Genomic DNA, 208,138 nt, shown 5'->3' with positions numbered 1-208,138 from the left:
GCTATGTTTTGAAAATGGTTGGAGATTCTGAGGAGAAGGAGTAATCATCAGATGGTTTTAGTCTGGGTAGAGAAGGTGAGATGAAAAGGCAGGGAAGAAAAGAGCTGTAAGCAGCAGGGTCTAGCTCAGCTGGAGGCAGAAATGGGGTGAAGGCTTGTGAGCTGCTCCTGGTACAGCTGCTGTCACTGTCACCCCCACTGGGACTTGTTCCTGGTGCAGAGCAACAAGCCACTGCTGGCGTTAGAGTGAGATGTTTGTTTTGCTGAGGTTTTTGTACACTAGTACCTTCTGCACTGTGTAGAAGATGTAAGAAAGCCAACTAGGAAAGAGATAATGGCAAGAAAAGGAAATTGATTTGAAAAAAAGTAAGTAAAGATAGTTCCTCATTTCCCATAAAAAGAACAAGAAAGGGAATGGAGATGTGGCTTTTAAAGGGTCAAATCAGATCTGGTTCTTTGTGAAAAACAGACCTGGTCCATAGTTCTCCAGTAACTCTGAAAAATACTGTTCCTGGTATTTAAGAACAGTAAAATTGCTGTGCAGGATTGTAAATTATTATAAAGATGCCCAGAAAGCTCTGTGTGTCCAGCTACAACTGTCCCTCTGCTACAGGGGAGATCATCTGCTCCAGCAAATCACAGGAATAAACATCTTTGGTCACCCTGGCTGCCTCTGGAGGGAACAGGGGGGTGAAGAGGGAGCTCCCCTTCGCTGTTGGCTCTTCTGTCAGCCTGAGGGTCGTGTGAAGGAAACGGGGCTCCAGAAAATCAATTGGTGAGAGCAGAGGGGAAGTGTCACATCCCTGGCCACCAGGCCTTGCAAACTGGGAGTGTCTGCTTTTAAATATACATATTTAATATATATATATACACGTGTGTGTGTATTTTATATGCACGTGGGAAATGCAGTGACTAAAGGAGTGCAGCCCCTCAGAAGCAGCGCTGCTGCAGAGCAGCCCGGAGCAGTGCAACAGCACAAAGGACTTTCCCGCACGGGAGGGTTTCAGTCTCGAGTTGTCTCGCCCAATTCCCTGTGTTCGGCAGGAGCAGCAGCTCGGCAGGTGGGGGAGGTCGAGCAGGGCCTGGGTGAGGGTGCAGGGCCGGCGGGCCCAGCCCATAAAGCTGCAGAGGCGGGAGGCGCCGGCGCCGCGATGGCCTCGGCTGGGAAGAGGCAGCGGCGGAGGAAGAGGCGGGAGGCTGGGCGGGCCTTGGAGGGTACGGGAGGGAGAGAGGAGAGAGACCCTGTGACAGAGCCCCTGTGACAGAGCCCTGAGGGGGGAAGGGGATGTGTGAGTGTACAGGGACTGAATTTTGGGAGTGGTGAACTAGAACGGGAGGCTGGCTTGTGGCACAGCTTTACATTTATCCCTCTCTGGTCTCCTTGGGTGTCTTCAGCACAAATGGCTCTAAGAGCTCAGAAAACTTGCAGTGCCTAAAAGAAAAGGAAAAAATCCTCTATGATCTGGTATAAGCTTCTATTTAAAAAATTATATTTTCCTTATGCTGCATGAAGCACCAATGAACGAAGTCTTGTGATAGAAAACTGTGGCTGCTGCTTATTTATTTTTAAACAGAAGCTGCCTTTGATTATGTGAAGGACTGATCAACTTTTCTAGCATAAAGGGAGTAGCTATGTCTGGGCATTTTATCTCAGAGAAGGTTTTCTCTAATGTGCTCTCTTACCCTCCACCTGTTTCAGTAGATGCTCAGGAAAAGGAGGATTCTGTTAAAAGCCCAGACAGTGTGGAAAGACTGGCACGAAAATACATGGTAAGTTTTAAAATTGCTACTTTCTCTTCCTGCCTACTAAAATACAATTCAGAAAGTGTTTGTTGGTTTGCCCTTGCTCTGATGGTGCAGCTGCCTTGGCTGGAAAAGATTGCATGAAGAACAGGTGTGGGTGAATTAATTTAAATGGGAGGGATGGAGGCAACGCCACTTCTGTGCTACCCTCTGGGGACAAGGGGAGCTGTTTGTTTGTAAGGTCTCTTTTTAAGCAAGAGCTTTAGAAAAAATGAGGGTGTTTTGAGTCATTCATCTGCAGTTACATTTCTGAGCTGCAGGGTTACCAAATGCAAAGAAACAAACAGAACCACAGTGCAAACTAAAAAATGTTTTGTAAAGTTACTCACAAGCCCAGAGTAACCACTGTTACTCAAGTGGGAGGCATGTTCTGTGCTGCTTTCCTTTGTGGTTTTGGGGTGAGGAATGATGAGAGAGGCTTCTGTTTTCCCCTTATGTCTCACTTGCACAACCCAAGCAGCACCACAACTGTGGGATATTTGGGAAGACAAGCAGGCTTCAGATGGGGAAGCTTTGGAGAAACTCAGCACCTACAGCTGGTACTAGAACTTCAGCTTCAGCCTGAAGCTGCAGTAATTTCTACTTTGAGTGGATTTTCTTTCCTTTCCTCCTCTGCAGCAGAAGTGCACAGTGGAGTCAAGCACAGAGTCTGAGTGTGAATCCAGGGCAGAGGTAAGGACTGAGGTAAGGTTCTGATGGTGAAGTGATTCCCTGATGTGCATCCAGCCTTTCCTTCAGCCTCAATAGGGAGCCTCTAAGGCATGTTGTGGGGTTGTTGATTTTTTTTTTTGGAAAAAACCCAAAACAACCCCAAACCCAAACTCCCCTTTCCAGCAGGCTCTTTCTTACAACTGTTACTAGGGGGATGAGGCAGGAAAGAGAGAGTTTTAGGCAGTCACATGTTAGGAAATGCTGACCTGAGCTGTTCCTGGTGGTTGACTTTCAGCAGCTATGGGTGGAGAACCTCTACCTTCTGGCTGTCCCTTTTGGAGGAGATTAAGAGCAGCTCTGTTGCTGTGGCAGTTAGTTATGGATATTGGTAACTTACACATTGTTGTGTCAAACCAATGTGTTTAGTGCTGATGAAAAAAGACCTGATATTGGAGTGGAGAACAAAATACTTAATTTGTGGGTAAAACTCTTTGGAATTGATGCTCACTGTTGGTCCATGTGAATCACTGTGCTTTGTGACTTGGAGAAGCTGCTTGCCAGGAGTCTGCCACCACTTCACCTTCCAGAAAGGTCAGGGCAAGGCTGGAGTTGTGAGTTCTGTGAGAAACCAGGCTGGAAGTGCAGCTGTGTGAAGGCTGGGCAGGGTGGAAGGGGGGCTTGCACAGGTCCCAGCCTGAACAAAGAGCTGGCTGCTCTCACCGAGGCTGCTGAGGCAGGGGCCAGGACTGGGGGATTTCTGTGCTCTTTGGAGAAGCAGAAGGGCTTTGTGGGGGTGTCTCTGTCCTTGAAGCAGCACAAGAAAACAAGGTCAGAAATGAGCTTGGACTTCAGCTCCTCTGATAAAGCCTTTGGTTTCCTGTTGAGCCCAGATTCCTGAGCCCTGCTTTGTCTCAGCTGTGCTCAGTTCTCCCCCTCCCCCCTGGAAGCAGCACAGCACTGACTGGCAGAGTGTTCTCTGACACCTGTGGTGGATCCTTCTCAAGAAGGATCTTTCCCGCTTTTCTTGCTGTTAACTTCTTTTCGTTTGTGAGACTTGGTACCTGGGGTTTGCTTTCTAAAGGGAGTCTCCCTATATGACTTTTTTTTTTAATTAATAGGCCCAGACTCTAAGCACTATTTCAAGATTTCAAATCATCCCCATGTGAAAGAACACAAAGGGACCTGAGTGGGAGGGAAGGTCTCTAAACTGTATCCTGACTACTATTATTTAAGTGCTGGTTTGGTTTATTTTTCTGGTGGCATGTAATTACTCATTGTTCTCCTCAGTGCAATGCTTTAAGTGCACTAAGACTTACCCTAGTTCTATTTTAGGCTAACTTTACCAAGCCTTTAAAAGTTAGACTGAGACACACTTTTTATTCTTTTAGCAAAGTGATAATCTGGCTTCCTTTTCTCTAGGATTTCCACCTACTCTGTTTTTCATTTGGCAACTTAAGGGAAAGTGCCTTATAAACCTATGTTAACTTCTCTTAAACAGGTTGTGCCTAGCCCACTTGCTGGAGGACCCAAGAAAGCAAAGGAATCCAGGAGACTACAAGTAGGTTTTGGGTATTACACAGTTCTTGGTGTAGCATCCAAAAACTAAAACAGAGGTAGGGAGTGTGTGGATAAACAGAAAAGCTTCAACAGTAAGTCTGTGACTTAGGTTGAAAAGGATTTTAAAGTCCATTGTATGTTGCATCTTGTTTGGGTTTTTTTAGGGACAAATAATCATCCACCATGTTTAGAGATGTTTATTTTAGGTTTTAGATCCTTATGATGGTGATTCAGAAGATGCATCTGTTCACACTGACTGCGGTATAAAAGATGCACCATGGATAAACAGTGCCTCAAAAGCAGTGCCTTTGGAGGATGCTGATACTTCAGAAGATGAAGAATCCCCCCCTAATCCTCCGAATGTCAGAGAAATTCAGGCAGTCAGTGACTGTAGGGCAGCCCTGGAGCTTCCTGGCCAGGAGAAGGATCTGTTGCAGTCACCGGAGCCGCCTCCAGGCACAGAAGCATTTACCGCCACGGGGCTGACACCTGACCACGCCTTACCGAGGGTTGTTAACCCTTCAGTCTCCGCGGATCTCCCTGCAGTCCCGGCTGACCCTGCTCCACAGCCCCTGCTCGCAGCTCACTGTGATGGCACAATGGCCGAGCAGCCCATAATTAAAAGAAAACAAGGGATTCCTGCTCCAGGGGATGCTAGTGAAAAACTAAAGAGAAAGAAATTCCGTGCAACTTAATCTGAGGGATGAATAAATAATTGGACAGACTGTTCTGAAGGATCATTCAGGTAGAGATTTCTTTTGCAGCCTGTGCCTGAACTAACCAGGCTGCCTCAAGCCTGTTACAAATGCACTGCACTGTACACTAAGCTCTGAGATCCACCTGAAAAACCGAATCAAAAAAGTTGTGTGGCAATTCCAGTGGAAATTAGCAAAGGTATATCCACAGCATGACAGACAAGCTCGGTGCCCGGGTCCTCTGGAAGCAGCAGCCCCAGCTCCTGTGTGCAGTACCTGGAGGCAGCTGCTCAGTTTCAGTGTCATTTCACCAACACTGACAAGGGTTTGTCGAGGAGGGAAAGAATGACCCCTTGGCTGCAATTATCTTCCAACAGCTATGGCTTGTCTGGCACCTGCTTCATGTCATGTTTGGCTCCTGCTGTGTCTGACCTCCCTCCAAGAGGTGAACTGTACAGGTTTGACTACCAACAGCTGAACTGCATCAGGCTGAACAGACTGCAACTACTGGCAATCCAGCATTTATGTTCTCCTTCAAAGGAGGAGAAATTGTCTAGTTGCTGTTAACACAGCTGCTCCTTCCTTGTTGGACCAATGTTTTGGGCAGTTTCTGTGTAGCTGCCAGAATAGTGTTTACAATGTGATGTGGAATGCATTAGCTCAGACCTGCTTGGTGAAAGCAACCATTCAGGAGCTGCAGGAATGGTGCCCACAGATGGGAGGCCAGTTAGGGAGCAAAAACTGTCTCTCTAACGTCCCTTTCCTTTATGGTAATTTTGTTTATCAGGTTTGGAATCTGGGTAGTCCATTTGTGTGGGAGGGGAACTACTAACTATGAAAGTATAATGATGGCTTGAAAGATGTTAGTACCAGCAACTCGTGGAAGCATTTGTTTTGTACTACTGGCAGAGATTTTTTTTTTTAGTTTCCATTTTCTTTCATAGGATGGAAAGCCACAAAAAACATTATTTAACTGCTAACATTGTACCCTTCCACCTGTGTGTTTATTTTATTAAAGCAACTTTTCTTTCATCCTTTTTCCCCCAGCTGGAAATGGTTTTTAATTAGCTTAGAACATAAGTGGTTAAACAGTAAGTTTCAGAGGCCTTTGCCCCAAGACAGAAGCTACTGTGGTTGCCCCTTGACTTGTCCAGAGGCAAAGATTGCTGCAGTGAAAACTGTGACGTTAACTGAAAAAAACCCAAACAAACCAACAACCAACCACTTGTAGCTACAGATCTGTGTGTACGGCAACTAGGCTACAGCTCTCTCTGGAATGAAGATGTGTGAAAAGCTTAAAATGAGGGGGGTGGCTGCCTCACAGTGTTGTATTCTTAAGTCCTAGCTATCAGACACTCCAGCTCTCAGCCCCATCAGCTGAGGCTAAATAAAACTGAAACCCCTGACTTTCAAACTGCAGATTCACCTAAAGAGGATTTCACTTAAAGCAGCTGTTTCACACAGCATGGAAAAAACACAACAGGAGAGGAAGGAAGGAAGTGGCAAGGTAAGCCACATAGGACAGTAGCTACGCATTGGAATATGTTTATTCAGTATGAGAATCCAGACGTGCATTAATTTGTGACCTGAAATTGTACCTTTTGTTAATTCAGGCCTAATGCAGAAGTTAACATAAGAGAGCTGAAGAGTTTGGGAAGCTCAAGCTCTAGGATGGTTGAGACTCTTGATCTCCCCATCAGTGTTTGCCAATAGGTGGAACTGGTTTAGGCAGAGTTTTAATAGTAGCTGTAGGTGGTACCACAGCCCAGGTCTGAGCTGGGCACAAACAGCAGCAGCTGAAAGGAAGGTGCATGTTCAGTAGAACTGCCAACAGCCAGCTCTTGATTTGAGCTAATACTTCATACTGCAGCTGGTACCCAGAGCATGCTGCTAGCAGGAGGTGCTTTTTTCTGTACAATATAATTGAAACTATGCTGGAGGCAGTGATACCAGTTCCAGACATATTCTGGTGCTGGAAAGCAAGTCTCTCATAGAGGCTGAGACAAAGCAAAGGCATTACAGCTACAACTCATCCTGGATCATGATACGTGTAGTTCTCATCTCTGTTCCTCACAACTGGGTAAGAACTGCACAAAGATTATTAAACTGCACGTGATTCGCTGGTCTGGGATTCATGCTTTGTAAAGTAACAAAACCAGGACAGTTTAATCTCAAGGATTAACTTTGCAAAACAGTAAGGAGAGGGCAGACAGCAGAATTCTGTTTTAGTAAACAGCAAGCACTGACCAAAACAAGTATATGTGAGGCAGGCTGAGAGAGCAATTCTTCTTCCCAGTCCAGGCTTGTATTATGGAACCCCTTATCACAGAAAAAATACTAGAGCTGATTAAAGTCACTGCTTTCATAGGAGCAAATGGGGAGGAAGGGGCTCCCAAGATTTCAGTTTTGAGATTAGAAAGCTGAGTACCTGCATTCTTCATACACATCTTTGAACACCTGACTTCAGCCACTGTCAGAGCACAGCTGTTCTGAGAGGATGGTCAGATAGGTAGAAATGCTGAGCCAACGAATTCAGGATCAGAAAAAGCAAGCAAATGCCCAAACCATTACAACAACCCAAGCAATTAGCAGGAACTCTCTGCTTTCCTAATTTAGTAACGGTTGGTCACATGTGAAAGTCTCAAATAATATTGTAACTCCTTGTGTAAGCATTTAATAGCCTCCTCTTGGGTTACTGAGACATAAATCTGGGGACATATTTCACCATAAAAGCAGCTTGAGAAAGAGGAAGCTCTGTGGTCAATAGGACAAGAAAAGTTAGTTCAGGATGCTCCAGCTTCTCAATGCATTGTAGCAGGTTACTTCAAGTGAGACTCAGTCCATTGCAAGTAATTAATGCAATGGCCTGAAATGTCACAGCAGATGTCAGGTTTTGTGTCTTACTGCACTACATACTTACATTCCAAAGTTCCCGTTACTGGAGGTTAGCTTGAAGAGCAATTCATAGTTATTCTCTGAAAAGATCATGCGTATAGGTTTTCCAGACCAAAATCATCACTAAGAATTAGATTAACAGAAATGGTCAAAATTTTTGCTATATATTTTATTTAATATAACATAATCCATCAAATATCACATCTACCAGTAACCCTCTAAAAACCTCATTCAATCTTCCTTCAAAGAAATCTCTCTGGCCTATAATCTTCCCGTTGCATGGTCACCTTTCCAGCCAACTTGACACAAATCCATCTGCTAACCTACCCTGATTACAGAAGTACAGGTGAGCACTACATAGAAGACTGACACTTACTACAGCATTAACCAGTGAAAACACATTTGTTCACTCAGTGCAGAGAACTGCAACACCACGCTCATAGAAGCTGCGGGGATCCTCCTTGGTGGCTATTTCAAAGTCAACAGTGAAAATCAGATCAGCACGAGTGAAGTTCAGATAAACTGGTAAAGTAACCTGGGGAAAAAACAAGAATATAGGAGAGTTCTTTGAGAGAGCTGAAGAGTGTCACAGGTTTCTCTAACACTATATGATACCAGTGAGATGGGAATTCAGTCTCAGATAACTCAGTACTCAAAATATGAGGGAAAAACCCCAAGACCTAATAAATTTCTATCTATAGATGCTGCTATAGATATAAATTTGAGTTTTGACTTGAACAGCACTGAACAGCATTTTTGGATGTCTCTCCTTTTTATCTATCTACAAAGCAAAGACATAGTCAGCACTAGGTCTGTTTCCTGCTAGCCCTGAAATCAGATGCCAACTGACACCAAGAGTAATTAGAGAACAATTTGATTTGTTGTACTCAGTACAAGTATCCATAAAGCCTTAGGAAAGAATTGCTAGAGATATCTAAATATTTTCCTCAATACTTACAACATTTGCTTTTTTATCAGCGTTTGTCTGCTTGATCCAGCGAAGCTGTGTAATGGGCAGGACAGTTGAAATAGCATTCGAAAGCGACAGCTTATTGTTACTGCAGGTAGCTCCCTGAAGCTTCAGGCCTGCAAATTGCAATGCAGTTTAGAGTTTTAAGAGCTTTCATACATCCAAAGGCTGTCTCCCTCTCTATCATTTAAGGGCTAAGTCCACTAAATGAGAACTATTTCATACTGCAAAATGAAGAGGTTGTAGGTGATACACTATGCAATACCACTTCAATATATACTGATCCCGGTCTTGGGATTTCTTAGCATTGGAAGTACTTTCCTAATAACTAATGTCAAACTAATTTGAAAATACTTTCAGAAATTGAGTATTAACTTTTTCAACAATAGCATCTTTTTCATTTGACATAGCCCACCTAACACCAGAAGGTTCTGAAAACATTTCAGAGGAAGGTCCCTTCCTTCAGCTCAGTTTACCTGTGACTCCAAAGCTGCAGGCATCCAGGACTGCGTTCTGGGTAGTTGTAACATTGACCTCAAGACAGAGTTCTTCGAGGGACCAACTGTTTGCCTGGGCAACATATTGTCTTGTAGCAGTAATATATGCCTCTGGTACAAACAGGCCACCCAGGCACACATGGATGTTCTATTTAAGGGGGGGAAATATAGGGAAAAAAAGTATTTCAGCTGCAGTATTAATTAATGACTATTATATATACTTCAGCAATCTATTTACATTAAAATGTTCCTGCTACTAGTGGAACACAGTGTAACTGCTAAGATGCTTTTAGCTCTAAGGCTTTGTCTCCCACTGTCCCACAATACTAATGCTCCCTCTGATCTCTGTGCACAGTTACCCTGCTAAGCCTCATCATGCTGTGATCAGGAGATGCTCAGCAGTATTTACAGACATTTCAGAGAACACTGACTCAAGTTCATTGACTGAGGGGCTATTTAGAAGTCCTGATGTGAAGACTCCAGAAAGCAGTTACACAGCTCCACCAATAACCCCGAGAAGTCAGCACAAGGTACCTTCAGTTCTTTTGCTCCACCAGATGCAGCTGCCTGGGAAATATTCTGGAGCTGTTTAATGCGCTCACTGAAGTCAGATACCCACTGGATAACAGTCATACCAGCTGGCACTGTGTAATGGGACCAGCTACGAGGCAAAATACCTACAAAGATGTGATTAGAATTAAGTTTTTCTCATATACAGGTTGAAATTACACACTATATTGAAACTTTGGAGACTTGGACTGGAATATCAGCCTCTATTTTCAAAGGCCCTTCAGTAAGTGAAAACACTTTCAAAGATTACAGAGCAAATGGCCTCTAGGTCTACTCTGTATTTAAAATGCCATCCAATTACAGACACCCTTCAAGAACAGCTGCAGTTACACACAGCTATTTACTGCAAGACCTAATCTTCAGCTCTGCATGAAGATTTGAGTTCTTTAGAATAAGCTGAAGAGGTCGAGTATCTGTGTTTCAGAAAATGCTTTTGTTCAAATCACCATGTATTACAACATGCAGCATGTCTGTGAAAATTCCACATGTATGTACAATCTTTAAATAGAAATTCAGAGAACTTGAATATTTTCTAGTTTTTATAGGACCAATACTGCTCATTTAGTGGTATAAATAATTTTGTTCTGTCACAAGTCAGAAATTGAGAGAATTTAGTAAGATTTCAACCTAGAAATTAAGCTGCTAATATAAATTGTACAAAAAAGCCTAATATAGTACTAATAAAGCCAAACCGTACTATTGTTATAGCCTAATTATTAGGCTATTATCAACCTCAACTTGAAATCTCATACCAAGACAACAGGAATTTTATGCTCAAATTTAAGCATTACTTGTGTCAAATGACCAAGTCTATCCACATTTTTCTACCATTTTTAGGGTTTTTTTTAAGCTGCTGACCACAGCAGCCTCTTACAGAGTGCAAGAAGCAAAGAGAGCCCTGGAGATGCTAGTTTGAACTGCCATACCTTTCACCAGCTCATTTATCAGTGTACGCAGATAGTTGGTTTGTTTCTTTTTCCCTTCACACACTTGAACCACGTCTGCCAGGTCCTGACGAACGTCCTGGAGCAGCTTAGCTCCCATTTTCACCTCTCTCTCAAAGAACCGGAACAGAGGATCCTGATGGTCAAAGCATTCAAAGTAAGCCACAGATTAAAGTTCTTGCTGCAAAACTACTACGAAAAACAACCCCCCAAATTCTGGGTGGATGGAGCAGTAACACTCTGACTACAAGCACTGCACATGAAGATGCAGCCTGTGGTGCAGAAAGTGATTACAGAAGCTGTTTTACAACCAACAACCTCCTCTCCCTTGGAGAAGCAAGAAAGCAGAAGTCACAGTTGAACAATTAATGCAGATGCTGGGCTAGACTGTTTGCCATTGCATTTCTTCAAATGCTACCCAAAAGACATAAACCAGGTTTTAGGATCATTTCAAAAAACCTAGCAGGTTGTTACACGGCTATGGCACTCAAAATCAGCATCGACACAGGTCCCATTGACCCCTCAGCAGTGTAGTTGGTACTTCCAAATCACAATGCACCTGAACTTGTGCTTTTCCTATGCCCCCATTAAATAAAACATAGTTCTTACTTTAATGTTTTCCACAGTCCGCTTCAGATGGTTTAGAGTTTGTGGGATAAGGTGAAGCCAGTTAGAGGCTGTGGTATGCAGTGTTCTCATCCAGGCTGGGCGTCCATCTGATGTAGAATCAGTTCTTTTCTTCTCAGTTTCTGCATAGGCCAGATCATCCTCATCCTCCAGCATCTGCATTTTCAGCATTTTACTGATCATATCTATGCCTTAAACAGAAGATTTGCTGTTAGAGAAGCAGTGGCATCAAGGTTAAAACATCCCACTATATGCAAGAACCATGACTCTCCGTTATTCCTAGTCTAGACCTAAGATTCAGAACTGCCCAGCTGCAAGTGGCTCCAGAAGCTTACAATACAGCTTTCCAGAATCAAGATAGGAGCTCGCCATCTGGAAGACTAAATGTAACTGGGTTTTTTTGATTCACAGGCTCCTGGTCAGTTTCTGGATTATTCAAAAACCAATTATGTTGAGGGAGAAGAAGCAAGCTATCAACTCTTTAAAAAAAACTTGTATTTCTCTTCTGCTTTTTAGTTAAAATGGTGGCCTGGTACTCTATGGAAGACATTGCTAAGTTCTAGATTTACCTTGTGTGGTGAGAAGAACTTTCTCTGCATTATTTGGCAGTCCCAGCCATGATGGTGTTTGTGTATCTGGGAGCATCTCAACCCACTGGACAAACTCTTCACGCCTGCAAGGCAGAGTTTTAATATTCATTAAAGGGTTTCCTCTTCTAGAATGCCAAGGTAATGCTTTGCCTGAGACAGATATTTACACAGCACAAATAAAGGTTATGTGCTTGTTTTTTTTTCTCCTTTGTGTACAGTTTTCTAATTAAAAGAAAAAATTGTACATAAGAGAGCAGGATAAGGAAAAAATGATACCTGATTCCATCTGGCATCTGAATATCTTTGTGTCCATCAACCTTGCACGCCAGTTTGAATTCACTGTCAAAACTTAAGGTGGTGAACAGACGTTCCAAGAAAGTGTTTAACAAACGCTGATCAAATTCATTATCGATACGCCCTCCATAGATAGACTGGGCCATCAGTGTCTTCAGTGCAGACCAGGGGATCTTATCAGGGGAAATGTTCTGGCGACCCTATAATTAGCAAGAAACAATTGTTGAATTGCCAACAGGTTTTTTGTGCCTACTCATTTAACTTCCTTAATTTTTCCAGAACAGACTTTTTTGGTGAAGATCCAAAGTAAGGTGTTACCTGTGCCTAAGCACACAACACTACTTGCCTTTGCTGTATCATCCAGCCAGGTATCCACTGTGTCACAGGCAGATCTCAGGTCAGACTCTCCAAACTCGTACTTCTTGGACCAGCCCAAGGGAGCATAGCGCAGGCGCTCTTGGATAATGGCATGGAACCAGGCAAGGAGGAAATACAATCGAGCACGCTCATTTGGAGACTAGAAGTGAGGAGGAAAAAACCAACACAAAAAAAACAACTGTCACTCAAGTGAACTGATAAAACCAAAGCCTGCTAAAAGACTAGAAAGTATCAGATTTAATGCTAGATTGCTACTGAAACTGAATACATTTTACCAACAGAAAAAGCAACTACTACTTTGCTTGGGTGAGGAGAGAAAAAACACTTCAGGTACATCCTAGTATCTGAGGTTTTATCATCTAAGGTAAGACTTCAACAAACATTCTTCCATTTAGTTTCATCAAGACAAACCACAGCCTCACCTTGCACATCCTAGAAACTGGAATGCTACTGAAGGTCCTCAGCATGTTTGCCTTTACACCAGGAGGAGGCTCAAACACAAAGATCCGGCCGGCACGTAACAAATTCACTGGCACCTAGAGAAGATCAATAAGCTCAAATCCAGCTGCTTTAGCCTTCATGAAATTAAATCCCAGCAGAGTTTGCATTAGCTTCAAAACCTCATGGTGAGCACATAAATACTTGGAGATTAGGGGAATCAGCAAAAGGAACAGTATCAAGTTTACAGATACAGTTCTGTCATCAGAAAGCAAGGATAATAACTGCCCTGACAGGTGTGTATTTTCCTTCTTCTTTACTGCAGAAGGCAGTCATGAGAGACCCTTCCCTGGGGAGCACTCTTAGCTCTGCAAGCCAGTTACTCAGCAAGATAATCAAATTCTAAATCACTGGTACCTTTGGATTAATCTCCATGGTAAGGAAGAGCCTGAAGCAAGCATGGGGTTGCAGGGAATGTAGTTTCTTTTCTAGCTGCATGAGCCAGCCAGGAGCCAGGTGAACATTTTTCAGCATTACCCACCTGTGGATTTTTGAAACAGAATAATTGCTTTTTAGTGAACAGCTTATGGGTCCTGGCTGTGATCATCACAAAGAGCAACAGAATGTATCAATGCTACAGATTTTCCTCCCTCTTTTAAACTTGCCTTCTACATAGAACCAGTTACTATGTACTATGTACTATAAATTACTAAACTTTCTTGTTTTTCAGGTACAACCTGCTTCTCCTGAAAATATTTAAACAGATGTGCTTGCTATTACAAACCTAAATTCAAAAGATAGGCCTATTCTTTTGCCTTACAGTTTTATCTCTTTAACCAATAAACTTCCCCCTTTTACCTTTCTACTAGGCCATATTCTAGCTGAAAATGAAACAGAACTTACCTTCCAGATTTCACTGCTGTGTTTATTGCTTTATCTGCTTGGTTAAACCCTTCGGCAGAACCTAAAAGACAGAAGGGTTGCTAAATCTCTTACTGCTAACAATTTTATTTATGCTTGGATGTTGAAATAAGGTATGCTCTTACCAATAGCAATAGAAGTAATCTGTGTATTCTGCTCAGCTGCAAGGTCTTCAACATGACCACTGGCATCATAACCAGGCACCGAACACATCAGCACAGGGGTATTTGGTTTCACCTGTGCTCCAAGAAATTGAAAAGGATATGAATCAATCACTAGATAAATATGAGAATGCAGTGAGCTCAGTGTTTCTTCCCTCTGTACAACTAAAACCATTATGTTACTCTTAGTTTTACTTTAAAAAATGAGAAAAACAATTCACTCATACCAGAGACGGGAAAGTGGAAGAAATGTTCATTGTGGAACTCGTGCAAGGTGGCCCTAAGCATTTCAAAACCAAGTAGTTTACCTCTGTATCCACAATGTGTGTCAGATCCAAAGGCTGCTCCATAATGGACATGAAAGACTCTCCAAGATTTGTTGAAACAAAGGTATGAGCCATGGCCAACAAACGATCTGGACGGAAGGCCTGGATCAGAAGCAAGCGATGAATGGCCTGTCCAATGGGAGCTGGAAACAGGAGACAGGATTAGATGGACCCTCCTCTCTTCAATTCTCCATTCAATTTCTCCCCATCTTGTTCTGAAGACTACATATTTAGAAAGTTAATTATCCTTTTGGAAGAGCTGATGCAACTTTTTAATGAAATGCTTAACATTCTGTTTTCAATTTGAAAACTGGAAAAAAAATTAGCAGCTTCAGCTGGTTTACAAAATCTACAGGCTAAAATTATTGACATGAGTGATTTTCATTTCCAGGGACAACAGATCTTTTCACATCTTCTCACTCACAGAATGCTTGACTAGCATGGATAGGGTAGATAACCTAGAGCTGCTTCAGTTAATGCTCCAGCAGCTTTAATAAGCAGCTAATAAATATGAGCTTAGAATCCTTAATTTAGAAAGTGACAGGAATGAGCATAGAATGATCAAAGAAAGCAACACCTCCTGAAGTTACCTTTCAGATATGGGTGGAACTGAAGGGCAACAGTTACCCTTCAAGTTCTCACTCTTGAAAAATTAGCACTGACAACTAATGTAGAAAGAGGTAACTTCAAGCTTACGTACAACTGCAGGTCTAAAACTCTACTAAACCAGCTCTGTCCTCAGATCTGTGTCTTGGAGCTTTTTAGAGTATTGAGACATCTCCAGATTGGCAATGACTAAGGTTAATCCAAACAATTATGCAGTATAATGACATTGTAGAATTACATTTCATCCTCAGTGGAAGACCAGATCACAGGTTAAGGTGCAGCAACCAAGTGTAGTAACTACTGCTTAGAACAGTTTGGTTAAAAAAAAAAACAGTGAAAACAAACAAACCTCCCAAAAAACCCCAAAACAACCCAGAACTAAACCCACTAGACTTGAGGTTCTTATACAATCCCAACTTTATGATTTTCTCAACCATTAAGGTCCAAAATTAAATTCTACTTTAGAATTGCTTTTAAAATAACATAACTACTTAGATCAGTACAGTAGGACTGATATGGACAACAGTGCACATTCACTTACTTGCAGGTTTTTCTTCAGTCCAGAGGTATGGTACAGTCTGTTCTGGGGAACTGCTGTCCAGCCAGATACAGAATTGCTGTATTGAAAAAAAATATGTAAAAAACCTGACGTTGACTTTCAAGATATCAGAAACATACAGCAAGGACATGTAAAACTCAAATCTCACTTTGTCTATTATCCTTAGATGTGCCAAATCATTTCACTGATATGCCTCATTTCACTGATAGCCTCCAGCACACCTGATTCTACAGATCTCTATCAAGTCCCAGACCAAGCTGTAAGCTATTTTACCCCAGGCTGAACAGTTTGAGAAAAATTAGATGTAAAGAGAATTCAACTTCTAATAGAAAAATTACAAAAAACCAGGTACTATTTAAGATATGGATGTAATTTATGACATACAGTTTCACAGTCAAGACAAAGATGTACTACTCTTTGAACACTTCAGCCATGAGAAGGTGCAGTGCTCAGCAGCTGAATACTATCCAAATTGATTCCACTTAGGCATGTCCAAGAGCCCACCATAATGAAGTTATTTGTGGCTGAGGCTGCTCCCCTCTACTGTGTAATTATCACACAATAGTGATGCAGAAAAATACATCCAGTGTCACACTTTCTGCTACCATGGGGACCAAAGCTGGTCAACCACAAAGCCAAAGACATGGTAAAACTGTTTCTGAATGATGAACAATGCTGGTCTTTACAAGTTTCACAGCTGGGTTATGAGGGAAGTAAGAACATTCATTTCCACAACTACAACTAGTTAATCTTTAGGACTTCCCTTTCCACAGCAGGAGAGCTTGCTTGTAAGCATGAAGCTTTTCAAACAGACAGCTGAAAAGCTTAACAAGATAGTTCAGTGGAGAAACAGAACCTAGGCAACACTCACCTCATCAGCTTGAACTTTTGAAACAAGGTCCTTAAATGCAGGAAGGCAGCTCAACCTCATCATTGCCTCTGTTTGCTCTACAGTCAAACCATTGATTTTGGGGAGAGATGCAGTGTTTAGTACAATCTCCTTCCCTCTCAAGAAGTGCTGGAATTCTGCATCGTATGTAGGCTCCCTAATGTTAAGGGAAAAGAAGACTTCAGCTAGATGCCTTCAAGACAGCACTCCCTTCTTCAACTAAAGTGAAGCAAGAAAACAAACATTTACCCAATAGTGCCTTTCAGTTTGATCCTGGCCAACAACATGGCAAATGTTATGTGATCCTGGTGCAGCATGCCACGTGCCACTCGGTTGAAGGCCACCTAGGAACAAAGTAGTAATGTAAGAAGCTTTGAACTCTGACCCTTAAAAAATTATTAAAGAATTACATTTATTAATTAAAAAACTGAACCTGAAAGAGATCCTTTGTGATGATTGAGAGACGATGAGTATGGTCTGTAATTCCCTTCAGATTTGGGTTCTCATACAAGACATTGTGATAGATGTCCAAGAAAAACTGGAGGGAGTATTGGTACAGGAAATGTATCTGAAAGAGAAGAGAGTTTATTTTTTCTCTCCACAACCCTGCTGTTTGAGATACCCAACAGAGTATGCCTATCAAACTGCAATACTGGGCAATGCCTATTTAGCTTTGACCAGTAAACGCTGAAAGCTCCTGAGAGGAAGAACTCAACCTACCTGTTTCAGTGACTCCATGGTAAAGTAGATACTGCTGCAAGCTGTAGAAAGAGGCAAGTACTGCTGGGAAACAGTCTCCACTTCTTGCATGACAATATCAGTCTCTTCTACTTTTCTGGTGACCTCTGCTGCTTCCTTCTTCAGGTTCTCAAGTGTAGTAATGATGGTGTCATCATCCAGGATACGTCCCTTCACTTCATTAAGAGCTTGGAGCAGGGATTTTTCCAACTGACGTAAGCGTAGCTGAAATTCACCTTAATTAGAAGGAAAAAAAAAGTCAAACATACATATTGTACAGATATGTTAAAGAATTATGTGAATTGTGTGTACTTTGCCATTGGGCATCCTGAAAAAAAGAGTATGAACATATTTCACTGTGTGCTCTTAGAGTAAACCCACTGTATTCTTTTAGAACAGGAGGAAGTTAATTTTGGTAAACATACCTTGAAGCTTGAGGAGGTCAGAGCGTTTTTCATCAACATCTGGTCTTTCAGCTTTCAGGACTTCATTCAAACACTGGCTCTGCAAGCTGCTGCGAGTTACTGTGAAGTTCACAAATGTAACCCGAGAGCAGAGGTCCGGTGGGAATTCAACCTGTCACAGGAAACATGAAAAAGTTTACTCAGATCTCTTCACATGCCACTTCTACAAACAAGACTGCTTTTGATTTTGCTTACTGTTGGATCTCTGGTGGAAAGGAAGATAACGAAGGATGGTGACAAATCAATATCTTGGTCTCCCAGAGTAATCAGAACTCTGCCTCCAGTTCTTCGGACTTCACGATTCAGAACAGGATTCAGAACTGGATCATAGCTCTCCACATCCTAGAAAGACAGACATGTTAAAGACTCTTGCAAATGTCTCAAGCTAAAACTCCCAATCCAGGAGGGGCTTAAAATTCTGGTAAGCAAACAACTGGCAGTTGGTTTGGAATAGGGATCACATTCAGAAGGTATCTGCACTTTAGATGTGTAGTTGAGCTATACAGGTACAGAAGAGAAGTATTATTAGTGGCTGTAATTTTGTTAGCTCTACTGCAGGTAAGCCTTATTCTGAACAGCACAAACAACAGTTATTGATCTTTTCCATTTCCATACTAAGAAGTGAAAAACTCAATTATTCCTACAGCTGCCTACTTCTTCATATTACAGAAATTTCTCCCTGATAGTCAGAGCAGATTTAATTCTACGAAACTAACTATATTATTTGTCACTATCTATGACTAAAGAAAGCACATAAAAACAAAGGAACAGAGACACAGGTTGCAAGTAATTTTATGGTATGGAAAGATAATTTCAAAATAAAATAATTTCATCTTGAAATGGTGGAAAAAGAAATACCTTCTTTTGATTTTGTAGCTCAGGACTTAGACCACGTGTATCACTAGTTTACTTGTTAAGTTGTAAATTGAAAATAAAGTTGCTTGCATGTTACTTAGTGAACAATTGCAAACTTCTAAAACGTAGGACAGAATTCAAGAATTTAAACAGCTTCTACACAATCATGCCACTAACCTGAACTAGAAGTGGGTTACCAAATCTCAAGGCACTTTCCAAATTCTTCCTGAAAGCGTCATCCAAGAAGCTTGTACGAGTTATCTTACGGTCTTTATATTCATTCATGATAAACTCTGTAGCTTGCCCAGAGGGATCGATGATCAACGGATACCTTAAGTTAATAATAAAACACTTTCATTAGTTAGATTGTAGACAGACAGTGTCTAAGCAATTTTATGAATTTACATTGCATTATTAGTCTCAACTCTAAAACCTTGTTTATTCCTTCACGAAGTTGAGGCACGTTCAATGACTCACTTTAGTTTTGAAGGATAAGTTTGTATTTGGGCAACAAAATAGTTCAAATATCAAAATAGCTCAAGCCAACTTATTTTAACAGCTAAGCATAACAAAAAAGGCAAGCAAAGGTGAATGAGAGTTTTTATGTTTACACATGGTTGAGAAGCTTTTATGAACATTAGAACTTCACACCCCAGTAAAACAGTGCTTTGCAGGAGCTACTGTGATTCAATAGGTGCAAACCCTGCCTGCTGCAAGAACGTTGCTTAAGAACTTCACATCTTAGAATGAAGTACCTGTTGAAGCGTTTGAGCATGATGGCATTCTCCGTGCACAGATCATCTGCAGGCAGGGAACTCGCCTGCCAGCGCAGCCGCTCGTCGGCGTTGGAAAGGTACTCGGTCCTTGCGATGTCTGTGCGGAACTGCAGGAAGCAAACAAAGTTAAATATTAACTTGAATTCTCCAACCAGCTGATGAAGATATTTTAAGTAAATGCAGCTCTACAAAGCTGCAACAGCTTTCGAACAGCTCCATTCTTTACCTAGCAATCCTAAAGCTTAAGTCCTGCGGGAAATCAATTCACGGTTAACTTATCATGACTGTATCTTTACCTGGATATTTGCCTGCTGCAAATGGTGAGACCATGTAGTGAACAGATTCTGACGCATCTGCTGATCAAAGTAGCCAGCGTAGGCAATAAAAGCTCCTGAAAGTAAACAGTCTCCTGCAATAGTGGACATCTGGTTTTTGAAAGTTTCACTTGTCTTCTCCCATCTTTCACGTTCAGCAGAAAGACTCTTCAGAAGAGCTGTGCTACGGTTTACCTAGAAATAAGTGGTGAAGGTAGATTCTTTAGATGATGAAATGTTCTTATATTACAAGTCTCTCAGAACACTTAAATTCTGACTCAAGGCCCAAGTTAAATTTAAAAGCTCAGAATGAGATAAATTTGGGGCTCTTCAGTGCTAATTTATTAAGTTGCTTCTGTTACCTTGAGGAACTTTGAAGTGTTAAATACTAGCAGAGTAGAAAAATACTAATGATGAGATCAAGTACACAGAGAAATCCATACTCCCCTCCTTGAAGTCCAGTTAAAACATTACAATCCCACTACATCCATGCCTGTTTTCAAATATATATATTTCTATATATTTTAAACCTTATGATAACTGTCTTGTAAATCAAGTAGCAACATGAGTTGGTATTTCTCTAACTCCAGACAGGCTTCTTGAGAAGCGTCATGACACCCAGAGATGAAACAGCTCAAATGCACTGCACAGGGGAAGCAACCAAGTTCACTCTCAAATTCAAAGAACGATTCAATTTCAGATTGTCAAAGATCAAAGGATGAAAAATTATTGGTATAGGAAGTCTTACTTTTGCTTCAACAGCAGCCAAGTCTGCCTTAATAGCTTGAGCCTCCGAAATCAGTACTGCATATTCTTCTTTGTAACGGGCAATACTGGCCTCAAGGTCACGAATCATCTGCTCCACTTCATTTGCTTTCTGTTGGTTGTCTTTGGCATCATCCTCCAGCTTCTGCAGCTCATTGCGTAGAGGTTCCACTCTTTTCAACATGTCAGCATAGTTCAGCTGCAAATGGAAAAAAGAACCTTTACACTTTCTAAAATGACATGTTAACAGGAACCACAGCACTCAGGTATATACTATCAACTGCTCTTTACAAATCTATGTACTTCTGACCTGTGAAAGAATTAACAACTACTTAAGAGAAACTTAGTATTGTTTATCAGTCCCTAGGACTCTAGTTTAAACTAAGCACAGAAACGTAAGCAATTGCTTTTTGCAAGATCCTTGTACTGCTCTGTAGATTTACACAAAGTCAAAGTCATTCAAAATGTTCAGACCCCACTAAGAAGTGCACATTGTTTTACATAGATATTCAATGGGGTGTCCATGCCAGTACTGTGCTAATCTGCCCTTCTCAGCAGTGAAATGAGTAAAGCTAAGCCACAGAACAATTAGGACAGGGCCTGTTGGCAAGAATCAAGTTAAATAGTCTCTCCAGATCAAACCATTCCAAGCAGGCACAGTTTTAACAAGCCAAGAATTTTGCTGTATTGGAACACCAAGAGGCAAGAAAAACCATTCTTGGGTACCTCACTCTGGGGGCAACACACCCAAAGCTTATTCCCTTAGGAAACATAAAAGTCTGCCTTGAGTGTGTCCTACTCTGAGGCAAGACAAATGCAGTCTCCTTAAGAGGACTTAATTGCATTTTCCACTGGAGAACTGTCTTGTCCTGTAGAATAACATCACATACAGAAAGTATCCACCAGTGTTCACCATAAGCCTAAAGCTTTTCAGTGCAGAGGCTGTATCACAACTGGTCAATAATTCTCTGGCATGGCACTATATCCCATTAGCATTCATCTAAACCATATAGCCCATTTCTTTGAAGCAAAATAGCTTGCAATACTTAGCTGAATAAAGGCAAATTCAGAGTCTTTAGACATTGCTATGTGCCTTCTAGCTCACTCTTTTCACCTTGCCTTTGCTTCCTCAAGCTGACTTTACCTGTGCAATTGCCCATTTCACCATAGGTCCACAGGCTAGTGATGCTCTGTTTACAATTTCATAGTTGTAACTTGGATTTGACAGGTAGTTTTTCTTCATCTTCTCCCGGATGGCATCACTGCAAGGGAAAAATTTATACAGATAGCATTGAGTACACTATGTCAGCACACAGGTGCTCAGTATCCCTTTATCTAGCCTGCCTTCCACAGTGACAAGAAACATTTCCTGTCAGTTTTCCTGAATAGTACCTGAGATGTTCAACATGTAGTTTCAGCTTACAGGTTATATAAGGATTTTATCAATATTTTAAGGTAAGTTATTCACAAGCTGCTAAATCTGCTCTAAAAAAACTGAAGTTGGAAGGGAATTCAGATGTCTCTAGTCTGATCTTTTGCTCACACTTGGAGCCAGCTAGGAAGCTGACCTCCTAAGCTGAATAAAGCCCTCAGTAGCCTGGCCTGCTACTGCTGCAAAACCACTTTCAAATGACAATGTGGCTTTGGACACCAACACACTGCTTTGCAACCATGTTACTAAGTCACACAACAAGCAGCTGCTTTGCCCCAATTTTCAAGAAAGACTACTGAAGCTAAGGTGTATTTCCTGCATGTACTACTGGCATGTTCACCATGTGCAATAAGCGGGTGTCAAAAGAAGTCAAAGCAATTACACAAAGGAAAAGTCCAGTTAAGACCCTCTGTTCTTTGTAAATTGTTTGTTCACATAAATACCTCACAGTTGCACTTTACCTGATTTCCTCAGCAGAGAAGTTAACAATGGTTGGAATGAAGTTCTCTCTCATGATGATGGAACGTATTTGTTTCCAGTCAGTGGTGCTTTCACCTAACAGCAGGCAGATGGACTCCAGGGCCAGCTTAACTGCTGCAGGTGGATTAGCCATGGAACGGACCTCTACCAGGTGCTGCTTCTTTATTGACTTCACAGCTAACCAGTGCCAGAAAGATGAAGTGTTGATTGGGAAGAAAACAAACAGTTAGCAAAGCCCAGCAGAGTACCCTGGATTTGTAAAAATGCTTTAAGATTCTAAAAAGGAATATGAGGTAATTAGAGAAGCAGATACTACTGAATAACTACTATATTACAAGACACACATCCATGAATGTCAGCTTGCCAAATGGGCACAGGACTCTGCTGTCTAAAAATGATTCACTCAAACCAGTGATTTGTCTACACAGTTTAATGAATGGGCAGCTTGACTGTATGCTGTCTGTTCAGCAGCAAGGCATCACTGCTGGACTGCCAGAAACTAAGCCACAAGCCATAGAAGAAGTATCAAGAATCAGATTGGTACTATTACACACAGGAAAGGAAAAATAAAGAAAAAAAAAAGGCACAAAAATCACAGCTCAAAGACTGTGAATTTAAAAGGGATTTCTTCAACTCTGTTCAGCCCCATGGTATGAGCCTACCATTTTATTAGACAGGATCAACCCAGACCACATGAAAACACATTCCCATAGACCAGTTTTAGATCCAAGACCACAGTGTGATCTCTTGAGGTGCTAACATACCATTCTGAGCTTCAATGACAGCAGGCTCCACCTTGTCAAGATCTTCTTTCACACTCATCTGCTTGTCTGCAATGACCTCCTGCTGCTTGTGCAGCTGTTCCTGAATCTCCTGGCTCATAACCTGTAAGGAAATTTCACAGAAAAAATACTGCTTTTTAGAAGCTGAACTTCTTCCAGTACTTGGTCTGTAGGTTCTGTTTTGTAAATAAAATAGTTGCTATACACAGAGATTTAACAAAAAATTTTACCTTTTTCTTCTCAGCTTCCTGCTGGTCTTTCACCATCTTTTTCAACTTGTCATTGGCTGCTGCATTTTTCACTTCCAGCTCCTGACTCTTTATTCTTAGGTCACGCCTCAATTCCTCCACCTAAAGTTGATTGCAAGATGGAAGAGAGAATTCATATTGAGCACTGAGATCTATTTACTCACTCCAGCTTTACAGAGGGCAAAGTTTTAAGAATACATACCTGATCAACTGTTTCCTTGATTTTTCTGAGACCAACATTCAGATGCATTTGCTGTTCCTCCAGTTCACTTCGCTTCTCATTGAACAAGTTGGCGTAATGGTTGATGAAGTCCAGATAGTGGCGTGGTGTGATCGCCATGGTTCTGCCTCCTCGTTTCGCCAGCCGAGCATTAGCCTTGAGGGAACAAAGTGTTGTAGAGTATGCACTGCTTTAAAATTTATCTGAATGCTAAGGATCATAGTTTTTACGAAACTGGTGAATGATGCCATGGCCTAGAGGTAAGTGTAAGTTAAGTAGTGTAATAACGTACCTGGTGAAGAGTCTGATGAACAAACACACAGCTATTAACAATAGCCTCCCTGTGCGATGGTGGTTGTGGCAGCTTATCATACACAACTGGCATGTAATCAGGCACAATGTAATTGGGTTTCTCAAGATCCATTTTACTTGTGAACTCTTTGCCAACTTGGTACAGTGCCTCAGTTGACCAGTCTCCAAACCAGTTCAGGACACATCTGAAATACAAAGGATTTGTGAAGACTTCCCCAAAAGTAGTGTTTTAATGGTTACCTGTAAAATATGTTGGAATATGCAACAATTACCTGTTGAAGAGTGCAGGAGAGGTAGCTGCCCTGTCCTTCAGGCCCTCAGAAGATGGATTCATAGTGAACACTACATGGAGATTGCGAATAACTTGGCTGGTGAACCATTTGTAGAGTTCCTCATGTGAATCTAACATTAAACCTTCTTTCTGTGCTCCTTCTTTACACTGAGTCATGAGGGTAGCATATTCATCTCCTTCAAAGAGACCAGGAACCTAATTCAAAAGATAAGTTTTGTTGTAACTTATGGTTGCGAAAAGGTGCAAAAAATATTTATTTTAAATCTTCTTACCTCTCCATTGGCTAGGAGAGTGTTCATTCTCTCCAGGAATCCAGAATCCAAGACGTTTGACTCATCCATAATAAAAGCTATTTTTTCATTTTTGCAGCCAGAGCGTCTCAATACTGTCCTAAGGTCTTCGTCAAAATCTTCACCTGTGTATTTTCTGTGAACCTGGTAAGAGTTTACATGGGTCATTAACATTTTGGTTTAGCTTTTAATGGGATTTTAGGGGTCAATATATAAGTGGGAGTTTTCACTTACAGGATTTTAGAAGTAAACTTAGCACACCAACCTTGATTTGGTAGACACTCAAACCGTTCATCCAGGCAACAAATCTTGACAGGGTTGTTTTCCCTGCTCCACTGACTCCAATTAGCAGCAAGTGGCCCTGTGGCTGACGGAAGATTCTGAAAAAGAACAAAACCAAGTGTGATTGATAAGAGTTAGCAACTTACTGAAGCGTTTCCTAGAACGCCTAAGCTTCATGTTAGTACCAAAACTGACACACCTTTCCAGATAGGATCCTGCTGTCTGGAGGCTATAGTATATTTTCAATAGGTATCAGTGAGACCTGCTCCATTCTTACTCTGTACTGAGGCTATTCTGGTTTAGAGTAACTCTACATACTGCTTGTATGAGCAGCAATGGAAGTCTAAACTTACCGGTCAATTCTTAACACATGATCCAAGACTTCATTGAACAGGACAAGTGGTACATCAAGTTCTTCTTCATAGAAGACTTTAAGCCTAGCTTTCACATAGTCTCTCAATTCTTCTTGATCCACTGGAATATAATCCTAAAAGAACCAATACAGTCAATACAGTATGGAAGTTAAGATTAAGGGAATTTGCTTAGGGGTAAATTTATGAGTACACCAAAGCAGAACTACTAGAATACTTAAAATAGCAATCCTCTACAAAAGCTTAAGAGCATTGTAGCCATTTAAACTGCACAGGAATGTGCCCACTGCCTGGAGTGCCACAGGTAGCAGCATGGGGTTTAAACACTGTATGTACTGAACCTACCATAGAGGCTGAGCCCGGGCTGCCAGTTACCAAAGAGACTCGGAAGTAGCTCTACAGACTGAATCCCTTCCACAGTTTATTTTAAACAGTCTTTCCTAGTCACTTACTATTGGTCAGAGGTAGGCAGCCAGCTAGATGGACTTTTGCCTAAACTCACCAGGATTTGTACAAGTTACCCAGATGGATCATTTCAGATTATAAGAAACAGGTCACCAGAAAATGTGTAATAATATCAGTATTGCTCAAGGGTCACTGCCTAACCCAAGAGATTCCATAAGGAATATCTGTCACCTGGTAGTGTCACAACATTCTTGAGAAATATTATTTTATACTGCCTTTACATTCCATGGTGGCTCCTACAATAACATCCCTGGCATAACAGCTATTAAATTTGTGGCAGAGTTCACTTCAGATAATCATATTAAAAATTTCTTGGAGATCGATTTAACGGCATGATGGGCACCGATTATCACTTTAATACAGTCATAAGAGCTGCATCACTCAATTGCACCTAACCTATTTAATTTTGGGGTTAATTTTTTTTCTAAATTTTAACTTGCCTTTGACAGCCAGTTGCTGTACAAGATGGGTCTGCTCATAGCCTTTTCTTTGTCAATGTTGGGGAAGTGTTTCAGAGCAACCATGTCAATGTTCTCATCAGTCCAGCGTCTCTCCTCATCTTCCACAAGTCTGGATAAAGAATTAAGTCAGTGAATACAGTACTCTGTAATGGGAGGACCTAATCACACCACATGGCAGAACCATGGCTGAAGTGTATTTTTGCTTTATACAGATGCAACTCCTGAGAGAGTCAAGCTGGAGTGAAACAAAATATTCTCACTGGTATACCAGCTATTTAACATAAAGCACACTTTAGTCTGATGTTCTAATGAAAGTTGGAAAAGGAGTAAGCAACTTTTTATGGTTTTGCTTCCCCAGCTCATGAATCTTTTACCTGTCCTGGAAGAGACGTAAGGCTTCGTGGGCCCAAATCCTGATAAGGCCTTCAACTGGCAAGGTTTCCAGTGGTCTTAATGCTTCGAATATACCTCTCACCCACCGAGTCATTTCACGAGGTGAGTAGATGTAGTGTGGCTGTGTGTCTTGAGTGAACCTCTCCTAAAAATTTAAACTTAGTTAGTTACTCTATCTCAAAGTTGCACGGTATTTTTTACAGGATTTGGCAGTACAAGATATTACTCTGACAGCATAATTCAGTCATTTTTGCCAGAACTCAAGTCATTAGTTGAGCTTTCGTACACATATTGTCCATGTGAAAGGCTAACAACAAATGCTAAACGAAGCATAGAAGAAAGCTTTCTAACTGGAGTTTGGAGTTGCACTTAACAAGTTACCTGAGACATTGTGTAGAATTCTACCATAGCAGCAGTGAGAGGCTCTGCATACGTGCGAAGTGATGGGATCAGCCTCAGCATTGCACGGTTAAATGTTCCATATATCTGAGTAAGTGAAGCTGGTCCAGGATAGTCCACATAAACCACAGGAACGTGTCGTAAAAATCTGAAAGATTAGCATATTTCACAGTACAGAAAGTCAAATTACTATCTGTATTCTCTTGGTTATCTTTTGCCAAAATCAAATAACTGCTTGATTCAAAACCATCAGCAGCAACTGCAGCTGATCTGACTGCTCCCATTCTCAAGGGTTTCAGACAGGTGATTCAACAGCCTAATACTGAGTCCACTGCTGGGCTGTCAGAGCAAGAACCAAACAGCAGATAGTGCAAAAGCAAGGAACAAAATTTCAGCACAGCTGTTGTTAAACAAGTGTATTAAGAACAGTTTACATCATCAAATGCTTTGGTTTTGACTCCTATTCCATTGTTACCTAGAATTTACTAGACACATTACCTATGTGACAGAGGTTTTCTTCCAGGATCAGTAGGTGGATTACATGCACCAACAAACTGAATTCTCTCCAGTTTCACCCATGTCTGGTCAGATGTACGGTAGAATCCTCCATGTTCCACCATCTGGAACAAAACCACAAAAATAAAATCAAATCAGTGGAACATTTTATTTCCCTATAAGTAGCTGTTTGGATACAGTTGATTACAAAGAAAAACAAACCTGTCTAATGAAGGATATGACTCTCTGTGTGCCATACTTGTCCATATCTGGCAAGTTGATTTCATCACAGAACAGCACCAGCCACTTTCCTAACTGCACAGGAGCCAGCACCACTCCATTAGGGGTACGCCTGTATTCACAGTAGTGATCAAAAGTTTTCAACAGCAGTTCTGGAGTGGTAGCACTTGAAAAGTTGAGTCCAACCACCTTAAAAAGAGTATAGTGGAAAACAAAATTAAAATACACTAAAGACTGAGTGTATCAAGAGTCCTGGAAACACATATGTTTGGCTATTCACAATGGAAGAACATACACCATCCACATTACATGTATATTACCACATATATACAGCTATGTACAGCCTAGACACTCTTTGCTTCCCACTGCAGGTTCTCCATTTACTATGCAGCAATGCTTCTTGCCCAACCCTGTATTTTGAACATGACAGCCTCATGTAACTGTCACTCCACCCAAATACACAGAAGGATGAGAGCTATTCTTAAATGTTTGCACGGTATTTTTAAATACTGAATGCAGGAATGCTCCTCTGTTACTGAAGTGGCAAAGCAAGAAAGCAGCTTTAGGCTAAGGAACTTGAGAAATGAATTTGTATTCTCAACATGATTTTTATTTTTACTAAATATACACATGACTGACTGAGGTGAAGCTATCACTGAGTTTAGGCTAGGAAATAAATTCCATGCTATCTTTAATCTTAAAAAGATTAAAGACTTGGTACTACTCTGTAATTCACACACCCATGTGCGCGCGCGCACACACACACAAACACACACACACACACGTCTCTTGTGTACCTCCATGTCAGGCAGAGCTCTGAGAGCACTGAAGAGGGTCATGGTCTTTCCAGAACCCGGTGGTCCACAAAGCACCAGAGGTTTGTGTTCTGCCAGCCAAGTGTACAGCAATGCTTCATGGCGAACTGTATCTAGGGTTGGCACTACAACATCAGGAGCTGCAACTTTGTGTGTTTCAACTTCAATTTGAGGAACTTTGGATTGCCAGGGCACCCATTCACCTGTAATGGACACCTAGAAACACAAAAACATAATTAGACAATTTAAAACAGGAATCCAGCTCAATCTTAGTTAAATTTATGTTTTTAAGTGACATCAAATTTGATGTATTTGTTGAAGTGTGAAACTGTAAAATTTAAGATAGTCTAGCAGTTTATTCTCCAGGTTTGCCTCCAAAATCTAAAGCAAGCTTTTAAGAAAATGAGAGAGCAACATTTCTAGCACAAGAAAGGTTTACCTCATAGTCAATGATAGGTATGTTGGGTGCAGTTGGCAGTGGCACAGTGGTGATTCTCCTAATGTATTCTCCCAGCTCCGCTCTCATTTTCAAGCGACTGTCTCCAGAAAGAGACCACAGTATCGCATAGACCAGGTACCTCTGTAAGAAGCAACAGCAGCAGCTATTGGTTTTAGAGTAAGGGAACAAAGCTCAGTGAGTAACTCAAACCCAGGCAAACACAGGAGTCACTTAGGGCAGACTGCATTTACCTGGATGTAACGCTCCAGCTGGTCTATCTGCATCGGGAAGTCGGGATGGTTGGCATTGTACTGGGCCACGTTGCGGCAAGCCTGGTGCAACATGGAGAACAGGGAGCCGAGGCAGCGCAGGCGCGTGAGGTCCATGATGTGCTCCAGCTTGAAAGCGTGCTCAAGCGCCTTGGTCACCAGGCCGTTGGATGTGAAATATGGCTGCATTATTGTTGCAGCATCTCTCTGAATCTGTTGGGGGAGACAAACACTGCTCTAAGCATTTGCTTCTCATTTGACTACCAGGCAGAAAGAAAAGGTTTTGTTTAAGGTTTGAAATGCTTCATATTTAAAAAAATAAAAAGGAAAAATATGTAAAGAGGAAGTCAGCTTTTCTTTGATAGGCAGTCAAAAATTCTGCATATGGTGTACCTGTGATACAAGCATTTTTACTACTTTATCCCATAATGAAATCTAAGTTATACCTGCAACATTGGGGATGCTGCTTCTTCTCCTTCATCTTCTTTGCCCTTTCGCCTGCGCTGAGCTTCCTCCTCACCTTCATCCAGAGGAATGCTTCTTAGTCTGGCCAGGAAGTTATTGAATATCATGTCTGTACTAAGAACATCCTCACTGAACCAGACCATGCCACACCTTGACACAGTAGCCAAAGTGGCATATTTCAGATCCTGTACTTCAAACATGATACGCACCTGAAAAAAAGAAATTTAAAACAACATTTAGAAGTAAAAACAATCAACAAAAACCCTTTCCCTGAAAAAACAGAGAGCTTTTAAAATATGCAGATTTGCATTTAGGCTCTGAATAATAACATCAGCATTATATTCTCCTAAGGTAAGTTCATCATTATTGACATTTACCCTAAGACTTATATAATTCACATTTTGTCTTACAGGGTCAGAGTAAGTGTAACATGAAATGTTTCCACTAAAACCTTTACTCCAGCAAACCACAATCTGAACTCAGTATTACTTTGCTTGTGATGAGGAAGAGGCACAACACTAGTACATATTAAGTTAAACCAACAAGTTTATACACAGCATATAAACATAATACAAAAAAAGTAACATTACATTTGGTGGGAGGCTGAGACGTTCTCCATTTGGCAGAGTAAGAAGTTTATTGTCATCCAGAACAGAGTTCAAGTTCTCAACCCATTCAGGGTCTACATCACCATCAAAGATAATCCACTGACGTTTTTGTAGTTCACCTCTCACATTGTCTATGATTCTATATTAAAGAAAATATTAATTGAAGGAGACAATTAAGGTGAGATTATCCTAGGCACAAATGTACCAGCCATTTTGTATTTATGCTATTACAGACTTACTTTCTCAGGACATGCGTAAACAAGCCATCTGTCCATTCCCTGGTATTTGGATCCAAAGTACCATAGAGGTGATCTTTGCTGATTGCTTTTGGATCTATAATGTGAGCAACACCTTCCACACCCTCCAGCCGTTCAAGGGCCTTCAGAAGTACTCTCCAGGCCATGCTCTTTCCACTTCCAGAGGGACCAACCATCATCAAACCATGATTTATCTGTGTAATCTGATACAGCTGAAGAACCTGTGACACAAAAAATAATGTACCAATTAACTTCAGCAGGTAGTCTAAGCTTTTAGGTATAGTTTGTATAAGACAAGAAAAATGTAAAAGCTTTCAACTTTTCATAATATAAAAGAAAATTTAGTCTTATACATAAACTTCAACCGCGCATTTTCAGTTTTATATTTTACCTTTTCAACCCACATGCCACCAACTTCTTCTCCATCACCATAGGTAAGGTACATTTCCTGACACACTTTCTTAAGTTCCTCTCTCAAGGCTGTCATCTCTCCACGGTGATACTGTACTCCAGGGAATACATCAGAAAGGAGACTGAACAGCAGTGGAATGTCTTCTGCAACCAGTTTTGGTACCATAGTTTCACATACACTTTGGATCAGGATCTGCAGAGAATCACATTTCATTGAAGATTTGTTAAATTCACTTTACTAAACGTGTTTGACAAGGAATACTTCACTAAATAATTTACTGATTAAGTACCAGATCAGGGTAGTCTTAGTCAAACCAACTGTTAATATGGTTTCAACTTTGGAACTACCCAGTGATTTCCTAGGAATTTTCAGTTTATAGAAGTCCTTCTTAAGTTTCTTCAGTATGCTTTTGGCATTAATTGCTGAGATGCTGTGCAGCAATAAATGTCATGGATGCACCACCTCATATGAATAATTTTTTCACTATGATTCAGGGACTTAGAAGTCAACTTGGTGCTTTTAAGCTATCAAATTACCTTGGTAACTAACATTATTTTGTTCCCATGGCTAAATGGTAAACACTGAAGGGTTACTTTCTTTGTTTAGTGTGCACCCTCTATCACAGAAGTAAAGAACTTTGCACACACATTACCTCTTGCTCTGGCAAGTTCTCAGCGATTTCTCCCTCATCAACGACTTCCCCACGCTCTTCCTTCTCCCGCTTTATCTTCTGAATCCTCTCCCTCTTCACATTACCTGCACTAACCAGCACACTCTTCAGTGCTCTCAGGCCAAAATCATAGTGACTTTGGGAGGACAGCTGTTCATCACAAAGTCTAAGAAGTGAAAGAGACAAAATACAATTTGATTTTCAGTATGAACCAACCTAACACTCAGTAAATGTCATTCTTTACTTGAAACTATTGCTTCAAATGATTGCTGCACAATGTGCTTAGCGAGTCGCAAAGAATATTACAGCTTTGAACAATAAGTTCTATTATTACTGACTGCAGCCAAACTTGTTACTCACTTGAAGAATGGTACTATCTTATTGGCAAGAACTTCAGCAGTACGGAAACCTTGGGAGTACAGCATGACCTGGGCAATCAGCTGACGGTCTGGCTTTGTCATTGCCAAGCTACGGAACAGCTTCTTCAAATTGTCAGGCAGATTGGATCTGCCTGCATAGCCAGGATTCATGGTGATGAAGATAGCCATGTCAGGGCTCACTTTGACTTGCTTGTTCAGCAGCTCACAGGTAATGGGTGTTGCGGCTGAAAAGAGAGTGCATTTAGTTATACCTGAGTCAGTGATCCATCACTCTGAGAACTGAAGTCATACATTCTATTTTAGTTTCCTACAGTAATGGACAGCAACTTCTCCAGTACTGCAACTCAAACAATATAAATTTCTACCAGCTAAAAGTTACGTCAAATATTTAAGTTTTGACATAAAGTAGCTTCATCCTTGCATAATTTGCAAGAAATGCAGCTGAGCAACAAAATATGAAGGACATTAGAGAAGCATGAAGGATGTTACAGAAGAATAACATACTCTTGTCATAGTTGGGGTTGGAATGCTCTCGCAAGGCTTCCTGGATGCACTGAACTTGCTGTGAAACTGCAGAGAGCATTCTCTCCTCCAGTCTGTTGAACTCATCAAAGCAGCCCCACGCGCCCACTTGGCAAAGTCCCACAAAGATGCGTCCCATTGCCTGCACAGAAAGGGGGAAATTCACTCAATTGCATTGGCAAAAGGAGCAGAGAAGAGCACTTCATACAATGCATCCAAGGCAGGAAGAAGCTGTGTTTATTTGTAGATTACTGTATTTGCAGTACTGGAAGAGTTATGAAAGGGTTCTGAAGTTCAGCTTTCACTGCTTCACAGAACCACAAATCATAGCTCCCTATTACTTCACATTGTACTGCAGTGTGTTCCAAAACAGGCAAAGTAAGTCCACTGCATAATGTTTTGTTTGCTGATACCATTAACATCAGGTGCAGTTCTAGTCCTTTATCACAATGAGGGTTCAAGAACTACAAAACATTTCAGAAGAGCAAATTGGACGGCCAGAGTATGGTAACCTTTCTACATAAAGAATAACCTTTATGGTAAGATTCTGTAGAGGGAACATGATGGAGGTCTACAGTCTACTGGTTTCAGATGAATACAAATCTGTCATTCACTGTCTTTTCTACTACAAGAACTTAGGAATCATTAAAAAAAGACAAAAAAAAGCTGCCCTTTCTTGGAGTGCATAGTAATAGTGCACAGTGGAACAATTTGGTAAAGATGTTATAGAACCAAGTCTGCAAGTGGATTTAAGGGGAGAAATAGTACATGAAAAAAGGTTCACTGGAGCATGAACAGAGTAACATCCTTCCACTGGGACATCCTTCCACTGATCATCCTAACTGTCAGAGGGAGGAAGGGAGCTGGGGCAAGGAGAATCACATTATCTGTGATATTAATACTCCCTAGGCATTTTCTTACAGTCATCCCTACAAGCCAAATGCTGCTTAAATGGAATCCTGATCTGGTCAAATTACAGCTTCAGAGGAAAAAAAACACACATGGGAAACCTGGCAGAATTTGTAAAGTTTAGTGCTTCCTTGTCCATGTTTTATATTGTTTTTTATCTATACACTTGACCAAGGTTTTAATTTTAAGATATTTTGCTGTGTTATAATTTAGAGACACTTCATATGGTTCTCAGATTGAAGATGTCATTAATCTTCAAATATCTAGATAAATTTTCTTAGTTTTGAAGAATTCTTTACACATTGAGGTAAACTGCACATCTGTGTTCTAAAGGATAATTTGGCAACAGTACAGCTACTTCAGTAATCTCACACCCTCATCTGTTCCTCATTAAACCAGTCCTATCAATGCAAACTACAGTTTAAGATACTTTTCTAAAGCCGGTCTTAAGCCCCTGCCCCGTACTTCCCTTCCCTCCATTTGCTGTTGCAGAACTACCTGTTCAAAAGCCCAGAACCTCTGCTCTAGCAATGTTCCATCCACTTCTGCTTTAGGCATTTTTTTGTTACAGAGGTTCTATATGACCAACAGATACCAGCTCAGTTAGGACTTCTACATAATCATCTTGAAAATAAACATTGCTGACTGTTTCAGGGTTCTGAAGAGATTCCTGCTTGTTAACAAAGCATTGTTAGCATTGTTTTAATCAAACAGCTTACCTGGAAGTCAAATGTTTCATCACAGTTGAAAACCAAGACAAAACGGCCGAGCTGATGTCCAAGAGCTTTAACAGATTCTGTTTTACCAGTACCAGCAGGTCCTGTTTTTGAAATGAGATGGACATGCTTTAGAATTTATCATCTGAACAGCACTGCCAACTTGTGCAATCTGCCAGCATGTGGATTCTGAAGGTGCCTGTTCAATCAAGAGGGTTCAAACAAAACCTAAAACTGTTTTGACTTCCCCCAAAAGACCATTTTGTTCTTTGCCATCTTAGTTAAAAGTGTCCTGCATATTCATATTAACACTGTATTGTGGAAAAGCACATCCTTTCCCCACTAGGGGGTCCACCCCCTAAACCCCATCCTAGGCAACACTACAGTTTCAAGAATGCTTGTTAGGCCTTGGCCTACATTAACAGCACCAGTTAGCTTCCCTTGTGCTTATCAGAAACCCTGTCTGCTCCCACAGCTTCTGTTGTCCAACAAGCTCCTGTTTTCTACTTAATAGCCTTGAGAGTTCTGGTTTTTTCTGTCTGAATAACAGAGCAAATAGAACAGTATTTCTGGTGTTATATTTTCAAGGAAAGTTCCAGCAACCACCAACTCGGATTGTGGCCAGGAGAGAAATTTACTGATGACTAAAATCAGTAATTTTGCAACTCTATAAAAAGTGGTCCTAAGTCAGACCCTTTGAGATCTACAGCAGGCTGTGAGAGATCTGCAGATCTGAGATCCGCAGCAGGCTGTGACCAGGATCTCCTTTCCAGTGGGATGCCTCTTGGAGCTTGTGAACTCTCCAGTTTGCAACAAAGGATTGCCATTGAAAGCTGACAATTGAAGCTGGACTGACATCCACTTCCCAAGACCCAACCCTTCATTTCTGGAGAGCTGCAAAAGCATCTGATGTATTTCACTGAATTTAAGGTGAGTTTTTCATAGGTATACCTTTGCACATACTTCATGTCTATGCGCCTTATGAGTGTTGCCAATTGGTCTATAATTAATCTAAACTTTTTGTCAGGTTACTGCTGTGCTTACAGAAAAATCCTACAGAATAATTTTTTTTTAATTAATCAATTGTTCCAGTACTGCTATTATTGTATTGATTAGGTAATTAAGTTTTGCGAAATCCTTTAGACCTTGACTTCATCAAGTCTAAAGTTAAGTTTGGCAAGGGAGTTCACTCTGACTCTTATGACGAAACAGCAGTCTCCCTTACCCTTTTGCATCCCTTACTGCTATCACTGCTTTTCTTTCTGTGTCCCCAGTCTCCACATATACCATTTTAGGGTTTTTTTCATCATATTTTTCCTTGAGTGCTTTATCTATATAGTAAGTAATAGAATGAACCTTGCCATACAATTTGTTATGCTTTTACAAATTCCTATTAAACCTGCCTTTACTGATTCCTCACTGGTGATTCTTTAAGTGACCTGAACCACTCATTCTCATATATATTAGAGAAGATAAGAATTTTATACACTTGTCTCACAAACTTACCAAATGGTGATCCTCCAAGTCTTGCCTCCAGGGCTTGTGTCATTGTCAGGTAGCAGCGGTCAGTGAGAGGAGTCTGCACCAGCTTATCCTGAACCCCAAGGTACTCAAAACCATAGTTGAATTTGGCATTTGCCATCTGAATGGAGAGCTGCTGCAACACATCTGTCTGCTTTGGGTCAAAGTAGAACCGCATCTGGCTGAGCCACTCGAAGGATTTGGAGTTGTCAATCTTGCTTTTGATCAGTGATCTTGTAACATCTCTCTGGTGCACCAACTCAGTGATCTGGAGAAGGAAGGGACTCCTTAAGACCACAACAATACAAGCCAATAAAGACAGGAATCCTACAGCTTCTCAGATTAGCACAGTGAACTGCCATCACTTAGAAATCACGACCTAAACCCAGTCTCTGGTTTAAAACCTGTTGCTACAAATCCAAAACTAACAATGTTGCCTGCTATTCTTGGTGACTTTCCTAGTTTACAGCAAAGCACTTTGGCCCAGTCAGCCTGTTAATCCAATACACTACTGAACATGGTATTTTACTTGCCAGAAACCAGGTATTTCCCTCTAGAAATAACCCAGGATCATTTTAATTCTCCCCCCACCTTCAACCTCTATCTACAAACAAAAGCATATTATGATTACAATAATAGGCAGCTTAATGACATATTTCACATTTGAATGAAAAAACCCAGTAACTTCCATACCTGGAAGATCCAGTTTGAAGATCAATTCACTGAGACAGCATATAATATGGTATCATGCATTAAGCTGACTAGAGTGAAAAACTACCACCACCTACATTAAGGATCAGGCCTTAATGTAATTGCTTAAATCACACAAAATCTTTTCCTGGAGGAATAGTAAGTCTTACACTGATCAATTTTTTCATTAAAATTTAAAAATGCTCACCTGTAAACCCTGAAGAGGAAAGGAAGTTTTTACTTACCAAGTGCTCCAGTTTCCTTCTGCGAAGGGGTGGCTGCTCCATCAGCACAGAGTCTGCCAGGACATTGAGTGTGACCTCAACATTGGCTAGCACAGACTGGAGAGGACTGTTGTCTCCACCTCCACCATTGAGGGCTGACTCCACATTCTCAGACCAAGCAATCTGGGCTGACAGCACAACAAGCTGAGCCTGTGTAAAAAAAACCCCTTATCAGATAGTTTTCCTTGCTGAAGTAACCAAGCTGCAGTATACTTTAGTGTTCCACATTAATACCTGGTATTTGTCAATCCAAGAGATGTAGACTGCTGGATCAATTGAAGTTGCTTTTCCAAAGATTTCTACTTCAGTAACAGACTCTGCAAGCAATTTAGCAAGGGTCACTCTCATCTCTTTTTCAACAAGAGTGAGCCACTCATTGATCTTGGGATGTTCTGTGATGGAGACGGGTGTTTTGAACAGCACCTGCAAGAATTAAAGGCTTAAGTCAGCCCACATCCACTTATTTTCAGAATTTTATTTAAAAAGAAATACTGCAGCTATACCTCCTCTCCTTCACGTGAGGATATCCCAAGAACCACAGAATTGTCTTCATTGAGAATAATGCTAGAGACTCCAGCAAACATTTTCTTGAAGTGTTTCTGCAACTTAGCCACATTTTTGCTGTTTCCAATGATTTCAAGCAAGTCTTCATCACCAACAAAGTAGAACCTATTAATCACATAAAATTAGATCTATATCAGAACTTCAACTATCACTTTTAATTTATAATTTATGCTTCATCCATGGCCACTACCTGGAAGTAACTGACAACCATTTCCTCAACACTGCAAGAGTGTATGAACCACAAATTTGCTAGCAGTTATACCCCAGTGCTACTTTTAAGTTCATGTGGTCTGTACCATACAGAAGTGTATACATGCTCCATAGTGTGGATAATTTTCTTTACTTATCCATCTCTGAAATACCAACAGTAGAGTCTGGGACTGAATTGCCTGTCAGGAAGAAGAACTCCCACTCAGTACCTCCCTCACTCTTATTTTCTCATGCTAAGTGACAAACTAGTTGAGGATTACAGGTAAGTCAAAATCAATGACCTAAATACTGGACTGTGACAATTCAGACACTGTCCTTTAATCAAATGGCAGAAGAACCTCTTCAGTTTACAGAAATCAGCTGCAATGGTTCCTTAGGCAATATCCAAATACCGAAACCAGCCACAGATGAGTAAGTAAGGGAAGTTTCAGCCCCACTTCTGGAGAAGTAGCTGTAACTGAATTATATATATAGACAATACCTAAGTAAATGGTCATAACATCTCATATATATGCACCACAGAACTGGTAGAGGCTTTACAGAGCTTCTGCAAATAAACATCAGATTACTTCAGGGGTCGACTGCTTACCGAGGGAAGGAGGACCTCTCCCTTTCCAAGTATTCTCCCAGGGCTTTCTGTATCTTCCCAAGTAAGTCTGCCAGTCTCTCTAATGATCTCTGCACACCTTGAATGTTAAGAACATCCATCACAAGTGGAGATTTGGACACCTTTTTCATGAGTGCCAAGAATTCAGTGCTGATGCTGCAAGTAAAATAACACAATACATTAGTGCAAACTCAGTAACCACAGGCCTACAGAACACCAAAATTATTTGTCTCTAAATGACCACTCTACCTCTAATGGTTGCAGCAGCTCTAGGGAACACAAGCCTAAGTTCCCCAAATTACTCTTCATCTACCTGAAGCCCTCAACAACAAAATCTAACCTCTTTGTAATGTTCAATCTACCAAGTCCAGAGCAGGTCTACTTATCTTTACTTCCTGAAGTGATGCATAAATCTGATTCTTTGATCTGACTGGAAGTGTGTGGAATGAGTAAGTATGATCAGACAAACTTAGGAGAGAGGAAGTAAATAATGTTTAAAGGGTGAAATTAAAGGCTGCAGCAACAGAAAGCTGTTTGTTGTAGCCACAATGCCAGAAAAACCCTTAAAGTAACTGGCAGGAACTAGCAAGGAAAACCACTCAAGTCCAAATCATCTGCTAAAAACTGTAGCCCATTTACTAAAAACATCAGCCCATTTACTACAAACATTTTCTGCCATAGTTGCACCTCTTTGCTTGATGAACTTGTATCTACAGCAGCTGTAATCCAGCTGGACCAGGTAAAAATGCAGTCAGTATTTCAACTCAGAGAGTGCTACAGTGAGTCATGAAGTTTCAGGCCTGCCCCCAGGGTGCCCCAATGGAGGCAAGAAAACAACAAAATGGAAAAGTTACCTCTGGAACCTCTGGGTCTCCACAGGCAGCAAGTGTTTGATGTCTGCACTGCCAGTAAAGATACCCTCCAGGTAGACCCACCGCCTTTGGACATCAATCCAGACATCAAAGAGTGCCATGATACGGTTCAGCTTATCTTCCCAGCTAAGGGCATCTTCCTCAAACACCTGAAGTTTAAACACTATATTAATATTCATTTTAATATTATAAAGTCTTTGTCTACTAATAATTATTAGAGGAAATAGTTTTTTGAGAGTTACAAAGCATGCACTATACAATTAACAGTCTGTCAGCTTTTAACAGCGAATATAGTCCCTGCTGACAAAAATATAAACTAAAGAGAAGGGGAAGGCAGAAATAAACAAAAATTCTTTAGCTTTGGTCTCCATTTTACCTTGTAGTATGGTGACAGCTTCATAGCAGACACGCTGTTAATGTGCTCCTTGACTTTGTTGAAAAGGTCATCCCACCCACGAATCAAACGACACTTGTTCTGGTAATTGACCAAGTCCAGTTCATAGGTGTTCCACACTTCTCTTATCTGAAGAAAAAGATGTTTAAGATATAACATCAATAATTTTTCCTCAAAAAAATAGTTACAAAGTAGAAATGTATTACAGGAATTAGATACTATTTGTTTTTACCTGAAGACTCTGGCTTTACGCTTAAGCTTTTGTTAAAAATATTGAGACTATAACGCAGTTCAAGGTGGGATCTTTGCAGTCACTTACAAGAACTGCTTTTCCCAAATAATGCAAATTTCATCAGAGGAAGTTTACAAAGCTTATTACTGCTCCCGAAAACAGAGCAAACCACGGAGTCTTGGCACTTGTTTCAACAGCTTAGAGTGACAAGTTTACTACACAAGTAGCCACTTAACAGCAATCCTCAGATTTGCTGTTACTTGCATACATACAAGGGCTGATACTCGCCTGTTTCAAGAACTCTTCCAAAGCCATCTCTCCCTGAGCCACAAGCAGAACATCTTTGACGATTGCTTCATTTCTCTGTAGATCAACATCCCAGATCTGGCCCAGGGTCAATTCTGAGACAACCCAGTTAACATGAAGCCTCTTCATCAGTTGTTTCCAGTGTCGGTCTTTAAGTGCCTCGGATTTCAGTTCAATAACTAACATGTTTATCTACAGAAGAAAAGAAAGCAAGTTACATCTTTGAATGTGAATATAAAACACATGCATTTTAGAAATGTGGGCAACTTACCTTCATGTAGCCCTTCAGAAGTCTCTGGACATACTCATAGGAGGCGTACTGCCGCAAACGGGCAGGGAAGTTTTTCAGCTGGTTCAGCAGACCATCCAAGTTTTGTCGAAGCTGTCAGTAACACAAAAGCAATGAAATCTTTCTCAACAATTCCTGTGCACATAACCATACGAATTACAAAGTGTTATCCTTGTTTGCCTAAGATGTGGTTACTCTACAGCTGAGAATGTAATTTTATTGGTCTGATTGAGATTCATGATGCAGTCTTGTCACAGGCAGTTAGTTTATAGATTAGTGTTCTTTCTGCTCTTTACCTCCTGAGCACTGCACTAAAATCAATGCTGTTTACCCAACTGCATAATGAAGTTTCTCTAATGACATCCAACAGACTATTTAAAAACAGCAGTTTCTTCTCTGTAGTTGCAGTCAAATCTCAAACTATGGAACCTGCATAAATTTCCGGTAGGATTACTTAAATTATGAATATCCTGTGAGTATTTTTTATCTTACTTTCAGAAGAAACATGCTCACAAGATATTTAAAAAGGTACCTAAACACTGCAAATGATCTTGACAATATAGCATGTCTGTCTCAAGAGGTCTAATTCCTAATTTGCACATAATTGTGGCAGTTATACTGTTAATGTACACAAAAGTGAAGTACCTTGCGAGGCTGTACTGAGACCCAGGGTTGTTCTTTCATTTGATCAATTTGTTCCCAGACCTTAGAGAGTTCAGACCAGACACCTTTGAGATCCTGCAGCTCTTCAAGGGCTACCTGTAAGAAAGAATGTATCAAACATCAGTAGTTACTCCTAATTTCTTCAAAGTCAATAGCATGGGTGAGTTAAACAAAATACTTCTAATCAAAAACCTTTGGATAGTTTGCCAGTTCAAGAGAACTGCAACAGCAAGTTACCAAGATGAAATTTTCCATCTAGCTCACATAACAGTTTCAAAAGAATAAGACAGTCAAGGAAGAGATCATGGACAAGCTCTGAAGGCTAGAACCGAGTCAGTTTGGAGACTGTGCCCTGATATTAGCACAGCACACACTACAAGTCACTCTCCTGAGGGAGTAAAGGATGGAACTGAAACATTTTTATCCAAAACTGGCAAGCAGGTGTGTGAGCAGGTTGTACCTGGACGCGCTCTTCACTGCCACTGAGCAGCCCAGTGTCTGTAAGCTCCAGAGCTTCCTTGGCCTTGGCACACTTCTCACGGTCATCCTTCAGCCTGCCGAATTTTCCTTCATAAATGGTAAGAGCTTGAAGAGCCTCTTCTGGACGCAGATTTCCCTAAAGTTTGCACGGGATACATTAATCCAATAATCCTACAGTTACACTGAAGGCAAGTTAAAAGTGGGGACTAAACATAAATGTTGGTTTGTCTCATTTTTTACATTTCCATTTTGCTGACTATAAGATAACATATCATTCCCCAATAAGTCCCATTTCATTTTTACATGCAGTTTTTTGCTTTACTAAAAAGCACTTCAGAAAAAAAAAAAGGCAAAAAAGCAGCTTGCTTCTGAATCCTCCTACATGCATACCTCTGACATACACTTGTTTCAGACAAAGCTCTCTTAGTCAATGAAGTAATTTACTATTCTGCACCTAAGAGAGGCCTATGTTTTAAGGGTAAATTTCCCTCTGCAACTATTGCCAAAAATCAACACACTGGCAGGTTACCATAGAACCCTTAAAAAGACTTTTACTATCACCTAAAATGAAAAACTGCAAAAAAAAAAAAAAGCATAAAAACAAACTGAATGCAGAAAATCTACCTCATTCACTGAATATTAACCATCACTACTTACTGTTACAGGCTTTGTTTTCTCCCAGTCTGTCAGCAAGTCAGTTGTTCGGCTCTCCACTGCACGATCCTCTTGAACTATTTTCATCTGCAGATTTGCTACTTGTTGTTGAATGGCAGAGTCCTTCCTACGCATGATGTCATTGAAGGCACCCCATTCTCCTTCGATGTTGTCAATGTAGAGCCAAGAGGAAGGGAACTGGAACCTTTGCTTCTCAAGCAAGCGCTGACCATTGCGATAAAGCTACAAGACACAGAGGTTTTAAGTTCAAAACACAAAACTTAAGTGGCAAGGCTAAATAAACACTCTTTAATAAATGCTCACTATAGAGCTCACAGGATTTTTCAGAATATAGAGTTCAAGTCTGTTTTTACGAGAACTTGAATATCATTTTATGATTATGATGAAGCTGCATTTTATGAGCTAAGCCTGACAAAAATAAGAATCATTAACATAAGACAACAAACATACCTCAACTTGCTTTTCAAACTGTTTGATTTTACGTTTCAAGGACTGCACGTATGTAATGAATGTCACGGCATCTGATGTGCTAGCAGTGTCCACAGAATGCTGCTCCAGCTCTTGACGGGACTGTAAAGGGTACAAATCAGTGTTTTAGCATTCTACAACAGCTGATCTGAAAGTGAAAAACTGGAATTAGGACTTTTCTTACCTTAGAAATTTGTGAATGAAACTCTGTCATATTCTGACCAAGCATTTGGCCAAATTTGCTGAGCACCTCCTTGTGCCAGGAGTCATACTTCAAGTTGACCTTTGATTGTACCTACAAGTGAATAATGTTACATTATCGTAATTTGTCACCCTTGCTATTTTCTGTTATACAGCTATTCTGAAATTCTATTCATTTATCACAATAAATAATTAAGATTTCTCACCTTGCCATAGTCTATGACAACAGGTCCAAACTCCTTTCTGGTTTCTGCATTGTCAAATGTTCCTCTTGCTTTTCTTATCTGAACCAAAAGGGCCTGCCACTTATTCAGGTCTTCTCCAAGACGGTTGTATATATTTTCAGCCTGCATGTCCCACAGACACTGGTACTGCAGCCAAACCTAATGGAGGTATTTCACAATGTTCAGAACTTCTCCAGTATATTGCAAAACATGTGTCTCCCTCCAGCCCCCAGGAAAACTGAAAGTCCATGTTAATTTTAGCTGTTCCATTATGTCCTGTCAGCCTCCTACCTTGACATACTGCTCCACTTCAGTCACAATTCCCATGACAGCTGAGTATGACTCCTCCAGAGCTGCAGGGCCATCAGGCATCCTTGTCAATGCATTACGATAGAACTTCTCTTCCTCAGACAGCTCATAATGCACTCCAACCTAAGAACCACAGTTATACTTGTGATACACACAAATTTCCAGGGCACTCAGGTTTGGTTTTAGATCAACACACTAATATGGTGAGGACATTTAATTACTGAGTGAAAGCAATTGCTCTGACTTAGATACAGCTGCATTACACTTACCTGGTATCTCTGACTTTGAATTCTTGGCAGCGACAGGATTACCATTTTCCAAGAAAACATTTCTTGGTAAAGTTTGTATCTGCAGTCTTCAATTGGTGGATTCAAGTATATCACCTGGTTGGTTATTCTTAGTTCGTGTACAATGTTCTGCAGAAATAGTAAAAACACCCAGTTTTACTGGCAGACACTGCTACATATAGACAAGAATTTTGGACTTCAAGAAGTACTTTTTAAAAATCAACTTGCACTTAAATGAAAAGAGGAAAATATTTCTCCAAAAAGAGATGCAAGAAGAAATATTCATCTACCACGCAGGCCTCAGAAATAATTTCTGTATTAGTTAATTGACAATACAGAAAAAACCCAGCCAAGAAAAAAATCTAATGCGAAAAAAAAAACCACAGGAAAACTTACTTTGATCTTGGGTTCACCACCAGGCTTATGGCTCACTTGAGGAGCATCTGTATCCATGTCAACTTCTGCTTTGTCATCTGCTTGTCCCAGAAGAACCTGGGTCCAGGCTCTCAGTCCAGCTTGCAAACGAACACCCAGGATTCTTTCAATCTAAAGAAAATGAGGGCTATTGGAGGAAAAACCTGCATATTCACTGCATCAAGATCCCCACTATCAATATATTCTGACAGGCACACTACAGCACCTCAAAGAACGAAATGATCCTTTACTAAGCCATTCCAGCACCAGAAGGGCTTACAAGAATTGGAGGGACTGTTTTCTATGGCTTGTAGCAACAAGACAGGGAATAATAACTTTAAATTGAAAGAAAGGAGGTTTAGATTAGGTATTAGGGTGGTGAGGCACTGGAACAGGTTACCCAGAGAAGTTAGGGATGCCCCATCCCTGGAAGTGTTCCAGGCCAAGCTGGATGGGGCTTTGAGCTACCAAATCAGTGGCATCACTGCCCATGGCATGAGGGCTGCAACTGGATGATCTCTAAGGTCTCTACCAACTCAAACCATTCCATGATTAAAGAGGTTTAAGAGTTTTGGTAAATTTGCACTGAATATAATTCAAAGCTTCTCCTCCTCCTCATGGACTTTAATTAAGTCAATTAAACAACTAAACAACTTTAACCATATTGAAGTTGGCCTAGTGACCAAAAACCTGTAACTTAACAGGCAGAAGCAAACAATATGATGGCAACAAGTCTTTGCCACCAGGACAGCAAATTTCCACCACCCTTTATCTACCTTGGTCCCCAGCATCCTCTAGGCTGTCAAACTGTACCAAACTTTTTTCCTCAAAAGACAAAACTCCCCTTGAATCAACTGATCCCAAAATTCTACAGTAAAAAAACTCCAACACAGGTCTCACATCTTCTGCATACCAAAAATGCACTGAAATTTTCAGGGAATGAGAATTTAGTCTCTGGTGTGACTATAAAGAAAAGTCCCCCTGGGTGACTATGAAGAAAATAACCAAAATATATTTTGCACCTGAATAAAATGTTACCTCTAGACATATACTACTCCTCGATCTCAAACCTACCTCCATATCCAACTTATTGACCCAGATTGGCAAATTTGAGTATGAATGAAGATTCAAATCATCCACAGCTTTCTGAACTCTGTTCAAGATTTCAGAGAAAGTCTTGTGATCGTACATGCATGTTTCCAACGATCTCACTTCCAGGTCTATCTTCTCTTCAATAATGAGCAGATCATCCACCTAAGATAGTTTAGGAAAAATGGGATGTTTAGTTTCACAGGTTAGATCAAGAAAACAATAATTCAGTAATGGTGAATCATGTATCTTTATTTGGATACAGCAATCCATTGATTTTAGCATTATCAAATGAAAATAGTACTGCTAACAGTAATTTTAGCACTTCCAAAAGATCCATCCAGTTGGCCAATTTGTGCTGACTCAATCAGCTACTTAAACCAAGAGCTGCAGAACTAGCTCTGAGCTATCCAATGACACTTTTGGATAACAATACATTACTGAATTAGAAATGTAAAAGTTTTGCAGATTTTGAGAGAAAACACAAACCTTTTCCTGGAAACTGAAGACAGTCTCAGCCAAGCGCTGTACGTATGGATCAAGCTTGTATGATTCCCACACGAGTGCAATTCCTTCTGCAATCAAAGCCTGCACCTCCTTCTTCAAGCCAGCGACCAGCAGTGAGATAGTATTACGCTCCTCTACTTTCTCACACGTTCGCTCATATGTGCGGACACTTTCAATGAGAGAAATAGCAAATGGATAGAGCTGGTTTGCTTGGTGAGCTTTGTTGACAATTGCTAGTGGGACACGGAAACCAAGCCACTTCAGGTTTCGGACTTCTTTTGAAAGTGTAATTATTTCTGGGAGGAAGTTGACTTTCAGTTTCAGGACATTTCCAGTTCGACCTCGAACACGAGTGCTTTCGATGGTGAAAATGCGACCGGACACACCAAGGTTGCGTTGCTGAACTTTTCTTGCCCAGTCATCAAAGATCTCCTGAGTGTTGAGCTTCATGCGAAAGCTATCTCCATCCTGCTTTAGCTTCTGACCTTCCACATGGTTCTCCCAGCCTTTGCCAAGGACATCCTCCACACGCTTCATGTAAGCGGTGAGCTGCCTGTCGATCTGTTTTGCCCAAATTATAGACCCAGACACAGGAGGCAAGTCACGAACATGACTCATTTTACATGCTTGACTCTGTGGATATTGTACTTTAAACTTGTCATGGAGAGACTCAATATCATCCTTCACACGCTGGATCAACTGTGTTTGGTACTCACGAATGGCACCACGAATGTGAGGTCTGACAAACAAGGCGTTAAAGCGGGAGAAGATTCTGAACATTTCGTTGGCATTCTTTGCTGTACCGAGCTGGTCTCTCAAACGGGCTGTTATCCTTGTTTCAACTCTATCAATTCTTTCATCATAGCGCTTCATTGCTGCCTCCCAGGCTTCTGTACCTTCTTTGGAAACATCTAATCCATCTACTTCCTTAACATTCTCATAAGCAAGATTGACTTCTTCAATTGCATTAGCATCTGCAGCATCAAAAAGGACTTCTGCTACTTTCATATCCTGTGGTTCAGGTACCTCTCCTTGATTTTGCTGGGCAACAGCTGTTACCTACATTAGAATCACAGTTTAGTGAGTTCAATACTTCAAAATTTCCCTGAAGTAGCAAAATGCAGTGGGTTCTAAAAAATATTGCACAAACCCCCAGCCAATCAGTCATAAATTTTTTAACAAACTTTCAGTCATGCTTCAGAATTAACTTCCAGTAGGAACAGGGCAGCACAGTTACTTTACAAACTTCCACTACTGTGCAGCATAATCACATTTTCCACTGTGGTTTAGCCAAGTTCAAGGATTTAAACATTTATTAATCTCCTCTGTGTTATGTCTAGACTTGCTGAGTTTATTAACACGAGCATGTATTACGCAATGTAAGTCAAAATTAAACCTAAGCCTATTAGCGAGGGTTCAAAACTAAACACGGACACTGAACGTTACTCTACATTTGTGTTGGTAATTTCAAGTAACAGTAACACTCCTGAAGAAGCCACACAGATTTTCTGTTTTGTAACAACCAAGATTACCTGAGGTCGCAAGACTCTCACAATGACAGCTCTCAGCTGCTCATGCTGACGCCTGAATTTCCTCATTTGATCAAGGCGACTCTGGAGTTTCCTGTGAGCAGGATTGATGCGCCACACCATCTTCAGGTTCTCCTCCCTTTTCCTCTTCACAATATCTCTCAGAAGAACTTGCAGCTTCTCATATTCATCATCCCAGGTTTGGAATACTTCAAAGCATGCAACCATTACCTGAAAAAAGTTTTAGAACAGGAACTTCAGCTCCCAAATGAAATGCTTCCTGAAAGTCACTGTCCAACACAAAAGTACAGCAACCAGTATCACAAAGCCATGAATATACCTTTTCAAATTCTTCATAGGCCACATGCATCAGTTTTCTGGTTCCCAACACTTTAAGCAGCTGAGAGCTCAGATCTCTTGAAATAGCCTCCACTAAACGCAATGCCCTTTGGATTGGGTATTTTGTGTTCCTGATTTTTCTCAAATGGGTAAATATTGCAACAAGTGCCTGTCTGATTTTGTCCAGCTCCGTAGCAGACAGCAAGTCATTCAGTGGAAAGTCTTTCATCAGTGGATTATAGTCATTCACAGTTTCCAGCGCCTGTTTCAGACCTAAATGGAAAAGATTTTGAATATAACTTTTCCTCTCATTGACCAAAATCTCTATCTGTAACCAGTCCAAGGCTCCTCTTAACAGCCTGCTCTTTGCAGCACAATGTTCAGGTTTTTTAACAGTTTAAGTTCTGCATGACATTTGAGAAAAATGTTATTGAACAGATATTTTACCTGTGTCAGTATCAAAGCTGACAGTTGCATGGAAACGTTTGCCATGTTTCAGAATGTCCAGAGTCAGCAGAACTTCTGGACTTTCCCGTTTTTCCTGAATACGGTACAGAGCCCTTTCCAAATTTAACCAGAAGCTTATCTCCTGTAATGCAGTGCCTGATGCAGGATCTCGATCTAATTTGGTCACCTTCAAAGTAATGGAGAGAAAGAGAAGGGAGAGAGAAAAGCATTTAATTTATATGCTTCAGCTGTAAAAACTTGCTTAAATATAATTGAAACATGCAACAGCTGCCAGGTTTAATAACCCAACCTCAGACAGTTTTGGCACTCATTCTTTGAAAAGTGTAGGAACTGTATGCAACATGTGACAAGCGTAATTCCAGAGATCCTAAAGGTTGGTTTTAGGACCCTCATGTAATAATCTTCAGCATAGCCTAAAAATGTCACCTGCCTGCTTTCCTGAGCAGTGTCTGTATTCTGGCTAAAGGCAGATGAGCCAGGCAAGATAACAAATGTTTTATGCTCTTAAGCAAGAAAAGACACTGTTCCATGAGCAATAGGTATTTCCTGCGCACACAGAGGCAACAAGCCAGACTAGTATCTCAGATGCTGCTTTTGAGTAACACCAGCAGAATAGCAGTTATTTTGAAAAGTAACAGGCAGAAGTATGAGATTACAAGATAGGGCTGGAGCAAGCATTGCAAAGTGGTTGTGGATGCACCAGGGGCAAATAACAAAACAGGCCAAATCAGATGTGTTTCTCTCAATCTGCTGTAAAGATCTGAAGAACAGTTACAAAATTTACAGGATTACTGCCAGTTACTTAAGTCTATTACAGTATGTAAAACAAAGTCATACGCTTGGTGATTTGTCAAACACTTCAGACTAGATTCCAAATTCAGCCTAATTTTAGACTAGACTTAGCCTAATTTAGACCAATGTCTCTGGTTACTCAAAAGCATGGTCTGAGATCTTCAGAGCATCCTGCACAAGCAGCATTTTATCAGTAAAACTGAAGAAGATACACCGTACTAAACAGAAGTTCTTATTACTTAGTTGCCTTTTCCCCCTGTTCTTTATTTGGTTACCTTTTGTATTTCTCTAATCCAGCGGTTGACTCCAGACTGTAACTGATTAAGGAACAACGGATCCTCAGCCTTCTCACCAAAATCTGTAACTTTTGGTTTTTCTCCACGTTCATAACACTGCTTGGCAACATTAGTAATGGTTGCATGAATGGGCAGACTGATCTCTGGAATTTCAATATTCTGTTGTAAATGCAAGAGGCCCATTTCAAGCTCTGCAATCTTTTTCTCAACTGAAGGAGCCATTTTATCTCCATCCCTGAAAAAGCACAGATGTTTACATATAAGAAGGCAAATAAAAAAGCCATACATAACACATTTAGACCTGAACTGCTTCCCCAGAGTCAGCAACAGCATCATACCAACTGTGTGCTTAAACAATTCACACGATTCACCTTGAAGAGTCACTGTTGTTTGTTACTTTTTAACAATCATTAAACACTTTAGTTAATTAGCACAGAAATGCAGTATTTCTACTGAATTACCTGTCTGCTTTGCCAGATTCTCGGATATAGGACTTGAAGAAGGGAGCAACAGCATTGCTAATGAAAGAGTGCAATGTTTCATATGGAGAGTCTTCACTGAGAGTGAGCACTCTGAGCTGGGAAGACACAGGTTTGTCTGCATCGATCACTGCTGTACGTTTAATGAACGCCAGGCTACAGAACAGAGAAGAGAGTTACTAACCAATCATCTGACACTTAAGTGACACAATAGCTTAAATCTGACTGCAAGTTTAGGAGTCAAATGGCAATCTACATCATCATATTTCACAAAGTTTCTTCTAAGAGACTGGAATAAAAGTCTTCCAAATAAACACATCTTTACAATTCAGCAATAAGCAAGCTGAGCTATCAATAAGGACTCTGAAATAGGGGCACACTAAAGACAAAACACATTTTACAGAGCTTCAGAGTAAAATATACCTCAATATAAGTGACAAATATGTAACGGACAGACTTAATCCAAGTTGTGTATGTTACAGCTGCATGTGTGCCAAAATTAGTACAACTTTGTTTCTTTAACCCCATAGCTAGAAGTCCTAGGTCCACTCCTTTCAGCCTGATGACACACCCTTTTTTTATCAGAGCTTCTGCCTTAAAAAACTTGAATAAAAACACTGCCTGAAAGCAATAGGTAAACCAAAGGTAAATTTGTAGGTAAAGCAGGTAAATTTGCTTATACAAGTTTTACATACATAGAGTAGAAATATTAAGATCTATTTTACTAATTCACCTGTTTGACTTTATTCCATAATGAATGTCAGTGCTGATGCTGTAGGAAATGAACTCTTTTTCCTCTTCTCCTTCATCTCCCACATCCTCTGCAAAAAAATATTGTATGTAAGAAATAATTTCTAACACATCTGCCAACCACCTTCTGCTGTTACCACACTATTTTCTAACCTTTAAGCTCCACACCAACTTAATTAACTAAATTAGGTCAAAGGTAGCTTTGCAATATGTCTCAGATGCAGAATGGGTTCAATGTCTTTAAACAAAACTCCATTAAGATTTAGGTTGCTATAAAACTAATAAAGCATTACAGTAAGTGAATTATAACTCACATTCTGACAGAGAAATCTGCAATACAGAATGTGCATTTATTTGCAGAGGCATGTTACCAGGACAACTATGCTTCAGTGAGAACATTAAACAGCTGCTTTTTTCTTCCAAAGGTGGCTTTGCATTTTCAGACATCTACTTTGGAAATGATTTGGAAATTAAGTCTCTGAACAACAACAAAAAAAATATCTTGACAGAACAAAAAGCCAAGCTGTGGGAAGTACTCAGGCATTAGCACAGCCAGGGCATCACAGATGATGTAATTGCCGAGGATGCAGGCAGCCGTGCTGCAATGCAGTGATTTCAGTGCAGAAGGTTACTCCCGGTTGGGGGACACACTCTGACTGGACACATTATAGCAGACTCTGTCCTGCTCCATCCCCTGCAGGCTGGGGAGCTGGTGATACCAGAGAGCAGCTTTCATTATGCAGAAATAAGGCTTCTGTATTATCATACTTGCAATCAATATTCAACTTCATGCTATGCAGTCTATGGACAAGCTTCAATAACACAGTTTTTAACAGTGTCAGAGCTCTCCATATGCTGCTGGAGATTTCAGATCTGTTACATTAGAACACCTGGCTGTCATTCACAAAATCCACTCTGCCCAAGTAACCGCTATTAAACCAGCAGACATGGACAGAAATGGCATCTGTGCATCATAAATTAGTATTTGGCTTTTGACAAGTAATGAGTCTCTCAATTTCTTTTTATGCATACATATATAAGAATACCTACGCCATGAGCCTGGACATAACTGATCACCACTATATTATTTCCAACCTGAACTAGGGATAACCATTCTCATGATCCAGGCATAGCAAAAATGCAGGAATCATCTGCATTAATATTAAATGGTTTTCTTTAAACCTTATTTAACGCTGTATCATGAATTCATAAAGACAGCTGTTCTTTTGTTCTCTTTGAGAAAATTAACCCTACTGGAAAAGATGTCTCAAATTTTGGAAGGGGAAAGAGGAGGATGATCTGGATATAGGTAAAAAATAAACAATCATGGGGTATTTTTAAGCAGCATCTGAAGTTTCCAATTAATAGACAGGGAATGAAAGAACCTTCTTGAGGTTCCTCTCTGTGTGCAGCAACTGCAGGGCACATATCAGGACGTTAAATTGTTTCTCTTCTTATCGACACGTTATTTAGCACAATATGAAATACAATTTTAATAGGATTTGATATATACTATACAGGAACAGAACCACCAGCATACTAGGAGTAGGGATTCAGATGTTTAATAGAATTTTGCAAGCTCACGCTGGCAGGCAGGTAGCCATTTATGGACTGTACGGGCTTGTTTAACCGTAAAAGCCTGCATTATTGATGATACCTTGCTGTATTTTGTCACTGTGTATTAGGCTGCATTCTGTGACACTAAGAGCCTATTTAGCAACAGATTTGTTGACAAGTCTTTTTCGAAATAAACAGTTACAGCAGCACGTGAGTAACAAAGACACTCCAGCCACAGTCCCAGCTTGGCTGCAGTATTTCATGCAGCATTTGATGCGGTTCTGAGCGCAAGCACCACGGCCACCAGGCTTCGATAACGAAACAAAGGCACGGCAAGGTCCACATCTTCCTTTGTCAATTACAGGAAGTCCCTAATTAACCATGAAACTACGCTTTATACAGGTCGATTCAGGCCAGGATTATTTTTTTCCCCATATCCGGGGTTTTGGCGCTCTCGCTCTGTTTCAGAGCGGCTATCTGCCTCGCCCAGGAAGTCACTTCCCGAGAAGCCTGGCTGCCGCAGGAGCGCTGCCACGGCCGACTGACGAAGCACTTTGGGTGCCTTTCCAAGCAAGACCGGCCGCGGCCGCAGCACGCCCGGATCTGCGCCCACAGCGAGCCCGCAGCCCCACCGCGCACCCGCCTGGGCCCCGGACAGCGGAACAAAGGCGGCGGGGGAGGCCGGGCCGGGCGGCGGCGGCCAGGGGGACCCGCCCGCAGCCCAGGCTATGCCGCCACCGCCCGAGGCGGACAGCGAACCGGAGCGCGGTGCCGGCCGGGGCCGCGCTGAGGCGGAGCGCGGAGCGGGGCCGCGGCGGAGGCGCGCCCCTCCCACCCGCGGCAGGGCGGCGGCCGCGGCCGGCAGCGGCCATTTTGCCACGGCGGCGGCTCCGCTGCCGCCTCACCTTTGAGTGTGGAGCGCTCCACCAGCACCGTGTGGACCTGCGGGTCGGAGAGGAACTTGCGCATATGCTCCACGGCGCCCTTCTCCTCCAGCGCCGCTTCCAGCGCCGCCGGCGCCTCGCCGCCATCCTCAAGCAGCAGCGGCACCAGCTTGCGCAGGTGCTTCTGCAACACCGACACATCGGCCACGTTCTGCACCGCCGAGCCCGACACCTCCATGCCGCCTTCCTCGCCGCCGGGGCCGCCGCCCCCGCCGCCACCGCCGGAATCGGACATGCCGAGGCAGAGGGACACCGGCCGGCACCGCGCTCCGCCCGCCCGGCCGCGCCCTGGCTGAGCCCGCCCGCCGCGCCGCCAGCCCCGCCCGGCCGCGCCGCGGGGGAGCCTGGGACGGGCGGCGCGGCCCGGCCCGCCCCGCTCCGCCCCGCCCCGCCCGGGCAGCGGCCGCTCCCCGCTGCCACCTATTCGTACAATCATCGAGCGGTTTTTCTTGGGAGAGATCTTAAAAATCACGGTTTCAGCATGCCTACCTAGGCAGCAACACCTTCTACTAGACCAGACTGCTCAGGGCCCCATCCAACATGGCCTAGAGCACTGTCAGGGATGGGCGTCCACAGCTTCTCTGTGGGGCAAACCGTTTCAGTGCTTCGCCATCCTCACAGTAAAGAACGTCCTCCTAACAGCTAATCTAAACCTACTGTCTTTCAGTCTGCATCCATTCCCCTTCTTCTGTCACTACATGTTCTTGTAAAAAGCTTCTCTGGTTCTTTCTTGTAAGCTCCTTTCAGTTACTGAAAGGTTCCCCGCAGGAACCCTTCCACAAGGGTTTTATCAGAGTGGTTTACTCTGGAAGGTGAGGGCGGGACGTGAGCGAAAAGGGGAAGGCAAAGCCTCCCCCGCACTGCTCTGGCAGCAGCACCCTGGAGAGATGTGTCCTGCCGCTGCTGCCTCCTTACCCGGAAGATAAAGCAGGCCTGAGGCTCGTTTGTCCAAAGGAAACAGTGTTTATTTTATGTGAAAAATTAGGCCAGAAGCCATAAGGTCAGGAGGCGAAAACGACATATTCCCGTGAAGAAAGCAGCAAGCCAACTGCAAGGCCTCTTCGGTGAAGTATCTCCGGTGCTTTAAACTGTAATTAGTACAGCTGGCTAGCTGGGCATGTAATCAATCCGGCACCCAAACCATTAATCTCAGTCTTTGGTGAGACTGCTTCCCAAAAGCAAAGGTCATATAAGGAGACAGGGACAAAGAGTACTTCAGTGAGAAAGGGGATTTTATTAAAAATGAAAGAATTTAATTTTTAAAAATTCCTAAACATCTGTTACAGCTGCCACACCTCAATGTATGTTTGACTGATCGAGGTACTAGATGAGTTTAACTCACTGCTGCTGAGATGGACCATCCTGTTCCTACTTGCCCAAACTAGTTCCCCAGCCCTGGCTGCCATTTGGAGGTGTCTGGGAGAGGGGAGGGGGCAGTGAAGTTCCAAAGCAATTCCACTGACTCCGCAAAAGTACACTAGGGATGGTGGGTGACCCACACACTGAAACTCCAGCTTTTGCTGATATAGAAGTAAAAAAGGGAATATTGTCCCCAAAAGAAAAGCAAAACAACCATACAAAACTGAATCTGAACCTCCCATGCATTTCGTCAATAGATACACAGGGAAATACACAGACCCCTAGGCCCAGGATCTGTACTGCCCAAGAAGTAGGGAAGCTGGGGTGGAATATCCTGCCGAGCAAAGGAAGACCTGATCTGTAAGCCTCTACAGAAGTGTAACTCAGAATTGAAGTGTTTATGTCCAGCTAGGACACTAGAAATCTGCAAAGCCCACCCACATATCCCAGCTCCTCTATTTCTACTAAGGGAAAAAGCATGCTGTGCTCAGGCAGGCTCCTAAAGCATTTATGAGTCCAGGTTACCTTTGGAAAAACAGATTTCTTAAGTAATAAAAATCTCAAACATTCCTGTCTGGAAGAAAAATTATTTGTTCAGCAACTTGCTTTTTGATGAATCAAACCTACTTAACACCCCTCGCCAAGGTAATTGTTTTGATGAAGAAAAATACTGGTAAATACTTCTCTGAGCACTCTCTCCATAGAATGGTTACTGAGACAGTGTTTAAAACAACACTCACCTATTTCAATTTTCTGAAGTCTAGTTTGCCCACACCTTGTAATTCTCCAACATGAAGGTTATTCCAGGATTGTGTTTTTTATGAAAAAAAGTGCTAACTTTGCATGGCTGTCTGAATTCCACCAAGGCTATCTGTCTTGGCTGACAGCTTTCCAATGCAGGGAGAATTAGCGACTTCTTACATCCACACAATAAGCACCAGTACAGGCCAAACACCCCAAACCCACAGGTTAAATTAACATTCTGGATGTGGGGATGTTCATTAGAAGGGTGTTGATAATATTCCTAAGCAATTTAGATACATCTCAAGTGTAACATGGCATCTCTTTGGAGGTGAGCTCAAGCAATGATTCAAAGTACTGGCATGCTCATTCTTCTGGAGCAGTCATCATCTGAAGAATTTCTGTAGCTTACAAAGCAAGATACAATATCTCACGGCTGTAAAACTGTTGCCAGGAAAAATGTGAATAAGGAAAATAAGGAAGTAAGTAGAAGCAAGAAGGACAGGGATAGGAAATTAAAATTCAAGTAAATATTTATATATATTGCGACTGACTTGCAGAAAGAGTAGGGTCAAAAAACCCTCAACAAGTCTCATCTTACTGTAGGTTTTAAAATCAGAAATGCTCCATGTGCAACAAGTCTTGAATTCTGATATCCAAGTGTAAGGCCCCTTGCAACTAAAAGCCAGTGCAGGTAGAGACTTTGTATTCCTTTAATCCCTTCAGCTTTACCTACTGCTCTAAGGGGAGCAAGAGGAAGATACAAATTAACTGAAAGGAAACTGAGGCAGAGACAAGATAAGCTAATTTTTAATATAAAATCTCTTCTGCAGTCAAAGTCTATGGAGAGAGAAAAGGCTTTACTTGCTCAATCAGGGTGAAAAATAATTTGCCTTGATCTGGTTTTAGTTAATGATGTATGTCATTTTCCTGGGCACATAGAAGACCTGGCCCTTCTTAGAAGTGTGAGAAGCCGCTGAAACCAGCCACCCAAAGGGAAAGACTGCCAATATGACACATTTCCCATATAATTTAACTAAAGACATGTATTTCATATGGACTTGTCAAGATACAAGACTTACTCCTAGAAAGTGCAATACAAAGTTATGTAGAAAGAAAACCTTTTTTTGTAATTTATAAAAGAATTTTATAATTCTTTTATATATAAAGAATTTGTAATTTATAAAAGAAACAACTTCTGCAGGAAAAAAACAAAAGGATTTTTCCTATACTTAACATTAATTTAGTAGTATTTGAAACCAAAACCAAAGGAAAATACCCCAACAAGTAACCATAAGAGCAAATCACCTCCTTTCCCATCTCTAATCCTCTTGCACCTTTAATTCTACAGCAACTGAACTAGAAAAATTACTATGGCAGGGTCTTCATGCTAGCATGAACCTGCTCAGTGTGGTTTTCTGGATCACAAAAATGCCTAAAATAGCTCAAGGCAATTATGTGACTGCTCTCTTCCCTCCTCACCACAGGGTCAGTGCTTACAAATCTTCCCGAGTGTGTGCAGGCCTCCCCAGGGAGGGAATGAATACGGTCCCCACGTGCCTGGCTCCAGCAAGAGCCAGCTGCAGCCATGCTGCTCTTCAATAAGCTGAGAAAGGAATAATGCACTGCCTTCTTTCAGCTCCACAGTAAATTCTCCTTTGGGAATTTGTTCATAGAAAATGTTTAACTACATCCAAGTTTTATTGCATAAAGACCAAGCCAAGTCTCCTCATAGAAAAGAAACTATAATCCAGCTATATATACTCTCCAGGGAGACAGCGATATGGTAATTAGAATGGCATTTCTTAATTAGCTATACACAGTCAGAGTCTCCACAATCACTGCACATAGTAAGGACAAGATCCAAGGGGCAGAAGTGCTCTACTTTTAGGTGGGTGGCCCATAAAACAATCCAGAACATAGATAACCTGAAACCACAGCTATCTCTTGTAAGTATGTTTGTGAGATGGGTAAAGCAAATGAACACACCTTCAAACACATTATGTGCACTAGCACTTTCCTTTCCAATTCTACAAAGCCAAACCATGAAAGCAGTGCCAAAAAACCGCTGCTGGTCAAAAGCCCTGAGACTAATTCCCTTAGAGGGAAAGGATTAAAGGTCATTTCCTGAAAAATCTGGCAACTCACTAACGTATTTATGTGGAAAAAATGTCATTGCTCTCATTTTAAAACATTGTATTTTGAGATGTATCTAACCCTGATTTCCAAAGTGAATAACTGGATCCTCAGTTGTTTCAATATCTTGTTTTTCATTCCAAGATTTGATGAGTTTACTACTGAGCTCATGCAGAAACTGTTTCTTTCACTACACAGACCTAACTTGTAACTCCAATCTTACATTTCTAACTCAAGGTAGTAGTCAGCTCTTGATCCCAGGCCCAACCCCCCCCAACTCCCCCAGTTACCCAATGTCAGATTTATGTGAGTAATTTCCTTAGTTTTTTTTGAAGATTTTTATGGATTGCAGAGGGAAGACAAGTCTTACTGTAGACTTCAGTTTTTCCCTATATCCTTGCCACCTGATTATGTCTCAAGTAGAACAATATAATCCCAGATTTTATGGCTACTTTGCTTGAAGCTTGTCAATACAGAAATGTTTCAGGGAAAATACTATGGTATGAAAGGTGTTTTTTTAATATTTGCAGATTAGGGTACAACCAAATTTTAGTACTGATTGCTGTTCTACAGGCAAAGTCTGCTTTTTCTACCGAATATCAATCATTCCTGCCTTTTTTTTTTTTACTTAATGGCTTTTCTATAATTTTGTCTTGCTTTTGTGAAATTTATGAAGTTAATTTGTACAGATCATTCTGCTACCAGTGATAATTTGAACACACCCCCAAACACCTTGTGTTAAACTTAGTTTCATGATGAGCAAGTAAAATTCACATGTTCTTTATTTGTCCATATAATACACCTTTTTTTTTTTAAGTTTTAAAATTAGATAAAAGCATATTAAATGGCAGGTGTATGAAGTTCTTCAGAAACAATGCCAGAACAAAAAATTGAATTACAAAATGTTAAAAAATATGTAGGTACATTTGAACTTAACATTCCACTAACGTATAATGTTACAGATATTGTCTAATGAAAAATAATTGTGCCACTTACCTATTTTTGCTGTTTCTAGGAACTTTTTATTCTGTACATAGGACGATTCTGTACAAAATATGAAGTCTACATTTTTATTACTTATTACCATAAAACAAGGTACAATGTATGTACAATATTAAAATGAAGCCATACTAAAGCCACACTAAAAAGACACTTGTAATATTACTTTCGACATTCCTGATGTACAGGTGTAATTTTGGAAAATGGGGGAAGGTATCAGACAGAACTTTATGAAGAACAACAGTCACCAAAATTCTACTTTAATTTTTCTTTTTATTTTGGATGTATTAGTTTTAGAATTGTTTAGTACAAGATTATATGAAATATATAAATATTGATAACAAACATGCTAAACCATTAGTGATGGTAAGATTTTGGAATATTGCCTAAGCAAATGTTCAGTGACCCAAAATTTCAAATATGCCTTTATAGAGAACTTGAAGCATCTAAATTACCACAATACTTCCATTTTTGGTGAGTGTTTATCTTCAATAAAGAATAAAAATAAAATCTAGACAGTGAAAGATGTTCTTATACGTTGAGTATCACACAATCAATCAAACACTGATATACAGTTGGGCTTTTTCCCCCCCTTGGATAACATAAGAATAATTCCTTTCAGCAATCTCTTGCACAGACATACTGAACACCCAAAATCAAAGGTAACTGATAATCTACCAGCTAAAGATGGAAGTTCAAACAATGGTATATCAAAATACATAGACGCTGCTTTACATAATTAAAAAAGCACCCTTTTTCCCTCAAAAGTAGAAGGCATCTTTAAACTGTTTTCATATAGTTTATCCTAATGGTAAAGCATTTTCTTTTTCAAGTTTTACAGGAAATGTTTTCAGACACAGTGGACATTCCACTTAAAGGTTGGGTTGGTCTTTAAATTTAGGTGTTGTAAGCCAATATTTACCACTCACAATTTTCTTCCAATAGACAATGTAACAAATATTGGAAATTGAATGTTAAATGCAACCAACGAACAGCAGGCACTACATCTGCACAAGTTTACTATGAATGTCTGCTTTGAGCAATACTTTTTTTTATGGATGCAGGAGATGTTATACTTCCTTAAAAAGTAAAACAAAGCTATTTTTAAAGAAGCCACATTTTTTATCTCTTTATGCATCAAGACATTAAACATTAAGTTATATCATGTTACTGCCAGAGACAAAAGAAACTAATCACCCATTTAGAATAGCAGAACACATTTCAAACAGCTTGTAAGCAGGATAAGTAAGTCAAAATACTGGCCACCCTGAGAGAAATCAAATATTGAAGACAAAGCACTATATTTTAAAAGAGATTTTCCTCCCGTGCTTTTCCATCTACAACAAAAAGCTCATTACATGCAAGTAATCTTGTGGAATATATAGCAGCATTTGAAGATCATCAGCAACTTAGATGCATTTTCAGTTCACTTGTGAGGTGTATTTGCAGCACATGTGCTCTTTACAACAACAACAAAAATATTTTCACGGTAAAATTATGGTCACTATCTCCTCAGCTCTTAGACTCATTTAAAAAGAAGCAGAATGGAATTCAAGAGTCTGTTCTTTTTTTTTTTTTTCCTTTTAGAAAAATTTTTAATAAGCTTATGATTTTGTGTTCATCTTTCAGATAAAAACTGATGCAACTGAAATCACATATAGTATCTGCCACAGAATATTGAACTCCTAGAGCCCAAGAAAAATGCTGAGTATTAAAAGCTCAGATAAGGGAGAAAACAGTGAAAGAGTTATTTTATTGACTTGAAAAAAATTAAAATGAAATTTTATATTCAGTCTATTCCCAGTCATAGTAAACAAATTTTCATTTTAGGAAAAATTCTTCTACCAGTTCATATCTGGAATACTGGTGCCATATTATACACTAAAGACTGGAAGATATGGCTTTAATATACATAAAGTATTAGGATGTGGTATATATAGATATATATATCTTTACCCTAAGTAAAAGAGAAATGAATTTACAGAATTCTTAGAAAGGAATGATGACTGAGGATTGTCATGAATGTTACCAGTTTGTAAGCCATGTTTTATAATATGAAAGAATAATTGTATTTTCAAAACTGCTGGTATATAACAAGACAGCAATCATGTTGAAACAACTGTAAAGCTGAGAAATCCTAGAAAAAGTTTAATACTTATATTTGAAATAATTTTCCTTCTGAAAACACACATTTATCATTAGTACCAACTATTGGTCATTCACTTATTTAGATGGAAAGATTTTATGGAACGTTTTTCTCAAATGTGACTATAAAAACTGGATGTTATCAGCTAGTTGGTACTATGACAACACCTCCAGGAAATTATGTCCACTTGATTATAGTCAACCCAATATTCTGCCAATGGAACTGGGTAATTTACCATTGTTTGAACTACTAATCTTGAGCTGCATACTCTATTAAGTTATTGCCTACGAAATGGGTTGAAGAAAGCTTTGACTTTGTGTGTAACTGATTGGTATGGCACAAAAAATTAAGTTCTACTGTAGAACTGAGTCCAGAAAAGAAAACAACTTTTCCTCCAAAATAATATTTCACTGTAATAGTTTAATGCCCATCATGTGATATTAATTCATCAGCTCTGCAATGTGATTCCAAGGCTTTCATGGTATAGATATCCTGAGGCAGTTCTGACTTGCGTCGCACAAGAGGACGATCTTTTTTCTGATCTTTTTGTGCCTGAAATAAAAATAGAACAAAGTTAGCTAAACATACTAATTACTAAACATTACTTAAGAGTACTTCTTGCATATCAGTATACTCACTTACAGGAAAAGAAATAAAAAAATCTCTGGAAAGAAGTTTATACTTTCTCCTCTTTACCCTACCATCTATGCAGTTTCAAGTACTAAAACAAATTTTTTTGCTAAGAGGAAAACTAGAAACAACCGTGAAATTCTAAGCTATTAACAACCATGATATTACCATTAAGTCCTTAATAAAAAACAGCCTGGCTTTTACTCAGCCATTTATTAACTGGCCCTTTCAAAGTCAGCAAGTCACACTGGTCCAACAATGTTTCCAAGATGAAACCTTAGAAGAGACTATGTAGCAGATTCACAGGCATTAGAAACATAACACTACTTCTGGCTGCTAGACTATCATTTGAAAGTAGCAGCCCTGATGAACCTTATTACTATAGAACAAATGGTTATGGGGCTGAAAATACAGCCCCATACAAGTCATCTAAAGAAATTACTTCATAAATTGGAGCACTTTGCCATTTCCACAAGGCTTTACCTGACAAGCCTCTTCTTTCACTGTCTTTTTCAGCGTCTGCAAATCTTCAATTAAAGGCCCGTCTGTTTCCATTGCAACAGGACTGTTCAGCAAACTCGTGTCACTGTATGTTGGGTACTAATAAAATGCAAAATGTTAAAATAATCACTCTTAGTCATAATAACTAAGTACTAGGAGTGTATTTGAGCATTTGATTTATATGACTAGTTATTTAAGATTAACTTCAATATATTATGCATCCAGGGACTAAGTAATAGATTTTAGAATTGAACTCCAATACTTTCACACTTGGCAGAAATACCCTGCTGAAAAATACAGTCAGCATTAAAAAAAAGATGGTTTGATTATCTGAGACTCAATTTTAAAACACTCAGATTTTGTCAGTACTGCATGGCTATTTTGGCAATCTGAAACCTTATTAATATATTGCTAAGTGCTCTGTGAACAACACAGTAATCCAAACAATCATTTTACTTGCTGATGCAATTTTGCGTTGGAAGAAAAAAAACACTGTTAAAAGACCAAATATACATTTAATATGATTTAAAAAAAAAAAACCCCTTTTCTGTCTTTGGAAAGAAAAACAATTATAAAAGTACTTTAGGAATTAAAAAAAACCAAAATCTTTGTTGCCCAGTAATCTCAATACATCAGATCTTATTTTATTTCAGATGAGGTGCATATTGTTTTGAATTCAGAACTTATTTACATGCACACACACAGACCTTTTCATCAGTTTTTCCTCATAAATATTTTGGTATCTGAGTGTACCAATAACTCAATGCAAATGAGAAAAATTTTTTAAAAACCCTGCAAGGATTGAACAAATATAATGATTTAAAATCTTAAATTGTACTTTTGTGTCATGCAGAATCAGGAACAGGTTTGAATAACAAGAATCATCAGTTATTAGACGAATGAAAAAGTTAATAGATATTTCAGGAAAAAAAGAAACGCCTAAAATCCATTATCTAGAGCACTAAAAGCATATATATCCTTATGTCAATTCACTGGAGCATTCAGTAATTTGTATTTTAAATTTCTTCCAAATATTAGCTTTCTTCAGGCAGACTATGCAGAACATACTATATAGAGGTGGCGTTAACCAGTATCAGAAAATGTATGTACAAAAAGTTCCTTGGAAAGAAAAGGAAATTGATACTGTAGAACTCTGAATTTTTCTACAACTCAATCCACTTATTGAGCCAAACAGGTAATAGCCCATCATTTGTGATAGCAAGTGACCATGTGTATCAAATACTCTTCAAGCAATGCTTTTGTATGACTTATGTCATTAGAGAAATGTTTTGTCGGTGGAAGTCAATTATTGCATTCATATGAATAGTCCTTTTTGATTCACTTAATTGATCTGTTGTCAATGGACATTTTATTAATTTTAATAGATTTTACTGAGGCAGTTTAGTAATAGTTCCCTGGCAAATAACCCAAGAGGAAAAAAACATGTATGAATTTCCTCTTCTTAGAAAAAGAGATTACCTCATACTTTCTGTTTTAAAATAGCACTGAGATCAGGAAGCGTCCCATTTCTGTTTACAGAGTACCCTTTCTCTCTCCTCCACCACTTTAAACTCAGCTAGATGGTTTTGGAAATATACAGTACATGAAGCTTCTTGCTACAGTATAACAGAATTCTGGCTGTGAAGTAATTTGAATGTTTGGAGGTTTTTTGTTCATAGCAGACAACCGTATGACTGAGCTGAAAGAAAAGTGGCAGCCATCCCCAAGCAGGTGAAGGGGGTGTGGGGGAGATCCGAGCCAAACCATTTCCTTCTCCCGTCATTTCAACATCCAATGAATAGTCTAAAGGACCTTTGCTTTGTTATCATAACTGGAGCCACATCATTAATGCTGGACAGGATGGTTCCTGTAGGAAAGACCTGAGCAGCAGGTTCACCAGCAGAGTGGCCCAGTGCAACTATGGGAACAAATGCACCAGACAAGAACATACGGTATTACTTTAATCCATTTCACGCGAAGGATAACTGACCAGTCAAAACTCAGTTTGCAGAAAGAACTCTTTTGTAATATATTGTTTGCAAAACAGCTTTTCAAGAGAAACCCATTATGGCCTCTCTATATTTTTCCATAATTTTGCACAGTAACTTTTCAAACTGCAATATGGTAAAAGTCCTATTATAAGGAAAGGAAAACGTACTTCATATCATACTTTTCAGAAACCTTTTTTAAAAAAAAATAATTACTTGCACAAGAGAAAGGTTACAAAATTGAAAAGTAGTTTTATTGTGTATCTTTCATAATACAATTGGTGAAATTCCTTTATTTCCATGATCAGTCAGACCTGTTTCCCCCACTGACATTTAACAAAATTAGAGTATTTAAACATGATCATGTTAATCTTTTCTAAATACCTGGGGATTTGATTTGGCTAGATTTTCTATTTTAACCCATGCTTCTTCCCGCTCCTTCAATTTTAGCTTCTCTCTGGAAAAAAAAATCATATGGAAGTAAAAGAATTCAACAAAATAGATTATTATTACCTGTTTGAGTCTACTGTTCAAAACACCACTGCTGACAGGATAATTTGCATCATATCAATACTCCATGATCTCAAATCAACATTAAAAGGGAAAACCCTCTAGATTTTCTCATGAAAGCAATAAACTGGCTGATACCAGTTTAACTTCAGCACACATTGTTAAAAGTAAAAATTAAAACAGAAAGAAGTTTTGATCTAGGCCGAAAGCACATTTTTGTTTTATTTCTAATATCAGAATGCTACACTGGTGAATAAGAAGTCAATAACTGACCATGAAAGGGCAGAGATTTTTACTTGTCAGCCCAATGGCTTCAGGTAGCAGGTTAAAGGAAAAGGCACCAGAGACATTTTGAATTGAACTCCAACAGAGAAGTACCCGACAAAACCATGCTCATCGTAGGGAGTAGCAAGCCCAGAGGGATGACATAAATATGGGGTTTTTTTTTTTGTTGTTGTTTTGTGGTTTTTTTACAAGGTAGAAGAAGTTTGTTTTCTTATGCCTAATGCAATATGAAAAGGTAAAATCTAGGGTATGTATTCCTTTCTTTCTTACAAACTAACATCATCTTGCAGAGACTAGAATGATCCTCCTGTCTTTGAAGGCTGGTAGAATTTAAAAGAATTTTGAACAAGAGTGCTAAAAATTCTCTCAATGCACAGAGCAGATGATCCAAATGTCAGGAAAAAAAGGAAGAACAGTTATATCCAAGCACATACACAACTTGCCTCCAGCTCTCAATTAAATTAATTCAAGATGGGAGGTAGGAACCCTTCAACCATCCCCCTTTTCAGTTCTTATGTGGTGGGAGATTTTTTATTTTGGTTTTGTGTTGCTAGCTCATCGCTCAGCACTCTGCTTTAGGTTCATACTCAGAACATCACCCAAAAATGTTGGAAAAATCAGAGAAGAAAATATTTGATTTCTCATTTAAAAGGGGTTCCACTTGCTTGCAATCAGGAAAAAGAGAATTACAGTCTTTTTTTGAAGAGCCAATGCTCATATTTTGTCATCTATAAACACACAAACCTTAAGAATTTGATACAGTACAAGATCATTTCTTCTTAAATTCTAACAGGAAACTTCAAAACTTGGACAAATCAAGCTACATTGAGAACCTGTACTACTTCCAGTATACCAGTTTAAAATAGGTGTCTAATCTGAACCACTACTTGAAAGAATTTCTGATTACTTTGAAATTTAAAATAAAATTCAAATCCAGGTGTTTTATATCCAGTTAGTGGGTAGGCACTAACCCACTTCTGCTAGTGCTCCCAGCCCCTAAAATGAGACCCAAACCATTAATACTTCTGACTTCTCTATCTCATTTTAGCAAGATTCTTCCATCAAATAAAATCCGTACTAGAGACCTGCACTACAGCAGAATAACAACTTGATTTCAGTTAACTTCTATAATAATATGAAGATATGCTAACACACAATGCAATGCTGAAAAATACTGGGAAGGTATTTTGAGACAAAGTGAGTGACAACATGAAAGGAAGTAACACTGGGTAAATAAAGCATGCAAAAATAAACACAGGATGTGAACTAAACTGTTCAACAGATTCTCTACACTGGGCTGCACCATTAGCAGTGTCCCTCTCAAAAACTTAATTTTGAGGAAGATGGTAACCCCAGAAGTATTAGGTCTAAGCCTACATGAGATGCCTTATTGATAGGAAGATTTACAATTCACATATAACAAGAAGTTTCAGCAAGTCAGCTTTGAGACTGCTAGAATCAAATGGGCAACTTCTCACTAATGACACAGTGGTTTTTCAGAGCTAAAGCACTCTGAACAAAATACTCAAGAACAGACAGACACACTGACATGAAAACTTACTTCAGTTTTTCTGCTTTAAATTGCTGTGTGCAGTCATCGAACAGTTTTTGGTTCATCTCCATGAAGAGTTTCAGAGCATTGTATATCAAGCCATGTATTGTCCTATAAGTAAAACTTCTGGTTGAAACTCAGAGTACTTTAAACTTTGAAATCTACTTTTTCTGGTCAACAGTAGCCAATAGCCTACATAACTGGAAAATTACATCATTTCAGAAAAAGTGGAAATAAAATTAATTAGTGGAAGTTTCAATTTACCCACAAGAGGCCTAACACAAGTACTAAAATTACCAACTTTGAATGAAGTTTTCTTACTCTGTAGTACTACTCATCACTCACAGTTCTGACATTTGAACTTCACTCTGAATACTACATGTATCATACAGGCCTAGCTGTGAAATTTAGTAGCTGACACTAATCCCATAAAGGTTAACAGAGAGAATGCAGTATGACATTAAAGATCTTGATGTAAGTAACTTACTGGCAACTGATAAATTGAAGAAAAAAAGAGTTAGTAATTAAAAGGAGTGTAAAAAAAACCCCATTCCATTTGAAAACTGCCACACAGCAACAGCACTCAGCTCAATGCAATTATGCCAGAACTCTTAAGAAATGTGTTAGAAAAGTAAAGTTGAAAACATCACAAAAATTACACAAAACCAATCTGCTTTATGAGGCACTTTTACAGATTAATTTACAGCTCCAGTCTATAATGTACTGCTGCTCAAAAAGCAATCTGTTAAATGATTACTTTGTATTGTATATGAAGTTACAAGTAAGAGCGCAGCTGTACTGGTAGCATGACTTTTACTCAGAATAAATGAATGCATGACCTTGAAAGTCGAAAAAAATAACCAACAGCAACCCACATTTAATATGTACAATTGCATCACTGAATTGGAATTTTATTAATGAGTACATTATTTGTTACTGCTTGCACCCAGTGACAGTAAGCAACCACTTTAACATCACTTTATTTTCCATTTCTTTCCCAGCGTTTAATTGCAGACTGATTACTCATTCTTGGCCAGCCCATCAGCAATCCTCAATTCACAGCTAGAGCCAGACTGGGATACTGTCACCATACTGTTGCACAATAGCTCAAACAAAGAGGCACTTTACAATGGAACAGCTGCAGAAGGGAGCTGACCAGGACTGTTTTAATGCGTAAGTACTACGTTATTGTGGGGAAAAAAGTGAAAATAATCAATGGAGAAAGAAGAAAAGAAACAATAAACAAAACAAAACAAAATAAAAAGGGAAAAATTTATCTGATCTACAGCATATTTCACTACAATGCAGAAGAAATGCAAATCAGCAAATAGGTTAGTGATCAGAAATCAAAGTTAGTCTTTAGAAGTATCTGAACTACAGAAGAATGATAAATTTGCTCCAGATTTATAGAAGAATGTAATGGATTAGATGCACCGAAACACATTTTCTTGTTTAGTTAAAAAAGGAAAAACTATCTTCCACAGTTCTAAATACTTCCTCAAAATTGACAACAGTCTCTTTATCCAGCAACTTCAATGTCATGGAATACACAGCTCAACACACTGTTAAACTAGCAACTCACAGATCCAAACTCTTAAACCTACAACTACACATAAGTGAAGTAGCAGAAATTTGTACAAGTGTTTCTTACTTATTCCAATGCGTCTTTGAATTCCGGTACAAGGATGGAAACATGATGGGTAAAATCTTTGCTGCATTATCACTAATTAAACTCATAATATATTCATTATTCCAGTAGTATAATGCTCGCTCTGCAACCTAAGACAACATGAAAAAAGGAACACTTCTTCAATCTCTTACAGAGCAAATAATTATAACATTTGGCAAATATAGGGAAAGGTAAGAAAAGTTGCAAATCAGACTTGGATTTTTTAGTGCTAATGAGAGTCATGGAGCTGATGGAACGAGAGCCAGAAAAACTGCTCTTTACCTTGCTAGGGACATGATTCAATCTATAACCCATGGACTCTGAATTCAAGCAAAGAAATACCTTCCAAAAGAACCAGTATTTGTAGAACTTGTATTACCAGTAACGAAATGCAAACACTACACTGAAAGGGTTCAGGTACTTCTGAAAACACTGAGTTTTTCAGCTTTTTTATGGTAAGCATAACACTGAAGCGAATCATCCAACATGAATGCACATACTGCAATCTTGAGAAGAAACAATAAAACTAATGTTTGGATCCCTGCAACTTGACATAGAATTGAAGACTTCTTTGCAACAAATAAAATTCATTATGGTGAATAATACCTTACAAAAATTCTGATATCATTGTACATGCAGTAAATACAGACCTGAAAGTGTGGACTGGACACACATTTGGCTAGCTGTCTGAAGAGAGGTTCCATAACTTTAACAAATTCAGATGGCTCAATAACATCTAAAATTTCTTCTAGCTCATTTAAAAACATGACTTCTTTTGGACTGTGAGTCTTTGGCCAGTATTTCAGCAGTGCCATTACCACCTGTAAAGACAAAGATAAAATAATTTCATGTTAATTCCACTCTACCTTGAACACAGTTATAATGCATTAATAAGTCTGGTATTTTAAGCAGAACACAAAATTCATGATTTCTTGTCCCACGTGACAGTAGTAATCAGACATGGTTCAGTGTCACAAAAATAACTGTTAATAGGTCTAAACTCACTTATTTAGAAAACAAAGTTATATGTCTGTAAGACATGTTCAAAAATAATAGTCAAAATACTAGAGAGAAAACCTAACATCTAACTTGTTATGATCAAAGTGCAAATTCCCTACTACATTTTTGGGAAAATTACCTGCCACTTAAGTGATGGCAGCTTTAAATCTCTACCTTCTTGGGGATGTAATCCATAACTCAAGCAATTAAGTTCTATCAATATATTTTAACAAAGTATTTATTATAAATGCCTGAATTACAGGTGACCAGCTATTCTAGGTATGTTGCTCTTAAACTTAGATTTGACTATCTTACTGTAATGTTAGTCTTACTTTCTTAATAATTAATAAATTATTTACCCAGCTTGCTTACCTAGCAAACCATGAACACTCAAAACACCATTCTCTGATTTTTAAATATAAAAGCTGTAAACAATATTTAATGTAATCATAAGAAAACTCTGAAAGATATGTGCTTCTTTCATGTATATATTATTTAATCATGAAAGCAGACATTATGTCCTCAATGAGGCCTTGGTTAATATACACAGATTCTAAAAAATAAGGTGCCAAAAAGTCTCATGTGACAATTATAAGGGGAAGCAAAGACCAGGATCTTTTGAAGAGGAATTTAGTACTTTGCTGATGTGTATGCTAAGTTTCTAAAGAAAGTTGTAACTGCATACTAATTTGGGATCATAAAAGGAAACAAACCTGGTTGCATATTAGTTCTAGATTTCTGGATTCCTACTTGGAAATAATCAACATCCTATCTGATGTCAGGAGGAAAGCTAAGAAAACAAGATCTCATGCAGTAGAAAGTATAGAATGCCTGACATCTGCTATCTTATTAAATATTAAAAGCTCCAGCTAGAAGAGAACTCCTGCTCAGGTGCATACTTCCATTTGTTTCAAAAATCCCATTTCCATTTTACAACGGAAATGGTCATAATCTAATAATATGCACTTTTGTTAGCAGCTGTTGTTTTATTGATCTACTGATTAAACACATTAGTTCTTACCTACTTGATATTGGGTGTAATGAAGCAAACCCCTAGATACTATAGAGGACAGTTAAACCTATTCATCTCTGCAATTATGTGCAGCCAGACCAAAGCCTGATTTTGTCCAAGGCTGGTAGACACGAACAGGATCTGATTTAAAGCCTTGCACCAATAAGTAGCTGTGTGTCAGAAATCTCTGTTCTATCATAACATCCATCTCTGAACAGAGCACAGTTCAGCAAGCTAATTTCTGACTAAACTGCTTCTGGATCCACCATCTCCTGTCTGCTCAGCCACAACAAAATAAGCAGAGTAAAATCTGTCTATTTGTAAGACCTGTACTATTAATGTTGTTTTAGATATTCTGAATGACTGCTGGAAAAAACAAAATTTGACAGATCAAAATGGTTAAATATTTGACTCAAATATAAACAATTACCAATATATACTTTGATCCCCAAACCTCCTTAAACAGTCTACAGATGTGAGGTGTATTAATAGTTCAAAATATGTAATAATAGCAAGATACACTTACCGGTTCTGTAAGTGTGCTGTCCTTTTCTAAAAACTGAACTACACAGTATGCCAGCTACAGTAAAAGAAAAAGAGTTTTATTAATTCTCACTATGAAACTGAACACATTTTGAAGTCACTAGCATAAGTCAAGAATAATTTTGAATGCTTCAAATAAAATACAAGTTTCTTCTGTAATTTAAAAAACTAAAATTTTAAGTTAACAACTTAAACAGAGGTAAGTAAGCTTTAGCAATTCTTTCCAATCTTTGCAAGTCTGTCCTCACCTCTTCCTGTGTTATAATATAGATACACATGACAATGATTTCTTTTTAGACCTGGTACTTTGCATTTCATCGCACTTCATCTTTTCAAATACAGGATTTAAAAATCATGACCTTGCCCTATAGAGTGCTTTCCACTCACTAACATTTTGGTGTCCTGTGCTGATTTAGCAAGTATATTCTATTTCATAACCTAAGTTAGATAAAAGTGCATTGAACAGCTGTAAATCTTGGGATTTTTAAATGTATCATACCTAATGATAACTATGCCTATCAATGTAAACTGATGGTTTAAAAGCACGGTACAACTCAGAAGTCCCCTTTTTTCTGTGTACTTCCAAAAGGATCTATTGAATTAAATAATGATGTCCTCGTAAATTCCCAATTCCTTTCAAAACAGGAAATTCAACAAACTGAATTCAGCTGAATTGCTTAATGTAATTTAGAATAGAGTGTTTATAGATGACATTCATTAAAACCATACTTTTCTGCAATTTTTTAAGTCTAAACATTACAGACAAGAAGATAAACAAAAAATCCTGTGTGGATAAATACTAAGAACTCTCACATTAACCAACTACTACATATGTTTCATCTATAAACACTACAGTGCTTTTAAAAAGGATATTTTTCTGTACACACATGTTTTCTTTTTAATTTTTCTATCAACAAGTGAAGCATTACAGGCATATATGTTAAGTAATTTTCCCCAGGCCGGTTAGCAAGGAAGTTTTGGAGCTTAGAAGCAAATTTACAGCAGACCTACTCAAGACCCCCAACCTCCTCAAGCAAGCTTACTTAAACACTAGTGTGAAAAACACCAAGTAAAATTTACCTGTGGATGGTAGACACTGAGTGATTTCACTTTGTGCAATGGTAACAAAACCTTCAATAGGAATATTTTGTGCTCTTCTTTTAATGGTAAGGCAAATCCATTAATTATGCTGCCAGGGAAAGAAATTTAAAAATAAAGATCAGTAATTATATGGAAGTTTGCACTAATGTACAGGATATACAAAAATTCTTGGGCTTGTTTTCTAATATTTACAAATGAACAGAACAGCCAAATCAATCTCTGTCCACATGGTAACCAAGTTTTTCAGCAGTCTCAAATTCTTCTTCCAAGCTGCACACAACTATACCTACAGCTCAGACTTCACCCTTCACTATGAACTACTCATAGTTTCAAAGCTTTGAATACACATCTCTCTCAGCTTCTTCATGGTGTTAACAAGTGAAACAGAGACTGGATATAGAAGAGGTAATCTAGGACAGCAGACAAGTCAAAACATGACTTCTACTCAACTACTAGTATACCTGCAAGGCCCTAGAGTACAACCAAACAGCATATCCCAAAACAAGACATCCCAGCTAAGGCTGAGGGCAGATGTAGCTCAGTACAGGGTCAACAGCACCTTTACCTAAACCCACAGCACTAGACCAAGAAGCTCTGTGTCAACAACTACTCAGTGAAACTTCTTAATGGACTGGATGAATAACCAATACAGAACAGTTCCAGAACAGAAGCCTCACTGAGCTACTAAAAACTTTGATTTGGAAGCCTGAGGGGGTAAAAATCTGCAAAACAAACTGACAGTGTCACTTTTAAATCTGCAATACTTACAGATACTGCCAACCTAACAAAACCAAGAATGAAAAAGCTGGTGACTCAATAACAGTTTGGAAGATTTAGCTCCATATTCTAATACTTAAACTTTATAGTTTTCATGATGAGTTCTGAAGAGCGTTACCTGAGTATAGTGTGTTGAAGTAATGATGGACATGTAACTTCTTTGCTCACTGAAAATTTAATTGAAAATTACAGAACTATCTGGACAGGCATGCAGACCTAAGAAATTTTAAAACATCTTTGCTATTTCAACAGCCTTCTGGGCTGCATCAGAAACAGCACTGCCAGTAAGCTGAGGTGAGTCAGTGATGCTTCACCTCTGCTCAGCCTTGGTGAGACATCTGGTGTTTGTGTCCAGGACAAGAGGGATGCAGATGTACTGGAGGGAGTCCAGTAAAGTGCAATGAAGAGGCTGGAGCATCTGACATACACAGAGAGGCTGAAAAAGGTGTTTCGTTTGAAGCAGAGAAGGCTCAGGGGGCTCTCACCTACGTGTGCAAATACATGAAGGGATGGTGTGAAGAGTCAGACTCTTCTTAGCAATGTGCATTGAAAGGGCAAGAGACAAACTGAAAGATGGGTATTTAATTCAAGGACAAGAAAAAAACCCTTTTTACTGTGAGTGTGGCCAAATGTGGGAATTCATTGCCCAGAAAGATTGTGGAGGTCTTCATCCCTGGAGATATACAAAGCCTGACCAGACACAACCCTGAGCAACCTGCTCCTGCTCATCCATTACTTTTCTGTGTAAAGATATGGAAATACCATAAAGTAATCCTAACTGATCTTCTGCAGTGTATTAATGTGTAAAAAATTGCCAAAAGCTTGTACATGGATTACAGAAATCAGTTAATTAAAAACTCACTAGTTTCAATGAGGCTATCAGCTTTAAATTGTAAAATTTCAGTGTCCAAGTCTTACAGATAGATCACTGAAGTCTGAGAAATTATGGGATTAGCAAAATGAGGTTTCTGAAGTTTCATAACCTGTGCTTCCTTTGTTTAGCCACTGTATGTTTCAGTGAAGAATTTTTTAAAATTTCAATTCACTACATTTTACTGGTAGTTGCTTCAAAACTGATGTTAATTACAAGAATCCTAAGCAGAAAATAAGACCTAAAAAATAGGATTACAAAAATTGTCATGTCCCAAAACATCACCACAAGATTCAAGTTTTTTCTGTGTTTCTACAATCTTACAAAAAACCCCCTGAATTTTTGAAGTCTACTCTTAAAACCAAGCGAGTTTAATTGAACAAAATCTACAACTTACCTTCCCAGTATTTCCAGTAATTCTGCTATGCCATTGTGATGTTCCGTTTCATAAATAAACCTAAATAAATGAAACATTTTATTGGTTTTCTGCTGAAGAGAGATACAAATCTAATACCAAGATCCCCATCTATCATTACAGGTAGCCTTGACCCCAAATATTTCAGTCAATCAGTAAAAGGAAAGCAAAGAAACATAGTGGAAGAGAAACCTTGTGGAAACAAAAATCAGTAGCACACCCAGCTGCTTTCAAGCTTCACACCTGCTTGCTCTTTTCTCCCACATTTAACAAAGCAGCCTACATTCAAGCTTTTCCCAATACTCATATTTTATGCCATTTTAATAATGCAAAACTGAACACAGCAAATAACACTTTAAATATTAAAATAACACAAGAATATCTGGCATAATTAATCACCATGACTCAACTTTCTATAGCAAATGCAAGCACAAGGTGTTCAAACAGTTACTGCTTCTGGATGTAAAAAGCTTTTTGGCATTACAGATCTCTGTGCATATAAAAGGCTTGCAATAAACAAAGGAAATCACATTTTCCTGAATCTTCTTTAGACAGGGCACTGTAATTTACTAGGCAGTCACCTTTCAGCCTCCTTCACCTGAGTGTAAATTTATTGACCAAGTTCTATTCATGGCTTCAGGAAATTTGCAGAGTTTTAAGCATTTACACTTATGAGAAAATATTTCCACTAACTTGAAACCATGTTTTAATTTGAAAATTTGTCATAGGCTGACATATTGAAAGCCATTTTTAATCCAGAATATTTGAAGCGACAGTTTTTAATTCTTAAAGATCCCTTCCATATAATTCAGGATATAATTCCAAGCAAAATTAAACACAGTGATGCAAGAAGGTTTGGATTGAATTAATAGGCACATACAGGTTTCATAATTTTTAAAAAAAGTGTTTCACTTCTGGGAAAAAAAACAGATTAACAACTATGGGGAAAGAATGTAATTCTGGTCAATGACTAAAAGACAAATGAAGGCCACACATTTCTTAGGTAAGCACAGTAATAAACTGACAACTTGAAGGTAAAAGTATATGAAAATTAAATATTTTTAAAGTTGTACACACATTTCATGTGTATGTGTACACATACACATCATGTTACATAGCCCAATTCACTAATTCAAGACAAGCTGGAACAACTTTTTGGTGATCATAAACAAATGCACCAGTTTACATTTGGATGCAAAATTTTTAAACTTTGAGCTCCTAAATATTATACAGCTAAGTGAGTTTTTGTCTGTTTGTTGGCTTTTCTTTTTCTCACACAACTTCATAGCTGTGCAAATTATATAATCTCCCATACACATGTCAGATTGAAAACTCTCTTATACAAACTGTACAAAGCTGATCTAACAACCAGACAATTTCTTAGTCTTTAAAAAACTTAGCAACAGAACTATCTGTATTTGAAAATTTCGCTTTCATTATATCTGAAAGCAAAGTGCAAGAAATGGCAAATAAAAGCACTTTTCAGAAGTGCATATAATGTGCTATGATGCTATTTTACCATCTGTTCAGATATTTGACCAACTTATGGTTTTTGGATTTAATTTAATAAAATCGTTGGGAAATTTATTAATGTGTGGGGGAAAAAAAAAATCTGCATCTTGAAGATCCACTTGTACTTTTTCCTTGGGATATACTGGCTCTTCACTTGTCCTGTCAAGACTGTCCTGTGAAGTCAACTTCCAGTTGACGGCAGGACAGTACAGGCTCACTAATTATTTTAGAGTAGCTCCTCTGTATCCCTTCCAAAGGCTCAGTTGTTGCCATAGGCAGCTCCCCCAGCTCCCTCTACAGCTGGTACTGCCGGGTGCCATTCATGATATGGCACTGAGGGCCTGGCAGCTCTTTGCTACTTTAAAGAGGTACCACCATACATTCATTTTGGGATGACAACAGTGGCAGAGAAGGAGCAGGATGTAAAATTGATATACAACACTATTATTTGTAGAAAAGCAAAGAATATCAAAATGAAAAAATTCAAACAGGCACCACAATCTTGCATTCACACTGGATGTAACAGTCTTCCAAAGACCTTTGGTAATACAGTGGCTTGTATCAGTGATAATACTAGAGTTCATTCTAGGCAACAAACAACTGTTTCACAAAAGCTCAACTGCACATGTCAATTCTGAGGAAAGAAGAGGCTGCAGACATGATCCTTTAAGCAAATTACAGATCTCTCAGTCATTAAATTTCAGCCCATTTTCTGCATTATAAAGAACTGCACTTTATGAAGGCATTATTCTAATACAAATACTACTACCCCCCCCCCCCCAAAAAAAAGCCTCCCACAAAAAGATACCAAACCACCCACTAAATCATATACTAACTCGAATTTCAGCTGCCAGATATATGCTACAGGCAAGACTACCCTAATTTTACCACTCTCCCAGAGTGGTATTAATTATTATTAGAGGTAGTAATATTGAGTATAAATATATTAAGAATTTTAAAAATTGCTAGCAGTGTCTTGGAGTGTTTTACTTGCATACCTGATCACATGTATCATAATACAAAGATGCTGACATACCTATAAAATATATTATTAATTTGTTTCCGGATGTAAGCTCTTAAGCCTAAGAATTTCCCATATATTCTGTGTAGAGTTGTTTTAAGAAAATCTCTTTCACGTGGATCTTCACTGTCAAAGAGCTCTAAAAGCTGAAAAGAGGGGAAAAAAGATGCACTTTAACTGATTCTAATGCATTGTAAAAATAATTTAGAGCTTGAAGTTAAAAAAAAAAATATCTTTTTTTACCTCACCTGTAATACAAACTTCTGATCAATATATTTCTTAGCTATATTAGGTTGAAAATCTGGAGATTCTAAAAACCTTAAGAAAAATTCATAAACAAGCTGGAAAAAATAAACAACAGAAAAACCAGGATTAGTCTTTTAAACAAGAACCATTTTAGAAGCATCACATTACTAAAATTTCTGATTAGTTGCTCAGAACTGCAAAATGTTTTTAGTTATATTTATCTAAATAACACACAGTAAAAGCTTTGCTCTTGCTCTCCTGACAAATTACAAGAACTTGAGGTTATTTAAACTGCAGAAATTCTGCTGAGCTCCATCACTACACTTTACTCAAGTGACACACAGTAATCTAATATTTATCATGCCCAGAAGTCCATGTTCTAAGAAATTTCTGTTCTCTGCTGTCATGGTACCTCTGAAAGCTAAAGCTGTGCCAGAGCCAGATCAAAGCATTCATAGTGACAAACAGAAGCTCATTTAAAATCTCAGCACTTACATCTCTACCATAGGAAACAATGAGCCTTTACCCTATAACAACTGATTAAAAAAAAAAAAAAAATCAGTTTTAATTCAAGAAACACATTTTAAAAATTACATAGGAAAGTAACTGTTTTGAGATAAACACATAACCTCAACAATTTAGAATAGATAAACAATGAATTTAATGTCAAAATTCTGTTATAGACTGTGATGTTTCAGCCTCCATGAAGTACCTGTAGATGAGGCCATGCAGCTTCTAAGGTTGGTTCATCTTCCTCTGGATCAAATTCTGCTCCCGTTGGATTGGAAGATGGTGGTAATGTTCGAAACATGTTAACTGCAAACTGAAATTACATGTGCCTTTAAGACCTCTGAAACAACTGAATGACTAAAAAAAATACTTCCGAGATAGTTTTGGCTAAGAATTCTTTGCATCAACTATTTTAATTAACATTTGCAAAAATACCTGCTATATAACACAGTATTTTAAACAGTGAGGAACATTCATACTTCACATAGTTCTAACTTGGAGAACACTTTTCTATGCACTAAGTACTCTTTGAAACACAAAACTACTGTCAGGATGTGTTTTATGAGGACACTGTTCTGATCTCTCTACACACGGACATGTATGTAAGCAAACATATAAAATGTTTACACAAACATTTTGATATATACCCACTTAATAAGGCCTTCCAGCAACCTGCAAAAGAGTGAGTCAGAAGGAGAGATGCAAACCAAAGAATTCTCGCATCTGTTCTTAGTTTCACTTCACATAGAAGCTGCACACATAGGGGAACACTTCAAAACCAAGAACCACAACACCAACCTCCCCAGCGGTATTTCTCTTAAACCATGTCCAAATACCTGACATTACACAGCACCAAGGGGGAAGAACAACACACCCTCATCCTTTTAATATCTGAATCCTGAACCCCCTGAAAAACATCTAGCATCCTCATGGAAGTGGACCAGCCTGCAAACACGAACTACTTTTCAAGTTGTTGATACAAATGTATTTTAGTGCTTCCAAGTGCTTGTCTACATACAAGGGCCAAGGAGGATGTGTATGTGCTGTCCTGCCATCTCACATCTGACAGATGGCTGAGCAGACAGTGGGAGGCAGTATCAAACTGCATCAGCTAAATCTGCAAGGCTTACATTATACTCCCATGAGGGAAAAGTCATCCTGATGCTCTGTTTTTCTGCATAATATTCCTTCATTGAAGCAATGTAGACATGGGTCTGATACACACCAAGACTGACATGTCAGAGTAATTATTACTGCAGAGAATTAAAACTAAAGCTGATATATCTTCATGTTCCCCTTTTTAAAAGCATGGACATCAAGTGATTAACCACCTCTGACCTTTGTTTAAAAAATATGGTGAAAATTTGCAGTAATCAGTGGTCTACCAAGAAAACAAATCCAGGAAGACCAGACTTGAAATTTAAAACTTGTTGAGGTTGTTAAACAAATGGAAGAATAATCTTGTCTAAAGAATTCTTAAAGTCTCAGGCTCTCACTATAAAAAAAGAACATCTGGGTCACGTCAGGTGTTAGCAACCAAGTTTTGTACTTTGTATTTTTCAAAACAGAAAATAGATTAAAAACCTAGAGAGTATTTTTTCCATGAGAAATGGAACCACTAAAGCCTGATGTGATCTATTTTGCATTTTATATCCTTGACCAGCAGAATAGAAAACTGCTCAAATCAAGCTGCAGGATCTTGCATGGAAAGCACAAACCTGAAACTCTCTTGGTCCCCTGTCTCTCTTGTCTACCCTTCTGAGGTTTAGGAAAACTCACAATGAATTAATATCAGTGAGTCCTTTACCCATTAAATGGCTGATCTTTTTTCTAACTTCTCAGTCTTTTGACCAAACAGATAAGACAAATTTGCAAAGCCTGATCTCCTCTAAGGCAAATTTTCCACAGAAGTATAAATAAACACAGCGTAACTGAAAAACATTCCCCTCCCCAGCTCCTCCTCCCACCAATAAAATTCCACAAGACCCCCCAAACTTACGAAATTAGAGTCTTTATGAACACTGGCCTAGTGTGCCAAAATTCTGTCAGTGCTGCCAGCACTAACAACACTTGACTTCAAACGACATAACAGGAGGATGGGAGAACAAAAAGGGAAAAGAAAACAACCTGCATTTTTATCAGTTCAGGGGCTTTTGCTGTAATGGCAGTCACAAATCCTGCTTTTCTTGTGGCCCATTTCATACAACATGAGAATAGTTTCCAGCAAGTAGGCATCAGAGATACTACACATTTTTCCCTCCCCTGTGTTGAGCAGCCTGGGTCAAGCTTGATGTGAACAGCCCTGAATGAAGAGGCACATAAACTGAAAGTCTGTGCCTTCTGTATTGATAGGAAGAAAGCCAACCTTATAGTTAATAGAGCAACAAGCAGCACACTTCTACTCACAGCACTCCCTCTCATTCTAGAGCAAAGATAGAGAACACCACACCTACAATGCCCCTTTGAACACAAAACTAAAAAAACCAACCAAACAAAAAACCAACAAAGCCTCAAGTTCACATAGGTATAACTGAGTATGTAGTTCTAACAATGCATGAAAAGCTGCACTGAAAACCATGTCAGTTGCTGAATAAAATTAGATCTGTTCTTATATATAGTATCAATTACAAAAAAATAGTACTACCCTATGTGCTAATGCACAACAGAATATTGTCATAAATCCCTGCTTTCTGCTAAAGCCAAGCTAAAAAGAAAAGCATTATTATTTTCTAAGTAAGAATCTGAAATGGATGCTTTTCATCACAAAACCTGAATACATCATGTATGTTCAGAAAATTTACTCAGACATTTGCCTACACATTTTAAAGTTATGAGAAGAGGTACTTAACTATATTACATCTAGGAAATGGAACTTGTATAATAAGCAGTTAATAAAACATTTCCTTTTTCATCACATCTTTGCTTAGAACTATAAAACGAATTTGAAGGACATATCAGCTGGCTCTTTGAGGAAGAAAGGGAAAATACTCTTGAATCCACTCTGAAAGAACATTAAATTAATTTTAGAAATTAATTTCTCACACCTTTTGAAAAAATACTTAGGCTTAACAATAAATTATTAGCTAAGACACTAGATGAATATACAGCTTAAAGAAAAGATCTTACTATAATTTAGTCCAGGACACCTAAAGTGGGGGAAAAAAAAAAAAAAAAAAAAAAAGAAGGGTGGGGTGGATAGACATGACATGAGCATCATGAGCATTAAGACTATACAGAATAAAGTAGAATGAGATTATAAGGTAAATGTTTATTTTGTCAGAGACAAAGAATGTTTGAAGCTATGGAAGCTATGGAAAAGGAAACATTATTTTATTTCTAGCAAACAGATAACCTGTGAAATTCATTGCCCTGAGTGATTGGCCTAAGCAATAATTTAGTAACACCAAACATAACTTGTACACACACACACACACACATATATGTACACATGTACATACACAAACAAGTAACCTCCAAGCTGTGAAGTCTGGCAGAATGGCACAGCAAAATCCCAACTTTCCTGCCAACTCTACATACTTTCCAAATTAAGAACCATTCTCAAAACTGAGTATTTCTTGATCCTCATAACTTAATTGAAAATGCTACTCCTTACTAATATAATTCAGTGGCAGCAGCAGCACATAACTTATGAATGTTTCTTGGAAGAGTTTTAAAGTACATGAAGACATGACATTTATTTTCCTTAAAATTCCCACAATCAATTCAGATATATGTCTAGAATTTAGCAAATGTTTATGACAGTCTACACATACATGCCTGAAGGAAAGATCATAGATCAAAGATCATGCCTGATCAAAGATCATAACACTACTGGAGAAAGTATACAGTTGTTTCAACAAATGACCAAAGGAAAAAAAAAACCTGAATTTAAACTCCAAACACCAGTCCAGGTGCCTTCACTGACCAGCGTCCCTCACAGTGCTGTGTAAAACCAATGTAAGGGAACTCCATTCCCTTCAGACCCTTGCAGACAAAAAGCATTTTAATGTCACCAAAAGGATTTTCAAACACTGCCTGCTACCAGTAAAACACTGGCAACCAAGATAGCAGCCAAAATCTGCTGCAAGATTTGTTCAACTGATCAAAGTGCAGACTTGGTTATCACTGGGTACACCTGAAAACAAAGAAAGTATACATTCTCCTTAGTCAAATGTACTCTGGCCGTAACTGTTTGGGGGAGAAAGATAATGCAGGCATAGAAAGCACAAGCAATGAACTATGGGCAGTTAAGAACTCTTGCACAGAGCAAGCACCAATGTCTGACACTGGTATTCAAGAACTCATCATGAACTCCACTTTACCCAAAGAAAGTCTCAGCAAGCTTATTCTCCTTCATATCTCTCCTTTCAACAGTGTCAAGTACTCCCAAAGAAGCAATCAATTAGGAAAAAAAAAACCCCAGAGATATAAAAATAAGTTTTCAAAACATGGGAAAAGCCATGATCCCACATCTCCTCATTAACTGTCCTCAATGCTTTGGGTACATGTTTGACATCCAGAGTTATGTGTAATCCTCATATTCTGAGAAGTTCTCATGGAAATAACTTCTGTCTCAGTAAACACTTATGGTTGATTTAGATAATATTCATCATAAACAACGTCCTACATACTATAAATCCTTAAAATCTTTGAAGAAGCTTCAAAGTCTCTGATTTGTAGGAGAATTACTAAATTTGACATTTATATTCATGTTAAAGAAGCATTCTTCTCAACCCATTGAAAATTCACCCTAAGTTATAAAGCCTTGGGAAACATCATCCTGTTATACACGGCCAAGAGCTTCTTGCAGGCTTATTAGTTAGCAATTTCAAAATATGCCTTCTGTTCTCAGGGTTTTGTAGACAACAGCTACAGACCTCAACCCAACTGCTACTCCAAGCCACTGGTGCCTGTTCACCATCATGATGAGAGCTGAAAGACTCTGCTGTAATTTCATGGCCTCCTCCTCTGGAGAGGACTTGCAGACAACAGAAAAATAAGCTAAGCCTAGCTAGCCTGGATTTGGATATTGAGAAGGGAGGGACAATGCAGGTCTGAATGCTCAACTTTCTCCAGCAGAAACCTCATCTGCCGTCCTGTGTGCTTAATAAAGTCTGCCTCTCATTCTCACCTCTGAACACAGAATAAAGTCAGTCTCTGATACTGAACAGGATTACAGGTGTCAAGCTTGCACATGTGATCTTAATTCTAACCTTCCAATTTTTTAAAATTTCAATTTTACAGTTTACATGTTTTTAAAACAGTTTTGTGTGTATATTTATATATATATATATGTATGTATATGTATGTATGCATGCATGTATTTAACTTCCCTTTCTATTTTTTTAAATACAAGATTTTGTTTTTACCAACTTTACCCACCATCTAATTCTGCTTCATATATATGTCTAGTTTCTGTCTTACAAAAAAAAAATCAACACTGGCAATAAAATTTCTAAGTCCTGTTATTCTTTCGCAGATGTGCAAACATAGTTGATCATTTCTGAAGATTTCATCAAAATTTCTTAAGATAAATTGATACAGCTGAAGAAGCAACACTGAATCATAAAACAGGAACACTTACCATATGTACTACTTCAGGGTAAATAGGTTCTGTAATCACATTGCGATTGTGTGTGATATATTCTACCATTTCACTTAAAGCTGCTCGTTTTACTTCCTTCCACTTTAGGTCACTTAGTGGATCAGAAACAAAGTCAAAAAGTACACAACATTGTCGTAACTTCTGAATAAAAAGCTTTTCTTGATCCGCTGGAGGAACATCTGAAAAGTGAAAATAATTATACAATGTTTAAATTATACTGTAGTGGATTCACTGCCCTCCCCATTCTTACTTCGTGAAACACAGGTATAGAAGTGTTTAAGATTACAAGCAAACTTTCTAAATCTTCACAGGATTTTCAGGAATATTATATTCCAGACTATGAACGCCACTGAAATACTCTGTACATATCAGGATGATTTAAAAAACTGCAACAGTGATGCATAACTTGCCCTTGCCAGAAGCAGACACTGCATGGAAAAAATATATATTTGAAGTAATGCCTGCATATGCTTTGTGTTTTGCTTAAGTAATCCCATGAGCCATTAAAATGACAGGTATATGTGAGATTACAAATTATACACAGCAAAAACTTCCAGGATCAGGACTTAAATATCTAGGAAACACTAGATAACTGGCCAGAGGTAAAGAAAGCAATACCATGTTTTGACTGCAGCAAAAACTTGTGTCCAATTAAAATATCCACATGATTACAGCACTAAGCTTAAGAAATGAAATGTAAACACACCACAGAGAGTATGCCTAAGTTTATACCACAACACATTTTATGTTTCTGCATAATGACTTTTTTATTGTTAGATATGAACTACTAAGGCAGTAACAGCATGTTAAAAAATAGGACTAGAGTGACTTTCTAAATAGTTCTGCAATTTACTCCCACTTCTTCCAGCTGATGAGCTTTTCTTTTTCCTTAGAGTTATCATAAAATGCTAAGAATTTTCTTACACAAGCAGCAACAGCTACCATCCAAGTATTTCAAATGGTATTACTGAATACAAACTCATGTGTATGTACAATCTAATTAACTGAACGTGCAACAGATCTACAGTCCAATTCTTTAAACAGCAGTTCCTCTTCTTATAAGTGCCTGAAAAACTTCCTATGATAACAAAGCTGGAATAGCTTCTTGAAGAGAAGCTGCTTTCCAAAGTATTTTTGATATAATAAATCTAGAAGACTTATTTGGTTTAAAACAGCTGGCAATTTTTTAAAGTTACTTGCACCTAATTGCTCTGAAGAATCATTCCAGTAAGAAAACACTGCATAGTAATAGCCCCGAAGAACATACAAAATAAAAATGCAGCCTTCATGTAAGAAACCACTGCCAGTTAGACTTTAGTGTCACCAAGACACCTGAGATAGTGCAGACTTCTAGAAGTAGAAAGAAGGTGCTAGGTAACAGGTGTCCCTGTGCAGAGCAACAACTTTCTGACAAATAAACCAAAATTCCTGTGGAGTGTTGTGAACAAAGACACACAAATTTTGTATCTGAATACCCATGCTTTTGTTTATTTGAATTAAAAAGTAATGAGTGATTTCTCCTGAGAAAATACCAAAAAGTAATTAACTGAGAAGCCTGAATACTGAAGAAAATACCAAAAAAGTAATTAATTGAGAACTCTGAATACTGAAAGCCAGCCAAATTTATGACCTGAATGTAAAAAGTTTCAGACATACAAAGTGGTTGGAGTGGTCACCTTTCCCCCATTAACTGTAAAATGGAAAATGGTTCAACCTGAAGCATAACAACAGTTACACTTACAGATACTGTGCTATGAATGCATACTCCACAAAATCCAAAACTTAAATACAGACTATAATTACACAAGTAATGGACATACAATTACAGTGATTACAGAACACTAACCTTAAAGAGAGGAAGCATTAAAGATGTAATTACCACTAATAGTGAAAGTTAAAGACTGACAACTAAGATCAAGAAACACCCTCAGCTAGGCAAGCCACCTCCCTTGCCATTTATTCTGAGGTGGCTTAACTATTTTAAGTACCTCAGTCATCCTCATTATTTGAAAGATCCTCTTTATACAGACTGAGAACCACACATATTTCTAGCAAACTGCGTTTTGTTTATTTGGGTGAGACACAACCGCCTCCTTTAGAAGTATTCATCCACAGCTTTCAAGCGTCTGGACCTCACATCTCTTCTAGTACTTTGTCTGGAGTAGCTGCCTTGAAATCAGGATCATCCCTACTTTTAAGGCCTGAAAGGATGGTTTCAGCATGATACCAAGCAGAATGTGGTTAAGAAGATGACTTTAGTAGCCCATAATTTTTGTGCAGAGCATGTGTGCACACCTGCAGAGCAACTCTGGGACATCCAAGAAGTCATTTATCCTCAGACATTTGCCAGGGACTATCTGGTTATGTTCTTTCAGTTAACTCCATGCTGATTTCTAAATCACCTTCCAGTTTAATTAAGTGATAACCCCTCACTTCCATTTGCCTAATTAACTGGCATATTTGAAGAGAATGCCATTAGGGAAAAAAATTCCCTACTTGTGCAACTCTGGTGCTCCATTCCCTGATGTCTGTGGGAAGATCATAATTATTCAGAAGCTACTCCTTAAAATTACACCAGAACTGATACTTAAGAGCTATTCACTGAGCAAAGTTTTTTTAAAAAAACCCCAAACACCATCACTCCCAATCAAACCAAACCAAAACCCCATATATTCTGCTCCACTTCCCCAACTGGTAGCAATGGTTTACATAATTTTCACAGGACTTGCTTCTGAACAGTAGGAGCAGAATAATCTTTTTTATTCACATCAAACACTTATCCCTCTCAGTACTCATATCTGAAATGAGTACTATTTTTGCTCTTCTGCTGGAACAGGAGTACAGTTTGTTGTAATCCCAAAGAAGGTCAGTCTTATATTTGGGTTGAATGTCCATCAGTTCCTGACATAGCTTTAAACAAATTTGTTATGGCATATTTTATGCCTAAACCTGCATAATTTATCCATTTATCCTACTGTCCTTTTTGTAAGAGAAAAATATACACTGGAAAAAGTACCAAAAGATGATAGGTATTATGAGAGCAAGGTACATCACTAGGACAGATGGATCAGCTTTTTGTCTTGTTTGGGTTGTCCAGAGGTTTTTTTCCTTGTGATCACAGGGTAATTGTGGGATCAAGTCATACAACCTACAGATATGCAAGCTCTCCCCCTTCTGTTTTAACAGTATCAATAGAGAAACAGCTATTCAGTATAAAATTTTCAACACCATCTTAGCCTGTGGCCTTGCCAAATTTTCTGTATACTGATGAGTATAAAACAAGATACCTTCTACTTTATAACTGATACTAGCTGTGCTTTTATTATCAGATTAACTAGACCAGTATCTCACTCTGAAAGGAACCACTTCCAGTCTGTATTTCCCTTCAAAACAGCCAGGTAAAGATCAGAAGTACTCAGCTACCAAGTGCCTTAGTAGAACACAAATAATTGGCTGGAAAAGCTTAAATTCAAACAATGAACTCAGTATGGAAACAGATTCTTTGGAAGCTTCAGGCAGGTCTTCAGTAATTCCTACTGTGAGTTCACTACAAACAGACTTCACACTGGTAGCTGTCCTCGACCTTGAGTGTTTCTCAGCCAGGATGTGGTACTGGTCTGCACCCAGGAGCTACCACCCCCACCCTTTCTTTTGTAATGTACAGACCAGCTAAAGAACTATAAGCTGTGAATATTCTAACAAAGCAAGATGTCTTCATACTAAAACAAAATTTTCCTGGTTTTTAAGAAAATTACCTAAAGTAAAAAAAAACCAACAAAACAAAACAGAAAACACTGAAGTTTCTGTTTTTAGTGCCTGAGCTTATGTCCAGTATTCTATGACACACAGATATTTTTGCTGTGCAGGACTGTGGAGATCTTACTGTTTTCTCAATTATATTTTTTATGTTCCTTCAAATCTAAAAGTTGTATTTTTAGTCATGTATTGTAACTGTGACATCACTGGGCACTGATGACAGATCCATCCCCACCTTTTTCACTGAAGCCCATTTTTCTGTGACAACAGTGTAATAGAATAGCTGCTGAAAGGAGGACATAAGGCAAAGCAGGGTAAATGGGTGACCCAGAGATGTCACATGAAACAGCTGATTTCTAGTACAGATTCGAACTGAAATAAGGTTGAATTTCAAGTTTTAGGTCATATTCTGACACAGAAAAGAGCTGATGCAATTCCTACCACAAAACATAATTTGTGGCCAGTAAAACACACTATCTTACATCATTTTAAAAGCAGAAAAAAAGAGATATAGTTGACAATTTGCAAAAAAATACATTCAGAAGACAAAATTCATTTCAGTTGTGTGAATACTTTTTTACTCATATATAAAAGCTTAGAACAGGTACCAGATATGGTTGGCTGACAGGTCCCTACTTCATTGAAAGAGAAGTAGCTCCTTTTTCTTAGAAGGCCACAGAACAAAAGACAAACTAAACATCATAAGCTGAAAGTAAATGCTTCTATAATACACTGGTGTAGAGCAAAAGCCCAAGCATGCAGACGATGCCTGCTTGCAAATAGACAAAACAACTCATGAAACGTGTCAGCAACCCAAATGAAGGACTAGAATTGTTAATGATTTGGAAAAACAACATTTAATCGTCAAGTAGAGTGCTACCCAGAGGATATCCCTAAATTTATTGGTCACATGGCCCCTTCTGCTAGTCAAAAGTATTTGTGCATTTTACATTTGATGTTCATTGGCAAAAAAAGCAGCATTAAAGCTTTATTGAAGCATTGTAAGATGCCCTATAGAGTTGCACTTCAACAAAGGGACTCTAGTATCTTGCAATGTTCTCTTGAAACACTTCAGTTGACAATACCACGGCAGCATTTTCACAAAGAATAGAGTTCAGTGCCTTGAGTAAGAGAGATGGAAATTGCCAGACACAAAGGCAGAGGAACTACAAAATACGGAAAGGAGAACATAATTGTCAAAACATGGGATTACCAGAATACTTTCTCCAAAACTAGGGATCAAGTCCTTAAAAATGAAATTAATTAGAAAAAAAATAGAAAGAATGTAACAAAAGCTGAACCAACATTTGATAAAATTCCATTTAAAATATTTACCTTATTTTAAAATTGTGTAATGACCATCCTAATTCAAAGCAAGAAACACTATTCTGCAATGATTTTTTATTACATTTCTAGTATGTGATTTATAGTTTTCAGTGATTTTACTGAAATCATGATGACAGTGATTAACACTAATTAAAGATGACAGTGTCCCATTAACAGAATTCTATCCTAACACATGATAATGGAGATAAGTGGGTGGCACAAGGAAAAAAACTTCCAATTCATGCATGGACAAATTTAATTAAAGCTATTTCTTCTAGCAGCATATAAAAATAAACTCAAGGAATACCAGAAAGTACTAAAATTATACACAATACATTTTATACTATAACTAACAACTAGTAGTGGGAGTTTGCAGCTGCAGGTAACTGAAAGCAGGCAAGATGTTATATGGATACACAGGACTAACAAATACATAGAAAATACTGCTGTTTATATTGTTTTATTTATTGACCCTGCAGAAACATTTCTTTGCCAAAAGAAATGCTTAAAACAAGAAAAATGACCACAGTTACCGAAACACCACAGGAACACTCCTGGAAAAACAGAGTGCTAGTACTAAGCTCAAGAGAGCACCACATAGAAACATTTAAAGTGACACAGCAGAGGAACAAATTTCTGTTCTTTATCTCACCACTGAAGATTAAGGGATGTACATGTCAGCATTGTAAAGTGTCACAAAGAATACAGGCTTAATCTAAAAGAACTGTAAATTCAAGGTCCTTCTCCAACTACCATGTATGAGACCTGTATAGATGCCTGTTTTTTTTTTTTTTTTTTTTTTTTTTTAACACTTCAGACATTTCCCATCAGAAACAGGACACTGAAGAGCAAACAGACTTTGTCTCATCTACAAGCTCATGACTCCCAAACAACTCTTGATCAGTAATAAAAAATATTTTACAGGCACTTGGAGCTTCTGTAAGGATAACAAGAAAACACTTAACTACTCCAACCAGCTATTATCAAAGAAAAGGTGTTTTGTTCAAGGCCAGCTAGAAGGTGAGCTGAGAAGAGCAGGTGGGTGCACAGGGGAAGTTTCCAGCCTCAGGCAGTGCTTGGACAGTGAACCAAAACTTCCAAAGTGTGTCCTTCATCTGCATCAGCTGCCCTGCTGCATCCTTGTGATGTTCAGCAACTGTGCAGGTACTCCAGAGACATGGGAATGAGACCTAGCTGCAATTACAGGCTAATGTCCACTCTTCTGCATTCAAGGAACTGAGCTGCTGCCAGAAATACCATTTGGCTGTTCTTCAGATAACAGAAATTTGTAACTGGAAAAAAACCTGCCCTTCATTTCCCTGTAATTGAAGAAATTACACTGTTCCTATCTGCCACTGTTTCACATTTTCACCTGAAAAGCTGACACCCAAAATGTGATAGACACACAAAATATACTTCCCTAAATACTGATAGAAAATAAGGTTTAAAAACAAAAATTAAAACTTAATATTATAAATTTGTGGAACATTTTCTACCTAAATTTCAAAAGCAAGTGCCTTTTATTTCATTTTCAAGTAGTTTAATTTTTGGACACTCCAAAATACTCCATTTAATTTAAAGATGTCTTCTTTCCACCAAACAAGTTCTGTTTAGTAATAGGCATTCAAACTTTATATTTTAATAAAGCAACAGCACTGATATTGTTTCTATGCCAATCTGCAGCCTGGATCAAGCTGTAACTCCACTTACAACGAAAAAGTTATTTCACCTATGACAGCTTGTGTATGAAAATAGTCTCAATCATGTGTCCATCTCTGAGGTCCCTGACACAGGGAGGACAGGGACCTGCTGGAGTGAGTCCAGAGAAGGGATGAAGATGCACAGAGGGCTGGAGCACCTCATCTGTGAAAACAGGCCGTAGAAATTGGGGTTCTTCTGTACCTAAGAGTAGTCTGGGGAGAGCTTATAGCTCTTCCAGTGTGTAAAGAGGCTACAAGGGAGCTGGGGAGAGAATTTTTACAAGGGAATGGAGTGATAGGAGAAGGGGTAATGGCTTTAAACTGACAGAGGGCAGGTTTGGTGTAGTAGACATTAGAAAGAAATTCTTTACTGAGAGGGTGGTGAGACACTGGAAGAGGTCCATCCCTGGAAGTGTTCAAGGCCAGGTTAGATGGGGTCTGAGCAACCCAGTCTGCTGGAAGGTGTCCCAACCCATAGCAGAGGGCTTGGAACTGGATGTTCTCTAAGGTCCCTTCCAATCTAAACCATTTTATGATACAGAAGTGGGGAGGGGAAGGCAAGAGCAACATGCTGTAATTCATTAAGGTACATAGCATTTAAGATTTTTGGTGTCTACATAAAGACATCTCTTGGCTAATTTTTCATTCAAAAGAGTGGCTTTTCATTTGATTAGAAGGCTTTTAAAATAATATATTTTTTTCATGTAATGAAAAAAAAAGGCTATTAGAATCAAATAAGCTATTACCAGACTAATTAAACAGCAACTGAAAAAAACAAAGAGGAAAAACCAAAAGACAACACTCAAGAATCCTACAGTTTAAACAAGCCTGAAAGGAATGGGAAGCACATGTTTTGTGAGTCCCAGAGTGAAGCTCAAAGCAGGTGCTTTACAACACTAATCCCCTCTGAAATCTCCAGTCATTGGGGAATCCAGCACTGGTGGCAGCTACCTCCTAACAGAGATTACACCGTGGTTTTGAGGATAGAGGAACTAAGCAATGACATTTAACTGTCAAAGACTTAAGATGGGAGATTTTAAGGACAGATTAATAACAAAATAGGAAAAAAGATCTCCTGTCATTTAAAACTATTTGGCATAATTTTTACATACTAAACAACCTGAGGCACTGAAATTACTGCCAGTAACTTTATTCCAGGTGTAAATCATAAGTCTAATGATGATAAGGGTAGATCAACAGTGAATAATATGCACACCATATTACCTAACGATTTTTCCAAAGCAGACCAACACCACTCTGAACCAAGAGCTTGCTTTAAAAGAGTTTTATCAGAAGTCAACTGTTTTATTAGAAGCCATGTGAAATTTTTAAAAACCTTAAAAGGACATTTGTAATATGGTTAAGAGAAATAAGGATTTTTACACAATATTAAAACATTTAAAAACAGAAAGTGAAAAGTAAAAGCGATAACTGCATAAATATTTTAAAGGCAATGTACCATAAAGAGGAAAACAGGAATACTTATACAGGAAATGACATGTGAAACAAGCTGAAATTGGCTTGAGCTAATGAAATGGAAATGCTACCTGAAAATCAGGGAGAAAAATGGCAAGGAGGATAATCAAACAGACAATGGAAGAAAAAAGTGTCTGAACAGGGAAGGAGACAAACCAAACAAAGAACTCTCAGTAAAGCTTTCTGGAATACATATAGTTAATATGACAGCAAATCTCACTTTTAAACACAAAACACTAAGAGAAAACCCCTAAATTTCATAGCCATTAGAGTGTACTTGAATCCACTCTCAAGTTACCCAACATCTTCACATGTGCTTGAAAACTTTAAAATGGTTTTTAAATATATGTAACAGTCTGTCTGAGAAAATGAAGCCCTACTGTTGTGAGACCAGACCTCAATTATATTCTGTAACATAACTGAGGTGTGTGGTGTAAGTCAGAAGATCTGTATTAAGTAAACTGAAGAAACACATAAACCTGAATAAACTCTGCCACTCTGGACACTTGGATGAAGTAAGAATCAGGTAATCAAGCCTACCCATCTGCTGTAAGCAAATGCATTGTTTCCTTAAACACACCCAAACTCCACACACCAACCCCTAATTTTAGGCAGAGGCTGATCTGAGTCTGAGTAACTTGTCAGTTAATAGTACCTGTCACACATCCATGATAAATACAATTCAAAGAACACTCAACTGCCAAAATGTAAAATAACTCAGTTCCTTCTCCAGAGCCTGTCAGACTGCCTCCCCCTCTCCTCACTCCCTGTACATTTTCTAAACCTGGGGGCTGCTGCCTGCTTTCTGCTGGATGCTGCTGAATGCCAAAATTGGTGAATTTAACGATGACACTCAGAATAATCATTACCAGATATCACAAGCTGGGTCTTGTGTAGGCTTAGAAATAGATTACACAATAGATTACAAAGCATGAAGTAAAGTCCGTGCCCGCCCCCCCCCCCCCCAGCTTTTCTGTGATCAAACTTGTGCTTCACACTCCAATGCAACCTAAAGCAAATACCCAGTCCCCATGCAGGAGCTCTGGTTAAAGTTATAAGCACATCCTTGCTTGTCTGAAGCAAACACTTATTTTGAAATTAACAAAAACTTCCATAAACCTTCCTTGAGGACAACCCTGGTTTAGTTTTCTAAATTTTCCACTCTATTTAAAACTAGAAATAGGAAGGGTAAGTCTTTTTTCATAGGAAGAGCTTAAAAAGCACAGGTCACACTGAGCCTGAGATGCCAACTCAGGTCCTGAATGGCTTATCAACGTCTAAATCATCTCAAATTGTCACACATCATTACAAGATATGCAAAAGTATATTCACCAGAAATCAACAGGGCTTTTGTGGTTTTCTTGAGAACAGTTTCTTAATAGACTTCAGTAGACTTCAGCAAGCCAATCTGTAGTACAGCGTATTTTTTGTATGTGTTTGGTTTTTTTTTTATTTTGGGGTGGGGGGAGCTGGGGTAGGGTTTTTGTTTGGTCAGTTTGGGATTTTTCTTGTTTGATTGTTTGGGATTTTTTTTTTGTTTGGGTTTGATTTTTTGTATCCACTGGGAAAAAACCTCCAATTGAGTGCATAATTTTCCTCAATGATCAAGCAGCACACAAATAATGATTTGCTAAGAAAATAAAGAAATATATTTAGAACTACGTCAGTAAATTGCTTAGCAGTCAATGATGGCCATGTCAAATGCTAAGAGCAATTATGATCAGTTCTCTGTTAGGAAATAAAAAATACTTTCTAGCAATGAAAGTTTTGACTCAAACAAAGTAGAGAGCCAAATATGGCCATTTAAATATACATGCTTTCAACATCTAAGAAGACTGAATATACAATATACCTGCACATTTTTCATTAAGTGCATAATGGTTTCCCATTTAACCCAAAAATTATTCCTGCATAATCAAACATTATTTTCCTCACATCACATTTGTCTGAAAACACACACATTTGCTTCAACAGATGTCTTCAGTCTCTGGTCAAACTAATCTCCAGTCTCACAAAGGCATTCTAGCAAGAACTGAAAATGTACCTATTAGCAAAAGTGCCCCTATTGCTTAACTGCCAGAAAAGCTGACATTCTGCTGATAATTTCCACCCCTCTCACACAGGAGAAAGCGTGAACTTCAGTATGGAATACATTTAAATTGGAGCCCCCAAGAAATCTGTAAACTTACAGGGCACAAACAAGTTGATTGGCTGTATTAGCTCTGAATCCAAGACTGACTCCCTACTACAAGTCCAGAAGTCCTGGACATGTTAAGACATCTCACTCTCACCACATTTTTTCAAAATATTATTATTATATTTACATTATATATATTGATATTATTATATTTACATATCATTATTATATTTACATTTTCCCTTTTTAACAGAAGATTTAATGTGCAATGAAAGCAACTTGTTCTAATTTCTTCCATTTAACTACAAGCTTTGAAATGTTTTGTTCCTTAAGATACATTAATGATTACTGAGTTTCCAACAATATGAAATAAGAAAAGTTATGCAGTGAAACATACACTCAAAATTTTGCTTTTGAGAGGATGTGTAACATTCTGATTCAAAAGCCATAAAAATCTTAATTTTGTACTGGGACAAGAACAAATAAGTTTTTATTGCATGCAAACAACTTTAAGACAGTCCTCAAAAAAACTCTGCGGATCAAATTTTGGATTTTAAGGTACTTTATACAAATTAGATGTAACAAGAGCAAGAAATATAAAAATATTCTGGGAATAGGTTAGAAGAAAGGTTCCATTGTTACAACTTCAATGGCTTTAATAATTTTGTTCAAGTTTTCTTTCCAATATAACTTGAATGAACACAGGACACCTTTGAAACATCACGGACACTGTTATACGTTCACTTTAAATATAAAAGCAGTAACAGAATTTTATTCTAGAGGCGTGTGAAGCCACACAGCTGGTAGATTTAATCCAAAATGCAAATTAAAAACCTTCCATAAAAATCTTTAAAATGAAAAGTGCTTCAAATTGGTAGGCTTCTACAATCAGAAAAGTCCCAAATGAACAATTTTAAAATTAGTTTTTAAATTTTACACTTCATGTAGGATTTTTTCTTCATGAAATTCAGATCGTTATCAGTAACAAGAGCAATTATGAAAACTGACACAGAACTGTCACTTCCAGTACTGATAACAAGGCAGATTCAGTTTCCACTCCTAAGTTTAACTATACTTTTATTAAAGAAATATGAATTGGTAAGTTATAGCAGAAATGGTTTGTATGCACATTATGTGGAATTGATTAAAGGATGTGCAGATGTGGCTTTAAAACATCATGCACTCCAAGTGTCATTTATCTCAGTTTCATCCCTTTAGACAGGATGGTGCATACAGAGGGCAGCTCTGTGAGGCTGCTGAGACTCTGCTTTACCTGTATGAGGTGTCCACCCCAGCACAAAAGACACCTCCCCCAGATGAACATCTTGTCTACATATGATGCAAATAACCCTGTATCTACAAAATATTGCTGGAACTCACTTAATCTGTGTGGTTTACAGTGCAGTTTTAGTAGCTAAATATTTGACAGCACATGTGATTAATATTACAGAAGTCTCAATTAATTATTAGAAGCTTCAAACATAAATGGAAATAAATTTTTTTCACAGAAACAGATGATACTTAATTTTTACCTTAAAATGTCTTTCACAGCAACCATCACAAAACAGTATGAATAAAAATTTGAGGGCATCCATTTTTGCTTCCTTGAAAGGGCATGCACATTTACTCCATGAGTCAGTAAAAGTAATGTAAAAATTCCAGCTGACTACCTTCCTACAATTTCATGGTATTTTTAGCTCAACAAAAAGTCCCCTCTAGAGACACTTTACAGTCATGCCCTCAGATATTTCACATGCAGTGTGAACACTTAACATCCTCACTGTTTCCAGCAGAAGAACCCATAAATACACTCTTCATATTGGCAAGGGGTCTATATGAAGGTAAAAACAACCCAAAAAAGTCAGGAAAGGAGGAGTGACAGAGAACAAAGAGTAAAGGCAGTAGCAAGGTAAAATACACTCTCTGATAGAAAGTGCTGCATGGTAAGTGGAGAGTTGATAAGCATGTTACCATGTTAAAGGCAGCAGGAATATTAACTAAATAACCTCCTTTAAACCTGCTTTTGGTCAAATATTAAAACCACACTGCATGAGTTTCTTTAGTAGATATATTAAAAAACCATTGGTCTATGTCTGGCAATGTCTGAATGTCCTTCCAAAAGATCTAGCAGAACAGTACAAGAAGTAATACAACAACAGAGCCATTTGTACCAATATCAGTCCTTTGATAATTCAGGTGATTATCTAATACTAACATATGAAACTTTTCATAATTTGATATATACAAGAGGCCTAGGCTCATTAAGAACAGAACTGCTGCTTGTCCTTGAGGAAGATGGCCTTGGTTCCATTTTTTGAGGCAGCACTTTTAGAAAGGAACAGTGGATGGGTTTCAAAGCTAACAATTAAGTGTAGAAGTCATTAAGCAATGTCAAACAGCAGCAGGCTCAGAATTTTCTAGGAGAAGCTGGAAACTTTTGGCAAGATGGATGACTCTGAGCTCCAGGAGTCAGGCCATGTATCTATAGAGTCCAAGTGGATTGGCAGGAACATAACAGTCGAAACACAAGGTTGATACCTGTTCTCACCCCTTCAGGTTACCAAATCATAATTGGCTCATGGGGGAGAAAAGGGAAGAACAAGCATTTTCATCTCCTTTAAATCTCAACTGAGGTTTACCCATTAGATCAAAACCCAATAACTATGACCTGCAAGCAGGATAGAAGGTGCATGCTGATATGGGAAATTCCATTTATTGGATTGGAAAGTCTAAAAAAAGTTTTGAAGGTCTTTTGCATGGAAATATTTCCACAAAGGTACAAACAAGCCTTCCATTTTAAAATTTAAATTCACTCAGAGACGTAACACAGTTCATCACTACTATGGAAGCATCTCAGAAGAAAATTAAGATGTCTTCTCTATACAGCTTTCCTCCCAGGAAGACTTTGCTCACTTCTTATAACAAGGAGTGACTGTATGTTAAATATTGACTGAATTTAAATGTGCTAAAGAATTAAAGAAAATTAAGATTTGAGTAAACATATAAGCTCAGACCGAATAAGTTCACCATCCTTAAAATACCTACTTAGGTGGATGGTGAAAGATGCATTCAAAAGTGAAGATTATAGTTACACAGAAAATACAGGAGGAATAAACCAGACTCATTTTCTGCTGCAGAATATACTAAGAGGAAAAAAACAGTGTCATGAAATGTGACTTTGAAATTTTTAGGTATGCTTTTATATCAGAATAGGCTAGTTTCAGAGTATAATAAAATATTATTACCCCCAAAACGGCAAACTCAGCACATGTAAAGGAAATTATGCTTGAAACGCACCAAGTTCTTGGAAAGTATTAGAAATTTGGTAAGTAACAATTATCTGGGGATTTTGGTACTTTTAATACCATGTTGTTATAATACAGGAAGATTACTACAAACATGTTGTAAGGATGTGTTACAAATGACACTGTTCAACATTTTCATAAACACCACAGAAGATGAATAGCAAGGTCACACAGTTTGTTAAAAGCTGTACTCATTGTCAATTCAAACTTGTCAAAAAAGGCTAGAGAAAAATCTCACAGTATTGAGCAAGTTAATTTAACCTATTAGATCTTTCCAAAAGCTGATAGATGTAAAGAAATGTGGGTGAAATAGTTGCCTGTGTACATTTATTAATTCTATCTTATTCAGAAGGTATGGACTGCTGCTGAGCTTCTAACTGAAAATTTAGAAATAAATAAAACATTCTTTTAGCATGCCAATGTTTTTAATACTGCTTGCAGCTCCAGTCATTCATCTTTAAGAGTTTGCTAAAACATGGTAAGAATAATTTAAAACACCCTTAACACCAAAAACTGTGAATTAACAAAAGTACTACTAATAGGCATGCTAGCACCAAGTATTAAAATGTTTGCCTTAGTAACTAAAAAGAAAAGAAGGGACATAAAGAGAGTTAACAGTAAGAATATTGCTCTTTGAACTTAAAAAACCCCCTACGTTTAAATTAATATTGGAACATTTTTATGTTGCAGCAAGGACAGTCATTTTTTGGTCCCACAAGAACCAAAGAATGACAGAATCATAGAATAATTTTCACCAGAAGGGACAGTCATTTCTGCTAGTCTAATAATCCCCCACTACATAAACCCAGCTGCTCTCCAGTCAAAGTATCTCCAATTACAGAGATTTCACAGTCCATTCTGGAATCTTGTTCCAGCTTTTAACCACTTTTATGGTGAAAATATTTTTGCCTTGTGGACAACTGCAATCTTCAGTTTGCCAAGTGATATGGGTTACTTCTGATTCACCCACTGTGGATCCGAGAAGAACATGGCTCTGTGCTCTACACCCTCCCACCAGTCAGTTGAGGATCAAATCTCCCCTTAACCTTCTTTTCTTTAGGCCAAACAAATCCAGTTCTTTCAGCTTCCTTTGTACATCATGAGGTAAATGGCTTGTGTGCGCTGAGTCTGGTCTGCACTACTTTTGAAGAGAGAGCTTTGGGCTCTGCGTCCCATTTAATTACAGAATGGATAATTTTTTTATTCTTCTTTTAGCTCAGACACAATTCCTGCAAAGCAACAGTCCAGGAACAGCTTTTAGTGACCGTGGTTAGACAGAAGTATTTTCAGGTCAATTATTTTTCAAGACAAACACACGATGGATTCTTTCTAAAACAAAAGTGCCAAGCTTTTCTCCTTTAAGATATAAATTGCCCAACTAAACAAAGATCTTTCACGACCTCTGAGGAACAGGCAAATTTCTATCTAAATACTCAGATATTTACATCACAGCAACACTACCACTGACATTTTTTGCCTTGAAGAACACTATGTAAAGGTAGAATCTGAAATACCTTCCATGACTGCTCACACAAGATGAACAAGCAGCCCATAGAAAAAATGGACAAAGTTAACATAAAATCATCTTTGAAAAAAGTCAAAGCATCTTCCACAAAATCTAAAGTAACTTAAATAATGACAAATCAAATCTGTCAAAAAACATTTGCTGCTCTGGAAGGCAAAGGAGAAGGATGGACAATGAGATATATGAAACATGTTACGGCCTACAGGAAGCATCAGTTTGAGTTAACATAGTATCAGGATGTTCTCACCCTTCTTCCCACACAATTTTCAGTATGTCTTGCAAAACATCTTGAAAATAACTTTTGAAAAGCATGAAGAGACATTACCAGTTCCAGCCAGTCAGCAACCAAGCCATTAAAGTAACCTTTACATTCTGCTAATTCTGCCATTGCAGATCAGAAGAGAGTTTTATATGTATTTTGTTCAAAATATGTCTTGAGTTCATGGAGATATTGGCATCTGGGCTACTTCAATGCTCTGACAATATTAAGGGATTTTTGTCATCAACACTAGTATCAACACATTTTTCTAATGAAAAACATCTCCTCCCCCCGAGTATTCATATTCTGCCTACAGAATGAATTACTGTTATTTTCTACCTGCTACTACACACCAAACTACAGTTATGGTTTTGAATACTCAACATTAAATATGAACTGGTAACTCTAAAGTCAAGTGACAAACATTTACTGTTTGTCCTAATCTACGCAATTTTTACAGCTGCTTTCTCTGGCTGAAGTGCTGAGATGGAAATCAAACTATTTCCTTTCCCCAAGCCTCACCTTGGTTTTGTGGCTCATCCTGTCAGGGCCCTGAATTCACTTCCATCACCCTGGGCCTTTGGCTGCCAGAAGGGCTCCATATGGAGGGATGCATCCTGAAAACACCATCCAGATCTGCTTCCGTCCTTGCTGTAAAAACGCTAAATTCATGATACCTAATCACCCTCGGTGCTGTCTTAATGTCATCTTGACTGCAAGTAGCCTGTCGATGCACAAAGATCCTAAAGGAGCTCTCCATGCAGATATCCCATGATGAGTTCCTTCAGCTGCATTTGTTTCACAAGGTCAAGTCTCTATCCAAAATCACAAACCGCAGCAGTTATTCCATGGCTGTAACAGCTGCTTAAACGGAAACTGTAATTTTCCTAGAAACCTTGTATCATTCAAATACAACTAAGTTTTAAGTTGATGATGGCAATAAGTGACAATCAACTCAAGGGCATAATGTTCAGCTACCTTTGTATTCTAGAAAGATCAATGCAGCAGCATAGCTCAGATCCCCAGGAAAGCCTGTTGCTGACTGAAGACTTGCAACTTGAAGTTGCTCACCACCCCAGCAGGCTGATCACTCTCACTGAGCCAATGTTTTCAGCCCAAGCAGATAACATACAGCAATGGTGCCACACCACTTGCATTTAGCGTGGATTAGGCTGTTTTGGTGCTTGTTATTTTCCAACAGTGGGTCAAAAGTCACCTGCATTTCTGATTTCTACACACTGCTCTTGAACAGCTGCCAACAGTCTACAGCTATGACAAAGGGCATAGTCTTGCAGTACCTGAATGAAGAAAGGAGAGCAGCTATTCTGACACGGAGCAGGCTCAGCTGACAGTCCTGTGGCTATTGAACAAGTGCTCAGTGCAGAGGGACACCAACCTGGGTAGCCAACACACCAGGATGCACATCAGAGAGGTATGTGACAGGACAACCACACAGCTGCAACCCAGCTGAGGCAACAAGCAAGGCCACAAGGCAGCTTGTTTAGGCAGCTTGAGCCTAAAGACAGCTCCTGAATCAAAGGGGAACTCCAACAAACTCACAGCTCTTTCCACAGCACTGTGAGTCAGGATTACATGGCTGCACCATACCCAAGATGAACTTGAGTACTTGCAGCCAAATGAACTGCTGGAGGATGGGGTATCTGTGACCATGACACCTCCTATCCTACAAGTACCCACTGCTCCTTCTTTTGGTGATGTTGCAGACAACAGTGTCAGCAATGGCAGTCAATGAAATTCTGACATTCTTATTTCCTTTTCACAAGACTTCAACATAGTTTTTAAAAACCACTTGCACTTTTTCCAATTGTGTTGTTTAGGTAAAGCTGTAAGCAACCCAGACAACAAAGCTCCTTACAGTTCAGGATGCACAGGACAAAGGTTCTGATCTGGTATGACATCGTTGCTTGCTAAATTTTCCTTTTTATTCTGCAAACATTACATATTTCATATGATCAAGGTACAGAAAGTGCTTTGGAATTAACTTTTTAAGTAAGATTGCAATTTTTATTTTCAATTAAGTACTAACAGTATAGTCCACAAGGCTTCACATGTTTTTAGAAGCAAGATTGAGTTCAAATATGGTACCTACACCATCTCAAAATTCTAAAAAAATTATGGAACTGGTAATAAGATAAATATATTTTCTAGTTCAACAAACTATACTACTGCTTATGCCCCTACCCTCTCTCCTTGACCTTGAAGTTTTAGCTCTTACAGTTGCCAACAGGAACACTTCTATTAGAAATTTAATCCTGTATTACAACAGATGATGCAAAAGGATAACTGTAAAGCAGCATGCATTGGGACAAATAGTAATAGTGTGTCATTAGCCTTCAGAATTACCAGCTAATTTTTACTGCCATTAATTTTGTATGTATTGCTCTGACAGGCTTCATTTTGGAAGCATCAGTACTTGTAGCATCAGCGCAGCTGGTGACATGAGGTACACATGAAAAACCTAAAGGAACTTCTGCACACTTCCAGGATGTATGAAAGAGATGCTTTGCTCTCCCAGTGTCAAGAAACTCCTCTGGGCTATAATACCAGAAACCCATTTTATTTTCTGCCACCTGAAAAATGAAAAACAATCAATCTCCTAGTAATTCTTTAATTGCTTACAAGAAACTCTACTCTCATAATCCACTGAAAAACTGTAACCAACCAAACAGGAAAAAACCGTACCACCCAAAAAACCCCTAAACCACAAACCCTTTTAATCTCTTCTTTAATACTGTATTATTCAGTGCACCCAAAATGTAGGTCTTGGGAAAGTAAATTTCAGAACAGTTTCTTAAAATTCATGGTTTCCAGAATTATGTATTACACTGGAGCAAAGGCAGGATAAGAACTTCAATGACAAGAACCTTGTTATCATATCGAGACAAAGGATTAAGGACAATCATTGCAATATTTCATCATTCTGATTCCAACCTTCATTTGTTTTCCTAACTTGAACCTTTAAAAGATGGTGCTTTTCCCCTTCCAAAAGGCAGCACCTAACTGAAAATTAAGATAATTTGTACAGAGTGAAAAGTAAAGGCTTGTCCACAGGTCAGGCAGTTCCATTTATATTCCCTTGACAATGAGCATAGTCCCTATTTGAAATCAAGGGAATTTTACTGCATTTCCTCCCCAGTCACAGATCAAAATTAGTTTTCTAGAATTTATCCACTGTCACTTCAGACAGAGCAGATTATGGCTCTTTTAAAAGGTAAAGAGAAATCATGATTTTTAAATACATGAATGCCCATGTTCCTACTTAAAAGAATGGACTTCTGAACAGTTGGGGTCTGTAAACTTCCAAAGCAAATTTTTTTCAGTGTATGAAATAATAAGGAAAAAAAATTTCTTTCCAGTACTGACATCTAGCCTATGTCAGTGAAAGCTGAGAAGGAAAGGTAATTAAGAATAGTACCAGCTATGTTTCTTGCATATAAATACCATTGTTCAAGATGTGCTCATCCCAGCAATACATGTTCTGCCTTCATAAAGTTCTAAACCAGACGCACCCTATAGCAGATATTAAAAAAAGGACTGGTTGCTTAAGAGGCAGCTAAAAAAAATATACCCAAAAACCCCCCAACACAACGCAAAATTTTACTACGTAAAAAAATACAGAACAAGAGATACACCCTCGATATTGTACAGAAGTGTCATACCACCATGTATTTTCAAATTATATAAAATGTGATTTGCAATGCACTAATTTTATAAACCCAAAAGAACATATTCCGTGAAGAACTGAACATTCAGAACTGCACAACACGGCAGGCACACAAGAGCTGGCTTGTTAAAGCCAAACCGCATCTCTTCTAGGAAATGCCTTCTAAATACATAAAGGATATTTTCATAGTAAGTGTCACATCTCTTTCCCCCCTTCCTCTCTGACACTTCCAATTCTTTTACAAGCTGCAGTGCACTTTAAGACAGCTCTATCTGAACAATTCAAACAAAAAAAGGCTTCGAAGCACACCAAAGGTTTGCCCTTATTCTCTAGAAACGGTATAGGGATAACTTGGCTCTTCCCTCCCCCCCTCAGTACCTTTCTGGGGTAGTGACTTCACATCCTTTGACATCAGCACAGCTTGGAAGGGGGATGGGAGAGTTACGGCAGAAAGCTGTAAAACCTGCTTTTAACTATGTATGCAATGCCACCATGAATTCGTAAATCTTCCCCAAACACATTTAATAGAAAATAGGTTTTGCTCTCCGCCGGTTTTAGCGCGGCTGTAACAAACCGAGAGGGACTGAGCTACAAAGGACTTCCTGCTCCCTTCTCCGAGCTCCACAATAGCCATTTACTCGCTCGTCAGAGGGTCGCGATTCACTCTCACACGCACAATAACTCACCTCTAATATGCAAAAGGGCCACGGGCTGGAACGGCCCATTGGAATTGGCTGCGTCAACCACCATCCTGCTGCCAGCTCTGTTACATGTCAACATCTAGGCTCCAGCAGGCACGGCACTGTATTCCTTAAGGCAAGAAACCAGCCTCCATTTTAGTTTAAAAAAAGACAGAAACTGAAGCGCTCTGCAGCTGGAGGGAACTGGCTGGGGAGTGATGTCAGCGGGCGGGAGGAGCCCCATTGGCCGACGGCAGCAACTTCAAATGACACCGAGGAGGCCGCGAATGAGCGCGGCCGGTGCGGGGCTCCCCCCGCGCCCGCGCCGGCCCCGGCCCCGCGCCGCCCGCGGCAGGGGTGGAGCGGCTGCGGAGATGACGGCTCTGCTGCGTTGGGTTTGGGTTTTTTATTATTACCAGGATGATCTCATTGCTGCTGTTGTACCCCCGCCCCCTCGATAATATTCAGTAGCACCTGCTAGAAAGAGCGCATGCAGTTTTATTTTTCCTCTTTCCTTAGCCTTTCCTTCAGTACGGTCTCCCAGGATCATCAAACACAATGTTTAATTTAACCGTGGAAAAACACAGCACTGGGGGTAACACCTACAACTTCAGCTTTCAAGGGCCATAACAAAAGGGAGTTAGTTTACAGTAAGATACAGGTCCTTGGATTATTACTGTTGATTTAGAAATATAAAACCTCATAAACATTCCTTGCACTGTTTCACCACTGGTTACTAGTATGTACATTATGAATAAAAATAATGTATATATGACAAGCAGCAGATGAAAACCTCATGTTTCATGCTGAATATTTCTTTTATTCTAAAAATGGACCTGGATACTTCTATCAATCTAGAAATGGATCTGCCTTCAGTTTATGTTAATGTTCCTAAATTTGGATATTGCAAAATACTGGTTTTCCTTACTAAAAATATCAGTAATTATAAATAACTTTTAAAACTATTACTGAAAAGTAAAGAAAATTACTAAGAAGCAATATATAAGCATATGGAAGCAGTTTTCCCATATAATGTAAGAAGTACAATTAAAAAAGCATAGCATAACAATTTCTGAAATTGTTAGTTTGATTATTTAAGGTATTTACAAAAAAACTGTGAGCAGCCTTTTTGTTCGTCATATGAGACTTGCATATTTATTTTTACTATGAGCTATTTGAAGGACCATTTTGTCTGCTGGGAGTGATGTTCAGAGAAACTGGCACTGTTACTTGTGCTGACTCCAAATCTGTCCTTCTGCCCAAATACTGTATGTCACATGCTAGTGCAAATGAGTATGTAGATTACTGACTCTATGACATTGTCTTAACTTATATCTACTCAAAAAAGGAAAAAAAAAGAGGGCGCACACCAGAAGACATTAAGTAACTTGCTGATGAAAATTTGAAATAAAAACAAATTATAGGGCATATGTGTACCTGGTTAGAAAAACTACATCACACTACAATAATATACTGTCAAAGGTGAGTTAGAGCTGTACTGAATATTATTCAATTGGTGAAGGGAAAAGACTAACTGGGATATAAAAAAGAAGAATATCATCCATAAGACACACAAAGAAATCAATTGGATTTAATGATTGCTGACAAGGCCCAATTTGAAGTAGTACATCCTGGATGTAAACCTGATGAGAAAGCCCAAAGACAACAAATCTTTAAAATATTACTTGGTTAAAAAAAATAAAGTTCCTCTGTTTGATGTGGTGTGTGGGTTGTTTGTTTTTAGATAGAATGAACCTGACTGAGAATATCCAAGTATTTTAAAGAATAATTATGGAGGTGGAAGGAATTAATTTTTCTACATTCACTACAAACAGTAAATGCATCCTACCTCTAAGAAGATTAGGTTAGAAACTACATAAAATCCTCCCACAATAAGCACACTTAAAAAAAGAAAAGACTGTAAAGTTTCTAGTAATTTAAAAAATGACCAAATGTGTGACATAAATGTAGTTGATCCTGCTTTTGACAACATCAAAACAAACCACATGAAATTTTCAGACCTCTTTTCTAAGACAAGAGAGATTCGAATCCTTTGTCCTTACAATGTAGGCAAAACCAGGGAAGGTGTATCCTCAAAAACATCATGTTTTTTATCTATATATCCCTTGAGTATACTTAGAATCATAGGATCATCAAGGTTGGAACAGACCTTTAAAATCACCAAGTTCAATGTGAGTTTTAGCCTTGCAAAATAAAAAGCTACCATAGACATATGCCTTTAAAAAAACTAGATTTGAAAACAAAACCAAGACTGACCTCTAACAAGGTTTTCTACAAGATTTTGATGGATGAAGGAAAAAACAAACAACTTGGGTATTTTGGAAGTATTTTCACATGCAGGATCTCGTAGCAAATTCTGTTTCTTTTCCTGATATTAAAGCAGAATTAGATTATTTTATAGTAATAAACCACAGTACAAAGTGGCAAAAATAAGGTTTAAAATTCCAGTTTATCTGGTAACTATATATTTAAGAACAGCTGCTCTATCACTCCTCTCTACTCATGTCTGCTTTAATGGTCAGCTGCTGCTTCTGTCTCTCTGTAACTCCCTGCAAAGATTAAATGGCCAGGGAGGCTGTCCCTGTGGCCATGGACACAATTTCACAACAGAGCAAAAAGGGAACTTAGTTACAGAGCCATTTTCTAATTTACATATAAGCCTGACTTTTATTGTTGGAGGTTCATTAGCAAATTTTAGGTAGTGGTTTAAGAGTCAAGTCCCCTAGAAAATTTTTCATTAGAGAAAGTAAATGTGACATTCACAGAGCTAACAGTCCTATTGGCAGATAGGACTCAGTCACATTCAGGAAGTTTTCTCTTGCAGAAATGTTCTCATTTCTTCTTTTTTGCTGGACTCTGTTAGGTCTGAATCCAGTACTTAAAAAAGCACAGAGAAAGAGATTAAAACACCCATAAACCAGTGTATTTCTGGTGTAATTCTGTCAGGGCACTAGTGAAGCTGAAGTACTTTGGTCTTCGTAAGACCTTTTGCTGGTTAACAACATCTGCAGTTTTCTCACCATTGTACAGATTGAGAGTACATTCTGCTCAGGAGGTTTTTATACACTCCCTTTGTTTCAATCTTAAAATATTTGATTTGCCACCAAAGGAAAACATTTATTTAAGTTGAATTATTTTGAGCAACTTCATTTGGGAAAAAAAATTGCAAAGAAAATTGAGTTAGGAATTGACTTCCTAATGGAAGGGAAAGAATATTAGTGCAAGTGGAGCAGAGCTAATGAATATCAATGGGAGGAAGAAGAGCTTACTTTGACAAATTTATGAAGACATTTCTGTTGCAAGAACATGAAAAACAATATTAACTTCAGCTATCGATTTTTAGAATTAAATGAACAAAAAACCATATTGACAACGTAGTGAGACTGTAGCTCTTAGAGGTTTCCTCTGAACCCTGCTCATCACTTCTAACTTTCCAATGATGGGAGTGAAGGAAAAATCCTGTAAAATTCTCAGGATATAACTGTGTAACGTTTTAGAATTATAGAAGATTTTTGGTTGGAAGGGACCTTAAAATCAGATCCTTTAGTTAGGATCCAGCATTATAACTAATGAATACTCTTTACACTTGGAGGCTATGTACCACTTTTTCAAAAACAAACACTTCATTTGGGTTATTGATTTTAAAAACAACCATTCACCCTGCTTCTCATCCCCCCAAAACACATTTAGCAAATTCACCTGCCCAAAGGTTGCCTTTATTTCCATTCTACCACCTACTACTCTAACAGATAATGGCAGAATCAACAACATAATATAATTAATATTGCACAAACTCCTACTTACATGAAGACACTTGGCTTGGTTACTTCTCAGACTGTATGAGTTTTTTTTTTTTGATTGAGAGAGGAAGGGAAGGTATTTAGTCTGAGCTCTAAGGTTACTAAAGGCACAATTGCTGAAATTGCTCTTCCTCATCAACCTAAGCCAGCCTTGTTGCAGGTTGCTTCAGGCCCCTTCCTGCACTCCTCTCTGCTTTACATTTGAAAATATTTTGCTCTCATCTGCTTAGTGGTCATCAGACCACTGAGTTGGTGTAGTCCCCTAAGCCAACAGAAAGACACTTTATTGTCAGGTTAGTTTTCTGCTAACTTAGACTGTGTTCCATGGCAGTCTAAGCTGAGCTAAACCTACAGGAGCTACTGCTGCACTCCCCTCTCTTCTGAGGCTCAGGTGCCCAACTGTCTGAAATTGCTGTACAAGGGTTTGTGCAGCTGCATGGCTGAACCAGATTAGGAAACTGAGCACAGTTAAAATGAGAAAAGGGTGAGTTTGAGCCATGTTGATTCCATTATCTGGCCCACCAGACAGACACCCAAAAACGGGACAGGAATAAACATGACTTGCTTTTTCTGGTAGGAGCAAAGTAATTTATTTCCCCCCCCCCTTCAATTATAACCTATACTAAACGTACTGTTCTCATAAATGATGTCAGGCTATAATAAAACGTGGGTCTCATCACAACCCTGAACAGTGAGTTACTCAAAGACAGTAACTGTTTTAGAGAAGAAAAGGTACTGGATACTGAACATTCTGGAGGAGAACCTGTAGCAATAGGAAGGATATGGGCTTCTCCTTCCAGGTTCTGACCCAAATCCAAAGGACAGCCAAGAGGAAATTGTTCAAGGAAACAGAGGCAGTAAGCACCATGTTAATACTTAGCTATCAAGAGAAATACAGAGATAAGAAAAATATACTTACCTGGATAAATGAAAGGGATCCAAACTATCATGCAGCTTCCTTAAAAAATTCCCAAGACTCAAGCATGGCAAAAGACAATTCCTCATTGAAAAATTTATAATATTCACTCCTTCTAGTACAGCAAAATTTGGTTAAAGAGGAATTGGTAAACATCTGTTTGTGACTGGATTTCCCGTCTCTATCTGGATTTCCAAATATTTGCACAGTCACTGTAGCACACAGGTTCAACAGTGCCAAGTTTCCTTCAATCAATCTTGTATACTCAAGAAGTTTTGTGAGTGGGGACAGGGAGGAAAACCAGTAGATATTGGTTGAGTTTAGAAAGCTATACAACACAAAATCATTACCTTAAAAGAAACCTGTTTTAAAAATAGCATTGGTAGAAAAAAGTAATTCTTAGGGCAGATTGCAGAAGCTAATTTCAAATACTGGCACACTATTTTAATCAAGCCCTGTGCAAAATCCACCAAAATAACACCAAATTCACTAATGTCTGTGACATTCTTACATAGGTCACACATGCCACTTTTAAGAAATAAAGTGTAAAAATAACATTTAAGAGTAAAATTTTGAGACCAGACTAGTTATCCAACACCCACTGATTGATATTCACATGTATAAATTCAATGTTTGATCTGTAGAGGTCTTAAGTAGAAAGAAGTTCAGTGCAGCAGCAAAAATGTGAAGGTCTGATTATAATGAGGATCTATGCAATGGAACAAAATGTTCCTTTTGTGAATGAGGGCATAATAAAAGACATTTTAAGAGAGATCTAAATTGAATTTAGATACAGGTTAGAATCTAGAAAATAAGACAATACCACATTTTAAATCCTATTTTTATGGATTCTATCCAAACTTCAGTGGAAACAAGTTGGGTAGGAAATGCTGCCAGTGACAGATGTAGTGCATTCTTCTAACACTTTCAGCTGCTGACTAATGAGTAGGTGTTTGATAGGGCAGTTGAAATGAAAAATGGCTCATTAATCCAAGCCTATGATTTCATGTAAAACTAGCTGAAGGAAAAGAATTCACACACTCAAGCAAAGTATTTTTCCTCTACAACCTTTTTTTTTTTTTTTTTTTTGGTAGTTCATTCATTAGCAATCACGTTTCTTAAGCTTTAAAATGCTACATAGCAATTCAGACTGGACAATTCTAAATATTTTAATATTAATTACTTTATAACCACTGATAGATCATATGTTCCTGTATGAACACCAAACAATTGTCAGCTTTTGGTTTAAGAAATGTATTTGCTTACCACAGACATTTTAACGATTATTTTAAACATCTAAAAGAAAAATCAGTACAGGAAAGTTTGTTTAGGCAGTACTGATAATGCTTTTAAGGTCAAAGTTCAAGGAGAAAGTTGCTAAAGTAACATGACAAAGAGCCTCCACAGTTCCTCCACATGCTACAATACATAGATTCACTGACAATACATGCATTCAACCATACTCATATAGGAAAGAACAACCTTCTGCAGTATTTTCCATTATGGACTTTTTGTTTCAATAAATTAAATACAACATTTGGCTACCAAAAAAACCTATAAAAGCACAAACACACTCAGGACCAGAAGGACAGCATTTAGCATACTGAGATACTCCAGTATAGGTCACATTCGAGGGAGAGGAGTATGATCTGTTTCACAAAACTGCAATCATTGATATTTTACATGAGAATTAATTTGTTTTGCCTCAGTGTCTTGCCTTTTAAATGAATTATGTATTAAGGCAAATTATATTTTATAGCAGCATTATCTTGTTTAATCTACCATCTTACTTTGCATAAAATACTTTTATCTAAACAGGAATGCTACCACCTTGCAGCTGGACACAATTCCTGAATTTCCATGCATGCACATAAACTGGAAAGGCCAAAGTACTGCATATTTGTCCTCTACATAAATTACAAGTGGCAGGAGTAGATTTCTGCAGTGAAAGTGATCTTAAACATTGAGATCTCCAATTTCAGCAGCTTATATGAAAAATGCTCCTCAAAACCCCAAAGCAGTCCATTAGTGCCATGATTCTCACAAATTCAATTATATTGCACACATGCAGTCAGTCTCTTTTGTGTCATGAAAATAGATGCTAGTTTTAAATGAACAGGTAACACACACTGCTTAAGTTTAAATGTATTCCAAGATGAGTTTGTAGAAACTATCAACATACATGGCTGAATTTCTCTACAGTACCAAGAACAAAACTTGACTTGTGTCCTCATTTACTTGATATCAGTTTTGCTTACTTATTGGTACTCTGCACTTGAGAAAAACACACAATTTTACATTTCTGACCTCTTAAGCAATTCTCATTTTTTCCTCCTTTCTCATGGTTTCAACAGTTTTATCAATCAAAATTTGGTTACAATTTTTTTTTTAGGTATCAGACTCAAACTGAAATCACCTCTTCTCCAATTTTGATTCATCAGACTTTAATATTTTACAGATGATGAAAACAGAGCTATCTCCTAGACAGCCATTTACAACTTGAAAACATTAGGAAAGCTTTAATAATGCTTGCCTCTCTATCAGAGTCCTGCATCACAGGCAGACAAGTTGAGACACCACCCTGATGTTCTTTTACACAGAACAGAGTCAGAATTTGGCAGAGGTCTGAAGTCTCTCCTTGAAGAAAAACAAGAACCATGCTCTCTGCATGAAATGTGCTCAGAAAAATGACCTGTCATGTTCCTTTCTTTTCCACCTCCCCGCTTTTATTGAGTAGTTTTTTTTGGGTTGTTTTTGGGTTTTTCAAATAGATATGACTAATAGTACTTCTAATGTTGAAACCATGCTAAAGCAGAAACTGAAACACCAGAAGATAAAAACCAGGACTGATCAAAATGTGTGGTAAGATCTTCACCAACAAAATACCAGGATCTGTTTAATCCTACCACATGCAGATATTCTACATTAAAAAAATAATTCTATACTTCTCAGCACTAAAAGTCAGTACATATGTCCTCAGCTGTCAATGTAGCTTTTTCTTCCTACCTTCATAAAAACGTTTTTAAGAATATTGTATACACATGTTTGAGATTAAAAGTCCAACTCCAAGAGGTAAATAGTAACTTTTAAAATAAATTCGGAACTGTGTTTGAAAATAAAAGCTGATGTCCAGCCTCTATTGTATCTAACAATGTTCACTTTTATCTGAAAGAAACCCCCAAACAAAACCAACAAAAAACCTCAATCCCAAATGCACAAACTGAATCACGACACTGCATCCCAAGAGGCCTTTATATGGCTGTAAAAGGATTTTACCCAGCTTTAAAAAAGTATATATGAAAATGCTACCAAAAAAGCATATTTTTGAATCATGCCCAAATTTACATATGCATGACTAACATATGTTCATTGGGAAAGTTTGCAACGTTTCAGAATATTAAGTAGTACTGACTTATTTTTTCGAATTTGTTATTCTAGAACAGACAGAGAACATTCCTTTTAATGAGTATTAGTTGAAGGGTAAAGTTAGATTTGTGACACAACTGTATTTGACAGTGCATGAAACATTTTATCCTAGTTGGAGTGTTTTAATATTATATTTAAAAATTCTCATTGTGACATTTTCTTACATATTGTCATGATTCAGACTATATCCTTAAAAATCTCAACACTTTGTACAGTCATTTCTCTATTCTACAGTTTACTATACTGACTGTTTACTAAAATCAGCACATTCATGCAAAAGAACTTACAAATACATTCACCTGTTTGCACAGTTAAAAATCTCATTTACCATGAAAAAATTACCAGTAATGTAACAATAAATTCATAAAGCTGAAGTGAGCATGCAAAGAACACAAACTCTTTCACTGTGTCAGTGCTCAGGTATGCACAAGCTTGGATATGCTACTTTTAAAATATATTTACATAATAATATCGAACACTTACACTATTTATTTCATAGAGAACACATTTTTAAAGTTTTAAACAATTTTAATAATTTATGTAATTCTAATATTTTGTATTTAATATACTGATTTGAACATATCCTAAATTACTAACTGCTTTCTTAGGAAACTAAAAATGAAGAAACTAGTACTTTTCTGAAGACTGAAGCACCCTTTGCCATTTATATTTGATATAAACAAAGTATTAATGTGCAAGCTTTCAAACCACAATAAAATAAAACAAAACACATTTTCAGGTCCAGTATAATTTTTCTCAATTAACAATTTAAACTAGAAATCAATTTTCTGTAACTTAAGTACCTGTACTACCAATGTTAGCTAACAAATGGAACTGGATAAGCAGAAATCAACAAAGCACAAGTTTGTTGGCACAGAATTTTTTTCTTTTTTTTGGTGAAAATAGGTAACATCTTTTCAAGATGTTTGACACTGTTCTGAAAGCACTTCTCCAGAGATACTTCTAGGTTATCTGTGGGCAGACAAGCTACCTGTTCTACCCAACTAAATAGGTTGCACTGCACTGTGCTGCAGGGAGCTTCATGAGTTTGCAGCTTTGCTAATATGTAGATCTTGATGCTCCACAAACCAATTACATAAGAGACTTCTCTTTTCTACATTCAGCTCTCTTCTTAAAACCTCTTAATTCATAATCTATTTCCTTTTCTTTGTGCATTATCTGAGCTATCCTGCTCCTCCATTTCCTGGATAATCTGAGGGTGCATAACATTAATCATAAGTTGCTCCAATGAACACAAATCATACCACACTAATACCAGTCACCAGGGCAAATATGCTAGAATTTCCAGAAGCTTATCATCAGCATTTTGGTATAACACCCAAGAGAAAGTTTGCAGCATGCCTGAAGATCAAAAAGCTATTTCTTAAATAAGAAATCTTGACGAAAAACCACCTTGGCAGCTCCTCCTTTCCCTCCCACTATTTCAAGTAATCTGCTGACCTCATCTCCAGACCTGTGGCACAGAAAAAAGGTGGTTATCTCACCAATACCACAGGTCATTCAGATCTTACCAGTTACAAGCTTTCATATATCTCATATGGACCTTAAACTATGCAAAGACAACCCCATTCTATATTTTGTGCTTAAAATACAGTCTCATGTAAAGTACATCACATGACACGGTAGTCACTGCAACATTTGTAAGAAAATACACTCTCTTGCTCTACTACAAACAAAAGAAAGGTTCCCCAGGTACTGTAGCCATAGGAATACAGCCACCTGTTATGAGTAACAGGAGTTTGAAAGCTGGTTAAGTGCAGCTAACCTGAAGGAACACTGTGTTCTTCCCAGCACTTCATAGAAGTCAAACGTGTCTTAATCATTTCAGTCCTTTAAATTATAGCCTGCCAGTCCAATTTAACTCCTGTCCAGACATAGACATTAAACAACACACTAAGATACCCAGAAAGAAAGTTTCTCAGCTTCACTTGACCCACTAAATGCACATTAAGTCAAGTATCTCTGTATCTTTTAGAGGAACAGCGTGACTGGCCAACAGTATCCTCAGCAACCCCAGCAAGCTGGAATTACATCAGGAATAAGCACATGCAGTGAGCACAGCCATTATGCAGGCATCTGGTATGATCCAGGAGGTTGGGTACAGCTTGATAATAAAGCTATTACTCACTTTACTAGTGAAAGGTGGCAATTACTACCCCTCACTAGATCAACAATTGCACCAGTGCTCCATAACAAAGTCTGGCCCTTGACAACCTGGGGACATACACACAGCACCAGGCAGCCACCAGGGAGAAGCTCAAGATCTTTTCATTCCTTTTACCTGAGCGTGGGGGAGTGAGTGATTGCAGACTCAAGGCAATTACAATGCACAATACCCCTGCCATTTCTTCACAAATAGGTACACTGTGTCAAAAAGTGCCAGAATGCTCTGAGAAAATACCTCAGACAGTTTATAAGAATTTTCTTTTTTTTTTACTCCTGCCCCCTCCAACTACAAGTGAGCATTCTTCTGCACTTCACTGGCCTATTGGTTTAAACTGCAACACAGCCAAGGTAGAAACAGATCTTAAATTTCACCTTCACTACTGTAGGATGGATTAGTTCTTCCCTGTCCTATCTGCACTCATTTTCCCCACTTCCAGCTCTCTGTCCATACTGCTTCTAATTGCATGCTCAGTTCTGGTATCCCTGAGCTGCAGTCCCAGGCATTATCAGAACCACTCTATTTAAAATAGGACCAAGAAACAAATTATATTCTTTGTGGCTGAGTCTTTGAACAAAAGCCAGTCAATGTTGCTGTATGCATAACTTATAAAAATCACTGGTTTTATTCAGTATCTTTTGCTTATGTCACTCATGCCCTGGTTGTCACAGCCTGTGCTTGAACCTTCTATGTCAGTTTAAAAGAACATATTATTCATAATCTGTGGTGCTAAATAGTCTTACTAAAAATTTAATACATATATTGAAATTAACTAACTAAACTAATAGTTTAGTCTTGAACTACATTAAGCAGCATCTTGTATACAGGCTGCTAAATTAACATGGTGGACAGTATTTCAGATTCTTTTTGTAAAAACAGTATCAGTGTAAAGAGAAAAATCTTGTAATCTAATTTTATCTGAATGAAATGCAATTCAGACAGGCTGAGAAGCAGAGTTTATTTTCAAGAAACACTAATTTATTATATTAAGAAAATGATGAACGGAGGAAAGAATACAGTAACTTCCCCAATAATTTCACATTGCCTACACCAGTACTACTCAACACTGCAGAGATCTATTAGGCTTTCACTGGCAATCTTGAACACTGTAAAGCAGTACACACTGCACTTCAAAACTGCCTTTTTTTGTTTCTTCTAAATAAGCCTTCAGAGCAAATAAAAATGATAAAAGCGGCATTAGTAAGAGAAGACCCATCAATTAGCATCATCTTTTTGTCACAGATGAAAGTAAATATAAATCTAAGAGATAAAAAAAGCCTTAAAATCAACGAAGGAAAAATTCAAATGCACTAAAAAGGCACCTCTCTGCCTGACCCATGCTCAGGAAAAACAGACCCATACATAGTGATAGACCAGTTCTTCTAACAGTGTCAAGAGAAATTTTAGCACAAATGAAGCAAGGTTTGAGCACACTGCTCTGAGGACAGATGCCTAATATTTTGCAAAGAAATCCCAAATAGTCTGCTTTTATGTGAGATGAGTGAATATGCTGTCACATAGACAATGCCTATACTAATTGCCAAGAAGGCAACATACTGGAAGTCCTCAAGTGCAGATAAAACTAAAGAAAAAACCACCCCATGCAAGTATGTGCAGTTTGCAAATGTGCATACTTGATGTATTATGTATGCTTTCCAGATATTAGAAGTATGACAGCTGAGGTGCTTCTCAGTCTTATGCCCAAATTTCCCCACAAGAGCAATTCTACTTTGGAAAGACATACCTTTTAAAGCTGGCAGTTTTTGAAGCTCCCTGTTATTGCTAACATTAAACCTTGAAGAACTCTGACGCTTTTCCTTCTTCACTACAGTCTGTGGTGCTGGTACTTTGATTTTAGATAGTTGTGCTGGGGGAGGAGCGTTATTTGATTTTTTGTTTGACACCTGTTTAAAAAGAAATTAAAGCAGTTAATTACAGCTGAACTTAGAAATAAAAATCTTCACAGAAATAACTGAAAATGAATATGCTTTTAATGAAACTATTGTATCCCTCATCCTCTGAATGTATTGCCACCTATTCTGCTCATCTTTTCAGCATATTCTGTACCATAGCCCTCATACAGATGGGAATAGATCACCTTGGTACATGCAGTAGCCCATTTATTTGAAGTTACCAGACAACTGAAAAGAAATTTACAACTAATGTAGTTCCTCAGCTACTCTCACCTCTCCCCCCCTGAGAAGTCCAGGTCTCCTAGGTATTTAAGTTCATCTTCAAAGGGACTAGAGAAACTTTGAGCAGGTGAACCTTTCACTGCCCATTCATCCTGTGCCTCGCTGACAGAGTCCTAAGCTTGGCTAGGGCAGTCAGGCTTTGATACAAAGTTAAAGCAGTGAGTCTTACTATTGTAGTAGCTTTAACAGCTTTGAAAATATGGTTTACTGCCTACTCAAATCAAGTTGCTCTTACTGTAATAATTCTTATTAGATTGTCACTGTACCTCTGTATGAAATTTATAACATAAATCCAGGCAAATGGTTCCCACTACAGGTTTTCAGCTTGCTGTTATTCCACTGACTAGTTGAATAAAATGCATCATTAACAAAAGCCTGTCAGAACTTGTGGTGCTGGCTTTCTCATTCCTTTTTTTTTTTTTTTTTTTAAGGAGGAAAAGCAGGTTTAAAGGAGGCAATAGTTAACTTTCAAAATCTGAATAATTTCATGACATTCATTACTAGAATGATAAAACACCTAGAAGTGATCTACACTGAAAATGTAGAACAGCTGACAAGGACCTCTTGCTGCAATATTGTAATTAATTTTGCAGGCCCCTAATTTGCTGAAGAAGTCGCTCAAATTTGCAAAGTAGAAGCACACACATCTTAAAATATACCTTGGCACTTCTTCCTTACAGGAAAGACCATGCTCTTCTCTGAAAGTGCCCACAAGATAAGCAATAGGGAAAAAGAATCAGATGGGAATGCGATTCATAATGGAAATCAAGTTGTAACACTGGTACTTTGGCAGTTTGACTTGATTTAATTAGAATTTTGTTAACTGTTTTAGGTATGAAAGCAGCTTCATTCCTGCATGGAATAACATCTGTGCTATTTTCATAGAGATAGTGCTAAACCAAGGGAAACCAATTTTCTTCATGTTCTGGAAAGTATTTCCAGAAAAGCTTATTCATCAACAATTTGCATGGTTTTGTAGTGTATACATTCAGTGTGCATGGAAATGTTACCATACATAAATGTCTACCTTTTTCCCAAGACTCAAAAGGTAACTCAAAGTAATTTAATTCCAATTTTGTTCTAGTAGTATGACTGGGAGACAATATATACTTCAACAATAGATTAACAATTGTATTATACTATACACACAGCATTTAATATATCCAAGATGACTGAGAGCAACATTTAGGTTTCATTAAATCCATTTAAGATGACCATTTTTCAAATTTAATGTTATAAAAGCAAAACCCCTTATACAGCCTTATAGAACAAGTAAGGGGAGACAGTACAGTGAATATAATAAGTCTCAGTTACCAAAAATACTCTAGAACTTCATCCAGTAAAAATGGAATACATCAGCAAATTGAAAGAATTTACGTACAAGTAATACCTGTTACATTGCATTTTTCAGACTATTTCACTTTTCAATCTCAGACTCTAAATGCTTGAAAATGTTTATGCTGAAATACAAGTGATCTGCAAGGCAATTTCTATCCATTAATTGAAATTTTAAAAAGCATTACAAACAAAAGTATTAATAGATTAAGCTAAAAGAAAAACAGCACTAAGAATTAGGAAGCAATGACTTACTGAGTATTAAGCAATAAATGCTAATTAAAATGCATCATAAACATTTTTACTGCACAGGATTCTGTACTTTCAATATTGTTTTTGAGCCTAATGGTGTTTTTCTGAACTGGCTACTTTCCACTGCCACCTGTATTTTTTCATTACTTAGAACAGGAAAAGCCATTTTCCCATTTCCTCTATTTCCCAAACAAATTCTCATTTCAAATTAACAGGTGCTCTCATGTGTCTGCACACATGCACACACCTCAGGGAAACAAGTATTCTAAATTGCAGAAAAATTCTAAAATTAGCCAGAAGTGGTTATTTAAGAGGATGGGTAACATTTCTGACTAGAACTGTTGAAAGAAAGCATTTTTTGTTGCTATGGCAACTTCCCATCTAGAAGTGATGACTCCAGAGTAATTCTAGTCTTGAATCACTGGACCATTTATCCATCAGATTTCCTCCTCCTTCCTACACATCAAGCATGATCACCCCTGCTTTTCAGTCATGCTCCAGTCAGCCAGCACATACCAGAAAGTTGCCAGAATCTTTTCTAAACCATGATTTCAGTGCCACGCAGCTGTACCCAATGACCTCTGCAATTGGCACTACGGTGCTACCATGGAAGAGCTCCAGGGCTCCAGGAGCTTGCTTACCACATTGGATAGAAGGGCACCCAGAAAGTGAGTTAAGTCAACTAAAGCCACAAAGTTCAGCAATTTTAACCACATCTCTTTAAAAAAGACAAACAAATTCAGACTAACAATTGTGTATTGATCTGCTAAAGATTTCAAGGTAACACACTTTCTATGAGAGTACAGAGCTTTTGAGTTCAGATGGAAGAGCCAAGCTCAGCTTCCTCCTCCCAGTAACAAACCAAACTACCACAGACACCACAGCTCCCAAGAGTAAGTGCTGGACACATCAGTGAACAGTTCAATGTATTTGACACCAGAACAGTCAGGCTACAGACACATTTTTATCAATTCTCTTTCTGTGATTAGAAGAAGCAATACCTATCTTGCCCTTGTTCTGGCAAACAGCTCCCTCCTACCCAAATGTTTATATAGACAGACACATTCAATTCCAAAAGTTCTGATAAACATCTAAAAATGTGCACAAATTGCTCTGAAAAATGTCACATTGAGAATGTTTCTTCAAATCATGATTAAAACACAACCCTCAGGTTTTCTGATCAATTTATTTCTGAAAAGCTAGAGCTTTATATACCTAATTCAATGAACATTAAGACAATCAGTTTAAGTGTGATTTCAACTTTTACATTCTGATTTTAACAATTGAAGGTATACAGCTGATGTTTCTCAGTGGCCATGACTAAGCTTAAAATTAATTCAATAGAGTTGAAGATGGGGAGAAGAGAAGGTTTTTTTGCTAGTCATAACAGTTCCAAGGCAGATAGCCCTTGTATCCCTTCATCCCTTGAATCCTGCACCAAGCAGGATATGGTACATTCCTTTTCTTAACATCCCTCTTTTGAGCAAAGTTGGATCTTTCACCCTTCTGACATCATACAGACAGGTAAAGATAAGAACACAACACTAAGTTTGCAACCACGGAAAGAAAGATACGAGTAGAGCAAGCACACCTACAGTTATGGCCAATTTTTCTTTTTAAGTTAAACTGGTCATCATCAAGCATCCCACAATGCAACTTTTACTTTTGGACAACTATCTAAGACACTGGGACCTGGAAGGAGGATCCACCCTGCATGTCGTGTACATCAAGAAGTCTTTCAGGAGAACCTATTCCTCTCTTTGTGACAGTCTCCCAAAAATGCTATTCAAGCTACCTCGACAAACAAAGGCAACCAGAACTCTGTCTGACCTTACCTTTCAAAGCACTAGTAACTGAATTAGACCAAAGGACACAAAACCTTCTGATCCACAAAATCAAAGCCAAACCAAGCCAAGACCAGAGTGGAGTCAACTCTATAATGATGCAGCAAGCTTGCATACTGCTTTCTAAGATAGAACAGCAGAGTGAGGATTTGAAAATTACAGTAAAATCACCCTGATGCATCTGTCATTAAAGTAGAACACTGGATGGCTTACTAGTGACAAAGTCAGATCTCCTAAGCACAAGGTAATAGAGATCCTCTGCCTGAAGAAACAGAGTGCTGGGCAGCAGGCTTTATGGCATCTCTTTACACAGATCACTCTAAGACTAATATACACATTTCTGCCTTCTAATATGTATCATCATTGAATTCAAGTTTATATCAGTGTGCACACCATTTCAAAATGGCAGCAGCAAAACCCTGAGAAAAAAACTGGACTATGAAATCTGGTAGGTGAACCCTGTACCAATTCACACATGACTAAGGTTCCCTGTGAAATACAAGTACACAGAGCAAAAAGCACAGAACACTTTAAAAGAATCACCAGTCTGAATCTGAAACAGAGGATAAATTCTTATTTTAATGCAGAATTAATCCCTTCCCTTTTCTCCTTTTGGTATAGTAAGCAGCCTCCATGGACTTGTTTTCCATTAAGATAAACACAGGTCTGATCTACAGCACCCAGAAGAGCTTGTTTCTTGCCAAGGCAGCCTCAGAACGCTATGAAAGCATTCTGGATTACATCTAAAACATGCTTAAAATGAAACTGAAATACAGGTTACTGAAACTAAACACAGGTCATCACAAAACATGAAAAGGACATTAACAACTTGATTTTCAAAACGGTATGAGGGCCCAGTATGTAACCAAAATAATCTGGCTAACAGGTTGAGGCTTAATACATAATCAATGTAATTAGGCTGAGAAGCTGAATTTAATTTAATCTCTTGAGATGACAACCGAAATCAAAGATCAAGGAGTCAAAATGGGTGGAGAGCAGCTAAAGAGCCTTCCATGTAGTTTTTTCTCCTCTGCAGTAACTTCAAAGTAGCGTGAAAATCTCTGAACACTCCAGGAATCTTGAATACTACTACCACAGAACTCTCTCCTTTGAAGATCTTCATTTAATGGTTTGGAGTGGGAACAAGGACAGATAGTATCTGGTATATGGCCCAAATGTCATCATCCTGGTACATATATCCACACTATACCTAGGGGAAGTGGGCTGGTGATGTGACATCAGCAGCTGGGACCAAGGCAAGTTGTTCAAGACAACACTACCAGGAGAGCAGTATGTGTCACCTGATTTCAATTCTGTGTTGTTAACAGCAGCAATTCAACATGACTTCCAAGAGGATAACATCAAAATAAACTCTTCTTTAATACCATTACTAAGAAAAGGCCTGACAGAGCTTTCAGACAGTCTGCAGTAATTCTAGTACAGGCAAGTGCTAGCAGAGTTTATTATGGACCAAGTAGACATGATTTTTAACATCAACATTTTCAATCTACAGAGAATCAGTACAAACTATACAAAGCTTGATATGGAATACACTGGGTACATAAAAGGGAACACTGATCCAAAAACAACACAGTTAAAAACAGCAGGGAAACAATACGTTTGCAGGGTACCATTTTGGACAGCAGATGTTTCTGAAGTTATGTCTTGAAGATTCTTGCTACTATGCCATTATTGTTCACTAGTTTTACCCCCACAAGCCAGTCTGGACAGACAACTTAGGGAGGAGTCTCTGGAGAGGCAGCTTATGGTGCTGAAGGCTTTGGGTGGTTTCACACAGATGGCAATTTAGATGTCTATTGTTTTTCCTCAACAAAATCATTTGCCAGAATGATACCTGGATTGCCTGCTAGAATGATCTTTGCAGCTGCCTTTCTAGCAAATATGCTTATTATTGTTAAACATTCTCAGTAGTTGAGATTACTATCCAGTCTATCTCAGCATTACTTACTATGTTTTCATTACAGCAAGAGCTGCATCCTAAAGCTTTGAGCTTCCTTCCATGCTGTTCTAATGATCAGCAAAAAGATTAACTTTTCAACGTGATAGTAATGACAAACTTTGTATATTTTAGCACTCACGGATTTATGTTGTAGTACTTGTTTAGCAACTATGATTTTGCATTTATATACAGCAGTGCTACTGGTGGCTACTCTCAATGTCTGACTATGGAGTTCCATTAGTGTTTTGCCAGAGACAGCAGGGAGTCTGCTGAATTGTGCCAGTGACTGGGATGTTTCTTACAAGCACCAAAGGCCATCTGGGCCTCTTTGCTGTGGAGCCCACAACAAACTTTACTGTCACAAACCACTTCAGAAGACCGATCCACAACTTGCTGAAGCTCTTCTGCCTTTCTTGCTGCTGTTTATTTTTCACAACACAAAGCATTGCTTGTATTTCCTGTTAGCTGCTTATACACAGGACTCAAATTTTATCTTCTAAAGAATTGTATCATCACAGCTTTGTGAAATAGACTAGACTCGCAACACACCAAACAAATCCCATGTTTCAGCTTAGCGTGCTGCATCCTTGACATTAATAGAACATAATTTTACATTCACAATTAAGTATCAGTAGCATAAGGCTTGTTTTCCATTTGCTTCTTGTAAATTTAATTTTGCTTTAACTAATATACTCCAGGAACAAGCTGACATTTGATTCCCTTCAGTCAGAGCTCAGATCTTCAGCCCAAGGTTGCAGAGTACTGGCAAAGATGAGAAGGTGCCCAGGCTCAGACTTCAAGTGGATTGACACTGCTTTGTGTTTGCTGAAACCATCATCAGTGAGCACCTGGTACTTCACAAAAGCAGCAAAGCAACACTTGCTTCCTTATATATCTTCTATCACAAAACTTCAATGCAAGAAATGTCCTCAGGAAAAAAAAAGTAAATTGTTACCTGCAATCACCAGTCAGCTGATTAAATAAGATTTAAACTGGATAATGTCCTAAGTATTATTTCAAAACATTTATATGAATACAGGGATGAAGAATCTGGATAAAGGATGGCCTGGCTTAAATTACTTTAGTTATAGATTTTCATTATCATTTCTCTCTGATGACCCTGAAGCATCCTTTTACTTTACAAAACCCCAAACCAACAAAAACCACCTTTGTTCTTTTTAGAGAGATATATATATATATGTACATACACATATGTACACACATATATGTAAGGTTCCCACATTTGAGGGAAATCACACACTAACTCATTCACTTTAGGCACCAACTCCTATACTCTACTGTAAATTTTAATTATATACAGCTACTGATGAGCTAAGGCAACTGCACATGTGGCTTTACCACTGAGGTCCATATTTTTGTGCTCCCTGATCTATTCATAGAAGCTTCTCACTTCACACACTCATACTGAAATCTTTTTTTACTTCGCCTCCTGCCCACCAATTTGGTATTTGTATTAGATGCTCTTTGAGAGAGTTACAGTCCATGACAAGTAATCTGGTCTATTGGAAGGTGTCTCTCCCCACGGCAGGTTGGAACTAGATGATCTTGTGGGTCTCTTCCAACCAGACCATTCTATGATTCTATGAATTATAACTGTAACTGCTTCTACAGAACTGTTACACCAAATCATCTTTGGCTCTCATCATGCTTTTACTTTACATGTCGCTGGAGAAGCTTACTTGTCAGTATTTCAGACTGCTAAATTAAGAAGTGATGAGGAAGTATATAAAAGTCACTATAAATGTGTAACAAATTATAATATTTGGCAGTCATCTTTTAAGAAGCATATTCAGGAATAGGCCAGGATTTTTTTCCTAGCTTTTGGCTGGTTGGTTTCTGTAAATGGCCCTCTAAGCCTGTTGCAGGGAAGGACACACAAACAAATAAACCCCAAAGCCTACCATCCCACTTCTAGAATTACAAATTTATTCTGGTTTCAAATGAAATTGAGGTATGTTTGTAGTCTGTGAACATATGGGTAGATTCAACAGCTACCTATTTTTCTCACTGTTTGTATTCTCTAAGAGATAACTACATTAATAATTCTGTATTACATGTGTTAATGTACATCTGAGTACTGTCTGAATGGTAGGCTTTAACTCTTATGAAAAAAATTTAAGGGAAGCAATTTGAAACAAAGGATGAAAAGGATATTTTCAGTTTACAAAATGCTGGTATCCATTTTTGAAAGTCCCTTTGTTCCTTTTGATTAGAACAGCCTTCACCTTCATTGCTGCTTCCATTCAGGAAGGATTCAGAGAGCTTAAAAACACCATTAGGAAGCAGAGGATAGCAAGTACTAAACCACACACAGTTCTCACACCTCATATGTTACACAAGTAGTTGTCAGCCTTGTGTAAGAAGTAGAAGGGCATAAGATCCTGTTTTCAGAAGCGTCCCATTTTAGGTAATAAAATACTTGTATACAGCAGTGTTTGGTACACTTTATTAACACCATTAATTTTAGAAGCATAATGTTAAAGTTACATAACAAACACCATTAAAGTAACTCCACTATTCAGTATTAAGGCGCCTTTGCTTGGAAGACAGAAGGAAATTCCAGTTCCCAAAATCAAAAAGCCAAGATGTCAATAAAAATTGGAAACAGAAAAATTACAGACGTTAAAGACAAAAAGTTTCATAGATGTTCTAAGAATAACACATGGCATCTCTTTACTCAGCAAACAGCTTCTCATTCAGTACTAAGGATGTATACACTCATGTATTTTTTAATGGTTGTATCAGCCCATTAAAATAATCTCTCTAGGAAAGAAAATCAGAACTTCAAGACATGATCAAAAATTAGTTTTCAAATTAATTTTTTAAAGAAGTTGGCGCACCAGTTTAAAACTAAACAAACCCAAAGCCCACAGACTTTATTTTGTATCAGTTATAACTGATTCAACAGAAAATCCACCCCAACTTCATACAGAGTTTTGGTTTAAAATCCTGTTTTGCTAATGTTACGAGTGAAATCCCAAACTAATAGCCCTAGAAAGCTACATAATGGGTCTAATACTATTTATAGTCCTTCCATGATTCAAACTTGAAAGGATGAGTTGTTCGAAATTTCAATTTTTTTTCATAATATATCTCTCCTTCCAAATGCAAGACCACCAGTTTTAAATCACCTTTATATACTACTGCATGAGACTGGCCCATGAAAGCACTGGCCATGCTGCCTGTCCAGCTGGCGCACACCACTGAGCACACACTGAAGAGAAGAGCCAGGGCCCAGCTAGGCTTGTTATGTGATGAAGAAGCCTGCCAGTGCTACCTCTATCTCTTTGTTAAGGACACCAACTTCTACCAAGAACAAGAAAAGAACAATCTTACACCTCAAAGATGATGAATGCCATGTATCCAAAAAGCAGTGCTACTGAGTTAGAGAAACCGCCCAAATGGAGTTAGGGTTGACACACCTGAAGGATGGGATGCCATCCAGAGGGGCCTGGACAAACTTGAGAAATGAGTCCATGTGAATCTCATGCAGTTTAACGAGTCCAAGCGCTGGTGCTGCACCAGGGTCCAGGCAACTCTGGTATCAATCCAAGCTGGGGATGAACAGCAGCCCTGATGAGAAAGCTTTGGGGGGCTGGTGGATGAGAGGCTGGACATGACCCAGCCATGGGCACTGGCAGCCCAGAAACCACCTGAGTGTGGGGCTGCATCCATAGCACCGTGGGCAGCAGGGGAGGGAGGGAGGGGATTCTGCCCCTCTGCTCTGCTCAGGTGAGACCCCACCTGGAACACCACATCCAGCTGTGTGGTCCTCAGCACAGGAAGGACATGGAGCTGTTGGAGCAAGTCCAGAGGGATGGAGCACCTCTGCTATGAGAAAGACTGAGAGGATTGGGTTTGTTCAACCTGGAGAAGAAAGGCTTTGGGGTGACCTAATAGCAGCCTTCCAGTACCAGAAGGGCACTTACAAGAAAGATGCAGAAACTTTTGTTCACAAGGGCATGTAGGGACAGGAGAAGGGGAATGGCTTTAAACTGAGAGTAAGTTTAGATTAAATATGAGGAAGAAATTCTTTACTGTAAGAGTGGTAAGACACTGGAAGAGTTTCCCCTGAGAAGCTGTGGATGCTCCACCCCTGGAAGTGTTCAAGGCTAGGCTGGATGGAGTTGTGAGCAACCTGGTCTAGTGGAAGGTGTCCTTGCCCATGGCAGAAGGGCTGGGACTAGATGGTCTTCAAGTTCCCTTCCAACCCAACCCATCCCTTTCTGTGATTCTACGACTGAACAACAATAACGGAAAAGACCTAAATGATGGATGGATTTATTCACATAAGTGGATAAATATCTACCTGTGACAAGAAGGTATTTCCAGAAATTATTTAGCACTCCTAATACATGTTAACAAGGAAGAGAAAACAATTGCAGAACTTTGTCCCCTCCCCAGTCCTCAACCTCCTCTGCCTTGGTGCCTAAATGAACTGCCAAATTAGTATTTACTTGTGCCAAGGCTATGATCAAGTATACCTTAAAAAATTTTTGAAGTAGAAAATTCTAGTCTCAAACTGGATACTGTGTAACAGCCCCCATCTTCAACATCAGCTAAATCTGTTTCTCAGGGTAAATAGCACCACAATGAAAATCATAAACAGTAAACATGAGAAAAATAAGCAGCATAGCATACATAGAGAATATCCACTCAACATTCTAAGTAACTTCTGCTGATCACAGAAACCTGTTATCACAAAATAGTGCTGGATTTATTGCCTTTGTCTATTCCTTGCTTTCCTTTAAATGTTAGGATACTTCCACATATAATCTCAGTTTAAAAAGCCATGCAAAAACCATCAACACTGCTTCTACTACCCCTTCCTTTTGCAATTTCTAACTTTTAATGGAAGTGACAATCCTTTGTGCTCATATAATCAGGAATTATTAAAAGTGGTAGTAAGAATACTGACAGTCTTTCCCACCATGTGCTGGCTAATATAGGAAAGGTGATCATGGAAAACTGGATAGCCACCTCTGGAGGTGCTTTCAGAGGGATGAAAATCATTATTTGTGCTGAAGTGTTTTGAGGATATAAGCAGAGATTTCTATCATTTTTTGACAAATCCATTTTACTGAAAAGCATTACCACTATGCTAAGTAGCTTGAGAAATTAACTTCTAAATTAAAAAGGCTTCAAAAAGCAGGGAAGAAAAACTTCTGAAAACAAAGCCTTACAAAATTTCTGCACTGGAAGCCATTACAGTAATACACCTACTGAAAACAGATGGCTATGAAACAATGGCAGGATAGAAGCATGGATCAGCACTTAAAAGATTTTAAATTATTTTTAAAATTGGTTTCAGCAGTGATTATAGTCCAACATCAGCAACATATGCTATCAATAGATCCATTTCTTGCACAGCAAGAAAAATGGAAAATAAAATTTGCATTTTACTACATTTTGATTTACCTACATTAAAAAGAAGGAAAAAACAGAACAAAATACCTGTAAAGTAGAAAGAACCAACAACGACAGTATGTGGAAACAAGATCTCACACACGCACACACACACACACACACACAGAGGCTTCTCAAAACCACATTAGTTTTCCGTTTGCTTTTCTGCATGGCAGAAGAATGAGTTATAATTTCTGTTTTCATTTGCTGATAGTCACCAAGCCAGTACTTTCTCAAACAACAACAGTCTTTGCCTTCTACAGACTACTCAGAACCTGGACTGAAAATTAATACAAATTAAATTTAAAAGTTGCATGCTAGATTAGACCAGTCCAGCTAGACAAAGAAGAAGCTATCACTCCTTGTTACCTAGTTTTATATCAGAATATTGTCATGTATGAAAGGCTACTAGCTACTTCTGACCCTTCTATCCCACAGCTGACTCACAGTAGTGAATTAATTGTCCTGGACTGTTCCAGTGACTGATGAAAAGAGCAAGTTTAAGGACCTACTCTCCCACAGACAAAAAAAGTTAGAAATAAAGAGTATATAGGGTTAAAATTTTAACTTCCTTCCCCTGTGGTAGTATTTGAAAACCACTGCTAAAGTACTGCACTCGAATTATTTTAGGTGTTAGGTTGGGTTTTTCTAGAGATAGAAAAAGGTCATGTTTTTCAACAGTCATTAACTATGACCAAGTCACCTTTTCCAAACAAATGAGACTGTCCATAAATTACTACTGCCTCCACTCAAAAAGAGACCTCCACACCCCTGTGACAAAACAAAACTCTACAACAAAGCTTATCCAGCAGATAAATAATTTCTTCAAAAACCAGTTAGATCACAGGGTATATGTCCACAAGATACCAATGGAATGGCCAATCACCACACCCAGGGATTTTATTTTCAGTATCAGTTTTTGATGCAAGCATAGTTTTTGGGCACTGTTGAACAAAGGCCCCAAAAATTTACCAGAGCAGAGACACTACTCCCACAGAAGGGAAAAGCAATACACAACAGATTAAATCCTTGTTCACAACCTGAGGACACTAATATGCTGGATGAAATAGGAGGTTATACTTAAAGGAATAGATGTAACTGTTCTGCCAACTATTAGGCTAATTTATTAATAACATTTACTAACAGGTTATAAAATAAGCTTTGACAGGAGCTTAATCATATTTGTTTTTTTTCTTAAGTGTTCAATAAATGAGCAACATGCAACTGGAAACTGGAGTGATGGCACTGGGTACAGAAGGACAAGGTGCCCCCACCTCATACAGACTGTGCATTTCTGGTACCTCTGTCACAAAAAGAAGAACAGTAGATGGTAACAAGAGAAGGAAAATCAAAATAACAGGAGTCCTCCTATGTAGGGGACATTAAGCAGGATTTTGGGGGGAAAACCCTAAATATAAAACACATTAAAAATATATATAAATGTCAATTACATAATTAATAATTTAATACTAATTTTACAAAACTTCCAGTTAAACAGCCTTCTAAACCACATACTGGCTTAAAGAAAAGTATACCAGGATGGAAGATCATACATGAACATCTACTCTGATTCTCTCTCTCCAAGCATCAGCAGTTGACCACATAGCAATTCAGAAGGGAGGTCCATGTTACTCCACATGTAGCAAAGCTTTTTTTAGAGTAAACACACTCAGCTAATGCAAGAACCATCAGCTTAAGTGATTTTCACGCTCTTTTAGCATGGGCATTCTGGACCTGGTATACCAGGAATCAATTCAATCCCTTTTCAAACTTGCTGTAGAGCTTCCATCAACTGAAACATCATTTCTCTGACTGCAAGACAGGAAATACACATGCTCATTTTTGTAAATACTAAGATCTGTTTTACTTTTTTTATCTATTGAAGTTCAAGGCATCATGAATTTAGTTAAGTGCTATAAAAGTATCTATAAATAAAGTATTTGTGGGATGCTGCTGCTTGTGTTGTCCCTGTTCTTTGAACAGCAGGCAGTCTCTAGTCTTTACAATCTGCCATTTGCATTAAATTCATTTGCATTAAATGCATATGCATTAAATGCATTTTGAGAAACAAAAAGCTGAAATGAACCACCATATTTCCAAACCTACTCATAGTCTAGAAGAGGCTTTTTTAAAAGCCATATTAAAACATATGTAAAATGACACATGACAACAACCTTTTTTGAAGGGAAAGGAAACCTAGAAATGTATTAACAGGATGCTCCTGAATATTTCTGTATTTACCAATCTTCACTATGTTAATAAATATCCCTCTTTTCTGCTCCTATAAGCACCAGCTAATACACAGCAGGATTACAGCCAGCCATGTTAGAATGCAAAGTCTACATTACTATTTGTGTGCAATTACTCTATTAATTAAGATAATGAGTCAAGCACTGAGGTGTTCAAAACTGTACAGAGACTAAATAATGCCCACTGGGAATGAGAACCATACTGTATGTGCCAGTCACATTCCCAGTTCCTTGCCCATTCTGCCCCTGCTCACATATGGTCAAGAATCCTAGACAAGTAAACTGTACCTTTCATTGGGAATTCTACCTGGATGGACAAAAGAAACAGTGTATGAACAGTAAAACACATTCTTCAACTGAGATTCATCTCTCTCACATTTCAAGTTTTAAACCCAAAAATCTAGATCTGCAAAGACAGGAAGAAATTACAAAGAAACCCAGATATGCATTTTTGGCTACCACACAAAGCTCTTCACTTATTATCTCAGGGAGCTTTACACTCAATCCTGAAGTACCAAGAGGGACTAAGAAAATTAGTCTTGGTCTCAGCAACACGTCATTCAGAAGCTTGAGAAAATAAGTAGTGAACAAATGTACTCCAAAGATGGTGATTATAATGAGCCTTACAACTACATAGGAATTAAAATTATGGCCAAGTGGCACTCTCTTTAATACCATAGCAATATACTGCAGAGACAGAGCACATCACAATGAAGTACATCTATTTAAACCACTGTGAACATCTACACTGACGCATTTCCCACTTCATTCTACAAGCTCCTCTAGTAGCTAAGATCCTTTCTAGTAGCTAGCTTCCCTCCATCAAAATTCAATCACTCTTACAGGAATGTACCAAAATACTTTTCCACATAAATTACAAGTTTTAATGATCTTCTTAATTTATGACAGTAGCATGAATCACTCTGCACAACAGACAAATGAGAACTCATTGAACTGCATACAATAAATAGTCCAACCCACCTACCCCTAACAGTCATTTCAGGGCAGGAAAAACGGCAAAGCTGGATGAGTGCTTTTGTTCTCAAACATTATCTTTAAGTATCAAGAATTGTTTAGAGGCTGAAATACATACCTCTTACATTTAAACTACTAGGAACACTTTAAAGGAAATTTCAGGAAATGAACGTAAATGGTGGATTTCCAAATCAAACAAAACTACTAATTCTGAGTTTCTGGATGAATGTGTGCAAGGGAGTAAATAATGATTTAATCATCCCTTTTCAAGTTGCTGTGCCTTGCTAGTGGGCAAAACAGAGAGAAATACAGAAGGAAAAAAAAATCTACAGAATAATTAGTCAAAAATGGCACACTTCATCGTATACCTATAAAAAGGAACTACACAACACAACAGCTGGCAGTCTTTGATTAAGCCTAAGGTCTCCTGACAATAAACCAGGCTACTGACACTTCACTGACATGCCAGCATCGACAGTTTGAGAGAAGAGACCTCTGGGAATTACAGAGAATTCTAAAAACAACATTGAGCAACAAGAAGAGAAGCCCAAAAACTCACAATAAAAGCAGAAAATAAGACAGATGTACATCTCATAACCAAAAAAGGGAATAGATGAGTATTTAAGACTGTAGCAAGCAAATAATTATTTACTTAAATAAAACTGACTTTCTTAAAAGCATCATCTTATATCTTGCCAAATACCAGGGCAGTATTTCCACACTCATTTTCCCTCAAAAATACTGTAATGTCAAAATTACAATACACAAAAACTTAAAGCACTTTTTAGAAGTTACTGCAAATAACTGTGAAAAATACTATGATTTTTAGTCATATTTACCTCATGTTCTTGGTTATCTTGTCCATCTTTGCCACTTTTTCCACTCTTGACTGATTTTGCAGGTTCCTTAAAAAAAAGTTTGCAATTTCAGAATTTTATTTAAAAAAGAGATCTAGATAGATTTTCAAGTCAAGGAACCAGGCTTTTTTATACACTCCCTAAAAGTAATAAAATTGGCAGAATAAAAATGATACAATTTCACTGGAAGATGATAATATTGAACTATAAGTCTCTGCAAAGCCACTTTAAACATTTTTTATCTGTAGAAAGACTTTGGAGTTTTATTTATGCCTCAAAATTCACCTATAAAGATAAGCTTTCACATAGGTAAGCAGGCAGGGACAAAGAATGCAAGTGATTTGAACCATGTCTAAGAAATTACTTAGTTCTACCTTGCCGTCTTTGGTTTTTTGGTTCAGAAATATTTATATTAAGTTTAGCTTTGAAACTAGCATCAGTATAGTACACGTTTTACATTTTATTATTTTGTCTGTTCTAGGGGCTAGAAAGTCCAGTGTTAAAAGTAGGTCAACAACTCAATTTTCTGCCTCACAGCATTGCACTTACCTTGAATCCTTCACCCATTTTTGAGATTTATTACTCTCAGGAAAGTGAAGAAAAGTTTCAATGTTTTTAACATCGAAAGTGCCAAGGATATTGGGAAAATTTAAAGCAAATAACCCCCACAAACCTCAACACTCAACCTCCCTACATCTAATTTTAAAATGACGTTGACAACCTAAAAGCTAAACAGAAGCGGTCGAGAAGGACAGCAGCTGGCTGAGGAGGACAGCACACTTCACCGTTTCTGACTTCCACTCACGGTTAATTGCCTATCACACAAAATAAAGTGCAATCCAGCTAACTTCCTGCCGGGTTTACAAGTTTTCTGCGATCATTACTTGTGCAAGCCCCTTTCGTAGCCGCCAGACAAATCACTCCCTGGAGCCTGAGGCAAAGCGGGGCCAAACCTAGGTTCATTCTATTGTCAGGAGAAGGAGCTGAAAGACTCCGACGGGCGATCAGTGCTCCTTGAATACTTATGGAGATCCCCCAAGCGCAACTCCCACCGCAGCCAGAGCTACGCAGCAGCCAAACTTCCCAGGACGGGGCCCGGGCAAGTAGCCGTGGGGACGGACGCCCCCACCTTGCCATGGAAATAATCCCTTCCCCCTCCCCAACGCCCCCGGGCCAGCCCCGAGCGAGAGCCCCCCTCCCCGCTCCGCCTCAGCCAGCCCGGGCTGAGGACACGTTTCCCATCCCCTCCTTCCAGCACTCCCCCGCACGCCCTCCACCGACTCCCTCCCTCCGACGGCTGCCGGCGAGACGGTACCAGGACCCCGCCTCGGCACCCCCGGACTAGGCCCCGCCGGGAGCTGCCCCTTCCCCGGCACCCGGCGGAGGCCGGCACACCGCAGCGAGGGAGGGAGCTGCCCCTCACCCGGGGCTGCCCCTCGCGCGGCTCTCCCAGCGCCTGGGAACGGGCACCGCTCGCCGCTGCCGCCCCCCACCCCAGGCCCCTCCTCCCCGCGGGGCCTGCACCCCACAGCCTCCCCGCGGGGCTCGGCCTCTCCCGATCTCCCCGACTCACTTTCTCCTTCTTGTTTTTATTCGGCATGGCCGCGGAGGCGCAGCCCCCGCCGGCCCCGCTTAGCTCCGCGCCGCGCCCGCCCCGCGCTGCCGCTCCCCCGCTCCGCGGCGGCCTTGGTGCTCCCCCTTCCTCCCCCGCCCGCGGGGAGCGGGCCCTGCCCGCCCATTGGCTGCGCGCGTCACGTGGGCCGCAGCTCGCGGCGCGTCACCGAGCGGGAGGGGCTGGTGGCGCCCCCGCCCCTGGTGCTCTCCCGGCGGGGTCGGGGCTCTCCCGACGGCTCCGGGGCTTTCCCGACGGGATCGGAGCTCTCCGGGGGGCTCCGGGGCTATCCCGATGGGATCGGAGCTCTCCGGAGGGCTCCCCCGCTCCGCCCGGGCTCCGGCCACGCCTCGGGGTGTTCCCGCAGGCTGAGCGGGGCAGCGGGACGGGCTGAGGTGGCCTCAGGGCCCCGAGGCTCCGGCGGGCTCTTTCTGTGGCAGCCCGTGGGAAGCGGGGGGCCCCTGCAGCCGCCGCCTCTGCCGCTCTTGGGCGAGGGACACGGGCTCCGTCACTGGGGAGCGGAAACTTTAAAGGAAAAAAAAAAAAGATAAAACAATATAGGGCATATCTGAAGTTCGCTGGCCCTCTCGTGCAAATCCCGTGTGTCCATCATCACTTTGAGGACTTCAATATGCGCTTGGAGCATGTGGATGGGGAAGGTGAACTTTGGGAAGTTGCAGACTGGTTTTGAACCCAGTCTGATATTTTTGATATCTTGATTGCTTTTAAAAGCCTGAGTTCAGTTGTGCATGTTTTCATCATGCCCACCTGTACCAGAGATAATTTTTTGTCCAAACAAATCACTTTTTAATCTCCCAAAACCAGAATGCAAAATTTAGGACAATCTTAAGACAAAAGAAGAAATGTGCAAATATTCCATCTGGAAAATTTACAAACTGTATTTCTCCCATGGTCAGTTTAAGACACAATTGTTGGCTGAGAAAAAGTGCAAAGGACTTTTAGGAGTTAGCAGTCCTAATAGCATCAAGACATAAAATATTTTAAATTTAGGTTGGATGTACCTGTTAAATTCTAATTGTGTTGTACTAAAGGATTGGAAAATTACTACTTAATAAATGCAGCATAAAAGTGAAATCGATCTCATTCCTTACCCAGACTGTGAGTATCAAATCCAGCATGAGCAAACAGCTCTCATTTTCGGGATATGGAATTCCAAGAAACACTTGTGTCTGATGGGATGGTATCTAATGTTAGATACTTGTATCAGATTGTATCCACTATATTGGAACACTGCTTTTGCTGTGGTGAAAAAGACAAACAAAGTGCTTTTTCCAGGCACTGCAAAGGAATTTATGGCTGCAGAGAGGTGCTTCCTCTCACTTCTGTCCTCTTCCTTTCCTGTTTCTTAAGTGCTAGGAAGCAAATTATGTCTGCCTCTTATCCTTTCTCTCATCTCTGGTTTGAGAGCTTAGAAATGAGCTGCAGCTATCACTATTGTGCCTTTGCTGAGAGCCAGTCATGAATGAGTTGCTACTAATAAATGACATTTCAGACTAACAGAATAACATGGAATTTTGAAATACTAATAGACAGCAAAGGAAAGAAATCTACCTCCATCTGTAGTCTGGAGTTTAATCAGTGTGTGAAGGGGTTTGCATAGCTAGGGATAAACTCAAGAGCTTCCACTTCTTTGTTAGGTTACAGTTTGTAGAAGCTTAAACTACTCTTAATTCCCAGCTGTTGTGCTCCTATCTCCCTCCTCTGTGCTGATGCTGGTACTGTAAAGTTTAAACCTGCTCTTAGAATTGATCAGGTTGAAAACTATCCTCCCAAAATGATGTGTTGGTGTGTTGGTTTAGTTTTGGTTTGGAGTTTGTTGTTTGGTTTTTTTTGTTGTTTTTTGGTTTTTGTTTTTGTTTTTTTTTTTCCTTTAACTGGCACACCACCACCTGCTTCTGTAAACACTAACACTGGCTGAAGGAAGGGGGTGGAAATATGCAGCGGGGGCGGGATGTGACCTCAACAGCCTAGATTTAGATCAGTTTAAGCAGCTTAATGAGTTTCTCATTGGCTCTTGGCCTCTTTTGTGCTGCTAGTGCTCATAGTTTTTCTAAATAATGGAAAAACTCTGTCAGTGTCATCCTTACCCAAGTACATCTGAATAGGAGGAGCAAAAATTGTCTGTCCTTATTTTGCAGTTAGTTGGGAAACCTTGAATCAATATGTTGAACTGAATTCAGGTTCAAAAGTTGGCACTGACTCAGTTAACATTTATGAGGTTTTCTTTGTGACCACAGATGTAGAAACTCTTGTGAAAACTTGACTCCCCCTCACCTCGCTTTGCTGCAGAGTCTAATTCACCAGTGACAGAAAGCAATTGTGTTTTTCAAGGCCTTCTCTATTATATGAAATAATTAGTGGGTGGAGGAGAGTTACAAGAAAAATAGTTCTGTCTGTATACTCTAGTGCCTTCATAAAACCTGAGACTAAGATAAGTGACTTATGTGATGAAATCTTACTACAACGGTATGGCACTGTGGACCTAATTATTCTGCTATGGAGTAGGAATAACTATGTAAATAAGGTGATGTAATTTGACTGTGAATATGACTATATTAACATTTGCATTAACTTCTGAACATTTAATGCAAATTAGGTGTTTTCAAAAACCAGAACATATTCACACGGATTAGGTTATCGCTCTAATTAAAATCTCAAAAACTGATGCATGTAGCATAGTTTGCAATTTACATATTCTACTGTACTGATCAAATTCTCTAAATTTGCAAAAGTCAAGTCACCAAATAATGTTAAGTATTGTGTAAAATACCTGGATAATACTTAATAGCTAGAATCTGAGCCAAGTGTCCTGTGTGCCAGTGAAAGGGAAATATTTACACAATTAGTCCTTTCCAGCTGTATTGGATATGCTTGTCTGTTTGATTGCTTTTCTTTTGTTTTTGTTGCTTGTTTTTTAATCCCTTTACAGTGGTTGAGCAGTCATGCTCTGGCCTGAGTTACTGAACAGACCACTGTCACTGTGACAGGGATAACATCTTCCATCCCCAGTTGTATGACTTTATTGCTTTCCATACCCTGTCTCTGGTTTAATTGGGTGGTATGCCAGTTCAGCTTGTTAAAATGGCAGAAAACTAACTGAGCAGTGGTGACAGGAGACAATGAGACCTTTTGCTAGGAAGCTCTTAATTTGGCTCAGCTGAAACTATGCAACAGCAGTTGTGGACAAGGTTTTAGCAGCCAGTGAACTGTCATCATAATACATAATTGTCAAACACTGTCAGGCTGTTTCCCAAAGCATCTCTTCATTGACTGGTGCAGACTTTGGTTGTCTGGCACACTGTGTCAGATAGAGAGAACTGAAACCTGAAGGACCAATGGCAGTAAAGAGGCTGGAATAGATGCGTTGAAATAGAAACATTTTTTTCTCATGCTTGCATGAGCCAAAATACTACTTAAGGTAACTTTCCTGGCAAGAATAGTGGAACTGGCTGATTATGTCTGAAGGAACTAACTGAGGGAACAAACTACTTAATCAGCACCTGCAATAGATTCTGCTTCTATGCAATCTAATACCAAAAGCTGCAAAACCAGTATACTCAACTTCACAAAAAAAGCTTAAACATCTTTCAGGAACTTTCTCTACAAGCACGGATTCATTCTGCTTACCCTGAATCACATTAAATCATTCTTGTGCTGCTCTCAATCTAAATTATAAGGCTTTAATTCTCAATTATTTCAAAATCCATTAGTGTTGGATGCCCTGCTGTCACAATCTGCAGTATTGTAAAGGTTGCAAAACAATTTATTCACAGCTGTATAAAAGTCAGACTCTTTTGAGGTAATTAGTAACAGGTCAAACTTGGAACTTCATGCATATAAACAACATGATATTTTAGCCTTATATGTGACCACATAATTATAAATGGCAATTATTGGCATCACTTACCACAGAATCAGAGACTCATGTCCAGAACCATAATACATGTATGTGTAGTAGTGTCATATTTGATGCCTTCTAGTGGTAATATTACTCTGTATGTTTGGAAAATTTGGACTAGTAAAAAAAAAAAATGTATGAATGATTATGCTATCTGGATCTTAGCTTTAAGAATTTCCAGTATTAACTAACACGTGGATTCTGGATTTCTATTTGGGCCAACTTAATTTTAAAATGAATTTGAAAAACATAAATAATGAGAATGGCCAACTCATGCAGAATGTTACTAAAGCATTGTACTGGTTTTAACTGTGATAGACTTACAGTTCTTCATTGTAGCTTCTATGGTGCTGGATGTGTTTTGAATTTATGATGAAAAGAGTGCTAAGAACATAAGGATGTTTTTGTTATTGCTGAGCAGCGATTACACAACCTCAAGACCTTTACTCCTTCACACACTGCCTCACCAATGAGGAAGCTGTGAATACACAAGAGGCTGGGAGGTCACACAACTGGGACAGTGACCCCAGCTGACCCAAGGGTTATCCCATACTGTATGATGTCTTGCTCAGCACTAAAACTGGATGGAGGTGTGTGGAGGTTAGCTGAGGCTAGCACTACTTGGGAACTGGCTGGGCATCTGTTGGCTGGTGGTGAGCAATTGTTTTGGGTTTTTTTCTTCTTTTCTTCTTTGTGTGTTTTCTTTTAATTGCTATTAGATTGTCTTTTTCTCAACCTATGAAGTTTCCCATTTTTACCCTTTTGATTTTCTCCCCTGTTCCACTGGGGGTAAGTGAGCAAGCAGCTGTGTGATGCTGAGCTGACCACTGGGATTAAACCATGACAAACATCTATACAGAGATTCAGAAATATTCTGGACAAATAACATATCACAAAAATATCTAATAATATCTAATGATAGTTAAAACATTTTTATCTGCTTGTGGCCACAGTTACCACAGTGGTTATTAAGTATTAAAATGACCTACATTGGGGAATTCAGAGGATGATCAAAGTAAAAGACAGGCTATTAAGCCGGATGAACCATTTGTCTTATCCAGAATGCCAATTCCTATGAGAAGTGCCTGAATTTGTGTGCTGATACCCAAATTCCAGAGAGATGGGAATTACAAAAATAGTAACATTAAAACACTTCATACAAATTGCTTGATATTCTTCTGCCTCCGTGAAGCAAATAAAAAGATCTTAAAAGCAAGACTTTGCTGTATGTCATGGACTTGAATCTTTTCAGGAAAAAAACCTCAAAAACAGGAAACTCTGTTAACTCCGTTTGTGACATTTATAAATTAGGATGTCTGCTTTCACATTTCCTATATTTCTGTGGGTTTATTTTTTTGTCTCTATGATGAGTTAAGCATTACTTGAAAATATTATGGAATAATCTGTTTAAAATTTATTGTCTCTGCCTAGCATTTAGGAGGTATAAGGGACATATTTATTTTTGATAGTTCATCTCTTTATCATGTCCAAATTGAGTATTTTTGTGGGGTGTTTTGGTGCAATTTTTAGCAGTCTTTGTTCATTCCAGGCTTTTGCTGCATTAAATACAATGTTCCCATACATGTACTAGCATTCCTTCTTCCCACACGATATCAAAGGAAAGATTAATTTTGTATCAGATGAGTGAGACTAGTAGCATAAAAGTGACTGCAGCTAAAACTCCTACATTTTCATTTTTATCATATTTAAGTTGGTATTTATAGAATGAATGAAGACGTCCAATTAATTGTACCTCCTGTTGATGCCATACAAGATTTTCTCCTTCTACATTTCATACCTTTCTTCTGTCATTTTTAGGATTGGTCATAGCTAATATAGCTGTATATTTTTATCTCAGTGTGGGATGAGTTGAAAGACATACACAGAAGGCGTGCTCAGGACTTAACCCTGCAAGTGCCATGAGTTTGTGGACTCGGGAGGCTCCGTGTCTGCATGTTCTCAGAAGTGTCCATCTTCTGAGATGATGCATACCCTGGATTTCTGATTTTTAGGAGCAATCCGTGCTGCCTTGTCAGAATGCGAGGAGCAGCTTCCACCAGTGGCGCTTTTGGCTCGCTCCCCCTAGGGCAGACTGCCTGCCGCTGCACCGAGCAAGCTCTGCAGGGATCTTAGAGAGCTGCAGGGATCTTACAGAGAGCTGCAGAGATCTCAGAGAGCTCTGCAGGGTTCTGACAGATCTCTGCAGGGATCTTACAGAGAGCTGCAGGGATCTGACAGAGCTTCAGGGATCTTAGAGAGCTCTGCAGGGATCTCAGGGAGCCCTGCAGGTGTCCACAGCCTCTCTGCATGCCTGGCACAGACATCGCTCCTCTGCCGTGCTCACATCCTGCAATCAGGCCAGCTCTTAGGAAGGATAAAATTTGGGTTTAAGTATCATTGCATGGGTCTACATTGAAATTCCTCAGCATGAAGCAGCCTCACCAGGTCTGTTTTGGTAGGCAGGGTAACTCCTGCAGTCAGGGCTCCCCGTCTTCAAAAGCTGTGATAGTCTAGAGGCTTCTGCCAGACCGATTCCCTCTGAGCACTTTAAAGTCTATCTTTTTGCATATAAGACATCTGAGAAATTCTGAAAGGTTCTTTAATAACAAAACCTTTTTGTTCGCCCAAGATAGAAGGAGAAATGCTGGTGGCACACCACTTACCTCCTACTATGCCATGTTATCAGAGAGACATGTTGCAGGGTCATGCCAGGCAAAGGCTTGCAAGAATGATGTTGGAGGATTGGGCCAATAAATTTTGCTCTCATACCATTCCTAGAGCTATCTAGTCACTGAATGGCTTCTAGAATTTTTCCAAGAGCAAGCCTTGTTATTTTGATTCAGAGAGTATTCCAGGAATAATCAAACATGCACAAAGTGAATGCTAATGAAGAGGACCTTGCAACAAAAAAGGCAGTAATTCAAACTGATAGTGCAGATGTGCTCAAAATCTCCTTATGGGTTGTGACGGAAGCCTTGGCTTCTAATTCAGCTGTGGATTCTACTGATTGGTAAAAATTCTGAGCCATAGAATCATAGAATGGATTGAGCTGGAGAGGACCACAGTGAGTCATCTTGTCCAACCTCCCTGCTCAAGCAGGGTCGTCCTAGAGCACATTGCACAGAGATGCATCCAGATGGCTCTTGGGTAGCTCCAGTGAGAGAAACTCCACAGCTTCTCTGGACAATCTGCTCCATTGCATGGTCACTGCACAGTAAAGAATTTCTTCCTCATGTTCAGCTGGAACTTCCTGCGCATCAGTTTCTGCCCATTGCCTCTTGTTCTATTGCTCAGCACCACCAAGAAGAGCCTGGCTCCATCCTCTTGCCACCCTCCTGCAGATACTTGTAGACATTGATGGGGTCCCCTCTCAGCTGTCTTTTCCCAAGGCTAAACAGGCCCAGCTACCTCAGCCCCTTCCTCATAAGAGAGACACTCCAGTCCCTTAATCACCTTTGTAGCCCTCCAGCTGGGCCCAGTCCAGCAGCTCCTGTCCAGTCTGTTTGTACTGAGGAATTCATAATTCTAAATTCAGCTTTTCAATACAAGAGTTATTAAGAATAAATCACCTTCATCAAACCAGAATGTTTTTGCTCAGTCACATTTTAGAAGGTGTCAGCTCCATTTTTACTGAAGGCTAAAAAAAATCAAATATCCTGAAAGAATTTAGACAGAGCAATTAAATGTTGGCAAAGCTTATAATAATTTCAAACCAGAATCTTACAATAGGAAGCGTTAGACCAACTTAACTGCAGATTTCTCTTCCATCTGTATTTATATCATGCTGTGTATTGACTATCTGGTATGCCTGTACAAACTTTGCCCCAACATTAAATTCGTTTGCATCTAATGTTCAGTATTTATTTCAGAAATTTTAAATAGATATGAATTGTATTTACATTTTATCATCAATTCTTAGGTATGTTAGAAATTCTTTTGAACATCAGGAAGTTGATTAGAAGTATTGGGTAGACAATTACTAAGAAGTCATAAAACAAGGCCTTTGACACAGATTTTTCTCCTGCATGCATTCCACAGAACCATGACACATAATCTTTATACTTCATGCATTTCCTTGACAGAGGTTCATGGTTTTTTTTTTTAACTGTATGTTCCTTTTTTGCTGTCCACAGTTTTTTGCTGTGAAAATGGTGTGTATCAATGTCAGCACAGCTAATTAACCACAACTCTTCTCCTAGAGTTTAATTCCCAAACCAGCTCCAGTCTTCAGCATGCTGTATGTTGTCTGCTTTTGCTTTTATTGCTACTCTCACGTATTTCTTTTCAATTTTATCTGAAGACTCTTGGCTCATATGTTTCTTGGCTATTCAGAGAAGTATTCCATACACATGTAACATGATTCAAGGACCAATTGTGAAAGCTGTTCTTCTCTTCCTTTCACTGGGGCTACCAAGATAGTTTTATGGGCAGACCTTTGCCTGTCTTGTGCTCTCTAATTTACATACTAAATGTTCAGATTTCCTTATGTACTCTTTTTTTCTTTTTCTTTTTTTTTTTCCCAAAGGAAGAATTAACAGGAATTTGAACTGTCATCTGCTTTTTAATATAAATGGAAATGAAAAATCCATGTTGTTAGCAGAGAAAATAAACAGATTGGTAAGTGCCAGTTCATAATTCCCAGGGCACTTTACACTTAAAGTTCTTTCATATATGTAAAGAGGTTAATGGTAATAAGGTAAATGAAATGTGTACAGAAACGAGATAAGGTACATGAGACATATAAATAATGGTTTCTTTACACACATTTATATAAAAATCCTACTCATCACCCCAAGTTTTCTGACTGCACCAACTTGGATTTTAGTTTTCTTTTGGCTAAATATGTCATGGCATTTTAATATTTATCTAGAATGTCAGAAACTAGATGAACTAATGCCTAATCTTTAAAGATTTCTTTATTTATTTAGTTGTATTATGGACTCAACCAGGGGTTTTAACTCAAGGCTGAAGCATTATAGAACTGTAATTGAAATACTAGTAGGGAAATGTCCTTTTCACAGAAAGATCTGGTTTTGCTATGTCTTTCCCAAACAGTATCCTCCATTTATAGTATTATTGAATTAAATGCTAAATTACCTATGTGCATAAGTTGTGGCCTAGAAACCAGAGTGAGGGGAAAGTGACCAAAAGCTGAGCAAGTAAATAGTAAAGTTTATTAAGTATACATAAGTGAAGGGATGCAAAGGCTCGCCAGTCACTGCCATGAGTGCTCAAGCTCTGATGGTGCCTTTCCAGACTTCTCAGCTGTGTCTAGGCCAGTGTTGCTTGGCCTGAAGGATAAAGTTCATCACCTGATTCTGCCCTTTGCATTCCTGTGCACGCTCTTGGCTGCAGAAGAGGGTAAAGCATCAGCTGGCCTGAGAGGCTCTTGTAGGCTTGAGTGAACCTTAATTACATTGGGTGCAGTATGAACATTCAGGAACCTCCTAGTCAACTTCTTGATTATTCTATAAATGTTACAGAGGAAGTGGAATTTTGATAGATAGTAAATTCAGATGCTTTGAGTTTAAAAGGTCTTTTTATGGTCTAACATTAATTAGCACCAGTAAACACTGATGGCTAATAAAAATGTCTTAGAAAAAACCTGAGGGAATACTCTGTGAGCTCAGCAACAGACTGGGGTTTGAATGATCTGAATTCTATTCTTAATTTGACCACTAATTTGCAGAGTGATTTTGGCAAGTTAATCTCTGTGTTTCTTTTTCTTTTTCACATCTTTTATCTCTCCTGTCTGTCTTTATGGCAATTTGTCTTTACAGTGCCTAGAATAAGGAAGAAGGCAATCTGGACTGTGATTCTAACAACAGTGATAACAAGTAGCTTTAAATACAAATGAATTTCAATTGTTCTATTGAGGTATGGTTGTAATTGGTTTTTATAGGTATACAGAGTTATATAATTAATAAGAAATTATACACATAATTTAAATTATGTGTTCAGTCACCTTTAACCTAAGGGATTCAATCCTGTCAGAGAGCAGTCTTTAGCATCTGTCTTCATGTTCTGTACTGACATGAAAGAAACCATAAAGGTAATGTCCATGGATGTTAAGGAGGTAACAAAGTTGTATTTTTAAGAATTCTGACTCAACAACTCTTATGACCTACTGCTAGATGTCTGCAGCACTTTTACATGTAGAATTCAGTTTCATTCCTGATACATTTTCAAAAATATTATCATAAAATAACTTTTCATATGATTCTGACCTTATGTTTGAAATTGACTGATTAATTATATTTGAGATGTCTATTTCTAGGCTTACTCCAAATATACCGGGATGCTAATTTTCTTTTCACAAGAAGAAAGGGCTTCTACATTATGACTAATTTTTCTATCAGATTTGAGGCAATGAAGGCAGCCTTTGAGTCTGTATTGAAATCCCTTGAATTTCAGTTGGATTCCCTGAAAACCTAAGTGTGGTTATAAAAAAACCTCTAATAAATGCAAAGCTCACGGAGACTGCTGAACATAATGAGTTTTGTTGAGAACAGCAGATGCTAGGTTTCCTGCAGAAGGGAGTTACAATCACTTGATTTTATCAATTTACTAATTCTCTTTTAGTACAGTACAGATGTTTTGTGTCCATACTGTATCCATATGAAAAATGTTGTGCCTTGAGTGTGCAGAAGAACACATCACATCCTTCATGCAAAACTTTGTGAAAGCAATAGTCTGTCTCATTACACTGATTTTTTTTCCATTCATCTCAGGTTATTTTTTTTTGTTGTCTTTTCATTTGTTTGTTTGTGTGTTTAAAAGTTAATCTAGTAATTGAAAAAAACACCTGATGGACACTAATGGAAACTGACCACTGAGTCCATTGTCCCACTTGCACCTGGGTTTCAAAATTGTTTTGATGGGCTGACCCTTTAGATGTAAAAGGATAATCAAGTCTCCTGGCCTACTCAACCCTGAGTTTGAAACCAACATGGCAGCTTTGTTAAGCAGATTGCACAGGAAAAGCAGAGTCTCTAGACTGAGCCTGGCTATCACATTTTTGCTGTTGAATGCCTGTCAAATTGTACCTTTCAGTTACAACCCACTCGAGACAGACCTGATGCAGATACTTGGAGATGAAAAGCTGTGTATCCTGTTACCAGTCACTTGAGCTGTTCAGTGGCCATCTGCTGATTGGAGAAGAAAACATCATTAATAATGTATTTGTGGAATGTGCTCTAGCTTTTATGTTGCTATTAGTTCTTCTTGAGCTATATCAGCATTATTTAGCTTCTGAACTCTAGCATCTCTTTAGTAGCCATGGCAAGATCTTTTGTATTTTCTGTTTTAGGGGATAAAAGGAATTAAAGCATATGACTTGAAATTAGAATTGATCCATGAGTATGAGTTGGTGTAGTGTTTTCATAAGAATCTATACTACATTAATAAGTTTTATCACTGTTTCAAAATAGTTTTCCAAAGGACAGAGTGTGAACAAAGAAGAGTAACTTATGCGATAATTTTTATAACTATAACAACTAATCTGGTTCTAGATAATATAAATCACTTAATGCTATGAAACAAGTAATGCAATGCTTTAGACTTAAGATGAATGCTGACATAGATTAGTGCAGCTCTGTTGAAAAGTCAGTGCTAGAAAAATAGCCAGAAATATCTAGAGAATTTTGTTTGTTTTGAACGCTGTTTTAACATTTTTAATTGACAGTTTCACCAGGCACAATACAATTATTGCATTAGAACTTAAACCATTCAAACCCATAATTTACAGTCTTATCGTTTGGAGGAGCTGTTTAGTTTTTAAATTGATGAACAATACGATCTGAAAAGTTGTCAGATTCAAGCCTCCAGCCAAAACAAGATTGTATTAGCTGTTAAGTTTTTAATGTCTCTGGAAGTGTTGTTTTTTTCTAAGTATTGATCTTTTTTTCCCCTTACAAAGAGTGGTTTGTATACGCTTGGAAAATAATTATGTGCCTGGGAGAAAATGGCATGCAGGTTTCATCCAAGACATTTGCTAAATAAAAGTTCTTTTTAGCCTATTATTTTTTAAAAATTAATTTTAATATCAGATATTATGACTGGCCAAAACCACCAAAGGCTTGGCTGTTTACCTCTGCTACAGATCTCTGTAGGTTTTATGCCTTTGTGTCTTTGAGATTGTGTTACTGCAGTACACAGGGACAGAGGAGCTATAGCTATGGCAACCAGTGCCTGGTAGGTTACTGACAGCATGAATTACAGCATCTCTAAGGATACACTGCAGACTGCTCTCCTTGCTGGTCTGATGGCTCTTTTTGGTTTTAACCTCCAGGACAAGGACCACCATCAAGGCCTTTTCTGTTCCTGGTATTCATCTTTCTGTAAGAAACCCTAAAGAGGTTGTGTAGATAAACAGGTGTAGTCTTAAACTGGTTTGCATGGGGATTTTCTTGCAGCCATATTTATTGTTATTTTTCAAGTGGGACAAATTGTGTCTCATTTTTGCTAGTATCAGTATTGCCACATCTACTGCACCACTTTGACCACTATAACTAACTCGTTGTTCACAGCCTTGCTTGACTCAGTGGCATGAGTAAATTCCTGAGATCAAACTCAGCTTCAAATACAGCCCTTATATTAATGATGAGATGGGTGTTAAGGTGGGATATGAAACATTCTTGTTTTTATTATTTAGGTTATGCAAAAAGTATCTGAATTACAAAAGCCAGCTGCGACTCTGACATTAAAAATCCAGGTCCTTCACAGTCACTGGCAGTTGGAAATTATTTCATAGCCATATCACAAAAGCCAAGAGATTGAAAGGGGAGATATGAGAGAAAAAAATTTCTTAATATCTCTGTGACTTGCTGATTAAATTTAAATAATAATAATTATATAGATGTCCCTGGGTAATGTGAGAGTGGTCATGGTCCAGAATCTGAAATTCAGGTCTCCTTGCCCAGAAAACCCACTTAATGCTGATTAAAATGCTTTATAGATCAGAGTTTTGTATCTCTGTTGACAGTGTATTTGGACTTTTTTGTGAAAGCTCTGGGCCATTTCTGTAAAGATCATTTGCCAGCAGTTATCTACTCACAGTTGCTTAATCATGTACATTTAAAAGCAAAATTGAATGTGCCTGAACACTCATATCTACAGCCAAATACCTTGTTAGTGCAGATATAACATTATGTAATAGAAATAACAATGATTTAATTGAACAACCCAGGACACATGTTCTGACACTGTATGCAATTAAATAGCTGTTGCAAATGTTTCAAGGAAAATGAAATTAATTTGTAAGAAAATGAGAACTGCAACTTAAAACCAGTTTCAGCAGTCATAGCCAAAAATCCCAAATGCTTATCTGAATGAAGCAGTTCATTGTATAGAAGATCTGATAGATTAGGTGGATTTCTTTAGAATGCAGAGATCACACACAGAATTTTATTGCTTAAATATCCTCTCAAACAGTAAAGTGTAAAGCTTGATTATTAAGATGTTAATAGAAAAGTTTGCTAAAATGGGAGTAAAATACATTTATGAAAACAACCACAGCAAGGTGATTATAACTATAGAAATATAAGGCATAATGAAGCAGTTCACAGGAAAAATTCCTGTTAAATATTTTTGGAGTTTGCTGGGTTCAAAATTACTCAAATTTGCTTCATTTTAAATTAAGATGACCCAAAAAAATTATATTCCTAAGTGAATTTAAATAATACTGTTTGAAAGAATAATGCTTCAGTTGTGGCGTGACAAAGCTGAAACATTTGGGTTATTTTGTTTTTAGTAGCTGCTATTTACTTTTTCTAGTGGCTGGTTCAGTGCTGTGAAAAAACTTTCAGAAATTGTTAGCAGTTTCCAAGATTGGATGTTGCTCAATATTATTGATGAACTGATAGCTAAAAAAAGAGGAGGGAATTATTTACGTGGTTGGTTTTGTACAAGGGCATAGAGAAAGTGTGCTAAGTATGTGTTCACAACTGAAAGAACCTCATCAACAATGGGGACAGATTTTTCTTAATTATTAGTAGATTTTGTATATATCTAGTTCAGATCCCTTTTCCTTAAAATGCCATATTACTATTGCTAATAACATGAGTGGACCTGTCAGACAAACACCATTTTCCCAGTTTGTATTGATTTTACTAAGATTGCAAATGATTAGAGAATTTTGTCTCTCAACAGTTTAGGATCCTACAAGAATTACAAATATGTAGGAAAGGTGTAATATTCCTGAAGAGATGATCCATGATAACTTATGACTCTTGTCAGTTTTTTTCTCCTGAATAATATGTGACAAGTACCCTTAAATTTATTGAAAACCTTGGTAGAAAAGGTTTTACAGCCTTCTTAGTGAGTCTAATTCTACTGCTTGGCAGAATTATCAGTATGTCTATTTTAATTCTTTTCAATGTACTATTTAATTAATATTTCCTGTGCTTCTTCCAGTCCTCCTTCTAGTGAATACATTGAGAAATAAATTATCATCTTTCTTAACTGCCTATTTAATGTATAAAGAGAATTAAAGTTCTGACCTCTCAGATTCTTCATCTCTCTCATAGGTTGCATTTTCTAAGCCACATGTACTGCTGCTTTCCTTCTCCAAATATTAACAATTGCTAACCCTATGGACTTTTAAAATTAATGCAATGCAAAATAACTCAGTAAATAGACACCTTACTTTAGGTATTGTCATGTTAGTAATGTAAATTGTGAACACTTAATAAACCTGAAGAAGAAATGCTCTCTGGTTCTGAAGGCTGAAAACAAGTATGTAAAATGTATCCTGGCCCTCTTCATGGAAGAATATCTCTCCATATCATCACCGGACTGAAGTTAGATTTGTGTTTTTGTCTCACAGAAATTAGAATTCTTATTTGGAACATGGAGAAACTTGTAGTGCATCTGGTAGAACTGTGGGGGATGACTGAGACAATATCTCCTCCTTTCCTTTCTTATTCCTGATGGCAGCAATTCATTATGGCTTTTTATTCAATACAGCATATTCCTGAAACTTGCACAGGTTTTTCTCCTAAGTGTGATCTGCACATTTTAATTGAAATCTGCAGCTGATTTATCTCTGCTTTGATGAAGTGAAGGTGTAACCAATGTATGAGCAGTGGGTTTCTGATTCCCTGCTTCTGCCATACGTGAGTATTCCCGAGCTTGACCTGATCTGGCTCCTACTGCTCAGAACACCCAGTCAGTTTTCAAGTCTGGTACCTGTAACTCTCACACATATCAAGTACCACTACAAAAAATTCAGTTATCTGCTTTATGTCAGACCCCTGCACCAAGGCTGTGTCCTTCCAAGAGATTCCCAGGTAGCACACTCAGCCCAAGGTGCATTAATCTCATTTACTTGAAAACAAATTACATATTAAAGATTACTAAGGCTACATATCAAATTTACTAAGATAAACTAATAAACAATTATGCCATGTGATTTTACTCTCCAATTTTTATTAAAAAAATAGTCTTCAGGGCTTATCAGGGAAAAAATTTCTTTACTGAAATATCATTTTCCCCCCCTGGCTTTAGAAAACAACCAACTTGAACTTTGCAGTAATTGCATGTATTCATTGTACTTCACGTGTGTGCATAGTCATATGGCAACACTATCCTCTAGTGGCAGATTGTGTTAACACAAGGCTCCAGCTCCAGCAGTAGGCACTGGTTTGTGCGTGATGAAAAGATGGGGAGTGGTCGTTATTATTCATAAAGTCAGAGTTTTGATTTACATAACACAACAAAGAGAAATTAGCTGAATACTGCATACAATGTGATGATAATACGTGCTCCAGCCACCAGCATCTGCAGCACTACATATATTTTATCAGAATATATATATATGTGTATATTTATATGATTTCTTGTGATTTTCTAGGCTATTGAACTTATATAATTGTATTCTGCTGTGGTCACTTTTTCATAGCTATGGTGTTTAACATGGTTGACCACTAGCTGGTTTTAGTCTCCTCATCAACACTGCTGTTAAAATCTAACTCTCATGGTGAGAGTGTCTCTAGATATTGTTATTCACAAGCATATAAAATATTCTTAATTTCTTTTTTTTCCTTTTGAAATTTCAAAAATCCAGCATATGGCTTAAGGAAAAATAAGGAAAGGAAAAAATAATTTGGTGTAAGAGAGCAAACTCTGAGATTTCAATGCATCAGTTTTTTAAACTTACTCACTAAAAGGGCTGGTCTAGACTGAAAGTGTATTTGCTTACTGTGAGTATAGCTAGTACAAAAAATTAAATTATTTCTCACTCGTCCTCTAAAAATATTCCTGCTCTGGAAGTTTGGAAATTTATCTATGCTAAAAATCCTATGTCATCTTTTTTGCAGGCTTTTTGTTGGTGTGGGGTTTTTTCTGTGTGTGAATGTGTTGTTAGGGGTTCTTTTTGCTTTGGTTTTTTTTTAGCAATTCTGACACATTTTGCAGAAATCTTATCAAAATATTTCATCATATATTTTGGGAATAACGAGGTTTTGATGCTTCATGATTCATGTGTGCCCCACATACATCCAAGGCCAAGTGAAAGCAGGAAACAGAGAAGCAAGTGAGAAGCAGAACAGATTGGAATGAACATGTTGATGTTCCCACTGCTCTGATTTTACTTTTGAGGACCGTTTGATGAACAGCCAGCTCACTTGTGTATCAGGTCCAGTGAGAGGACCACATACCCGGGATAACAATGCTTCCATTTTTCTTCTCCGTACCCAGATTTAGCAGACATGTTTTAGGAGGTGGCATTATACCTTTTAAACCTTACCATTTAATACTCCATAAAATCTAATCGATGGATACTAAAGGGCTTCTAGTGACATGGACATATATGCTATCATTCTTATATGATAAATTAATTTTTAAATTCACAAGTGTATTTGTTCCTACTGTGCCAAGTTGCTTTTCAGTTCTGTACAAAAAATTCAAAGTAAATACTTTCTTAATTTCCATGTGAGTTGTTCTTAAAAAAAAAAAAGCAAAAATAAGAACATAAAAGTGCAGTATTCTTTTCTCCAGCATTCAGTTTATATTGCAAAATTTTTGCAGTGCCTTCTTTTTTTTTCCTCTGAGGTCTGTACTTAGACCAAAGGAAATGCTTGATTTGCACAGAATGCTCATCTGCACAGAGAGAAGTCATTGTCTTGTTGCCTTTGTTCCACAACCCTCTTGAGCAGTGTTTGCTATAATAACGTAAACTGCAGTGGTAAACTGCAATATGAAAACATCAAATTTGTGACAACATAATTGTAGCTATAGAACGATAACTAATCAAGAAACAATTCTCTTGAAAGAGGCAACAACTATTTATAACATGTCAATAAGAACTAGTTAGTAGTACTGTAAGTAGTGCACCACTGAGGGTCAGGTGCAGCTCTGCAGTGAAGGCTGTTATTCTAAAAACACATGCCAAGAGTTCAGGTGTTAGAACACTTGAAAGGTCTTACTCAGGGGCTTACATTGAGATATGGATCCTCTTGCTTCTGACTCATGAGTTTAATTCCAGTTGGCATTGCCAGTGACAAAAATTGCATGTCAGAACATAACACTGTGTTTCATGACTTAACTGTATGTTTCCAGTCGCCAAAAATTCAGTTAGAAGTTTACATTTCAGATTGGCCAGTGACAGAAAGCACCATCCAGTGATTTCTTTTTGGCAATGTTTGAATTGCCAGTGAAGACTGACTTGTTCTTTTTTCCTCTAGTTCTTCTCTGAATTTTGAGCATTGTCCATGTGAAATACAGAGAAGTCCTAGAATTTCTGTCTCTGCTATGTGTATTCTGCAGAAAAATAAAGAAATGAACAGTTATGTCAGGAAGAAATAATACCCAGGTATCCTGAGGGAAAGGCTTTAGATGATCTGTAAAGGAGAACTCTGTGCTTGTGACAGGCTGTCATCTGTTTATATGAAGACAGGTCCTACATCTTAGGGGACCAAAATAATCTCTTGAGCTGTGTAAAAATAAGCCTGTGATGTAGAAAGAGTAAAAAATATTTACTTAAGTTCCACATTCTCTTCCATAGGTCTGTATCACCAGGTGAATCTGTCTCCTGTTTCTGTTTCCACTTGCCTGACTCTCTTGAATTCTTTATTTTTTGATTCTGTGTATCCAAAACGAATAACTTAATGGCAGAAGAAAATACAGTTTTAATATTATATGGGTTATTATGTGTTTTAGTGTTGGCTAACACCAAATTAATTTGATATTGTGTTACTGAAAATTGCATACACTTGATGACCATGTTTTTTGAAATGTTGTCTTCTATGTATGGTTTTTGCCCTTTTAAAGTTTTCTTCTGAAAAAATACTGTTCATGTAATAAGAAATACAATAAAACCAAATGTTAATTATAATTTGTAGTGTCACAAAGTCATAATTACCAGAATCTCACCTTAAATAAAAATGCAGGAATTTAAGAATCATTCTGAAACATTTGAAAACATTATACTTGGCTATGAAGTCTCATGGTTTATTGCTTTGTATTCCAGTGCAGAGTTTTCTCAGAGTTTCACTGAAGTATAGAATAGACAGTAGAAGAGCTCTGTAATGAGCACAGACTTTCTTGCCCAATATCCTGTTTGCAAGTGGAGCTTGACTGCTAGCTCTGCAGAACTGAATTAGCAGGGCAGACAACACAGGAAGAATAGCAAAAGCTCCTTGGATAATATCCTTCTCTGCTGACCTATAACATGGTTCATTTTATCTGCTCCTTTGAAATTCCTGCTGCTTGCTGATTTGCACAAAAAGAGAGTCCAATAAGGGCAGAGTGCTCACTTCTGTTAGAAGTCTGTGAAGAAATACAGGAAGTAAAGTAATCAGATGTATTTCTCACAGGTCAATGAAGAGTTACAAAGTCATGTGCAGGTGATAGTTGCACACCAATGATCTGGAGAATGTGAACTTGCAGTCTGGCACAGGTGTACTCTGTTCCCACTAAAAACCATGTGAAACAGCCCCTGTCATGGTGTAATGATGTACTCTGTGCAGTGCATAGAATGTTAGATCTTTCATGTGGCAAATGTGTCACTTTTCAGATGGCTTCCCTGAGTACCATCAGGTAGGGAAGGTGCTCTCCAGTGGACAGGGTTATTGTCTTGCCCTGAATGGGGCAGCACAGAGTCCTAAGGCTATGAAATTGTGCAGGTGAAAAGTCTCTGTTTTTCTGGAGTTTGACTAAAAACATAAGAAAGAATAATTCAGCATGTAACAGAGGAGAGGATAAATAAATACACGGAAGGAATTGACTTTGATTTGCAGAGTGTGTTTTTCAATTGCTCCAGTGTGAAGTATACCTTCTCTTTCTCTCCACTGACACTATCCCATACATCTGGAAGCAATCAGTCTTAAACAAAGGGCCCTGAGATCTCAAGTTAGAGAAAGCACACCAACTGTAAGTGGCAGGGCTATGACAACAAATCTGAAAATCTGTCTTCATTGATTTCAGTTGCTTTAATTCAGATTTGATGCAAAACTTATTAAAGTATCATCTCACTCTTACGTGTATTGCTGCCCAAGCTAAATATCTGGAAAGTATTAAGAATTACTTTTTAATATAAATTGAATAGACAGATCATATAAGCATGTGCTGAGAATTTATTTGATTTGAATAGGCTGCATAAGAGCCTAAAGTACAATGAAGTGTAGCTGTAAAGTAGTTTTTGTACTATAGAACTACAGAGAGCAGAATCCTTTTTCCAGTCAGGGTCTGCACCAGCTGCTTAATCTTTGTAGAATAAAAAAGCCTTGTGATTTTCCATAATGTGAAGTCAGAAAAAAAAGAGTTTACTAAAAAAAAAATCTATATTTCTACTAAATATTTCATATGGTGGTATATTTTTTTTTTGTGTCAATTTGTGAGCTACAGTTTTTGAAAATTAAATTGTTTCAATGTACAGCTTTGTGGAATTTGTTAGGAAAAAATACTGCATTATTTTTTCACTTTGCAAACTTTCAAACAACTATCTCTAGATATGGTATAAATCAGAATCTGACTTGTGAAAGCCACAGCTCCTCTTGAGATTCAGTGGAGACCTAGGCTACAGTCAGGTTCATGTTCAGAGAGATTTAAAATCCTATATGAGGGAAAGAGGAGTTGACTGGGGATGTTGAAAAAGAAGCTATGCCCTTCTCATTTTTTAATAATATTACATACTGTATGAAACAAAAAACCTTCTAATTTGTTACCAAGTAGAACAGAAGGTCAGAATATGGTCACTTAAAAAATTAGTTGTCCTGTTTATTGAGCTGGGACTATAAGAATAAGATAATAAGTACTCTCCATTGTGAAAATAATTCATTATCTGGCTCTGGGAGACATTTGCTGTTAAATTTAATGCCTCATGTTTTAAACCAAGAGTCTTTCTATGTGATAGAGGAGTTGTTTCTTCAGCTTGAAAATGGCACCATTTCTAGGTACATATTTTTTATGCCCTTCTCTGAAAGAGAAGTTGCTGAGTGCAGGAGTGAATGAAGATTATGGTACTAAAGTCATTAACATATTGGTTTGTGATGGGAAATAATATTTATATACTTGACTAAGTTAACAAATGAAACTGATATGAAGTGGAAACAAAATTCTAAATTAGGCAAGAGTTCTAAATGTTTTGGTCAAAATATTGTGTAACAAAAGTGCTACCAGACAGAGGAGTCACACAGCTTTTCCAGGGAGTGCCTATTTCTGTGTTTCAGCAGGTCTCTCCTGGGAAACAGTGCTACAAAAATTGCTGGTAACGGAGTGTGAGAGGACTAAGTGCTTTAAGAATAAGAAGCATTTTGCCTAAACCAAGTAGTGCTGTAGTGTTGATATAATAATCTAAAAATAACTGGAATTCTTAATTTTTTCTCAGTAATTATGTCACTTCCTGCTCTCTTCAGTACAGGATACCCATTCTTCATTGATGTTATCTTTAAAAATCAGTCATTAAATTCCACATGCTCCTTTACAGTTTGAGAACACAAACTTATGAATAGAGGAATTAACAATATAAGTACTTTTAAAGATGCTTAACTAAACACTAATCTTGTATGCTGTGTGGTTTTTTTGCTTGTTTAGCTAATAAAAGAAACTCATAGCTTCTGATATATTGTATGGCAGTTAAAAAAATCCCATGGGATTCTGCATTCTAACCATTCTTTCATTACATGTCTGTTGTTTATAATACCTCTTTTCAAAGTAATTTACTACTCAAAGGAAAAACATTAGGTAGATACTTTCTACAAAAAGTTTGTTATTAATCACGTTTCTTTTGAGGAATGGAGAACATGACTCCATAATTTTATTTTGCCTGTTAATCACAACAAACTGCGGTTTCTTCATTACCTTCCAAATTGTTTCCTGTGCCTGCACCCACCCACTGTGAAATTATTTTACCCCTAAGAGTGTCTCAGATTATTTTCTTGCCAAAAAAATATTTTTAGCACCTTACATTCTGTTCTTTAAAAGTATCAGAGAGGGTGAAGTACTAAGCCAAATTCCCCTCAGGATTTGAGAATGTGACTCTGTAATCTTGTGTAAAGAGGCATTAACAATATTAGTCACAGTACTCTGCTTTTCCTGTATTCCTGACTAGTCCCTGATGTGGCTGTTCTTTCACAACCAGAATTCTCACTGGCATTAACAGATTTATCAAATCATTCTAAAAAAGAATTGAGATTTCTAGAAGAGTACTTCTGTTGCTAAAAGGAACTGCATATTTTATTGTTATTTTCTAATGCATACAAGTTGCACAGAAAACTTCAGAATTTTGAATAGATGATATTTTGTAGTAGGGGATGCCTGGGTGGGGACCAAAGGCAAGATTTTATGTTTATGTATCTTCACTACAGTAAATAACCAGATTTATATGTGAGCACTGCCTCTGTAAGAATTATATGATAAAACTCCTAAAGGATGATTCAAAATATGTTAATGACAATGGGCTGAGATTTCTGGCAAAGGACCAGGAGGGAGAACTCTTGGAACTTTCAGATTCTAAATTCAGTTTTACACTAGCTCTTGCAGCATTACAGATAGAGGACCAGTCAAATTCTTCACCTTAGTTATGATCCACATGAGGCTGGGACTGTTTTGCTCATGTTCTGTGCTTGCTTCTCAGTTCATAGAATCATAGCATGGTTTGTAGGGAAGGGACCTTAACAGTTGTCTAGTCACTAGCTTAGACTCTAGGAGTTGATTATATTGAACGGATCACAAAATGTGCCTCTGAAGGTGTTTTAGAGTAACTGACTTGCAGAGGGAAGTGTTTAATGGAATGTGTTTTCCTTTCAGTTTTATCAGCAGAAGAAAAACACCTGGATGAGGAGCCCAAGGTGTTGTCCTTACTGTGCTCTCTTTACCCTTTCATTCCTTTGTTTTGTTATTGTGAATTTTGAGTACATAGAAACAGTCTGCAATTGAAGAATCAGGTGCTTTTTAGAATATGTTACAACTTCAATTTTTCTTGAATGGTCATATTTGAACTTCCCTTAATATTTATTTGACTGCTTAAAATTTTCCTTTGAAAAATGATTACATTTAAATGCAACAAAACTAGGGACAGATATCAATAATGATTTTACATAGTATAGATTAAGAAGTATGTTTGAATCAAGGTGAATCAATTGCCCATTTTGAGATCAGCAATAGTGCAGCAATATCAAATTTGAGAAGACTGTGGTCAGCATCTTGTAGGATTTCTACCACTGATTCATTGGAAGGAGTAAGCTGTGACATGTGTTAAATTGCAGTTCCTATATGGGATAAGAACAAAACATTTTTGATTGAAAACAACCATTAGACCATTCAGCTTTACTATTTGCCTCCAAAGGCATTGGTGGCTCCAAAAATCTTTAGTGAGCATTGTTCATATCTGTCTTTTAATTGTTTTAAAACAGATTGTAGAATTCTGTCTCTTAAATTGCACTTAAAACCAGAAATTCATTGTATTGTATAAGACAGACTTTGGGAAAGTAGTGCTTCTACAGGATATTGCCACCCACCTTTTTATTTTAGTTCATTTTCTGGACTGTATTTAATGTGATATAATGTTATATTGTAACATCACCCAACATCTGTAAAGTGTGACTTGGTGTGCACATTGTAACTTCTTCTGACAAGTGTCCAGGAGTCACCTACTGTATCTATTAATAGTAATCTATTAATAATTATGATTAATGCACTAGTACTAATAATGCAGTAGATATGGGTTATAGTGCAAATAACAATAGTAGGAACTGCTGCTAAGCAATTTCCAGTGCCAATTTTTCCAAAAAAGAGATGATTCTATGAATGGAGTTCTTAAAATATTGAATTTATACATTAATATGTGGGCAATGTGCTCATTTTCTCACTGAGAATTTATTTGCTAACAAACTATCTCACAAGACTTGTTAAATAAGGACTCTGCAAGTTGTATGCAGCAATTTAAATTTATTTAGTGCCAATAATCTAAGAATGTGAAAGCCCTTAAAAATAATAACATAGTAAATATCTGATTACTCTGATAATAATATTATATCTCTTGCAGATGAACAGAAAGAGGCCTGGAAAGGAGGTGTGATGGTTAAACACTAAAAAGATCTGTTAAAGAAATTGGGATATGTTAACCTGAGTGTCAAATCCTACAGTAGGGGTTCTTTTCCCTGTCTTGCTGGCTGCTTTTTTTCCACAGCTACTAATGGACTTGAGGAAAGATGAAAACTCAATTAATATTTAATTTACTTGGAAACAAAACACAAAGTGATTATACTTATGTAAACAGCAAAAAGTTTAAAAATTTTAAACAATTTATGTCTCCAAATGGAGGACAACTTTTTCTTCCTTTTACCTAGCTTCTTGAAATTAGGAACATTCTTGTTAAAAAGCCAGTAATGAAAAATCCTTCTGCACTGCTGTTTCCACAATTCAGATTCCAATCAGATAAACTTCTGTCCTGACTCTTCTAAAACTTTGTGGGAAATGTATCGATTACTTTAATAGCAGAAATTTCAGGGATTGGTAAGCTAAATGACTACACAGTTAAATGCAGTATGACCTCTAAGAATAAAGTCCAAAACATTCAAAGTCATATTTGCAAGCTTAGGTGCTAAAATGTGATTTCTTCACAGTTTTGTAGGTTCACAAACAGTCAAATTGCTGGCTGTCTTCCCAAAGCTCTAGTCACTTTTGTTTCAGTATCTAAACATGTATTTAAAAATGCAACTTTTGGGCACTGGTGGCTGATTTGTAGGAAATTTTAATAGTTCATTTGATGATCCATAAACAAAGTCCAGAAGACTCATGACTTTTTAATGCACTCATCACCACTAATTTTGTAAAACTGTTGTGCATGACCTACTGAATTCTGCTATGGTGTCTGTGAGGGCCTGGATACAGACATGCATCTTAAGTGATTGTCAGAACAAGCTCTAGATGTATATCATTCCTCTTTCCCCTAATCTAATGCTGTCACTTGTGTTGAATGGGAACTAGAGATACAGGCAGAAAGTTTTCAGTTTAGACAGATTACCAGTCTGAATAAAATTAGAGTAACTGGATGACAAGGTAAACTCTAATCTACATTTTAGGATCATGAGCAATAAGAATTCAGTCCTGATAATGTTAAAAATTAATGGACATCTCCTTAGAGACTACCATAGAACAATACATCAGAGAAAAATAATGTATTTACTTAAGAATTCCCAACCTTTCAAATTCAAGTGAGAATTTTACTGTCTTGATTTTCAGAATTATCTTAGTTTCTAAAATGAATGATATAGAATATAGAAACTACTACAGTAACTTGGGGATAGGTGCTGGATAGGACTTCAAGGAAAGGTGGCAGTAGGCATCTGTGGGGTTTGGACAGTATTTGTTGATACAGAGAAACATTATTAGTAGAACTGGTAAAAACAGAACTAAACCAGAACAAGGGGTCAAATAAGGATAAAGGGCCACATCTTGCAAAGTGCTGGGCAGACTTTGAAGTGCTGCCCTGAAGTCCTGTTGACTCCTGCATACACAGAGAGTGGATTCAAAGGACGTGTGTATGTGCATGAGTGTGGAATCAAAGAACCTTATTTGAACCTGTCTTTGGGTTATAGCCAAGGACTTTAAGTCAAGACCATAGTCAGATGCCTGGGCTATGGAGTTACTTAAAGCAAAAGAAAAAAAAAATGAGTATAGCTGCTTTGGTTTTGATCTTGCTCATGTGATAAAAGTTCCAATAGCTTTCGATCCTGCTGGCAGGTCCAAAGACCTTTTCTCATTATATTTATATAAATGCTAATAACTATTTCAGTATTATTAATGATGGCAAGATTTGAACTCATTAAAGGTGGGAAATTTGTGGGATTAATTTGCTCTAGCTTCTATTTGCCAAGAGAGCATTTTCCCAGCATTATTCTTTCTCCATATATATTAACTTTGTAATTGTGGATCAAAGCCTACACAGCTTTGGACGTATTAAGTGAATCTTACTGAAATAGAAACTCAGAAGGGCATTTTCTGCCAAAAAATGTAAGTGGAGAAGTCACGATTGAGTTCAGCTTAGTAAGTGTGTTTACTCAGTGTGCCCAAGTCATGTTGGAATTTAAAAGAAAAAGTAAAACATGGATATGCTTGGACTGTGGGACATGACAAGAAGTATATTTTAAAAGAAGTAGTCCTGGGGTACAGGTTTTAGAAATATCAACAGTACAGAACAATAAACAAAATTGTAAAAATAAATTTATTGCCTATATGTGGCTCTATGAGATGAAAATTATTCAGGAATTGTGAAAAATCAGAACTTTAAAGGCTTGTACTTTATGTTCATCTGAATTTAAGAATTCCATCTGGTCCTGTATCCTGTCTCTGAAAATTGCTGATACATTTGTGCTTTCAAAAGAAGGTGTAAAAATGTACAGGAAACTACTGTGGCTGGCATTTTCCTGAACTCTAATTGCTAATCTGATTCAACTTTAAGTAGCTCTTTCCCTAAAAATAAATGTATATAAAATAATAATTATTGTAAGCACCTGCTCTATTTATATTATTTTTGTATGAATATTTACATGTAAGTTCTAGACCCCATTCACTAAAAGTAATTTAGAATATCAGATCAGTCACACAAAATGAGACTAAAGGTCAGTATAACTTAATATTGCTTCTCACTTGCTATGTGACGATTCTATTAGTGAGCCTTATTATTTGCAGAGCAACAAAAACCAGATTATTCTTCTCTGTTAGGCTCTTTAATTGCATTAATGACTTTAGTTATCCCAACATTAATATTAGTCATCTTTTGCTTCCAATCTTCCGGATTTTTTAAGAGAAGCATCTTGCAGTGTTTTGTTTTTCTTTTCATAGGAACAGAAAATCTAGGGTTGGAAAACACTACTGAGGTCACCAAGTCCAAACATCAACACAACAATGCCAGGTCTACCACTAAGCCACGTCCCTGAGCACCACATCTACATGGTTTTAGTACAATTCCAGGGATGAGGATTTCACCAAGTCTCTGCACAGTCTGTTCTCATGCTTGACCATCCTTTCTGTGCTGAAACTTTTCCTAATCTCCAATGTAAACATCCCCTGGCACAACTTGAAGCCATTCCCCCTTGTCCCATTATAAGTTGCCTGGGAGAAGAGAGTGACCTGCACCTCACTACAACCTCATTTTGGGTGGCTGTAGAGAGCAATAAGGTCTCCCCTGAGCCTCTTTCTCTAAACACAGGCTAAACACCCCCAGCTGCCTCAGCTGCTCCTCACAGGACTTGTGCTCCAGACCCTTCACCCTTCAATGCCCTTCCCTGGGCACACTCCAGCCCCTTCCTGAACGGAGGGGCCCAGAACAGGACACAGCACTCGAGGTGTGGCCTTGGCAGTGCTGAGTACAGGGGAATGGTCACTGCCCTGCTCCTGCTGCCACACCATTGCTGACACAGGCCAGGATGGCACTGGCCTTCTTGGCCACCTGGGCTCACAATGGCTCAAGTTCAGCTGCTATTGACCAGCACCCTTTTCTGCTGGGCAGCTTTCCAGCCACTCTGTCCCCAGCCTGTGGCACTGCAGGGGTTGTTGTGACCCAAGGGCAGGACCCAGAGCTCGGCCTTGTTGGCCCTCGCACCATTGGCTTTGGCCCATGGATCCAGCCTGTCCAGATCCCCCTGCAGAGCCTTCCTGCCCCTCAGCAGATCTTGCTGCTGCACCAACAAACCCACTGAGGGTGCCCCAGCCCCCTCATCAGATCATTGATGAAGACATTAAACAGAACTGGCCCCAAGACTGATCCCTGGGGGGCTGGTCACCAGCTGGGTGTAAATCCAGGCACCACCATTCTCTGGGCCCAGCCATCCAGCCAGTTTATTACCCAGTGAAAAGAGCACCCATCCCGGCCCTGAGCAGCCAGGTGAAGCTGTTCCATACTTTTATTTGTCTTTGATACTCTTTCTGTAGTTTTACAGACACTATAGGATTGTAGAGGTTAAAACTATTGTTTTATAGGATCTTTTTTTCTGAGATGGAATGTCAAAACTGCATATTTTATAGATGCTGGGAACATGTAGGTTTATGTTGTTTTAGAATTATTTCTGTTTCTTTCCTTGTAGTTTGTATTGTGTGCCTTCTTGAATCCTGGTGCATATTTAACTGCTATTTCCAAAGAATTATCCAGAATGAGTCTTCTTCAGACCACCCCTCATTATGATAATATAAAGGGATTGTATTTTTATATAATTTGACCTTTTTTATTATGCTGCCTTTATTGATTTTATGCCTCCATGATCCATTTTAAGAACTCGAGAATGATTGTCCCAGGTTGAACTAGAGGTTAGCCTAGGCCAATTTCCTACCTCTGCCACTGGCTAAAACAAAATACTGCTGGAAAAAAAAGTGTTCAAACAGGGCAATAATGTATTGTTACTTAGTCAGAATATTCTCCCCAGCTCCAGCAGTTTGCAGTTCAGGAAATTCCAAAGTCAGAGATACTGTCTTTGTAGTTAATGAATTTTACTTCCTGATCTCAGTTTGGCATAATTTTGCAAATGCTAGCAGTAAGTTTTAGATTTGACTGTCCTGACTAATTGTTGTCATCAATAATGATGCCTCTTATTCTACCCCTATACTATTAGACTTCATTGAAGCAATAAAGCCAATTAGTGTTCATCAAACTTCTGCATTTGTTTAGAACCTCAATTAATTGGTCATTCCACTCTTTTTTTTTTTTTTTTTTTTGTCATATCTAATGTAGTTTATGGTTTTTTCAGCCCTTTCTTGACTCACTTTTAATTTCCTACTTTGACTAGTTTGGCTACTAATTTTTTGTCCCCACAAAGTAGAAAACACTTATTAGAGGAAGAGATTAATTGAATCTGAGGCATCCTTTGACTGTTTAAGCCAAAGCATACTGCTACTTAAGCTGTAGAAATTAATAGGTATTCAAAATGCATTCTGTACCAGCTGCAACTGTTTAAGCAATTCACTATTTTTTGAGGAGTTATGATATGAATAAGGATAAAAGTAGAGAGAATTGATAAGTGTTTTGATTTAAAATATTTCAGCTCAACCCTTTATTATGTTCACATAGAATTTTTGCAATAAATACTGTGCTGAAGAAATTGGTCTTTGACTAATGGTGTACCTGAAAATATAAGTCTCTCCTCCAGTGTTACATGGATGTAAATTGGATCCTGCATTGTTGGAATTAATAGATTTCTGCTTTGACCATGTTTTAAGGAGCAGGACATTGGACACCAATGAAGGATAAAAGGTTTTCTGGGGTGGCTTTTTTGTGTGATCCAGTAGAGAGGTAAACACTGTAACACTATTCACATTTTCAGGGCTATTGCTACTGTAGTTTTAAGGGGGATATTGTGTGCACCAAGAATGTTTGTCGTTACTCCTTTGAACAACTTCATATTTTAGGCATGGTATGTTAGTTGTGGCTTAAGGAAAGAACAGACGTGCAGTTTACCTTGTGGGGAGGGGATTCTTCTGGTATTTCCCTATTATTGGATAATCCCTTTGATGAGGAACAGTCCCCAAGTTTCTGTTCTCCCTCTAAGTCTGGCACCTGCCCCAAATCTGTGTTTATGTGAAGAAACAGGCCCCCAAAATGCCTTGCATATTTAGCACTGCTGTTTCCATTTACTGCCTGATCAACCTTTTTAGAGACTATACTCTTTCTTCAAAGGTTATTGTTGCTGGGAGAAAAAATCAAGTCCTAGATATGCCCTCTGGTCTTAAACAGTATCTGTTCTCAAACCACAGGTTCTTGAAATGGGTCCATGTTAGCTATTACAATGGGTTTGCTGCATCACTGGCACTCAAGATCCAAAATTTTGTCCTTGTGGTATAAGTAGAGGTGTGCTGTTGGGTCTTCATATGAGGAACTACTCTTGTTGAAAGAGAATGATTTGTGGATTTTTTGCAATTAATAGATTTGCTTCTCCTGAAGTGAGGATTCAGTCCAAAGCCTCATTTTGGCTGTGCAGAGCATGCAAAGGTTAAGCCACATGGCCAAGCCTACGTGTGGGATTACCTTTGTTTTCTCAATTAGCACCATGGTTCTCAGGAGTTTTCTCTTTGCTGATCATTCAAGGTGCAAGTACTGTGCAAAAGGCAGCTAGACTTCCAGGTTTTCTTCTCAGGAGTTAAGAAAGCTGTTGTATTATATTTATCTTCTCTCTGATCACTTAAAGAGCTCATTCCAGAGAGTCTAAATTCTCCATATCACTACCCAGTGGTATGTGTGTGTTTTACTCCAAGGCTGTCTGCTTCTTGAGTTGGCTTATGTGGGTCAACTTCCTCTCTCCTCAGTCTAAGTGGGCTAGCTTATTTCTCAACACCATTGCAGTGTTGGCTGCTAAAGTATTTGGCTTTGTTTTCTAGACACAGATTCAAATGGCTTCTCCTTTGTGTTCTTTTGTCCTAATACTTCCTTCTCTGTTTTAATGAAGGCCAGATGGTCTCTCAGCCATGACATCACTCCTGACTGTTCTTGATATGGCAGACATAGGTTCCCATTCTATTGTCCTACCTGTTCATCAGTGATGGTTTACATAGCTACAGAACACTGGCCACCTCAGGACACACAACACTCATAGAGAATTTGCCGTCCAGTCATTCCTCCATTTTCATTTCCAGAATTAAGCTCCACTCTACAGTCTTTAGAATTCTTTTCTGGTCAACCAGTTCTGTTGGCCAGGAGTCTTGTCTTGCAAAGGGAACAACGTTTTACTAATTACTGATATGAGATGATCTGTGTCTTCACAGGCTTTGAAGATTGTAAGCCTTGGCCATGAATTATTCATTTTAGGTTTTTGATTTATGTTTCCTCCCAGACAGAGAACTTGCAATAGACACAGGATGCCCCTATTTTCTACATTCTGTACTCAGATTTTGGATGGAGACTCTGGCTACTGAAAGAGATTATTGAAATAACTGGCAAGCTAGGCATCCTGGCTTCAGCTTGTCTAGCAATCAAAATACTTGAGAGAAGAAGTCAACCAGTATTTCAAAGTGAATAAACTGTCTTTTACCAGAGGTAATTAATTACTGGAGGGAATAGATAGTAGTGCATAACAATAGTATTCCATATGATGGCATTACTGTTAACCCTTAGAAAACTGTTCTTCAGGACTCATGATGTTCTTGTCTTTTAAACTCTGTCTAGGCAGTGCTAAGACACACCTATAAGTTCCCCATCCAAGCCTCCCCAGCTTTTCTGTGTAGCTATCAACTCCATTTTGGTTTCACAATGGTCTCAGGTTTTATGCAAACTTTAACTAGTTTTGATATTTCCAGAGATCCAAGCATTTTAAGAGAAATTTTTCCAGACACCCCTGGTTTATAGAACACTGCAGATATGGTCTTGATCCACAATATTTAGTTAGGATCTGGTAAGGTGTATGTGTGAAGGTAAGTATGAATTACAGAGGGAGCTTCTGTACAAAGTTTTCCTAGAAAAATTAAGAATTCCAAACTGCTTTGCTGAACAGATTTTAGTATATGTGTCTTGGAAACAAAAAAAGAAAACAATTGAATAATTGCATATTTGGGTGCTTTATATTTTTATTTCTCTGAATTACAGAATATCAGCATCTCTTCTTTTTTAGACAAGACTGTGAGTTTTAGTGATAAACAATTAATCTGTTCCAGAATGTTTGTTGGTCCACGGTTTATTAAAGATAAACATTGCTGCAAGTTGTAAGAAGTGCATGCAATGAAAGGTGATTGTTTAATGACTAACGTGAAATTCTAAGAGAGAACAAAGGCTTCAGAACACATTGATACTTCTTTTAAAACTGTGGAATGAAGATCTTAAGAATTAATTTTGAGAATTAGTCTATGATCATGAGCAGACGGAGCTGGGGATATCAGATTGCCAACAGATAAGTATTTTCACATTGGAAAAACACATCAGTATCCACCTCAGTATTTTCTGGAAAAAAGTTTTGGCTTTTCTTTATTCACAAAAGAATTTCTAAATAGTTTTCTGTATATAATTTATATTGTTTAGACTTTTAGTATTAAAATAATCCCAAATTCATTGATACAATTTTGTTTTCAGAGTCTTCAATTCCCCAGGCGAAAAAAATGTTTCAATTGCTATCTAGCTTCAATTAAAATTTGGCTAGAAGGGGTTTTTTTCATTGGAAACATTAATCTGTTTCCATTCCAACTGCAGGCTAACATCCATGCTTTGGGATAAATAGCAATGAGCCTTCTCACAGTTTCTCAGAAGCTCTTTAAATAAACAATAATTGTGTATCAACAACCTCCTGATGTCAAAAGTTCTTCTTTTTAAGAGGCATTCAGCCTGCTTTGTGGGTCAAAATTTCTTCTTCAGATAATGTTTAACTAAAATATGTCTATAAATGGCATAAGATGAAATTCTACGAGAAGGAGCTATAGGAAGACAGTGTGTTGGAAAGTGAGAGTTAAACAGTGCAAGGATTCTGTTTGTCTGCACTGTCATAGCTCAAGAGACATTGCTGGACCTTGAGCTGCAAGTGGGATGTACCATGGAGCTGCCTAAGGGAAAGGGGAGAAAGTTCTATTTTAGTTCTCTGACAGTAGAATAGTGCTCTGAGTTGGTCTATCTCAGGTGTGCTGACTGCCAATGGCACCACTGGGACGATCCAAAAATCACAGGAAAACTTCATTTTGTGCCCTCTGGCTCTGCCCAGTGACTCGTTATTGGTGGAGAAATGGGATAGAGGGCACTGTGCTGGGGCTGCACCACGGGGAAAAACTCTGTAGTGCATTTTTCTTAGAGAACTGAAGGTGTCACTAAAAATCATGAAGACAAATCTGCTCCCTGGAAGCCAGAACAGGGAAAATCTGGGGAAGTGGTGAAAAAGATGAATCCTTTTCCAGTTGCAGAGTCTGATAAGCCAACATAACAGAAAGCAGGGTGTTAGATCTGTCTCAGTTCTTTATACATCTATGTCCTTAAAAAGTGCTAATTGTGGCTATAATTGGACTTAGTAAGTTCTCCTAGTAGTCATTATGGTAAGAACAGTCTAAAAGGTTCAATTTCCATCTGTTACTAGATCCATGGCTTGAATAGCAAACATTTTTTTTTCCTTAAAATTGGCTTTGTTTTTGTGTTACACTTCTTTGTCACTGTGTTCAGTATGTGGAAGATAAATACATGTCCCTGTAAAATGATTTAAAATTATTTTAAAATGCTTTCTCCTAAATAGGAAGAACTTCTGATAGTCATAATTTCTGTTTCTTTCTCTAGACTCTCTAGTGGTGAATATTGCTTATTGAAGTAATATTTTTCCATAATTCCTTCAGCTTGGCTTTCTTTATAATTTAGGATCTCATGCTTTCTTAGGTCATGTCATAGGACATAATGGTATACTTAGTGGAAAGATATAGAAAATATCTAGATAAGCATGTTTTAATTGACATGATACTGGACACAGTGGAGAATGAAAGACAGTATTGCAATAGTTCTCTATTCACTTTGCATCTTTCAGTTTCCTCCCTTTCAATTTTGACATAAAGTAATGTTTTAAGTTTCATCCTTGGCTGGAAGACAGAATTACTGGGAGTATTTGCAGTCAATGATCTGTCATAGTGTCAAAGAGTACATCAAGTATTTAATAAGACAATTAACAATGAACCACACTCTTTTTCTTTAACAATGGGAAATGAGCACTTCATCACTTTTAACAATGAACAATCATCTCTTACCTTTCTACCAGGAAGGGTTATCAAAGAAATCATTAAATATCTACTTAAGGGGAAAAAAGCAAGTAGGAAATTGAGAAAGAGATGGCCATACAAATGGATAGCAGCAGGCTGAATCTAAAAGGTCAGTGTGTCTCTCTTGCTATACAATCTAGTACAGTCTTATTGGGCTGGGGATTGTTGCTGGGTCATTGCCTCTGAATGACCCTTAAGTTGTGAATTATTTTAGAAAACAAAAATCTTTTTGATATCAAACTACTGCTGGTTTTGATTTCAAAACAAATTTAATTTGCATGCAGTGGTGTGGTGTGCCAACACTTCCTGAATTGGAGGAAGCACTGATCATTTATTCATCTGCAGAAGCAGTGTGAGGGCTAACTTCAAAACTGATTCGAGGAAGTTGTGTAATGGCCAAAATGGAAAATGCAATTACTTTTTGTCAAACATCTGTGGAAATATGAATTGTGATCTCATGAAATGTGTGAAAAGTGTTTTGCAGAATTTATTACTTTGCTGATTTATATCCCGTTGTACAAGGTGTTAACTCCGGAAATAGTTTGTGTCTCTGTCTTGCTGATTCCTTCTCATCTATCATCTATCAGTGTTCTCTGGTAGTCTTGTCTTGAAAAATGTATGTTAGATAACCTGATAATGCAGTTGGAAGCTTAATGCCTCATTGAGTTTAGCTTCTATGGGAAACAACATTGATAAAGAAAAGTGCACTTTCCCAATCAATTTTCCACTTTTGCCAAGTTTCTGTACCTTGTTTAACATCTTCAGCAGACATCTGAAGGACTAATACTTTCTAATTGTTAATATCTTTTTAAAAAGGGCTTCAATTTGTTTTAAATCATTTGTATTCTACCAAAGCCATAAATAAAGCATCATGCACATCTGCCTGTCTTTCTCTACCAGAAAAAGCTCTATGCAGAGCTTTCCCACTTTCATTTTTCACTTCATCTTTATTGGCTGAAAACCAAACGCCTCCTTGTTTACTTTGGCAGGCAGTTGAAGGTTATGACTGAGCCCCTCCATTTTCTTCCTTTGTTACATTTACAGTAGTGATCAAAACCATGAAGTTTCCTTTATGTGTTTCTTTGCTGAGAATTCCTGTGAAATAACATTGTGGACATAACTGCTCTTGGCATTTACTGCCAAAATTTAATTATCTGATGTCTGTGTCATATTATCACTTATTCATTTCAGTCTCTTCTTATAATAGGGTCATATTGTGCCTGTAACCACATTTTCATTACTTGTCTTTGACACCTTTCTCTTTCAGCTAAACAGCTCTTGAAGTGGCATGGAACACAATAGTCAAAGTTTCATTGCACCATCACTAACCTTTACACAGTTTATATTGCTCTCCAGCTTTTTTCTCTGCTGTATTTGATTCTCAGTTTGATGACTTTCTGTGTGAGTTGTAAAACTCATTTGTTTTCCAAATATATCAGTGGGTTTTGCATCACACTTATGTTAACTACAATATAATGTATATTTCTCAGATTCAATATTTGAGTTTTGCAGTTTGTCATAATAATGAAAAAGAAAGCAAGGATTTTATCTTTCTAGCTCATTTCACTATTTTTTTTCCTTGAAGATCATAAAACTGTTGAGTTTCTAGTACAGCAAATGGAATATAAAACTTCATATAGGTAGATTAGATGAAAATATTTTTATGTGAGAAATAAGATTGTCAAATTTTTCTACAAATGTTATAAGATACAAGGAATATATTTGTGTTTTATTGTCTGTGAATGTTTTTAGTTGGTTGACAGGTATTTTTTGTTCTGTTCATTAAATGGTATTAGCAAGCACTAGGCTGTTTGAGAGCTCATTGTGCTATATGGAATATTGAAAAATGTTATGCTTGCAAAACATTTCACATGTCTAATATGCATAAATGCTTGTTACATTATCATAGTAAATGATAAGTACATAAGCATATAATATGTGTGAGTAATTGAGACAAATTACGACTTTACATTTACCTCTGGAAAGAATGTGCCACTGTTTGTGGAAATTCCACCTAGAGTTACCTTGTACAAACCTGAATTTGTGGGGAGAGGACTTTTACTGCACGTGAACCAAAAATTTTGCTGGCAGCTTTCACCATCCCCATCCAGCACCACAGGAATGGCTCATTGCCTTAAAGAAATACAAAGGAACAAGTGAAGGAAAAGTCACTAAATGCCAGAATGAGAACAACCACAAGACTGAAAAAGGAAGAAAAGTAAAACATTCAAAATTTCATAATAAACTGGAATTCAGATGGAGGTCAAACTGAAGGAAATAATAAAAGAGAAATCAAGTAGCACAGAATAATGTATTCATGTACACTGATACATATTCAAAAGCAGTAATTAGTGATCCAAATTTGTAGATTTCTGCCACAAACTCCTATCTGGGAGATTTTGGCCATCTTCCTATGAGGAGGCAAGGCTTTTAGAAAGCATGGAATTCTCACAGCTGAAAAGAGACTTAAATGTTGGCACACAGATGCTTCATTGGCTTCTTAAGCTGTTGATCTGAAAACATTTCTTATTCCAGCAAAGGAATATATGGTAGAGTTGCAGGCTGTGGATCATCTCCACTTTCTCCTGCAAGAGAGAAGACTTCAGGAAACTGAGCTTTTATGGAATGTAGAGCCACAGGAGAGGGTTCTTCTCCTTGAGTCTGCCAGGGAGAGGAAAAAGAAAATGGTGAATTGGTCTGAAGTTCAGTGTCATTAGTTAAATACAGGGGATGTCAAGGATGTTTTCTTTATATTGCCTTTCAGTTATGAAAAGTCAGTTTTGAAAGCATTTTAAGTCCTGTCCTGAGATATATTATACTCCTAAAAATCTTACTGACCTCGCTGTAAATTTGTAATCCTGTGTAGGAGGTTAACAAGTTCATTTTTATGAACTCATTGCCTTGTTTTCCTTTGAGGTTGACTCCTGAACTACCCGGCAACAGAGTTCACTGTCTAGAATTTGCCTTTGCAGTCTTCTCTTAGCTTATTCCAGAGCCAACATCTGTGCTCTTCCTTTAAATTCTCATTTGAGGGAAGCTGGCTCACTTGGCAGACAGAGTTACTGGGACAAATATAACTGGACCTCAATGTAATTCCCTCATGGGCAGATGTAGGCAGACATTTTTGCTACTTGTTGTTTGGCAAAAGGTCTTGCAAGGCCAGATTGGTTGTTGCTTATATGATGAAGCATTATAGGTTATATGCAGTGGGAGACAATAGAAATACATGAAACCTGAAAAATAAAGAACCCATCATGCTTTTGCATCTGTGAATTTTCATTGGTTTGTGATGTAACCATTTGATTTTGGCATTGTACTCGTGTTCATGTCAATAAGTAAGATAGCAAAACCTCTCGGGAATTACTGTCTCTTAATCAAGCCCATCATTAAACTGTGTATGCAGAAATGGGCCCAGAGACTGGAGTTCCTGCCAAAACCCCAGAAGCCAGAAAAGAACATCATGATTTTAAAAAACATTCCTGTAAGACATTTACCAATGTTTATGCAAGTCTTAGTCCATCATGCTTTCAGTTGATTGAGAGCATAAGGTACTGTCTTTCCTGTGAGTCAAGAGAAGCCTCTGGAGAAGCAGATAGGAGTGATGCCTTTTATCACCTTGATATCATATGATCTTGAATTTCCTCAAGGATTCTCTTGGATCCTCCTCTGGAGTTCTGCAGTCTGCAAAATCCTGATTAAGCAAGACTCGTATTTGTTTTAATAGCCTCGGATTTCACTCCAAGAGTGCCACAGTATGTTTGGAGTACCTGTGGACATTAATTTTAAATTGCCAACTGAAATATGTTTACTGCATGCTCCTAGACTGAAATGTTTTTATTGTTATGTGCATAGAACATGCATTGTTATATAAATGTTTAATGTATGTGTAAGCTTTTATTATTTTTTTCTTGTTGCATTTCCTTGTTGCTAAGAATAGTTCAGTCTAATTTGTGTGCATATTGTAAGAATACATGCAAACAAACACATCCTATCAGTATTGGTATAAGCACAAACCTAATGGAAGCATCCACTTCATGGTCTGGCTCTGCCAAATATTTACTATCACATGGTCACTGTGTTTCAACAGACTGTGAGTGTATTACATGCACATAGAAATATGTGTCAGCTGTAAGGATCTAACTTTGAAAATCAGATCTCTTATCTTACATTTTCTGTATTTTCAGATTGTTTTCTACTTTCCCCTCTAATTTGAGCAAAGTTTGAAATCAAATTATTGTCTTTGAAATTGAATAAATTGCAGAAAACGCCAATTAGGCACAAATCATCTTTTTAACTCTTGTACAAAATTTGAACCTATAATCATAAGTGGCGAGGTCCAAAAAGAGTAGCTCAGGAGTTAAACTGACCTGAAGTACATTCTTTTTACTGACTTATGTATCTTTCCCGAATGAAAAAACCCAACCAAACAAAGCTCAACAAACAATCCACACAATTGGTGCACAGATGGTACAGAGCAGAACCAGATTCCTCTGCAGAACTGTAAAGCTTTCGTGCCATGCAGTTTCTACACTGATACAGATTTTACCCATCCATCTGAGCTGCTAAGTTTTTGTGCACCGAGTGTGAGACTCATAGATTTGGCTCCAGAATGCACTCACCCCCACAGATAGGGGTATGTCTTACAGACTTTCCTAGCACAGTGCCAGAATCTGTCTCCTGCTGCATGACCTGATATACCAGCTGCAGGTGGTTGGCAGCTCCTCTCATTCCCTGTCTCCCAGAGTGCTGCTCTGCCCAGTGGGACAGTCTGCTGGGCTGCATGTCCACCAGCTCCTGCCCAGGTGTCAGGCTCCAGGGAACCTCCTCCCAGGTGTGTTTCCTGGCTGCAGCACAGCAGCTTTGGCCTCTTTCCTACCACGAACCCCAACATGCAGATATGTCATCTGCACAGGACCAGTCCACAGTTTTGTCTTATTCATTGGAAAAGAAGAAACATGAGAGGACAGAGCCATTTTTAAATGAAGTTATGCAAAGCTACAGTCAGGGTTTTTTTTTTGCCAGAGCTTGATGATTTAAAAAATTTGTTCACATATTTCTTCCAGCCTGTATCAAATATTCTGGAAAGTCATCTGCTTCTTCAAACATCTTTTTGGTCTTCTGTTGTATCTGGATAAATGTATCTGAGTACTGCTGGTTTAGTGGAGCTCTACTTTCGTACTAATAATGCACTAAATTGTCATTATTTCCCAGACAACAAAAATAAATATTTCATTTGTTGTTCCATAACTTATTCCACTCATGTGGTTTCTTAAATTTTTGCTTATTTCAGGTCTGGCTCAGCCATATTTCATCAGGCAAAGCTGCCACCAAAGCTTGATGGGAGATTTGTCCAAGTAAAGCCTTTAGGATTTGACATGTATTATTTTGCTGTGTGTTTGTGCTGTTTTTGTCTTTAATTTGATTTGGAACATAGATAATTATATTCTAGATTTAAAACAACAAATTTTTTTTTTTTTTACAAATAAAATATTTGTTTTACTATACAACTCCTGGAAACACCTTCAAAGAGGTGATTTTAGTATCTTATAATTTTCTGTACACCATAAATAGTTACTTGGAATGTGCTTCTAGTTGTCTCCCCTAAAAGGAAAAAAATACTGACCAAAAGAATTTAAAGTGCTTAAGAGTTTTAACCACAAAGGATACACAAAGAGGCTAGAATGGCACATGGTGCTGAGCCTGTCAGATTCTTAAAATACCACCAATTTGGTGGTCTATAATCCTGTCACTCTTTTCATGTATCTGAAAAAAATGCTTAACATCCTTGTTAATTTAAGCTATAGCTTTCAGGCAAGAGATTTGATTATTTTCCAGTATCAATGTTATAAAATCAGGGAGGATTTAGAGTAAGAGCATAGGACTCTTTTTTCAAAAATCATACTGAAAATTTATAAAAAGATTTCCCAAAGCAATTTACTCAGAAGGGTTCTCTTGTATGTCATGTTATCCACAATTTCTCTTTTCCCATTTTTATTGTAGAACTTTCTTTACAATCTTGTGTTTTAAAATCCGTGTGCCTTTTTTCTTCCTACCCCTGAGAATTGATTCTTTTTCTGTGATTTCATTCCATCAAACTTTTTATGATGTCACAAAAGATTAGATTCAGAGAAAACCTGAGAACTGATCAAAATTAGTGCTCAGGATTTCACAGGATTGAGACCACTGAAAGAATTGCAGTCATGTTGAGGATTATTTTCTAGCAAAAGCCATTGAGCTTTAAGTGTGAAGTGGTCTAAGAATATATGAAGCATAAGGATGAATATTTCAAAATAAAATGTTTTCCAGCATTTTCTCTGAAGAGTCAGCTATACAATTCCAAAAAAAAAAAAAAATTCTTGTTTTAAAATCTAAGAATAGAAGGATTTTAAACCAGAAATGATGATACTAAATAGCATGTAATCTACAGTGTATGAACCTTAAGACATTCTAGATTAACCTGGAGACCTGGAGCTTTGTAATTGTTATCACAATCATCTTATCATTATTTATTCCAATATATTTATTCAGAAATTTCTGCTTCTCTTCACTTATAATTTTTCTTAAAAGAAAAATTATATAGAACCAATAGGACCAATGAAGCAGTAAATTGCAATGCCACATTAATCTTATTTGTTGAGCTACACATGGTTTGTGTTGCAGTTTGGGTTTGAGTGATTTGTTTGGTTATTTTGGTGAGAAATCAAGCCCTCTCCTCAACAGCAACAGCAGTGACAGAGAAGAAGGACCAAGCCATTCTGAATTTCAGTAGATACATTAGTCAGCCTGCCAGTCTTTCAATACAACCTGTTTACTCTTTGTGCAAACCATTCTTAGGTTCTTTCACTGAATAAGTGGAGACAGAATAGGTGCTTCTTTCAGCAGACCAGCTGGGGGGAAACTACCTTTATCATCTTCTGCTATATAGCAGCTGCTTACAGATGTCCTTATCCACTTCTCATCAATGAATAGTAGGAAATAATTGTTGAGGATAGGAATCCTGAGAATTTGTAACATGCAGGTTGAGTCTATTTGATCCTAGCAGTAAGGTCAGACCTTCATTTCACTGAGGTGTATGTGTATCCTCGAAACCTTTTCTCCATCTGACAGCAGCAAGGTGTACAGGAGGTTGAAAGTGGGTGTCCTTCCACCAAAGGGGGTCATCCTTGGATTAGCATAGGATGTTTGTGTATAGTGGGAAAAATGGAATCTTAAAAGTCTCTGTCGACCTCCGTCACTGAAATGAGAAGACGACCACATCACAAATGTGACACTTATGTCATGTTGAAGGCTGACCATGGATTCCTATATGCAAACAATGTGTGCATTTGATCTTTGTAGATACTGGAAGACTCTTATCTGGGAAAACAGCTGGGAAATTAGTGGTTTCTTAAATGGGACAACTAGCTTTGGTGATGTGTTTTTATTTGATGCTTGTCACATTTTAGATTCCATACAAAACAACCTGCCTGCCCTGTGATGTGATATCCCTGCAACTTCTGCTCCCTGACTGGGTGGAATGGGTTTTCTTCTAGCATCTATTCTTTCTCCATTTCTAGACTAATAAGGTTTTAGAAAAGTCTTGTAGTGTTCATAAGCTCTTGTCACGTATCATATATTACACAAACTCTCCTAGGTATTCTTTGATTTCCAGGTTTTCCAAACATCTCTCTCCCAGATATGTTTGAATTATTATTTCCTTCAGCTTGCATTTTTCCAGAATGAATCTCATTTTGGGTGATATCCAAAGCCCATTGAGGTCAGAAGAATGTCTCCTCTTGACTTCAGTGAGTTTGGATTTGTTCCTTTATTTCCTATTTCCAGAAGCCAAATTCTGCACACCTTATTGTTTTAATAGGAATTTTGTATCAGCAAGGCAAGCAGTGTTGGCTTCCATAATCTGACATTTTCAGACTCCTTTGCAAAATATTTCACTCTTTTCACTAACATTTATAACGGCACAACATAATTTACAAATCTAAGTGCTGTTTGTCTGTCACCATGGATAGCTAATGGAAATCTTAAGAAATACTTAAGTGAGTGAACTCTGTTGCATTTGGTATCACCTCTTTCCAAACTTGATATATGTTCTTCCATTACCTTTTGCTTTGGTCTTTTAATTGCTTTGCAGCTCATAAGGCTTTGTAAGGGTTTGGGAAAATATGAATAATTTGTGGGTAAAGTTTTGAAAGGCACTGTAATCAGATATGAAGTCCAGCTACAGGTTGTATTTTACATATAACAATTCTTGCCCAGATTCAGGAAAGTGCTTTAACATGTGCTCAAGTGTATCCCTGTTAAGAAATGCAACTAGATTCTTAAATGTAATTGTATAAGTGGGACTTCAATCTCATTAAAAGTTAAGGAATACTTTATTCTCATTCCTGAATAGGGAGGTCTTTTCAAATAGTGTCTTTTATATATTATCAGCTGTCTTTGATGAAAAATTCCAAACTGATCTAAAAAGACTAATCACCACTGCATTATGGTTATCTCTGAAGTGAGTGTGCTATACATCTTGCCCAGGATTTGTGAGTTCAGTTTAAAACTGGAGCAAGCTTAGCAAAGGGCCACCAGGATAGTCAGGGATTGAAGGATTTGCTTCAGGAGGAGAAGCTGAGGCTTGTTCAACATGGAGAAGATACAGCTTTCAGGGGATCTTGGAGGATGGAGCCAGTGCTGCCTGGTGGGATGATTAGAGATAATGGGCAGAAGTTGAAAAAAGACAAGATCAGGCTGGATTTAAGGAAAAACGTTTTTACAGTTTGGTCAGACAAGAACAGATCAGAATCTCAGGAATCAGAAGAGATTGCTAAGAGAAATTGTGCAGTCGTTGAAGGTTTTCAAGACCAAGCTGCATATGAATAAGCTGGACAGACCTCACAGCTGACCCTGCTTTCAGCTGGAGGCTGGACTGGATAAACTTCAGAGGTATCTTCCAACCTGACCTATCATGTGATCTTTTGATCCTGTTCAGTTTCTACTGCTGCTTATGGTCCTAGTCTGCTCTTGATCTCTTATTGGGTCCATAATTTTTTTTTCCTAATAGCATGTATCCAATTGCTTTTCTGGAAGGTAAAGAGATAGTGGAAAGCAAGTACTGGAATTCCTTGGACTTCCTTGTGAAAAGTATTAACCATATTTCTCTCTTTGGAATTTTTTCATTTCTCAGTACCTGTTCCTCTTGCCATATCAGTTTAATTTTCAGTGGTTCATAAATTATCTAAGTAATTCTTCTGTGATCTGTGGATGCATATGCCCTCCTTTCAGTTTATATTTTTTTCTATCTGTTTATTAAGTACTTATTAAAAATAAATGTACCACTAAGATTCTGCTGCTCTAGTTGCTCAGGCATATTTTCCTTAGTTTTCTTGTTTAAGATGATTGTTTAAATTATTCCTTTATTCTTTCATTTTTCCTCTTTAATCTTTTGTCAGTTTGAGTGATATATCACAGAATCATGGGTCACAGAATGGTTGGGGTTGGAAGGAACCTCTGGAGGTCATCTGGTACCACCCCTTTCTCCAGCAGGACAAAATTTTGTTCACTTCTCTTCACTGGGAGAAACTTGCCCAGGTCCCTGTCCAAATGACTTTTGAATATGTTCCTGGATAGAGACTCCACTACTTCTCTGGGAAATCTGTGCCATCACTCAGTCACCCTCACAGGAAAATCAGTTTCCTGATGTTCAGATGGAAACTCCGAGGTTTCAGCTGGTACCCTTTGCCTCTTCTCCTGTTCACTGAGCATCACTGAAAACCTGCACACCTTCAGGTATTTATTTACACTAGGAACCTTCTTTTCTCCAGGTTATACAGTCCTCTCCAGGCATTTTTTAGTGCATGGAGTTATTTTAAGACAATTTCATACGTAACAGAGGGCCTGCAAGGATAAAGAACAGCTGCTGAAGAAATCTAAAACCAGGTATTTGATACAAACTATTCGTATGCCTAGAGCTTTAGTTGGGCTGTATGTAGAATTACAGATTGACTGAGCAGGTGAAGCCAATTTTTCAGACCATGGTTCAGTGTTTTGCTACCAAAAACTTGAAGATTAATATAAAATCCTCTATTAAAAATTAGGTGAGGTTATCTTCAGTATTTTTCTTCATCTTTCAGTAAAAGTTGTAGTTTCAGCCTAGGTTTGTTTGGGGCAGGACACTTCAGTTTTTTGTTTCAGGATCTGCTACAAGTGCACAAACCTCTTGAAAGATATTTCAGGGAACAATAATCAACAAGGATATACTCTACCCAGGAAAGTTAATCTGTGAAGAGGTAATTCTAGACAGATAATATTTCTACACAGGAGATATTAAGAATTTCTCAAAGGCAGCTTTTGTGTCATTGTCCACTCAATACATGCAATGGACAAACAGATCCTGATTTGGTCACTGAATGAATGTATTTGTAAAAAAAAAAGAATTTATACTTTGCAAAATAAAGTCCCTCCAAGTGGGAACAAGAAACAGAAATTCATCTCAAAAAAAAAAAAAAAAAAAAAAAAAAAAAAAAAAAATTAAAACTACTTTGGGTTGTTTGAATTGACCTGTTTGGTTAAAATAAAGACGTTCAATTTAAACACTTGCAATTTTTTATAATGTGAAAATTCGAACCTTTATTTTCCAGAAATGTCTGATTGTAATATATCTACATTTTAAAAGTTTTTTCCACTTACCCAAGAAATGCATACATTTAATTTAATTTCCTTGAAGAAGGGGTTCAGTAGAAACGGAAGTTTTCTAGTAGAGAATTATGCTACATATTTTTAGCATTTTGTGTAATTCCTTTAACTGAAATATGTCAGTTTTCATTCTATGATAGTTATATAGTTTATAAAGATAAGTAGTTTGTATTTATAAAGCACTTAAAGACAGAGAAGATTAATCTCTGAATGGAATTATAAAAAATACTGTGATAGTCTAAAAGACATCAATGAAATTAAAAGGCACTGTCAGGAGTACCCTGAATCATGGACATAAATTAATATTTCATTTAATTAAGTCATTAAAATCCCTGTAGACTTTGTTGTTCAGAGTTATATCAGGCAGGCATTATGTGCAAAAATGTGTACACACCTTTTACTTTCCTATTTAGAAATGGCATTTAATTTCATCTGTCACTTTACCACCAAGTCATTTGGGGCTGGGAGGTGCTTCTGTACTCTGCCTCACACAACTTTGGTTTTGACTGTCCTGAGTACTTTTGGATCACCAGCAGAACATCTAAAGTTTCTATTTACTCTGTGTCTGAGGTTACTCAGGAGTGGGAACAGCAGAGATTCCAGCAGAGACCTGCTAACGCCCTGCGAGCAGCTTCTTCCCTTCTGACAACTGGCTGCTCATCCCTTCTTTTCCCTCCTAACTTGAAAAAAGCTAATAATATTCAAGAGGACCATTCCTCTTGTGGCATGGTATCTTTGTTCTCTAGAAGGCCTGTGAATTTTCCCCAGGGCCCATGGAAATCCATGACATATGCACCAGAGTATCCGAGTATAGAATTGCAACACTGCAGTTACCAGATCGCCCTATCCACACGCTCCTTTGGACAAGCCTAATACATTTTTGAGACATGACTTCCATCTGCAGATCTGCATTGATTCTTCTCCAGTTAAAATCTCTGTCACAGCTGTAACTCCCATCATATTGCCATACTAGGGTAGACTTGTTAAAATATGCAGTCTTTATCTTCTAAATTATTTGGATACTTACCCTTTGATTCCCCCCAGTACTATTTTGCTTCTTTGTTTTTTTTCATAGAAAAAGAAGGCAAAAGTGAACAAAATACCACTTATTTTTCTGACTAAATAATTAGCACCAGAGAGTTCATTAAAAAATGCTTATAATTAAAACCAAATTCCAGAAGTTTACTTTTATACAAGGAATACAAAATGAAACAAAAAAATCACTTGAGGTAAGGTCCGGCATCTCTACTAATTAGTTACTAACCTGTAACTAATTAAATATTGTTGTCTTTATGGGCTCTCTGATATTATTTTCTGTGTTTTGATTTCAGATACATATGTATCCAAATTTTATAGAAAGAAAGTTAATCTAGGCTTTGGCTCTCACTCAGCTATGTCTGGCATATACACATCTGAGATCTGTAATAGAAGAGGCTTCTTTAGAGACATGCACATTCACATCAGTATCACATTTCTAAATTTCACAACAATCTTCGTTTTCAGGCCTTTATACTTCATACTTTGTGCTGGATTTCCCTATTGTGTCACTTGGCATTTCTGCCTGTGGAGCACTGAATAAAGCGTTGGTAAATTCAGTTGGAAATTGCCTGTGCTCTTGACATTTTCTGCTGTTGAAAACGTAGCAACAAACAATTCAATTCTGATTTTCAGCTTGCCTTAAACTTACAGAAATGGTGTAACTGCTGCCTGTTTCTAATTATTCCTGAAAAGCCAGTAAGAGGTAGTATGAAGTATTATTCAGGAGAATGATTCAGAGTAACCTCTGAATCTTTAGCCTCAGCTCTTGTTCTCTGACTGATGATGTTCTCCTTGCTAAGCCTGAAGTGTGCTGCCCAGCCCACAGGCTGTCCTTAGAGTCTCTTCTGCCCAAGGCACAAAATCACACTGATGGGGGTTCAGAGATGGTGAGGATATTATTTTTCTTAGAAATAATAAAAATAAAGAAACAAGGGGCTTAAGGAGGTGTTCTATTGGTAACAGCATCTTCTGTGGAAAATTGAAATCTCTGCAGCTCATCAATGACATCAGCAGTTACCAAATATTTGAGCTCACCACTGCTAGACTCTTATCACAAACATTCAAAACTGGATGCCTGTATTTACATAGGCTCCTGAATCTATAATGATAATGGATTTTTTAGATAGTGTGATGTTTGGCCGAGTTGTACCTTATACTCATTCACTGAGAGTTGTGGATATTTGTCACTGAGAATTAACAACTTTACTGGCATGAGGGAGACTAAATATGGATTTAAAAGTTTAACCTTAGGCTAATAAATGTGTTAATATTTTGACCTATTTCCTAGAAATTTTTCTTTTGTTGTCTTAAAAACGCCCACAGTAAGTAAAGCAATTTTTAAATGTCTTGGCCTGGTAGTTACAGCATCTTAGAATCATAGAATTGTTTGGGTTGGAAGGGACCTTAGAGATCACTGAGTTCCAATCCCCCTGCCACTTTCCACTAAACCACATCGCTCCAAACCTGGTCTTGAATGCTTCCAGGAATGAGGCATCCACAACTCCTCTGGGCAGCCTGTCCTGTGTCTCACTACCCTCTGGGCAAAGAATACCTTCCTTGTATCTAATCTCTCCTTTTTTAGTTTAGAGCAATTCCCCCTGTCCTGTCTGTGTAAAAAGTTGCACTCCCTCTTTTTTACATGCACCCTTCAGGTGCTGGAAGGCCACAATGAATTCTCCCTGGAGCCTTTTCTTCTTCAGGCTGAACAGCCCCAACTCTCTCAGCCTTTCTTTGCAGGAGAGGTGCTCCAACACCCTGATCCTTTTCGTGGCCCTCCTCTGGACTCACTCTAACAGGTCTTTCTTGTGTTGAGGACCGCAGAGCTGGATGCAGAACTCCAGGTGGGGTCTCATGAAAGCAAAGCAGAGGGGCAGAACCACCTTCATTGACCTGCTGGCCACACTGCTTTGGGTGCAGCCCGGGAGTTAACACTTGCTCCTAATTTTAGTATTGGTACAATCAAATAAAAAAATTGGTCAAGATTTCTTAGAGACACCCAGAGTAGAAGCAAAATCCCACCAAAATGAAAAGCAAGTTTATTGCTTTTCCACACCTTTTGGTATGAGGCAGTGAGACAGAAAAGCCCTGTATGAGTAGGATGTAAAATGAGCAGTTTCAGTATGATTGTGTTTTATTTTATGTAGACAAATAAATACATGAGTAAACGTGTCTAACTGTGACTCTTGGGGAGTCTTGATCACTCATAGCTTCCTGGCTTACTGCATTAATTCTACTATTTAATATGGATTCTTTTCTATTTCGTTTAACACTGTTCTCACCTTTTCTTAAGTAAATCTCACTCATCCTACCTCCATTTCTCAATGATGTGTTTATTTTCACAGTTCTCTCAACCATCTCTTGCACAGGCAAGCTCACTGACCATTTTCCAGTAACTTTTGAGACCTAAGTATGTACTTTCTTCACATGATCAGCTGGTAATTTAGAATCTAGGTCTCTTCATCCTCTTATTTCCTGGCAGTTTTGTCTAAAAACTATCATGGGGCAGCCAGCCATCCTCAAGTACTTTATGCAAAACTGATCTCTACAGACCTCAGATAACTGTGGTCTTAAGGGATCTTCTTTATTGAACACCCATTGTCCAGTATTATGTGCTTACCTTAAGGTATATTGATTCAGTGTGTCACATGAGCATCTGCACAGCAGATAACAGCAATTTGTGGAACTTCAGCCTAAGATGCAAATAACTCTTTCGTAATAGAAGCTGCCTCATCCCTCCTGCTCAAAAAAAAAAAAAAAAAAAAAACCAAAAAAAAAAAGGAGCAGGCATTGAAACACAGTGAAAATGAACAGATAACTTTACTATAGCTTAGTAACTTGGATTCTTTTTTCTAATTAAAATGGAAAGTTCTTCAAACAGCAGAAAAAAGATTTATGTTTTTCTTATCAGGGATAGTATTTACAACTACAGCTCATGAAGATAACCATCTCCTCTGTTAAAATGCCTTTTTTGAAATCACTGCCAGAAGCAGGCATAAATTCTCCCCTTCCTATATTCACAGTTGGACCAGTGATTTCTGTGCTGCCTCTGACATACCAGACACATGGCATCGCTGGGATTCAGATAAGATGAATTATGGCTTAGACCTGATGTTTCTTTGTTAGTTTTACAGTACAGCATATAATTTTTTTAAAGTATAAACCCGAATAAAATTGTCCCATAAAGAAAGCTCTCAAATGGTCACAGGATCAATGTCCCTCCATCCTTTTTACAGGAAGAAAAATGACTAAAACTTGAAGTCAGACTCTGGCATGCTTGAATACCATATGCCTGCACTATTGAGAGACTGGAGCAGAGTATCTGGAGAAAGATGAGAGAGTGTGGGTGGCAATAGAAAAAACAACCACGACTGTAAGTTAGCAAGATAATATCCTTACTTTCTTCTGTGGGTCTCAAGAGTGATTAAAAAAACATTGGTGTTTTAAAAATATTGCTGAGGACTACAGTGTGACTCATAATGCTTCAGAGAATGGAATTCTTGGAAGTTTCAATGTAATGCCAGATTTTAGAATGGAGGGCAGCAGAGCTGCAGAGAAGTAACATGAGGCTATGTTGATGGAGAAAGAACATTTCTGAGGAAATTCAAGTGAGAGAGGGAGAGAAAGGAAAAGAATGGGCCTGAGGAGATAGAACAAGACAATTACTTATACTGAGAACTGTTGCTTGCACTGATGAGAATGTTTCATTGCTTTTTGAGGTTTTATTGGCCAGCATGCCTGCCTACACAACATTTGGTCATATGCACAGCAGGGGAAGATAAGTAACCATGTTGACCAGTCAGACAATGAAAGCAATTAAAAGTGAGTCCAAAAGTCTATCCTAGAGCTGACCTTAAAGTTTTAGATAAAACCTTTCTTCTTTTTATTTTCTTTTTTTCTTTTTTCTTTTTCCTTTTTTTTTTTTTGGTTTTGTTTTGTTTTGTTTTGTTTTTGAGCGTGTATAAACTTCAGATGAGTTAAGAACTTTTATGAGGGAATGTATTGGTTAAATGTTAAATGGTTAAAAAGCTTTCTCAAGTCAGAATAGCCTTTCTGGTCAGAATAAAATAAAGAAGAATGTTGGTCATCTGGAATTAAATACTAGCCTCACAGTTATGGCATGTACCTGATATTTTGCTTAATACTGTAACACAGCTGTTTTATATCCTCAGTAAGCAGCTTTGCTAGGAAAGTGAACAGTCTTTCTGCAACCATTTGCCACAAGTGCTGACCAGAACCTCTTCCCCTAAAGTTCCAAGAAAATGGCTTTTGTATTTCACAGGCTATGACATTGTCCAGGTTATGAAATTTCCAGGTTCAGATCCATGGACATGGGCTGAGCTTGTACCAGAATACCCTTCTTTAAGTAAGTGTCCTCACTATTTGGCAGCTGAGATAGGGTTGAGTTCTCCCTATTGCTTATATTGGAAGCCTAAATGCTAAAATGTAGGCTTTTTATTTATTATTTTTAAGAGCATTCTTATAATCTAGGTCTCTCCTATAAACTCTAGTTTGTGCATATTATTAAATAAAAGATGTTGGTTCAGAGTTCTGAAAGTGTGTCAATGGGTAAATGTAGATAATGCTGCTGTCTGGATAGAAAAATCTGTATATCTCAAAAACATTTATTGATTATTTGTCTGATAATTCACATCTAAAAAATGACATTACTTGATAATTGATATTTACTTTGATATTTGGTATTTTCTGCCTGAAAAAAAAAAAAGCCTTATAATCAGCAGGGGAGCAAATATGACCCCATTCATATAAGTGATGGTTCTATATCACAGTCAAATAAATACCCTAAGTGAACAATTATTTGATACATTCTTGGCTGAGATTTCTTTATGTAATTTGATCAATTAAGTGTTTGTATAAATTAACTGATCAGTTAATTTATAACCTGTTCCTGAACAATTCATGAACAGGAAGACCCACTACAGACTAGGGAATTTGAATAATGTATATTTTTTTTCACTTGAACAACTGGAAAATGTATATTTTTGAGTTGGCCAAAATGGAAAATGAAATTTTTTTTTTTCCTGGAAAATTTAATCTAGCTACATTTAGAAATGAAACATCTTAAATGAAAAAAGTGGTCTATTATGAAAATGAGCATAAGGTGTTTTGTTTTACTTTCAATGTTTTTATGTTATAATGGATTCTTGGTGGACTAATTTTGCAGTTTTCAGATGAATGACACATGGATCTTAACCAGGTTGAACTAACAATTGGGTGGATAAAAAATTTTATTAAACATCTTTCCAGATTTCCTGGGCTTTTAATCTACCAATTCCTTCATTTCCCAAAGCAGTGAACTGAGAAATATTTACTCATTATGGGGTTAGAGCAACTATTCCCTGTCATCCAGTGAATTTCATAATATATGAACAGAGCCAGACTGTGACGATCTCAGAGTCAGCAGTAAAATCTACAATGCATGATGATAGTAGGTTCCCAAATATACAGGACTTTGGACAGAATGAAAAAATGCACCAAAATTTCGAGTAAACAGCAGCAAGTCAATCTGCATCTTCTCAGTTTGTGTAGGAGAGCTAAGTCAGAGCTTGGAAACACTTTCTGTTATGCGCATTAATGGATGTACAACTCATCCAATCACTCAGGAGCTAATACTGCACTTTTCTGTTCTATGCATAAAAAATGCCATGCCAAATGACTCTGAGTGGTATCCATAATGATGAACTTACAGCCATCAGTAAGGAGACTTCTTCGATTGTCTGCATTAAAGCAGCAAATGATTATGATCCCATCCAGTGATGCTTTTCCTTGGCCTTACTAAAAAGAACAGCATACAAGGCAATCATACCCTTGGGTGTCTTTTGACTTGCTCAAAAGTATGACTTAAGTGTTGATTTCTTCTCCAAAAAACCCCAAATTCCATTTTGCAATGATGACACATCCATTGTCTAAAAATGAATGACATGGAAAGAACACCCTGATTTCTCACCTGGTAGCAAAAATAGCACCAGGTTTCAGAGACAGTATTTGTCTGTGCATGTCTGTCAGCTTCCGGAGCTGTGCATGGGAATGGATAATCTTCTCCCTCTTCTCATCTCATTGTCCCACACTTTGGCCCCTATCTCAGCAATTTGTAGTGCAGTGCTGTGGTCCCTCTCAGAGCCCTCATTGGCTTCTTCCCCATTGTCTGGCCTGTGAAGCACTGCCCTACTGCACTGAGCAAGAGGGGCTTGACAGATCTAGGAATGAACTGTGAGTCAGTGGGCATGTTCAATAACTCGAAAGACAGAATAAACTCTGATTTTCCTGTTTGTCAAGTCTCTTGGGATTAGATTTATTAACAAACCAGAAGATTCCGAAGTGATTTTATAGTGACACAGAATATGCAGCAAAAGAGAAAAGATCTTTCCAGCTTCCAGCAGTGTCTGCAGGAAGTGCTAACATACATCTTTCTGGGTAGCTTCCTACCCAGCTTCAGAAAACAGATGTACTTCTAAGGTATGTACCAATTTGTTTCAGTTCTGCTGGTAAAACACTATGGAGCTCCTCCAAACCTGTCTTTGTGTTCATGAAAAGGCAGCAGAAGACTTTTACTCAGTAAAAAAATCTGAAATGCAAGATCCATGACATTTCTTCCTCAATCTGCTCTTTTTTCTTCCATTCTGTTTCTCCCAATAGATAACTTCTGGAATTTATTATGGCTGAATGAATCAACTGAAGACATCTCACGGGAATAGGAGAGGTCTGGACGGTCAGTTCTGGGGAACAGTTCCAAATTCTTCTGTTGCATTTGCTTACCATACTTTTGCTCTAATCAGGTAGATAGAACAATTGACTCAATTTGATGTCATGGTAGATTATTTAGTATCAAAAATACTTCAGTCAACTAAACACTGACAGAAATGCACACATATCTGCATGAGCAGCAAATAAACTAGAATCCAGCATAATAATTCCAGTGGTATACTTTCTAGAGAAGGCAATACACAGTTAAAAGGAAAAAAACCCCATGACTAAATGAAATAGAGGGAACTAGACCATTGAGTTTCATCTAATCTCTTCCATTTCCCCAAAGCTGTTCATTATTCACCATGAAATGGATGTGTTCCACTTCTGAGTGAGAATACACAGAAATTAACTTAGCAATTTAAGAAATGTTTTGTATATTTATCACTTGAAAAAACCATTTTATTCTATAAAATGCCCAACTCCCTGCCTCTCCCTTTCCAATGTTCCAAATACACTTTGGGCTAATTTTGATCTCTGCAATTGTATGTGTCTGTGTGTTAGTGGCACAGTATGTTCTCTATGTCCATGTGCTGCAAATCTGTTTGACAGCAGTCTTGCACCCTATTCTTTCCTGGTTGTCCTTCATCACAAATATAAAATGATCAAATAAACAATATTTTTTTCTTGCATGGAATTGTGCAACTTCCAGAATTTCTTCAGCTCAGTCCCATAGTTTTTTTAAGGATCACTTTCATTAGAACAATTCTTAAAAGTCATGACATATATATTAAAATTCTAGTTATAACTTAATAAAATGCATTTTAAAATAAATACATATTAAAAATTTATCCAGATGCTATGAAATTATTTTTTACTCTTAGGAATTTTTCTCACTATCAGGTCTTTGGCACTAATGGTATCATTGGTATAATTAAGCTTGCAAAGTTATATGAACTCAGAGAAAGCTCTGGAAGAGGTTTCAACACAAAGTTTTAAAAATTTATGATACTTGAAGTGAGGTTCTATGCAGTGACACCTCATTTAATTTCTGTAAGATGGTACATAATTTGAGAAATTGTTCCTGACAACCTCTAGTGATTAAATAACTATACTGAATTTTTGTCACTGCAAGGGATTAACTCAGCTGGTTAAAGCATGGTACTGATATTGCCAGAGTTGTGGGTTTCATCCCCATATGGGCCATTCATATAAGAGTTGAACTTGATAATCCTTGTGGGTCCCTTCCAGCTCAGAATATGCTGTGATTCTGAATATACATCCTGACTGACTCTTCAGGCAAGATAATCAAGAAAACTAGAAATATGGCCCTAAAATCCTGCCTGGGGTGACTTGGAATGGAATATAAAAATCTGGTCAAATGTAGACCACTGAAGCACTAGATGCTTTATAAACCTAAGATGGTGAGAAGATGGACATAAAAGAATGAAAGCTTTATCATGGTCCTTACCCTCATTTCTAGGGGTTTCAGTAAAATCCAAATCTGTTTATAATTTTCCATGGCATCCATTGCATTGTGATGGATAATGGAATGCTCTTCTGCTGGGAGCTATGTGCCAGTTCAGTCTTGAAGACTCCAGTAAGAAATGGAGCTCTTGGATGCCTTTATCAGACTTTCAGGGATCACCTCCGTGTTGGGGTAATTCTGGCTACTGGGGGTTTGTGTAGGGGGTCGAGCTACCTTACCCCATATGGCCATGTCCTAAAGGTCCTTTTGAAAGGAAATGGAAGCAAATGCTTCCATGAGCAAAGTCAGGATGGAGCTATTAATTTGCCAAAGAGGGATGAAAAAACGTTCCAACCTGATCTAAGATTGATCAGCACAGGAACTCCAAGGACCAGACTGAGGGAGCCTTACTTTTGAGGGCACAAGTCCTGAGAAGGATTCTCACGCAAAACATACTGGCTGAAGGATTTTAACCTTGTCCTGTATTGCATTTTCACTTAGGAAGTACTGAATACTGTTAGTAATTCTAGTTAAGATGTTTTTGGTCTTCAAGTGTTAGTGCATTTACCAGTGTAAACCACTTCTAAAATCTCAGAAGCAGCAGGTGGAAGGCCAAGAAGATGAGAAATTCATGAGTTAGTAAATTAAGTGGAGGCTATAAATGAACCCCTTTTCAAGAGGCATCATCAAACTTTTGTCTGAAAAGAGAAATTTGCAAAGAGGGAAGCAGGTGTCAAATTCCCTTTTGGCAGCTGGATCTTAAAAGCAATTAGAATGAAAAGCTACCTGATCTCAGGCTCAAGACACCAGGAGGATCTGCCTTAACAAGTGGAAGGAAACACATACTGATGGGGTTTACAGCTCTCATGCTGTAGGAAGGATGCAGAATGGTGAGGAAATGTGCTGACATGCCTAAATTGGGGCAGGATATAGGACCCTGGCACTGGCAGTGAGGAGGAACTTGAGAATGATTTTTGAGCACTATATGCAAACAGCTGTCTGTCTTCCACAGCATGCTGCAGAAAAATAGAGGTTTTGAACCCTTAGAAAAGCAAAGGAAGTGCAATAGCCCAGATTTTGATCATAATTACACCCAGGTGGTTCTGAAGTGACTACACCCGTGTCATTGAAGTTACACCAGTGCAAAACTTGTGTGAGAACTGAATCAAGCTCTTTGTTTTTCTGCATTTGTGTACCAAAAGAGTACTCTAACAGCTCTTAGTAAATAATAAATTAATAATGATATGATGATCTCCCTTATGACTGGAAGAAGTACAGAAAAATAAGTGTCAGAGCAAGAATTTTCTCGCAAGACTATTTGAACGTGTCATTTGTATTGAGTAGAGGATGCTTTGCTGGACTAATTTTAATTTCTGGACCAATTTAAATTTTTATTTCAAACATCAGAACATCCAATGTAGTCAGGTAGTATGTGGCAAACAATGGAAAGACTACAACATATAGGTCATAGTTCAAATGAGCAAAACCTTTGGTCTTTGCATGGCAAAGTACCTTTAAATCCCCAGCAGAAAGTAGTAATGGAAAAAACCAATGAAGGCAAGTGGTTTTTCTGTCTCCCTGCTGTAAATCAAATACGATTTTAGTAGTGTAGTTTTGTTTGTGTTTCCCCATTTGTGTCTCAGAATACACCAGATTACAATGTTACATCACATTTTTAATGACTTGAACCATGTCCTGAGATCCCCCTCTGACCACACCACAACTTCCTTCTTTCCTTTCTCCTCCTGGCTAGAGGACTGTATGTAATTATGATGAGGACATAATTCAATTAATTATTGACAGAACATGTAATTGCCACTCAGATCTCTCTCTGATAAATCTCTCCGCGCTGTCTGACTTCTGTTTGTCGTGCACTAGGGAGGTGGAAAGGCACTAAAAATGCGTTTTAAAGATAGGACGTTTCTCAATCCTTTGTATCAGTCGGAGAGGCTTCTGCCGCCCGGGGCTCTTTAGATGTACAGCGTATTGTTCTCGTCTGTGCTAAACAAGTATCCCCGAGAAAGCTCAGTGGGATGGAGGCTTATGATTCATTTTAAGTGGAGGATATAATAGAAGCAGATAACTTTGATTTGTGCAAAGGAAAAGTGTGATCTCTTTCAGGGATTCCAGGAATTCATAGCAAATTTTTCTTCTGTTGCTGATTAAAGAGAAAGTGATAAATAAGATCTCTGTGTTCGCTTTAAAGGATAAAGGAGGAGTGTAGTTTTAGAAAGCTGACTTATTTAGGGAAAAAAAAAATCCTGACCTCATATAGCCTTTGACCAAGATCTGCTAGTAGTAGAGAGTAAAGATGAGGCTGTTTCTGTTATTATTGAAGTCCACAGTGACCATTTCTGTCTGTATGACCGGAAAATGTCCTGGGGGCCAGGCCGGGGTGGGGATATGCCCGGGTCTTGCCGTAACTTCGATTACAACTAAAGCTTGCCAAAAGCGGATAAAGGAAAGAGATAACGAGGTGAGAAAGCAAAGAATGGCTTTATTGTAAAGTCAGAAAAACTAAGCTGTAAAAAAAAGGAAAAAAAAGACAAAAAAGAAAAAAAAAAGCAATCGCGTACACAGTCTGCCCTTGCAGCCGAGAGAGGAGACCCGCTGCTCCTCTGCCTTAGTTTTTTACGGCACGACGTGCGTGGGGCTGGGAAAGGCTCAGCAGGGCAGGGCCCGGGCCGGTGCCGCGCTGAGAGCCGAGGGCAGCAGGGCGGAGCGGGGGCTCTGCTGTCCCGCTGCGGGGCAGGGCGAGGTCTGCGGTGCTCGGAAGCCTCGTACCAGGGAGGAGCTCTCATTCTCCCTCGTGGGGTGCCGTGAGGGAGCCGAGGCTGAAATGCCCATGCAGGCGGGAGGCACTGGCGGGCGCTGGCCGCGGCTCAGGCACACACACCTTTTCCGTGCCTGGGCGGGCGCTGCCCGTGCCGGGGGCAGCGGGGTGATGCCGGGGGCAGCGGGGTGATGCCGGAGGGAGCGGGGTGATGCCGGAGGGAGCGGGGTGATGCCCTGCCGCATCCTGTCATGCTGGCTCTGCCGCCGAGGCTCCCCTCCGCTCCGGGACTTCGCTCAGGGCTTTGTGCTTGCACCCAGTGCCCGGCCAGGGAAGCAAGACCACCTCAGAGTGGGCGCTTGCCCCGCAGCCCCAGTATCAACCGGAGGCACCTGAGCCGGGTGCAACCGGTGCCTTGAGTCCGGTGCCAGGGGGTCGGCTCTTGGGGGCGGCGGAAAGGTGAAGAAGGGCTGAAAGAGTTTCGACCCCGTCAGAGCAGGCGCAATGGCCGGGCGGGTCGGGAAGCCCGAAGCGGGCGCCTGAACCGGATCTTTTGACACCTCAGCAGAGCGGCCTCATTTTCAGGAGGGCTGCAGGGTCGGAGCATCTGATTTCTCTGCGAGGGACCACTCGGTGCTGCTTTTGTTGCGGATAGAGGCGGGAGCAGTTACGCGTGCTAGTCTAAACCGTGAATGTTGAAAGACTGGAACACTGCGGGTCCAGAGGAGCATTGTCAAGACAGGGGATATAACGCCCTTACAAATAGCTTCCCGCGGGTTTAGTTCAGCACTGCGGGCGCGACTCGGTGCCCAGCTGCGGAGAGCGGCGTCCGCGGCTTGCCGTGCCTTCGGGCCCTGCACCCCTCCCCAAAACTTAGGGGCTTAACAGCTCGGGCGCCTCGTCCCGCTGCTGTCAAGGACGTGGAGGCATTCAGAGGAGCCACGGGTGGTCCTTAAGGACCCACTGTCTCTGGGCAGCTTTGTACGGCTCCTGCGGAGGTTACGGGATGCTCTCCACGCCCTGTCTCACCTGTCGAGGTCCAAGGGAGCAAGGTTGGGCACCCCGCACCCTTTCCAGCGTAGCTGCCGGTCCCCAGGGGCGGGGCTGAGCCTCGCACGGCCGGGCTGGGCGCTGCCCTCCTGCCCGAGCCCCTCAACCGCGCTTCGCCGCAGGTGCGGTTCCCGCTGCCCCCGGCCAGACTCCGGTCCAGCACAGCCTGCCTGCCCGAGACGAGGCGCCCTTGGCGGGGCAGCTCTCCCGCCCAGGACGGCTTTCCCCAGCCTGTGTTTTCGGTCGGGACTCACTTGCCTGCACAGCGCCGGTCAGCCCTGCACCTTCGCCCTCCAGGGCTCAGGGCTCAATCCGGGGCCGGCTCGCCGGGGTCACTGAGGGACCGGTCCTCCTGACCGGTCTCCTCCCCCAGGGGCCCCGAAGGTTTGGATTTCCCCATGGGGACACCCAGTACTCTCCCTTTCCTCCGGGTCGCGGGCGGGTGCGCGCTCCTGCCGCTGCCGAGCCTGAGCTCGCCGCCCCCGAGCCCCCGGCAGCGCATCCTCTCCCGCCTGCCGCTCCGCCTGCCCCTCCTCGGCTGCGGGGGGGTGCTGCGAGGTAGGCGAAAGGGAAAGTGAACGTAGCGGTCTGAAGATAGAGAAAGGCAGTCAACCTTAGACGTGTAGTTACTCAACCTTTATTATTTAAAAAAATTCATAAAAAAAAGGAAGGTGAACGAACGTTTTACAAAACCCCCCCACATAAATAGGACATTCCGTCCAGCTCTGGCTATTGGCAGTTCTAGTATTTGACAACATCAGACGCGATTTCCTGGCATTAGAGAAACCCATTTCAAAATCGGTCATCACAAAGAAATACTAGAAATCCCAGTTAGCACTTGCTAGGCAGCACGGAGCACTTGTACACAACTTTTCAGACACACACCCGCGCACACACGCAGCCGGGAACAGATCCCGTAGGAAGAGAGCCTCCTTAAAAAATAGTAAAGGCTAAAAAAAAAAAAAAAAAAAAAAAAAGGAAAAAAGAGTTATTTACAAAACGCACATGGAAATACAGTATTGACAGAGCGTGGCTGGCAAATCAACATGATTTGAATAGAGAAAGGACTATGGCACGTCTTGCTCGAAAGCTCGCACAGCAGCCTCCTTCGAGTGTCCCCGCGGGAAGACAGCTCCTGCCATCCGCGACGCAGTGCCTTCTCCCTCCCCACCTCTCCTCCCGCCCTCCCTCGCCTCTCCACCCCTGCGCTTCTTGCCAGGTCCTTTTTACACTTGGATGACCACCGTGCTGGGGCTCTGGAGCCGAGTTTTGTACTGGTCTAGCCAGCTCCTCAGCTCCGAGATCTTGTAGCCCTCTGGTCCTCTGCCTCCCTGGTACATCACCTTCTCCTCCTGGATGATGTAGAGCCTCTCGAAGTAGGCACCGTAGGCGGCGCTGGAAGCATTGTCCATGGTGTCCACGGCCAGGGGGCAATCGGGCGCTCCTTCCCTCATCAGCTGAGCTGCCCGCAGCCTGTCCTGGAGGCACTGGTGCTTAGGGATGTTGTAGGCTGCATCCGAGCTGACCCAGCCGTCGGAGGGGTGTGCTTCTTCAATGTACACCAGCAGGAAGTCGGCAATGTCCACGAAGTGCGCGGCCAGGCGCTGGAAGGACCTCAGGCGGGCCATGAACGGGGGTCAGGTGCAGCTGCCGAAGTTGAGGATGAGGGGTCTCTTGCCGCGGGCGAAGTCCAGAATGCGGAGCCTCTTCTGCCCGTCCAGCTGGATCACCTCGGGGTTAGGGGCCAAGGAACCCACGTGCGCCGACTTGAAGAAGTCCATCTTCTGCCCGTGCCACACGGCTTTCAGCGACTCCAGCGTGAACATGCGGTTGGAGTCGGACACGCAGACCGGGGGGTCGTCGGGGGGCGGCTCCTCGCTGGCGCTGGCCGCCTCCTCCGCCGTGGGCATCGTCAGCATCTTCTTCCTAATGCACAGAAAATCCAGGAGCCAGAGCATCACGGCGGTGAGCAGGAAGCGGGGAAATAGGAGGATGCAGGCGGCCGCCTGGGTGAGCAGCTGCAAGGTGTGAACGCCGACGGAGTGGAGCATCGTAGCGGCTTGTGCTGCAGGGCGCTGGCTGCCGGGGGGCCCCCACGCACCCTGCGTGCCGGGGTCTGTGCAGCACAGCTGAGATCCCGCTTCTCTTTAAGCCCATTTTATAGTCAGGGATTTAAATGAAAAGTGACTCCACCTCCGTCCAGAACCCGCCCCTCTGGAACTTGAGCCTGGGGATTACCTACCCCTCCACTCTAATGACCTAAAAATACACAGACAAAAGGGGAGAGAGCCCCGGCGGGAGCCGCAAGGGACGTGCAACGGAGCAGGGTGCAGCCGCTATCAGGCGGGGCAGAGAGTCCGACACAGGGCACCGCCGGGGTCCCCGGCCTCAGATAGCGGCGGGCGCTCACGGACAGCCCCGCGAAGGACAATGCAACAGGCACAGCCCGCCCCCCGCCCGGCTCCCCACGGGCTGTGCGGGCACCGGCCGTGGCGGGAACGCGGGCCGCGGCCGTCCCGGCAGCGCCTGCAGGTGACGGGGACAGGCCGCCATCGCCGCGTCCCTTCCCGCGCCTCCCTCCGCTCCCCGCCCCGGCAGCCCGGTCGCCCCCTGAGCACAGCCTCCGCCCCACCGCACGCCCCGGCGCCGGGGGAGCACCCGGGTCTCGAACCCGCCGCCACATCCTCCGGCGGCGGCGGCGGCGGGACGGGCGGCGGGCGCTGCCCCGGCCCCCCTTTTCCCCCGGACCCGCGCTGGGCGGGCCGGGCCCCGGCGGCGGCGGCCTCGGCGCGGGGGGCACCAGGTGGGCGCGGGCCGGTGGGCGCTGCCCCGGGCGGAGGAGGGGCGCGGGCGGCCGCCAGAGGGAGCTGTTGGCCGAGAAGCCGCGGCGGCGGCGGGAGCGCGGGGCCCCTCAGCCCAGGCCGGTGCGTCCGCGCCCGGCCCCGGCCCCGCCACCTGCCCGGGCCCCGCCACCTGCCCCACACGGCACTCGGGAGTACGGAGCTGCATCGCGGCCACTGCCGGGCCGGTACTGCGGGAAGCGCTACAATGGGTGGGCAGAGGGGACGGCGGAGGCGGCAGGAGGAGAGCGCTGCGTTTGCGATGTCCCGCTGCTCTCTGGGGTCCTGCTGCATCCCGGAGAGCAGCGAGTCAGGGCAGACACTCCTTTACGGCGCCCCAGGAGGAGCCAGCCGTACTTTTCTGCACCTGTCGAGTGACATAGAAACACAAGCTTCTCACGGGACTAGGTCTGGCAAAATCCTTAAACTGAGGGTTGAAGTGTCACCTCACGGGCATGGCCAGGTAGACCTGGCCATGTGTTGTCTGTGCTGTCCTCAGAGTGGACATGCGAGTCATTGTGGGTTGGGTGAGTTGTGTATCAGTAGCAAAGTGCTCACTATGCAGGGCTGAAAACTGACTGTCCACCTTCAGTCTTCACCCATCAGAAGGAATTTATGGCCTGCAAATTCCTTCCTGCTGAACTAGATGGAGACCTGTCCCAGAAGCACAGAGCTTAAATGTAATTTGGTGTCTCTGCTCAGAACTTTGCCACTCCAGTGTTGCAGGGTTCCCAGCTTGCAGCATGCACTTCGTTTTCCCACCAGCTTCCTCAGAAAGGGACACTACTTGTCCAAAACGCTGAACACTGCCCTCTGCTATGCAAATGCGGCTCATGCAACCCTGAGCTACTGCTGCAGCTACCACTCACCCAGGTGCCTGTCACACTGACTTTGGGACATGCAACCCAATGTGCCTGTGGGTCCTGAGTGCCTTGTTTCTGCCTGTGGCCATTGCCAGGTCTCTGGCTGCAGATTCCCAAAGACCCTGAGGACCTGCAATTCCCTCAGCCGCAGTTTGTGCTTCAAAAGTGACTTTGCATGTCTGCACCTCCCATCTATCATCTGTGAAATGGAAAAATGAATGCTGAGCCTCCTCATGGGAGGCTAGGCAGCTTGCTTAATTTTTATGTAACTTATTACAAGAACCCTAAATAAAAGGCAAAATTAAAATCCCATTTTATTTTTTTCTTTATCTGGTTCTGAATAGGCTGGTTTAGACCAATCTGATCAGACGGCTGGTTTGTAGTGCCCTGGTGCGTCATCTTTAGTTGCAGTCAGCAGCAAGGTAATTCAGCATTTTAACATCTGAGGGGAAACTTATGCTCCAGCCCTCATAAAGCCACGTTCATCCACTAGCCTGATTAATAACTTCTTTGGCATTCCACGGTGCTCAGTCCAGGGAAAATTACTGAGTAGATATTTACTATATTGTCAAACTTATTTTGAACTATTCATGTGGGCCTCTCACCACCTCTCTGTGCAGTTATGCAATCTTGAAAACCACAAATTAAAGCCTCTAAAGAGACGCAATAACAAATTGTGGTAGCTCTGAAGAAACCCCCAGGAAAAAAAATCGATCTCTCTAAGTGACCTCTTCAAACTATGCTGACAGACAAAAGCCTGAGTAAACAAATGGGTTTGCAACCCTGAATATCAACAAACTTTGCTCTACTAGATCAGTGAGAGATATTCCGAGGTAAAAATGCTATCTGGTCTTATATATTCTATTTGCAGCTGGATAGGGACTTTGGAAATGACTATTTTTCCATTCCCTGTAAACAGCTTTGCTTTGTTTTTATAGCTTGAAGGAAACCTTTGAATTGGGGTTTCCTATTCAGCTGTGGATAGAGCAGAGAACTGAAGCATTTTGCTTCACTAGCCCAGTCCTACACTTTGCTGCCACAGGAAAATTCAAGCATGTCCCGAGGCCACTGTTTCCTGGTGGAACAAAGGGTGGCTCTGCATGGCCCTACAAGCCGTGCTCTGACGGGCTCAGCCGAGGTGCAGCGCTCATGTATTAACTCCATGGGAAAGGGTGGAATTCCTTCTGCAGCCCTTTGGTTCTCAGAAGGTTTGAAGTGACATCTTGCTCCTGTTCTCACGTCTGTGTTAGGCTGGATGGTTTTCAAAATCCTGTATTTTAACTCCGTTAAACCCCCCCTCAACTTCCCAAAGGCTGTACCTCCCAGTTGGAACTTGGATTATTTTTAGGTGTGTGAAGGTAGTCAGTCTTTCTAGGAATCCATATCACTGATATTAATAGTGTGGGAACTTATGTCTTCCTGCATACTGAGGATTTCATAGCATATATCCTAAAATATGGGTTTTACAGTGGCACATCTGGTTATGGGTGGTTTCTACTCTTCTGCATGTGGTCTGTGGTTCAGCAGTCACTAACTTAAAAATACATAAGTTTGTGTGTGTGTGTCCTCGCACAAGTGCACATACATGGTTCACATTATTTCCTTTTTTCTGAGAACTTTATAGCTGTAGTTTTTCTTCATTTGATAAATGTAATTTATAACTCTTTTAAAGCTCTTTTCATAAACAGGAGCTACAAAATAAATTCAGCAACTTATAAAAGCAAAACCTCAAAAAGCTGAAATTAAAACCATCAGGTCTGCTTTGATGTAGAGGATGTGTTGAAATGGTATATTTACATGTTTATTTTCTATTTTATAATTTCCTGCACGAAGGCACGCAATACTTTCTGACAGGAACTGAAATGTATTTTGGAAGAGTTCCACTTCTCATGTCATCTAAGCTCCATGTCATTAATGTGGTAGAACTCAATGTGAAGGAAATGAAAAAGACTTTCCTGAAATAAGAGCTGGACAATTTCTACTCATCTAAGTGGCTACCCGGTGACTGAAGAGAGGTGCAGTGATGCAGTGGTAAATTACTCACCTGTTTGGTATCTGTAAGAAGTGGGTAAATGTTATATTGAAATTGGTAGTGGATAATCTCCATTTGCAGTTGTTTGCTTGGAGCAACACCTCTGGAAAAGTTACCATATGCTGGAGACTGTGCATGGATCTGGCTGTCTCTGGAGCTGCTTCTCGCTTAATCTTTCACCACTTTTAGATGTTCTTATTTTCCTCCCTTCTTTTTTTAAATAAAATATATATGACTCAGAAAAAAACATACAAATTCAAGCACCTAGGCAATGCCTGAAGTAGGTTTGAGTATGGAAAGAAAAAAAGTGCTGTGCTGCATATTTGTCTGTAAAATCACTAGTAGAGCCATGGCCTTTGAATCTCCTACCCACCCTGTCACTCCTACCTTCAAATACATGACAAGCATATCATATATGACAAAGAGGTTCCCTGCACTGAACCTATCAAATTTTTTCCCCTCACTTTTTGCTGACTCTAGGTTGAACTGGGAAAAAGTTGTTTAATTTGGGAGAACTGATTCTACAGCCAAAGGTCTGTAAGTGCAATGTTCACCCTGAGTAAGTGGAAACCAACATTTTCTTGAGCCTGTGATCCATCTACCAATGCAAAACTGTACACTGTGACATGTGTACAGTTGCCCTGATGTGTTAGTGGGTTTCTGCACCTGCCTCTCCATGGCTGCTCCCTAGAGCCCTTGCTGTGCCAGCAACCTGTCAGGCTAGAAACTAGATAACTAAAAGGTTCTGGATTAAAGAATTCTGGTTTTAAACCCAGATGGTTTTGGTCATTGGGTTTACTTTAGAACCCCTAAAATAGTGTAACTTAATAGCATAACTTTCAATGTAACTTGAATGTCAAAAAGTGCAACTTTCCATCCCATTAATTCTTCCTCACTTCTGCTTGCACTGTATCTTGTGTGATTCTGAAATTATCTGCAGTGATCTGCTTTGGGGACTAAGGAGGCAGAAGAGCTTGGCTTTAGAAAAAAAGAGTTATTTCCTGACAGGTTAGTTCCCTAAACTTGCTAATGATAAAAGGAAATTATCATCTGTGGTGCAGGGGAAGAAAAAGAGAAATGACTACAGCTTGTGGCCAAGGCAGGGCTAACAGGACCATCCCATCAGACTGACTTAGCAATATTATCCATCCACCCTGGCTGGAATTGCATAGTGAGAATGTGTTAAGAGCAGAAACAAGTTTCACTGCAGATGTGGATAGTCTTACCCTTTTTTGTAGTGCAAGAGCATAGGAGATGTACAGGAGGTGACAGTGGCTGTCACAAGGTCCTGCTGGGCAATGTAGCTGGATAGGGTGCACAGATGGCTTCTGGGGGGAGCCAGCAATATCAACTTCAACAGCAGCTGCTAGCACACCTCCATCAGTGGGAAATCAGATTATCCAGAGCACATCCCTGCTATCTGTCAAGCAAACTGCTCAAAAGCTTCTGTGGCTCGAGAGCTCAGGCTGGACCCCCTGGTAGTACAGTACAATTACAACCATCTGAATGGTTTGCTCTGCAGCAAAGACAACAGTCTAGTCCAGAAGTGGAACCCTGTAGAGTTATACTTAAGCAGTGACTTTATACACAGTGAATACAGATGAAGTCCTTGTCAGAAAACAGAAAATACTTCTACCATTGTCTTTGTTTCAGGTGTACTGTAGATGAGAACAAGTAGATGTGATTTTCTTGAATCTAAATCTCCTCTAAGAAGATTGTAACAAAATTCACCATGTGCAGTGTTTTACAACAGAATATGTTTCAGTGCTTGACATAAAAAATTCTATATATTAACATTGTTTAGAGAGATGGGGACAGCAGGCTGATAACTCAGATTAGTTTTTCATCTTTCAAAAGGCAGCCTAGCAAGAGTATTTTCTCAAAATGTTACGGAGTAGTTTGGAGTTGAAAGACGTGGTCAGGGTAAAGGGAATACTACTCTGTCCGGGTAAAGGGACCACCATTCCTTTGAGATCCTTTGCCAAGGGGTGCTCTCACTGCTGTCTGGCAGTCTTTGTCACAGGCTGGTCCTCAGAGCCCCAAGGTTTGTGTGATGAAAGCTGTGAGTGATCAGTAGCAAAACTCCTGCGCTTTCCTTGTGATTGTTGTTTTTGCCCAAGCCATGTAGTATGATAACAGAACAAAGGGGGTCTGAAAACTCAGGGTCCAATATTTATCATCTCACTTTCTTTAGCAAGTGCAGTAGAATATTAAGAATTTCAATATAATATAGTTTAATAATTCTCAGGTTTTAAGGCGATTGCATGTGCCCTGCCTGAAATTATGCACACTTTTGAATTTTCAATCTGTAACAGACTCAGAGGGGAAGGCAGCAAAAAATAGCATTTAAAAAAACATTTATTCAAGGAAAATCTTTAGGGATCATGTATAAGATAATCTTCTTCAGGGTGACCCTCATTTTCTACAATATAGTGGTTTTACCCAGCAATGGTTTAATGCTTTGCATAAGCTGTAGAGCAGAGGAACAAACATTTTAGCAAGAATGGAGGAGTTTACCCAGAAAGACAGGAGTATCAGCCTACTTTGAATATAGAATGGGGATGATTATTCTGCTGACCTTTTATCCCCACCATCACTAAAATGTATACTATGAACATAATGGGGTCTGGTTTTGTGTAAATGATTGCTGTAAGCATGACTGACTTGTTCGAAGCAAGGAGGCAAGACGGCACCAGTGCTGTGCACTGAGGCTCTCATCAAACAACTTTCTTGCTTCAAGCCTTTTATTTGAACATAAATGTTTGTGAAGTTTTCCAGTGATTTTTTTCCTGGCATTCACCCCACGACTCTTATTATTTTTAGCCATGTAAAATGGCATTATGCAATTGCTGAATTTGTTTCTTTCAGCCCACGATGATTTATAGGACTTAATTTCCAGGATACTCCCTTGAAGTTACCTTTTCTTTGTGACCTCAGGATTTCTCTTCCCAGACCTTTGGTATTTATTTTTACTATTTCTGTGGTCGAGGTTTGGCAATGTTATTTTGGATTAATGACAAACATACATAAGGGCTGGAAAGAATACATGTCTTAATCTCCTAATTTAATGTGTGGATTGTTTATCAATAGTAGAAAGAAGTTTCTGGACAGGTTTAACACATCCTAATAACAGGCCTCTGCAGCCAGATAGAAAGATTTTGATGTATCTCAACTACATGTAATTCCTCACTTGTTCCAAAATAGATGAAATTTGCTTATTTTATATTGTGATGCAGTATTTCTTTCTCAGACTTTGCCCAGAAAGAATTGGAAGTGGAAGTCAGTTAGTTTGGACAAGCATGCATTGTTTATATGGAATATTTTAATTGACATAAAATTGTGTAAACCTTCTAGCTCCTCTGCTCTTGGATGAAGAAAAGATCTTTGGCATAACAATCCTGAATTTCAGTTCTATTTTTTACTTTTATGCAGGAAATTGCAAATAATTTAACGCACAAATGAAATTACTCAGCATTTTACTCAGTTGTTGAATTTTCCTCGTAAGCAATATATTTTGCTTTCATCATATACCCACTAATTTTTTTAACTTGCATCTTCTTATTTTTTGATTTCTCTCTATATTCTCATCTACCTTCATGGTTTATTTACTCATGCTTAATTCCTTCCCTACACAGCCTACTGTGAATAAAGTGTTCCTTTGAAAATGATTAACTTTGCACTTTGTTTACAGTGTAGTCTTGCAATGTTATATCTGATACTCATTAAAAGGAAAACAGAAATAAAAGGAGAAACATTAGTTGTCACTGCCAATCATTTTGAATTCACTGGGATCAGGATCTGACCTGAAATGTTTAGGTTAGCTCAACAGCTCAAGTTGATTTGAAGGGTCTTAATGTTTATGCCTAACAGTGTGTCCTCCTATGACTTTTTATTTTTAACTGCTCAGCAGTTCTCACTTTCTGTGAATTTTAAAGTTATTCTTAGACTAAGCAGTATAGTCTCTTCACAGGGAAAAACTGTGACAAGCTGATCTATGTGATACAGCTCATCATTTCTGAGGGCACATCACATCTACCTGAATCTCTAGCAGGGAAAAAAACCCCAACCAAATACTAAATGGTTACTTTTAAACTTAGATATGAAACTTTGGGTTCCAATTCACTGTCTTTAATGTGTGAATTATTCTGCATACCTGGAATGGTCCACCCTTCCATATGGACCATTAGTTTAATGGCCACAGTACAAATCCCTTGCTACTCTGTCTTACTTGAAACCAAGTTTGTATTTCTTAAAACAAGAAAATGCTGCATTTTAGAAAAAGTATTAATAACTCCTTTTTAAAAATGGGAATTATATACTTACATATAGAAATAAAATGGATCAAAGAGAACTGAATCCACTTGTATAAATGGGAAAGATCTCTGACGTGCACATTTATTGCAAACAAACCCTGGATTTGTTAGGTAGTGAGAGAATAGTTTTTTAAGAACAATTATGTTGTATTTGGAAAACCTGACATTTTCTGTCTTAACTAATTTTAATTTGCATTGTGATCCCACTGAGCCAAAAACCCCCACACAAACAAGGAAGACAGCAGCAAAATATAAATATAAACTAGGAGTAAAGTGTCTTAGCTGATGAAATCACAGACAAAAGCCTCTGAAGCCTTTTTACAAGTACCTTCTTCAAAGTGGGGTGATCCTTGAGCAGTTGTGGCCCATGCCTATTCCTTGGCCTCTTCTACAGTTGTTGACATTGCACTGCCAATGAAGCAGCTGTCACTTTTTACCAGCATAGTGCCTGCCAGCAGCTGGCTCAGAAGTGCTGCTTTTAATTAAATTTCTGATTTCAATTGGATTTTGGTTTGCAGTTCACAGCTAACAGAGATGTTCAGGATGGGGTCTTTTGGGGCATCTGCGGGTGTTTCAGACACCTCTGAGGCACAGAGATGTGTTCAGAAAAATCAAGCATCACCTTAAAATTTGTTACAGTTTTTCTCCATTACTTGTGAGAGCTCTTCCAGGATCTTGCTGCTATAATGGATAGAATTATTCATATTTTCAGCTTAACTCTATCTATGGCATATTTACACTGCTTGTTGGTGTGCCAACATTGTTTCTTTGCTGAGGCAGTTATCGTGCCTCCCATTTCTCTGTGAATTATAGAATTGTAGAATCATTAGATTGGAAAAGAGCTTTAAAATCCTTGAGGGTCCTACACCCTGGGGCACCACTCAATGGGACTATCAAGCCAAACTCTTGTGGGGTGCATTGGCACTGATAAGGACAGGCAGACCCAGGCTCTCTGCTAACAATCTCAGTGAGCTGGGATATGAATTGAGCCTCTCCTGCTGCCTGTAGGGCTATGGCAGTGGAATGCTAAGCCTGAGCTTGTGAGTTCTGCTGGAGACTTCATTAGCACTAATTTAATTCAGGCCATGTGGATTTTGGGACAGTATGAGGCCAACTGAGGCTCACATTGGTCTGCACCTGTTTGTTCAGATGTGTGTACAGCCTGTTCTCATGAGATGGATTTTCCGTTTCCCTGATCCTTCTAGAAGCAATTTTCTGCACCTGTTTCATGACAAGTCTATTTTGCTGCATCATATAGGAAGGAATTAATTGGAGAACAAAAGATGGCTCTACTCTCTCCTCCTTTTCCTTGCATCTGCACTGCTTGGCTGCCCATATGGTCACTGGTTCAGCACAATCATTCTCATCAGTCAGGTTGGCATCTGGAAGTCACAGACAAACACAGATGCAGCTTGACAGCTGAATACCTGGGCAAGGAGCATGGCATGTTGGGGACATGCTGGGTGTACCCTACATGTGCTGTGTTATTTGAGCACCGCTTTGCAATATGGCTTGGATCCACTGGAAACTCAGAGGACAAATGAAAAGTTTGGGTACATTTTGTTCTGAAGCCTCTCTTGTAGTATCAGTCAGCACACCACAGAGTCAACCCATCTTGGTGAGCCTGGTGTGACTGAAGAGGCCTGGGTGGATTGTGTGCTCGCTGGCCATCTGTGTTCACGTTTCCACGGGCTGGATTTCCTGCTCATGGCATGGGATTTCCCAGGCACAAACATGGGAGCCCAGGCACATGCTTGGGGGCCGTGTGACAGGGCTGTGGCTGTGGAACTTCCCCATATGGAGCACAGCTGTGTCTGTCCTTGAAAGGAGTGACCTAAATTTTACACAGTATTCCAATGACGTATGACCAGCACATCCCTCACTGCTGGATGCCCCATGTGTTTTTGAATTGTACTTGTTTACCATTGCTGCCTCTCTTTAGGGGCTTATACTAACCCTGACTTTGATTGAACCATCTTGAGTTTTCTCCTCCACGTGCAGCTGGCAAGTGGCCAGTTTATTGTGATATTTTTTGCTGCCAGCTTCATGAATTTGAGTTAGGCAGTTCTGGATTTCATCCTGTTCATACTGCTTCAGTTCTTGAAGTTGTTTAGTTCTTCCAGTGACATACTCCAGTCCTGTTCTGCACACTTACAGATTTCCTAAGGTTGTTCCCAATCTTGCACCCCAGTGTTCCGTGTCATATATATGATCTGCTGGCCATATTCTTGTATTTTAATTTGATCATGATAATAAGCAGACAGCAGATAACCTTAGCTGATGTAACTGTCACAGCTTTTGCTATCAAAATAGTGCTGGTAGTGTTCCCAGCTAAGGTTCTGCCAGAATGTAATTAGAAATGTACCTTTAAAATGTGATCTTTCTTTAACTACTGTAAACATCTTTTAAAATAATTCCAAAGGCTTTGCTTAAAAATAAAACTGTGCTTATGAAACACATACTCTTATACCAAATTAACACTAAGGATGTAACATAATATTAAAGGAACTACAATATTAAAGGTTTAGATTTTCATTATGAGGAATATTTTCCCTTGTTTAATTCAGCCTCAAGTTTTTCCTATATACAGAATCATTTAGGCTGGAAAAGAACTGCAGCATCATGGAGTCCAACCTTTGACTGATTACCACCTTGTCAATTAAACCATAGCACTAAGTGCCATGTCCAGTTGTTTCTTGAACGTGTCCATGGATGATGACTCCACCACTTCTCTGGGAAGTCCATTTCAATGCTTGACAACCCTTTTATTCAATGCTTGACAACCCCTTCAGAGAAGGAATCCTTCCTGATGTCCAACCTGAATGTCCCCTGGTGCAGCTTGAGGCCATTTCCCCTTCTTGTCACTGGTTGCTATGAGAAGAGGCTGATTCCCAGCTGGCTACAACCTCCTTTCAGGTAGTTGTAGAGAGCAATAAGGTTTTCCCTGAGCCTCTCTTTCTCCAGGCTACACAACCCAGCTCCCTCAGCTGCTCCTCATATGACCCCAGCTATTGTGACAAAGCACACACCTCTTTTTGAATGGGATGCCAAAGAGACACTGCAACAATCAGTCCTGCCATCAGTCCCTTCCAGCAGGGGTGTTGAAGTTGACCTTTAAAGCAGTTTTGTTCTGTTAACCTAAGAACTGAGCATAATATTGCTGTTCTCTCTATGCCACAAGGGCTGTCTGGTTCCCATCCCCTTTCTCCAGCTTCCTGACTGAGAAGAAAACTGAAGCAATATAAACTGAATGCAGTAGTAAATCTGAAAGCAGTCTAGGTAACGACTCCAAGAGACAAGCTGGGCCACATCTCACATATGTTCAGCACTGATGATTGAAGTGTTGACATTGTCATGGTGACAATTAAGAAGCAAGAAGGGGAGGATCCTAGATCTGGCTGATTTAATGGGAATATTTTGGTTCTAATATCTGTCTATTGCTAAGAACCACCCAAATTTACTCCCAGCAGGCTCCATGAATGTGAACACTTTTTAGGGGGAACAAAGCTGGAAAAGTGTGTGTACTGGGTAAACAGGAAGGGGTCCTGTGCTGAGCAGCCCTGTTTTTTGAGAGCAGCAGCTCATCTGGGTAATCAGGACAGAAGTTGCTTATCTAGTGGGTGCCACCATCACTTTGGCCAGTTGGTCTGACAGAAGACGATGAAATTTGAGCATGTGGCAATAGGAGGCAGTGATGCTGCCTCCAGAATTTAATGAGTCACTTTTAAAGGTGTTTGGAACTTGTTCTCATTTCTAGGTTCTAATCAGTCAGAGAAGGATTTTATAAAACATTTATTCTCCATTCTGTGTGTAAAAATGATTTACTTTATTTGGTGTTTGATGCTTACTTTTTTTTTTTTTTTTCCCCATTAGGACATCAAACCATAACCTGTTATTGAACACCTGCATGGAAGTTTCCCAAAATGACCTGATATGGTGAATATGGTTATAGACATCAAGATATAATCTGTTATTAAACACCTGCATGGAAGTTTCCCAAAATGACCTGATGTGGTGAATATAGTTATAGACCATAGTTGAAGAGGTGCTTATTTTCATGGCTATGGGAACTGTAGGAACAGAAAATATTTTTTCTAAAAAGTTCTGGCATCAACCTTTTTCTCTTATAGAGAGCTTTTTAGTATAGAATTAAAGTTGCATAAGTATATTTCCTAGCACTAAACATTCTAAAAATAATACAGGATGATAAATAAGGTGACATTTAAATTCAGTACAATGCTCACTGCTATCAAACTCTGTAACCACAGCCCTCTTGTAGAGATATTTAATTTAACAAAACATCACCTTAGATTCACAGCTTTGAATAGCTGAAAAGTCCTCATGCAATGCTTGCCCCTGACCCCCAATAACTTGCCATTTGTTTGAATGGCATTCAATGAGTAAGCCCTTGAAGCAGGGTACTTCTGCACATGTAAGTAATGTTTGTATGAGATTTAATTTAGCACTGTAATGTCTCGGGCTTAACTTTCTGGGAAAGGTGATGTGAGGAAATTGTTTTACTAAGTAAGGACCACAAAATTAATTATTTACTGCACGTTAATTTGATGTACAATTTTTTAATTCTAGAAGGATTTTTGTCATTCTGCTGCTGAACAATGTAATTTTGGAGTTCAGCCCAGGTCTTTGTATCCTGAGGTACATGAGGATGGCAGTACTAAAGAGGTTGTTAGCAGCTTTCTGACAGTTCAGATATCTTGTGTGTTAGGGATGAAGTCACTCCTTTCCACATAAGACAGCTGTTCAAATGCAGAATTCCTCTCCCCATATGCATTTGAAGTGTGGGGTGTAAATTTTCACTTCCTTTTCTGCTGTAATTGAGCTATTTAAAATCACCTCAGAATCTGGTGTATTTGTAACTGGATAGTGTTATAAATGCCCAAAATACAACTCTTCTGTTCAAAATATATCTGGTAGATTTTTCTTTTGTTTGCTGAAGTTTTGGTTTGCCTTTTTTTTTTAAATTTTTAAAAAATTTCTTCAGTCAGAAAAGTGAAGTGCATTAAATTTTTTTCAGCTGGCCTGTTTGATCTTTCCCAGCCTGAACATAAAAATGTCAAAGGAACCTGTGAGTAATCTGAAACACAAGGTGTGACTAAGGCAAATTTTCAAGGCCATACTGAGGCATGACTTTCTTTGAAAAAAAAACTGTTGGAAGTCCTGGTCCAAGCTGGCATGCCTTAGTTATGGTGTTTTGAATGGTACATCAGAAGCTGCAGGGATGAATATAAAGCATTGTGTCTCTTTTCCTCTCTGTTGCTATGCTTCATTAAAAGGTTATCAACAGCAGTTTTAACTTAGCAGCATCTCAGTCTCCATCTCAGTACTGCATTTCTTCCTGTTACACTTTCTCCCCAGGATGTAGTGTCATTTCTCCAAAGTGGCTCCTCTCCAAGCTGTCCCACAATAAGCATGGGTAGATGTACATCTGCTTGTGGACCACTGGAGACCAGTCTTCACCCAAATGTAGCTGCTGACCTACTCAAAGACAATGCTAATAATAGCCACAGATCCATAGTTTCTGAGTGTCTTATGTGCTTCTCCAAGAGGAGTTCATGGACCTATCAATGCACTTCACTCAATAACCACAAGTTCATAACAATTTTTGACTATTACTAATACAGTACAATACAAATGAATGTGTTAACAGTGCTGTTGTTGTTTGGAAGCAGCAGTATTGCTTATGAGAGAACAGTTTCTATTTTCCTGCCACAATTATTGCACATTACTATTCATTTCAATTGAAATAGAAAAGAAAAGTCACTCAGGCTTTGGAATATGGACGTTTAATATGTCTCTTATACATCTATTTTTTATTTTAACTTATTTACTGTGTGTCTTTTCTTGTCTCACTCTGTACCCATTAATACAATTCAAAAATGATTGGGTTTTTTTAAAATATAACTTCAAAAGAGAAATGTGATTTTCCCAGCATGCTGAAATCTTGGGTGGCATACAGTGTTGTCACTAGCCATATAATTTAAAATTAACACCATTGACAAATGCTGCTTTAAAGCTTCTATTAAAAAATCATAACATGTGAGTGTGGTAGGGCTTTTTTGCTGATCTAGATTTACATTTGTGTAATTTACAGTTAATAACTGGAGAGATCTTGTTATAGCTTGATTATTCTTCTTCAGTATATCCCTTGTTTTGTATCCCATTATTCACTCAAAGAACTTAATTAAATGAATCAGAGTATAAGCTCACATTTGCTGCAACAATCACAATTCCCCATAGATAATTTTGTTTGGCTGGTTTTGCTGGGATTTCCAGGAAGGTTCCCAGAAACTGTTTCACAGAATAGAGGGATTTCTCTTTTTAAAATCCTTTTTTGGTGTTACACAAATCTGAGCCCAGAAGAGTTTAATTTTTGAGAAATAACCATGAATTCTACATGCATGTGTGTGTGACTCTATAACAACAAAATCTTCAGAATAAATTGCATTTAAGTTGAATCTTATTTGATTTTTTGTGGTTGGCTTTGGAAACATTTGGTAGTTATTTTCCATTGAAATTCATATCCTCTTGGGGCAGCAATGTGTTTAAGTTCTTCTCCTGTTATTTCTGCTCTGTAATCTTAATTTTAAAACTTGTTTTCAATTTTTTTTTCCGTTTGCTGTGTTGTGTGTACTTATCTTTCACATGGCAATAAATAATTCTGCATTTAGTACTGGTGGTCTTGGTCTTAGTGTGCATGTATTTGTGTTGAAGGGCTACAATATATAGCCCAGTAAATAGCATTGTTCTTTATTTTGAGAAAGAGAGAAGGAAAAGTTCTAATTTCTATCCATATTGCTGAAATAAAAATGTGGCCTCTCCATTCAAGAATGTGGCTGTAGTTTTTCAAATTTACTTGTAGGGCTTAGATGACCCATTTACAGCTGGCTAAACTGGGATGTTTTTAAGAAATAAATTTTTAGAAAAGGATGTTCAACACTATGGAAATTTTGACAGGAAAGCTGGCCCCAAAGAACCAGTAACACTCTCAACTGCTGTCTGTGAGTGCAATGCAGCTCCCTTGGTTTCTGTTGCTTTTGTTGGGTCAAGATGCTTGATTGCTTGATTCATATTAGACATTAAATAATACTGCATCATGCCTCAGTGTCCTGACATTCTAATGGCAGGCATTAAAGATAAGGCACCATGTTATGAGTCAAAAGGGGAGAAGCTGTTTTGGGATTTTGGGATTTTATTTTTGCTTATTAACATTTAATCGAAGACATTTCTATGAGAGCAGGTGAAAGCTTCCTCTGAGCACATAGCAGACTGACAAGGTACAAGCCAGCTTGAATGCAGAAGCTGTGTCACTGTGTCAGTGTTCCACTGCTTTGCAGGAAAGAGTAGCTCAGGCAAAGTCACCTGTTCACAGTGCTGCACAATGTTTCTGCTAATGCTGGGTTGCTTCTTGCCAGCCTAAAGGGGTGAGTGACTCTGACTTCTCACACATTCACAGACATGCATCCATTTCTGTGAGTATCAAAGGCTTGTTCTGAGGGTCCCCACAGCAGTGGAAGCAGTCCACTCATCTCTAAGGAGGTTTGTATCATATCCCAAGGGCTCTAACCCGAATTTATTGGAGCTAAGTGTCATATCTCAGAGCTCCAGCTGAAATATGGTTTCAAATGGTAAATACAAAGTAAGACAGTAAGATTCTGTTTCCAAAACTTGAGCCTGAACTGGGACGAAGCTTAGATGGAAATGATCATCCAGCCCAATCTCTTGCCAAAGCAAGATTATGTCCTGCAGGCTGTTTTCTATCATTTGCCAATCTGGCTATAAAAGCACCAAACAAATAGGCTCCATTACTGGGAAGAGTCTGGGAGACTGTTCCATTGTTTAAGAAAAGTCATGCCAGTTCATTGTTTTCTGAAATTAAGTATTTGTTTTTTTTCTTATCTTAGTTAGATCTTATCCTTGGTTATGTTCTGAGATACCAAATCAAAATCTGACATTATTAAAGGCAATATAGTTCTTGGCTCTTGCAATCTACCTTTGTGCCCTCAAACCCAGGATGCTGACCACCCCAAGGCAAAGGGCTGCATAGCTGCATGACCATAATTATTCTATGCTACAAGGGCCAGGGCAAGTGATGGCTATAAAATGCCTTTTGCTGACTTTTTGTATTTGGCTTCCTCTTGCCTAATTAACAGCTTTCTCCATCCCATCACAGTTTTTGCTGTTATTCTGTGAGTGTTTGCCAGCAGCTGTACCTACTTTAGTAAGTAGTGTGGCCTTGCAAGAGTGTGGGGTGGAAGGAAAACAGGACCTATAGAATAAAATGGTTGGTGCTGATGGCTTAACATCCACAGTCATGTGTGCTTTAAGGTTTTCGAATAGTTCTGGGCTGGTCCCTCAAACTGCATGTATGTACTGTTTGGAGATTATTATATGGACTTCTGGAATGTTTTTTCTGATTTAGTTTTGCCTGAAAGTCTGTGAGTATGAGTTTGTTTTATTATGTGAATCTGAGTGTAGTATGTAAGGATGAACTAAAATGTTGGTGGCAGATACAATCCAGATATTTTTGAGTGTGTGTTGTTGAGAGGTGAATGCAACATTATATACCAAGAAGAGAGATTTGAGGCAGACATCAGGAAAATGTTTGTAATGATAAGGGCAATGAAGGACTATGGAAGTTGAATAAAATCCACGCTGAAATATTTCTAGGAAAAGGATAAATAAAAAATATTTTGCTAAGCAGAAATAAACAGTTGTTCCTACACAGAAAAACGGAAATGAATTTTGGTCAGTTTATGGCATCCCTTCAGGCCAAATTTCCCCTGGTGAAAAGGAGGCTTGTGGTGGGGTCTTTATTCTTTACAACTACCCAAAAGAAGGTTGTAGTGAGGTGGGAGTCAGGCTCTTCTCCCAAGTAACAAGAAGTAGGACAAAAGGACTCAATTTGTGCCAGACAAAGTTTAGACTGAGTATTAGGAAATATTTTTCATTAAAAGGGTTGTCAAGCCTTGGAAGAGGCTGTCCAGGGAAGTGGTGAAATCACCTTCCCTCGGAGTGTTTAAAAGACCTGTAGATTTGGCTCTTGGGGGCATAGTTTAGTGGTAGATCTAATGAGTTTTAAGGCCTTTTCCAACATAAACAATTCTATGATTCTATAATGGGTATCCTGTTTCCTCATGCATATCAGTTTAATTTTTTCCATTTTTAAAATTTTTTGTCCTTCTTTCCTGCTATTTTGTTTCCTTGTCTGTAACTTATAACTTGTGCTAGTTTAGCTACATCATGGAGTCTCACTGCAGGCAATTTACTCTCCCAGATACCAAAAGCTTTTAACAAAGTTGACTCAAAAATCTGGTCTAGCAAATAATATACATTATAGGTGACAATCTACTGTGAGCCAGATTTCAAAACACATACCATGTTTTCTTTAGGTCTGTTTAAACTCAGGTTCAGATGAGAAATAATCACAAATGGTTTACTAAATTGATGGCATATAGTTGTTTCCCAACGTTAATTTGAAATTCAGCCAAGCGGAAAACTTCACATTAATAAAACTGCTGCCATTCTCTTCCTCTCTATCATACAGTTTTGGGAATTATGGTCAATACTGTGTGTATCAGTGTGCTCACTGTTGAGAAAGAAGTGTCTTGAAAGAGAACTGCACCCCACAAATATACATGTCTGAGCCAAACCCCAAACAAATCCTACTCCTAAGCCTCAGTCACTAAGGCCCCTTTTAAATGCCTCCCTTTTGTATAACAATTTTTTGCTTTATGCATTTTCTCCTGTGGCTTGTGAAGACACCCTCCAGTGTCCCCAGAGGATGGACCTTGTAAATGGATGGTACAGGTGTCCAGTTTGGACACAGAGAAGCAGTCTAGACTTGCCTCTTGGCTGCTGTTTAATGCAATCTCTGGAAAAAGGAAAATGTAGACTTAAACCTACTCTACCAAAATGTTTTAAATCCAGGTCACTCATTTCCCAATATTTTATCTTAAAGCTGATTCATGCTCTAAAGATGGCAAAGATTTAGAGATCCAAGGCCACTTTATATGTGTTCTTTTGTGCTGATGATATTTTATTTAGAAAAATACATACTTTTCTTTCTCAGGTATTTCCATTTTGCTAGGATAAGTAATATTCAGAAATATTTTTTGATGTCCAAAGTTATGTGTATATCCCTACCCATTTCTGATACTGAATTTTGTAATTTTAAAAAAGAACAATAAAGGGGGCATGTTTTGCTACAAACATCAGTTTTGGAATGAAAACATTTTCATCTATGAGGCTCCATTTGTTCTGCAGTTAGCAAATACTTCAATTGACACTGTTGTCAAACCAAGGACATAAAACTGAGAGTGTGATATGTTATCTGCTGCCAATTACGTAAGTTGGTGATGCATAAGTTATTGCAAAAAATGGGGTCATGACCCCTAAACCAACTCCTTTTGAAGTTGTAGCTCTTCATTAAACCTCCCGCATATTTGTATATTTTAGTTGGTTAACTCTTAACTGATTTTATGCAAGTGCTTATGAGGAAGATTATATGACATTAAAGAAAAAGCAGACTTATGTCTACAGAAATACCAATTTGTTGATATGCTCATAGAGAGGTGACTGACTAAAACATGAATTTTCGTTTGTAATCAAAGAACTTAATCCAAGTTCCTAATCAAAGAGATGCTTGAGAATAAATATTTTTGACCATCAAATGTAAATATTAAAGTTATTGCAATATATTACCTAGCAGCAAGGTGAGAAGATTGGGACTCAACCTCTCCAGTCCTTGTCTTACCTTTTATGTGATCTTTTATGGCAATGTTACATTAAATCACTAAATTCTCCCTATGCTTTCATTTATCTTTCTGCATGACTAAATATGACTAAAACTCATATTTGACATGTGAAAATAGCGTGTAAGTAATAGACATAAACCTTCATTTGAAAAATGCCAGCCAAGCTGGGAAGAGT

General features: G+C 38.9%; 3 protein-coding genes across 5 annotated transcripts; all 3 read right to left on the bottom strand.

Moving 5' to 3' along the window:
• Positions 1-7,754: 7,754 nt before the first annotated feature.
• DYNC1H1 (dynein cytoplasmic 1 heavy chain 1) lies at positions 7,755-52,622 on the bottom strand. The gene is made up of 78 exons (XM_059850347.1): positions 52,308-52,622; positions 49,829-49,916; positions 49,078-49,251; positions 48,596-48,851; positions 47,508-47,694; positions 47,062-47,333; positions 46,725-46,952; positions 45,175-46,251; positions 44,671-44,850; positions 43,579-43,728; positions 43,165-43,311; positions 42,878-43,018; positions 42,569-42,745; positions 42,346-42,456; positions 42,144-42,263; positions 41,676-41,915; positions 40,999-41,154; positions 40,521-40,634; positions 39,858-39,968; positions 39,569-39,778; positions 39,031-39,177; positions 38,637-38,803; positions 37,765-37,938; positions 36,905-37,070; positions 36,636-36,824; positions 36,363-36,551; positions 35,413-35,695; positions 33,910-34,010; positions 32,264-32,423; positions 31,740-31,983; positions 31,362-31,545; positions 30,689-30,901; positions 30,280-30,518; positions 30,023-30,179; positions 29,414-29,641; positions 28,950-29,180; positions 28,699-28,839; positions 28,242-28,475; positions 27,427-27,633; positions 27,208-27,329; positions 26,692-26,857; positions 26,292-26,455; positions 25,897-26,026; positions 24,974-25,107; positions 24,604-24,718; positions 24,321-24,482; positions 24,029-24,243; positions 23,737-23,941; positions 23,427-23,600; positions 23,207-23,326; positions 22,959-23,079; positions 22,176-22,371; positions 21,427-21,544; positions 20,266-20,481; positions 19,500-19,712; positions 19,183-19,310; positions 18,605-18,758; positions 17,768-17,914; positions 17,534-17,684; positions 17,091-17,344; positions 16,804-16,938; positions 16,620-16,714; positions 16,353-16,527; positions 15,464-15,539; positions 14,299-14,459; positions 13,955-14,066; positions 13,812-13,872; positions 13,326-13,449; positions 12,893-13,006; positions 12,439-12,609; positions 12,075-12,292; positions 11,778-11,881; positions 11,191-11,399; positions 10,564-10,717; positions 9,602-9,744; positions 9,047-9,215; positions 8,559-8,686; positions 7,755-8,135 (listed from the first exon to the last, which is right to left on the bottom strand). Exons 1-78 carry the CDS (start codon positions 52,579-52,581, stop codon positions 8,007-8,009), a joined length of 13,950 nt encoding a protein of 4,649 aa, XP_059706330.1. The 5' UTR covers positions 52,582-52,622; the 3' UTR covers positions 7,755-8,006.
• A 5,016-nt stretch (positions 52,623-57,638) lies between these two features.
• PPP2R5C (protein phosphatase 2 regulatory subunit B'gamma) lies at positions 57,639-130,492 on the bottom strand. Of its 3 annotated transcripts, XM_059850344.1 has the most exons (16): positions 130,339-130,492; positions 128,748-128,813; positions 113,416-113,575; positions 81,454-81,653; positions 76,072-76,182; positions 75,362-75,454; positions 75,129-75,259; positions 72,563-72,622; positions 70,497-70,605; positions 69,400-69,453; positions 67,513-67,683; positions 66,845-66,972; positions 65,203-65,304; positions 63,231-63,303; positions 60,841-60,957; positions 57,639-60,279 (listed from the first exon to the last, which is right to left on the bottom strand). In XM_059850344.1, the coding sequence occupies exons 1-16, from the start codon at positions 130,363-130,365 to the stop codon at positions 60,148-60,150; spliced, it is 1,734 nt and encodes a 577-aa protein (XP_059706327.1). In that variant the 5' UTR covers positions 130,366-130,492; the 3' UTR covers positions 57,639-60,147. The 3 variants fall into 3 exon arrangements, with proteins under 3 accessions (XP_059706327.1, XP_059706329.1, XP_059706328.1); XM_059850346.1 differs by lacking the exons at positions 128,748-128,813; positions 130,339-130,492 and adding an exon at positions 101,330-101,453 and having other exon boundaries at positions 113,416-113,554; XM_059850345.1 differs by lacking the exons at positions 113,416-113,575; positions 128,748-128,813; positions 130,339-130,492 and adding an exon at positions 101,330-101,552.
• Positions 130,493-187,761: 57,269 nt separating this feature from the next.
• DIO3 (iodothyronine deiodinase 3) lies at positions 187,762-189,497 on the bottom strand. Its single transcript, XM_059850343.1, has one exon. The coding sequence runs from the start codon at positions 189,189-189,191 to the stop codon at positions 188,367-188,369; it is 825 nt and encodes a 274-aa protein (XP_059706326.1). The 5' UTR covers positions 189,192-189,497; the 3' UTR covers positions 187,762-188,366.
• Positions 189,498-208,138: the final 18,641 nt, after the last annotated feature.

This window comes from Haemorhous mexicanus, chromosome 6 (genome assembly GCF_027477595.1).
Source record: "Haemorhous mexicanus isolate bHaeMex1 chromosome 6, bHaeMex1.pri, whole genome shotgun sequence".
NCBI lineage: Eukaryota > Metazoa > Chordata > Aves > Passeriformes > Fringillidae > Haemorhous > Haemorhous mexicanus.
This window is presented reverse-complemented; position numbering and strand designations above follow the sequence as displayed.

Excerpts from the sequence above, each read along its gene's own strand:
- PPP2R5C (XM_059850344.1), bottom strand. The coding sequence starts at position 130,365 with ATGCCGAATAAAAACAAGAAGGAGAAA. Across the intron at positions 113,576-128,747 it reads AAGATAACCAAGAACATGAG|GTGTCAAACAAAAAATCAAA; the intron begins GTAAATATGACT and ends CTTTTTAAACAG. Across the intron at positions 81,654-113,415 it reads AAAACTGCCAGCTTTAAAAG|ATGTTCCTCCAGCGGATCAA; the intron begins GTATGTCTTTCC and ends TTCACTTTTCAG.
- DYNC1H1 (XM_059850347.1), bottom strand. The coding sequence starts at position 52,581 with ATGTCCGATTCCGGCGGTGGCGGCGGGGGCGGCGGCCCCGGCGGCGAG. Across the intron at positions 32,424-33,909 it reads ATGAAACATTTGACTTCCAG|GCAATGGGACGCATCTTTGT; the intron begins GTAAGCTGTTTG and ends CTTTCTGTGCAG. Across the intron at positions 10,718-11,190 it reads GGACTGTGGAAAACATTAAA|GATCCTCTGTTCCGGTTCTT; the intron begins GTAAGAACTATG and ends TTTGACCATCAG.